Genomic DNA, 288,358 nt, shown 5'->3' on the forward strand with positions numbered 1-288,358 from the left:
ACCTCCACGCTGCCAGCATGATGGGGCGGGGTTTGCCAGTGGAAACGCTGCAGAGGAGCATCTAGTGGCCAGGACCAATGGCAACATTCTCAGCCTGAGGTCAGAAACTGCCCTTCAGTATATCGGGATCTCCAGGTCCTCCTGCTGTGACTTGGCTGGAGCGGAATAGGGCAGGGCCTGGACGGGCTCAATTGCGGGGTGGGATGGGGTATCTGCCACCATGTTACTCTTACCCACGATGTGTTAGATGTCCATGGTGAATTCAGACTTATATGAGATGTTTTGCTGTTGCCTGGGCGTCCACGGGTCAGACACTTCGAGGTCCGTGAAGACCATGAATTGCCCACTTTCCAGAAAATGCCTGACTGCCAGGTACAACACCAATAGCTCCCGGTCAAAGACACTGTATTTGAATTTGGGTGACCAAAGGTGCCTGCTAAAAAAGGCCAGAGGCCGCCATTATCCTTCGATGAATTGCTCCAGTACACCCCGTACTGTTGTGCTGGGAGTGTCTACTGTGAGAGCGGTTGGCGCCTCTGGCCTGGGGTGTACCAGAAGGGTAGTGTTGGCCAGAGCGTCTTTGGCCTTCTGGAACACCTCTGGCCTCATTGTTCTGGGTAATGTCTTTACCTTTCACCGCCATGAGTGGGAAAATGGGACACATGATGCGAGCCACTGCCAGATGGAGTCAGCCCCTTACGTCGTTTATTCAGGCCTGCTGATTGACAGCCGGCCAGGTGGAGTCAGCCCCTTAGGTGGTCTTCCTGCAGGTATAGATATCACCCCCTGCAGTTGGCTGGTGGTCGCAACACCTCATTCAGGCACAGATGGAGATCTACAGATGCTGCGGTTGCAGTAAAAACACACAGTAAATGCTGGAGGAACTCCACCAATCTCATAGAATCCTTCAAAAGTAAGGATCCTTCGAAAGTAAAGAAGGCCTGAGCCCTTCTTCAAGATATAAGAGAAAAGCAGGCAATAAAGACAGAGAGAAAGAGGTGGAAGAATGGGAGGGGGAGGACAAACAACATTAATTGGATATGATAAGAGGGAAGGTGAGACTTGATTGTAAGAGTGTAAGGAGCAAGAGGGGAGGGGGGGGAGAGAGACAGACAGACAGACAGAACTAGAGGGAAGGAGAAAGGGAGAACAAAGATGAGGGGAGGGGTGGTTTTAATGGAACCCAGAGAAGTCCATGTTAATGCCATCCGGTTGGAGGGTGCCCAGGTAGAAGATGAGGTGTTGTTCCCCTAATTTAACATTACTGATACTAGCTTTGAAATTGAGTATTATTTAATTGAACTTAAAATATAGAAAGATTTAAATTCAATTCCCAGGATTATTAATCTAAATCTTTGACTTGCCAATCCACTAACTGACTGAACCTCCATTCTTTGATAATAGGTTGATTAGGTTGATTTTCTATATTTTCATATTTTTTTAAAAAGTGATGTTAAAAACTTTTTATGGCATTTTCGGTTGTGTCATTATGTATGATCAGAGTACAGGAACTAGGAAAATGTGATCCCATGATCTTTCCTGCAATCTTTATTCCTTTAACCCACACTCCTGCAACTGATTCCACCAAAACTCCATTAATCAGCTAACTGATTCATTGGAAATTATGATGGTTTGGCCCTGTATGCTCCTCTCTAAACTGACTGTGGCCCTGTTCCAACATTGTTTTCTAAACTCACAAGAAATCCTTTTCCCAGTCCGTCTAAACTGACCAAGGCCCTGTTACCACACTCTTAAATATATGAGACCACACTCCCTTCAATAGATAAGGGGCCTTAATCTACGGTGTCTTTAAACTCACTTCGTTCACTCCAAAACATCTCAGTGCAACATCTGCAAAAAAAAATAAGAGAATTTAAAAATGTGTAATGCATTAATAGGAGCAACATTCAACAGTCCAGAAAAATTGCTTCAGTGTTTATCTTCAAGAGCAAATAAGTTTCAAGATTGCTAGGGCTACTCAGGATCCTTTAAACTAGAATGGTTGGGGGGAGGGAGCAAAATAGTACAGAGCAGTAAGGAGAAGGTTAGAATGCAAACAAAGAAAGTTTGTAGTAAGTATTTGAATATGGATGGGCAGGTGATAGAGAAGGGAAATGCTCTGGAAGAAGATGAAGGGCAATTGGCAGGAAAAGGAAATAATGTTGTTATTAAAGATGAGGGAAAACAGGGATTAAAAATTGGGAAATCTCTGAAATTCATATATTTTAATGCCAGGAGTATTGTAAAAAAGGTGGATGAGCTGAAGGTGTGGATTGATACTTGGAAGTATGATGTGGTAGCGATTAGTGAGACATGGTTGCAGGAGGGATGTGATTGGCAGCTGAATATCCCTGGGTTTCGTTGCTTTAGGTGTGATAGAGTCGGAGGGGCAAGAGGAGGTGGTGTTGCATTGCTTGTCAGGGAGAATATTACAGCAGTGCTGAGGCAGGATAGATTAGAGGGCTCGTCCACGGAGGCTATTTGGGTGGAACTGAGGAGTGGGAAAGGAGAGGTTACACTTGTAGGGGTGTATTATAGACCACCCGGAGGGGACCGAGACCTAGAGGAGCAAATCTGTAGGGAGATAGTGGATATTTGTGATAAGCACAGGGTTGTAATTATGGGAGATTTTAATTTTCCACATATAGATTGGGAAACACATTCTGTGAAAAGGCTGGATGGGTTAGAGTTTGTGAAATGTGTGCAAGATAGTTTTTTACAACAATATGTAGAGGTGCCGACCAGAGAAGGAGCAGTGTTAGATCTACTGTTGGCAAATGGGATGGGTCAAGTGACGGAGGTTAGTGTTGGCGAGCACTTCGGGTCCAGTGATCATAATGCCATCAGCTTCAATGTCATTATGGAAAGAGATAAGTCAGGGCCAAGGGTTGAGGTTTTTGATTGGGGAAAAGCTAGATTTGAGGAGATGCGAAAGGACTTACAGGGTGTGCATTGGGACAATTTGTTTTATAGGCAGGATGTAGTAGAGAGATGGAAGTCTTTTAAAGATCAGATTTTGAGAGTGCAAAAGCTTGATGTTCCTGTTAGGTTAAAAGGAGGGGCAAAAGGTTTGAGAGAGCCGTGGTTTTCAAGGAATATTGGAAACTTGGTTCGAAGAAAAAGGGAGGCGTACATGAGGTATAAGAAGCATGGAATTAAGGAGATGTTTGAAAAATACATTGAATGTAAGAGGAATCTTAAGAGAGGAATTAGGAAAGCTAAAAGAAGATATGAGGAGACTATAGCAAGCAGGGTGAAAATTAATCCAAAAGGGTTCTACAAATATGTTAATGGTAAAAGGAAAGCGAGAGACAAAATTTGTCCCTTAGAGAATCAGAGCGGAAAACTGTGTGTGGAGCCTAGAGAAATGGGGGAGATATTGAACAGTTTCTTTTCTTCGGTATTCACCAAGGAGAAGGATATTGGGATTTGTGAAATAAAAAAAAGCAAATTGGGTAAATATGGAGAATATAGTGATTACGAAAGATGTAGTGTTAGGGCTTTTGAGGAATATAAAGGTGGTTAAGTCTCCGGGACCAGACGGGATCTTCCCCAGGACATTGAGAGAAGTAACGGAGGAAATAGAAGAGGCTCTGACGGTAATTTTCCAAATGTCATTAGAGATGGGGATAGTGCCGGAGGATTGGCATATTGCGCATGTGGTTCCGTTATTTAAAAAGGGTTCAAGGAGGAAGCCTGGCAATTATCGGCCTGTAAGTTTGATGTCTGTGGTAGGTAAATTAATGGAGAAAGTTCTTAGAGATAGTACTTATAAATATCTGGATAGACAGGGCCTGATCAGGAGCACTCAACACGGATTTGTGGGCGGAAGGTCCTGTTTGACCAATCTGGTTGAATTTTTTGAAGAGGTGACTAGGAATGTGGATGAGGGTAGCGCGGTGGATGTTGTCTATATGGACTTCAGTAAGGCCTTCGATAAGGTATCACATGGAAGGTTAGTTAGGAAGGTGCAGTCTTTAGGTATAAATTTTGAGATAGTCAAATGGATTGAACATTGGCTGAAAGGGAGAGGCCAGAGAGTGGTAGTGGATAATTGTCTGTCAGGTTGGAGGCCGGTGACCAGTGGTGTGCCTCAGGGATCTGTATTGGGCTCATTGTTGTTCATTATATACATTAATGATGTAGATGATGGGGTGGTGAATTGGATTAGTAAATATGCAGATGATACTAAGATAGGTGGAATAGTGGATAATGAAGAAGGTTTTCAAGGATTGCAGAGGGATTTGGGCTGCTTAGAAAAGTGGGCTGAAAAATGGCAGATGGAATTTAATGCTGATAAGTGTGAGGTGCTTCATTTTGGTAAGAAGAATCAGAACAGGACATACGTAGTAAATGGGAGAGCATTGATGAATACGGAAGAGCAGAAGGATTTAGGAGTAACGGTACATCGTTCCCTGAAGGTAGAAACTCATGTGAATAGGGTGGTGAAGAAGGCTTTTAGTATGCTGGCCTTTATCAATCATTGCATGGAATATAGGAGTTGGGAGGTGATGTTGAGATTGTATAAGGCGTTGGTGCGGCCTAATTTAGAGTTCTGTGTGCAGTTCTGGTTGCCTAATTATAGGAAGGATATATACAGAGTGGAGAGAGTGCAGAGAAGATTTACCAGAATGTTACCTGGGTTTAAGCATCTAGAGTACAGGGAGAGATTGGGCAGATTAGGTCTTTATTCTTTGGAGCGTAGAAGGTTGAGAGGGGATTTGATAGAGGTATTTAAGATTATGAAAAGGATGTGGATAGACTATTTCCGTTAAGAGTAGGAAAGATTGAAACAAGAGGACATGAGTTAAGAGTTAAGGGGCAGAGGTTTAGAGGTAACATGAGGGGGAACTTCTTTACTCAGAGAGTGGTAGCGGTGTGGAATGAGCTTCCGGGAGAAATAGTGGCGGCGGAGTCAATTGTATTATTTAAGAAAAAGCTGGACAGGTATATGGATGAGAAGAAGGTGGAGGGTTATGGGCATTGTGCAGGGAGGTGGGACTAGAGAGGAGTGTTTGGTTCGGTGCGGACTAGAAGGGCCGAATGGCCTGTTTCCGTGCTGTAATTGTTATGTTTTATATATATGTTATTATGGTGAAGAACTGCGGCTGCCCAAGGTCACTGTCTCAGTGTAAATGCAACTGGTGCTTCATTTCTTTTTTGCTTCACACGATCAAAGCTGAAGTTCACCTCGAGGAAAGAAGTAATTAATTTAGAGAATAAGGATCTAATCTTGCCTAATTTGCAGTCTCTTTCACCTCCTGCTGTAACAGGTCACTGGCTGGTCATTGCTGCAGGTTGACAAGCAATTGAATAAGCAATTTTTAGCTTTGCAGTATTGCTTTGTGCTGAAATAAGACTGAATATTTTTTTTAAAAAAGCTAGGATACTTCTTGAGTATTGTATTAAATTAAATCTTTGGTCTTATCCTCATTTGTCTCATCCAAGTGCAATAGGACTAATCTGAGTTAGTCAAATGAGGCCTCAATCGAGTAAGGTTTGTTTTGAAGCGTTGCTGTTTATGCCTGCTGGTATGAGGCAGGTACTTTAATTTGTGTCCAGAGCAGAGGAATGTTTTCACCCAAGTTTCCTCCTAAATGAGTCATAAATTTATTGGTGTGCTCTCAACAGTGAACCCTCGTTATCAGCTGCATTGAATTTGTCTCCAGAACATGGGAAGGCCTGCAAAGAGGCGGAGGAGATTTTTTTGAAGACTTTTTGACTGACAGCTTTGGCAGCAAGTGTGGCAACTCGTTCCCCAGCACACTAATTTCATACTACACTCTACGCCCACTGAGGTAAACTCAACTCCACGTGGTTACTTAGGATAAGAGTGAATCACCATGATCAAAAGATGTTGAGAATTATTGATGTGTGTTGATTTTTTTTTTGTTTTGAACTCTTTCTTTGGCTTCTTTGGCTTGGCTTCGCGGACGAAGATTTATGGAGGGGGTAAAAAGTCCACGTCAGCTGCAGGCTCGTTTGTGGCTGACCAGTCCGATGCGGGACAGGCAGACACGATTGCAGCGGTTGCAATGGAAAATTGGTTGGTTGGGGTTGGGTGTTGGGTTTTTCCTCCTTTGCCTTTTGTCAGTGAGGTGGGCTCTGCGGTCTTCTTCAAAGGAGGCTGCTGCCCGCCAAACTGTGAGGCGCCAAGATGCACGGTTTGAGGCGTTATCAGCCCACTGGCGGTGGTCAATGTGGCAGGCACCAAGAGATTTCTTTAGGCAGTCCTTGTACCTTTTCTTTGGTGCACCTCTGTCACGGTGGCCAGTGGAGAGCTCGCCATATAATACGATCTTGGGAAGGCGATGGTCCTCCATTCTGGAGACGTGACCCATCCAGCGCAGCTGGATCTTCAGCAGCGTGGACTCGATGCTGTCGACCTCTGCCATCTCGAGTACCTCGACGTTAGGGGTGTGAGCGCTCCAATGGATGTTGAGGATGGAGCGGAGACAACGCTGGTGGAAGCGTTCTAGGAGCCGTAGGTGGTGCCGGTAGAGGACCCATGATTCGGAGCCGAACAGGAGTGTGGGTATGACAACGGCTCTGTATACGCTTATCTTTGTGAGGTTTTTCAGTTGGTTGTTTTTCCAGACTCTTTTGTGTAGTCTTCCAAAGGCGCTATTTGCCTTGGCGAGTCTGTTGTCTATCTCATTGTCGATCCTTGCATCTGATGAAATGGTGCAGCCGAGATAGGTAAACTGGTTGACCGTTTTGAGTTTTGTGTGCCCGATGGAGATGTGGGGGGGCTGGTAGTCATGGTGGGGAGCTGGCTGATGGAGGACCTCAGTTTTCTTCAGGCTGACTTCCAGGCCAAACATTTTGGCAGTTTCCGCAAAGCAGGACGTCAAGCGCTGAAGAGCTGGCTCTGAATGGGCAACTAAAGCGGCATCATCTGCAAAGAGTAGTTGAACTAAGCACTCAGTGATAGCACAAGGCATCAAAAGAGAAGGAAGGTTGTTCTTTTTAATGTTACTTATCAAATCTGATTTTTTGCTTATGGGTCGAAGGATACATTCTGTGCCTTTCAAATGGAGGTCAAGTGAACACGAGGTATCGTGTATTCTTCACCATGGTTGCACTGTCCACAGATTGTCTTACAAGCAAGAATGTGTTTTAGTCAGGAAGAAACTTGCTTTTTAAAATGATCCCTTTTCTTCAAAGGTGTTCAATTACCTCACAATATCTGCTTTGCATTCCTTTCTTCCAGACACATGATTCTTTGACTGTCAATGGCAACCATAAGACAATAGAAACCAAATACAAGAGTCATAACAGAACACTTTGTATCTCAGGAATATTTTTTTAAAATCATACTTTTTACATAACATCTCCTCACTTGTCAGGAAGGCTCAATAATGACTGCACTTCCTGAAAAGACTGAGGAGCTGGGCAAGACTATTGGCCTCCATCCTGTCAACTTTCTACAAGAGCATCCTGTCTGGCTGCATCACAGTTTGGTGTGGTTGCTGTAGAGGAGTGGTTTTCAAACTTCTTCTTTCCAGTCACATACCACTTTAAGTAATCCCTAGGCCATAGGTGCTCTGTGATTAGTCAGGTACATGAGTGGAAAGAAAAGGTTGGAGCAGTACGGTGAAGTGTCGGGATATAAAATTAATTGGGAAAAGCATGAAATCATGCAGTTTCATAACTCCAAAGGAAATGGGCCAAAGAAAATTTTTCTCAAGCAAAAAATGTTACTAATAATTGGATCTGAAGGAGTGGTTCTCAACCTTTTTTTCCCCCTCACTCACATACCACCTTAAGCAATCCCTGACTAATCACAGAGCACCTATGGTGTAGGGTGGTGCGTGAGTGGAAAGAAAACATTTGAAAACCACCACTGTAGAGCATCAGATTGGGGGGTAATCCTCAGGACCGTAAGAGTAGCACAGTGTGGTATGGTTGCTGCAGGGAATCAGATTGGAGGTCAAGCAAGAGCTTTGTAATTAGTTAAGAACAGACACACTGTGTACCCAAGAGTTACAGCAGTTCAAATATGAAATTTCCTGATTGCAGATCTCACACATCATTACTAAAACTGTGAGATGATTTAAATTTTGATCTTTCAGAACTGACATTAAAAAAAACCAAAATGAGCACTGAACGAATTTACCAAGAGAATACTTGCAGACTACCAATTCAAAGCATGAGGCCACTTAAGAGATTCACTTTGGAAACTGACAAGGCAATCTTTTGTTTTGATACTTGTTAAACCACACTTGAACAATGGAACACCCATTTCTAGTTAATTAAAACAGCACCTCTTTCTCTTCTGCTTACAATCTAATCAGAATTCTTATGCCCATAGACAATGCAACCATGAGGCAATATTGTCGAAATACTTTAGAAAAGAAATCCAGGAAAGAACCAGTCTCCGTCACCTGTTTCAATATATCCATCAGTAAAGGAATTAATGAATCTTGAAATTCTTTATAAAATTCAGAAGTAAAACCATCATCCCCTGGAGATTTCCCACCAGGCATAGATCGAAGCGCTTCATTCACTTCTGTAACAGTACAAAAAAAGCATCTAAGTCCTTAATATCTGTATCCTTCAAAGAAGGTAAAAGTAAATCAGACAAAAAAAAGTCAGTCTTAACTTCATCTTCCAATTCTTCAGAAGTATTCAATTTCTCATAAAATGTACAAAACACATCATTAATTTCCTGAGGTTTATATATAATCGTTGAATCATGTCTAATAGCATTTATTGTTCTAGAAGCTTGCTGTTTTTAACTGCTAAAACTCTCTCACCCAACTCATAATATCGCTTTTTAGTTCTCTGCAATAATTTCTCAAACTTATACGTTTGTAACGAGTTATACCTTAATTGCAAATTAACTAAATGAGCTTTCTTAACTTCCATAGAGTCTCACTGCAAATCCTTTTCCAAAATCTCTATCCAATTCACTAGTCTCAACCATATGTTGTTTTTTTTTTAATTTTACCAGTATAACTAATAATTTGTCCCCATAAATAAGCTTTCAAAGCATCCCATAAAACAAATTTACTATCAACTGAATCTTCATTTATTTTCAAAAACAACTGCAGATGATGTTTTGATATATTTAACACAACCTTTGTGGTCTTTGCGGACAGATTGGAGCAGTATGGTGAAGTGCCGGGATATGAAATTAATTGGGAAAAGAGTGAAATCATGCCTTTGGCCTGAAGTGGATTATTCACTTTGCAGGCAGATTGTTAAATTTAAGTAGTCTGACCGGATTAAATATTTAGGGATAATAGATAGAAATTAATATCATTTATATGAATTGAATTATTTACCTTTATTGTCTAAAATTAAACATGATTTAAATCGGTGAAAATATTTACCTATAACATTAATAGGGCATGTGAATTGTATTAAAATGAATATCTTTCCTCACATTCAATATCTTTTTGAGTCTATTCCTTGCAAGATTCTACAAAAACCTTTTAAAGATTTGAATGCTTTGGTGGGGACATTTTTGTGGAAAGGTAAAATGGTGAGGGTGCAATTACAGAAACTAACTTAGAAGTATGCTTTAGGAGGGTGGCAACTTCATCATTTTCAGAATTAATTATGAATCGGCACAGTTGAAATTTATTAATAGGATGTTTGAAGTGGATAAACCTTTGATAGGGGCTGACATTGAACTATCTCAGATTGGCGAGAAGTGGATGGATCAATTTATATATAGATGGAATTCTCAGTTATTATACAATTATAATTTGCCAGTGTCAAAACATTTAATGGATCTATGGGCTCAGATGAATGAAATTATAGGTACTGAAGGTAAAATTTCAGCAAAAACTCCTTTATTTTAAAATAAGCTTCTTTCCTTTTACACTTAATAATCAACTTTTGATGATGTGGGAACAAAAGGAATTAGATTGGTAGAAGATTGTTATGAGGCTGGATATTTTATTTTGTTTCAAAGAATGAAAGAGAAATATGAAATATCTTCGAATACTCTTATTATTATCGTTTTAGCATTATTGTTGAATAATTTTGGGCATACGTTATGGTTACCCAGGCGGTCTAAATGTGAAATTTTATTCACTGATGGCGGTAGGAAAGGGTTCATATCTGAGATGCATGCCTTATTGCAGAATAAAATGTTTAAGCCAGACGCTTAAAAGTTTAAATTAAAATGGGAGAAAGATTTGTCCATATCTATTTCTCAGGATGATTGAATGACTTTATGTGAGGATAATATGACTCAAATTGTAAATGTAAGGTATAGATTGGTTCATTATAATTTTCTTCATCAGTTATACTTAACTCTGGAGAAATTGAAGAAATATAAGTTTATTTCTTGAGAAGGAAGTTGGTTCTTTTTTACATTCTACTTGGTCATGCAAGACAGTGAAACGATTTTGAAGACTTTATTTAAAATTTTATAACATGAATACAATAGAGAATTACATTTAAAGAAAAATTTAAAAAAATTAAAATAGTATGATTACAATATTACATCAGGAAACTACACAAAATAACCCCCCCCCCGTTAATTGTAACACAATATTAATAGTCTAACTTAAAATTAGTCCAACCCTCCCCCCAAAAAATAAAGAGTGAAGAGTTAATAAAATTGACAATATTATATATGGAAAAAAATACCCACTTACAAAAAAAGAGATAAAACTTAACCTAAAAAAAAATTCTAACAACAAAAAAAATTGTCAATACTAAAATATCACGCTTAAACATATATTTAAATCAAACTTAAATGCATATAATTAGCAAACGGAGTCCACTTTAACTTATAAAAAGACATCTTATCCTGAATTGAAAAAGATATCCTTTCCATAGTCAAACAAAATTTCATTTCCAAATACCACTTATCTAAAGTTGGTATATTTCTATCTTTCCAAGTAAGTGCTATACATTTCTTAGCCACGACTAAAGCTAAATAGATAAATGAAATCTGATTATCCTCTAAACCTAAATCAATCAATGATTGCATGTTCCCTAATAAAAATATATCGGGATCTAATACAAGATGGATATTATATAAACTATTAAAAATAGATTGAATACCTTTCCAAAACTGTTGCAATCGATCACAAAGCCAAACAGTATGCAAAAAAGTATTGGCCGTCTGATCACATCGAAAACAAGAATCCAACTTACTAAGACCAAATTTTTTTAATTTCTCCAGCATTAAATATAGCTGATGAATAAAATTATAATTAATCATCGCTAGTCTAGCATTAATTAATTTCCGAATACTATTCTGACAAATTTCCATCCAAGCTTCTTCAGCTATTTTATGTCCTAAATCTTTTTCCCATTTCAACTTATCTTTATCCCAGTCTTTTTTACTATCAATTTCTTGTAAAATACAATACAAATCAGATATATATCCCTTTTTTGGTATTGAAAGTACATATTCTTCAAAACTAGATTCAGGCAATAAAATCATATGTCGACCACATAACTGTTTTACAAAAGATCTTAATTGATAATATACAAATATAGAATTTGCACTAATACCATATTTCCTTTGTAATTCGTCAAAGGAACAAAAACAACACTCAGAAAAACAATCAGATAAATTTTTTATTCCCTTCTTTTCCCATTGTTTCAAAGTGGCATTGGAGACCGTAAAAGGAACATTATTATATAATGGCCATCTTCCAGAATATATATTTTTAAGTCCCAATTTTTTAAGTTTACTTGTCCATAAATTCAATAAATGTTTCAATATTGGTACATCATAAGTTCGTAATAAATTTTTATTCCATCGAAACAAAAACTCATGAGGAAATTTTTCTAAAATAACCGCCATTTCTATCTTTACCCAACTAGGTGGGTCGTCCATATTCATTAATGCACTAAGAAATTTGAATTGAGCTGCTTCATAATAATGCTGAAAATTCGGTAATCTTAAACCTCCAAATTGAAAATCCCACATCAATTTTCTCATTGCTACTCTCGGAAATTTTCCCTTCCATAAGAATTCTCTAATCGCTTTATATAAGTCCTTAAAAAAACTTTTTTTTTTAAATAAGGAATTGATTGAAACAAATATTGTATTTTACGAAAAATATTCATTTTTATGGTATTAATCCTCCCTAGTAAACCCAAAGGTAGATCCATCCACCTAATCAAATCTAATTTAATCCTTTTTATTAAAGGAAAATAATTAATTGAATATAATTCTTGAAATTCCGTATTAACATTAATTCCTAAATATTTAATTTGTGTAGTCCACCTCAAATTTGTAATATTTTTATATACTGAATAATCATCTTTACAAATTGGCAAAATTTCACTTTTAGCCCAATTTACTTTGTAACCAGATAATTGGCCATAAATTTCTAAACATTCTTGAAATACAGGTAAAGAAATATCCGGATCCACCAAATATAATAAAACATCATCAGCAAATAAATTAATCTTGTATTCCTCATTCAGAACTCTCATACCTTTAACATTTTCATTTTGATGTATTAATTGTGCTAAAGGTTCAATAACTATAGCAAATAAAGCAGGTGACAACAGACATCCTTGTCTAGTAGATCTTGTCAAACTAAAAGATTCTGAAATTTGGCCATTAACAGCAATTCTAGCCTTTGGGCTATTATATAAAGCCTTTATCAACCCAATAAATGAAGAACCAAAACAACATTTCTCAAGTACTTTGAACAGAAACTTCCATTCCACTCTGTCAAAAGCCTTTTCTGCATCCAATGAAACCACTATTGAATAATTCATCTGAAATTTAGATTTATTTATCAAGGTTATTAACCGTAAAATATTATCTGACACATACCTATTTTTTATAAATCCCGTTTGATCACCATGTATAATTTTAGGCAGATATTGAGCTAATCTATTAGCCATAATTTTAGCTACAATTTTATCATCTACATTTAACGATATTGGTCTATAAGAAGAAACCTGTAAAGGGTCTTTATCTTTTTTTGGTATAACCGTAATTATTGCGTTAGAACAAGACTCAGGTAATTGAAAAGTATTGTAAGTTTGTTGTAATACATCCTTATAAATAGAAGATACATCAGCATAAAAAACTATAGAAAACCCATCTTCACCAGGAATAGAATTAAGGAACTTTTAGAAGCTATTTACAAATTTAAAATTTGACCTGACCCTTTGGTATTTTTTATTGGGTTGTATTAAGAAATTAGGCTTGGAGTTAAAATTAATTTAATTTCAATTTGATTTTTTGAGATTGGCTTTAGGTGTGGCTAGAAAATGTTTGGCAGTCGCTTGGAAAAATTAGACCAATTTGAGTATTCAGAGATGGCATTTGAAGGTCTTGTATTCCGTTGGAAAAGATAATATATAATTTTTGCAATAATTATTCTTTTTCTTTGTTAAAACCTGGAGCCCATATATGAATATATGCAGTTGAATTATTAATTTTTTCTTCTATGCATTGATGGTGGTGTCCCGAACCATGTGGTGCCTCGAACCATGGCAAATAATTGATAGTATTATTTGATCTCCTCTTCTTTTCTTTCTTCTTTGGGGTAATTTAGAGGGGGGTTGGGAGGGTGGGGTAGGGTGTTATAAAAGGTTAAAATGTTTGCATTTTTATTGTATGATTTATTATGATTATTAAATAAAATCTTCAAAAAAGATATTGTTGAAATACATCTGTAGGAACACATTTCCATTTGTAGCATGAAGGGGTGGCTCATGTTGGAATAGCCATTCTCAATGGGCTCCATACTGCCCCCCTGGGGGGGAGGTCGCAGCACATTTAAGAGGAGCCACGGACTGAAATCTTTAATAAGAGGGTTCCAAAGTGTTTGGGGGGAGCATGGAAACTGAATGGATTAAACATTTTTTTGGAGGGGAAGGAAAGGTCTCTGTTGCGAGGCTTTGCTGCATAGTTGCCAATCAATGCAAGATTATTTTTTCAAGATTGGGGGGATTTGGAGACAACCTAGCATAAATACAGACAATTAATCACATTTCCAGAGGGTTCCTTGCTTCAACATGATTGTGGAACCAGTTTTGGCTATGGTTTTCCTCTTTTGTTTTTATTGCCTTCAATTTCAGGAAATAAGCATGCAGGCCAAAAGGTTTTGGTCCATATTTCTCAAATCCGCAAGTGCCCTCATTTTGTTTCATGTTTTCATGATGGGTATTGAATGTGTGTGTCTCCTTCAACAGCTTTTATTGAAGAAGGTATGCATTGTTCGTTATTTTCCATAAGATTTAAGCCTTGAGCTAACCCTGAGAGAAGAGCTTTCATTTAGCTATAATTATTTTTTTGTTTACTTTCAGGAATAATTCTACCAATGAGTTCTTTGGCAAAAAAATATTGGCAGTATTAGGTGGAATACTTACCGTATGGATTCATTACATCTCTGCAAAACTCTTCCCTGCCCATGTATTTGAATTGTTTGAGTACTGTTACAGGCCCAGAGGACCCCAAAACCCAGCAGCAACATAAATTCACCAAGACAAATGGTTACTTAAACAAAAGTTGCTTTTAGTTATCTTTTAACATGAAAATAGGATCAAACTTTAACTTATTACTATTAACTTAACCTAACATATTTTCTAATTCTAAGTGCACGTGTATGTAATGTATGTATAAGTTCAGAAAAGTTCTTTAATTTACAGTCCAATCTCACTTCTCATTCCTCCAAGTTCACTGGTTGCAGGCAATTCTTATTCTGTGCACAGAATTTAACTTTTATGAATTTCACGAAGCTTTGGTGTTTGAAAGGTAATTGTCTGTATTTACTCAGGAAGTTTCCAGTCTCATTTTTTTCGTAAGTACAAGTTTGCATAATATTATATCGAACCTCCAATTTAGACAACTGTATCTTATTGTCCTCTGTTGAATTATCCTGAAATTTCTTATCTAGACACTTCACTATCTTGCTGAAGAAACTTACCCCTCAGGGTTTTCCAGATGATAACCTCTTTCTTTCAGGTCACCACAGTGTGCCTTTTGTTTCTTATATTTCAAGTGAAACATTAGACAGCCAGTCCTCTCCTTGAATGGACCACAAGGGCTTTGACCAGGCTGAACTAAGCATTCACAATCTATCTTCAAAATGGGGTTTCCACAAGCTTGCCAGCTTGTCCTGTTCTAGTCCTAGCTGCTGCTGCTGAACTGTAAAAACTGCAGAATTGAATTCTCTTTCTCTGAGAAAAGCCTGTTTTACTCTCTCTGCTTGCAAAACCACATGACCCTCTTAGAACAGCAACGTCCACTCGGACAGACTGCGGCTCCGAACTTAAACATCCGAGTGCTTTCATCTGTTGCTTTTCAAAACAATAATCCATTAGTGAAGTCCCTTGGGCATTCCCCAAAGCTTTTGTGAAGGTATTTGGAGCTGGACAGTATAGCTTGAGCAGAGCTCCAGAATTTTAAATGAGATCTGTTTTGAAGTGTTTGCATGTGACCTAGAATAAAAAACCCACCCCAATTTATCTCCCAAAAACATATCAATATACAGTACAAAACACAATGTAATCTGTCATAGTACATTTTCAAATGAAAGCATGAGGCCAAATGAGCTGAAACAACATCAAGGCCATACATAAAGGGCAGAAAGATAAACCATTGGATTATTTCAAAACCCTTCGCGATCGTTTTCAGAGAAGATCAATGCTCAAACAGATGATTACTGAATTGTCACAGGAATTAGAAAAGGTTCTTCTTGCATCATGCAAGATCAGTGAATTGATCGCTAAAAGTGGAAATAACGTCGCTGAGTCACTTATTTTGCCTTCAGTGTCCATAATAATATCTGACGTCATAGACTTAAATGCCAAATAAACTATTCAGGCAAATCCTTTGAATAATTCTACTGTTTCAAGTAGATTTTATGAGTTGGCAAAGGACATTGAAAAACAATTAGTCATTTCGATAGAATCCAAGAAATTCTCTTTACAACTAGATGAATTCACTCTGCAAGAGAGCCATGCTCTTCTCATGGCTTATGCCAGATTCTGGAATGGAAATGAGCTGATTGAAGAGATGCTGTTTGCCAGAAGGATTAAAACAGATGCTAAGGGACAGAGTATTTTCAAAAAGTTAAGAATTACTTAAATGAAAACAGTATTCCATTTGAAAACATAGTTGTCTGTATGGCTGATGGCATTGCTTCAAGGGTTGGACGACGAAGAGAGTTCATCACATGGCTGAAAAATGTTACCCCTTCAGTCTTTACTATTCATTGCCTCATTTATAGAGAGCACCTAGTGGCTAAGAACTTAGGATAATATTTAAATATTTCACTTAAAATTGTCATAACGACTGTAAGCTTTATATAATCATTTCCCCTTCAAGACGGACAGCAGTATGAAGAAAATGATGAACAGTTTTCAAGACAGTGTTGCTTTATACTGAGGTAAGGTGGGCGTCCAAAGAAAATTGGCATCATGTTGCTGCCCGCTGGGACACAATGGTTTCCTTTCTTTCTCATAAGGAGCATGGAGTAAACCCCCCATTGAAGCCAAGGCGGGCGTGTTTATCTATTGAACAGGACCTTACAGGAAAAACAATAACCTCATTTGACAGTAAGCCATTGTTCCTTTCCTTAAAAAGCTCACCGTCTTTTGCACAATATCAGACGTCAGGAATTTTTACTATTTCCAAATCTGAACAAGAATGCAGAGGGACTGAAGGACAGTGACATTATTGTTTAGGTGAAACACCCAAAGCAAATACAAGTTCCTCAGAATTTATGAAAGAAGTGATCTATCCTGGATACACAACTTGCCCTCACTTGTCAGGAAGGTGCAACATCAACTGTATTTCCTGAGAAGACCAAGGCAGGCACGTTTACCAGCCACCACACTACCAACTTTCTGTAGGAGCTCTATCCAGTTGCATCACAGTATTGTATGGTTGTTGAATGTTAGGCATCAGATTGGAGGTCAATCCACAGGTCCATTAGAGGGGCAAAGAGGAAAATGTGGTCTCTCCCCACCCTCCCCCTCACCAATTAATGGAATTTACCGGGATCGTTGTGTGAAGAGTGCTCACAAAATCAGCGAAGACCCCAACCACCCTGCACACAGCATCTTTCAGCTACTTTTGTTAGGAAAGAGATACATGAGCATCAGAGACAGAACCACCGGGCTGAGAAACAGTTTCTTCCCACGGGCAGCCAGACTGCTGAATGACTAATGAACTTGTAGCAGCACTGATTCACCACAGCTTACAAACAAAGAATACACTCACTTGTTTATTTATAGGCCCAGAGGACCCCAAAACCCAGCAGCAATAGCAATGGTTCCTTAAATAAAAACTGCTTTTTAATTATCTTTAAACATGAAAACAGGATCAAACTTTCTTATTACTATTAACTTAACTCTATTCTAATTCTAAAGACACCTGTATTTAATGTGTGTGTAAGTTCAGAAAAGTTCTTTGATTCACAGCCCAATCTCACTTCTCACTCCTCCAAGTTCACTAGTTGCAGGCAATTTTTATACTGTCCACAGAATTTAACATTTATGAAGCTCACCAGGCTTTGGTGCTTGAAAGGTGGGTGGTTACTGCTCAGGAAGGTTCTTGTCATTTTTCAGAGAGAGATTTGTTGCTCGTTGGACACAAACTGATTCCTTCCAATCAGCCACTTCAGTATCTTGCTGACAAAACTTGCCCCATCAGGTTTTTCCAGATGAAAACCTTTTTCTTTCGGGTCACCACTGAGTTCTTCTTATGTTTCCCTTATTTTAAGTGAAACATTAAGCAGGTCAGTCTTCTCTTCTTGCATGAACCATAAGGATTTTGACCAGGCTGAACTAAGAACTCACAACCCATCTTCAAAAGGTTTTTTTTGCCCACAAGCTTGCCAGCTTGTCCTGTTCCAGTCCCAGCTGCTGCGGCTGAACTGTAGAAATGAATTCTCTCTCTCTCTCTTTCAGAGAAAACCCATGAGCCTCTTAGAACAGGAAAGTGTACTCAGACTGCGGCCAATCTTCTGAGTTTGTTCATCTGTTGCTTTCCGAAACAATAATCCATTACTCCACAGCACGTCCAATTAACATCTACTTGTGAAGTCCTTATAGGCATTCTTCAAAAATTTTGCAAAGGCACCCGGAGCCTGAACTATTGGGCTTGAACAGAGCTCTGGCATTTTAAATAAGATCTGTTTTGAAGTCTTTGTATGTGACACTAAAAAAACCTGCCACAATTTATCTCCTTTAAAACATATCTATATACAATATAAAATATAACATAATCTGTCACACAACACACCATGAAGTCGACTTTATTATTCACTAGAAACAACATTGCATTCTTCAACTCCCCAAACACCACCCACCCAAACTCCTCTGAACTTCTCATTGGTCTACTGCCACGTGGGTGATTCTGAGACTCTTACTCTCCTCCTCCTGCATCTTAGATCCATCACCCATATACTGATGCTTAAAACATCAACACATGAGTGCTATTACTCACGCGTGTCACATTTCATACGTCATCATCAGCGGCTGGCACTGCTCCCGATGAAGGTAAATACATGAGCGCATTGGCTCAGCCTCAGCCTCCAAGCCATGCAAGGAGGAGACTGATTGGAACTGCCCCGCTCCACAATGGTCCAGAGGGCTGACAGTTCAGCCCAACCTCACACGATAGTGCACGTCAGGTGGTGCACGGTCTGACTGGCAAGGGTACGACTGGCCCTCTGACTCCGACTGTCAATGTATAGGGTGGTGTGGTAAGACCTGAAAAGGACCATCATAAATGGGCTGAAGTGTTTGGCGAACAGCATCGTGCTGGAGGAACACATGAGTATAGCGTTGTAAATCATTCGGCACATACACTGCAGGTGACGCCTGTCATTTAGGAGAAGGTTGAAGTAATCTCATGTTTTCCTGAATACGATCAACATAACTAGCCGGATCATCAAGTGTTGTACTTGGATTTTAATTCACAAACTCACCTGGCAAGGTTAACGTAGTGCTGTATACTAGCTGTGCCACTGAACATTCAAGTACTGCCTTAACAGCAGTGCACACTCTAAGGAGAACCACCTGCTGTTACTGCTGCCTCCAATTGTCAACGGAAACACTCAACAAGCACATTGGCCTACGTAGTGCCCAGAAGATCAGTGAGAGCTCGGAATAATGCCAACTCAAATTGAGTCCCTTGATCTGTTATAATAGTGACTAGAGCACCAAAAGATGATCTCCAAAAGCCCTCATGACCATCTCCACAGATATCAGTAGTTAGGAATGGCTTCCTGCCACCTGGTCTTCACAAGTGAGCAGATTAGTATGGCAGAGTGGGTCTACCAAGTCTAGGTGCATGTGCAGGAATTGGGAATCCAGAACAACAAAACTTGGATTTCGTGTATCTGGAGACTTTAGAGCATTGACATGTCAAGCAGGTCCTTGCCTATAATTCAACATCCTATTTCACACTAGGCCAGGTAAAACATTCCATAACTAGTACGATTGATGCTCTTCTTCCAGGATGCGATAGATTGTGAAGAGACTCAAAAATCTTCCACCTCATAGCCACCAGCACAAAAGACATATAGGCCTTCCTGTGGAAAAAAAAAATCACAGACCAAATTTTTACCCAATTCATCCAGGGTCATGTCTTGAAGATGGAGACCGGAGTTGATCTGGCGATACCAGATGAGATCGGCATTGGTGTGCTGTGAAATCGATAGCAGTAGCTGTATGTAAGGTGTCAATATTGCACCTAGACAGAGCGTCGGCCTCGGCATTCACTTTTCCTCAGATGTGCTGTATGTCCAATGAAAATTGTAAGATGAAGTCCAAGTACTGAATCTCTTTGGGTGAGTAGAGATGTGATCTTGTACTGATGGTGTACGCAAAAGGCTAGTGGTCTGTATAAATAGTGAAATGATGATCATCCCATAAAAAGCGGAAATGTTTCACTGCGAGATAGATGGCCAAGAGTTCTCAACCAAATGTACGAGCTGGAGACAGCTTGGCTGAAAAAAAATGCCAGAGGTTCCAAATGCCCATGGACCTGTTGTTCTAACATTGCTCCCACAGCACTAACAGATGCATCTGTGATAAGAGAGATCAAGGCGTTGGGCTTTTGATGTACCAGCATTGTGGCATTCGCAAGTGCAGTCTTCGCATCGTTGAAAGTACGCATAGCATCATCTCCCAAAATTAATGGTCTTTTGGACCTGGACTTATCAGATCCTTTTAGTAGTTCAGTAAGGGGTAATTTGACAGGAATTGGCGATAAAAATTCATCATGCCTATAAAGTATTGCAACTGGCCAAACATAACGGGTGTAGGAAATTCTCAAATCTCTCACACTTCCAGTTCATTGTGTAACTCTATGTCCCAAAACTATAAGATCAGCAGCATCAAAATGCATTGACTGGGATTGATCATCAAGCCTCTGAAACAATGAGATAAGCTGGTGTTTGTACTTCTTTTCATCCACAACTTGTCAATGTAAACAAACACAAAATCAAGGCCAGTGAGTACATGAACCATAAACCACTGGAATGTCTGAGCTGCATTCCGTAGACCGAATGGCATTCGCAGAAACTCAAACATGCCAAAAGCAGTCATTACTGCCGTCTTCATGACATCAGAAGGCTCAACTGGAATCTAATAGTCAGCATGTACTAGATCTGTTTTCACAAATACACGTTTGCCATGGAGGTTTGCTGAAAAGTCTTGTAAATTGGGCATGTTGTATCAGTCAGGCTCACCACAGGCTACCGATCCCCAGGAAATTGGGGATGTTGTATCGGTCAGGCACGGTAGAATTGTTCAGGACATGATAATCACCACAAGGCCACCGATCCCCAGGAAATTGGGGATGTTGTATCGGTCAGGCACGGTAGAATTGTTCAGGACATGATAATCACCACAAGGCCACCAATCCCCAGGAAATTGGGGATGTTGTATCGGTCAAGCTCAGAAGAATTGTTCAGGACATGATAATCACAACAAGGCCACCGATCCCCAGGAAATTGGGGATGTTGTATCGGTCAGGCACGGTAGAATTGTTCAGGACATGATAATCTTGGGGGCGTGACAAGATGGCGTAGAGTCTAGACGTGTGATCTCGACCTCTCTGGCCAGACTTTTAAGTACCCATTTTTAACCCTTTGTTTCAAGTTTAAACTTTTTAAATTTTAGTCTAAAGTATTAAGGAACTGTTATGGCCATTAATGGTAAAAAGATTAAACCGCAAGTGCAGAAGAAGTTACATTTTCGAAGTGTTGAAGATTTGGGGCCTAAACAGCTTGCTACAGCTCCAGGTTTAACTTCCTTAGTGCCTAAACCACAAAGATTCCCTGTGGGAGCTGAAAAATAAATGTCTACTACTCACCAAGAGAAGGACAGCACTGGAATTACCCGTTCTCAGGAGGAAGGTGCGTGTTCCCATGAAGTGGATCCAGATTCTGGCAGCCTGCCGACTTTAACAGAGGGAGCATGCAGGAAGATGACTCCATTGCTTGAAATGCTTCAAGAAGTACTCCAACCTGAAGATCTCGATCTTTTCCGTGAGTTTTTGAAACAACAGCGAGCTGTGGGGGGAGACCAGCGTCGACCCCCTGAGGAAGTCAAGGTGCCGTCGCTGGGAGTCCAGACCCGCAATAGAACCGTTAAACTGCCTGTTGTTGAGTTGCAGCAGGAACTGCAGTTACCTGGTTTTGCCACTACGTTAGAGAAAGCAGGGCTGAGCTTTGCTGAATTACAATGTAAACAGTTAAATGCTGTCATTAAGCCTATGATGAATGAGATGGCTCAAAGGATAAGTTCAGAATTGAATACAGTTAAAGCACGTGTGGAAGCATCTTGTGAAGATTTTAAAAAACTTCAGTCTGCTTTTTTGGAATGTCAACAAGTGGCTTCTAATACAGAAAAGGTGTTGAAGGTTGAAAAATCTGTTATAGAATTGTGAGAACGTGAGAAGGAGTTAGAGAGGAAAATAGACTACTTGGAGAATCAAAGCAGAAGGAATAATGTGAAAATTGTTGGTTTGCCAGAAAGTATGGAAGGACAAGATCCTCTGGTTTTTTTTTAAGACTGGATCCCACAAGTACTGGGGCAATATTTTTTTTTTCTGGAGGCTTGGTATTGGAAAGAGCTCATAGAGCTTTAAGAAGAACACCTTTACCTGGTCAACCACCGAGACCTGTGATAATTCGATGTTTGAATTATTTGGACAGAGAAGCAATACTTCGTCTAGCAGTGCAAAATGCGAGACAACGACAAACTCCGTTATTGATTCAGAATAGAAGAGTTTTTTAAAAATCCAGATTTGAGTCAAGAGGTCATTCAGCATCGACGTCGATTTAATCCAGTTAAAGAAGTTTTGTGGCGTAAAGGCTATAAGTCTACTTTTCGCTATCCGGCAGTGTTGAAGGTGTTTTATGGAGACTTTCAATTTCGGTTTTTTGAGAATGATTGTGAACCAATGATTTTTGCTGATTCATTGCCAGATGCAAGAGGACAAAGACGTAGTCCACCATTGTCTCCTAAAGAAAAATCTGGTTGTTCTGGAAATGGCAGAAATGGGAATGGAAAGAGTCCAACTTCTCTTGAAATGGGGTCTCTGAGTTTGGAATCTCTTGGATGAATAGAAGAACTTTCTTATTCTTATTTTATTTTTTATGTTATTATGATATTTTGATGTTATTCTTTGTTCGGCTGGGGAGGGAGAGATTTGCTCTAAGTTCTATTAGTCATCAGCCACTGGTGGGTGATCCACACCCAAATTTTGTTTAGGGATTATTACATTTTGGTAGTTTTTTTTTGGGAAGGGGTTCTCTTCCTTTTCTTTTTTTTTGATTATTTTTTTAATTATTTTTTTATTTTCATTTTATTTAGTCTTTAATTTGTGATTTTTTTTCTCCTATTGGAGGGCCTATTTACATTTTTATATAATGATATTATCAGTTCTTAGTAATATTAGTAGATATGTCAAAGTTGAGGTTTGCTACTTTTAATGTTTGAGGTTTAAACAGTCCGATCAAGTGTAAGCGTATTTTGGCGTATATTAAGAAAATGAAAATCAATGTTGCTTTTTTACAAGAAACACATCTGAATATCAAACAAAGTATGAAATTGAAGAGGGACTGGGTTGGGCATATATATTCTTCTTCATTTAATTCCAGGGCTAAAGGTGTAGCAATTTTGATACATAAGAATTTATCTTTTGAATTACAATCAATGGAGGAAAAGGCAGGATGTTTTCTTAAATTAGATTGTAAGATTTTTAGTGAATTTTGGACTTTACTTAATATTTATGCCCCAAATGTAGATGATGAAACATTTATTTCTGATGCATTTTCATATCTGGGTCAGGCTAAAGATAATGTTTTAGTTGGTGGTGATTTTAATTGTGTTTTGGAACCTTTATTAGATAAATCTCCAAAGAGAGTTAGAAATCTAAAATGGCAGTTCAGGTTCAAGCGTTGATGAAAGATCTTAATTTAGTGGATATTTGGAGACGTCTTAACCTGATAGAGGATTTCTCCTTTTATTCAACTAGACATGAATTGTTTTCAAGGATTGACTTTTTTTTAAAAGTATCGGCACATTTACAAAGGAAAATACAACAAGCGGAATACAAAAGTAGGGTGATTTCAGATCACTCTTTGTTATACTTTACATATGTAACCTCTGAGAAAATTCAAGTGGCCTATCGTTGGAGGTTTAATATAATGTTATTAAAAAATACGGAATTTATTGATTTTTTGAAAAAACAAATTAATCGCTTTTTGAAAGAAAATTCTAATTCTGTTCAAAGTAAGTTTGTATTATGGGATGCTATGAAAGCTTATTTGAGAGGACAAATAATTAGTTATACTTCTAAAATAAAAAAGAATCGATTAAATCAGAGTCTTGAATTAGAGAAACGGATGAGTTAGAAAAGGAATTTCAGAAAGATGCTACAGAAGATCAGAAAATAGAATTATCTAGGTTGCAACTGGAATATAATACTTTGCAATCTTATCAATTTGAATGTATGATTAATAGGACTAAACAATGATATTATGAATAGAGAGAGAAAGCACATAAGGTATTGGCATGGCAATTAAAGAAAGAACAGGTTTCAAGGACTATTAATCCTGTTAGACGGAATTCGCTTATCACATATAAACCTCATGAGATTAATGATGAATTTTGTTCATTTTATAAAAAGCTATGTACATCTGATGGAAAACAAGAAAATGGATCGATTGATTTTCTTCTATCACAGTTGAATTTACCAACATTAGAGGATGCAGATATACAGGAGTTGGAAGTACCATTTACTGACTCGGAAATTAAAATGGCTATGATGGAAATGCCGAAGGTAAATCGCCTGGTGATGATGGATTTTCGGTCGAATTTTATAAAAAATTTTTATGATGATTTTTCTAGTGTTTGGAGATGTATTACGTCAGGTTGGAGAACATTATGAATTACCTGAGTCTTGCTCTAGTGCTTTAATTACAGTAATCCCAAAAAAAGATAGAGATCCTTTGAAAGTATCCTCATATAGACTGATTTCATTGTTAAATGTAGATTATAAAATAATAGCTAAAATTTTAGCAAATAGATTGGCTAAATTTTTACCTAAGTTGATTCATATGGATCAGACAGGTTTCATAAATAGATATGTCTCAGATAATAATTGCCCTGCATTTGCTCTGCATCTTTCTGCTCTTTTTTAAATAATAAGCCAAAGTGAATTTTAAAGACAATTTTCTTTAACCGTTGAGCCTGTTAAAGAAGCCGAGTGTTTGATTTGAAATCATGCGATCAGCACCTGTGTTTAGCAGTAGACTCGAGGGGAGCAGCGGACTGTCACAAAGCACCAGTAATTGGGAGAACACCCCCCCCCCCCACTGAGAAGAGATGACCCCTGTTACGAGCCCAAAGGACCCCAAAACCCAGCAGCAATAGACATTCACCAAGACAAGTATTGGACAGTGACCACAAAGGCGGACCTGCAAGAAACTCTGCAGCTGAAGGACGCACTTAGGAGGCAAACTGTTCGTGGCTTGCAGGCAAGGAACCCACACAGGCTGCAGGTGACTTGAGATCAAAGGACACACACCAGGAGGCTGGCTGGTGAGAACCAGGTATCGGAAGCGGGACTCGAGAGGATGCTGAAGGCAAGGAGAGCTTGAAGGGCCCTGGGTACTGAAAGGCTCCTCAGTGTGTCACAGGTTTAGATCTGGGCTCAGGTTGCCGATGGCTTGAACTGAACGCGAGGCTTGTGCAGCTGCAAGAGCACCGGAGGCGAATCGATGGACGCTCGGTGACTTGGGGGATGGGGATACTTCCTTTTCCTTCTTTCTCTGACTGCAAGGGGTGCCAGACACCACTAATGGTGACTCTGGCTGCATTATAGCAAACTAAAGGCAATTTTGTGAAAGATTACATTTTTGTTTTATTACATGATAATAAAACCAGCTGATCTGATAGATCTTATTTAGGCTGCACAATGTACGCACGTGTTCTGGATCTATTTTTTCTCCTACTTTTGTAAGTGCTGCATTTAGCAATTGTTTAAAAACAAAACACCAGCTTCCACAGGAATATCTGATAACACCCAACTCTATATTGCCATCACCTTGATCAACACAAGAACTAGGATTAGTCGACCATCCAACCCACTCTGCCATTCAATCAAATTATAACTGATCTGACGATTGGCTCATCTCCACCTACCTACCTATTCCCCTCCACCCATTGAATCAAAAGAGTCCAACTACCTGCTGGTTTAGCTGGTACAGAAGTTTGCTCAAGCGACACATTATTACGACAGTCCTCAGTACACTACCAAATCCATTCCCTGGCAAGATTCAAAATTAGATTAGACACGGTCTCACATCAGACCCACTGAGACCATCTCCGCTGAAACCCAGGAGAATGACGACCTTCTCTGGACATCTCTCTTCCTTTACATTTCTGGCCTGGCTCCCTCATTTAACCTTCCAAATATAACATTTTGCTTCTTGGTCAAAACACCTCAAGCCCCCTTCATCCCTGTGTCACTTCTTGATCTCTAGCCTCCGTGTTAAAATTCCCATTCTTGCTTTCAACTTTTTAACCCATATTTCTGTAATCTCCCACATGTAATCCAATTTCTAGCTTTTGAACCATTTCAAATTTTAATCATTTGCCATTGACAGCCATGCCTTCAACTCCTCTTACTCAGGTACTCCACAAGAACTACCTTTAACCAAAGTTTTGGTACCCATCCCTTTTATCAATCTGTGTCATATTGCATATCACTGGCCAACAAAGATTTTTCTTCCTTAACACTTTTGGGTGTATTTTATGGAATTTGGACTGCTGATCGTGAAAATTGCCTTAAAATTTTCCTATCACGTGCCGTTCTTCCGATGCAACCTATTTTTGTGATTTCCTATCATACATTTAACAAGCTTCAAGCAGACAAACCATGATGTGCAACATGTCATTGAAAATTCCTTTTCTGCGTTCACACCTGGACTTCTTCCCTGCTGATCTTGGTGCAGTCAGTGACGAATATGGGGAAATGTTTCATCAGGACACTGCAACCATGGAAGAGCAGTATCAGGGCAACTGGAATCTATCAATGCCGGCCGACTATTGGACACTGACACAAGAGGCATCAGATGCTGGCTACAAATGAAAGTCAGTTCATCCAACACAGTGGTTCCCAACCTTTTACTTTCCACTCACATACCACTTTAACTATTCCCTATGCCATAAGTGTTCTGTGATTAGTAAGGGATTGCTTAAGGTAGGAAGGGAAGGTTGAGAATCACCCAATTATTACTGAAATATTTTACTTGAGAAAAATTGTTATTGGCCCATTTCCTTTGGAGTTTTGAAACTGTGCACATAACAAATCAATTTGGAATGATTAAAACAGTGGTTTTCAAACTTTTTCTTTCCACCCACATACCACCCTAAGCAATCCCTTATTAATCACAGAACACTTATGGCATAGCGAATACTTAAAGTGGTATGTGAGTGGAAAGTAAAAAGGTTGGGAACCACTGATCTAACCTAAAAATGTTTTACTGCTAACGCAATGTTTCAGCATCATTATGCAATTAAACACACTAAATTCAATAAAAGTTCATTTAATGTTTCTCAAACTTCCTACGTGATACAGCAAATCTGAAATTATCATTATGTTCATCTTGATCCATCATAATCCCCAGTATTTTTTTTCAGGAACAAAACCTTTTGAAAAAATGTGTTGTCCAGTGTAATTAATCCAGTGTCTTCACACAATATCAAGATATTATGGCACCATATAAAGATTTTCATTTTCTTTTTACAACATGATTCAAGTCCAAGATATGCAGAATGTCTAGCCTTATTCTCTGCTGAACATCCTGTACCTTAATTATACGGTTTACATTTCGGTACAAATTCTACCACACTTGATGTAATGTCAGAAAAACAAGTCAGATTTATCCACAGACGTTTACATCCCAAGTATATTAAAGAATATGTTTATAGTGTAAAAATATGTAGGCTGTAAATAGCAGAATTTGACACAATGCATTAAAACAAATACCTTCATTTTCTTTCACACAAAAGTGACAGATGATTTTACAAAGCACGATGCAAATGGCTTTTTTTTCTTCTCAAAATATATCTGCCTTTCACTGAGAGTGTTTACAATTCTAATAATCCTACCTAAATTATGTAATACACACAGAGCAAAACAAAAAAAATTGCAAAATAAACAGCAATTGACAACTAGTTTGGTAGAACAGATTCACTTCCACTGCTGCATTATTGTAAAATATGCTATATGGATGTACAAGTGCAGGAAGTTTGGTAGCACGAGGAGTAATTTCATCAATGATTCTGTCTGTGAAATTCGTTGCCACAGACAGCTGTGGAGGTCAAGTCATTGAGTACCTTTAAAGCAGAGATTGATAGGTTCTGGATGTGCAAGGGTCTCAAAGGTGATGGGGAGAAAGCAGAATGGGGTTGAGAGGAAAACCAACTTCAAATGGCAGAGTAGATTTGATGGGCTGAGCAACCTCATTCTGTACCAACTTGTTTTAGTCAATGCCTTGTAGTGGTATTTTAAACTGCAAAATAGTGCAGATGGGAAAGAAAATAAAGTGAAATTACACAGATAAAACATGTTCCATTAATCTGTGACGAACCTGTCTGGCAAATTGCGGTGAGATCCATTGTGCTTTTTGCAAAGAAAAGCATGACTCTGAGATGTAAAATTAATGGGTACTGTGGAGGCATCTCACATTGCCTGTAACAGAAATAATCACAATTCAGAAAAGATGAGATCCATTATGTTTCACCTTTAATTTTGCAGTTGTTTCAAATTTAAATACAGATTTGCAGAAACACTGTGTGGTGTATGAAATATGTACAATGTTTTCTTTTCTAAAGAGATGGACTGCATGCTTTTAACCAAAGACAATTTCTCCATCTGTTTCACAGTCCCATCCCTGTATTGCATGTTGACCAAATTTTGCAAAATTTGGCAGGTCAGTAATCCGAAAGGCTCAACACAACTCCGAAAGACTCAACACAATTCCGAAACTTCATTCACTGCCTGATTCAGCAATTCATGGCAACAAATTTGTTCTGCTGTAAAAGTATCTGTGGCAGCTTTCACGAGAGCTCATGAATAATGATATGGTCATCTTGGATACATTCCTCTTACTATTAGGCTGTTGTCACACTTCTGTGCTGTGTCGAAAGTAGTAGTCCAAGAGCACTAAAATACCATTTATAATATGCTTATTTACTTCTTTTTCATGAAAATAAGTTCTTTTTTTTTTTGCTGAGTTACTATGTCACACAATTAAAAAAAACACAGAAAATTAAAGACAATCACATAGAAACTTCTATCTAGAAGCCTAAACAGCCATAATGCTTATTTAGGTTACTCGACAGTTTATGCCAAAACAATCCGCTGCTTAAACAATTTAAAAAAACCCAGTGCTCTACTTGTAAAGTGCCTGTGTTGTAATTATGTCATAATCATACATGGCATTCGGTTACAGCATCTGCTCATTAGAAAGTTCCATGTATGGACAGTGATTTCAAATAACCATTTATTTTCAGTTATCAAATCCAATCCGCTCAAATAGTACAATCCAATTTCTGGAGAGAAAAAAAATCTCCTGTATTAGCATAAATGCACTGTTAACTTTGCCTGTGACAATAGAGCATTATTATATGCTCTAAAACCAACATTAGTTAAAACTTACATCATGAATATTGTGCAATGGCATATTTAGATAGAATGAGGCAATTATTGATTGGACTTGTGAATAATACTAATCTTTGGGTTTAATCTAGGAAAATTAGGTTACTAACCTTGATTTCTAGCCAGGCACTGTAATATTTGGTCTCTGAAATGGGTAAAGGTTAACAAAAGTTCTCATTTTCAATGATTTAAACTGTAATAAGAAATGCAAACATGTTCAACTAAGAATTTGTTTCCAATTGATTTAAACGTCAAATCCACACTTGTGCATTCAAAGGCTCTAGTCACTGCAAGTAACAGTAAAGGATAAGATCTACATATAATCAATGCTTTAATATTCTGTATAGTTTTCATAAACAGATTTATGATTTTTTTACACTTCATTGATCTTCATGAAGCATCCTGACATCACTCTATTGCTAACCAGATTTCTCCATTTTCCACAGAATTAGGCTGGAGGTAGGAAGCTGTCTGTGGTTTTAATATCAATTTGAAATTGCAAAGTTCAGAATAAATTGCTTGCAAAACAAAATCAACAGCAATTTTTCCAAATTAGTGTGCACTTTGACAAAATACATGAAGGGGGTCTAGCCATAAGGGTTATCACATGATTACCTATATCACATCAAGTTACACATCCACCAGTTGTACACTTTTATCAACTCATGACAGCTGATGTAATTTTTCTAATCCCAGACACTGTTGAAATTAGAGTGAACTTAATACATCTCACAAATGCAGGGTAATAAACTGATTGTCAGATACTGTATAGAAAGATTACTGAAGAACACATCTGATTGTGAAGTTGTGTCAAAATTGCTATATACCAACCATGCATTTTTCAGAAGGTAAATGTGTTGGATTTCCAGTAACAACAAACACTATAACTTGCACCTAATTCACATATACAAGAGCATCTTTTTTTAAAAATTACCTTGCTCACTCTGCTACAGAATCCAGCTATAACTTCGATGAAATTACTTAAATGTTTGCTGCAAGAAGGTCAACCAGTTCTAAAGACCAACACAGGAATTATAAATTACAACAAAAGAAATATTTATAATAAATGCACACAAGATTGGTTGGATTAACCAAGCATTGTTTTGGAGGCAATACATGCAGACTATGCATGTCCAGCCATGTCCAACCAATCACACAATGCTCACTTTGCTGGAAGACTCACAGCATTAACAAAAATAGAAACATAGCAAGCATATAAAGACTGGAGGTCTTCAAAGTCTTTTCTGAAACACTTGATGGTATTTTATTTTTCTTGCAAAAGTGCTGGGATATTGATATTCCAACCAATGGCTTGACGATCAAAACCGCACGAAAAGAGGTTGCATATGGGATTGTCTTCGCTCCAAGCTGTGCAGCACACCATTCGCCGATGACCCTGTTGTAAAAGAAGTCCACAATAAATTAGCTTTCTTTTCCTCTTCATTGAATGTATAGTAGTGAAACATCGGAACAGTCCCTTCAACCAAGATGTCCGCGGCAAACACGGATCCTAAATTAAACTAAAACTCTGTGACTTGCACATGAGACATTCCCCTCATATTCATGCGTCTGTCTAGAAACCTCTCGAGTGCTTACTGTTGCATCTGCTTCCACCATGACTCCTGTAATCTGTTCTAGGGACCTATCGCGTTCTGCCTTAACCTTAAATTTGTAATACTTGTTTAATGAATGCTGATGGGAACATTATAATTCGACAAAAATGATAATGTTTCATCCTGCAACCCACTTAACAATCAATTGCAATCAATTAATACTTAAAATTCTTTGGTTCCTATGAAGCAAGTCATTGATCAAGTCACACATTCTTCACATCCTACATCACTTCAAACTTGGATCAGTGTTTAAATGAACCACTATTTTATTCAATATTCTCACACTGTCTTTGTAATAAGGATTCATCTAGTATAGAACTAGACTTCTGGTTTTAATATTCCTTGAACATTTTACATGGAACATGTGTTCCACTGCGAATGCAAAATTAACAATCATGTCTTATAATTCAATCACTCCAAATCATGTGGTCTGCACTTTGGCTTGGCTTCGCGGACGAATATTTATGGAGGGGGTAAAAGTCCACGTCAGCTGCAGGCTCGTTTGTGGTTGACAAGTCCGATGCGGGACAGGCAGACACGGTTGCAGCGGCTGCAGGGGAAAATTGGTGGGTTGGGGTTGGGAGTTGGGTGTTGGGTTTTTCCTCCTTTGCCTTTTGTCAGTGAGGTGGGCTCTGCGGATATGCTGCCCGCCAAACTGTGAGGCGCCAAGATGCACTAACCTTCCAGCATCCATCTTGTAGTATTTGTTTCCAAATTGCATTTACCCCTTGTGCAAATGCAGTTGTAAAATTGAAGGGTCTAGGATCAATATTGAGCTTTAACACATCTCAACAATCAAGGTTCTTATTTAGGTGTCTACGCACATGCGTGCATGTGTAAAACTATTCCTAAAATCTTGTCTGCATGCGAAGCACTTTGGATTTCAATTACAAATATTTCATTGGGCATTTTACTGATTCCAAGGATATTCAAGTTACACACAAATGTGACATCGATAATGCTGCTGAGTATCTAATGTCAGCTTTCCCAACCCCCCCCCCAATTAAAAACTCAAACACAATAGAAGGATAACACCAATATACTTTGAGCAAAGAATACAGATGAACAAGTGGCAATATTTACAAGTTCGTTCATCATTTAATTTTAGATTGTGCACTACTACATTTCATAATTTCACATTTCTGCAACTCTTTCAAACTTTCTGATTTTACAAGAAATTAATTCACTACTCACTGTAATATAAAATAAATTTCAATAGATTTTCTTGATGATGGATTAACAAGTTTGCTTGGCAAAAAGGTGACACTCTTGTTTTCTAGAAATTGTTACACATCTGTATCTAAAGTGTGATCAGTAACTAGGTTCAAGCATCAAGGGTTAACAGCTATGCCATTAAAATTGCATCTAGGCAATCCCAATTCTAATAGTTATGACTGTGTTTAAAAAATATATTAGCCTACGAGAGAGAGATAGAAGAAATGAAATGCCTACACACAAAGTAGATTACCTGTCGGTTACTGCGGGGAAGACGGGCTAAACGTACTCCTGACATGTCGAACAGTCGAACTTGACGATTGTCATGAGGAAGTGCTATGATCCTCTGACTCACTGAAACACTTATCCTGCAATACGAACAAAGAAACACATTGTGAAAACATTTTATTATCAAACTTGATATGCAGAGCAAGGACGGAAAGAGCAGGACGAATTACTGTATGGGAAGACTGAAAGATATCACTTCTCCAGTGCCAAATTTCAAAAGTATCTTATCTAGATTTAGTTCTGGCTTCTTGCACATTTCTCATTATAAAAACATATTTCAAATTGTGATACTCAGAGATCCAGACAGTCAAAGTCGCTCTGTCCCAATGGCCCATTCAATAGTTGCATCCACACTTTGACAAAAATAATTCCTTATACTTTTCCTGTACATTGTCTTTTCTATTTATGAATCATGTTTTTTTTTAAATGATAAAAACTTATCCAAATGCACCTGTGCTTGAAATCAGTTTCTATCAAATGAACAATTCATTTTGTTTAAAAGGATGAATTAAGAGTAAAACACAAAAATCTGCACAGACACTGTGATTGAAGTAAAAACACAAAGCTGGAGAAACTCAGCAGGTCAAACAGTGGACATAACCAACGTTTCAGGCTTGAGCCCTTCATCAAGGTAATGTATCTTTATCTTTGCTAATATAAAGGTACGTTTGATCTGCTGAGTTTCCTCCAGCATTGCATTTTTAGTAGGATGAACTTGTTTGTTTAGAAAAATTTGGTTGTTGTCCAACAGCATAAAAATTTCAGGTCTTCGTCATAACCAATCCAATTTTCCCTACATTTGTATGCCAACTCATTTTCTCCCATGGTCCACCTCCAAGTTCAGTGGTTGGTGGATGTGGAGTGTCACAGTATATAGATATGTTTTGGGGAGATAAATTGGGGAAGGTTTGTTAGTGTAGGTCACATACAAACACTTTAAAACAGATCTTATTTAAAATACTGGAGCTCTGCTAATCACATATCGGCCCAAGAGCCTTTGCAAAAGCTTTGGAGAGTGCCCAAGAAACTTCACTAATGGATTGTTGTTTACAAAAAGGCAATAGATGAAAGAACTTGTTGGAGCCACAGACTGTCTGCAATGGAACTTGCTGTTCTAAGAGGGTCATGTAGTTTTGCAAGCAGAGAGAGTAAAACAGGCTTTCTCTCAGAGAGAGAGAGACAGAGATCAGTTCTAGTGTTACAGTCAGCAGCAGCAGCTGGGACTGGAACAGGACAAGCTGGCAAGCTTGTGGAAAACTCCATTTGGAAGATGGGTTGTGAGTGTTTAGTTCAGCCTGGTCAAAGCCCTTGTGGTTCATGCAAGATGAGAGGACTGGCTGTCTAATGTTTCACTTGGAATAAGTGAAAAGGAAGGAATTCTGTGGTGACCTGAAAGAAAGAGGCTATCATCTGGAGATCCCTGAGGGGGAAAGTTTCGTCAACAAGACATTGAAGTGGCTGATTAAAAAGGAATCAGTTGTGGGTGTACAGCATACAACAAATCTCTCTCTGAAAACCAACAGGAACCTTCCTGAGCGGTAACCATTTATCCTTCAAGCACCAAAGCCTGATGAACTTTATACATGTTAAATTCTGTGGACAGTATAAGAATTGCCTGCAACCAGTGAACTTGGAGGAATGAGAAGTGAGATTGGACTGTGAACCAAAGAACTTTCCTGAACTTACACACACATTGCATACACATGCGCTTAGAATTAGAAGGGGGTTAAGTTAGGTTAATTAAGTCAATAGTGATAAGTTAAAGTGTGATTCTGTTTTCATGTTTAAAGATAATTAAAAGCAACTTTTGTTTAAGTAACCATTTGTCTTGGTGAATATCTATTGCTGCTGGGTTTTGGGGTCCTCTGGGTTCATAACAGGAGGAATAATTTAGCCGCCTTTAACAATTTTACTACATTCACTGAGAACTGTCCTAAGCCCCAGGCAGTAGAGCACTTCTGAAGGGGGTGGGGGGGGGGGGGGAGGAAAGAAAAATGGGGTGCTCCACTGCATTTTTTATAACTGGAGGTGCTGGAGGGGAGAATTGAAACACAAGATTTGTGAGAAGGGATGTGCCAGGGGCCAAGGAAGAGGATTAAGGGACTGGCTACATCATGGAACCGGGAAAGAAATATCAGACTGCCGTGGAGTGAAGTACGCATGTTACCTGGAGGCCAACAATGGACTTGGGTTCCAGCTGCCCTGCAATGCTCAAAACGGATTACTGTACAGGAAGTGACCTCGTCCTGAACAGACTTGCAGAAGGATCATGAGGAAGTACTCCACTGGACTTCAGAACTGACAACAGTTGAAGCCCACCTCCCTAAAGATTGGAACGCACACTTTTTTTTTCCAGCACTAATTTAACCCAGAGAAAATCAGATTTTTTTTTGATCTGATCAAATGTAATTTTAAAATCACATTGCAGTTAAATAGAACATTTTTTTTCCGAAGGAGTAAGCTTCCACAAGAACTCGCAGGGACATGATCATCAAACAATTTCCTTCTGTGCTGTAATATCAAGGGATTCTATAAGGAAGCCATTCATTGCAGATTTTTTTTTTCTCTCTGTTAATATTTTGGCTGTACTCTTAAAAAAACTGGCAAAATACTGGAAGCAAAATTTGAAAACATTTAAGAAGAATGCTGCAATCTACTGTGCTAGATTAATGAAATAAGTGGTCTTCCTTATTTCTGTGATGGTATTTTCCTTTTGAATGTTGGTATTGAGTGTGCCAGGCTACTTTGCAACTCTTTATTCTCATTTGCATTTAGAAGTACATTGATTATCAGTTTATTGCCATATACATTGCACAATGATATACACCAACATCCTTACTTGATGCAACTGCAACTAGAATAATCAGAAATGCCAGAGAAACTTTAGCAGGTCAAGCAACATGCAGAATGATAGAATCTGGATGCCGCGTGACCTGCTGATTTCTCCGTTTTGTTTATTACATGAGAATCCAGGAGATTTTCTTGTTTAACTAAAAGCTACATAATATGCTAAACAGAATTAAAAACACAATAAGTACAAAAAAAAAATTCAGTTATCCTAGTTAAATGACTTTGCAATTGTGCAGAGAATCCTCTTGTAGTGGCAGAGCAGTCCGTGAATAGCATTGGAGTATTTTCTGGACATTAATAATAACTAAGAATGTCCAAAAACGCTTTGGTTGTTGAAAAGACAGCCACTGTAAGGTAAAACATCATGAGATGGGAATGTGTAAGGAGTTACCCTGCCCTGTACAGGGCTGTAACAAGATGTAAATGCATCCTTGTACTTACAAGATAAGAGAGACATTGATGGATTGAGAGGCAGGAAGCTAGCAGGGAAAGGATAGCAACAGTTTTAGTCATTGGACAAGTAATGATATGATGATGTTCTAAGCATGTATCCAAGGGTATAAAAAATCACCATTTTGCTGATAACGGCAGAATGCATTCTCCGACTAACTTTGTTAGTCGCAAGTGTTACAATCCGGTAATAAAGAACAAAGAACCCTGATTTCGACTCAGTCTGGTGTTTGTCTCACTCATTCATGAACAAAGCAGACCTAACACCACCCACATTCAATACCAAGACACTATCTTAACAGGCATAACAATTAGATTTTTTTTTAAAAAGAACCTCCAAGCAACAGTGAAACATGTTAATTTTCACGAATCTTAATTACATTTATATTCTGTCAAATAACTGCAGAGGGCGGCGGCTAATTTTTTTTAAATAACAATAAAGCAGTTAATTTTACCAGGACTAATCATAATTCATTGCCATGCTTTCAGAAACATTTTAAAACAGCAGCACTTCGTGTGACATTTCCCAAGGAGAATGATGCCAACCCATTGCCTCAATCTAGAGCAAGGGGAACATTTGAAGCAGTTTTTTTTTGTAAGAGACCATTTCTTTCATTCTTTTTTTTTTAAACTTTATTTATTCGTTCAAAAAACAATATATGACATATGCAGCAATTAATCATGAACATGATTTTTTTTCGAGATATATATCTTTTCTTTTTCTTCTTTCTTCTTTGGCTTGGCTTCGCGGACGAAGATTTATGGAGGGGTAATGTCCATGTCAGCTGCATGCTCGTTTGTGGCTGATAAGTCCGATGTGGGACAGGCAGGCACGGTTGCAGCGGTTGCAAGGGAAAATTGGTTGGTTGGGGTTGGGTGTTGGGTTTTTCCTCCTTTGCCTTTTGTCAGTGAGGTGGGCTCTGCGGTCTTCTTCAAAGGAGGTTGCTGCCCGCCAAACTGTGAGGCGCCAAGATGCACGGTTTGAGGCGATATCAGCCCACTGGCGGTGGTCAATGTGGCAGGCACCAAGAGATTTCTTTAGGCAGTCCTTGTACCTCTTCTTTGGTGCACCTCTATATATATTATATTTATATATATATATATATAGATAGATATAGATATATATAGATAGATATAGATATTGTTAGGTCTGCTTTGTTCATGAATGAGTGAGACAAACACCAGGCTGAGTCGAAATCAGGGTTCTTTGTTCTTTATTACCGGATTGTAACACTTGCGACTAAACATGTTAGTCGGAGAATGCATTCTGCCGTTATCAGCAAAATGGTGATTTTTTATACCCTTGGATATGTGCTTAGAACATCATCATATCATTACTTGTCCAATGACTAAAACTGTTGCTATCCTTTCCCTGCTAGCTTCCTGCCTCTCAATCCATCAATGTCTCTCTTATCTTGTAAGTACAAGGATGCATTTACATCTTGTTACAGCCCTGTACATTCCCATCTCATGATGTTTTACCTAACAGGAGTACAAGAACACCTCCCCTTCTTGTTACTGCCCTGTACAGGGTAACTCCCTACACATTCCCATCTCATGATGTTTTACCTTACAATATATATAGACATCTATATCTATCTATATATATATATATATATATATATATATATACACAAGAGGACATGAGTTAAGAATTAAGGGGCAGAGGTTTAGAGGTAACATGAGGGGGAACTTCTTTACTCAGAGAGTGGTAGCCGTGTGGAATGAGCTTCCGGGAGAAATAGTGGCGGCGGAGTCAATTGTATTATTTAAGAAAAGGTTGGACAGGTATATGGATGAGAAGAAGATGGAGGGTTATGGGCATTGTGCAGGGAGGTGGGACTAGAAAAGGGTGTTTGGTTCGGTGCGGACTAGAAGGGCCTAATGGCCTGTTTCCGTGCTGTAATTGTTATGTTATATGTTATGTTATATTAAAAAAAAAGAACACCCCCCCTTCAGCCAACTCTCCTAAGGAGAGCCATAAAAAAATAAAAAAGAATATTAAAAATATACATATTAAAATCTAATCAATATAAATTGAAATGTAAATATTCTATAACAGCCACTTATTAATAAAAAAATTATAATTATGCAAAACATACATAATTTTTTTCTATTATTAAACAATATTTCATCTCATTATGCCATCTATTAATATAAATCATATCTCCACGTACTAGCAATACATTTTTTCGCTACGGATAAAGCTAAATATACAAAAGCAAGCTGGAATTTATCTAATCCCAAACCTTTCAGAGGTTGCAAACTACCCAATAAAAATACTGTTGGATATAAAACTATTTTAATCTTATACAGGTATTCTAAAAACAATTGAATTTTCTTCCAAAAAGATTGTATATGTATACATAACCAAACAGCATGAAAAAAAAGTTCCAACCGTATCACCACATCTAAAACACAAATCTGATTCATGAAAACCATATTTTTTTAATTTTTCAGGTGTCAAATATAATTGATGTAAAAAATTATAATTAATCATTGCATAACATGCATTTATCAGTCTAGTTACACTATCATAACAGATATCTAACCAATCCTCTTCAGAAAAAATAAAACCAATATCCGCTTCCCATTTACTTTTAGATCTAACCCAACCCTTTTTATCCATACCATCCTGTAATATTTGATACATAAATGAAATATAACCCTTCTCTGGTACCTTCATAAGAAAAGTCTCAAATTAAGTCACTTTAGGTTTTGATAATAAAGAAATAAAGAATTCTTATCAATACCAAAACCTTCCCTCATCTGTTTAAAGATAAAAACTTACCCTCTTTAAAACAATCTCCCAAATTTTTCACACCTTTAAATCTCCAATGCAATAAACTTTGATTATGTCCATTTCTTTCATTCTGACCTTACTTTAAAATTGACAGCAAGGCGTAGTCGGTGAAGATTAGTCTTGTCAGTTATTTTTAATAAAAAGGCAACTCTGAATTCACCAGAACATTTGGGGTTTTATACAATTCTTAGTCATTATTAATGCCTAAAAAAATTACGTATGTTTCGCGTGATAATTATAATTTTTTTATTAATAAGTGGTTGTTATATTCAGAATATTTATATTTCAATTTACATTGATTAGATCTTAATATGTATATTTAATTTTTCTTTAATATTTTTTCTTTCTTTATGGATCTCCTTAGGAGAGTTGGCTGAAGGTGGGGGGGTTCTTTTCTTTTTTTCTATATATAAAAAATAACATTCATGTTTATGGTTAATTGTTGTATATGTCATATATTATTTGTTTTTTTTAATGAATAAATAAAGTTTTTAAAAAAAATTATTAATGCCTAACAAATATTACAATTAAATACTACAACAAAATCCAAACTGGATTGTAAAATCATCTGGCCCTCTCAGTACCAACATTGAGGTACTGTATAAATCACCATCAGCTGAGAAAGACACTACCTCACCACTCCAGCAAACTGGACTCTATTCAATATCTAGCATTTACATGGTCTCTGTAAAAGCACAATGCTGGAGCAACTCAGCAGGTCAAATTGGTTTGACCTCTTGGGTATCTACAGCATTGTGCTCTTACTTCAATTCCATTGTTTGCAGCCTTTCCTGTTTTACTCCCATTTACATGGTTTCCTGGTGACTGCATGGATTTTCCCTGCATGCTCTGCATTCCAAAAATGTGTAGGCTGGTAGGTTAAATGACCATATAACTGAAACCTAGTTTGAAAGGCAAAATCTGGGTGGAGATGATGGGAGCGTGGGGGGGAATGAGCACAAATCAGTACTTAATGATTGGTGTGGGTTTGGTGAGCTAGACGGTCTGGTTCTAAAATTATTATGATTTCCTAAAGCATTTTACGATCAATAAATGATCTGATTAATAGAGTTGCTGGTTCATAGTCCAACAAAATAGACAATGTGTGAATACCCAAATCTGGGCAGAGATAAATGATTTGTTTGAGATCATAACCAGAGAATTTCCCTGCTGTTCAACGAGGCAAGTTCGAAAGCTAAGAAGACACTAATGCTCGGCAGGAACACTTGGAAAATCTAATGCAAGGTCTCAATCAGAAATATCAACATTTCCTGTTCCCCACCTCCCAACAGATGCTGAGTTCCTCATGCAATTTGTTCCTCCTGGTCTGCACTTTGAAAATTTTTCAGCTTCCCTCAAGTGTCATGAGAGAACCTCAATTATTTTTCCTTTAGTATTTCATCTGAAGGACAGCAATGTACTGCCAAGAAATGCCATCTGCATTATGTGCTCAAGTGACAGAATACACGATCTTCCAATAAAGACCTGGCTGTTAATGAGTTAATTTTAAATAACAACAACATTTAAGGGAGAAAGTGAAATTCCCCACGATAATTTAGACAAATTTGGAAAAGTAAATATTTCTGCTTTTCAGATCAATTTTGAAAAGTTTTGTTACTCCAGCAATATTCTCAACATGTCGTACCTTATGTGACAAGTTGTGCTTATGGGAAATGAAGTTATTCCTTGATCCCCTCTCCAATTTATTGACTTTGCTCCTTCCTAGATCTTGAGTAGATTTTTTTGTTCCATTCTGGACGTATCAATTTGGACAGGATATCTTGGCATGAGAGAGCATGCTGAACCCATTTACCAGAATGGACCCAGGTCATTCATGTAGAGTAACTGCAGAAGCTGGGCAGAATTTAAGAGCTTTGAGAAATGTACTCACAGTGGAATTAGTAATAGAAAACAGGAATAAAAAAGTTTCCAGTAGTGTGCAATCAAAAATCAAAGGCCAAGGACAGGACCTCCAGGGATGTGATCTCAAGAGTGCTACCCATGCCACATGCTAGTGAGGTTAGGAAAAGGAGGATAATGCAGCTTAACACATGCAGCTAAAACCATAGTGCAGGAAGGAGGGCTTCAGGTTTCTGGATCAATGGGCTCTCTTCCAGGGAATGTGAGATGGTTTGGATCTGAACTGAAGGGGGACTACTATCCTTGCAGGAGTGTTTGCCAGTGCTGCTCCAGTGGGTTTAAATTAGATTTGCAAGGGCTGGGGTAGGGGTGGGGGGTGGGAACCAGGGTGCCAGAGCAGATAGAGGAGGGAAAAAATGTGAAAATTGCATGCACCATTAGAAGTCAACGGGTTGTACATGTTGGAAATGTTCTTAGGTGAACATGTAGGAAAGGCAGATGAGTTTAGAACATGGATTGGCATATGGAATTATGTCATTTGTGAAACTTGGTCGCAGAAGGGGCAGGACTGGCAGCTCAATGTTGTGGGCTTCCATTGCTTTAGACGAGATAGAACAGGGTGGGGGGGGGAATGAAAGGGGGACAAGTGGCATTGCTCGTCAGGGAAAATATCACAATTGTTTTCAGGCAAGACAGACCAGAGGGCTCATCTACTGAGCCTATATGGGTGGAGCTGAGGAATAGGAAAGGTATGACTACAGTCATGGGGTTATATTTTTATAGTCCGCCCAATAGTCAATGAGAATTTGAGGAGCAAATCTGTCAAGAGATAGCAGACAGCTGCAGGAAACAAGGTTATGATAGTAGGGGATTTTAATTTTCCACAGATTGACTGGGACTCCCATACTGTAAAAGGGTGGATGGCTTGGAGTTTGTCAAATGTCTTCAGGGTAGTTTTCTAAATCAACATACAGTGTAGATGTACCAAATAGAGACAGTGCAATACTGGATCTCCTATTAGGGAATGAGACAGGACAGGTGACATAAGTATATGTAGGTGAACATTTTGGGTCTAGTCATCATAATGCAATTAGTTTCAAGTTAATTATGGAGAAGGATAGGACTGGGCCTTGGGTTAAGATTCTAAATTGGATAAAGGCCAACTTTGAGGAAATGAGAAAGGACCTAGAATGCAAGAATCAGGATAACTTGTTTTCAGTTAAGGATGTGCGAGGTAAATGGAGGACCTTCAAAGGTGAAATTTTGAGAGTACAGAGTTTGTAGGTTCTTGTCAGGATTGAAAGCATGGTTAGTAGGCATAGGGAACCTTGGTTTTCAAGGGAATATTGGGGATCTAGTTCGGAAGAAAAGAGAGGTGAATTGCAGGTATAGGCAACGGAGCAAATGGGGTACTTGAGGAGTATACAAAGTGCAAGAAAAACATCAAGAAAAAAATAAGGAAGGCTAAAAGAAAACATGAGATTGCTTTGGCAGACAATGTAAAAGAAAATCCTAGGGGTTTCTCCAGGTATATTAAGAGCAAAAGGATAGTAAAGAACAAAATTGGTCCCCTTGAAGATCAGAGTGATTGACTTTGTATGGAGCCAAAAGAGATGGGGAGATCTTAAATGGATTTTTTCATCAGTATTCACTCAGAAAACGGGCACAGTCGTGGGAAATAAGAAAAACATGCAGTGAGGTCATGCAACATATACAGATTAAAGAGGAGTGCTTGCTATCTTAAAGCAATTAAGTATGGATAAATCCCCAGGGTCTGACAATTGGACAATGAATGAGGCTGGTGTAGAAATTGCAGGGGCTTGGGCATAAATATTTAAAATGTCCATTGTTTAAAACAAAGGCTCCAAAGGTAACCCTGGAAATTGCAGGCCAGTGAGCCTGACATCAGTAGTAGGTAAATTATTCAAAGATGTTCTAAAATCGGATATACCATTAATTGGATAGACAAAAACTGATTAGAGATAGTCAACATGTGTGTGATAGGTTGTGTTTAATCTATCTTATAGAGTTTTTCAAGGAGGTTACCAGGAAAGGCTGTGGATGTTGCCTACATTAGTAAGACCTTTGACAATGTCCCATATGGGAGGTTAGTCAGGAAGGTTCAGATACTAGGTATTCATGGTGAAGTAGTGAACTGGATTCAACTATTGCCGGACGGGAGAAGCCAGAGAGTAGTGGTGGATGACTGCTTATCAGACTGGAGGCTTGTGACTAGTGCTGTGCCTCAGGAATTGGTGCTGGGACTATTGTTGTGTGTCATCCATATCAATGATAGAACCATATAACCGTTTACAATGTGGAAACAGGTCATGTCAGCCCTTCGAGTCCGCACCAGTTCACTAGAACAACTCCACTAGCTCAACCCTCCCACTCTCCACCCATAAACCTCCAACCCCCTCACCTCCATGTACTCATCCAACCTTCTCTTAAATAACAGAAGGGATCCTCCCGCAACTATCTCATTTGGAAGATCATTCCATTCTGCCACCACTCGCTGAGTGAAAAAACATCCTCTAATATTTCTAAAATCTTGCCCCCTCATGCCCTCTTGTTCCAATCAAACATTGAAAATTATCTTTGTGGAGGCTGATTGGATCTTTGCTGCTATCACCCTACTGACACAGCCAATAGAGTGGGCTTGCGATTTTAATTTAGGGCACAATATTAAGAGAGGAAACTTAAGGCCACTGGTCATGGAAAGAATGTGGGAACTGTGAGGAAAAAAAAAGAAAATTTAGATGGAAACAGGATAGTGACTAGACATCTCATCTGTTGTTTGGAATATCATAAGAAAAAAAAATTAATTTCTTACAAAAGGGACCAAACATTTACAAATATTCCAATAAAAAGGGCATTAACATTGCAATATTGGATTTTAACTGTAATCCTGATCTAATAGACACGTGCAAGTATCATTGCAAACTGAGAACAATTATTGTATTTTACAAACCAGGCATACCCCCCCCCCCCACCAGCATGTTATATGCGCGTGTACACTATATGAGAATATTTTTACATGTTGGAAGAACGCGCACAATTTAAAGTGGGTATGGGAAAGCTGAACTGGCAATTTATAGCTGGTGTGAGAATATAATAGTGGCATTGAAAGAATGCACACAATATATAGTGGTCGTCAAAAAGATGCACCAGCAACTTATTGTGAAGTCACAGCAAGTGTGGGAATATAATAGCAGCATTGAAGGAACGTGCACAATTTATAGTGGCTGTGGGAAAGATGCACTGGCAATTTATAGCGAGCATGGGACTGTTCTAGTGAGCGTGAGAATGTAATAGCGGCAATGAAAGAACGTGCACAATTTATAGCGACCATGCAAAATTTTGATTTTAGGAATACCTCTTTGTACTGAATGCCATAGTATTCCTATAAGCAGGACATTCTGGCTGGGGCACTGCCGCTTATCAATATTAGTTGCCCAGACCAGTCCCTGAGGGAGATGATTAACACATCAAGTGCCTCTGATTTCAGACACCATTAGAATTAAAATGTAATTGATTCCTCTCCAAAGCTTGTTAATGTGTTGCAGCAGGATATCATCTATGTAATGGGTGATTGACATCTCTGGGAGAAGTTGATTGGGTGTTAATTGCAGGGGATTAACTGTGGCAAATACTGGTTGTGCTTTGTCTCATGTACCATTTAAATGCCAATTGCTTTTGTTGGTCATAAATTAGAATATTACACCCGTGTGATATATGCATGTGCACGATATACTTTTGACCCTATTTATGGTTTTCTGTGCATTATGTGCATGTGCACATTATGAGTGAAAATGCGGGAATTAAAAATTTACTCAAAGCTTTGCTTTTTCACTTGTATTTTCACCAGTTTTACTGTTACAGTGCCTTTTGCTTTGATTTTGCGATGCTGGATTTCTAATTCCATCCGCTACTACTCTAATTTCCATTAGTAACCTAGGGAATTATCTGTGAGGGAAGAGCAATCTATTATAAAACAAGGGCAGATCTGCTTATGGATTCTGTGGAGGGGGACAAAAAGGCAAGAGCCTGTGGAGTGAAGAACTCCAAATTAGATAAGATCGGTGGCCATCTCAACACATGATCCACTGAGAGCTAAGAGATCGAGTCATAGAATCACCCAGCACAGAAGCAGGCTTTTCAGCCCAACTCGTCCATGCTGTCCAGTGAACATTCTTTCACATCAATTCCATCTTTTCGCACTTGGCCCGTAGCCTTTTATGCCTCGGCAATTCAAGTGCTTGTCCAGGTATTTCTTAAGTGCAGTCAGCAATCTTGTTTCAATGACCCTCTCAGGCTGTTCATTCCAAGTACATACCACTTACTGGGTGAAAATTTCCCCCACCTCTTCTATCTCCTCTAAATCTCTTATCCCAAATCTGTGTCTGCTAATTTCACGTGTGTGTGTGTGCGTGTGTGTGAGCGTGTGTGTGTGTGAGACACACACACACACACACACACACTTCAAATGTGAGATTTCTAGTTACATTTTTCATAAAAACAAACTCAATACAAACCCAAATATTCCTGTGAATGTACCACGTGACCTCAAAATCCCGTAAAATGGTTTAGACACGAATAATTAGATTTTAATTCCATTTTTACAATAATTATCTTGCCTTGCTATCAGTAAAAGGATATACTTGTAGCTCTGTCTATCTGTCCATGGCAAAATGAAACAAGCAGAGTTGCTCAAGTGGCGCCACTGATCTTCACCCAATTTTATGGGTGTGCTTCATAGATAAGGTTTTTTTTTATTATTAAGCTGGGTTGGATATTAAATGAGAAAATTGGAAAGTAAAAAAAACATGGAATTTAAATAAATTAACTGCAGGAAGGAAGCTCACAAGCAATAGTTTCCTTTTCCACATCTTGCTTCATTAGAGCCTCGCAACATTTTTCCACAAACATGAAAAACACAGGTTCATTAAAATATCTTCCAGACCTGATAAAGATTAACATTCCTGACACATTAACTTCATCTCTCTATGAATACTGATCTAAATGCAAAGAAGTGTTCCACTATTTCTGTTTGCAAATCAAGGAATGAAACGGTTCAAAAATAAAAGAAACCCAATGTGCTGCAATCTTGAGCACACAATGAAAAGCTGGAGGGACCCGGCAGATGAGGGAGAGAAAAGGGGACAGCCAACGTTTCAAGTTAGGGCTTCTCTCCCACCCCCAAGACTCAATTCTTTGAAATCATGTGCTCAAATGCTATCTCCTCTTGTGCCCAGTTTGGAAATCATCCCTGATTGATCCACTTAGTCTTAAGTGCCCAGCAGATATCTGAGTCAATACCCAATTTTGGGAACTGAAGTGGATCGAGAAAATCCATTTGATCGCAGCACATCTCTGATATGAATGGAAATTGTCACAGTGGAGCAGCCAACATTAGAGGCTGAGGCAATCTGAGGAAGCTTTAAACAAGGATTGCTATTCTGACAAGTATCCTGGCACAGATTAAATCCTTCGATCCTTGATGGAGGGTCTTCAACCTGAAACATTGGTTCTGTTCCTCTTCCCGTATATTTGGCCTGACCTGATGGATATTTTCCAAATTTTCTGTTTCTATTTTAGAAATCCTTCCCAGTATATTTTGGCAATCAATTCATGATTAGGAGAAACTAAATGTATGTAGACAACCGTATAGCACTGCCCGTGTGAGTAAATAACATTTAATCGATAACATTCTTTTGAAAGATCATCAGGTGAAAGATTATCAGGTGAAAAATTTAAATTGTTTCTAATATAATTCACACGGTATCAATTTATAAACATTGACACTGTTCAAATGGATAATCATATGGGTTGCATGTGACTGTTAACTTCAGTATTTCTACTTTGAGATGTGAAACATAGATCCAGATTGGCTAAATGACTGATTTTATGAATACTGGAGGGATTTGAACTTAAAATTCTTGAAGTGAGAAAAAAAAATCTTAAAATATTAAAGTATCTCTCTCAGTAGTGTCACAGAAACAATTTAAGATCAAGTTCCTTTTGTTTAACTGAAGTATTTTGTTTTGTGCATCAGTGTTTCAGATCGTCATTGACATTAATCTGCAAAATACCTTTAGATGCTTCTCTGCAAAACATAAAGTTGCCGCAAGACTAAGGATATACTTTGTGAAATTTTAGTAAACATTAACTGTGGTTTCAAAGCAGAAAAGACCACATTTAACCTTTCTTTTGATCTAAGAATATTGCATGGTAAAGAGTCAAATGAAAAACTTTTTAATGCACTTCACAATAACGAAGATTCTAATGAAGAGGATTAAAGCTGAGAATGAATCACAAATTAACAAGTAATGAGAGGGAAAAATAGGAGAAATTAGTTCCTTAATAACTAATAGCAATTTATAACTTCAAGATATATTTAAAAATATTATACCTGTTGACTGCCGAGTCGGTACGAATTGTTGCTATAGGAGACCGCATGTTCTTCAGATCCCAGACTTTGACAGTTCTGTCATCACTACCAGATACAACATTATCCCCCACAGTAAAAACAGCAGATGTTACAGTCCTGAAAGACACAACAAATAACCATTAGGTAACAATGCCAAAATAGACTTTTGAGCTTAAAGTTATAAATTTCAATCATAATTTCCTATAATTTATCTTCATCAGTAAACCTTTGCATTTCAGAAACTAGTCAAGGATCATCTTATTGAATAGAATAATATTTCTAGAGACGAAAAGTATCAAGAAATTAGGATATACAAAAATAACTTCACCTTGAGGAAATGAGTAACAAGGAAAGGTCAAATTGGTGAGGACTTTGTACCCTGGAGCATAGAAGAAAAAAAAAGGGGAGATTTGATAGAGGTATACAAAAATAAGGATTTCGATAGCAAATGCAAACAGACTTCTTCCACTGAGGTTAGGTGAGACAAAAAATAGAGAACATGGGTTGTGGATGAAAGCTGAGGTGTTTAGGAAGAACATTAGGGGGAACTACAATGCAGTGTGTGTGGAATGAGCTGCCAGCTAAAGTTGTGAATGAGGTCTCAATTTGGATATTTTTTTTAAAATTGGGTAGATGGATAGCAGGGGTATGGATGGCAATGGTCTGGGTGCAGTGATCAATGGGACTGTGCAGAATAGTAGTTTGACATGGACTAGATGGGCTGAAGGGCTTGTTTCTGTTCTGCAGTGTTCTATGGTTCAGCTTTCAACTTGCCAGAGACCTAAACGGCATACACATTCACGAGCAATGGCACTTTTGTGTGGCATTTTCTGACATTTTTATTTTACAGTTTGGTTAATGTCCTCATATTCATGTCGGAGAATAAAAAATATATGGCCCAATTAAATTTTAATTTTACAAGGAGATTGAGTTACTTAACCCTACTTGATATTATATCAAAAATGGAAAATTAAACGAGCCATTTAATTTCCAAGACCGCCCAAAAATTAGATGTGATACCAACCATCAGCACACTTCAGCAACCAAATGGTTAAAATCCCCAAACTGGAGACTAGATTTCTGCAACCATGCCTTGAAAGGGACACTGCCTACAAAGTACTTTACAAAAGAATAAAAATGGACAAATTTGATTTTCTCCCTGCAATCAGGCATTCAGTCCAGCTAATACTCAAGCCCCTCTCAGATCTTGTTGAGATTTGAAGAGTCCGAGGGATTATGACAATGGGAGATGCTGAAGAAGATTCCAAAATGGGTATCTCTAACTTGAGGGAGCCATGCAAAAGGTTGGGAGAACTCAGCAGGTCAGGCAGCACCCATGGAAGGCAAGGGACAGTCAACATTTCAGCCCAAGTGGACATATGCCTAAATATAAATAGTGGAAGGAGGGGAAGGAGAGCATCCTGGCAGGTTATAGGTGAATAGTACAGGTGGGAGTGGGAAGAAATGGGGAAAATGTCTCTGTGGCAGAATTGTGTTATTATTAATTTTTAGTTATATAATATATATTTCTTAGCAAAGGAATTGTGGGCTGGACAGTGGCACACTCACAGACATCACACACAGAAACTATTTTGACAGTCAAAATGACTGTTATTCCATAATTGGTTGAAGCTGTGTAAACAGCCATAAAAACAGAAGCGATTAAGACAATAGTGTTTGCGAGCTGTGCAGACAGCCCAGAAACTTTATCTCTTAAACTTTTGGGAGAGAGGAACTTCAAACACTCAGAAAAGACACTTAATCAAACAAGCAGGCATTTGTTTCATAAACTGTTCAAACGAGCAAGTCGCTGCTTGAATGACCAGCACAAATTTGCTCATGATTCATACTTTCGAAGTGGTTTGAAGGAACTTCAAAGACAGCAGTGATGTCATGCGACTTTGACATGCCAAAAAGTTCCATTCTAATATTGCACTAAGATTCATCTGGAGTCAGAAATGCAGTAGCCTCCTGTCAGAGAGGTACTGTTGGTGTTGCATTCTCTTTGCCAATGGAGAAACACAGAATTGCAGTGGCTTTGGAAAGGATGGCCACTTTTCTGCTTCTCTTGGTCAAGAGGGACAGCAGTGCTGCGGTGGCATTTTCTATCATCACATGATTGATCAAATTCTGGGTCAAAGAAAGCAAGATCATTCTGGATCATAAACCATCGTGATGGTTACTTCATCAGGACTCGTACTCGAGTTTGTGAAATCATTATGAGAAACACAGATACTGTTACCCTCCATGCAAGAGGGGGGAAGAAAGAATTCTCTGAAAATAACTCTACTAGAATTATGTGAGTTTTGAAAACTCTGATGCCTCCATAATTACTTTTGAACAACAATTTAAGGAATTGACTGAACATTAAAAATTGATTTTTTTTTACAATCGTGCCTACACACACACACACTTAAGTTAATGTTAAGTTTAGAGTAAAGTAAGAAATGTTATATTATTAATAGTTATCAATAAAAATATGGTTTTGAAGATACGTAAAACCAGACCACATCATTCCAAATTCTGGGAAAACTTTAACCCCCTCCCCATCTTACCCTGATAATTTTGGCCCTTTCCCTTCCCTACCTTCTCCATCTGCCGTCAACCACACTTTCCTTCTTCCAGTTCCTCACCTCCTTCCATTAATTTACTCTCCTCCTATGGGAGCACATTTTCCTCAGCCACCTGCCTCTTCCACTTATCATTTCTGCCCCCCCCCTTCTTTTCTCCCCCTACCCCCCACACCTTGATTCACCTGTCACCTGCCTGCTTGTGCTCCCCCTCACCTACCCTTTCACTCAGGCTTCCGCCTGAAGGGTTTCAGACAGAAATGAGCTGTCCATTGGCTTCCACAGGTGCTGACTGACCCACTGAGTTCTTTCAGCATTTTGTGTATTGCTCCAGACTTACCACATCTATATTCTTTCTCCAACATAAGGGGATGAATTTTCAAAATAAGTCAGAGCTACAAATCTTTGAAATCCTCCACACACGAAAAAAACATGTGGATGCTAAATCATTGAGTATACTGACTGATTTTTGGTCCACGAGAGAAGAATTTTCCCTAATATTCCTGCCACCCTTGATTTGGCTTCCTTGTTTATTGCATTTCAGTGACCATCTACAAAAAGTATTTGCTGTTTTCAGTTTAGTTGTAGTCTGTTGTTTCTTGAAAATGTTTATATATCAACTGCAAAACACATGCTGTTGCTTTCAGTGAATGTTAGTATACTCAAACTCCATCTGGGTCTGATGATGGGACGATAGAAAAAAAGATTGGATCACGTATGAACATTTAATGAAGTTTAATATTTTGAAATTTACAACGTCAGTTGTTCCTGTCTGTGCACTATTCAAGGAAAGCAGACTTCACATACTGATCTGAACGTTGATTGCATTTAGCAGCATCCAAGCCACTAGAGGCCATTTTATGCTGGCACGCTTAATTCAAATCGACATTAAATTAAGGTTTAATAAGGATTAAACTGCAGTAATGGAGCAAGGTTCTTTAATTTAATACCACCCTTAAGCTAAAGCATGCTACTTCAATACAAAGGTGTCAACCTTGATGCAAAAGATGTTGGAAGTTTTTTTTAAATTTGGTGGACAAGATAGCATATTAATCACATCGTAGCATTTTCCATTTATAAATATACATTTGTTTCAGGAACTGTAAATGCCAAGGTCATAACAACTGAAAATATTGAGATCCTAACAATTCATTTAGTCTCCTAAAAAAATAAAGATGGGCCATAAAATTGTAAATTAGTCATAAAGACATTAAAATAAATATTTATGTCATCGGCTCTGGATTAACAATACTCTATTTTTTATTCTGTGATGCACAATTTAAATCAAATCTGAGTTAGGTTTGAAGCTATCATAGCAAAACCAAACCAAGTTATAGATACCATCCCAAAACAATTTTTGAGCCATGGCAGGCCTGTTCATAATGAGCACAGATCCCCAAACAAAAGATAGCTTGGTTGTGTAACGACCTCTGCAGTAAAACAAGATCTTCGCATCACAGCAATAAATTACGAGGCTCCCATTAAGCTATCTTGTATTTCATTCGCACGGCAAGGTCTTCTGTTTCACAGATCTGCGTGCGATTCGAACAATACAAATAGTGAATCTGAGATGATCCATCTGGCAGCTAGCAAAACCTAATTTCAGCTGTCTTACTATTCCTGGAAGCTACAATTAGAGTGGCAATTCTACTTTCCAACCCGGCAGCCAAGATCTTTAGTGAGACTCTTGTATCTATGTTTAAGAGCAAAATAGACCCATCAGAATGGACCCCTGCCAGCAGCAAAACTGAGCAAGGTCATGCAAATTGGTGAACTCCTGTTTCTGGTCTCTGCCATAGCCCATGTGTAACTTGCTCTCATTAATCTTTAATCCAATTAAATATACAAATCAATGATTTTGGTGGCCCTTCATCATTTTCAGGAAAAATATAACAGAAGCCGCTTTCTGTTGCAGAATAAACACTTGAACGAATTCAACACAATGCTAAATGTAATAGTATTTCAAGTCATGAAATCATACTGCACAGAAGCAGATCTTGCTGTCCACTGTATTCACACCATCAAGCACTCGCGTACACTCAATTCTACTTTTTGGATTACAGACCCCCATCAACAAACTCTCCCCCATACCCTACCCAGTTTCCTCTGCCAATCTATACGATGAGCAAGTTAACCCACCACCCAGCAGCTCATCGGAATGCTGGAGGAAACTTGAGCGCCCAAGGAGGCTGCCCAGTCCCAAAAAAAGAGTTGCAAACTCCACACAGATAGCACCACTAGGATTAACTGGAACTACGAGACTATACACAACAGTTCCACCTGTCCAGCCAGATTTTTATATTAACTTAATATGGATTCTCATTTTTATCATGCAATCTGTACATTATTCAAGCTGCTGGAAGATTTTTTTTTTAGAGTCTCTATGGAGTGTGACTGTTCTCCCCACGACTATCTGGGTGCTACGGATAACTCTCACATCCCAAAGACGCAGTTCTGTAGGCTAATTAGCTACCGTTAAATCCTTTCGTGTTTGGTGAATGGGCAGAGGCAGCTTGGATGTGAAAGAAAACAAGAAAGGACTCATGCAAATGGCCAGTGCTTGGAGTCTGTGCCAAGTTCTAAAACAAAGACTCTACTTCTAAAACTCCAGGGGAGATGGGACATCTCTTTTGCTCAAGATGTCCTCCACAACGAGAGGCAGGTAGCGTAGCTGTTAGCACAATGCTATTAGATTGCCAGCAACCAGAGCTCAAATCCAGCTCTGCCTGTAATGAGTTTGTACGTTCTCTCTGTGTTTTGCGTGGGTTTCCTTCAGATCCCCTGACTTCCTCCCACCTTTTAAAATGTGCGGGTGCTGTAGGTTCATTGGGATATTTAGGTGGCACAGGCTCATGGGCCGGAATGGCCCGTTATTGTGCTGCATGTCTAAATTTAATTTAAAATTTTAAACTATTTCAGTGTGGCCCTGCATTAAACCTACTCCGTAAAAAAGTAAAAAAACATAAACGTGTCCTGTTCACGGCATCTAGAACTAATCCAAAACAATTGGCTTTCATCCCATGAGCCCATTCCCAATCATTAGCCGAGATAGATATAGTCATCACAGCCGTCTAGTGGCACCTCCACTCTGATAAACACCAGTGCTAGATCATGGTCCATGTGATTCATTATTACTTGCACATTGGTACAGCAGCAGCAGAGAGCTTGACGCAAGTATTTTTCATAGGAATATGTGTTTCATGGGATTGATCAAGGGTCTAACTGCCTGGTGTTCGCTCTATACTTTTATTAAAATTTTAGATCGCTCGGACTAGATGTTTGTGGTCATTCCCCATCGAGCCACAGAAACACAAAGTGCAGGGAGGAGGCTATATAGCATATGCTTCTAGCTGAAGTGGTTAATGCGGGCTCCATTTTAACATTTAAGAGAAATTTGCACAGGTACACAGATGGGAAAGGTATGGAGGACTAGTGTAGGTCAGTGGGACGAGGCATAAAAATGGTTCGGCACAGACTAGAAGGGCCAGAGGGCTGTCACTGTGGTGTAATATTCTATTCATTGCGCAGCATTGAAATATCCATCTGAGCAGCGGACTCTTTTAGATACAATCTCAAGTTTTCCACTTTCAAGAATTTGAAAGTTACTATTGAATATCTTCTACCAAAGCACATTCGAGGTCATTATCGCTTTCATGTAAAAATATACAGCATCTTTTTGTTCCTTCCTGTAAAATTAAATCTGTGCCTTCTGTTTGCAGTCATTTTACCACCGAGTATCAAAAGTCTGCAATGCATTCTTCAAGGTCACAAACTTTTTATTAAAAATTAAGAACAAAATGGGTTGAATGTTCTTTTTAACCAAGACTATATTCGAGTAAGCAGAACAATGAGTTTTGAAAAAAAAAATTAACTGCATCAAAAATTGAAAGCAAATACAACACAAAAAGACCTCTCAGTCCAGGCTGACAATCAAGCTTGCACCTACACACCTCCTCCTCCTCCTTACACCCCCAAGTACTCCTCAACCCAACCCCTCCCATAGCTGTTAATAACTGAAAAGTTACATTATATTAAAAAAACACCTTACTAGGTTCATAGCTAAAATTGATATTCCAGGAAGTATCTTTCTCTTTGGCTTGGCTTCGCGGACGAAGATTTATGGAGGGGGTAAAAAAGTCCACGTCAGCTGCAGGCTCGTTTGTGGCTGACCAGTCCGATGCGGGACAGGCAGACACGATTGCAGCGGTTGCAAGGGAAAATTGGTTGGTTGGGGTTGGGTGTTGGGTTTTTCCTCCTTTGCCTTTTGTCAGAGAGGTGGGCTCTGCGGTCTTCTTCAAAGGAGGCTGCTGCCCGCCAAACTGTGAGGCGCCAAGATGCACGGTTTGAGGCGTTATCAGCCCACTGGCGGTGGTCAATGTGGCAGGCACCAAGAGATTTCTTTAGGCAGTCCTTGTACCTTTTCTTTGGTGCACCTCTGTCACGGTGGCCAGTGGAGAGCTCGCCATATAATACGATCTTGGGAAGGCGATGGTCCTCCATTCTGGAGACGTGACCCATCCAGCACAGCTGGATCTTCAGCAGCGTGGACTCGATGCTGTCGACCTCTGCCATCTCGAGTACCTCGACGTTAGGGGTGTGAGCGCTCCAATGGATGTTGAGGATGGAGCGGAGACAACGCTGGTGGAAGCGTTCTAGGAGCCGTAGGTGGTGCCGGTAGAGGACCCATGATTCGGAGCCGAACAGGAGTGTGGGTATGACAACGGCTCTGTATACGCTTATCTTTGTGAGGTTTTTCAGTTGGTTGTTTTTCCAGACTCTTTTGTGTAGTCTTCCAAAGGCGCTATTTGCCTTGGCGAGTCTGTTGTCTATCTCATTGTCGATCCTTGCATCTGATGAAATAGTGCAGCCGAGATAGGTAAACTGGTTGACCGTTTTGAGTTTTGTGTGCCCGATGGAGATGTGGGGGGGCTGGTAGTCATGGTGGGGAGCTGGCTGATGGAGGACCTCAGTTTTCTTCAGGCTGACTTCCAGGCCAAACATTTTGGCAGTTTCCGCAAAGCAGGACGTCAAGCGCTGAAGAGCTGGCTCTGAATGGGCAACTAAAGCGGCATCATCTGCAAAGAGTAGTTCACGGACAAGTTTCTCTTGTGTCTTGGTGTGAGCTTGCAGGCGCCTCAGATTGAAGAGACTGCCATCCGTGAGGTACCGGATGTAAAAAGCGTCTTCATTGTTGGGGTCTTTCATGGCTTGGTTCAGCATCATGCTGAAGAAGATTGAAAAGAGGGTTGGTGCGAGAACACAGCCATGCTTCACGCCATTGTTAATGGAGAAGGGTTCAGAGAGCTCATTGCTGTATCTGACCCGACCTTGTTGGTTTTCGTGCAGTTGGGTAATCATGTTGAGGAACTTTGGGGGACATCCGATGCGCTCTAGTATTTGCCAAAGCCCTTTCCTGCTCACGGTGTCGAAGGCTTTGGTGAGGTCAACAAAGGTGATGTAGAGTCCTTTGTTTTGTTCTCTGCACTTTTCTTGGAGCTGTCTGAGGGCAAAGACCATGTCAGTGGTTCCTCTGTTTGCGCGAAAGCCGCACTGTGATTCTGGGAGAATATTCTCAGCGACACTAGGTATTATTCTATTTAGTAGAATCCTAGCGAAGATTTTGCCTGCAATGGAGAGCAAGTATAGAATATACTTGTATAGAATATATAGAATATAGAATATCCAGGAAGTATAGAATATCAAAAAATACCCTCATATGATCCATCTCCAGGTTGTGTCAACTGAATGTGAATACACAGTACAGAGACTACTAAATACATGTGTCAATTCAATTTACCGTAGCTACATCACGCTAATCCATGCAGCCCAAAAGAAAATAGAACTTTCTTCACTAAGATGACCATCATGTTCACAGATAATTTTCAGCCACTTCCACTCTCTTCGTAATTCATCCAAGAGTCATGCAGAAACCAGAAGTGGAAATATTTGTAAACAAATGGATTTTGAATATGAAGCAGTGTGATGCTGAGAATAATGTTTAGAAAGCAGCAGCAGATAAACACTGCACACTGTTAGGCAAGGTGATAGGAATATTTTTTTGGTAATGCAGCTAAGAATTTAAAATGATGTCGTTTCTGTCCAATATAACATTGGAGCACAGTAAGGGCCCATCGGTCCATGATATTGTCTGAATCTCTATAAACCTACTTCACACCCATAACTTGTTATTTTTCTTGCCTAACTCTTTTAAATGTCCCGATTGTCGCAGCCTCCCACCAACACCCCTGGCAATACATCCGAGGCACTCACTACTATGTATTTTTTTTAAAATTACCCTGACGTCTCCCCTAAGAACTCTGGTCCTCTTACCTTGTAAAGATCTCCTCTGGTATTTGCCTCCGTAGCCCAGGGAAAAGGTGCTGACTGTCCACCCTATCTATGCCTCTCATAATCTTGTTATAAAATCCTTCTTCACTCCAAAGAGAAAAGCCCTGGCTTTGTTAACCTTGCCTCTTAAGGCTTGTTTTCCAACCCAGGCAACTTCCTGGTAAATTTCTTCTGCACCCTTTCCAAAGCTTCCACATCCTTGCTGCAATGAGATGATCAGACTTGAACACAATATTCCAAGAGAGGTCAAACCAGAGGTTAATAGAACTGCAACATTACCTCGTGACCTCAGTCTCCCGGCTATTGAAGACCATCTTACCACAAGTTATCCACGTACACAGCAACCTTGAGAGATCAATGCATTTGGATCCCAAGGTTCCTCTGATCTTCCACACACTGTTAAGAATCTGCCATTAACCATGTAGTCCATCTTAAGTTTGACCTTCTGAAACCACACTCATCCGCACGGAACGGCATCTGTCACTTTTCCACCCAACTCTGCGTTATGTCTACATTCTGTTGTAACCTATGACAACCTTTGACACTATTCACAACACCTCCAACCTTTGTGTCATTTGCAAACTTACTGACCAATCTCTACTTCTTCGCCCAGGTAGTTAATAAAAATCTAACAGCAGGGATCCAGAACAGACCCCTGCGGAACTCCACTGGTCACTGAGCTCCAGGCACAGCACACACCAGAAAATCAAAACAGAACTGTGAATGGGAGGACTGCTGTCATTATTGCAAAGGCAGCGAGCTGACACCCAGCCCAAGCTTATGCTGCTCAACATTCCGTTTCTACGCCAGTGGCTGGGCAATGCCAAAAGGTCACAAGACCCAGATGGAATGCAGTTTAATTAAATCAATGTGAAACTAAAGAAAATCAACAAAATAAGGAAAAATGTTCATGAATTCAACAATAATGAGAATGGTAATCTTTTAATTTTAGATGGGAAAATTATCCTAAATTTGTGTCACTTAAACATTGCATTCACAACAGAGAGGATTTTCCTTTCAAGCCCATAGAGGGCTGATATAAAAGCTAATGTATTGTGAGATCTAAGACAGTTGCCATCCTCACAATCTAACATAATCATGATCTGGGTGGTAAATTTCAAATTTATTGGCAATCATTTAATGAATTTCATTTAGTGAAAAGGACAAATGTGCAAAACCTCAAAAATAACCGTACAGATGAAAACAAGAACCCTTAACTATTGAAGTAAAGATCCATGAAACAATTGGTTTATTATTGAGTCAAGAGGTAAATCTGTAAAATTGTCGGGACCAGGCCTCGTCAAACCTGAGGAGTGATAAGACCCTTCATTTGCTTTATCAATCATAGGTTACAGATTTAAAAGCAGAATCCCATTGGGGTGGCAGTGAGATACTGCTATTCCCAGACAAAGCTGATGTCTGCCAAAGCACAACAAAACTCATTTATCTTGTCCTGGAGAGCAACAGAGCATACACTTCCAGCTGACAGTGCAGCAGTTTTTCCCCCTCACACACCACAGACTGTTCTGGAACATTCTGTTCCCTGAGCGGGTCTCAATCACTGAAGATACTGTAATGCTAGCACTCCTCATTAGAACTAACAGCTGTCTCAACGGTGAAAAAGAACAGAAACCATTGTGCTTCAGAATAAAAGTTTCACACAATAAAATGGTGATAATGCCATTCAAGATTTGCAAATCTAAAAATAACTCTCTCAGTTGCAACATCTTCTGAATTTTGGTCAATGATTTTTATTAATCATCCCATTTTTTTCCCCCCTTCCCCCCCCCCCCAACCCACCCTCCCCATTTGCTGGTATGCCCTCCCTCACTTTTTACCACCTGCCTGTGGGACTGGGCTCCCCTCTCCCCTCCCCCATTTTGTTCGGGCACCTACCTACATTTTGCTCAAGCCCAAAACATTGGTTACGTATCTTTATCTTTGATATATAAAAGTGTTAGGCACTACCAGTAACCACAAAGACTAGGCTGAGGGAACAGTAGGCTTTAATACACAGAAGAACCTTACTGGCCCGGATCCAGGTAGAGTAATGGAGGGAAGGGAGAGGTGGCTCGACCCCTATGGCCCAGGACCATGGAGGAGGAGTCATAGGGTATGAGTCATCAGTGGGCGGGTCAGCTCCATATATACAGGAGTCAACAATAACTACATACAATGGAGGAAACCTATCACCACTAAAAGGACACTGTTTGACCAGCTGAGTTTCTCTAACATTGTGTTTTTACTTCGTTAAATGTTGATCAGTTATTGAAAAAAAAAGGAAAATAATTTGTGGTTTTGCAGAATATTCTATTAAAATAAAACCAACAGAAACACTAGGAAAATTTTCAATCTGAATATTACAACAGAAGGCATCCAAAACATGTGGAATCCAACAATGGCATCTTGTGATACGGAAAATGATGATCAGATTAACGGACCAAAACCAAACTTGAAAGGTTGTTGTTTGTACAATGTCCTCTGATGGCTGGAGGAACTATCATTCCTGCACAGAAATAACTTGATAGCCATTGTGCCCAATGAAATAAAAATATCTGGGATCAAGTGGGCTGGAAATGCAGATTCTGCAGCAGATTATTTTCTGTTATAACTGTTGTCAAAGGTATTAAAAATGGCTTTCGATCAACTCAGAGGTGAGACTGTGGCAGGCAAGTAACACAAACTAAAAATCGACTTCAGGAAATTGAGGGGAGTGCTACATACATCCCTGTATACGTCAACAGTGCCAAGGCGGAGAGGTACAAGATTGGAGTAAATATTACCTACAACCTACCACTGGTCTAACAAGGTTGGTCCTATGACCAAGAAAATGCACCCAATCTACTTTTCCCAAAGCCTAGGATATTTGGAATGTTCCCAATGACACAGATTACTATAGGAAGTGTTCTGTCCAGATGCATTACAGCTTGTTATGGGAACTGCTCTGCCCAAGTCCACAAGAAACTGCAGAGCTGTGAATGCAGCTCAGGCCATCAACCAAATCAACGCCTTCCATTATCTTGGGAACATATTAAAGGACCCATCTCAGGTCGGTAACATGAGAAAACAAACCACCAGATTGAAAGTGTTTCTTCCTTACTGTTATCAGACTCTTAAATGGACCTCTCATTGGTAAAATATAATACCCTTTCACTGTTGTAACTGTACTTCCCTTTGTATTTGTAGCATATAAATACGTTGGTGGACTTGCCTGGAAAGACGGCAAAACAATGCTTTGCACTGCATCTCGGTACACGTCAATATACAATTCAATAATATCCATTTGCAGTGAGAATGTTAGTCAAAAGAAGATGGGCCATCCGAAGGTATCCTAAGAAGAGCATTGTGGAAAGATTAAATTGTCAGCTGTAGCATCAATAAGCAATGGCCCTTGGAGGTTTACATCATCAGGAGCACTAGGAATATCCAACACAATCAACAAATACCATCAGCAAAAACAATCATTACCATCAATACCGATGTGGGTGCATCAGTTAGCGTCATTCTAGAACCATGAGAAACTGTGTGATCACCCACTGGAGAAATCGCGGGCAGAATGACAGAAACAGAAGAGAGGGAAGATTTCTTAACTGGAGGTGTGTCTGCTCCAGTCGTGTACAATGGCCAATTTGTCAGCTTCTCAATCATATCAGTGAAAGGAGATAAACCAGCCCTGACAGCAAAAAAAAAATGGTTGGGCCCATTGAAGCTAGATAGGAATGAGGTGTTTCCTGCTGAACCAAAATTCGTCTGGCAACAATATTCTGTAATATAGCATTCAAAGGTTTTTAATGCCACAGACATTTCATGTGTGCTCAACAAAAAAAAAGTACAGCAGCAGACTTGGTAGCCATTGGGTGTATGTGATATCTATCTTCTCCAATACATCACATCTCTATCAGAACATCCTGAAATCAAGCTCCCAAATCGAGCAATGTGAAAATGACAAGATTTGCTAAAGAAACGTTGAGAGATAAATGATGAACATGATTTATGGACACACAGCCAACTGCACCTGCTAAAATCCGAAGCTGAATACACTCCGCTGATGGAGCACAATGGATCAAGCAGGATCAGAGGGAGTTAATGGTCAACATTTCCAGATGAAGCCCCTTTTGAGACTAGAGAAACATGGGAGAACCTAGTGCAAGGAGGACAGGGTGGGAGAGGCAAGACAAGAGCCCCTAGTGGGATTGGTAAACCAGATGCAAACGAAACATGATGGTCATGTAGCAAATTGGCAGATGCCAGACAAAGATCCAAGAAAAACAAAGGGATGAGATGGAGAAAGAAGAATCAATAAGGCTGCCAGTGCTGGAATTTTATGAGGAAGTGAGAATGGTGGAATAAAGAGACACCAGATGGAACCAAGGGGTGGGGTGAAAGAGAGCTCAATAATCCATGTGTAGGCAATCTCCTTAGCATGGCCTTTTTACTTCTACATTAATTCAGTTCAGAAAAATGCCATTTTTAAAAATTATTTGCTCATTGGAGATCTGAGGAAGATATTTTTCACCAACTGCACTGTTGTGATCAGGAATGCACTGCCTGATGGGGTGTGGAGTCGTAATAGTTCAGCACTTTAATCACCAAGATATTCAGGGCTATAGACCTACTGGAAAATGGGACACAGATAGTCAGCATGGATGCAGTGGGTTGTAGGGCCTACTTCTGTACTGTATGGCAATCGTTATGGTTTCTGAGGCCACAACAATAATAATTGATTCCTTTGAACGATTACAACGTCCATACAGCCCAGTAATTAGCTCCAGGCCTTCCAGAGCCACCATTTGGCATTAATGAATACAAATCCAATTTCTCCTCTTGTATCCCCATCAACTACCCAACGCTCAATCTTCTCAACCACACGAGGGCCAATTCACCTACTTCAGCAAGTGAGAGGGACCCCACATGGTCACAGAGTGAACCTGAAAACTCCACACAGACAGCAACCAACATCAGGACTGAAGCCAGGTCTCTGGAACTGAGAGACAGTAGCACCAACTGCTGCAGTACTTTGACCCCCATATTCTTGCAGATTAGATCATGCAAGATTCTTCAAATTAAATTTTAAATTTAGACAGACAGTGTGGTATCAGGCTCTTCCAGCCCATGAGCCCATGCCCATCCAATTGACCTACAAATCCAGTACATTTTGAGGGGTTGGAGGAAACCCTCACAGACATGGGGAGAATGTCTGTGATTGATACCAGGGATGGCGGGACTTGCATATGAAGAAAGGCTGGAACGACTGGGCTTGTACTCGCTGGAGTTTAGACGATTAAGAGGAGATTTAATAGAAACGTTCAAAATTCTTAAGGGATTTGACAGGCTAGATGCAGGAAGATTGTTCCCAATGTTAAGCAAGTCTAGAACCAGGGGGTCACAGTTTAAGGATAAAGGGGAAGTCCTTTAGGACTGAGATGAGGAAGAATTTTTTCACTCAGAGGGTGGTGAATTTATGGAATTCTCTGCCACAGGAAGTGATTGAGGCCGGTTCCATAGCTATATTTAAGAGAGAGTTAGATTTAGTACTTGTGACTAAGGGGATCAGGGGGTATGGAGAGAGAGCTGGACAGGGTACTGAGTGGATGATCAGCCATGATCAAAATGAATGGCAGTGTAGGCTTGAAGGGCCAAGTGGCCTAGTCCTACAGCTATTTTCTATGTTTCTATCATCAGCCAGCTCCCCACCATGACTACCAGCCCCCCCACATCTCCATCGGGCACACAAAACTCAAAACGGTCAACCAGTTTACCTATCTCGGCTGCACCATTTCATCAGATGCAAGGATCGACAATGAGATAGACAACAGACTCGCCAAGGCAAATAGCGCCTTTGGAAGACTACACAAAAGAGTCTGGAAAAACAACCAACTGAAAAACCTCTCAAAGATAAGCGTATACAGAGCCGTTGTCATACCCACATTCCTGTTCGGCTCCGAATCATGGGTCCTCTACCGGTATCACCTACGGCTCCTAGAACGCTTCCACCAGCGTTGTCTCCGCTCCATCCTCAACATCCATTGGAGCGCTTTCATCCCTAACGTCGAAGTACTCGAGATGGCAGAGGTCGACAGCATCGAGTCCACGCTGCTGAAGATCCAGCTGCGCTGGGTGGGTCACGTCTCCAGAATGGAGGAATATTGCCTTCCCAAGATCGTGTTATATGGCGAGCTCTCCACTGGCCACCGTGACAGAGGTGCACCAAAGAAAAGGTACAAGGACTGCCTAAAGAAATCTCTTGGTGCCTGCCACATTGACCACCGCCAGTGGGCTGATCTCGCCTCAAACCGTGCATCTTGGCGCCTCACAGTTTGGCGGGCAGCAACCTCCTTTGAAGAAGACCGCAGAGCCCACCTCACTGACAAAAGGCTAAGGAGGAAAAACCCAACACCCAACCCCAACCAACCAATTTTCCCCTGCAGCTGCTGCAACCGTGTCTGCCTGTCCCGCATCGGACTTGTCAGCCACAAACGAGCCTGCAGCTGACGTGGACTTTTACCCCCTCCATAAATCTTCGTCCGCGAAGTCAAGCCAAAGAAGAAGATGTTAATGTACAAACTCCTTACAGATAGCGCTGGATTCGAACACAAGTTGCTGGTGCTGTAATAGTATTCCGCTAACCACAGCGCTAACAGTGCCACCCTTTTATTGCCAAGTAATAAAACAGAAAATATATTACATGAAATTTCTTTTAGACAGCTGCATGGCAGACAAAGAGTTGCCATTAGTATTGTCCGCCACCCCTTACATTAAGAAAAAGAAAGACCCTTCAGAGTTGCTGAGTGTCTGTTGAATAAATATTTGATTTAAAAGTCATATCAAAAATAGAAAAATAAAAGCTGGTTAAAAAAATCCAAGAAAGGTAGGTGAATTTTAATTTAAAAAAAAGAAATTAGCTTGGAAATTGTATTCTAAAACAGATTTTTATACAGTTGATTCCAATGGAATGGCAAAGTCTGCATGAGTTTATGCTTACACAGTGAATAGACACATGCAGAATAACTTCCTGCTGAGAGTTTAAAGAACAATGTAATGAATACACCAGGATGCTCAAATTTAAACAGTTCACTCTCTCGCTACATCCATTTTTGCTTTAAAAGAAACTCCATCAGTGGTTCTTAAAGCATCTGTATGGAAACAGAGTTTGTATGTTCTCCCCATGACCGGTGAGGGTTTTCTTTGGGTACTCCAGTTTCCTCCCACCCTCCAAAAAATAAGGGCTTGGGAAGATGATTGGGTGTAATTGGGCAAGAGAGGCATTCTACCATGCTATCATTAAAGTAAATTTAAAATCTGGTCATTTGAGTCCATCCTGCCAATGACTGTGCAGACCAGGAAATCAAGGAAAACACAAGATCCAAACCAAATCTTAATTTCCAACTATAGCATTCATTGAGTGACCAATTAAATGAAGCACGCTAACAATGTGAAACAAGCATGACCTTTTTCAGATTTACTGTCAAAGTACTTGCATGACATCACATACAGCCCTGAGATTCTCTTCTGCAGACAAGGCAGAATCACCACTTATTGGTCGTACAAATTTGGTCGTACAAAAAAAAACTGTACACAACGTATACATGTAAACAAATAAAGAACTGTAAACAGGTAACTAATGCAAACAAAATGACTGCAATATAGAATTTAAAAGTCAATTAAGTGTAGAAATAAGAATCCTTAAATGAGTCCCTGATTGAGTATGTTGTTGGTGTCTGGTGGTGGAGGGGTAGCAGCTGTTCCTAAACCTGGTGGTGCAAGTCTTGTGGCAACCTTTCCTGATGGCAGCAGCGAGAATAGAGTGTGTGCTGGGTGATTTGGATCCTTGATGATTGCTGCTGCTCTCTGTCAGTAGTGTTCCCTATAGATGTTCTCACTGGTGGGAAGGGATGTCCTGGGCTGTGACCATTACCTTTTGGAGGGTTTTATGCTCAGGGGTATTGGTGTCCCAGACCAGACCATGATGGAGCTAGTCAATACACTTTCCTCCACATATATGTAGAAATTTTCCAGGGTTTATGGTGTCATGCCAAACCTCTGTAAACTCCTAAAGAAGTAGCCATTCTGACTGTTACGAACCGTGCGTACCGAGCAGCAATAGACAATGAACCAGACAGTGTTTAATTTTAAAACATTAATTTTATTTCTTACTCTAAAGCTATAGTTTTAACTCTTAAACTATCCTCATCACTAAATCTATCCCCAGCTATGCGCAAATATCTAGTGTATGTGTGTGATATACCCAAACCATTACAGTCCAGGCAAAAATCTAGAAAGTTACTTCAAAGTTCAGTCTTTCAAATTCAGTGTTGAAATTTGACACCCAGAATTACTGTTGAACTGAAGTTATAGCTACTACAGACTCCCGAATTCTTGCTTTGCCTTTGAAGAAATGTCCACCCTCATGAGCTGTGGACACAACACTCCTGGTCCTTTTGTAGTCAAGACTCGAACTGAGCGGCCTCCACGAAGCTTCCAGGACCCTGGCACTGGTCTCTCTAAGTAACTTTACCGCTAGTCACACTTAAAATGAAGCAGTTTCTCCGAATGACCTTCACTGTTAGTCACAATCAAAATGAAGCCCTTTGCTTCCCAAAATACCTTCTTGGCACACGCCAACCCACCAAAAAGGCCCAGACATTCACAGAACATGCTTTGCTCTGAATTCCACCAAAAATGGCTAGCCAAAAGAGCTGCTTCAAAAAGCTGCTTTCTCTTCAGCAGTCAGAATGGTTCTCCCCTTGCAAAATCACCGAGTCTTTGCAAATGTATTGAATTCTGGAACAGACTGTGATAAACCTTCCCTCCGTTCTTCCAATGTATTGAATTATCACTTGTCTTGTGTTGTGATGGTGGTGGTGTAAAATGTTAAATGTGACTATTCAGTTCCTCCTGTCTATACTATCCCTTACTGTGATAATCCCATTTTACTCAAGCAGTAGGCTCATAATAACGTGCATTCTTCCAATGCTATTAATGTGTTTGATCCAGGAAAGATCCTCCAAGATAGTGACTCCCAAGAACTTAAATTTGTTCACCCTCTCCAATGATCAGTGGATTGCATACCTCTGGCTTTCCCTTCCTGTAGTCAACAATCAGCTCCTTAGTTATGGTGGCATTGAGTGCAAGTTTGTTGTTGGTGCACCATTCAACAATGTTTTCAATCTCCGTCCCATATGCTGACTCATCACCTTTCTTTATCCAATGCACTACCATGGTATTGTCAGCAGATTTGTAGATGCCGCCAAGCCACACAGTCATCGATGTAAAATGAGTGGACCAGGGGTCTCAGAACACAGATCTGTGGTGCTCCAGTAATGATGGAGATTGTGGAAGAGATGTTCTTACCAATCTTCACTGATTGTGGCCTGGAGGTGAGAAAATCCACGATCCAATTACACAATCGGATGTTGAATACCAGGTCTTGGAGTTTGCTGATCTTTTAAAGAACTGATTGTATTCACTTCAGAACTACAGTCCAGACACCTGAAAATTATGTAACAACCCTTTTTAAAAAAAGGCACAATGCAAATATTTTATGTGTCCATTAACTGACTTCATTGTTATAAAAACTGTGCTCATATCAAGTCCATTAGGGTCTTCATTATGAAGTGTCTTGTTCAGAATCAGAATTTATTGTCACAAAATGTGTGGCTTTGCAGCAGCCTCACAGTGTACACATTTCCAAAATTCACAGTTCAAAATAAGTAAAATAGTGAAAGAAAAAGACAAAGCAAAGTAGTGTCTGTGGTTCATTGTTCATTCAGGAATCTGATGGCAGCGGGGAAGAAGCTGTCCTTGTCCCGCTGAGTGCTCGCCTTCAGGCTCCTCTACCTTTTTCCCAATAGTAGTAGAGTGAAGAGGGCATGGCCTAGGTGGTAGGGGTCCTTGAGGATAGAGGTTGCTTTCTTAAGACACCTCTTGTAGATGTCCTCAATGGAGTGAAGATTGCTGCCCGTAATGTTGCTGGCCAAGTTTTGTTTCCTGCCCTGAGTGTTGACATCTCCATACCACAGTGATGCAACCAGCCAGAAGGCTCTCCTGTAGACGTTTTTGAGTCTTTGGTGACGTACCAAATCTCCTCACCCACCTCACAATTTATTGCCACTGATGAGCCTTCTTCATGATTGTATCGATATGGAGACTCCAGGTCAGATCTTCAGAGATGTTGACACCCAGGAATTTAAAGTTCTTGACCCTCTCCACTGCTGACCCTTCGATGAGGACTGGTTCATATTCTCCCGATTTCCTCCTGAAGTGAGATTTTACTAAAAATAGTTGGCCTCCAGTAAGACATGCCATCAGTATCAAGCCATTCGACCCATCAATCTTCTCAGCCATGATTTCGGCCACCAAAGAACTGAGCACCTAATTTCAGGGATCTACATGTTCAAAGGGAACTTTTACTATTTGATATAAGGTGAAGAACAAAGTATCCCGTTACTTTGCCTTTCACTCAGCACTGTTCATTGACTATTTCTTAAATAACTTTACAGCACACATCTTAGCGCAATTCGATCTAGGGAGATGAGAGATATAGTTGAAACAAAATTAAATCCCTCAATTTAATTTGGATTTTCACCTAAAACTGGTGCATTTTATTCCTCATATTGTGGCAGTTCAGAGCAGTATTGAATATTGCTGAACTGGTTCCCAATTTACCACCGAAAAGATTCAAACACTAGCATACCAGTTACAACCTACGCTGCAACAACTTATCAAGACAATCTTCAAAACAACCCCCCTACCCCTATGATTTGCAATTCTGAGAAAGACAAGGATAGTTAAACGAACAGGAATATTACCACAAATCATTCTTATTTATGGAAAGATATCATTGTGTTCCTTCTACAGTAAAATCCTTATTGAAATCCAGAATTCAACCAACTGGGTGAAAAAAATTCGTGGAAAATAAATTGGTATAAAATACGGAAGTTTAAAACTGGCATCCCCCAGCGGTCACTTTGCCAATTACACAACATGCAATCTCAAGCAATCACCTGTCTGGCATCTAACAATCTCCATGGGTGCTGAATACGGGAGGGTTTTATTGCACATGGCAATTTCAAAATCCTGGAACTCCCTGCCAACAAAAGGCTGGGAGTACTGTAATTTACAGGTTGTTGCAGTTCAAGGTGACAGCTCACCAATACCTTCTCAAGGACAATTAGAAATGGTCAATGAATGCTGAATCCGTTAACAATGTCAACATCCCAAAAATGAATTCTAAAAAGTGCTGCATTGTTGGAGCAGCCATCTTTCAGATGATACATTAAATATTACCACAGGGCCTATGATACAAAGAGCACATTGCTGGCTGTAGATCATTTGAGACACTCCAAGGTTGTGGCATGTTCTATATAAAATGTAGGATAGAATATGCAGGGAAATATTTTGAAAAGACAAACCCACACACTGCTTGAAAATGATGTGAAGTTGATTCAAAAGAGCTGAATATGTATCTAAAAGTTGAGAGCCATTCAGCATTCTGGGAAAATATCAGAAACACATGATTAAGTGAATAACTTTGTCAAAGAGCCAGAACAGGCCTAATGGACCAAAAAGTGTTTTTTTGTGTGATATATCACTCTTACGGTAGTTATGGATGTAAATTTTGCATGCTGGAATTTCCCAAACTTTCTTTTATTCCCATTTCATTGTATCATGCCTATAGTTGTACATGTTAAGGGTAGAAAGGACTTTTTTTAAAATACAGTAGTAATCTTCCTGTGGCAGAAAAATATGGTGCTTTGGCACCATCTACTGGTCAGAATCCGTGTAACCAGACATTAATGAAACCCAGTGACAAAGAATGCATTTTGACGAAACTACTTAATTTATTATTTTACTTGCCTTAAGCAATGTAAAATTGACTCCTCCTGTTGGAAGCTTTAACCAATGGATGGTAACATTAGAAGATTACAAGCAGCAAACTTGTTAATTTTATAGTCAATTCCAATTTCCAACTGATTTTTTCATGCATTTGTTCATTATTAAGTACGAAAATTACAATTTTTTAAAAAAACATTCAATTTGCTTTACTCCTGGATGTACTTCGACCTCCTGTATCACTATTTAATCAGAGTTAATTATAACTTAAAACAAGGCAATTTTTTAACAGCGATTTACTGACCTAATAGCAATGAATGACCAAAGAATTGCTCAACACTTACCATCCAAGACTCTCACTTTCACAAAACTACATTTATTTACATGTATAGATGAAATACTTGTCCTGCTTATGCATGTTATGTGCGTTATGTCTGGTTATGTATCTGCTTTTATTTTTGCACCAAGGACTGAGAACACTGTTTTGTCAAGCCATACTATTCCGATTACAATAAACTTGACTTGATTAAATGGATTTTTACAAAAAACAGTCTGAACTTCCACAAGTCAACTGAATTTTTTTAAACTTTCATTCATAGCATGCGAGAAACCCATTTATTGTTTAATCTTGATAGTCCTGGTGAAGACTGTGCCAAGCCTCTTCTCAAACTGGTGCAGTATGCATGATAAATGTACCCTCACTGTGCTGCAGGATTGAGCATTCAGTCAAATCAACACCAGTTTTGCAATTCCAAGTGAGAAACTGCAGATGATAGAATCTTAAGTGAATGAAGAGAGGATGGAGAGACTCGGCAGGTCAGGCAAAATCAATAGAAATAGGGAAGGATGTAGGTGGGATAGAAGGTGGGAGGGGGGGCGGGGGCAAGAGAACGGCGAGGGTGCGGGGGCAAGAGAACGGCGAGAGTGCGTGGGCAAGAGAACGGCGAGAGTGCGTGGGCAAGAGAACGGCGAGGGTGCGGGGGCAAGAGAACGGCGAGGGTGCGGGGGCAAGAGAACTGTGAGAAAGAAAACTGAGCATGGGAGCAGATAAAGAAATAGAACAGTCAACCATGTAGAGATGTGGGTGGGGGGTTTACCTAAAACTGCAAAATTAAATGTTCATGCAAATGGATTTAAGGCTGTCCCGGAGGAATATGACTGGATCTTCATGCTTAAGTTTAGCCTCACCATGACAATAGATGAGGTTGAGGACAGACCTGTCTATCAGGGGGAATAAAATGGCTGGCAACTGGGGAGCTACAGGGTACAGGTGTTCGGAAAATCCCTGGTTCCTTTAAGATTTTATTCTGAACAACTTTATATTCACGTGTAAATGTCGACACACTCCCCCTCTCCCCCCCCCCCTCCAGTTTTGGACCAAAAGTCTGGTAATTTCCATTTATCACATCTAAAATTCTACCCCTCTACTTTTAGTGCCAGCTGCCTGTGCTCTGGATCTCTCGTTTCCTGAACCACGGACTCTTGCCCAAGCCACCATTCCGTTTGAGTTCACGCCTTGATTGAAGACTTACCACCCAGTCCCAGCCTCCTATCAGAACGCCTTCTTTCTTCTTCTTTGGCTTGGCTTCGCGGACGAAGATTTATGGAGGGGGTAAAAGTCAACGTCAGCTGCAGGCTCGATTGTGGCTGACAAGTCCGATGCGGGACAGGCAGACACGGTTGCAGTGGTTGCAGGGGAAAATTGGTTGGTTGGGGTTGGGTGTTGGGTTTTTCCTCCTTTGTCTTTTGTCAGTGAGGTGGGCTCTGCGGTCTTCTTCAAAGGAGGTTGCTGCCCGCCGAACTGTGAGGCGCCAAGATGCATGGTTTGAGGCGATATCAGCCCACTGGCGGTGAATGCAGGTACTTAATGCAGTCAAAAGTAGTATGCATGTAGTAGCTGAGCTCCCTAAATTTTACCCTAAAAATTGATCCCAAAATTCTACAATTGCATATATATAGTTAAAAAACTGGTGCAAAAAAAACACACACACACACACTCCTGGAAGGACTCAGAGTCAAGCACCAGAGATCCTTGTCCGAAAGACTTTAGGGATGATTGCCAGTATGAAGAGTTGAGAGGGAGGGGTGGGGCAAGGTCTCATAGTGGGTCAAGGCAAGGAGTTGATTAACAGACTGGTAGCTGAGAAAGATAAACTAAAATTCTGATATCTACGTAAGAAGATCACCTATTAACAAAATTCAGTAGTAAAACAGCAGATGTTGAAACACTTACTCAGTGTGACCCTGAAAAACATTCACTGAGTGGATTGCCGGGTCTCGAAAATCCCAGAGACGAAAAGTGGTGTCACGTGATGATGTTACCACAAGGCGCTGAGTGGGGTGCGTACAGCAATGAGTCAACTCTTGGTCATGGCCTGACAAGGAAGGAAAAGCAACATAAAATATGCTCTTAATTTATTTTATTTTTTAAACAAGTCGAACAAATTTATTTGTGTTAGTTTTCAAATTTTGAGCAAGACACGGCCTCTTGTCTGGAAGTGCCTTTGGAAGATGCTGATGGGAATTATCCACATAAAAACAGAATTTACTGCAAGCATTCAGCAGGGGAGGTTGGATCTGTGGATGGAGAAACAGTTAAAAATTGAGACTTTTCATCAGAAAGAGAAAAATATTTAGTTTTCATTAAGAGATACGAGTGAAAGGAAGGATGGAACAGAGAGAACATCTCAGATAGGGTGAGAGAAAAAAGCATAAATGGAAGTTACAGTAACAGATAAGAGCACAGTATCTCACTTCCTTGTCTGTGTAATGTGTTATTAATAGCAAGGCTGTGGGAGATGCCCAACAGTTTAGACCAGGGGTGTCAAACTCAAATTCACGGAGGGCCAAAATTAAAAACTTGGACGAAGTCGAGGGCCGAACTAAATATTTATTGAAAATTTTCAACAACATCTGTATGTTTTCTCTTCTTTCAACATATGTAATGTTAAACTTTAGGATATAACTTTAGGAGGATAATGTTACAGGTCAGGAGTAGGTAGCTCAAGTTCACCCTTTGCTTGACCTGAGGGAAACATATTTGGTCCCTGTGGAGACTCCTCAGGCTCTAGGCCTCTATTCACCCTCGACCCACCATCCCTCTACCTGACCAGTCCTTTACCCAACCTCTACTCACCCCTCACTCCACTCGCTCTGCCTCTACCCACCCCATCCTATACACGCCCTTCTACTGCCTCTCCCCTCAATCTGTTCCTCCCTTTACCCGTCTCTCACCCTCTAATCACCCCTCCCCTACTCGCCCTGCCCCTCCCATTTTACCTCTTCCCTATCCACCCCTCCTTCTATCATCCCTCCCTCTAACTGCCCCACGCACCACCATAACTTCCCCTGCCCATTACTCCTCACCTACACCCTCTGCCCACCCCTGCTTACCCACCCACTCAGGCCCAGCGCGCTGCCGATCAGCCTTTGCGGACAGCCACCATCTCTCTCTTCACGTACAGGGCCAAATCAGCCGTCCCTGGGGTTCGCGCGGGTGCAAGCGCTGAAGGCCGTGGCAACCGGGAGAAGTGCACTCGCGCTGTGAAAGGGCCGTCTGGTGCCAGTCGCTCGGGGCTCCTGCTGCCCGGGGGCCGTGCGCAGCCTGCCATGCCCGTCGCGCCAACAGGAAATCCGCCGCACCGCTCGACAGGTGGGAGAAGTGACTGGTTGTGCGGGGAGCCTTCCAACCGGCTTGCCGGCTGATGACATCGACAGACTTCTCATGTTACAATTTCTCATGTTACAATGGGGAAGGATGTGCAATGAAGGGGGAGGATGGTGGGGGTGACATTACCAAAAAACAGCATCGGCTCTCGCTGCAGGGCGGGCCACCTCTAATACATTTTTGAAATGATCTTGCGGGCCAAATATAATTATATCGCGGGCCAAATTTGGCCCGCGGGCCAGAGTTTGACATGTGTGGCTTAGACTATGCTAGTGGAGAAAGAAAACTGAGCCAAAATAACAGCAGGCAAGAATGGTCGGTTCTGAACCAGACAATGAGCAACCAGAAGGTGGATACTCAGTATCCACGACTAAGTCCTGAAGCTGAAGTGCGCCCACACAGATGAATTATTGCTCTTTGTTAGGCCTTGTTGCAACAGTGCAGGAGGTCACAGACGTCAGAGTGGGTTGGTGAACTGAAATGATAAGGAACTAGAAGCGCAGGATCACCACTGTGAAGTGAATGCAGGCACTCTGCAATGCAATCACTCAATCTAGGTTTGATTTCTGCAATGTGGAAGCAACCACTAAATGTGGAATGCAGTTCTAGATTGTAAAGGATTCAAATACTAACTTCCAAAATATGTGGGGTGTGGCGGTCCACCACTGTGGAGATCGAGCCGGCACATCGCACGATAGTAAACAGCAGTATAACACACTGTAACGTGTCCCTAACACAGCGATCTGGCGCGGTTGAAAACTAGAGCAGTACAAGGCCAGCGCTAACAGATCAAAAACAGGGTATTCACATGCAAGAATGTTCCTTCCTCCTATTGTCAGCCAATCAAACAAATGGCGGGAACTCGAAATGTATAAAAGGAGCCTTTCCAGCCTTAATAAATCTCAGATCTTATCCTCCCATACTGCGAGTATGTGTATTTCTTTGTAGCAGTCGACTACAAGGGCCCATTTACGATTAGCATAACCTAGTGGATGAGGGTGTTTAGATGTTTTGGTGTTGTGCTGTCTGGTTCCGGGTTGGTGTCAATTGATTCCCACGTCTTTTCTTTTAATCTTGCTCCGTGGTTAGGGTTTTGATTTTTAATGTAAACATTAATAAAATTATTACAGAAGGGAATTGTAAACCTTTGTTGTTAAATCTTATTTTCTTATTATTGTGGTCTGAATTTCTTATGACAATATTATATGATTTGTTTTTCCAAATCTTGTCGCGCATTGTATAATTGTACAGTTCAATTGTCTATATTGTAAAACACCAGAAAAATATTTTAAAAAGAAAGAAAAGGATGGGATTGCTTCTTGATATGAAGAGACTGCTTTGATCTCTGGATGGTGGGGCGAGAAGGAATTAAATAATAAACATTTCATCTCCAACCCTCGCAGAGGGTGCAAAGGGAACTGAAAGTGGAGCAAAGGGAAAGGTTAGTCTAGTGACGTACTCTTGTGGAGCTGGCAGAAATGGCAAAGAGTAATCCACTGAATGCAGGTTTTGCTGGGATGGAAGGTGAGGACTGGGCGAATCCTGTCGTGGAGGAGAGGGCAGTGACAGCAGAGTTGTGGGAAATAGATCGATGAGGTCAAGGATTCTGTCCACTAAACCTGACAAGTTCAGAAAGGAGGAACATTTCAGACAGGAAATATTGACAGCAGTCTTAGATGCAGATATAAAAAAATAGAAAATGATGAAAGAAAACAAGTCAAGCAGCATCTGCAGGGAAGGAGCAAATAACCTTTCATGCCCAGGTCCATTCAGAGCTGAGAAAGGTTACCTGACCTACTGAGTTATTTCAGTATTTTCTTTTGTTATTTCAGATTTCAAACTGATTTTCAACAGTTTCCAACTTGGCCCACATTACCCTTGCCAAGCAGCATGCAGGAATACTGCAGATTTTTAGAAAATAGAACATAAAACACCACAACACAGTGCAGGATCTTCGGCCCTCAATGTTGTGCTGACCTATATTTCTGCTATTAAAAAAAACTAAACCCTTCATATCTCATTACCCTCTATTTTTCTTATATCTATGTGCCTAAGAGTCTCTGAAATGCCCCTCATGTTTCAACCGACACCACCACCCCTGGTAAGGCATTCACAACTCTGTGTAAAAGTCATACCCCTGTTGTCTCCCCTAAACTTTCCTCCCTTCACTTTGAAGAGATTTCCCCTGGAGTTTGCTACTCATGCCCTGGAAAAATGGCACTAATATTCACCTTATCTATGCCTCTCAGAATCTTGGAGACCTCTATTTGCTCCAAAGAGAAAAGTCCTAGATGCTAACCTTGCCTCATAAGACTGACTTTTCAATCCAGGCAACATCCTGGGAAATCTCCTCCGCACCCTTTCCATAGATTTTTCTTTGCTATGTTTATCTTGCTAAGTTTCTCCAGCATTGTTTGCATTTCAACCACAGTGGCTACAAGCCTTCTAAACTATCCTATCAAACTGTGTGGCAATCTTGAGCGAATATCCCTGTTTCTCCACAGTGTAAAGTATTCGACCATTAACCCTGTACTCAGCCTTCTGGTTTGACCTTCCAAAATGCATTACCACACACTTCTCTGGATTGAACTCCATCTGCCACTTTTCCGGCCAACTCTTTTTTCAGCCTACAACAACCTTTAGAACTATCCAGAACTCCTCCAACTTACTGACCCATCCTTCTGCTTCTTCATCTAGGTAGTTTATAAAAATCACAAGAGTTGGGGGTCGCAGAACTCCACTTGTCACTACAGGCAAGATACTTTCCTTCCACTACAATTCTGCTTTCTACATGCACGCCAATTTTTAAATCCACACTGCTAAGATTCCATGACTTCCTGAACAAGTCTCTCATGGGGGGAATTTGTCATCTGCCTGACTAAAATCCATGTAGACCACATCCACTGCCCTACCTTCATCAGTTTCTATTGTTACCTCCTCAAAAAACTCAATTAGGCTTTTGTTAACTAAATTACATGCAAAAGATAAAAGACAAAGGAATTCTGCAAGAGAGCAACTATATGGCAAATAAGGTCTAATTAAAAAAAAATCCACATTAGAACCTGCCAGACACTGGGAAGGATGATTTTTAAAAGCAAAATCACACAAAAAAGGTATTAAATAGCTTCAGACTTCCAAATATTACATGATCTATATGCCTCCCAGACATCAGGTTGCAGATACTGAAAATGCAAACTGCACAGCATCCCCCTCAAGAGGCATTGTATAATTCTGTTTGAGGTAATGAATGGAAATAGCCGTAAGCACCCCCGTTTACTGGGGTTTCATGGTGCAGTGAATCCCACGCCACATGTCAAACCTCAGCCTACTTTTTTCCCACAGGGCCAACCCACAACAACACACCAAATGAGTTGCTGAGGAATGATTGTCAGATCATGAATAAACATGACTAATAATTCCATAATAATCAAATTGTTGAAAATCCAAATGTTGCTGTTTCTGATTGCTCCTGCATACATATGGATTTTGAGGTGAGGGCAAAAATAAAGAGGATACTCACAGCAGAAATATCTCAACATAGAGAGAGGAGCGAAACGGTAATTGCATTTCTATCCTTGTTACTGACCTACCTGTGAGTTGCACCAGTTACAGAAAGCAGATAAAGATTTTACGCGTCTTTTAGAACATCAGTAAATGCAAAAGGAAATTGTAAAATGAACTCTACATAAAATACTGAACTTAATGTATTTTAGTAATTTTGACAATTTGTGCAGCAAGATTTCTTAAGTTCTACATCCCGCCTTTGTGAAATTATTGACAGTGTCCCGCACCAAAAATATACACTCTATTTCTGTTTTTATTGTAATCCCATGAATAGTGTAGGTTTTTTTGTTTAAGTGAAGAAACATGTACTACTAGAAGTATAATACTTGAAGTTTACTATCTTACTCATACCTGTCAGAGAATGCACCAACTCTGATGTTTCCACGTCGTACAGGTTTGCAGTCCTGTCCCAGGATGCAGTGACCACCTGCTTGCCTCCTACTAACCAGTCAGCTGCTATGACCACACCCTGATGACTTTTAAGTGTTGTTGATGGAACTCTGATTGTTGGACTTTCATTTGAACCCTCAGCATCTCCATCTGTTTCATCTTTGTCCGAGAAATCAACTTCTTCTTCTCCAGACATCTGCTATGACGTGATAAGGATACAACTAGCAAATCAGAATTTATTGTCATGAACAGGTCACAAAATTCATTGTTTTGTGGCAGCATCTCAGAGCGAACTATTAGATAAACTACATTATAAAATAAATAAAAATTGTGCAAGAAAAAGAAAAAGGTTAAAGCAGTGTATTATCTATGGTTCATTGCTCATTCAGAAATATAATGTGGGATCCATGCATCAGCAGTCACACCCTTGTATCCGACAGATATTAAAACAATTAGCCAAATGAGACAACTATATAAAGAATTAAATTTCCTGGTACTGAGTGCTTCACTACTTGTACCGGGCATTGGAATCCAGATGTTATTTTGCTACAAACTGTATTATTGGGATATGGAGGATATTGTATCTCCCCATGAAATTCCACTTGATCTTTTGGACTCTATAATGATTATCAGAAGCAGGCTTTACACTCCCAATGAGATGGTGCAGATAATAAAGATTCATGCACAGATTGAAAGCATCACTGAGGATGCTTTGCTTCACTTGGAGGAAATTGGCACAAAGACAACCCTCAGGTATTCTGTGCATCTCCTAACCCCTGTTATCAAAGATCAATGGGAAAGAAGACCTTGAGAAAGAGTACATGGAAGAAATAAGTGAATTTTTCTTCAGTGCTAAGTCACTGGCTGAAGTCCTTGCTGAATGCCAAGCACATGAAAATGACAAGTGTGTAATCGAAGTCATGAATGGTGCTGATTTATGGAATTGCTGAGGGAATCCACAACGAGGTCATCAGAGTTTGCAAAAAGGAGACACCAAGGACAGAAGTTGTCAAAATTATTTGCTTGTTACATAAAATATTTTTTTAAAAAGGGAAAAAAAGATTCATTTTCCTGATATGCAGAATACAATTTCAATGAATTTCTATTGCCATTTCTATCAGGATCACCCAATTTGGTTAATGCAAAAGTGAGCAAAACATTTACAAATATACAAATGTAGTCTACTCCTTGATGAAGGGCTCAGGCCCACAATGTTGCTGATGTATCTTCACCTTTGCTACATAAAGGCACTGTGTGACCTGCTGAGTTTCTCCAGCACTTGTGTATTTTTTCACTTAACCACGGTGTCAACAAAATCTTATGTTTTACCCCGAGTCTACTCCTTAAACTTTAACATCTTTCTAGAACTCAAAATTGATCCAACAATTTTAAATGGGAATTCAGTTGTAATCAATTAAGCAACTTAGAATTTGGGAAGGTTGATAATATTAGCAATATCATACTCATCTCAAGATCAAAGAACCAGTTAAAAAAGTATTGGGCTAAGCTGGGGGAGATTACTTTAAAAAAAAACCATGAATAAGATTAAAGGGCCTCAGAGAAGCTAACAAAACAGAGAGGTCACAGATTTAAAGAATACAGTAGTTGGATTAGAAAATGTTAAAAACCTTTTTGCCCCTCAGAGTGGTGGGAGTGTAGCACTTACTAGATGATGGAAAAAAATGTTGCAGCTTTTATAAAGTAATTGCATGCGATTGGTTTGGACTATGCACTTGGACTTTGGTACAATTTAAACCGCTTCTTTATGCTTGGCATGGAGACGGGGACTGAGTGATCTTCCTACTCTTAAATTTCAGTGATATTTGTAATTCATTCATCCATTTAAAACATAATCTTCACATTTGTGAAGATGATAACCTTAGTAACAATATGTTAATGAGGCAGAGATGCCTCGTAGATCCAGTGACCAAGGTTCAATATGACCACCAGTTGTGCCACATCCTCCCGATGATCAAGTTTCCGGCTGATGCCCCAGTTTCCTCCATAATCCCAAAGCTCTCTGGTAGGTTTGCTCATTAGCCACTGTCCATTGCCCCTGCTGGGTAGGAAAATGACAGAATCTGGAAGGAGCAGACAAGAATTTGGGAAGAATTTTAAAAATTGGTCCTTGCAGGATTCGTATTAATGGTGACTGGTGGACAGCACGGTTTCCGTGCTACATTATGATTAACAAATGTTGAAATCTATACATCTTGTGGAACTTGAAGTCAGGATTCAAATGAGGGCATCCCTCTAACAATCTCTTTGGCTTGGCTTCGCGGACGAAGATTTATGGAGGGGGTAAATGTCCACATCAGCTGAAGGCTCGTTTGTGGCTGACAAGTCCGATGTGGGACAGGCAGACACGGTTGCAGCGGTTGCAGGGGAAAATTGGTTGGTTGGGGTTGGGTGTTGGGTTTTTCCTCCTTTGTCTTTTGTCAGTGAGGTGGGCTCTGCGGTCTTCTTCAAAGGAGGTTGCTGCCCGCTGAACTGTGAGGCGCCAAGATGCATGGTTTGAGGCGATATCAGCCCACTGGCGGTGGTCAATGTGGCAGGCACTAAGAGATTTCTTTAGGCAGTCCTTGTACCTCTTCTTTGGTGCACCTCTGTCACGGTGGCCAGTGGAGAGCTCGCCATATAACACGATCTTGGGAAGGCGATGGTCCTCCATTCTGGAGACGTGACCCACCCAGCGCAGCTGGATCTTCAGCAGCGTGGACTCGATGCTGTCGACCTCTGCCATCTCGAGTACTTCGATGTTAGGGATGAAGTCGTTCCAATGAATGTTGAGGATGGAGCGGAGACAACGCTGGTGGAAGCGTTCTAGGAGCCGTAGGTGATGCCGGTAGAGGACCCATGATTCGGAGCCGAACAGGAGTGTGGGTATGGCAACGGCTCTGTATACGCTTATCTTTGTGAGGTTTTTCAGTTGGTTGTTTTTCCAGACTCTTTTGTGTAGTCTTCCAAAGGTGCTATTTGCCTTGGCGAGTCTGTTGTCTATCTCGTTGTCGATCCTTGCATCTGATGAAATGGTGCAGCCGAGATAGGTAAACTGGTTGACCGTTTTGAGTTTTGTGTGCCCGATGGAGATGTGGGGGGGGTGGTAGTCATGGTGGGGAGCTGGCTGATGGAGGACCTCAGTTTTCTTCAGGCTGACTTCCAGGCCAAACATTTTGGCAGTTTCCGCAAAACAGGATGTCAAGCGCTGAAGAGCTGGCTCTGAATGGGCAACTAAAGCGGCATCGTCTGCAAAGAGTAGTTCACGGACATGTTTCTCTTGTGTTTTGGTGTGAGCTTGCAGGCGCCTCAGATTGAAGAAACTGCCATCCGTGCGGTACCGGATGTAAAAAGCATCTTCATTGTTGAGGTCTTTCATGGCTTGGTTCAGCATCATGCTGAAGATTGAAAAGAGGGTTAGTGCGAGAACGCAGCCTTGCTTCACGCCATTGTTAATGGAGAAGGGTTCAGAGAGCTCATTGCTGTATCTGACCCGACCTTGTTGGTTTTCGTGCAGTTGGATAACCATGTTGAGGAACTTTGGGGGGCATCCGATGCGCTCTAGTATTTGCCAAAGCCCTTTCCTGCTCACAGTGTCGAAGGCTTTGGTGAGGTCAACAAAGGTGATGTAGAGTCCTTTGTTTTGTTCTCTGCACTTTTCTTGGAGCTGTCTGAGGGCAAAGACCATGTCAGTAGTTCCTCTGTTTGCGCGAAAGCCGCACTGTGATTCTGGGAGAATATTCTCGGCGACACTAGGTATTATTCTATTTAGGAGAATCCTAGCGAAGATTTTGCCTGCAATGGAGAGCAGCGTGATTCCCCTGTAGTTTGAGCAGTCTGATTTCTCGCCTTTGTTGTTGTACAGGGTGATGATGATGGCATCACGAAGATCCTGAGGCAGTTTTCCTTGGTCCCAACAAAGCTTGAAAAACTCATGCAGTTTGACATGCAGAGTTTTGCCGCCAGCCTTCCAGACCTCTGGGGGGATTCCATCCATACCTGCTGCTTTGCCACTTTTCAGTTGTTCAATTGCCTTATATGTCTCTTCCCGGGTGAGGACCTCATCCAGCTCTAGCCTTAGGGGCTGTTGAGTGAGCTGGAGCAGGGTGGAATCTTGGACTGAGCGGTTGGCACTGAAAAGAGATTGGAAGTGTTCTGACCATCGGTTGAGGATGGAGATCTTGTCGCTGAGGAGGACTTTGCCGTCTGAGCTGCGCAGCGGGCTTTGGACTTGGGGTGAGGGGCCGTACACAGCCTTTAGAGCCTCGTAAAAACCCCTGAAGTCGCCAATGTCCACGCTGAGCTGGGTTCGCTTGGCGAGGCTAGTCCACCACTCATTTTGGATCTCCCGGAGTTTGCGCTGAAGATGGCTGCATGCGCGAAGGAAGGCTTGTTTCTTCTCTGGCCAGGATGGCTTTGTAACAATCTAGGGCGGTGCAATTAGCATAGTGGCTAGTGCAATGGTATTGCAGTGTCAGCGACCTGGGTTCGAATCCGGTGCTGTCTATAAGAACTTTGTTCATTCGCCCCGTGACGACGTGATTTTCCTCTGGACGCTCTGATTTCCGTACCAGGGTTGTAGGTTATTTGGGGTATTTGTGCATATTCATATTCATATTTCACAGACTGTTGATCAGCAAGGATTTGAAGGGTTTTAGCAGCAATGCAAATAGACTTTTTTTGACTAAAGGTTATTCATGAGATATGGGTAACACAGCCAAAAGCAGCATTTGTTGCCTAACCCTAATTGACATTACTTCCATGGTAGTGCATCAACAATTAATCTTCCACACTCCGTAAATGTGGTTTTAACAGTGTGGAAAGGTAAAAAGTTCCAGGATTTTTATCCAGTGTTGGAGGAATGAGTGTACAACTACATGGCATGGAGTGTGGAGGCACAATTAGCGGTGGTTTTGTTCCTATACCTCTTGTAGATTTGAGATATTGTCATAAGAAACCTTAGAAAGATGATGTTTCATTTTGCAGATGGCACACGCTGTACCAAACTAGTGGAGGGGTAAATGAATGCTTGGGACAACAGATGAAGTACTAATCACACAACTTATTTTGTCCTTGGGTTTAATTAATTATTATGGAGTCCTGTTTTAGGGAGTACTGATTATGGAACTTGAGCCAGTGAATGGGTAAATTTTAAGGTTTTATACCTGGGAACAACACTTTCTAGAATTTAGAAAAGTTTTGCAATTAACATCACCAAGAATATAATAATAAGTTCCCTACTAGACATCTAGATAAAAGGACATCTAGAAATGAAGAGTATAATTATGAATAGTCAACATGAATTTTGAAGGGTATTGCCTGAATTCTGATTTTAAAACAAACTCAAAAGCTAATCATTTTCCTCTCTCGCTATTTACCCTGTTCATTACCAGCACCAGCAACTCGGAGTTCAAATCTGGTGCTCTCTCTAAGGAGTTTGTATGTTCTCCCCATGTCTGCATTGGTTTACTCCAGGCACCTAGTTTCCTCCCACCCTTCCAAAACGTACCAGGGTTGTAAGTCAATTGGGCCGGAAGGGTCTGTGCCATGCTGCATGTCTTTAAATTTAAAAAAAAGATTTCTTCACGATATGAGGAGATGCATCAGATATCACTGAGAAGGGGGAACAACTAAATGTAGCAGGTTGCTCAGGATGGACAGGTGCCCAAAGAAATTCTGCAGCAAAATGCTGGAGATGAGTTGAGTCACCTCCTCCAGTCACATCAACCTGGTTTTCTGCAAAGCACGTCACCAAACAGTGAATGGCTTTTCTCTTGGTTTCAGATTTACCAGAAGTCCTTGATGTCACACTCAGTCAAACGTTGTTAATAGCCACTACCTTTGGAGTTTACATTTGGCCTGATGTTAAAATGCCCAAACCATTATCAATGAGCAAGTTACTGTGAAGTGTTTCTTCATGTCAGTCAATTACACCTGCAAATCACAGGTCAGTGATTGATGGGACAGTAATTTGCAAGGCTGATCATTCTGATACAGGTAACATCCCAGCAAGGTACCAGAACTAGGCTAGGTGTGTGGCTATATTTTTAACAGTACATCTGAATGGTTGAAGTAGTTTTGGAGTCTTTGCTGCTCACAACATGCTTAGCCACAAACTGATTTGCAGGGAAGTCAATATTTACTGGATGTAGGGTCACTTTGCTCCATCTATAGACATGTTGTATTATGTTAGAGATTCACCCTAACTTTAAGTATGATTGGACATGGCCTTTCTCATTTCTCATTGAACCAATAATGACACTATTCTCCTGGTCGACAATATCTCATGGATACTTCATTTCTCAGGTGAAGGTTGAGGTTTAGCTCAGCGATTGCTCCCTCAGATCCCTTCCCAACTCATTCCTTCAGAACTCGGCCAATGGGGTGCTGCCAAGCCACTTTTGGTGACTGACATTACAGTCTCCCACTCAAACTAAAGTGTTTCATCTCAGAAGAGTAGAAGAGTTCGGACTCCTCAATTGGAGGAAAATGGTAACCATCATTATTGGAGGAGTTTCCAGTGGAGCACACATTAAGAGTCATTATCACCCCAATGCATGCCGCGATTGATAATGGTCTGCCTCGCCATTGGGACAAGACACAATTCACCTGCTGCAGAAATGTTGACTACATTCAATACAAAATGGAAACTATACAATTATGAAAGAAAGTGCCGACTTCAAATCAATAACAACTAACATTTACTTGTTTCAGGTTTAAACATGCAAAATATTACTTACATTTGTGTCTATTACAGGTTGTGGGGTAGGCAGTTGTACTATGTAACGCCAGATATGAGCTGTCTGATCTCCTGATGCTTTAAGTACAAATAGAAAAGTCTAAGAAACTAGCCTATACTTGTTTCAGTAACAACTTTTATCATATTAAACTTCCAACTGTTTCTATTTTGCAGAAAGTAATCTGGAATGTGTGGCAAGTTCCTCTAAATCCATGTATTTTACTACTTTCAAAGAATACATGCTGAATGGTACTTCAAAAGCATCACACAAATTCGAATTCTTTTTTCAAATTTGTAAAACCAGATTTAGCAAGAGTGAAATATTATTGAAATATTGAAACTGGTAAGAAATATTTCTGCAAATATAGTTGACTTTCAGAAGAAGCCATACAGATCGACAATCATCAAGAGATCGCTGAAGTATTTCTTGGAAATTGAGTCATCAGTTCATTTGTTTCCATGGGCCATGGTCAACCAACTTTGCACTAATGCATCATCTGATGACACATGAATGGCTATCTTGAAGTAGATGAACATGTAGCTACATCATAACAAGTCCAAGTGTAAGAAATGATTAAATCTGTGAAAAATCTGCAATAACAGGCCCTCCTATTATTTACTTTATCGAGTGAAATTTTGCACTTCTCTACCTGGCAAAAAAAAAAAGAGGAAAAAAAAAAAATCAAAATAAAATCTTTCAGAATCTGGTTCTTTACCACTTGTTCGGACTATTTTTTCTGGCGTTGAGAACATGGGGAGAAACATTCAAACAACGCTTATGTTTGCATGACTGGCAATTTTGCACAAGTCAGTTCTGAATATAACCGTCAACTAAACATTACTTTGGTATCATGCTGCTCCCACCAACCATGAAGAACTTTTGGCCAAATACTTGCTTTTCAGGATTCTTAGTCAATTAGTCAATTGTATTATTTAAGAAAAGGTTGGACAGGTATATGGATGAGAAGAAGATGGAGGGTTATGGGCATTGTGCAGGGAGGTGGGACTAGAAAGGGGTGTTTGGTTCGGTGCGGACTAGAAGGGCCTAATGGCCTGTTTCCGTGCTGTAATTGTTATGTTATGTTAAGAATTAACAGAGGGGAATTCACATCCCAAAGTACCCAAAGTATTCCTCAGCTAAGGAAGGGAATAAAAGTTAAAGGTTTAACCTACTTTGCCTGCCTTGTTCTCAACAGTCCTTGGCTTTTGATTTCAGCTGTGCTATTATTTACAATGAGAACAGTGAAGGAGAATATTAAAAAGTTGCATGCCCTTATTCTGTATTTGGGTTTTGTTGGGAAAACATGATTTAACAAGGGATCTAGAATACAAATTTATACTGGTCTGGTCCTTCTACTGTATACAAGACAAAAGGAGGAGGCTTGTATACACTGTATACAAGTCAAATATTTGAAGTCAAATATTTGAAGCTAAGCATTTATCGTATTCAATACAGAAAACTTGTGTCTGTTATATTTTACCTATTCTTCAACATTGTGATGTTAAATAATCCACAGATTTACAGTGCAGTGCATCTAGAATTAACTACCTTTAGTGTCACCAGCTGAACAAATCTTTTCCATTTGATAGAACATTATCAACAATTCTGCATACTGTACCTGTGAGAGCTACCTGTTCTGAAGGATGGAACTTGATCGAGTTTACTGGAGAAAAGAAAAGGAAATGAAAGACAATTGTAACGGATTTACATTAATCTTTAACATTAAACTATATTTCTCATATGTTACAGATAATGTTATATTTTATAAAGTATATAGATATGTTTTGAAGGAGACATATTGTGACAGGTTTTTTTAAAGCTCACAAACACTTCAAAACAGATCTCATTTAAAATGCCAGAGCTCTGCTCAAGCCACACTGAGTGCCTTTGCACAAATTTTGAAGAATGCCTATCAAGACTTCACAAGAAGATGTTAATTGGACATGCTGTGGAATAATGGATTATTGTTTTGGAAAGCAACAGATGAATGAACTCAGAAGATTAGGTCCAGTGCTGCAGTCTGTCTGAATGCTAGGAAGTTCATGTAGTTTTGCCAGCAAAGAGATTCACACAGGTTTTTCTCAGTCAGCGAGAAAGTTTAAGGTCGACAGTTCAGCAGCAGCAGTTGGAACTGGAACATGACAAGCTGGCAAGCTTGTGGAAAAACCCCATTTTGAAGATGGGTTGTGAGTTCTTAGTTCAGCCTGTTCAAAGCCCTTGTGGTTCATACAAGAGGAGAGGACTGGCTGTATAATGTTTCACTTGAAATAAGGGAAACAGAAAAGGAACTCTATGGTAACCTGAAAGAAAGAGGTTATCATTTGGAAAACCCTGAGTGGGAAAGTTTCTTCAGCAAGACTCTGAAATGGCTGATTGGAAGAAATCAGTTTGTGTCCAACAAGCAACAAAATCCTTCCCTCTCTGAAAACTGACAAAAATCTTCCTGAGTGGTAACCATGCACCTTTCAAGCACCAAAGACTGGTGAAATACATAAATGTTAAATCCTTTGCACAGTATAAGAATTGCCTGCAACCAGTGAACTTGGAGGAGTGAGAAACAAAATTGGACTGTGAATTAAAGAACTTATATACACATTACAGTAGAAGGGGGTTAAGTAAGGTTAAGTTAAGTTAATAGTAATAAGTTAAAGTTTGATCCTGTTTTCATGTTTAAAGATAATTAAAATCAATTTTTGTTTAAGTAACCATTTGTTTTGGTGAATATCTATTACTGCTGCATCTTGGGGTCCTCTGGGCCCATAACATATAAAATTGTCTTAGTAAAGTAAATTGTAGAGTTAAAATATTGTTATTTGTATTCTAGTTAATTAATTAGCCCATAACATATAAAATTGTCTTAGTAAAGTAAATTGTAGAGTTAAAATATTGTTATTTGTATTTGAGTTAATTAGTTTGGGTGGTTACAGGGGCACAAAGACAACACATTAATATTTAAATCACACAAGGTTCTTTGAGATACAAGACAGAAGCCAGTTTGAGATGAAAATGGATGATGATTGAAGTTAGAGTAAAGAAGAACAAAAGTATTTATGATGGTTCTTGAGATATTGGAAACAATAGGTTTTAGTTCAGAAGCACCTGTATATATGCATGGCCATTTTAGTTCTGAGGAAAGCAGACTTCTCAGAGACATAGGTGGACTTAAATGCTTTTAGCACATGAATTTTAGCACATGTGAAAAGATCTTATGAGCTTCAAAGACAGAAATGATGTTGTCAATACCATGTGACATGAGAAATATATTATCCAAATGAAAGAGAAAGTTCAGTTCAGTTTGGAGTTTACAGAAGTCAAAACCCTGCGACACAGGGGTTGAAACTTGTGAAAGTCAGGGTTGAGTTACAGTAACCAGAATTGGTGCTGTTGTGTGTGTTACTCCTGGGAAAAGGGGAACACAGAATTAGTGGCTTTTAAAATAAGGAAGACCTCTTTGCTGTTTCTTTGGAAAAGAGGACAGATTTCTACTGGGTCTATTTTTGTTTGGCCATTTCGTTTAACCCTTGTCTGGTTTTGTGAATTCATTGTGGAAGAAAGTAGCCACATTATGAGTAAAGAGGCCTGAAGATATATTTAAAAGTGTTTTATAATTATTTCTGAACTGAAAATTTAAGACCTTCAAGCAAGACTAAAATAATGCTGAACATTTAAGGACTGACTTTTCAGTGTGGGACTTCAATTATACATGCACATATACATTTGCACATTTAGAGATAAGTAAGAAATGTTACGTTATTGATAGTTTAATAAAAACTAATATTTTGAATTTACCATTGTCTGGTGAATTTTCCATTGTTGTTCCTGTGTTAGTGCTAACAAAATCCCTTTAGTCCCATACAAAATTTAAGGGGGCTGTTGGTTCGTCACACAATCAGTGTGCAGGTAAATATATTACATAATGGGAGCAGTGCACTTTGTTGGAGGATTCTCATCCATTATTGATTTCTCCATGCTATGCACACCGAGAATAACTACCTTTCATGATTGTCTAAACACACGACTTGGAAATGGGCAAAGCAGTATCTTCTAAATTGTGGATAATCACTTTCCAAAACTTAAGATCAAGAGTTCAGTGTGATGAACCGGTGGCAATAAAAACCAGTCTGTAATATCACGTGCTAGGTTTCCAATGGTCCAAATATTAATTTTGCATCCAACTTTTAATTTGGATTATTTTCACTTTTTTTTCCCAATAAACCAAAGTCAAATAAACCTTTATTTCTTCTGATAAAATGCTAAGCAATTCTTGCACAAAAAAATGAAAAATGACTGGGTGAAAAAACTTACTTTCTCATTTAAGTATTAAAGAATTTTCACCGCTTTTATCTCAAAAGGTTTCAAGCTAAAGTAAGACAATTTATTTAGTCTATCACACTAAATTGTGATTTGCCTTGTTTTATACACGAGACGCAAATGATTTTTTTTAGGATAGCAAATCTAAAAATCCTCTCACCTGATCCTGCATGTCCCACATATTTCAAGAGGCATTTTCCTGTCTCAATACTCCACAACATGGCAGTATGATCTTTAAGGAAAAATATCAGATTTAAATCGAGAGAAACAAAAGAACACTTTTTTATGACCATAATTTTCAGGGCAAATAGACTATCAGTTACAGGTAAACAGGCAAAGACTTCAAATATTAGTAAACGTACAAAATACAAGTACAAAATGCAATTAACAAGTGGGAAAAAATATGCACAAAGGGCATTTAAAAAGGCAGCAAACCAGGTCAAAGGTAAGATCTATTTATTTATTTATTTTAAAAATTCATGCTATTCTAGACAGATTAGAATTAAAAAAATAACTATTCATCCCAAAAACTATAGAAAGTTTGAGTCTGTCTCCATAAAATGACACAGTGATCAGCAACAGTATTAAACATCAATTAATTGAGAACATAATTATTTCCTTTTACCTAACGAGTTAATGTGCCCAAAGAGACAGCCATCAAAATCCATACAGTTAGTTTTTCAATCATATGCTTCATCAACATGCTAGATTGTCCTGTATCTAAGTGGAATTCCTGGTGGAACACCACCCACCATAATCTGAGTCATCTCATGAAATTTGCTGCTAAATAAATAATAGTGGAACTGCCACTTTAATGAACTGAGAATGCAGCACTAATCTCATCTTGGATCGAACCCGAAGATTCTATTCACAGTTTATATCCTTTTGTTTCATCCAGAGGTTCTACCAAATAGGTCCAAAGATACCAAGATCTCTAGCTCCGGACGACTATAAACAATTCAGAAGCCCCATGCACTGGATGTTCAAAATCGAAGACATGGGTCTGGAAGATCTAAAGTAGAAGGTCCAGGAAACAATTCTTCAAAAACTTTCGGGGGAATATTTGAGGAATTGCATTAAACTAGGTCATTAATTTAGCACATTTAGTCCAGTTTGTTCATCAACACACTGTGTGCAATCTACAAATTTGATTCTACTTGCAACATAGGAGTTCATTGGGGATTAGAAAGAAGATTACAATAACAATACAGGAGTTGATGCAAGAAACAAACTTAACAAATATTATTGTGAAATTGAAAAGAATCACTGGAAAACAGTATTAAAGTCAGAGTTTACCAGCTGATGCTGTGCCCAGCACAACAGGCTGCAAGCGTGCAACACTGACATCCCAAATTCCATCCCTGTGTCCAATATACTCTTTCACCAGTTGGCAGACTGCTCTCGAAGTTGTTGTCTTAAAACTTGACACAATCTTTTTTTAAACAAAGAAATTGATCATTAAAATATTATGCACTGAGGTGGAAATTTTGTTTATTAAAAGAGCACAAAATTGAATTCCCTTCTCAGGTTAGGTTCAAAAAGCAACACTTGCCAGGTTAGTAACTCCACATTGATGCTCCCAGGAAGTTCCATAATGCTTGATAAATAATTTCAAACAGATTTGTGTGAAAAATAATTCTCAGAGTCTGGCAAAGGGTTTCTTCAAGGAAGTAATATTATTTAACAACTTCTGACATGTTCCAAACATACCTTCATTCAATAGCTGCAACTGAAATGATCAAGACAACAGCCACAGGTGTGAAAAGACCACCAGGGAGAATGTCAAAGAATAAATGTGGCCTTTCTGAGGTCCTTGCTGAGGTTATTAAAATTAAATGCACTATATGCAGATCTTGAAATTTCACATGAATATTTCTCCATTGCAAGTCTTGTAGTATGTGATGCCATTTGGACATATGCATTCAAAACAAATTTGGGAAGGAAATGGTCATGGTTTACAGCAAATTGGTCATTTGTGGCTGATGGATAAATTAAATGTGAAGGAAAGATGGCAGTAAAATATTTTGTTGCAATATCTAATTGACTGCATTGGTTTCGATAGTGAAAAACTGAATTTCCCTCAATTGCATACTGGTGAAATCCTGAAAAATCTGGATCCTTCACTTCCAACAGGTGCACACAAGCAATCCAATTTTCTTGCACCAACCCTCTTCCCCCATCAGCTTCAGTACTTGCTTCAGTAGTTTGCTAGTTATAATTGAATAGACCTCTGTCTTAGTTGAGAGACCCTCGTTTCTGATAATGTCTCTGGCCATGGGAGAGTAAAGGCTTGTCAATCACACATGACCAGTCAGGAAGAGATGTAAATAAAAGGATAACGAGAATAGAAGAAAGCAATGCTGGAACTAAAAGATGCAAAACAATGCAGTTACTAGAAATAGGAAATAAAAGATTATGCTGGAAATATAGAGATTAGGCAACATCTTTGGAGATAAATAAAAATTGGAGATAAGGTTACAGGTTGGCAACCTTGCATCAGGATTAGCCATTCCTCATGGAAGCAAGAAAAGCTGGTTATATGACATTGTTGCATTCAATATTAAGCCTCAAGGGTTAGACTATGTCCAGGAAGAAGATACTGTTCCTCAAGTTTATGAAATAAGGATTCAATGGATCAAGAGGCCAAAGGCAGAGGTTGGAGGGGATGGAGAATTAAAGGACAGAAAACTGGAATCTCATTTGCAGATGAAGAGGTGTTTCATAAAGACGTATTTGGTTCCAACCAATTTAGAGGAGATCACATTGCTCATATCAAATTTAAAGTCATGAAACTGAATGCTGAAAAACAAAAATGATAAAGGGGGTATTGTACTTCAGGCAACTTCACTGAAAAGTGCTGTGACAATTAGAGTGAGTACTACTGGGATGAAAGAATAGGTTAGGAAGTCATGGATGGAGCAGTCACTTCAGAGTGGGGCATGGTGAGAACAAGGGAAAATGTGGCATCATAGTGGAAGAGATAGGATGTGAACATTTGGATGCTCACATGAACGCCTATAGGCAGGATTCTAAGCGAGAGGGTAAAAGAGGAGGCAATCTATCTCCCTGTGGAATTCTCTCCAACAGAGCCAATGAGAGATGAAGTCATTAAATACATTCACGAAAAAGGTATTTGTATCCTTAATGTGAAAGGGGGGGGGGTCAATGGAAATGAAGAGAAGGCAGGAACCCTGCTCTACTAACTGTTCATCTATGAGTGTGTGTGTAGCTCAGTTGATGACAACCCCATCTGCAAATTCACTGACGATACCATGGTAGTGGGTGTACAAAAAAGGGTGATGAATCAGCATACGGGAGGGAGATTGAAAAAGAATGCAGCAATAACAACTCCATTTAATGTCACCAAAACCAAGGAGCTGATTGCTGTCTTCAGAAAGGGAAATCCAGAGGTGTATGATCCAGTGATCATTGGGGGAAATCAGATGTTGAGAAGGTGAACAAATTTAGGTTCTTGGGAGACACTAGCTTGGAGGATGTTTCCTGGCCACATCACACTAATGGCGTCATGAAGAAAGCTCGTCGGCACCTCTACTTCCTCAGGAGTTGGCGGAAATTGGTGTAACATCGGAAAGTCTGGCAAATTTCTACAGAAGTGTGGTGGAAAGTGTGCTGACTGGTTGTATCACGGTCTGGTATGGGGACACCAATAGCCCTAGCGTAAAGCCCGGCAAAAGGTAGGGGACAGAGCCCAGGACATCACAGGCAAAATCCTCCCCATCATCGAGAACATCTCCAAGGAATGCTGCCGTCAGAGAGCAGCAGCAATTATCAAGATCCACATCACCCAGCAAACTCTCTGTTCTTGCTGCTACAGGAAAGAGGTATAGGTATTACAAGGCTCGCTCCACCAGGTACAGGAACGGCTGCTGCTCCTCCACCATCAGACTCCTCAACAACAAACTCATTCAGGGACTCAGTAAAGGACTCTTGCACTTTATTGATTTTTTTTCTCTCTGCATTGTAGTTTGTTGTCATTTCTTTATTTGTTTACTTGTGAACATTGTGTACAGCTTTTTTTTTGCACTACCAATTAGTGGCAATTCTGCCTCGACTGCAGGGAAAAAAGAATCTCAAGGTTGTACGTGATGTACTCTGCGAGAAATCTGAAACAGTTACTGAAGTGGAAATGAGTTATGATGTGATGAATGGTGAAGTTTAGTCCTGCTCTTATTTTCTGCTGTTATTGCTGCAGCTGGATAATTGTACAGGTTACCGTTGAAGATAACCACAGGAAAAGCTCCCAGGCGCACTTCTTTTCCACTTTTATTAAGTAAGCTGCTGTGCAAAATACAACGTGGAAGCCTGAAGTATCATATAATAATTGCATTCTTTGAAAACTTTGTTTGGCCAGAACACTGAACATTCTTGTATGATCACAGTTCAATCAAGTTTCCTATTTTGCTCAGAAAGGGTTGGTCATTAAAAGCAGAGAAATGGAACTTCATTTATTGCACATGAAGAGATCAACAAACCATTCCACACAAGTTAGTGAAAATGCTATTGAGTGAAAAGCACACAATCTGAGCTCCACAGGCAAACATGAATTAATGTTGTTATTTTTTTATGGAACATAGAAAATAGGAGCAGAAAAGAGCATTCAAACCATCACGCCTCCTCCAGAATTCAATAGGATTATAGTTGATCATATGCCTGCAGTGCATTTTTCCTACTTTCTCTCCATATCCCTTGATGCCTATATCCATCGGGTCACATCCCTTTTGAATAGATCGAATGAACAACTTTTTGTAATAAGAGAGTTTCTCAAGATCACAAAATTATTCCTCATCTCAGCCCTAAATGACTTGCCTTTTATCCTTAGGTCAGGCTAGATTTTTTTTTTTAAATGCCGGCACTCCCGGAGCGACTGTAATGGCCGCGCTGCTGCTGGTACAGACCCAGGGAGCGTGGGGAGCAGAGATACAGCGCTCCCGCGGAGTCCAACTGCCCAGTCCGACTGCTGTCAGCTGCGTACAGATTTTAAATGGCCTGGTAAAGGAACCAACGGTAGTTTTATTTAAAATCTCTTGACCATGGGGTCTGCACCCAAGATGGCGGCGCCCATGATCAACAGCAGCTATGAGAGGTTGCTAACTCCAGGGAAGTGGAGGACTGGTGCAGGGCACCAGAAAACAGAGGACAAACTCCGTCTGAGAAGGAAAAGCAGCAGGGAAGATCCATGGGGGAACGGACCACAGAGGGGTTCTGTGTCTGGAGGACCCACACCGGCAGCGGGCTGTTGGTGACTCAAGGCAAGGAAGACACAGAGGCTGTGGGCTGCTGGAGACTGGCTTAAAATGGCTGAAGGCATACCAGGTATTGGAACCGGGATTCGAGAAGGTGCTCAGGGTACTGAAGGGTTCCTAATCATACTGGAGGTAGGGATCTGGGTTTGAATTGGACTCCTTGCAGCTGCAGAGGCTGGAGGTGAATCCATGGACACTTGGTGACTATGACTGGCCCTTTGCTTCTCTTTCTCTGACCGTAAGAGGCGCTTCAGGCAATTTCTGCCAACGATGAATCTGTCTGCCTTACAACAGACAAAAGCAATTTTGTGTAATATGACACTGTTTTTATTGCACGACAATAAATTGAATCTTGAATTGAATCTTGAGGTTCCCAACATCCAGAATATTCTTCCTGCATCTAACCTCTCTGGTCCTGTCAGTATCTCACATGTCTGAATGAGATCCATTCTCATTCTTCTAAATTCCAATGAGTACAACTCAAGTCTATCCATCTTTTCTTCATACATCTGACCAGCCATCCAAGAAATCATTCCGGTGAACTTTTGCTACAGTCCCTCATTAGCAAGAATGTCCTTCCTCGGATTAGAGAGTCAAAACTGAATACAATACCCAAGGTGTATCCTCACCAAAGTCCTGTACACTTGTAGTAAGAACTTCCTGCCTCCATATTCAAAATTACTTGCAATAAAGGCCAACATGCCATTTGCTTTCTTTGCCACCTGCTATACTCAAGTTCAAGTTTATTGTCACAAGTATGGAAAATGCAATGATATTCCAACCTTCGATGTCTGAGGCACTGCAACAGCCAGGACTCATTGCACCTGCCCTTTTCTTAATTTCTCACCACTCAGATCATATTCTGTCTTTTTAATAATTGCATCCAAAAGTGGATAACCTCACATTTATCAGCATTATATTGCATCTATAATACATCTGCCCATTCTCCCCATCTATCCTCATCACCCTGCAGCCTCTTAGAATTTAAGTTTGGTAGCAAATTTAATGGTTATTTTTGCAGTACACCAACTGGACCCTGATTTTCAATGTCTCAATTGTACATGCTATTAAATTAAACCCTTGAAAATGAAGATCAGAATAAGCTTTGAGTACTGCATCTACAGGTTGACCACAACTTACAATGAGGTTCGGTTCCGGGACTTGCATCCAAAGTCAAAATTATCATAAGCTGGGGTATACATGTACACAGAGTATTCTTCCTCATCTCTGCCAGCAGCCCAACGGGTGGCTGGGGCGTTCGGAGCTCAGATGCATGGGTGGCTGGGGGCATCAGGAGCTCGGATAAAAATTGCAACTCTCAATCGAAAGTACAGATTCTGATCATCGTAAGTTAGAAATATTGTAAGTCGGAACATTGTAAGTCGGGGTCTGTCTGTATATTGTCCTCTTTTTCATACAATTGCAGACTGATCAGTATTTCAGCACACTGCTGCACTAACATGACACTCCTATTCCACACAATTACTCCACAGGTCACACGAGCCAAGCTGTAGGTACGGTTGATTTTTGACACTTACAACTAGAGGAAATGGTAGGTGGACATGAGCCCTACTCAGGGAACATTAAACTGAAGACCTTGGGGTAAAATAAAAGGGTTTTTTTTAACCTTTATATAAAAAAAGTATACTCAAATTTCTGCTCTACTATTCAAAGTAATTAAAGTCAATACCTTAATTTGTAGCAGGAAGGCTCCAAGAACAAAATAAAGTCTGCCCCCCCCCCCCCCCCCAAATAAGGAATTAGGGTCAAAGAAAGAAAATGAAATCTTCCAAATTTCAAGAGAAATAAGAGATAAAGAACATCATCGATGTATAAAAAAAGCTACAAGTCGGTGAAATCATCTGGTATAATCTTGCACATGCCCAAGTGCATTGTCACTTTATATCTGAAACTGCTAGGATTTATTTCCACCAAGTCCACTCAAACATGCAAAGAGCAGTACAAAGTGGAAGAGAATAAAACAGTGTATGAGAGTTTAAATGTAAAATCAATTAGTACTTAGCAAGGGCAGCATGACATATCTCTATTGCAGGGTTCATTCAGGAGACTGATGGCTGCAAGGAAGAAACTGTCCATGAAACTGCTGGTGCGCAATTTCGCACTCTTGAAGCTTCTCCCTGGGAGGAGAGAGAACATGTCTGGGGTGTGTTAGGCCCTTCATTATATAGGCTGCCTTCTTGAGGCAGCAGGAAGAGTAAATGGAGTTGATAGAGGGGAGGGAGTTTTGTGTGATATTTTAACCTGTATTCACCACTTTTTGGAGCTTCTTCCAATCTAGGGTGAAGTAGATCCCATATCAGGCTGTGAAGAATGGGTGCCTGGTACAGGTTGCCAAGGATAATGGTAGAAGCAGATAATGAAAGTATAGTTTAAAAGGCTTCTCAACAGGCACGTGAATATGCAGCAAAGAGAAGGATATATATCAGGTGCAAGCTGCAGAGATTTAGTTTAATTTGCATTAGGTTCTGCACAGACATTGTAGACTGAAGGGTTCATTTCTGTGTCTAAGTGTTCTACGTTCTAAATGGGTTCAATTATAAAGTTCAAAAGGCATTTGGACTGATGTATGGACAAGGCCTTTGAAAAATATGGTCCAAATGCAGGGAAAATGGGACGAGCCCAGAATGCCAACTTGGTTGCCATGGGCAAGTTGTGCTGCACGGTTCTCTGCTGTATGACTCGACATATCTCAACAGATTCACTTGATCCTACCTGCGTATATTTCATATGCCTCTTCCATCACACCATACACCTTATGAACCACCCCATCAACTAGCTTAACAAGTTCAAGAGATCTGTGGATCTTTCTGCTGCTTCATTCCGCTAAGAAACCATGTACTCCACCTCCAATTTCAATTTTTCAAGTGCATAATTTCATGCTTTTACAGATTGAACTTCATCTGCCAGCTCTCTACCCAACTCTGCAACCTATTTACATCTTGTTGTAACCTTCGTAATCCACAATACCTTCAACCTTTGAGTGGCCTGCAAAGTCATTGACCTACCACTTCACTTCATCCAGGTCATTCCTCAAAAGAGCAAAAGTCCTACAACAAATCCATGTGGAACACCACTTGTCACCAACCTCCAGGCAGAATATGCTCGATTTATCACCTCCCTCTGCTTTCTGCAGAATCAGCCCAGCCAAGTCTACAAGGATCCCATGCCTTTCTGGATGAGCCTTCCAGGGGGAACCTTGTCAAATGTTTTTAGTATAAAGATCCTCAGTATCCCTCATCAGCCAGGGTTCATTCTCCATGTCAACCTTGCCCTTCATTTAAATAGAAACATGCTGGCCACGAGCATTCCCTACCTCACTTTTAAAGGCCTTCCATTTACCAGACATCCCTCGACGCTAACAGAATCTCCAATCAATCATTACAAGTTCTTCTATAATGGTATCAAAATTTTCTTTACTGCAATTTAAATCTTTTTTTTTAACCTCAACCACTCTAGCTGGCAACAATTATATATTTTAAATACTATCCAAAGATTATTAAATAAAGCCTTGCTTGTTTAGTGTATTATCTTCTTGGTTTTTATAGTTCAGCTGTGCCTCACTTTATTCAAGCTATTGAAGACATGGTAAAATAAATAAAAATGTATCATCCAAAACCATCTAAGCTGTATAGATTTTCCTTCGCACTGCAAAGATTGTGAACAGTTAGTCATATACGGGCACACATGTAAATGAAGAACCATGGTGCAGACAGGAGCAAAGTACATGGCAGATAGTCTTAGTGCAAAATCAGATGTTAAGAAAATACATGTTATGAATTAATCTTCACATGTTTCACTTGTGGATTAAGGAAATGTTTAATGTAGTTCCATCCTTTTTTGTGTTCTTGTATCTATGAGATGACTTGTGTTTTTTTCTTAAAATGTTGTATGCAAATTTATATGTTAAACTCAATAAAAATATTTTTAAAAGAAAAAAAATTCAAAAACAAATGAAATACTAGAAATACTCAACAGACCAAGCAGCATCTGTATAGAAAGAAGCAGTGTCAACCTATCTGAGTTACCAGAACTGTTCTGATGACATGAAATATTCAAAGCATTTTTCTCTCCAGAGATGTTACCCGAGCTACCAAACATTTCCAATACAGGTATAACATGTATTACAATTACAGGCATAACAATTAATACTGTGACAGAATATGTTGTATTTTATATTGTAGATAGATATAATTTTGGGAGATAGTGTGGCAGGTTTTTTTTAAAGAGTTGGTCACATACAAACAGTTGAAAACAGATCTCATTTAAAATACTGGAGCTCTGCTCAAGCTAGACAGGCCGATTCCAACTATCTTTGCAAAAGCTTTGGGGAGTGCCCAAGGGACTTCATTAATGGATTGTTGTTTTGAAAAGCAACTGATGAAAGAACTCGAAGGATTACGTTCAGAACCGCAGTCTGTCCAAGTGGAGGTTGCTGTTGTAAGAGGGGTCATGTGATTTTGCAAGCAGAGAGAGTAAAACAGGCTTTTCTCAGAGTGAGAGCGAGAATTCAGTTCTGCAGTGCTAGAATTCAGCAGCAGCAGCTGGGACTGGAACAGGACAAGCTGGCAAGCTTGTGGAAAACCCCATTTTGCAGACAGGTAGTGTGCTTAGTTCATCCTGGTCAAAGCCCTTGCAGTCCATACAAAAGGAGAGGACTGGCTGTCTAATGTTTCACTTGAAATGAGGGAAATAAAAAAAGGAGCTGTGTGGTGACCCAAAAGAAAGAGGTCATCATCTGGAAAGCCCTGATGGAGCAAGTTTCTTTGGCAAGACTCTGGTGTGGCTGATTAAAAGGGATCAGTTTGTGACCAGAAACAACAAATCTCTCTCTGAAAACCAACAAGAACCTTCCTGAGCGGTAACCATTTACCTTTCAAGCACCAAACCCTGGTGAAATTCATAAATGTTAAATTCTGTGCACAGTATAAGAATTGCCTGCAACCAGTAAACTTGGAGGATTGAGAAGTGAGATTCGACTGTGAATTAAATAACTTTTCTAAACTTATATACACATTACATATAAGTGCCCTTAGAATTAGAAGGGGGTTATGATAGGTTAAGTTAATAGTAATGATAAAGTTTGATCCTGATTTCATGTTTAAAGATAATTAAAAGCAACTTTTGCTTATCTAACCATTTGTCTTGATGAATATCTATTGCTGCTGGGTTTTGGGGTCCTCTGGGCCCATAGCAATATGCTCCAAGCAAGTTCAGTACTATGGAAAACTGCTCTGTTCAAAGCATTATTACAATACACTTTAATGTAATACATTTCAATCCTATAAAACTGATGTTTATTGGCAATAGATTTTTATTAGCAATAAAGTGAACATAGTTTAATTAAGAAGAAATTTGTCTCATATAGATTTATGTCAAATTGCCCACGAGACTTCCACCAAAGCTTGATCGGTACCAGTGCTGGGAGACCAATTGCAGAGGGCAAAGCAATAACTTTCAAAACAGCTCTTAATTCACTATTGCACCTCAGTGTCAGCTCTTAATTCACTATTGCACAGTTCAGTGTCTATATTTCAAAAATTTTAAACTAGAGTCTTGCAAAGTATCATGAGGTGGTTTAAATAGCAAAAACAATAAAACTTAAGACAGACCTAACAGTCTGAATATGGCTGAAATTGTCTGAAGTAAAGCAGGCTCAGGACTGGTCAGTATTTGGAGGGGAGACCACCTAGGAACACCAGGTGCTATAGGTTTCTGTGAGGGGTGATGGACAAAGTGGTGACTCTCTGTCTTCCTTACAGAAGACAAAGTTAAAGAATTTCATGTATGTTACATTCTAAATGTAGTATTATGTGACAATAACGGAACCCTTACGTTTACTTTAACGCTGCAAATTTAAAACTGTGGGTCAGAAATTTCAAATTGTGTTATATCAAAACCTACGTTTTTCAAAACCGTGTTATATAGGGTCTGTCTACATTACGTTTATTTCAGATTTCTGGAATTTTGCAAAAATTACTGAAAATAATAAATAACTGGTTTCCTCAAAGGTCACTTTTCATTTGCAATGCAATTCATCTTAATTTACAATTACTCAACTTGAAAAGTGGAAAACATCTTTTTTTCCCTTCTTCACAATTTCACTTCTCCACTGAAAAAAATAAAATTTCCATGGAAAAAAAAGCTCCATCTGTAACTAAATAGAAATGGTAAAAACACACTGAAATGATGGAGGAACTCAGCCAGTCTTTCAGATTCCAGAGGAGCCAATGTTTCGGGCTTGAGCCCCTCTTAAAAGAACAAGCAAAAAAAACAGAACATTTCAAAATAGAGACAGAGAAGCCTAGACTAAAAAAAGTGTTAATTGGATATGATCAGGGGAGAGGTGAAAATTGATTACGTCTGTGTGAAAGGAGACAGGGAAAAGGGAGAGAGACAGCTAGGGGAATGCAACAGGAGAAGAAGTGAGGGGCAGGGAGGATTGGGTGGGTTAAACAAAATCCAGTGAACTCAATATTAATGCATTCTGGTTGGAGAGTGTCGAGTCAGAAGATGAGATGTTGTTCCTCCAATTTGCAGGTGGTCTCAGTTTGGCAGTCCATGGACAGACATGGCAGCAAGGGAATGGGATGGGGAAGTGAAATGAGTGGCCACTGGGAGATCCATGCTATTGCAGTGGACAGAGACATGGTGCTCAACAAAGCAACCTCCCAGTCTGCGCCCAGACTCTCTGACGTAGAGGAGACCACAAAAGGAGCACCAAATGCAGTTGATGACTCCTGCAGATTCACAAAGGGAAATTTTGCTTCACTTGGAAAGACTGTTTGGCACTGCAAATAGTGATAAGGGAGGACGTGCAGGCGCAAGTGGAGCATTGTCTGCAGTCACAAGGTAGGTCCCAAGCGGACAGTTGGTGGGGAAGGAGTTGTGGATGAGAGAGTCACAGAGGGAGCAGTCCCCACGAAAGGAGAAGAAATATGTGTCTAGTGGTGGGATTACTGAAATGGCGGAGGAGGTGGTGTTCGATACAGAGGCTGGTGGGGTGGTAGGCGAAGACAAGAGGAATCCTGTCCTTGCTGTGCGTCAGGATGGAGGGGGCCTAGACAGATGTGTGGGTAATGGAGGATATGAATGTAGGGGCGAGTTGAAGGATGAACAGAATCTCTGATTATCTGCCATGTCAAATGATCAGAGAAGTCGTTCTTCAAACAATGTGGCTTTCATTCAACCACCATCAACTCAGCCCTCATGTGCATATTCTCCATTACCCCACATCTGCCCTGGACCTCTACATCCCCACTCGCAACAAGGTTAGGATTCCTCATCCTCATGTACTAGCCTTCCGCATTGCACCACTATTCCCCTCTCTACTTTCCACAGGGACTGCTCCCTCCATGACTCTCCAATCCTCCCTCCCCTCCATTCATCCCCTTGGGACCTACCCTTGTAACCGCAGGAGTTGCTCCACTTGCCCCCACACCTCCTCCCTCAGCACCATTCAGGGCCCCAAACAGTCCTTCCAAGTGAAGCAATATTTCACTTGTGAATCTACAGGGGTCGTCTACTGCATCCAGTGGTCCGTTGTGGTCTCCTCTACATCAGAGAGACTGGGCACAGACTGGGAGATCACTTTGTTGAGCACTTCAGCTCTGTCCACCACAATAGCTTGGATCTCCCAGTGGGCACCCATTTCAATTCTCCATTCCATTCTCTTACTGACATGCTTATCCATGCTCTCATGCACTGCCAGACTGTGACCACCTCCAAATTGGTGGAACAAAACATCTTCTGACTGGGCACCCTCCAACCTGATGGTATAAATTTCAACTTCTCTGGCTTTTGTTAAACTCCCACTCCCCTTCACTTCTTCCCCCATCATTGTCCCCCAGCTCCGTCTATCTCCCTTTTCCCTGCCTCCTTTCACGCAATCAATTCTCACCTATCCCCTTATCATATCCAATTGACACCTTTTGTTGATCTGGGCTCCTTCCCCAGCTAGTACTTATTCTATTCTGAGATTTCCTGGGTTTTTTTTTTGCTTATTCCTTGAAGAAGGGCTCAGGCCCAAAACGTCAGCAATATATCTTTGTCTCCTATGGACGCTGAAAAGACCAGCTGAGTTCCTCCAGCATTTCGGTGTGTTTTAACAAAAAATCGCACCTCCTGCAGACTTCCGTGTTTCACTCCGCTAAACAGAAATGTTTCAGAACTGGAAAAGTTTGACATTCCACAAAAATTTATAGAGTCAACCATTTTAGTTGACGAGAAAGAGCTTGCTGATCCCCATGCACCAAAGAAGGTACTTGAAGAAAAATGATGGTAATTTTTGTTAGTAAGTTTTATTACTTTTTTTAAAAAACACAAGTTAAAACATAAAACCTTAAACACACATTGGTACATTCTATGCTGTTAAATACATCAGAGATCAATGTTACCAATGTATGGACAATTAATTATAAATCACCAAAGATATTTGATATTATATTGTTTGAATACATTTCAAAGCTCATTAGGTTGCAGTAACTGCACGACTGTTACCAGGTGATGCAACATGCAAATGGATACACTGGAAAATAAATTACCCACGAGTCTCCACCCCACAACTCCCAACTTCCCATGTTGAAGTTCCGTGCACCAACTGCTTTGCCTGGGAAAGTGTTTGACCGCTACATAATGAGCAGAAGAAAAGACTTGAGGTATTATTACCAGCTGGAAACACCAGAGATTGAGACTACGCCATTTCTCGATCATCAACTTGGAACATATTCAGTTAAGACCCCCATCAAATAAGCAAATCTTGATTTAATCAAAAAAATTTTCAATTCAATCACTTTTTTTTTTAAAAAACACCAAAAGAGCTCTGTGCACTTTGACGATTACCTTGCTAGTAGAGGCCTTGTAAGTGGTTTTCAGTTTCTGAGACAATTGGCTGGTACTGTGACTGGCTGCATAAATACAAACAGACCTTTGGTCAACCCGTGATTAACACCTGCAAACCCAATAACATTTCTGAGCAAGACCCAAGTGACTCATGAAAAGAAACAAAACTAAGGCAATTCATTTTCTTCTAAATACATTTACAGAGATCAGAAGTGGTCATTGATTACAAAATCTTTTTTTTTTAAATTCACTCGCCAATCATTTGATGTCAGGCAAGTACTGAAAAACAAATTGTTACTAAGTTGGGGAAAAGAATCAAAAGACTATAATTAATCACAATATTTAAGATTTTTACATTTATTGGTTTTCAGTAACGAACGATATAAAATTAACCACACCAGTAACACAAAAGTTCATTCTGGCTGCATCCTGTACGAGGCTTCTCCGACCTTCTGTCGTTCAATTGTGCCAGTCTGTCAGTTGCCTCAGCAGTTCACCAAATCATTTACAACTTTTAGAAATACCAGCTGTACTTCATATTTAAGAGCTTGTGCAAACTTTAACTATGCAACTCATGCATTAAGTGCTTAATTTTGCTTTTGTAAAATGACATGCTGATTTCCTCCTTTGAGAAATAATTTGCAGATTATAGCAAGCATTAAAAATTCTCCACAAGACTGAATACAGGAAAGAGATTGAAAGTCTAGTGGTATAGTGCCAAGATAACAATCTTTCTCAACGCCAATAAGACAAGGGAGATGATCACTGTCTTCAAGAGAAGGTAGGCCACACCCCTATGCTCATCTATGACACTGAAGTGGAAAGAGTGGATAGCTTGGGCTCTTAGATCAGGTCATCTTCAAGCAGGTTGACACAAGAGTCAGGAACATGCACCAATGCCTCTTCTTTCTTAGAAAATTGAAGTTCACCATATCCCCCTTGTCCCTCAACAACTTCCAAAAGTGAAAAATCAAAAATATTTTTACTCGACACATCATAATGTGAAGTGGGAGCTACTTTTCTGAAGAATGGAAGCTACGAAGGTAGAGAATGCAGCTCAGAATATGTTGCAAACTTCCCTCTCCTCCATGGGCTCCCGCTTCCTAGGAGAGGCAGCCTAAATACTGAACGACTCATCACTCACCAGACGCACTCTCTCCTCCCTACTTTGATCAGGGAGAAGGCTCAATAGTGTGACAGGTTTAAAAAGTTTCTTTCCTGAAACCACTGGACTCTTGAATGAACACCACAGCAGTGCTCTCATGCGGTCTTTGCTTTGTGCTAATTGATGTTTTTTTTCATTCTGTAAATTATATACGAGAGTGAACAACCCTTTTCACTATTCTAGGTTCTATGACATAAATTTGAACATACCCATGTAATGCTGTTGCTATTAATGAGAGAAAACTTGTGATTAATTCGCTTCAATTTACCACCTGACTTTATTTAAAATGATACGGCATCCACATATCATACAAGTCAAATAAGATACAAATTTTTATTTAAAGTGAAACCAGTTAGGAATCTCAGGGTTTAATTCAACTTGGCAAAGATTCTTTTAAATGTAGTCATGGTTTTATTTACATATTCAAGCTAATGCCTTATTAAAATTAATCCATGTGATCATTTCATTTCATGGGAATCTCAGCACAAGATGGCACCATTTGACTGGTTGTGCAGTGGTCCAAATTTCACATCCATAATATTTTAACCCCTTTGCCCAGTTCACCATCTTAATATATTTGCCTCTCACCTTGATGCATCATGTTTGGCTTTAGTTTTATGTTTAAATATTGTACATGTTTCTTTCTCTTTGGCTTGGCTTCACGGACGAAGATTTATGGAGGGGGTAAAATGTACAATTTTACAAATGTACAAATGTACATGTACAATTTTGTTAAATAACATTCTTTAATCTCTACTTTTGCACCTAAATCTATTAATCCTGTTTTTGTCAATTCTTGAATTATCTTGACACACTCTGAATTTACAGCATTTATTTGAAAATTTGTAGAGTGTTGTAAGCGAGGGCAGCAAAGAGACTGAGACAACTGCTTTCATTTGAATCTCGTTCCGCCCCAACGATGGCGTCCCGATGACGCAAGTGCGTATGCGACCTTCCGGCCTGCACCGGAAGAGACGGGCCTGCAACACCATCCTTGCCGTGGCTGCCCTGCTGATTGTGCGCGACAAACTGGGCCGGTTCGCTGCCACAAGAATCTGTATCGCCAGAAACTCCTTTGAGAAACAATTTTTTTGTCTCGCACCTGCCTTTGATTTAGTGAGTAGTTTCTAAGTTCCCCAATATTCTTTCTCGAAAGGGTTGTTAAAACTAATTGCAACAATCCATCTGCGGAAACTCAATTTACTAAATATGTGTTAAAAAAAGTGCTTCATTAACCTTTTGCCTTCAATTGTCCTTTGCTCAAATCTCCCCCATCCACCGTCTGGCCTTCAGCTGTCAAGCGATCATTTAAAGTTTCGATTTCTCTTCGCACTGTAAGGTAAGAAAAGGTGGGGGGGGGGGGGGGAAGAAAGCACATAAGCACCCCATAATTACACTGCAAGTGAAGCATCTTTGATTAGAATAAGCAATTAAGGAAAATTTATGTCCCAATTACTTTATATACATCAATGCAGGTTTTAAAAGAAGAAATTATTGTTCAGTCATAAATTGAAGTGCATGCTGCATTCCCCCTATCATTACATCGCCTTTAATGACCAAGCCAATTCACCAGTTATCCCACATCAGCCTAAAGAGCATGCAGAAAACATCCACCTTTATCATATTCATCACTCCTCAAAAAACTTGACAAAGCATTACAATTGTAAATTGTTTATTGTGATCTCAGCCATTAGCATCAAGGTTCCATATCTGCCAAGTAGGTTCCAGAAGTGATTCTAATTGTGGACTGTTCGGAGCTGAAAAATGGTGAGGGAATGGGACAATGGGAGAGGAAAGTGACTGTTTGCATTCCTAAATGCAATTATGGGGCTCAACTTTAAAGTTCACACAAATGAAATTGATTAAGGAAGGCAATGCTTGACTTGGAGCTTGGTTAACAATAGCACACTGCCAGGTAACATAAACATCACAGGATTGATTGCAATTTGCAGGTCATCAAGATTGACCTTCAAGATAACCAGCTATTAGACAGACCAAAAACAGCCCACCAACTCAAGGATTCTCAGAAGATGAAAGACATGAACTCTTGGGGGATTCTGCTTGAGGAGTAGTGTTTGAAGGTCTTTATAATAGTGTTAGAGATAAATGGGAAAGAGATTTTAAAATATCAATTTCAATTGAATGTTGGGATACCACGCTTGACCTGATTAACACTATCTCATTTTGTGCACGACATCATTTATTACTATTTAAAATGTTACATAGAATACATATATCTAAAGCTAAACTATCTCATTTTTATTCTTATGTTGATCCACTTATGTGATAAATGCAAAAATGATGAGACATCTTTGATTCATATATTTTGGGATTGTCCAAAACTAAAAGATATTTGGGAGATTCTTAGGATTAAAGTGGAACCTTGTCCTTGTATTGGTTTGTTTTTATTTCTCTGTTTTTTTCTTTATAATTAGATTACTTTTATTAGATAATTTACCATAAATATATTTCAATAATAGAATATGAGCTGAAGTTTTCCTTAAGGAATTCCTATTATATTCAAACATTGTATACAAGATAATGTATAAATTATTTATGATTCAGATTCTGTATTTTATTGTATTAAGCTGTATGTTCAATAAGTAACATGTAATATTTCTCTCTTCCAAACTAATAAAAATATATTAAAAATAAAGAGAGATAATTGTTGGGTCATTTGATATAGGAGCTTCATGTTAGAATGAAAGAGAGTTCAGTTAATTGCTTCCAGTGGTTTTGCAGTCAGGATTTAATATAAAAATATTCTGAACAGAACAAGAGAAATGTGTGAATGCAAAGAAGGTGTGACACTGGATTGCACCAGAGTTACAAGTGGAGAGTAGATTGAGGATTGTGTCAAAGAACAGTTACACTGTCTGCGATGGCCATACTGAGCTCCCAGTTGCATGATGTTCATTGCTCTTCTCATACTGACCTGTCTGACATGGGCCTTCTCCATTGACAAAACGAAGCCCAACACTAACTCGAGGTACTGTATTCCGCCTGGGCAGTCCACAGCCAGGTATGAAGAATTTTGTAATTTCAGGTAATGATGTACCTTTCTTGTTTTCGAGAATATTTTTTTCTCATCTTGCACTCTTCCTTGGTTCTAACCCCTTCCATCCCCTTTTACTCCACTGGATTCTTCTGCTCTCATTCCCCACCCTTTAATTCCATCTGTTTTTTTATAAAACCACTATATTCATCTTTCCATCAGATTCCAGCACTGATAGTGCCTTCCTCTTCTTATCATCCCTCAAAGTCTCATCTTCCTCCACCTGCGTCCTTTGTTTTTCCTACCCTCCCTCTCTGTCTGGCATCTGCCAATCTACTCCCTACATTCACCATTCTTAACCTCTGCCTGATCACCAATCCCACATGTGCCCCTGTCCCATTCCTCTCACCACTTCATTTTTTTTAAAGACATGCAGCACAGCAACAGGGCCTTTCAGCCGATAAGCCCGTGCCACCCAATTGAACTACAACCCTGCAGGTTTTGAAGGGTGAAAGGAAACGAGATTGTCCAGAAGAAACCCACACAGACACAGGGAGAACATACAAACTCCTTACAGACAGCGCGGGATTCAAGCTCAGGTCTGTCGACGTAACAGCCTTGTGTTGCTGATGTCTTCTTTCCACTTGCTTCTCTGCTCATTACAGCACAGAAATGGGCCTTTCAGCTCTTCTGGTCTGACCTTGCTATATATTTTGCCTGGTCCCACTGAGCAGAACCCAGACTACATCCCACCATGCGCCTCCCATCCATGTTGCTTCTTCTATGTTAAAATTGATCCCGCATTCACCACTTCAGCTGGTAGCTCGTTCCACACTCCCTCCACTCTGGGTGAAGAAGTTCCCCTTAATGTCCCCCTTAATCATTTCCCCCTTCATCCTTAACTCATGTCCTCTGGTTGTATCTCACCTAGCCACAGTAGAAGAAGTCTACTTGCATTATCTATATTCATAATTTTGTAATCCTCCATCAAATCTATCCACCTTCTCAAAAGAAAATTAATACCCATTCAGTTACAAAAACAGAGACCATTTTGTGGAGGCAGATAACGTGACATTTAATTATAATCACAACGTTTTTATAAACTGTGGGAATCAATGTGAACCATTTTGGATTGCTGAATTATAATGTAGCTTTAAGTTTAGTGATCCAGTTTAAAGAATGAATTGTTACTTACTGCACAAGCACAGGAATTTGATGATTGATTTAAAAGTACCATTTCAACAAGAGGCTCCATAACCTGTTCTCATCAACTGGACACTTTAGATACTCACATTCTATATTTTCAATGTACAAATTTTCAAATTCTCGCTCAATCTGTCCAAATAGTTCCAGCAATGTTTGCCGAATTGTTGGTGGCAATTTTGAATCCTAGAAAGAAAATAAATTTAAGAGTCACCCAGCTGTTTTTAAAAAAAAACAATTACTCCCCAATGTATTCAGAACATCAATTATTTTTATTGCTTGAATATGTGAACAAAAGATGTATATCGGTTTTTTTTTCTAAAAATGGGATAAATTCTGAATTAAAATATTCCAAACTAAAAAGTAACACGTCTTAAGATACTACAAGGGTATGTTCCCAGGTGAAGATTAATCATTGTTTGAGGTTCTGTACTAATTTTATACTGATCAAGTAATGGTTTCTACAACAACATAATTGATTAAAATGCCTATGTACTATCAAGTACTTAAAGACTAATGTATTTGTATCAAATTTCAACATGATTGTGGCCTTCATTCCATCTCGCTTCTCGATTGAACACCCCCGCCTTTTCATAAAAATCAGATATAGCTTACAATTCAAAAAAAACTTGAAATGGAGGTGGACTGAAAATATGCTACTTCGATTGATTATGGTAAATCAAAAGCTCAGCTGGTGGGAACTGGTGTTAAAAGAGGGCTTTAACAAATGAAATATACGCATTTATTTCACTGCCCACATCAGGTATATTTTCCCAACTAAGTGCTGCACACCAGTGCCTTGTTTGCAAAAATGGTTGAAAGCACGAGTATTTATCACTAAGCCAAAATACAAAACCAACTCAAGACATAGATCAGCATTGAAGAAGGGCACACAAATGTAGCAACTTTCCTACCACGCTCTGCATTCACGCAGAAACAATAACAAGGAATTACCTATCAAGGTTTTGTAAGAGAAGAAAGATTTTCTGCATGCAAGGCAAGATTTCACAAACAGCCCTGGACAAAGCATCATCTACTCAATAAGTAATAAAACCCTGAATATTTATCCCACTGTAAACCCAACTCTGCTGCAGGTGTATGCTGATAGTACATCACCCACATCAATCAATCCTCTGTTGCCTGCTGCCCAATACCCAGATTTATATCAGTAGTAATTTCCTGGAGATAACTGTAAAAAATTGAAATGATCTTGTATAAATTTCTTGCTATTGATTCCATCTCATTCATCACCCCTGACCCGCACTGCACACAAAGATCACGTGTTGATGTCTATGAACAGTACTAATTTCTGACCTGCCTTTATCACCTCCAAACCAGATCTTCCGTAGCTCACGGCTAGCCTTTTCTTCCACTGCTCTCCACAGCTCACCCAATATTCTGATGCCTGCATTATCTCATATCATTCCAGTCATCCAACAAGTCTTTACAATGGCTGCCAGTCGCCCAGTCTCACAAATTTAAAATATTGTTCTACTTGTTATTGTGTCTCTTCAGTGTTATAATAGCCATTCCAAAATTATGTATAGATAGATAGATCCTCTGACTCTGGAATACACACTCCCTTTACCGCTGCAGCCATGGTCTGGTCTTCTAACTAAAATCCAGTCTGCACATTCCTTCTTTCCTAACCTTCATCTTGACAATAACAAAAGAGAAGGTTTGAAATGCAGGGTGCAGTTTGGGTTACAGCTTCTCATCCACTATAATTTTGCTCCGTGAAGCACTTTTAGGCATTGTTCAATTTTAATATGGCATACAATTCCAAATGCTTGTTGAAAGAATTTCACAAACAGGTTCTAAGCAAGATTTGGGCGGAACGGTTGGCGTAGCGGTTAGTGCAACGCCTTTACAGCGTCAACAATCAGGACCGGGGTTCGGATCCCACACTCTCAATAAAAAGTTTGCACGTTCTCCCTGTGTCAGCATGGTTTTCCCCCGGTTTCTTCCCACCATTCAAAACATATCGGGGGTGTAGGTTAATTGGGTGTAAATTGGGCAGCACGGACTTGTGTGTCGAAGTGGCCGGTTAACATGCTGTATGTATAAATTTTTATTTTTTTTTAATTTTAACTTTTTTAAAAATGTATGCCAGAATTCAATGAAGATAAGATAATTACCATAGTTGTTTCTTCTAATAGAAATATAAGGAAAATAAAGATGCAAGTAATGGAGATTCCAAAATCGACAAGACTGGATGGGGTTTTCAGGAAGCACATGAGATTCTGCCATTGGTTTATTCAAGGGCTATAAAAAATCTGCTGGAGGGATTCAGAGGTTGAACAACTTCAGTGGGAGACAAAGAATGATCAACGTCTCAGGTTGGAACCCTTCAAGACTGAATGCTTTTTATCCCCCCAACTAATGCTGCTTGGCCCGCCAAGTTCAAACAGATCGTTTTTTGATGGTGTTTTCATACTGCCAGTCATCTACAAGGGATAATGAAAATGCAAAGTATGGGTGCTACCCCTTCAGAAGAGACAAACAAATAAAACAAAGCATTGCACCTACAAAGCAGATTTGCTTTAACATTTATAGAATTTATTTTCATACATCATTTACTGTAATTTTGTAAGGAATATGTTTACTTGCTAAAACCAAGAGCTGCAATGATGAGTTTACTGTCATTACACAAGTACAATGGACAGATGCACCAAAATTTTACAAACAGCAAGTCACATTATTGACTTGTGAACAGCTCATGATCTGCTAAACCAACTTCAACCATGACAGTTTGTACCATTCTTAAAAGGGTAAGAATGTGAGATTTAGTTATTAGGTTACATTTCATGAACATCTCATTTGCTATGCAAATGCAGACTTCATATTGCAGTTGGTTTGAACAGTATCCAGCCTCAAGAACTGAGAAATCTTTTGCTGCTCAACTGGGGTCAGAGTTTTAAATTTCTGGTTGGGGCCATGTGGTTTTGAAGAGAGAAAATATCCATTGTTTGTGGGGGGGGGGGGGGGGGGGGGGGGGAGGAGAGAGAGGGAAAGCCAAAGAGAGAGCGAGGGAGAGCCAAAGAGAGAGCGAGGGAGAGCCAAAGAGAGAGCGAGGGAGAGCCAAAGAGAGAGCGAGGGAGAGCCAAAGAGAGAGCGAGGGAGAGCCAAAGAGAGAGCGAGGGAGAGCCAAAGAGAGAACGAGGGAGAGCCAAAGAGAGGGGGGGAGCGCAAGAGAGGGGGGGAGCGCAAGAGAGGGGGAGCGCAAGAGAGGGGGAGCGCAAGAGAGGGGGAGCGCAAGAGAGGGGGAGCGCAAGAGAGGGGGAGCGCAAGAGAGGGGGAGCGCAAGAGAGGGGGAGCGCAAGAGAGGGGGAGCGAAAGAGAGGGGGAGCGAAAGAGAGGGGGAGCGAAAGAGAGGGGGAGCGAAAGGGAGGGGGAGCGAAAGGGAGGGGGAGCGAAAGGGAGGGGGAGCGAAAGAGCGGGGGAGCGAAAGAGCGGGGAGCGAAAGAGCGGGGAGCGAAAGAGCGGGGGAGCGAAAGAGCGAAAGAGCGGGGGAGCGAAAGAGAGGGGGAGCGAAAGAGAGGGGGAGCGAAAGAGAGGGGGAGCGAAAGAGAGGGTGAGCGAAAGAGAGGGTGAGCGAAAGAGAGGGGGAGCGAAAGAGAGGGGGAGCGAAAGAGAGGGGGAGCAAAAGAGAGAGGGAGAAAAAGCGAGAGAGAGAAAGCGAGAGAGAGAAAGCGAGAGAGAGAAAGCGAGAGAGAGAAAGCGAGAGAGAGAAAGCGAGAGAGAGAAAGCGAGAGAGAGAAAGCGAGAGAGAGAAAGCGAGAGAGAGAAAGCGAGAGAGAGAAAGCGAGAGAGAGAAAGCGAGAGAGAGAAAGCGAGAGAGAGAAAGCGAGAGAGAGAAAGCGAGAGAGAGAAAGCGAGAGAGAGAAAGCGAGAGAGAGAAAGCGAGAGAGAGAAAGCGAGAGAGAGAAAGCGAGAGAGAGAAAGCGAGAGAGAGAAAGCGAGAGAGAGAAAGCGAGAGAGAGAAAGCGAGAGAGAGAAAGCGAGAGAGAAAGCGAGAGAAAGCGAAAGAGAGAGAAAGAGAGAGAAAGAGAGAAAGAGAGAGAGAAAGAGAGAGAGAAAGAGAGAGAGAAAGAGAGAGAGAAAGAGAGAGAAAGAGAGAGAAGGTGAAAGAGAGAAAGAGAAAGAGAAAGAGAGAAAAGAAAGAGAGAGAGAGACTGAGGAGTATTCTACAGTAGTTTGTGGTGAAGGCTGCAAGTTAGCAGACCTGCTGCACGACCCCATTTCAAGATGGGGTTTGAGTTCTGTCATCAATTGCAGAGGTTGTGGCTGGTTATTGTGTTTCTCCTGGAATAGGGGAAAAAGAACTCTTTGTATTTCTCCTGGAATAGGGGAAAAAGAACTCTTTGTGCTTCTCCTGGAATAGGGGAAAAAGAACTCTTTGTGATAACCTGAAATACCTTTTTGAAAAACCCAAGAGGGGCATGTTTCTTCATGAAGACACTTCAGTTGCTGATTGAAGATCAGTTTGTGTCCAATGAACAATGAATATTTCTCTGAAACCAACAAAAATATTCCTGAGTGGTAACAACTTCCGTTAAAGCATCAGATCCTGGTGAATATATTAATTATTTAACTCTGTGCACAGTATAGAAGATTACCTGATAGCACTGAACTTGGAGAAGTTAAAAGTGTATGATTGGACAGTTTTCATGAACACACAAACATTACATACACGTGCACTTAGAATCAGAAAGGGGGTTAAGTTAAGTTAATAGTAATAAGTATTAATAAAATAAGTAGCCATTGTCTTGGTGAATTTCTGTTGCTACTGGTTTTTTAGTCCTTTGGGCTCGTAACTGCAGGCTGTTGGGGGAGCGGGACAGTGTGGGGGCTGGTGGTGGGCTGTTGGGGTGGGGTCAGAGAGCGGACCAGTAGGACTGGTTGCAAGCCATCTGGAGACCCTCCCAGCAGCCTGCTGTTGGACCCTGAACTGGTCCCACCGCACCGCTCTCTCCTGGCGGCATGCACACTGATCCTGCTGCCCCCTCCTCTCTCCTGGCAGCCCGCTGTCAGTCCCCACAGTCGTCTTGCTGCCCCACTCACTCCCAGCAGCCAACTGTCAGTACACAAACTGATCCCACCAACCCCCACGTTTCCCACCCATCCCACAACAGCCCACCACCCTGCTCCCCTCACCCCAGGAGAGAGCGGGGCAGTGGATCAGCGTGGGGACCGACGGTATCTGCCTGGAGAGAGCAGGGCAGCGAGACCAGCGTGGGGACCAGCAGCTGCATTTTGTTTTTAATAAAATGTTTTCTGGTATAGCTAAGAAGCTTTTGTTTTCTTTTGTAAATTACAGCAGTATCATTAAAAAGATTTTCCTGTTGTACTCGTTACATGTTTTGTCCAAGTTTTATTTCTACTATACAGTAGCTACATATTTCAATAACATTAAATGCTTACCCGTAAATACACAAAAAAATGTCTTGTTTTCCCTACTGAAATGTGGGGGGGGGGGGGGGTCTTGTATGCCATCAAATACAGTTTGTTCCTAAAGGAGATATGGTTAACTATTTTATGACAAATTATAGTTCAGTGATGAGCAAATAAAGCTTATTTTCTTAATTGGTCTGAAATGCTCAGATTCAGTAAAAGTTTATTGAATCCCATTATATTGGGTCAAATCTAAGTGTGATTTTAAATATAATGTTTTAACTATAATATTCAAACAGCCACACGGAAATGTATATAATTTGTATCTGGGAATATCTTTCTGGTTCAATGTAAGTGCTGTAAAAAAAAAATCAGCTTGCATTTACAGATTCTTAAAATGAATCGGTCATCATGATTATGTTTTAATCGAAGAGACAAATTTGATTGTATAATGTCTGATTTAAGCAAGTTACTACAAAAAAAATCAGAAAATGGTGGAAACACTCAGGTCAAGTAGCATTTTCAACCTGAACCATTAACTCTCTCTTTCCAGATGGGACCTGCTGAATGTTTTCAATTCAGATTTTTAGCCATCAGTTTTTTTTTAATTTTCTGTTACAACTAGAAGTCATCTGGTACTATACTATTTATTAATATAATTCACCAGGTGCCTTATCCTTCTTGAACTTGACTCTGTGTGCAATACATTTCATCTATCTAGTACAGTACAAGATTTTTTTTTAAACTCAGTAGCAGCACTCCAACTGTGATCAATAATTCTCAAGGGTAGGACTCTAGAGGAGCAGAAAGTAAACTTCCAATGCACAAGATTCTCTCCAACCTATCCAGTCATTCAACAATTTATTAAACTACTTGAATATTAAAAAGGGTGGATGTGAAAAAAATCCTCCACACAACTGCTTACGGTCTGGAGTATATCCATCCTAGAAAATTAAATTAATCCCATCCAAAGCAACATTTGCTGCTTTCAGGAGATAATGTGCTTTTCTAGCCAATGTTCACATTTACTGTCAGAGAACACGCATGACATCACGAGATTCTTTTCCCTGCGGGCAAGGCAGAATTTCTACTTATTGGTGAATGTACTCATGAAGATACGTATACAAAAAAGCAAACAAAGAAAGAAATATAAAGAAACTGACGATGCAACGCAGAAAAAAATAAATATTGAGTAATATATAGTGTGCAAACCAAGAGTCCTTGAATAAGTCTCTATTGAGTTTGTTGTTGAGGAGTCCGATGGTGGAGGGGTAGAAACTGGTGGTGAGAGTCTTGTGGTACCTATACCTTTCCTAATGGCAGCGGCACGAATAGAGCATGTCCTAAGTGGTGTGGATATTTGATGATTGCAGTGTTCCATGTAGATTTTTGCCTGCAATGTACTGGGCTGTGTCCACTACTTTTTGCAGAGCTTTCCGCTCAGATATATTGGTGCCCCTATATCGGTCAGCACACTTTCCATTACACGTGCAGAGGTTTGTCAATGTTTCCAGTGTGATACCAAACCTTGGCAAACTTCTGAGGAAGTAGAGGCACCAACGTGCTGACTTAACTATGACATCAGTAAATTGTGTGCAGGAAAAATCCTCTGAGATAGTGACCCCCAGGAATTTAAATATGCTCATCCTCTATACCTCTGATTTCCCCCAACAATCACTGGATTGTCCATTTCTTGTTTTTCCTTCATAAAGTCCACAATCAGCTTCTTGGTTTTGATTTTGGTGAGAGGTTGCTATGAGTACACCATTTAGTCAAGTTTTCAATTTCCTTCCTATATTCTGACCCATCACCCTTTTTTATACAGTCCACTATCACGGTATCGTCAGCAAACTTTTAAATGTTGTACCGAGTCTCACAGTCTAAGGTGTAAAGTGTGTAGAATGGGGACCAAGTAAACAATGCTATGATGCTGGTAGAAATTGGAGGAGATGTTCCTGCCAATCCACACTGTTTGGGGTCTGGAGAAGTGAAGAAATCCAGGATCCAATTACACTGTGGGATACTGATGTCCGGTCATGGAATTTGCTGATTTTTTTTGAGGGGCTGATGGTGCTCAATGCCTAACTGTAATCAATAAAGGGCATCCTAATGTACGCACCTTTACTATCAAGGTGTTCCAGGGTTTTGTGCAGAACCAGTGAGATGGCATACCTGTTGCTATGGTAGGCAGATTGGAACCAATCCACGTCACTGCTCAGACAGGAGCTGTTATGCTTCAGCACCAACCTCTCAAAACACCATCACTGTGGCCAGTAGTTATTTAGATACAAGGCTAACTTGCTAGAATCAAACACCTGTGTTCTTCAGTGATCTAACTGAACAACCCTAAAGAGTGGCAACCGGAGAAGTATTTCATTTCGTCTCTTATTTGGTGCCCTAAAATGGTTTTGCACTTGAAAGGAATCCACCTCTTAGAAAGTATTATTTCCAAGGTGTCCAGTTGTTCTCAAAAATCCCAGTGAGTTCCTGCACTGTTTTGTATATAAATCGCAGCTTCAGATTTATTGTCAGAGTACAGGCATTACATCACATACAACCCTGAGATTCTTTCTCCTGCGGGCAAGGTAGAATGATCACTTATTGGCCGTGCAAAAAAAACTGACTTAATGTACACATGTAAACAATAAACAAATGTAAACCACTGATGGTGCAATATGGAGAGGGAAAAAAAATAAAGTGCAAACTTAAGAGTTCTTAAATGAGTCCCTGATTGAGTTTGTTGTTGAGGAGTCCGATGGTGGAGGGGTAGCAGCTGTTCCTGAACCTGGTGGTGAGAGTCTTATGGTACCTATACCTCTTTCCTGATGGCAGAGAACAGAGCATGTGCTGAGATCCAGAATGATTGGTACTGCTCTCTGTAGGTGTTCTCGACGGTGGGGAGGGTTTTACCTGTAATGTCCTGGCCTGTGTACACTATCTTTTGGAGGGCTTTATGCTCCAGGCCATTAGTGTCCCCATACCAGACCGTGATGTACCCGGTCAGCACACTTCCCACCACAACTCTGTAGAAATTTGCCAGGGTTTTCAACGTCATGCCAAACCTCCACAAACTTCTGAGAAAGTCAAGGCGCTGACGTGCTTTCGTCACAATGCCATTTGTGTGTTGAGTTCAGGAAAGATCTTCCAAGATGGTGGTCCCCAAGAACTTAAATTTGCTCATCATCTGTACATTAGACAATGAAGATTAGGGAATGAGAGCAAATAACATGTCCATAACCTCAGGACACTCCATAGCACTTTAGTGAAAAATTCTTCCAGGTCTTGTGCAAATCTTTCTCTCTCGAAACCAATTTAACTGATCAAATTTCATTACAAGTACCTGTTCGACAGTAAGAATTCTAGGCATGCATGATGTGGAAATAACAAACTCGTCATCTCATTATCATTCAGCTGACTGTGCTTTGCTGCTTGATGGGATCCAAACCAACTTTCTGTACAATTACCATCAACACTATGAATTTCACTATCTCCTTAAGTGGTACATTATGCAGATACACAAAATATCACTGCCTAGAAACTCTTTTAAACAATGCTGAAAAAAAAGTACTATACAATTGAAAATAAACCTCATGCCAAAACCAGCACAGTATTGCTTCTACTTCGAGGCATCTGTGCAGTTGGCAGGAAATTTAACTGCCAACTTTCCAGAAAACATTTCACGAACTTTTGAAATAGAGTTCTGATTAAAACTTCCTCAAATGATGCTAATAATAGGGCATCACCAAAAATCGACAAAGCACGACTTTCATCCTTACTGGTTTGCAATTTTAGAAACAAATAATACAATCTGCTGGAAGAACACAGCATGTCGAGCCGCAGCTGTGGTAATTAAGGTCTGAAATTGGGGGGGGGGGGGGGCAATTTCATTCGCGCTATAAAGGCCTAGCAAAGTTAGCTTGGTAGCATCTAATTGCGAGTTAGTTGATTTCTACACAATGCTAAGTGTTCAGGGTAAAAATATCAAGAGAACAAGGCCAACATATTCTTGGAGGAGTAAAAGCCAGATTTAACAGGTATAGAGTAAAAACACAGAAATGTGGCAGGAACTCAGCCAGTCCACAGGAGATAAAGATATATTACTGGCATTTCAGGCCTGAGGCCTTCCTCAAGGTATAAGCAAAAAAGCAGGCAGGCATCTGAATTAAACACTGGGGAGAGAAAGGTGGAAGAATGTTGAGGGGGGGTCCAGACCAACAGCCAAAAGGTTTTCATTGGATATGCTGAGGAAAGGGGAGAATTGATTTTGGCTTTTTGAAAGGAGACTGAGGGGAAAAGGGGAGGGAGACAGAACAAGAGGAAAGGAGACGGGGGGAGGTTTTATGGAAACCAGAGCAGTCAGCTGAGACCACGTTAGAGGAACAACACCTCATCTTCTGTCTTGGCACCCTCCAACAGATGGCATTAAAATCATACTCCAGCTTCCATTAAAGCACCCAACCCCCCCCCCCCATCTTCTTCCCCATTTCAACTACAATCACAGCATCTGCAGACTTTTATGTTTCACCTAACAGCTATAGGAAATCTGCATGTTGAGGGGTGGAGTCAGTGAAAATCAAAAGGAAAATGTGGGGAACTAATGAGAGGGATGTGAAAGTCTACAGGGCAGAGTAAAGAAAGAGGGAGTACTTGTTGCCTTGGACGGCTTAAGGGTGGATAGATACCCAAGAAGAGATGAAATTTATCTCAGGCAGCCACAGGAGAGAAGGAAAGATATTCATGGCTGAGATAGTTAAATCTTCACTGGTCATGCGAGGTACCAGATGACTGGAGGACAGGAAAGACAGCCCCTTATTTAGAAAAGCACCATTGCAGACAGAGCACCAATGTTCTGTGAAATAGTTCCTTCTCAGTGTTTGGTAATAGAAGATGCCACATCAGGAGCACTAAATGCAATAGACGAGGTTCAGGAAGGTGCATGTGAACCTTGGCCTCACATGGAAGGGCTGTTCATATCCCTGGGTGGTGGCGAAGGAGGAGGTGCAATAGCAAGTGATACACTTCCTGCAGTTGCAGGGGAAGCACTCAGGATATCAGAGAGATGAGTGGGAAGAGATGAGCAGACAAGACAATCAGAGGGAGCAGTCCCTGTGGATTGCAGAAAGGGGTGTGGAGTATAGTTGCATCTGGTAGAAATGACAGGATGGTGTGGTGAATTTGATGCTCAGAGGGTGAAAGGAGTGGACAAGAGGGCCCTATCTGTTCTATTTGGAGGGAGAGGGGCAAAATTGAAATTCTGAAAGATATAGAAAATGTCTCTATTGACAAGAGTAGAGGGGAAGCTGTTTTGATTGGGAAATAAAGGATTTTTTGATGCAGATGTGGTGAAAGTTTGTAGGACCTCATCCCACTTTCTACCTATAACCACTGCACCAAAACAACTGGCTAGTCACCCTCTCCTTTCTGAAAGCCTTATAACCATACCAAGGCATCCTGACTCTTGCAACACACCCAAGAGACCAGTTTATGGTCACAGAAGTTCTTGTCTATTCTTCTCATCATAGAATCTCCTCCCACTTTTGATCTGGCATGCTTTTTCCTGCTGTCCCATGCTACTGCTGCCTTCTTCTGATGAGCCAAAGCGATATACGGTAAAGCCACTGGTATCTGGCACCTATGGGGATTGATAGATGCCAGATAGGTGCAGTTTCCAATTGGTTGAGATTGCGTGGTTGTGCGGATTGGTCGTGCCAATTTTAAATTTCAGCGTTTTTTACTTATTACAGATATTTGAATTTTTATTAGTTTCCCTCAATTTTTCTTTGCCAGTTGTTTCAGGCCACCGGTTGCTTGAATTCTGGATACCAGGGGCTTTACTGTATCTGTTTCAGAAGGAGAAAACCGCAAAGGACTCCTACACTACCTTCTTGCTACGGCTCTGCTTGTTGGTCACCCATTCCTATCTTTCCTTAGGCCATTAAGCTCCAGTGTGACCAACTTACTAAATACATTATCCACCAATATTCTATTATAGATGCTCTGAAGTGAATCTAAGCACAACTCCGATGCTGTCATTGGTCTGTCAGGAGCTGCAGCTAGGCATACATCCTACACTGTTGTGTGAGGAAAAAACAAGCTCAACAGGTTCCAAGAGCAGTGAGTCCAAACACAATCTGGTTAAAAAGTGATGTTTATTCACACATGTAGGGAGATCATAACAGGAATAAAAAATGCACACGCTCACCGGATTGTGCGACACACTCACAAAAAGATACATTTATAATCAAGTAAAAATTACAATACCCTCCACCCCTTGATACAGTGCAGGCACGGCACTTAACTAAACTAGGGATAGTGACTTCTAGACACCCCTTTGCGCACACCTCACCAATGACTCTCCAGCATAGCCCACAGTTCACAACCTGAAGTGTAGCTGGGGTTTGTCCCAGAAGAGAGAGGCAGATGGTCCACACAAGGTGGGTTTTATATTGACTGGAGTATGGCCCATGTATCAATTAGGTAATTAAAGGGGCCAATGGTTAGGTGTGTGCTGACCTGTGGGTGGGGCAACATTGATTAGCAGGTGAGGTGACTTCTGACCAGGTGCCTGCTGGTAGGGTCGCATGATACATGATCCTCCATATTACACACAGTCACGAGGGACACCAGCAGCATTCGAGTTCCCATACTAAGCAGGAGAATCATGAAACCGGTCTGAGCTCACTTGCCATGATTAAAATCTTTGAGTAAAATGTACGACTAGCTTTGGAAATAGATGGGGGAAAAAAAGTAAGAGCTTAACCTTATCTTTGTGCTGTTCATCCTCCTGGTATTCAAAGTCCACACTTAGGCAAGCTGCAGCCCCTCTCAAAATGGCTGCTCAAAATTTCACACAGGACCTCACACTTTTGAATCTTCTTCCTGACTGGAGGAGCTTGAAGGGAATGGAGCCAAGGTGGGTCGAGTCTTCTTGGCTGCTTTTTCAAGGCAGAAGTTACAGATGAAATCGATGGAAGGAACTGACGGCCTGAGCTATGTCCACTGCTATCTGTAGTTTCTTGCTGTCTTGGATGAAGCCATACCCCTATCATGTACCCTGATAGGATGCTTTCAATGGGATACCCACAGACCTTAAAAGATCCAAGTCATGTACCAAATTTCCTCAAGCTTGTGAGAAAGTAGAGCCACCAATGGACTTCGGCATTGCCTCGATGAGGGTGAGCCAGGAGACATCCATACCTTGGAGTTCAAAGCCGACTACTCCACCTCGGCACCTTTGAGGGAGTCCATAATCAGCTGCATGGTCTTGGTGACATTGAGGTAGAGTTGTTGACCTGCCACAAGGCATGAGTTGCTCAATCTCCCTTGTTCTCCGACCTGACATTGTGAGTGACCCTGCCTATAATGGCAGTGTCCTCTGCAAATTTATAGAGTTGAAGCAATGTTTGACCACACAGTCATGGGTGTACAGGGAGTAAGGCAGTCTTGGGTTGCCCCAGTGTTGATATCGTGAAGGAGGTGCTGGTTATCAATGATCGTAGCCTATTAGAAAGAAAGTTACATAGAGAGGGGTGCTGAGACCAAGATCGCATCACTTGGGGATGAGTTTGCTTGGTATCCTTGTGCTGAAAGCAGAGTTATAGCGCCTTTGGAAGACTACACAAAAGAGTCTGGAAAAACAACCAACTGAAAAACCTCTCAAAGATAAGCGTATACAGAGCCGTTGTCATACCCACACTCCTGTTCGGCTCCGAATCATGGGTCCTCTACCGGCATCACCTACGGCTCCTAGAACGCTTCCACCAGCGTTGTCTCCGCCCCATCCTCAACATTCATTGGAGCGCTTTCATCCCTAACGTCGAAGTACTAGAGATGGCAGAGGTCGACAGCATCGAGTCCACGCTGCTGAAGATCCAGCTGCGCTGGGTGGGTCACGTCTCCAGAATGGAGGACCATCGCCTTCCCAAGATCGTGTTATATGGCGAGCTCTCCACTGGCCACCGTGACAGAGGTGCACCAAAGAAAAGGTACAAGGACTGCCTAAAGAAATCTCTTGGTGCCTGCCACATTGACCACCGCCAGTGGGCTGATATCGCCTCAAACCGTGCATCTTGGCGCCTCACAGTTTGGCGGGCAGCAACCTCCTTTGAAGAAGACCGCAGAGCCCACCTCACTGACAAAAGACAAAGGAGGAAAAACCCAACACCCAACCCCAACCAACCAATTTTCCCCTGCAACCGTGTCTGCCTGTCCCGCATCGGACTTGTCAGCCACAAACGAGCCTGCAGCTGACGTGGACATTTACCCCCTCCATAAATCTTCGTCCGCGAAGCCAAGCCAAAAGAGAAAGAAAAGTTGATAAATAGTTTGTGTTGTTCTTCTTGTTGATCAGGTGCTCCAGGATTAAGTGTAGGGCATTTGCTGTGGAACTGCTTTGGCAGCATGCAAGTTCAATTGGGTCATGGGTAGCTGGTAGGCTGGCATTAATGTGAGCTATTACTAAACTCAAAGCATTTCATTAGAGAAGGTCACCCACTTTTCAATGCTTTAAAGTTACCCAGGTTCACAAGTTACACAAGTACCTCACGCAAATAAACATCTCCTTCAGCAATCTGGGCATGTAGAAGTTCCGGTACTCACCTCCCATCAATATTATTCTTGATGTAGCAACACCGTCAAATAACTGGAAAGTGCTATTTGTATGTACCTATGAACTTTTGATGTCTCCAAGATCTGAACTAGGAGGCGCTGTGAAAGAAGATCTAATATTTTGCAAAAGAACCAATATATATTTAAAGGGACAGTGTACAGCTACACAGGAATACACATCAGTATTCTGGAAACCTCACATTATAAAACTGCTGGTCTAAAATGTTAGCTTATTAATACAAAATAACATCTAGACTCGTAACCCTAAAAATACAAATTTGATGAAATCTCCATCTAAGTTCCATCAAAATGTATCTAACCAAGATAATCTCCAACACAGAAAAACCAGACGACTACTCCAAGTAGTCCCTTCCGTTGGAAGGGAAAAAAATTTTAAAAATACTAAAACAGCACTCATAAAATCAATCATTCAAATATCACCCTTTGCACTAAAACAATTTAGACTTTAAGTTGCCCACTTTAATTAAGATTAGGTTATCCTTTTACAATTTGCATTGCCACCATCTTGTTTTCACCTTACTGAGGGTGTTAGCATTTTATTCAGGTATCATTTCGCTTTCACGCATAATAAATGCATGATATGTCAAGGTACGAGCTTTCAGTATTCTATTTTTACAAAACTGGAAATAATTTATTTAAGATTTATTGTCACATGAATTACCACCCAGGCAAGAATAATTAATGTTTTTGGCAAGGATAAAAATATCCACTGTTTTCTACTATTGAATTGAACAAAATCTATTCACATCCTTTCTTGAATATATGATACACAAATTAAGAAATTCCAACTAAGCCACTGTTGAATTAATAACAATTTAAGGTTTATTTCCAAGATTGGGCAAATCCATTTTTAAATGGCTTTCAGTAACAAACTACAAACAGGATTCAGCATTCATTATCAGCAGAGAGCAAGATTGCAGCATTAAGATTGATGATCAGCCATTCATGTTATTGAATGGTATTATGAGCTTCCGTTTTAGTAAAATGGGATTAACACTGTACGGGATAGTATAGACAGGATGAACTGAATGGTCACAGTTAACATTTCACACAAGCACCAACACAACAGTCACAGCCCAGTGACAATTCAATACATTGGAAGAACTGAGGGAAGGTTTGTCACAGTCTGTTCCAGATTCAATACATTTGCAAAGACACTGATTTTGCAAGGGGAGAACCAATCTAACTATTCAAGAGAAAACAGCTTTTTGAAGCAGCTCTTTTGTGGAATTCAGAGCAAAGCACACTGTGAATAACTGGGCCTTTTTGGTGGATTGACCAGTGTCAGGAGAGTCTTTAGGAAGCAAAGTGCTTCATTTTGAGTATGACTAACAGTGAAGGTCACTTGGAGAGACCAATGCCAGGGTCTTGGAAGCTTCATGGAGGCAGCCCAGTTCAAGTCTTGCCCAATTCAAGTTATGACCACAGCTCATGTGAATGGACATTTCTTCAAAGACAACACAAGGAGAATGAGTCTGTAGCAGCCACAACTCCAGTTTTCCCATCATTTCAACATTAATTCTGAGCATCAAATTTCAAAGGCCTATAATTCAACACTGAATTTAAAAGACTGAACTTTGAAGTAACCTTCTAAATTTTGACCTGGATTGTAATGGTTTGGCTATATCACACGCATACACTAGTAAACCTACACATCGTTGGGGATAGATTTTGTGTTAAGGATAGCTTGAGTTAAGACTGTAGCTTAAGTCTAAGAAACAAATTAGTGTTTTAAAATTAAACACTGTCTATTGCTGCTCGTTACATGTGGTTCATAACAATGGCAATAGACTTTAAAAAAAAAATCGGTGGGAGTTTGGAGCATTTGGCGTTCTTTTCAGTCAAGCTGTCACCTGCGCAAGTGAGATGCAGCATGTTTGGGCAAGAAATCCTCGCCATTTACTTCACAGTGTAGGAGTTTAGAAACAGTTACTTTTTGATTATTGTAGGAGTTTAGAAACAGTTATAGAAGGTAGAAAAAGCAAGGAAATAGCTAAAATGTTCTTTGTGTAAAATGGCGCATGAAAAAGTAGACAAGATAACAGAGGAATTTAAGGAGATATAGAAATATGAACGTACACACAAAGGGCTTGTTTAATAGGGGGTGGGGAAAGGAGGTGTGAGTACGGGATAGGAGAAAGTCGGAGTCAGTCAAGAGTCAGGCGAATAGGGAAAAGTGCCAAACCAATCCAAGAAGGATAAATGTAAGAAAAATGTAGGGGTGGTGAATTGAAAAATGTATAAAAACAAAGAAGCTTCCCGCCCTTGGTGTACTTTCCCGAGGTAGGGGGAGAGTACCCAACCTTGCAATGTTGTAAATGTAAATAAATGTTCTTTGTTCTCAACTTTTGTCTCGAGCATATTTTGTGAACGTGAAGGCACTTCTCACAACAGTAAAGCACTTGTTTTTGGTGGAAGGGTACCCTTTTACCATTTATAAAGACCACCAACCCCTATGTGTACATCACGAACAAGTACGCACCACAATCCACCTCGTGAAGTCCAGCACTTGGATTTCATCCTACAATTAAATGCGGTGGCCAAGGCCCTATCCAGGTGAGACATAGAGACCTTACATACAACAACAATCATAGATTTTACCGCCATGGTCACACACAGCACACTGAACCTGATCTCATTCAGTACCCCCAGATCAACAGGTCTCCACTTGAAAGACTTGCGCCTGGGTGACTCAAGTGAAATATCAGCTTGCGACTTTTCCCACAGGTAGACCCAGGCCATTTGTACCCGCAATAATGCGGCAGGTTTTCATTGCCCTCATAACTTCTCTCATCCAGGAAGGAGAGCATCAGTTAGGCTGATAATGGGGCAGTTTACCTGGCCTCACATCAAGCAGGAATTAGAAGATGGGCAAGGGTCTACTTGCTGTGTCAGCATTCTGAAGTCGACAGACTCACTTGGAAATTTTCCTGTTCAAGATTCTCATTTCGATCAAGTAAACCTAGACAACAGTCCACTCCCCCCATCAAGAGGGTACATCTACCACATAGCAGGAGGCCATTTCTGTCAACAGTACCTCTGCGGACACTGTTGCTCAAGCCTTCAGTGTTCCAAGCAGCATTACGACTGACCGAGAGTCTCAGTTCGAGACAGCACTGTTCCAAACTCTCATTGATCTTTTGGGCACCACCAGCATTTGGACAACGGTCCATCATCCACAGGCCAAAAGCCACATTGAGCGTTTCCACCACCAATTGAAAGCAACATTGATAGCAGGAGGCAATGCATCTGTGTGCAGCAAACATTTGTGTGCTGTCCTCCTTGGCATGCACGCTGCTGTAAAAGCGGACTAAGTTTGTTCTCCTGTATAAATGGGAAATGGTACCACACTGACTCTGCCAGGTGAATTTATTGAACCATGTACTGTGACTGCACTGTGTGAACCATCCAATTAAGTCATCAGACTACAGAAGAACATGTGATTGCTCAAATCAACATCTAGATAACATGCGTCAACTGCAGTGTTTGTGCTGGATGATTCACAACACTATACACATGTTCGTTCGACATGATGTAGTTCACCAGCCATTCCAGCCTGTTTATGACAGCCCTTATGGGTCATACAACACCACCCTAAAAGTTTTATGATCCACATGACTGTCTCCAGTGACCATGAGAAGCCAGCGTATAATCGATGATGAGCTTTCTTCATTACGACCAACACCAAAGAAACAGCTGGACCGCTGCCAGATCCACTGTCCGTCTTGCAGTACCGAACTAAATCGGGCTGGAATGTCAGCCTGCTGGACCATTAGATAGTGGGACAAATCAACTCAGTTGCCTTCTCACATGACTCAAAGGCTGGGGTGGGGGCGGCGCCTGTCACCATCACATATTTACGTGGTCCTCGAGTCGAGCCGGTCGTTGCTTGTAACATGCGCGTGAGGCAGTTGCCGCTGATGACTCATCTGGGGCAACGCACAAGAAATGTAATGTGCATGCGCAGACTGGAAAGGGGAGTTTGAACAGGGCGAAGTTCGCCCACATACATGGGGCTAGGTAGAAGGAGGGCTGATGAGAAGGAGGCTCAATGTCTTTTTTTTTAACCTGAAGAATGGGAGAGTGTGTTCATTTAATGGTTAGTAACGTCTATCTGGAAGTCACTGCAATTTGCACCAAAAAGCAATGATAGATTCATCCAAAGCCAACTACAAACTAAACAACTGGTAAGATTTTGACTTTGATGCATTAAAAATGGAGAGACATTGGAATCAGCAAAAATGATCCACAGATTAGGGAGCTGATTTTTTTGTTCAAATTGGTTTGGGATTGCCTTCAACCCGTCACGTAATTCTGCAGCCGAAGTGGAGCAACAAGCAAAAGGTCATTAGTTCCCGCCAGATCCAGCTACCACAAAGCAGAGGTTATTCAACAGGTGCATTCAAGCTTCTGGTCATCGAACAAGAGAAATGGAAATTGTAATTGAACAAGTGAATAAAATACCTTAAATTTTCTAAGGAATAGGAATTTATTGTCATGAACAAGTCAGGAAATTTGGTGTTTTGAGGCAGAATCATAGACCAAATATTCATATTATGAGAAATCTTTTTCAACATTACTATATTAAAAATGCATGAAAAGTAAGGTAGTGTCTTGGATTCATTGATTATTCAGGAATCTGATGGCAGCGGGGAAGAAGCTGTCCTTGTGCTGTTGAATGCTGATCTTTAGGCTCCTGTACTCCCCCCCCCCCCACCGCCATCCCCACAATGGTAGCAGAGTGAAAAGGGTATGGCCTGGGTGGTGGGGGTCCTTGAGGATAGAGACTGCTGTCTTAAGATACTGCCCCGTGTAGCTGTCCTTGATGGAGTGAAGTCTATTGCCTGTGATGTCGCAAGCCAAGTTAACAACCCTCTGGAGTTTATTCCTGTCCTGAATGTTGGTGCCTCCATAACAGGCAGTGATGCAACCGGCCAGAATGCTCTGTGGTACACCTATAGAAGGTTTCAAGAGTCTTCAGTGACATACTGAATCTCCTCAGTAATCTCACAAAGTATAACCACTGGTAAGCCTTGTTGGTGATTGCATCAACGTGGAGACTCCAGGACAGACCCTTGGAGATATTGACACCCAGGAATTTGAAGTTCTTCACCCTCTCCACTACTGAGCCATCGATGAGGACTGGGACATAATCCTTTGACTTTCTCCTGAAGTCTACAATCGTCTACTTGATCTTGCTGACATTGAAGGCAAGGTTCTTGTCGTTACACCATTCAACGAGCTAATCTCTCTCCCTCCTGTTCACTTCCTCATTTCCATTTGTGATTCTGCCGACAACTGTGGTGTCATTGACAAAATTGTGCCTGGCCACACAGCCATGAGTAGAGCAGTGGGCTAAGCACCCATCCTTGGGGTGCACCTGTGTTGATAATCAGTGAGGAGGAGACATTATTTCCAATTTGTACTGAATGCAGTCTTCTGATGGGAAAGTCAAGGATCTAGTGCGGGGGGGGGGGGGGGTGTGCAAATACAGAGGACTAGAGTTTGTAGCTTCTTGGTCAGCACTGAGGAAACAACAGTAATGAAGGCTGAGCTGTAGTTAATGAAGAGCTGCCCTATGTACGAATTGCTGTTTTCGAGGTGATGCAGAGCTGAGTGGAGGACCAGCAACATTGCATCTGCTGTGGAGCAATTGTGACGATTGGTAAATTGCAGCGGGTCCAGATCTTGGCTGAGGTACGTGTTAATTCTGGGCATGACCAGCCTCAAAGCATTTAATCACAGTAGAAGTTAGTGGTACTGGGCAGTAGTCATTGAGGCAGCTCACACTACTGTACTTGCAAATTGGACTGAAAATGGCAATGAAAAGCAACACACACAATTCTAAGAGATGAACTGCCCACTGAGAGAAACAGATCATTTTGACATTGTTATATCACCAATTCCCAGCAGTGAATTTGGAGAGGAAATTTAAGATTAATGCAACTCAGATGGAGTGTCTGGGATCTTCTTCATCACTTGGGACAAGAATTAATTAGATATATTGAATAGATAACAGCAAGCAAACATTCAGCATCATTATAGCTTCACAAAGAGCTGTAACAGAAGCAAAAAAAAACAGGCTTTTGAACCTCAACATCATTATGAGCTTCAGCAATATAACTACTACATGCCACACTTCAGTCACCAGTCTTAAACCACAATCATTGTGTTAAGGCTACAAAACTAAGCATTTGGAAAGTCTATTGGAAAGTAAGCAAGTATTCCAAAGGAAAAAAACACTAAAGATACTGACATACAGGTCAACATTCTCTCACCACTTTAAACTGTAGATTTTTGTCTTACCTCCATATTTATTCCAAGTCACCATGAGAAATCAACAAAAATAAGACAAACAGATGAGGCAAAACAGTCCTCACAAATAACCGGCTCTGCATTAAGAAAATGCTGCAAATTAAAGCGATTCCCACCCCCCCCCCCCCCCAACCCAGTGAACAATGGAAAGCATTTGTACAGAACAGGATAGCCATCAGAAAACAAATGTCTGCGTCAAAACTAGCTTAGCTATTCTCTACCCTGTCAACACCAGAAACAAGCAAACATTGAAAAGAATCAGCAAACAGGACACTATTTTACCTCAACCACAAAATCGTGGATGAAAGTAAAAGTCACCTTAGTAACAATCAATTACAGCATTCAGCAGGCAAGAAACAGCACACTGCTTTTGCAAATGTTTTTTTTTTAAAAACATGCACATAATAAAACAGCTTCTGCATACGTCAAAAGTAACCAAAGCCTCCAATTAAACAAGTCCTACTAGGACTGACTATTTACAATTTACAGGTGCAAGTACAAGAACAATTATTAAAAAGGTTCAATTAACTGGAGACAAGGTTGTAATTCAAGGGTGAAGGCTTGGAAAATACAGGTCATAAAATATTAAAAACAGAAGAGCACAGTACAATACAGGTCCATCGGCCCATGATGTTATGCCAACCTACACAAAACTAAGCCACATCGATCTAATCCTTCCCAATCTCACAGCCCAAAACCCTCTAATTTTCTTCCATCTCTGCGCCAATCAGAATGTTTTCAATGTCCCTCTAGTGCCAGTCTCCACCTCCACCCCCAGCAATGCATTCCAAAAACCCACCCTTCTCTGTATAAAAACCTCTGGCATTTTCCCCAAAACTTTCTTCCACTCACCTTAAACAGATGTCCTCTGGTATCCACATGTTCCACACCTCTCATAATCTTATATACATCTAATAAGTCACTTTTCATCCCTTGTTGCTCCAAAGAAAGTAGCCCTAGCTTGGTCAACCTAGCATGACATGTTCTCCAATACAGGCAACATCCTGATAAATCTCTTTTGCATCCTCTCGAAAGCTCCCATGTCCTTCCTGTAATGAGGTGATCAGAACTGAATACCATATTCTAACCAGAGTTAATAGAGCTCCAACTTTACCTCACGGCTCTTGAACTCAATGCCCCAACTCATGAAGGCCAAGACACCATATACCTTCATAACCACTTTATCAACTTTTGCATGCCAACCTTGAGGTACCAATGAACTTGGACCCCGAGTTTCCTTTGTTCCTCCACACTATGTACTCCACCTTCAAGTTCAATCTTCCAAAGTGCATTATTTCAAACTTCTCCAGATTGAACTCTATCTGCCACTTTTCCAACCAATTCTGCATTCAATCTATATTGCATTGCAACTTACAACCTTCTGCACTATCCTGAACACCCACAACTTTAGAGTTGTCACTGCAAACTTATGAATCCATCCATTCACTTATTCATTCAAATCATTTTCTTTTTAAAAAGAAAATCAGAGGAGTCCCACAACAGATCCTTATAGAACATGATGAGTCACTGACCTCCAGACAGAATACACTCCATCTACTTCCACCCTTTGCCTAACTGTGATCAAAGCAATCCTGGATCGACACAGAGGTGTTTCCATGGATCTCATGGAATACAACTTCCTAAAAGAGTTTACTATTGGAAATCTTGTCAAACATCTTACTAAAATCCATAAACATCCCATCTACTGCCTTAATTTCATCAATTTAATTTGTGACCTCTTCAAAAACTCCAATTAGGTTCATGAAGCATGACCTGCCTCTCACAAAGCCAGGGTAAGTATCTCCCCGAGAATACTAAATCTAGCCTCTAACAATCCTCTCCAATAGTTTTCCCACCACTGACACAAAACTCACTGGTTCATAACTCCCAGGATTATCCCTCTCACCTTTCTTAGGCAAGGGGACTACATTATGCCATTCTCCAAAACTCCAGTATCTCTCATGTGGCCAGGGAGCAGATAAAGATTATCACCAATGCTTCAGCAATGGTTTCCTTCACTTCCTGGGGGACTTATGGTCCTAATGTTTTTAGATAGCTCAGCACTTTTCCTTTAACCTCGACTCACTCCAGCACATTTACCTGTTCTACAATGACATAACATTTAGCAACATCCACACTGAAACAAAGAAAGATTTCATTAAGAACCTCCATACCTCCTCTGCCTTCAGGCTGATGTTCCCCCTTCAACACTGAGTACTCCTATTCTCACTCCAGTCATTCGCCTATTCTTTGCATACATGTAGAATGCTTTAGGGTTTTGCTTAATTCAACTTGCCAAGGCCTTCTTGTGCCCAATTCTGGCTCTCCCAAGTCCTTTCACTCGTTCCTTCCTGGCTAACCCTGACTTTTGCTTCCCAAACCTTGTGTATGATTCCTTCTTCCTCTTAACTGGCTCACCTCTTGTCAACTGAGTCTCCTTTACTCTTACCATCATTTTCTTGTCTAAATGGTATATTCAGAACCCCACGCAAGTTGTCCCTAAACATCCTCAACATTACTTATGTACATTTTCGTGAGAACATCTGTTCCCAATTTGCTCTCCCAAGTTCCTACCTAATACCATCATGATTAGCCCTTCCCTAATTAAACGCTTTCCCATTTTATCTGCTCATTTCCTTGTCCATAACTACACCAAAGGTTAGGAAGTTGTGATCACCAGCTCCGAAATGCTCACTCACCAAGAGGATTGTCACCTAACCATTATCCAGTATTAGATCCAGGATGGCCTCTGCACCAGTTAACTTGTCCACAGACTAGCAGGAATCTTTCTACTGCCCATCTGATCCTTTTGCACTAAGGAGGTGCCAGTCAATATTTGGGAAGTTAGTCTCCCATGACAACAACCCTGATAATTTTGATATTTCCAAAATCTGCTTCTTTATTTTCTCCTTGGTGTCCCGCTGCCTACTGGAGGGACCATAGAATACTTCCAATAGTGAGTGCTCCCTTCCTATTTCTGATTTCCATCCACATTAACAGTAGATTTCTCCACAATGATTCCTCTCTTTCTGCAGCTGTAATACTATCCCTGATTAGTAACAGCATTCTAATCTCTCTCCCTGCACCCCCACATACTATCCCTTTTAAAACATCCAAACTCCAGAACATGAAGTACCCAATTTTGTCCTTGCGATAGCCAAGTCTCTGTAATGGACACAACATTGTATTTCCATGTACTGATCATGCTCTAGATCTTGCATTAAAGTAAACACATTTCAACCTAACTGACTGTGTTTATTCTCAATCCATTGCCTGTCCTTCCTCACATCTTCATGACACATTGCATCTACCTTTCCATCAACTGCTCATCATCTGACCGAACACTCTGGTTCCCATCTTCCAATGATATTCTGCAAAACACAAAAGTGCTGAAGAAACTCTCTCAGCAAGTCACACAACATCCACACGAAGTCAAGGGCAACCAACCAACATGTCAGCCCTGGGCCCTTCATCAGGTATAAGAATAAACAGGCAGGCACTTGATGTCATCTCTTGTTTCACTTGCAATAATATTATGTATTTTCTACCAATAATACCTCCAAGTTACTTCATGGTTGCATTATCTGACCAAAAATGTACACATAGCCCAATGAAATGTACATGAAATAGAAGAATTAAATGAATATGTGGTCATTGTTGCCTAAAAAGGAGAAAGCGTCTGGGAAGAAAACAAGAGAGACAGCAGATGTTGGAAAACTGGAGCAATACACAAATTGCTGAAGGAACTTTGCATGAAAGGCAACAGACAGTCAACGTTTCAGGCCAAAATCAGAAATAGCAAAAAAATGGGCAGTAGCGCAAATAAAAAGGTGGGGAGGGAGCGAGCGCGAGAGAGCGCAGGCTGGTAGGTTACAGGGGAATATAGGTAAGGGGGAGAAGAAATGGAGAAAAGCTAGGAAGTTAGTGGCATTGGACTGAGGAAGATGATGGGTTGCATGCTGGTATGGGCTGATTCTTTTTCTGGAGTTTATGGAATTGGACATTGTTCATTCATCAGCAAACATCACCACTTCTGATCTTTTGACGGAAAATAATCGGGAAAAAATACAAGTTTAAGATTGTAAAAGTAAATTTTCTCGGACGTAACATGCAAACTTTTGGTAAAGATGGTAGCAAATATTCAGTCAGCGGAGTGCCTTGGTCCTGCTTTGCTTGAAGCAGTTATTTGAATAAAGTTGTATTTGAATAACATGGCATCGTTCAGGATGAAGAGCTCGTTGATGCCACTCGTTATTGGGGTGATGCACTTAAAAGTGTCGCCTTATCCCTGCTTATAAAGAGTTGCCCCGGTCAGAGACTCTATTGGCAAATTTGAGGGGGAGGGGTGCGGGGAAGGTGATAATTATCTATAATGTTATTGATCATCTTTCGGGCAGCTCTGTGGAGGGGATGAGCCTGCAGATGAAGCAAAAGTTAAATGTTTTCAAAGAATATGACTGAAAATAAAGTTAAAAGCTTTATATATTCACGCAAGTATAGTTTGTTCAAATGGAAGTCCAAAGTAGTATTTTTATCTTTTGTCTTTTAAACTGTTTATTCTTAATGCAGGTGTATTAGTTTGGAACTGTCAGAGCACGTCTCAAGCCACTGGAAAATACACTTATCCGGCATCTACCAATCCCCATAGGTGCCAGATATCAGGGGTTTTGCTGTGAAAGGGTCCTGTACCCAGTTGGGAGGGATCTGTTCTGCTCTTGTGATTTTAATAAATGATCTGGATGAAGAAGGAATGAATCAGTAACTCATCTGCATCTGTCCATCATGTTTCATCTCTGCCTGCTTCGCCAATCCCTGCCTCACCCCTTTCACCTTGTCTTCCTTATGCTGCTTCTGAGTGAATCTTCTTCAGCCCAGATGAAGAGTTTGGGCTCGAAATGTCAAACCTTCTTTTTCTACCCCTGCTGCTGCTCGAACAGATTGTGTTTGGCATTGTGGATGAGACCAGTGGATGAGGCCAGTGCTTAGTGACCATTCCATGGGAAGATGGCGGTGAGCCAGCTTGAAACTTCACAAAACTTGCTATACATTTTTAGTTATTCCTCAATTAAGGATTCCAAATTTTCACTCTAAATCTCAAGCTAACGAGCTTAATTACAGAGTCAGCGCTATCACATTTTTAAAATAAAAGTATTGTGCCATCTAGGCCTCTGGCACAGATCAACCATCTGAAAAATCCTTCCCTTCTTCACTACATTTATTGCTCACATTCATTTAACGAGTTGAAGAAAAAAAAACTGCAACCAGCTGGGGAAGTAATTTTAGTAAAATCAGTGTTTGCTCCCTCTCCCCTCAATTCCAATAATACTTAATAAATAGATCAGACTCAAAGCAGCTTTTCAAATAGCAATTCAAAAAACATCAAACATTTCTGTCATTAACCAACAATTCTGCTCAACCCTCTGGGTTTCTTGCTTTTCTCCAAATCAAAGTATTTATGCTCAAAAAATAAGAGTCCTAAGTATTATAAACAATGATTGGCAGAAGAAGTGGAGGGGTGGGTCAATCAATCCGCAGATGATACAAGGGTTGGAGATGTTGTGGACAATGAAGAAGATTACGGTACATTACGACAGGATATAGACAGGATGCAGAGTTGGGCATAGCGGTGTGACAAATAGAGATCAATCTGGATAAATGTGGAGTGATGAACTCTGAAAGGTCAAACTTGGAGGTGGAGTACGTGGTTATCGGCAAGATTCTTAACAATGTGAACGATCAAAGAGACCTTGGGAGTCCAGGTTGAGGGATCCCTCAATGTCGTCACTCAAATTGATAGGGTGGATAAGGTGGCATATGGTGCACTGGCCTTCATTAATTGGGGGAATGAGTTCAAGAGCACTGAGGTTATGTTGCAGATGTAGAAAACTCTAGGTAGACCACACTTGGAGTATTGTGTTCAACTCTAGTCATTTAATTACAGGAAGAATGTAAATCAGTGGTACTCAACCTTTTTCTTTCCACTTACATTCCACTTTATGTATTCCTTATGCCATAGGTGCTTTGAGATTAATAAAGGATTGCAAGGTGGTATGTGTGTGGAAAGAAAAAGTTTGAAAACCATTGTTTTATTCATACCTAATTGGCTCATTATGTGCAAGGTTTCATAACTCCAAAGGAAATGGGCCAATGACAATTTTACTCAAGCAAAATATTTCAGTAACAATTGCATCTAGAGCAGTGATTCTCAACCTTCCCTTCCCATTCACATACCACCTCAAGCAATCCTTTACTAATCACAGAGCTCCTATGGCACAGTATGTGAGTGGAAAGAAAAAGATTGAGAATCACTGATGAAGATGCTTTGGAGAGAGTCCAGAGATTTACCAGGATGTTGCCTGGATCAGAGAGCGTCATATGAAGCAAGTTTGTCAGAGCTGGGGGTTTACTCTTTAGATTGATGAAGATGAGAGGTGTCTTAATTTATGAGATTATGAGGGTCTTGATAGGGTGGGCAGCCAACAGCTTTTTCCTGGGGAATCTATAGCAAATACCAGAGGACATCTGATTAAGGAGGAAGGTTTAGGGGAGATGTCAGAGGAAAGTTTTTCTATTCAGAGTGGTGGGTGACAGGAATGCATTGCTGGGGTAGTGATGGAGGATAGTACAATCGGGACATTCAAAAGAATATTAGATAGGCTCATGGATGTAAGAAAAAAAATAGGTTAAGTATGTGAGGTAGGGAAACATTATCTTGTTGTGAAGTAGGTTTCCATAGAATGCACAACATCGTGGGCTGAAGGGCCAATACTGTGCTTTAATGTTCTATATTCTATGATTTGTATAGTGCCTTTTATTTCATGGAATTAAAATATGCACGCCACCATAGCTCTAGCCACATTCAATACATTTACACCAACCTCCACTGACTGCCCACAGACTTCCTCACAGACAGCCGACATCATCGCTCCCTACAAATAGCAAGAAAACGAATGGCAATATTTTTATAGTTTGAAAACAAACATGATAACAAAAATTTCATCGGAATAAAAGGTTAAAATTCAGTGGGTGATTCTAATAAAATGTTTAAAGATTCAAAATTTCTCAATTCCAAGTACTTAACATTTTCCAAATAATTTGCACATATGTAGCTTTAAAAATTATTAATGTTTTGGAATAGAAAAATATTTCATATTTGTTGCAATTCTCACTGATACAATTTACTCCTTTAAAATATTAACCTTCAATGCAAAATTATAGTTGGAAAACAAAAAAAATGTGGAATTCTCAAGTCTCTTCCTTGCTTTCATCATTAATAATAATTCTGCCACATGTGCAGCACATAACACTTCCTTTACCAGAGATTAACATTGAAAAATAAGTTTAATCTATGCCAAAAAAATCTCAGCAGTCACCACATAGCAGCAGAAAGCTCAATGTCCATGCACACCTCCCGTTCCACATGCTTACACCACCGTGCATAGATAAGAAGCAAAAGACAAGACAAGTGGAATTCGAGCAGAAAAGTCAAGAGAAGAAAATTAGGTATTGCAGAAGCCCAGAACTTATAGGAGGCCAGAACCAGGGCAGCAACAGATGGCATTGTCCCCATAAGGTACCAACTAGATCACCACAATAACTCGTGTACAAATTGCCAAACACACCATGTTCAGCCATGAAACAATAACCAAAGTTCTAATCTAACAGAGAGTGAACAAACAATATGAAATGGGCCCATATTATTTTCAATTATCAATAATAATTGTTATAATTGAGAAAGCACATTAAATATATCCTTAAACAAGACTACACACAAGCACTTCAAAGTCGTTCATTATTTGGATTATACCAGTTGTACATTAGGTTATGAAATACTATTGACTTGAAAGAAAAATAATTTCAAAATATTTGACTGTGATAAATAGTATTTTTTTATATAATGGTAACAAAATAAATGTCTACAAAATTTAAAATCTATTACGACTAAACATCTAATTCACAGGATTACTTTATATTTTGTCTTCATTTTTCACTCATTATCATAGGAGTGGCATTTATTTTGCATTCTCTTTGCTGTTTTCTTCACTCCTTTAGCAGTTTGGAACAGATGGACATACAGTAATCCACAATGCTGTAAGTTAACAATGTTAAATTTCTTAGCATTAAAATCCATTTGGAGACAGTACATTTCAGAAAAATAATTACAATGTAAACCTCTTTAATTACTCCACTCTTGTTCAACACAAATCAAATAAAAATGTCAGCAATGAAAATAGAATGCTAAAAATACATTGTTTTTCCAGATACTAAAAATGCAAAATTATTGTTTCAAGCTGGGAAGAAGCACTTCGACCATAATTTTTAACCCATTTCTTTAAGGGGGGGGGGGGGAAACTGTCCAGCACAAGTGCTAAACATGTGCCTGTGTTCACCTTCTCTAACCTCACCCAGTTCAATGAAACTGAACATGCGGAGCTCAGTGCAATAGGTTGCCAAACGTCTTGAATCGCTTCACCACTGGTGACCAGACAAATAGTCCTAGTTTTTGTTTGCTCAGATGATCAATAAGCTGTGCGTATTGAGGCAAGAGACCGACCACTAACTTCAGCTTGAGATTCTTTCCTTCTAATCAATGCAGTAGACTGCCAATCTATCGGCATCTCTAATAACAATCGCAATCGCCAAGCTACCAGTAACTGGTAGTTATTGACAATACCTGTCCTTCCAGCATTTCCCGCTGCGATGTGACACGTTCCTGCTCCGAGCTGTTTGTCCTTCTGATGGAGATTGGGTGAGCTTTACGCTTCTGTTTCACCTGCCGTGCAGTTGCACCGCTCCCACTTTCAACAGGCATCACTTCCTGGTGATTTCTTCACCTGGGACCCCTGCAGACATTTCAGAAATCATCACGGATCACATTTGCACCCCTTGAGAAAAACTGTCAACACAAAAATCAAAGGATCATATTGGGCAAAAGGTGATAAATGCACCTGTTGAAATCTATAATTGGTTAACAGCATCCTTCATTCAAAGGCTCTGTCCCAAAAGGACGCACTGCCCTGGAAATAGTTTTTTTTTGCAATGATACAGGCCACATCAACTTAGAAACAAAAGTTGATCAAAAACAGCAATAAAATCAACTTATTTTAGTGCTACAAACAGAAATGTTGGACACGATTCTAACCAATTTTTCACCTCAATTTCAAAACATTGAAATTGGACTTTATTTCTGACTTGCAGACAGACAGGGACTTTGTTTTATGTCACTCCAACGGAGAGCAACCCTTTGTGAGAACCGCTGCTGCAACATTGAAACTAAACAGAATCGGCAGAACGTGATTAGATACAATTTTAGCCATCTGAAATATCCTTAAAAGCTTTAATATTAATTGAATGCATTAATGAATTACCAGGCATTGGACTCTCATATCTAGAGGTCTGGACCCAAGGCACGCCCTGGAATCCCACCAAAGCATATACTGTGAATCATGTATGTATGTGCATGCACTGTGGTCTGGAGAAACGCTGTTTCATAGATGATAATAAATGTGAACTTGAAATCACGGAGTCCATTCTGTACTCCTCAGCTCGTTCACACTGACCAACCTGGCATTCTGGGCAGGTCACATTTGCTTGCATTTGAACCATAGCCTTCCAAACTCTGTCTATCCGTACATCTGTCCAATGATATGCATCGGGAATAAAAATCTAATTTCTGTCATGGTAGCCACAAAACTAATGGATTATTGCAAAAATTAAACTGATTCATGAATACCCTTCACACAAGGAAACAAAAATTCCTGGGGACGGTCGGGGGTCTTAACAGAGTGGACTTGGGGAGAATGGGTCAATCCAGAAATGAAAATCATGGTTTAACAATTGGGGACACCCATTTAAGATGGAGTTGAGATGTGTGTTATCTAAAAAAAAGTTAAGGGTGTTTGGAACTCTCTTACTCAAAGAGAAATGGAATCAGAATAGCAAAAGACAATCACAAATCGTGGAGTTGAGATTATAATCTAATTAAAATCTGGAGCAGGTCCTGATATATCAAGGAGCCAATCTCTGCTCCTAATTCACATGGCCCAGAAAATCTGCAAGTCTGGCCATCACACAACTCCAGATCCAAAATATGTACTTAATTTTCAATTGCCTTCAATGGTAGAGAGCATTAAAAATAAAAGGTGGCATGCCAAAAAATTAGCAAATTAATAAATGCCACCCTTCCTCCACCCTTAGTAAACTCATTGCCATCCAAAACTCTGCTTTGCGTATTTTAACACCATATGCTTCCTTCACCTTTGTGCTCACTGTCAGGTCTGTTATGGTTCCTGAAAAAAAATGTCAACTTTAAAATTAATATTTTCAAATCTCTAGGGGCATCACCCCTCCCTGGTTCTAATAAAAGAGTGACAGAATACAATAGAGCAAGAGAAGAAAATAAATCTGGAATAAAAGCTCGAGAGAATCAGATATTGGGACCGGAGATTAGTGAGAAGGCTGATGGAAAGCAGAACTCTCAAAAGGGCCTCAGGTGTTCACAACTTCTGATCAGAGAATCAAAACTTGGAGTTCAGGTTCATCGGTGGAATGAACAAGAGGCTGTGCCACTGCATTCGATGTCCCTGATGGCACTCCCTTTGGCTTCTCTTTCTGTTACTGGTGGGGACGTTGGGCTAGTGGCATCTCGGTGCGCTTTCATGGCAAAGGTTAACAAATTTTGTGCGTTGTGTTGTAATGGAGGATTAAAACCATGTACCCAGATGCTTTTTGCTTATGTGGAACTGACGACACTGGTCACCTTACTTTCAGAACTAGCAGATGTAATTAAACTCAGCCATGGGGACTTATCTGAAGATACACTTTGAAATGGAATTCCACTGTGAGGCCCAGGGAAAGCAGTTGTCAAATGCAACACTCTGAAATTGACGAATTGGTCACAACCTGTCTTGCTCGAGAAGTTTTAATAAGTCTTTGTATCTACGAGATAAACCAGGAAATCATAACATTCTGGTTCCATAATAATTAATCTTCTAAATTGTAGAATGTAATGTTCAGTTTTGATTTTGACTGACAAATATTAGAAGGAGTAGGCGCATGATTAATTGTTTTTGGGGTATATAAGCCTGTGGTCCTGCTGCTGAAGTTTAGACTCTCTGAGGGGTGGGAACACCCCTTGTCAAGAAGGAAGAATAGCCAGAGTCCGAGCAACGTCCCGGTCAGGGGAGGTGGAGAAGCTGCTACCGGCGCCCTGACAACCTACTACAAGTGTGCAGTCGTTGCCTCGCTTTGGCATTTAGGACCAGTCCAAGCATTGATAAGTATAGTTGGAAAGGGCTTGCATATTGTAGTGTGAAATCAGCTTTTAAATTAGTAATAAACATTTGTATAAACTGAACTGCTCTCGGTGTGTGTGTCTATTTTCTTTCGGTAGCTCAAACACTGTGACCAATCTAAAATGAACAAAATGAGAGGTATAAGTTTACCCAAGACATGTGTACACAACAATAAAGGAATCTTGAATCATAATGTCTACAACAGTAACCAAAAAACTGATGGTTGATTGTAAATGGATGTCCTTCACAGAAGGAAGGTATCAGTCCAAAATATCCTCAGTAACTGAACCTGCAGAGCTGACAAGGCAAAGCCTGGAGACAGCAGCAGGTCTGACACTTTTGGGAAGGCCATCTTGGGACTGGTCACATTCTAAAATTAGATTAAATTTAACTTTATTGCCAAGTACAGATACAAAGCCAATGAAATTCAATTGGCATCTAACCAGAAGTACAAAGAATAGTGCTATTTACAAGTAACTGTGAATAAAAGCAAGCACTCCAGCAAACAAACAAGGATAAAAGTACTGGCCCTACAAATACGGCCAGTGCTGAATGCAAGGTTCAGCAGGGTCACAGCCTAGGAAAGAACATCTTCCTGAGCCTGCTGGTTTAGGAGCGGAGGCTCCTGTAGCACCTACCGGAAGGAAAGAGAGTAAAAAGTCCATAGTCAGGGCGAGATGAATCCTTGATAATGCTTTTCACCCTGCTCAGGCAGCCTTTCTGATAGATGTTCTCAATGGTGGGTAATTGGGGGTCGATAATCTGCTGGACAATTATCATCACCCACTCGAGTGCTTTACAGTCCGATATGGGACAGTTGCCATTTCACTCTGAGATGTCGAGGTGAATATGCTCTCAAAGGTACAGTGGTAATAATCCATCATTTCCCTGGGACAGAGGTGAGCCTTCTTAATGCTCTGCAGGAAATAAAGGTGCTGTTGATCATGATGGAGGAGTTCAGGGACCAGGTGAGATCGGAAATGTGGATACCTAGGAATTTGTAGCTTGATACACGTTCCACTACAGTTCCATTGTGTAGATAGGGGCAAGAGTGTGGCTCCCTCCACAATGTCTTCTGGGTGTTAAGGGCCAGGTTATTGTCGGCACACCACACGGCCAGGTGCTGGCCATCTCATCATCACATCTGATCAGGCCAACCACCATGGTGTCGTCTGCAAACTTGATTATGGAGTTAGAACCATGTACAGGAACAAAATCACAGGTGAAAAGTGAAATGCTCAGCACACGGCCCTGAGGCATGCTGGTGCTCAGGGTGAGAATGGAAAAGGAGAGGTTGTCTAACTTAACAGAGTGAGGTCTGTTGGTCAGAAAGTCCAAGGTTCAATTGCAGAGGGATGAGCTGATGCCAAGCTTGCAAAATTTGGCGATCAACTTGGAGGGAATCACAGTATTGAATACTGAACTAAAGTCAATGAACAGCATTCTGACATAAGAGTTGAGAGGTTGAAATGCTGCTGTTGAGAACAATATGCGGGCTTGGTGAAGAGGGCGTCCAGTGACCAGGTAAAGGTTTGTTTTCCTTTTTGAAAAGCAGAATGGACAGGGGATAAATAGTAAAGTGTTATGCTCCCCCCGGAAAAGGTGATAGAACAAGGAGATTTTCAATGTTCCTGGTGACCAAACATGCAACAGGAGCTCTTGCCAAAGCACATCAAACAGTTGAATATGCTGCATCCAGGATGCAGAAAAAAATGTGGATAGTATATATAGAGAGATGGTCACACAACAGGTGGAAAAAAAAGATTGGTTATCAGAAGGACATCAAGTGCAGGCAGGTAATACAGGGGTCTCCTATGATTATCCCCACTCAAACAGGAAACTGTTGACAGGTGGGGGAGATGGCTTCTCAGAGGAAAGTGGCAACTGCAGCTATATTTGTTGCACTATAGATGGTGGTACTGATGCACAACAGTGGAAGGAAATGTCCATCTGATCAGTGGGAGTGGGTATTCATAAGCAGAACAGCCAGGGTGCTTCTTCGGTCAAAAGCGAGATTCCATAAAGCATCCCTAGTACCACCAATATTTTGGATCATGCAAAGAACACTCTGAAGGGGAATGGAGAGCAACCATTGGTACTTACCACATCGGTATGAAGTGGGAAGAGGTCCTGTAATTGAATTAATTGTCTGTCAGAGCTGTAAAACACAGGAACAGGCTCTTCACCCCAACTCATCTCACCACCCTCTTGAGTTGGCACTCAGTTCCCTTTTAAATCTCCCTACAAACATCCGCCCTCTCAAATCTACATGAAAGAACATCATCCAGGGTATATATCACCGATTATTTACCCAATCGACACCCTTCATGATTTTAGGTCACCTGTCTCCTATGTTCCAAGAAGGTGGTAAAGGTTCCATTATTATCACATACTACTACATTTAGAAAGTAACATACATAAACTTCTTTAAATTTTGCCCACTGCCAGGCAGAGCTTCGCCACTTTGTCCGGCGCCCCTCAATGAAACCCACAGCAACAGGTGTTCCCAGCTGATCTCCCCTCCAAGTACTGACCAGTCCTGAGCCTGCTGAATTTCTGAGATCGATCGTCGCCGCAGAGCCATACCTATCCAATCTTCTCATAACTCAAGCCCACCAGTCCTGGTAATATCCTCACAAATCTTTCCTGCATCATAGGGCATCTTCCCTATGACCAAAACAGAGGTGTGACTTCCTGTACAGGTGTAACGTGATGTACCTGGTCTTGTACTCAATGCCCTGATTGATGAAGGCACGCATACCAAATGCACCATCCTGTCTACTTGTGTTACCACTTTCATGGAACAATGTAGCAAGTACCCTTAGGCCTCCCTGTTTAAAATCGGTCTCCAGGGCCTATCATTTACTGTGCAAATCCTACCCTGGTTTGACTTAAAGTGCAACACCAAGTATGCCCAGTTTTAACATCACTTCATAATTCAAGAATATAAAAAATAGACCATCAAAATCTGGAACGTCACTTCTCAGTAGATACTGCAATCTATCAAAACCCCAATTTCGTGTAAAAATGTGCCATTTGCTGACAGCAAGTTTATTTTGTGGGGAGAGGGGGGAAATCAGCTGGCAATCTGATGCTCCAACACCATCCTGTCTACTTGTGTTACCACTTTCATGGAACAATGTAGCAAGTACCCTTAGGCCTCCCTGTTTAAAATCGGTCTCCAGGGCCTATCATTTACTGTGCAAATCCTACCCTGGTTTGACTTAAAGTGCAACACCAAGTATGCCCAGTTTTAACATCACTTCATAATTCAAGAATATAAAAACAATATGTGCAAATCAACAAAACATCTTGTCATGAATGGTGATAGACAATTGAACAGGCAAAAGGAAGACAAACACCAAGAACCTAGTAAAGCATTCGCAACATGTGCTTGGCTTCAAGCCAACTGCTCGAGTAAATTTACAACAGGCATCCATCGAACAATGTGGAAAGCTGTCTGACATTATCCTATGCACCTCAATCGCTGGTACCATGTAAAATTATGGAAACTTTCTTTGACATTAGCATCGACCTGCACTTACAATAAACAGCTTGCTGATACCAAATCTGAATTTGCCAAGATTATTTGGCTCCAGATTTCAGCACAACTTTGGTCCATACATCTGTACAATTCAGCTTTTATTCAAAGTGACTGCCCTGATTTCAAGGAAGCATTTGACACAATACTAAATCAAGAGTCAGTAGTTCAACAGGTTATATCATTTCTTGCGCAGATGAAGATCTTTGATTGTTGGAGGTCAATCATACCAGCCCTCGGAGTGCCACAGGACAATACTCCATTTCCTGGTCATCTTCAAAAGCTTTTCAAGGATCTTTCTTCCATGAGGTCAGAAATAGGATTATTCACCAATGTTCAGTGCCAATTACAACTTCTCAACCTATACTTGCATATAACAAGACTGAAACAAACATGGGCCAGAAAGTGGTAAGTAACAATCAGATCAAATAACAACCAGGTAATTATTTCCAATGAGAGAAACTGCCTATTAATATTCAATAACATCAGAATAATTGAGTTCCCCACCAATGTCTTGTTACCATAAAGCACAAATCCTGTCAAAATAGGTCAGAGATGAGCAATCAAGGGAAATATATTCAAATTTATTTCTAAAATATATTCCTTACTGCTGAACGAGGGCCCAAAGCCAGGTTTGCACAAATCTAGAGTGAGATGGGAATCAGATTTGAACATATCAATTGAATAGCTCTGGTCAGATTTATGTCAAGGCAGTTTGTCAACTGCCTTTAATGCCCGGTACAGATTGGTTCACTATAATTTCCTCCATCAGCTGTATCTCACCCCACAGAAACTACATCAATATAAGCCTGAGTTGTCAGAGATGTGCTTCAGATGTGGTATACAGGTTGGCTCCTTCTTGCGCTCTACCTGGCTTTGTACAAAGGTGAGGCCTTATAGGTACGACCTCTGTGACACCCTGACTAGGATCACAGGAGTCACCTTTCCATTAGATCCAGAGCTTTGCTTAGTGGGAAATTTCACAGGCGTCAGTAGATCTTTAATTACCAAATTAAGTTTATAGAAATTACTCTATGTGTGGCCAGGAAATGTATAGCAGTGACATGAAACCTGATACCCCTCTCCTCATTGATAGATGGTCTTCAGAAATGAACAGCTGTATTCCTCTTGAAAAGATCACATGTAATCTTAGAAAAGGATTCAACACCTTCCTGAAAATTTGGCAGCCTTGCCTAGAATATATAGGCACCATTGACACCACTATTGGGATATGATCATTTCTGGTTAGCCAGGAGGCCTCTTTAAAGGATACAACTCTGTGGTAACACCATGTCTCGGTGTTTCATTGACGATGGGGTTTTTCTTTTCCTCTCTTTCTTTGTTCTTTATTTTCTCTTTGTTTAATTGGGTTTGTATAGAAAAATTGGGGAAGTAGAGTTTCTTTGGTGTTTTGTGTTCTGCATAATTATTAATTACACTTAAAAATGAATAAAATATTTAAATAAAGAGATTAGCAATCCTTTTGGCAAATGACTCGCATTCTGAAATAATTCCTCACCACCATGTGCAAGGCTCTATCCACCTCTCTGAAGGACTGCTGTTCAATAACATGCATGCTCAACATCATCCAGCACAAGGCAACCCACTTGATTAGTTCACTAACAGCCTATTCCAACACATCTCTCAAACGTACAGCTTTGACCATCAAGGGCAAAGGCTTCAAGCACCTGGGACACCACACTGCAGATATTTCCTTCCAAGCCATACATCATCCTGGCACTGCCTTTTTTATAATCTCAGTCCTGGAATTTTCCCGTATGACAGCACATCACCAAAGAACAGCAGTGAAGATGCCGCCACTGCCATTCCCTATCTGGTTCTGTGTACCACTCTGAAAAGGATGCAGGGGCCAGTGGAGATGGGAAATGGACATCGTTCTTTTGAGTGATGAATACATTTCAGAAAATGACTATTTTTAAACCATGAATTCAGTCCTCCTGTGCTCAGCCATTTAATAAGATTGCAGTTGACCATTTACTGCAGGCATTTTCATGCACCAACATAACCCACAATTTTATTAATGTCCAAAATTCTATCGACCGTCCTTAAATATATTCCACATGTAAGCCTCTGTGACTCTTATAATACACAAGTAAAACTCTGCACCATGAAAGTCAGACAGTTTTACATCATGGAAATTGGTCTGTCTTGTATCGGTCTATCTTGTGAATGCATCCAATGTAACCAAAGAGTAGGAGACAGCTGAGACCCTTTGAAACACTTTTTAAAAATTACAAAATGGAGTTATGAGAAAAGCTGTCACCAAGGGTACATATTGAGATTCTAAAGGAAGAGCAAAAGTGACATTTTCTTGATAATAAATGCCGATTCAAATTGCAGGGCTGTGGTGACACACATAATGGTAGCGGCGAACCAGCCCCACTTGTCACCAGCTGTAGCTGTGGCAAAGATGGCGTCGCGGGTCCTTCTCTTCCGGTGCACATGCACGCTTATGCCAACGAGACGCAAGTTCCTGAACATGAGGGGCAGGCTGAAGATGGCCTTAAAGGGTGCAGCACCAACTTCAAGGTAAATCAGTTGTACTAAACAAGCTCCCAGCCTGTTGTCTCAGTCTTTTCACTACGCTCGTGCATCACACGCTACGCTGGTGCTCGGACAAGTCTCCACAGGGGCACCGAATGTAATCTTGCAATGCTCTTTGTATGCATGAATAATACTGGAGGATCAGAGAGCAGCAAGGCAATCCACTCGTTCAAAAGAGTAAATGCAAGCCCATCAAGGATAGGCCAGTCAATTTAATTTCAGGGGTGGGAAATATTAACCATATAACCATTCACGGAGCGGAAACAGGCCATGTTGTCCTTTCGAGTCCGCACCGGTTCACTGATTTTGTGCGTTCTAGAAACATTGATCAGGGACAGGATTAATTGTCACCAGATAGAAAATGGACTACTTGAAACATTATGGGTAAATCAGGTTTAATCAATGCAAAAGATTTTTTTAATGGTTTAACACTACACGAAGAGGATAATGCAGGAAATGTGATTTTCAGGAGGCTTTTGATAATGGGGGCACATAACAGGCTCAAAATTGAAGTACGTGGCATAAAACTCATTCTTCTGAACTGCAAAAAGAAATGGTGATAAGCAGCCACAGGATGCGAACAGGCTGATGAAATGGGCAGAGTATGGCAGAAAAGTGTGATGCATTTTGGTAGGACGGAAGAGGAAACAAAATAAAATAAAGAATAATGTTCCAAGAGTGCAGGACCAAAGGGATTCAAGGTTACCAAAGCACAAATCACTGACAGTGGAGAAGGCAGCTCTTGAGAGCAGGACAGCCACAGTATACTAATCCTTTATAAAGCACTATTCTAGCTTCCACTGGAGAATTTGTTCAATTATGGTTGCCACATCATTGGAAAGCTGTGAATGCATGAGAAAAGAGATTCTGGAAAAGATTGACTAGAATGAATCATGGAATAAGGGGCTACATTTTCAAAAGTTGCCTCAAAAGATTGGGACTTTTTTTCCTCACCTACAGCCCACAATCAGTGAGGATTAGTAAGAACATCTCTTCCCCAATCTCCATCAATACCGCCACACCAAAGGGCTGCATTCTTAGCCCCCTGCTCTACTCGCTTTACACCCGTGACTGTGGGGCTCGATATGACAACACCACCATCTACAAATTCGCTGACGATACCACAGTAGTGGGTTGTATAAAGAAATACGTTGAGTCAGCGTACAAGATTGAAAACTTGGCCAAATGGTGCATCAACAATAACTTCACACTCAATGTCACCAAAACCAAGGAGCTGATCGCTGACTTCAGGAACGGAAAACCTACTGTGTACGATCCAGTGATCATTGGGGGAAAATCAAGGGCAGAGAGGGTGAGCAATAAGCTCTTGAGAATTAATATTTTGAAGCATCTTTCCTGGAGCAAACACAATAACAGCATTGTGAAGAAAAAACATCAGTGACTCTACTTCCTCAAGAGCTGGTGATGGCTTGGTGTGGCATCGGAAACCCAGACATATTTCTACAGATACGTGGTGGAAAGGGTGCTGACCGGCTGCATCATGCTTTGGTATGGGGACACCAATACCCCCAAGCATAAAGCCCTACCAAAGGTAGTGGACACAGTCTAGGATATAACAGGAAAACCCCTCCCCACTATCAAAAACATCTACGGGGAACGCTGTTGTCGGAAAGCAGCAGCGATCATCAAGGATCCACACCACCAGCACATGCTCTGTTCTTGCTGCTATTATCAGGAAAGAGGCATAGCTACCACAGGACTCATGCCGTCAGGTTCAGAAACAGCTGCTAACCCCCATCTCCCCACCATCCCCTAACTATCAGACTCCTCAACAATAAACTCATTCAGGGACTCGTGCACTTTATTGTTTGTTTTCTTTTCTCCTCTGATTTGTACAATTGTAAACAAATAAACAAATATAAACATGTATACATTATTTAGTTTTATTTTGCACTACCAATAAGTGGTACTTCTGCTTGGCTCACAGAAAAAAGAATCTCAGGGTTGTATGTGATGCATTTATGTACTCTGACAATAAACCTAAAATCTATTTTCTTTAGAGACAGATGAGGGTATCTTATGAGTGATCTAGACCAAATGGGTAGTGGGAGGTTATTCTCTCACTTGGACGAGGTCACAAGCATAAAATAAAAGGGAAGAGAATTAAAACCAATAGGTGAATAAATTTCTTTATGCATTGTGTAACTGGAATCTAGAATGTCTGTGCACATGGTGGAGGTAGGTTCTTTCTCTACCTTCAAGAGGGAGTTGATAGATATATGTGGGGGGGCAGTGGAATCACATGGATAAAGAGAAGGAACTGAGTGAGTTGTTCTAATGAACGTCCTCTTTTATGATGGGGTAGCAAGCTGCAGTGATCCACAAGCAGGTCACAGAAGTGCATGCTCACACTAAGCTGACATCACAATGGGAGGGACCGAAAAGGATCATGGGACTGGTCTGATACGCTCTCGGAGAGTTCCAGTAAAGTCAGTTGGTTGGCTCAACTCACTCACAGCTTCGGTGTGGTTTTTTTGCTTTTGTTCACTTCACAGCATACCAATCAAAGTGTTGACCCCGACCATCCAAAACAGCATTTAGGACCCCACGATGAATGACATGAGTGCACAGAATGCAGTCTCGTTGAAGCTGCCGACCATTTGGATCTCACAGCCGCTAGTCTGGTTCACACAGGCCAAAACCCAGTTTCAGGCCAGGCAGATCACTGCAGACTCCACAAGATATTACTACGTGGTCAGTTCGCTTGACCAGGAGACCGCCGGACAAATCATTGATTTCTTACACCAGCCGCCAGATGCTGACAGGTATGAGGCAATTAAGGCACTCATTATCCACACCTTCGACCTTTCCCGCCGCGATCCATTAACAATATTTGACGTTCATGAAATCCTTTGAACATCACATTGAAAGTAATACTAAAAATGCTAAAGATCATCTGTATTACCTGGAACAGTATACTGGGGGACAGGTGAAGGAGTTGGTCAAAAGTTGCCAATATACAAATCCAGAACAAAGTATTAAAAGGGCAAAAGATTTATTGCCTCATCATTATGGCAACGAACATAAAATTGCAAGAGCCCACAGACAAGATTATTTCTTGGTCATCAATAACCAGAGGACATAAAGGCTTTACAAGCATATGCACTCAAAGGATGCTGTAACACAATGGGAAGCAGTGTATATTTGCAAGAGCTGAATTTGCTTGCTAATTTGTTGATTATTGTAAATAAATTGCCTTAGAAGCTGAAGGATTTATGGAGAACCAAAGTTGCAGAGATTAAGATTCATCCCAGAAGATACACCACTTTTGAGGATGTTGTACAATGTTCAGAATGACATGTGCATGTTAACACTGTACCAGTATTTGGAAATAGTTCCTAAAGATGTAAAATCTAAATCATTGTCTCAACAGACACCAAAGGGAAGTACCTTTGTTACTGCTGTGTCAGATACAAGCACAAGAAAGAACCAGGAAAGAAAGCAAAAAGAAATTCAGACTGTTCAGGAAAGCTGTTTGTATTGTAAAGATAAGCATGCTTTAGAAAAATGTTTACGATTAGAGAAAAAGTTGCATGACAAGAAATTAACCTTTTTAAAGAAGAATGGAATAGGTTTCGATTGCTTGTGTAAAGGACACATCACCAAAACTTGTAATAAGCAACTCAGTTATGATATATGCAGTTTAAAGTATCCCAAGTTATTGCATAGTCAAAAAAGTAAATTTAAGAAGGTTGTTAAACAATCTGAATCCAAGACTAAAGACAAAGTCAAATAGGATGCTTCAGCTTTGGTTCAGACAGTCTTACTGGCACCGGTGACAAACCTCTCTCAATAGTTCCTGGACTAAAAAAAGGAAGCTTCATACAGAAGACCTAAGCATTTCTTGATCCAGGAAGTACTGCCTCAATTTGTACTGTTGAAGATTAAGTTTAATCATTAATTCATGGTAAAAGATCACAGATCTTGTTGAAGACAATGAATGGTGAAAGGAACATTGAAACTAATATATTTTCAGGTTTACAGATTGCTGAATTGAATCGCAATGAATTTTGCAATTTTCAGAAGACTATGTCTGTGAATAAGGAGAATATTCCCTATCAGGATGATATCAAACAGTGGGATCATCTAAAAGACGTTTGCTTACCCAAGATTGATGCTAAAAATCAAGATGTTAATTGGATTAGTTACAGCAAAAACTCCCAAATCTCTAGAAGCAATAAGGAGTCAATAAGGAGTCAATAAGACAGACCTTAACCATGAAAACATTGCTTGGATGGACCATTAGGAGGAAAAATTAATCATCAAATGTAAATGTCAACTGAATTTCAGTTGTCAAACTTAATCATCTATGAGAACAACAGTTTAAAATTGATCTTCCTGAATGTCTCATAGATATTAAAGATCCTTCAAAGGAGGACAAGCAGTTTCTGGATATAGTTTCAAATTCTGTTAAACATGTTGATGGTCATTACTGTAGAGCATTACCTTTGAAGAAAAAGGGAATTGTAGGCCAGATAATAAAATAATTGTGGAAAAGCATACGCTGAATTTGAAGAGAAATTTCAAGAGAAATTTTTCCTTTCATTTGGAATATACCAATGTCATATTGGACATGATAACCAAGGGTTATGTAGAAGAGGTATGAGAAGATATTTGGAATGTAAAGATGGTAGAAAAAGGTATTTACCTCATCGCAGAGTTATATATCCACAAAAGAAACTACGCATAGTATTTGATTTGTGGAGCATCATTTCAAGGAGTTTCATTGAATTCTCAACTTTTATAAGGTCTAAACTTAACTAGTACTTTAACAGGTGTTTTGATAAGATTTTGTGAAGAGCCTATGGTAATTGCTGTAGATATTAAAGCGATGTTTCATCAAGTGAAAATACCATCAGAAGACAGTGATTTTCTACAATAGCTATGGTGGCCTAATGGTGATTACAGTAAAGATATGATTGAATGCAGAATGACAGTCCATTTATTTGGAGAAACTCCATTACAGTGTTGTGTAAATTTTGTGTTGAACATAATGAAGAGCAACTTAGTTCTCAAGCTATAAGCATCATCAGAAATAATTTCTATGTTGATGATCGTCTTACTTCAGTGGTTTCAGAAAAAGCAGCAATAGATCTTTATCATGAGCTAAAAGAGATCTGTAATAAAGGGGGTTTCTTCCTTCCAAAATGGATTAGCAACAGTCGAGATGTGTTGGCTGTTATTCCTGAGGCAGAAAGAGCAAAGGAGATAAAACATCTTGATTTGGATTGTGACATTCTACCTGTCGAAAGAATTCTAAGGATGCAATGGAGTATTCAATCTGACGTTTTCAAATTCAAAATTGTTTTAAAAGAATGGCCTTTAACAAGAAGAGGTATTCTTTCGATCGTAAGCTGAGCGCAATATACAATCCTCTGGGAATATTGGCACCAGTAGTATTAATAGCCAAGAAAATTCTGATGTTGAGACGGTTTAAGGCATTGGAGAGGCCAATTTGGAGTATTGCGTGCAGTTCTGGTCTCCAATTTATAGGAAGGGTATAAAATAAGGTTGAGAGGGTGCAAATAAGGTTTACAAAATGATGTCTGGATTGCAGTATTTTGAATACGGAGAAAGATTGAGTAGATGGGACTTTATTCATTGAAGCGTAGAAGGTAGAGAGAGGATTTGATAGAGGTATTTAAAATTATGAAGGGAATAAATGGAGTACATGTGAATAGGCTCTTTCCTCTGAGGGTAGGGGAGATTGGAACAAGGGGTCATAAGTTAAGGGTTAGGGGGCAAAACTTTAGGAGTAATATAAGAGGGTAGCTGAGTGGAATGATCTTCCGGAAGAGGTAGTTGTGGCAGGGTCAATTCAGTCATTTAAGAGGAGGTTAGATGAGTACATGGATGTGAGGGGATTGGACAATTATCATGGACAATTCTGCACCAAGAAATTCTTGGTTGCTGGGGACAAGAAAGGTTTCGTTCAGCAGGTACAGATTAAAACCAAGACTGGTTACTTAAATCGACCAATTACTAAAAATCAGTCTTTTACAAGAAGCGGAATGTTTTGATTTCTAATCTTATACTTACCTTATTTACTTTTGTATCTGTAATAGTAATTATTATATATTAGTCATTAATGTCTTTTATAATAATTAGGGGCTAGAATATAAAGGTTAAAACCTTGTGTTTTTGATTTTAGTTAATTTTAGGCCTATCTCTTTAAGAAAGAGTATTGTTTAGTGTTACCATGGTGTCCATGACATAATGTGTCGTAATATCTGTGCAGACTAAGAGTTTGCATCTCATTCTTCGATGAACCATGAAGAAGACACAAGCTCGAGATAATTTTCTTTGAATTTGTCTTATTCGTCTTGTATCTTTTGTATTCCTCTTTGATGTTGAATACCATTATGTTTTTAAATACAGCTGAATGCTTTGTTTATTCATCATTATGAAATCTTAATACAAAGTTATTCAAAATGTTTATCTGTTTTATCAACAAATTAAAGCGACTTAAAGCTGCATCTACAAAGTTTGGTTTATTGGATTAATAAGATAGTAATTCAGAATATCATTCTCATGTTTCTTTGAAGATGACATATCTTGAAATTGAGAAATACTAGAACATGGAAAGTGTCATCTATACCCAATGCCTCCTGGTGGACCTGAAAGACTACTTTCTGGTCAATTCCAGGACCTTCCAGACCTACACCCTTCGAGAAGCCAAGTTACTGGCCCTCCACCTCAACTTGCTAACCTTAATCAGGCAAGGAGTTTGCCATAATCCTGGTAAGATTCCCTGTCATTATAATACCACAGTTCTCCACCACATGGCATGTTCCCAAAACATGGCATCCAGCACCACAATTCCCATACAGGGACTGCTACTACATGCCCAGGCACACAGGCTTCCTCCTGACAAGCTGCAGCTTTCCAAGGAAGAATTCAGGAAGATAGAGGAGATGGGAATCGTTCTCTACACATGGTGCCAAAGTCTTCTGGGGTATGGAGACCTTGGCTCAACGATGCCACAACAGCCAACCAGTACCCAGTTCCCCACATCTGGAATTTTACAGCCAATCTACCTGGAGTGAGGATCTTTTCACGCAAAAATAAAACCCAACCTGGTCCAGGGTACCCCATCCTTCATCTCTGCATTCTGCCTTTTCAAGTGCCTCCACATGCCATTCGGCCTCAAAAACAGCGCCGACTTTCCAGAGACTCAAGGACTTGGTGGAGCACAGACTGGATTTTATTTTTATCTACCTAGACCACACATGTCAAACTCTGGACCGCGGGCCAAATTTGGCCCGCGATATAATTATATTTGGCCCGCAAGATCATTTCAAAAATGTATTAGCGGTGGCCCGCTGGCCGCGGCGGCAGTACAGCACATGCACAGTTAATACTATAAATCCCAGAATGCATTGGCGTCAGCCCGCTAATCGCCCCCACCTCCTCTGTTTACGTTGCAGGGTCTCACCGTGGACTCTGGTTTTGGGGCATGGCCGGTGTCAGGGGAAGCCAAAGCCGCTTCCCAGCGCCCGGAACCGGAGGCCTCGGGCCTGACCTCGCCAGGACCGTTGCCCACTCCCCCTCCCTGCCGCAGGCCGACCCGCGACTCACGGTGATGGGGCCGCTGATCCGCCGAGATGCCGCCCTACAGTGAGAGCCGATGCCCCCGCACTGTCGTTGTCCAACCCGATCGCCCGCAAACCCCGCCCTCCCGCACACAGGCCTGAGTAAGGATTATGAACTTTAATCTCAGGATAAAATGAACTTCCAATAGTTTCATGTCACAGTGATAAATATATTCCTGGTTAAAAATGGTCCTGCACCTGGATACAAGCTCATTAGGCATAAAACTTGAAAAGTGTGTAAATCAAAGGATATCTGTACCAGTGGAAAAAGGGCATGGCAAATAACCCTGCTAGAGTTCATGCCCACAATCAGTCACCCATTTGATTGTTTCGGGAATCATGTTATTCTCCCACATTCTCAATAGCCCTCAGATTTTACTATTCGACAGCACACTAGCAACATTTGACAAATCCTCTATAGAGAAATATTATTTATTGAATATTTTATTTCTCATTTGTTAATGCTTCTTCTGGAAAGAGTTTATCCAAAACTATTATTAAACATTTATTTTAATAAGAAAAAGTTTAACATTACATATGTTGAAAGAAGAGAAAACATACAGATGTTGTTGAAAATTTTCAATCAATATTTAGTTCGGCCCTTGACTTAGTCCAAGTTTTTGATTTTGGCCCTCGGTGAATTTGAGTTGGACACCCCTGATGTAGACAACAGCCTCATCGCCAGTCATTTGCATGTGCAGCTACTCTGCCAATAATTTAGCGACTACAGCCTAGCCATCAACCCAGCAAAATGTCAGTTTGGCCTGACGGCCATTGATTTCTTTGAGCACCACATCGATTGTCATGGGGTAGTCCCTCTTCCGTCAAAGGTTGAGGCCATTCGTAAGTTTGCTAAGCCAACTATGGTCAAAGGTTTGCAGGAGTTCGTTGGGATGGTCAATTTCTACCATCGGTTCCTGCCATCAGCTGCTAGGTTCATGTGACCTCTTTACAAACTGCTGTCTGGTCAGACCAAAAAACTCAGCTGGGACACAGTCTTCTGCAACTTTCAACTAGGCCAAAGACGCTCTGGCAAACACCACCATTCTAGTGCATCAACGCATTGATTTGTCCACAGCCTTCACAATCGACACATCTAGCACGACTGTCGGTAACATCCTGGAGCTGCTGATTGATGGACATAAAAGACCACTCGCTTTCTTCAGTGTACGCCTGCGGCCCCTGGAGCAGAAGTATAGTGTGTTTGACATGGAGTTGCTAGTCTGCTACCTCTCCATACGCCATTTCCGCTATTTCCTCAAAGAATGGGATTTCACTGTCTTCACTGATCACAAGCCTCTCACTTTTGCCTTCACCGAGTGTCGGACCCGTGGTCAGCAACGCAGCAGCATCACCTCTCCTATCTCCAAGTACACAGCGGCTATCAAGCACATTTCGGGCAAGAACAACTTGATAGCTGACGCTCTAACCCGTACGTCCATCCTGTCTGTGCACTCCCGGTCTCACAGAATTGTCTATGAAGTGCTCGCAGCTGCCCAGCAGCAGGATGGAAAGATACCAACCTAACGCACTGCAGTCTTAGTGCTACAGCTGAAGCCACACTGAAGTCCACCGGCTGGCTTAGGCCCATCATTCCTGCCACATGGAAGCTTTGTGTCTTCGATGTGCTACATAGGTTGGCCCACCCATTCATCAGGCCGACCACTCAGCTGGTTGCAGACAGATTCATGTGGCATGGCCTGTGTAAACAGGTCGGCCACTGAGTCAGAACTTGCCTGCATTGTCAGACACCCAAGGTGCAGAGGCACATGAAAGCCCCTCTTCAGTCCTTCCCACTGGCACACAGATGATTTGATCACCTCCACATAGAGGTGCCACGTACCTGTTCACAATGGTGGACAGGTTCATTTGATGGCTGGAAGCTGTCCTGCTCTCAGTCATTTTTACAACATCCTGCTCCATGGCCCACATCACCAACTGTTAGCCGATTTTGGTCTTCCTTCCAATATCACATTGGACACAGGAGGGCACAGTTCATGTACAGCCTATAGACATGGCTGACACAGCTCCTAGGGTCCCAATTACATCACAGCACAGCCTACCACCCGCAGACTAATGGCCTGGTGGAATGGTTCCATCAGCATTTGAAGACTGCTCTCATGGTATGGCTCCGAGGCCCAGATTGGGTGGACGAGCTGCCTTGGGTGCTCTTCGGCATCTGCACTGCACCAAAGGGGAATTTGGCCACCTCCTCCACTGAGCTAGTCTATGGAGCCCTGCTGACAGTCCCGGGAGAGTTTGTGCCAGTGGCTTGCAGCCAGGAAGAAACACCTTTGGCGCCACTAACGTGACTTCATGAGAAGGTGGGCACCTTGGCCCCCATACCAACCTCAAGCCATGGTACAGTTCCATCCTACATCCCGAAGAATCTCAAAGACTGTGAATACGTCTTAATAAAGAGGTGCGCACCGGACACCACTTCACACATACGAGGGTCTATACAAGGTGATATGACACAATGGGACGACGTGCCTTTTGGACATTGTTGAGTTGGCAGGAAATGTTCACGGTCGACCGCCTCAAAATGGCACACCTTGACCTCAACCGATCTGTAACTGTTCCAGCCCCGCAGTGGAAAGGTCAGCCTCCCAAACATAAAAACTGTTTATGAACTGTGGAATCGGCATCTCTGAACACCAGTTCTTGGGGTGGGGGTCATGTAGCGAACTGCACTGATCCACAAGCCAACCGGGTCACTGAGGTGTAGGCTCGCACTGGGCTGATGACACAATGGTCCCCGGGAGGGGGGGTGGGGGAGGGGAAATGCAAAGGATTGTGGGAATTGTGTTGATAAGCTCTCAGAGAATTCCAGTAAAGTCAGTTGGTGGGTTCAACTCACTCACAGCTTCTGTGTGGTTTTTTTCTTTCATTCGCTGCACACTAACCACAATGGAAGTGTTATACACAACCACAGATACATTGAAAAGGTAATAAATATACAAAACTGCAATTAATTCAAATAGCTCATTAATAACAACATTCTGGCAAGCATCATCATGGATGCTCATAACATTAATGCACGACCAGACAAAAATAAGAAAATTAGCACTACATACTGTATACCATTGTCATGCTCTCAGCTAAACAAAGATTCAGATCAAATTTTCCTTGAAATATCAGTGCATAAGAAAGTAAAATATTGGTTAAAAAAGAACTTGAAATGAGGACGAGTAACATCAGAGCTGGGTATTATTAGAAGGCAAATAGGATGTGCATGTTCCAACTGTGCCAACCGAATTATAAAATATAACAAGCATTAAAGCCGATAAAACACTGAACCATATGCAGCCATAAAATCCCCAAAGTGCTAATAATCCTTCAGATACAAAGGAGCCAGATTTCTAATACCTTGTAAATGCAAACTCAAGATTATTTTCGCTCTAACATACATCGTACATGACAAGAGAAAAGCCACAGCTTACTGAGCTCAATTTTTCAAAATTGAATATTTAAAACTCTCATGTCATGGACAATGTCATTATCATGAAGGTAAAATGTAACCATGTAGTAAAATTTACAAGGCTGTCAACCTTCATTGCCTCACAAGGTCACAAGCATTTCAAGTCTGCCCCGCCGTTTGAAATGATCAAGGTCTGGACTCTATTTCTCAGTCACATGTTTATCCCCTCCACCTTAAATATTTTTAATGATCCAGCTTCCACCACCTGCCAGGACAGAATTCCAGTGAGGAGAAATTTCTATACAACTCCATAGCCCTTTATGTTGAAGTTATAGCTCTTTGTTCAAGACACTCCCGTAAGTTTAAACATCCCATATCATGTAAAAAGAATGTACCACTCTGGAACTCTACTTTGAACTAAATAAACAAGTAGCGAGAAATTGGAATTCTTTCTCTGATGCATTAAACAATTACTGCATCTAGTCTTGAAATATCCAAGTGATAGAATTTTTTTAAATCACTGCAACAGCTTTCACCCCTACTGTATTGTTCAGACAAGACCCATGCGGTTCCTATAAACAGCTGCCTACAGTGATTGCAGCTCTCAAGACTTTGCTGGCTCAAATCAAGGAGAGAAATCTCAGCTTTAAAGATCTTTCTCCATGGCAGCCACCATGGCATACAGCAGCACAAAACACTGTCAGCGAAATTAAAAAAAACATTGGACAAGGAAAACAGGAGCCTTCGGTGTTCCAGGCCACACCATTAACCCCACAGAATTCAGAATCAGAATTTCTTGTCATGAACAATTCATGAAATTTGTTGTTTTTCCAGCAGGATCACAGTGCAAATATTTATATAAACCACATTACAAAATAAATATAGTTCAAGAAAAAGTCACAAAGTAAGGTAGTGTCTGTGGTTCACTGTTCATTCAGGAATTTGAAGGCAGCAGGGAAGAAGTAGTCCTTGTGCAGCTGAGGGCTCATCTTCAGGCTCCTGTACGTCCTGCTTTGCGGAAACTGCCAAAATGTTTGGCCTGGAAGTCAGCCTGAAGAAAACTGAGGTCCTCCATCAGCCAGCTCCCCACCATGATTACCAGCCCCCCCACATCTCCATCGGGCACACAAAACTCAAAACGGTCAACCAGTTTACCTATCTCGGCTGCACCATTTCATCAGATGCAAGGATCGACAATGAGATAGACAACAGACTCGCCAAGGCAAATAGCGCCTTTGGAAGACTACACAAAAGAGTCTGGAAAAACAACCAACTGAAAAACCTCACAAAGATAAGCGTATACAGAGCCGTTGTCATATCCACACTCCTGTTCGGCTCCGAATCATGGGTCCTCTACCGGCACCACCTACGGCTCCTAGAACGCTTCCACCAGCGTTGTCTCCGCTCCATCCTCAACATCCATTGGAGCGCTTACATCCCTAACGTCGAAGTACTCGAGATGGCAGAGGTCGACAGCATCGAGTCCACGCTGCTGAAGATCCAGCTGCGCTGGATGGGTCACGTCTCCAGAATGGAGGACCATCGCCTTCCCAAGATCGTGTTATATGGCGAGCTCTCCACTGGCCACCGTGACAGAGGTGCACCAAAGAAAAGGTACAAGGACTGCCTAAAGAAATCTCTTGGTGCCTGCCACATTGACCACCGCCAGTGGGCTGATAACGCCTCAAACCGTGCATCTTGGCGCCTCACAGTTTGGCGGGCAGCAACCTCCTTTGAAGAAGACCGCAGAGCCCACCTCACTGACAAAAGGCAAAGGAGGAAAAACCCAAGACCCAACCCCAACCCACCAACTTTCCCCTGCAACCGCTGCAATCGTGTCTGCCTGTCCCGCATCGGACTTGTCAGCCGCAAACAAGCCTGCAGCTGACGTGGACTTTTTACCCCCTCCATAAATCTTCGTCCGCGAAGCCAAGCCAAAGAAGAATAGCAGAGTGAAGAGGACATGGCCTGGGTGGTGGGGTTTCTTGAGGATAGGGGCTGCTTTCTTAAGACACCACCTCTTGTAGATATCCTAGATGGAGTCAAGTCTGGTGCCCATGATGTTGTAGGCCAAGTTAACCCTCTAGAGCAGGGGTGTCAAACTCAAATTCACGGAGGGCCAAAATTAAAACCTTGGACTAAGTCGAGGGCCGAACTAAATATTTATTGAAAATTTTCAACAACATCTGCATGTTTTCTCTTCTTTCAACATATGTAATGTTAAACTTTTTCTTATTAAAATAAATGTTTAATAATAGTTTTGGATAAACTCTTTCCAGAAGCATTAACAAATGAGAAATAAAATATTCAATAAATAATATTTCTCTATAGAGGATTTGTCAAATGTTGCTAATGTGCTGTCGAATAGTAAAATCTGAGGGCTATTGAGAATGTGGGAGAATAACATGATTCCTGAAACAATCAAATGGGTGACTGATTGTGGGCATGAACTCTAGCAGGGTTATTTGCTATGCCCTTTTTCCATTGGTACAGATATCCTTTGATTTACACACTTTTCAAGTTTTATGCCTAATGAGCTGGTATCCAGGTGCAGGACCATTTTTAACCAGGAATATATTTATCACTGTGACATGAAACTATTGGAAGATCGTTTTATCCTGAGATTAAAGTTCATAATCCTTACTCAGGCCTGTGTGCGGGAGGGCGGGGTTTGCGGGCGATCGGATTGGACAACGACAGTGCGGGGGCATCGGCTTTCGCTGCAGGGCGGCATCTCGGCGGATCAGCGGCCCCGTCACTGTGAGTCGCGGATCGGCCTGCGGCAGGGAGGGGGAGTGGGCAACGGTCCTGGTGAGGTCAGGCCCGAGGCCTCCGGTTCCAGGCGCTGGGAAGTGGCCTTGGCTTCCCCTGACACCAGCCAGGCCCCAAAACCAGAGTCCACGGTGAGACCCTGCAACGTAAACAGAGGAGGTGGGGGCGATTAGCAGGCTGACGCCAATGCATTCTGGGATTTGTTGTATTACTGTCCATGCGCTATACTGGCGCGGCGGCCAGCGGGCCACCTCCAATACATTTTTGAAATGATCTTGCGGACCAAATATAATTATATCGCGGGCCAAATTTGCCATCCTCATCCAAGGCCTTTCAGCTCTGGGGGAGCCATAGCACATTTAAGGTGGGACCACAAACTGAAATCAAAAAATGTTTATTATGTCGTCAGTAGGAGAGAAGTACGGAAGAAACCAAAACTTGACTGATTCACAGGGATGGGGTTCCATAAATTTTGAGCTAAGTCCTAAGGGGGCCATAGCCAAAAGGTCAAGAATGGCCAGCCTCGATCAAGACCCGTGGCCTGAGCAGTCACAGCCATAGTGACGTTGTGACTCATCGTTTTGCAGAGATTGTGGCATCCATCAGCACTGTACGTTACTGCAATGAGCACATTATACCCTAAGATATGCAAACCTTGCAAAGCATTAACAAGTCAATCAGAGGCTGAGAGGTACACGTTCATGGCCCACTGAGAAGCCATCAATTCACATCTCCCTGCCAAACTGCTGCAGTTTGCTCTTTATTGGACCAATAGTTAATAAAGGATAATCATGTTGAGGAACTTTGGGGGGCATCCGATGCGCTCTAGTATTTGCCAAAGCCCTTTCCTGCTCACGGTGTCGAAGGCTTTGGTGAGGTCAACAAAGGTGATGTAGAGTCCTTTGTTTTGTTCTCTGCACTTTTCTTGGAGCTGTCTGAGGGCAAAGACCATGTCAGTGGTTCCTCTGTTTGCGCGAAAGCCGCACTGTGATTCTGGGAGAATATTCTCGGCGACACTAGGTATTATTCTATTTACGAGAATCCTAGCGAAGATTTTGCCTGCAATGGAGAGCAGCGTGATTCCCCTGTAGTTTGAGCAGTCTGATTTCTCGCCTTTGTTTTTGTACAGGGTGATGATGGTGGCATCACGAAGGTCCTGAGGCAGTTTTCCTTGGTCCCAACAAAGCTTGAAAAACTCATGCAGTTTGACACGAAAACCAACAAGGTCGGATCAGATACAGCAATGAGCTCTCTGAACCCTTCTCCATTAACAATGGCATGAAGCAAGGCTGTGTTCTCGCACCAACACTCTTTTCAATCTTCTTCAGCATGATGTTGAACCAAGCCATGAAAGACCTCAACAATGAAGACGCTGTTTACATCCGGTACCGCATGGATGGCAGTCTCTTCAATCTGAGGCGCCTGCAAGCTCACACCAAGACACAAGAGAAACTTGTCCGTGTACTACTCTTTGCAGACGATGCCGCTTTAGTTGCCCATTCAGAGCCAGTTCTTCAGTGCTTGACGTCCTGTTTTGCGGAAACTGCCAAAATGTTTGGCCTGGAAGTCAGCCTGAAGAAAACTGAGGTCCTCCATCAGCCAGCTCCCCACCAAGACTACCAGCCCCACCACATCTCCATCAGGCACACAAAACTCAAAACGGTCAACCAGTTTACCTATCTCGGCTGCACCATTTCATCAGATGCAAGGATCGACAACGAGATAGACAACAGACTCGCCAAGGCAAATAGCGCCTTTGGAAGACTACACAAAAGAGTCTGGAAAAACAACCAACTGAAAAACCTCACAAAGATAAGTGTATACAGAGCCGTTGTCATACCCACACTCCTGTTCGGCTCCGAATCATGGGTCCTCTACCGGCATCACCTACGGCTCCTAGAACGCTTCCACCAGCGTTGTCTCCGCTCCATCCTCAACATTCATTGGAGCACTTTCATCCCTAACGTCGAAGTACTTGAGATGGCAGAGGTCGACAGCATCGAGTCCACGCTGCTGAAGATCCAGCTGCACTGGGTGGGTCACGTCTCCAGAATGGAGGACCATCGCCTTCCCAAGATCGTGTTATATGGCGAGCTCTCCACTGGCCACCGTGACAGAGGTGCACCAAAGAAAAGGTGCAAGGACTGCCTAAAGAAATCTCTTGGTGCCTGCCACATTGACCTCCATCAGTGGGCTGATATCGCCTCAAACCGTGCATCTTGGCGCCTCACAGTTTGGCGGACAGAACCTCCTTTGAAGAAGACCGCAGAGCCCACCTCACTGACAAAAGGCAAAGGAGGATAAACCCAACACCCAACCCCAACCAACCAATTTCCCCCTGCAACCGCTGCAACCATGTCTGCCTGTCCCGCATCGGACTTGTCAGCCACAAACGAGCCTGCAGCTGACGTGGACATTTACCCCCTCCATAAATCTTCGTCCGCGAAGCCAAGCCAAAGAGAAGAGTTAATAAAGGAATGCAGTTGCACACCCTACAGGTGAACCGTGGAAAGCATATTGACAAGTTACATTACAGTCTAGTTTGGAAATCTGAGTGCCCAGAAATGCAGAAAGCTGCAAAAAGTGACAAACCTAGCCAAGACATCGTGATCATTGACCTCCCATCGAATGAAGATATTCATACGAGATGATGTTTCATGAAAACAGCCAACATAATACAGTAAAAACCTCTGGTATCTAGAATTCAAGCAACCAACAGCCTCAAGCAACTGGCAAAAAAGGGAAAATATTTTTTTTTAATGAAAATAAGTAATAAAAAAATAGGTTTAAAAAAAACGGAAGTTTAAAATTGCAAAATTAAGTGTTCTCTGAGGTAACACAAACCTTTGGTGAAAATAGGAGCAAATATTCAACCGGCTAAGTACCTTAGTCAATCTTTGCTCGTAGCAGCTGTTTAAATAAAGTTGTGTTTGAATAAAAAGGCATCACCCAGGAAGAACAGCTGGTTGATGCAACTCGTCATTAGGGTGACTCTCAAAGTGTTTCTTTAACCCTGCTGAGTAACAGTCACCCTGGTCAGAGGCTTTATCTGTAAACTTGGGGGGGGGTTTAATTATCTACGATGTTATTGTTCGTCTTTCGGGCAGCTCCATGGAGGGGGAGGGACCTGGAGATGCAATGACAGTTAAATGTTTTCAAAGAATGTGACTGGAAATAAAGTAAAATGCTTTAACATTTATATATTCATGCAAGTTATGCTTGTTCAGTGCAAGTACAGTATATATTTTTGTCTTTTGTATTTTAAACTGTTTATTCTTAATGCAGGTGTACAGCATTAGTTAGGCATTATAGGAATGAGTCTCAAGCAACTGAAAAAATACACTTATCCGGCATTTAACCCATAGATGCTGGATGCTAGGAGTTTTATTGTATAAAGGATCACTCTGAATCTTTTCTCATGATTTCTTCAGGAAGAATGTATAGAAACCTCATGACCAGCTCTCTTAGTAATTCAGTGAAGATCCTCATCCACTTGTGAATCCCACCCCGAATACAGTTTAAATTTCCAAGTGGAAAGATTTACATTGAAGTGGTATATGCACAAATCATAAAAAGAGAAAACATAATCTTGATTCCAGAAACAATCCAAACTCATTGCATTTGTAAAGAGTATTGGTGCAAATATATTAAAGTTAATCGTCAATCTTTACCTATTCAATTAGAACAAGTGACAACACAAATAGCAAAGGTACAAGAACATACTATTCCAGGTCTGAGTCCAAATTGAAAATAGTTCATTCGTCTGTTTATTCAGAATAGATTTTCCTGTAACTTGGGCAAAACTCAAGCAAGATCAAATTTGGTAAGTTGTTTTGAGCAAGGATATGATATTTCAAGCAAGCTTTTGGGGGAAAAATATTCATTCTTTAACTCACAGTGGTAAATCAATTAGATTTGAGTGTGCGGGCCTGCAATTGCGGAGATCGGGCCGGCACATCGTGCTGCAGCAGACACGGACAGAGATCACTAAAGCGACTCCCAGGACAACAAACTGGTGAGGGTAGAAGCTGGGGCAGCATCAGACCAACAGCCCTAAATAGCATTGGTCAAGCTGCTCAGCAGAAACAAGCTGGGGAAGAAGGGCATTCATATGCATGGACGTTCCTGTCTGCAATTGCTATTCATATGACTGAGTCAGTCAATCAGCAAAAAACTACCAACTTGAACAGTATAAAAGCAGCCTGTCCAGCCCTAATAAAGAAGTGAGCTTAACCTGCCACACTGTGTGTGCGTGTTTCTTTGTAGCGGTCGCTACATGAGCTCATTTTTTTCTCTTGCAAGATTTCAATGATAGGCAAAACTCTCCGGTGGATACACTTGCATTAAAATAAAACCAAGATTTGGCACCTCTTCCATCTTTGTGAGATTTGTGATAAGAATCAGTCTTCCAAGATCTGGTTCTGCTTGCAATCTGTTGCAATTTTGGACATGGATTATGCTTGCACAGACTCAGAAGCCAACCACCAAACCATGGCCAATTCCTTTTGCCATGCATGCAAAAGAACAAGTCTTGCACTAAATATCTGATAGACATAGGTCATTCACTAACTCAGTTCCCACCACACACTTCCCTTCGACAAGACCACAATCAAAATCCAGCATCTTTCATGTTTCATCTCTGAGACATACATTGGTACTGAAAGCATCACTCTTCCATTGAAATGGGCCCAGCCTACAGCCACCAAGGAATGACCAAGTCCCTAAACCTGGATGGACAACTAAGCTGTAGCAATTTCCACCCTAATTTAGACTTCAAAAACACAATAAACATACAGTTGGCACTTCAAAGGAGGAACAAGATACCCACAAAGTTACCTCCTCAAAATTCCCCAATTCTAACAGTGGGATCTACGTTCAAAAAAATATCTTTATCCCATGGGCAAGTGAGCTTCGTATAGAAAAGCACAATGATTTCCATATATGCAGAAGGCCAAAGGACCTATTTCTATCCTGTGCAACTCGATATTCTTTAAATTGTCCATATCATGAAACTGAGGTCAGTTCAATTCAAAGTTCCTTCCATTGTCACACTCCACTCCAATCGACAGACCACATCATCTGATTCTCATGATTTTGACTGTGGTCTTATCGAAGGGAAGTGTGTGGTGGGAATTGGGTTAGTGAATGACCTTAGTTTGTCAGATATTAAGTGCAAGTCTCATTCTTTTGCAGAGGAAAAGCAAACTCCAAACTTGATCAATGCAAGAAATTTTCAAGAAAATTCTTCAAGGACATCATTGAGTTAGAGTTAATATAGCACAGAAACCAAACTTTCAGCCTCCACATCTGTGCCCATCTACACTAATCCCATTTGTCTGCCTTAGAACCATACCCCCCTATGCCTTGCCAATTCAAGTATCTAGATAAATGAAATACAGTAAAATCCCCATCATCCAAAATTCAAGCAAATGCCAAAAAAATTGTGGAAAAATAGGTTAAAAAAATAAGTTTAAAATTGGCATTCCCCAGAGATTAGTTCACCAAACATGCAACACACAATCTCAAGCAACTGGCAAATTCACTAATCCTGCATCTACCAATCCCTATAGGTGCAGAATACAGAGTTTTTATGTAATTGTATCTAATTTCACCACCTCATCCGGCAGATATCAACCACTGTGTAAAAAAAAATCCCCAACATACCCTCCCTCTCAGCTTAAAACTATGCCCTCTTGTTTTTAATCTCCTTACTGCAGGAAAAGGACTGAAGATGCAAGGCTGGGGGGGAAGAATACAGGGAAGTGGATGAAATAAAATTGGAACAATGTTCATACCATTGATTTGTAGGCTACCCACCCAGAAACGAGGTGCTGCTCTTCTAGTTTGTGTTTGGTCACAGCAAGAACAGAGCGTGTGCTAGGTGGTGTGGATTCCTTATGATGGCTGCCGCTCTCAAACAACAGCATTCCTTGAAGATGTTTTCATTGGTGAGGAAGGTTTTGCCTGTGATGTCCTGGGCTGTGTCCACTACCTTATTAAGGGCCTTACGTTCAGAGACACTGGTGTCCCCATACCAGATCACAATGCAGCCAGTCAGTGCACTTTCCATCACACATCTGTTGAAACTTGCCCGTTTCCAAACTTTCACAAACTCCTGAGGAAATAGAGTCACTGACATGCTTTCTTCATGTAAAGGTATTTCTTCAGGAAAAATCCTCTGAGATAGAGACTCCCATCTGAAACTGAGCATTGCAGGCAAGGCACAGGAGCTCTGCACTAACTGAATGGTGTCACAACAACATCCTTGCCCTCAACGATAGCAAAACAAAGGAGAAGATGTGGACTTCAGGAGGAAATCAGAAGTCCTTATCAAGGGGTCAGCAGTGGAGAGGGTCCAAGAGCATTTTTGCTGGTCGCATCACTGTCTGATAAGGAGATGCCAACACTCAGGACAAGAAAAAAAACACCAGAGTGTTGTTAACATGGCCTGCGACATCACAGGCACCAGTCTTCACTCCATCAAGGACATTAACAAGAGGGGTGTCTTAAGAAAGCAGCCTCTATCCCAAAGATCCCCTCCATTCAGACAATGCCCTTGTCACTCTGCTACCATCAGGAAAAAAAACATAGGAGCCTAAAGACCAGCACTCATTAGCACAAGAGCAGCTTCTTCCCGCTGCCATCAGATTCCTGAATAAACAGTGAACCACAGACACTGCCTTACTTGCTCTTTTTCTTTTGCTGTTTTTATTTATTTCGTAATGTAGTTTATATAAATGTTTGCACTGCGATGCTCCTGCAAAATAATGAATTTTGTGCCATGTTCATGATAATAAATTCTGATTTTGATGCTGTACAGGAGGCCACATCATGAGTGGACAATGTAACAGAGTATGTGAAAGAAGATACATTTGAAACTCTGCCTCGCTTGGATGGGCTGTTTAGCTTCCTGAATGCTAATGAGTAAAAAAGTGTAGCGACAAGTATTATACCTTCTGCTGTTGCAGAGCAGAGGAAAGAGCAGGGATAGGGGGAAGAGGTGGGAAGGAATGTGTGGCTAAAAAAAATCATAGAGAGTGGTCCCTGCAAAAAAAACAGAATGAAGAGAAGAAGAACGGCAGAGGTGGAGGCAAGTGGGATAAACGTTGAGAACTTTATAGCTGTTCTGGCTTTTAGGGGGTGGTGGGGGAAGAGAGTATGAAAAAGCATGAAGAATGAGAAATGCCTTTTCGCCTTCATTTTACACAATTGTTCCACAACTGCCATTGTTTGGAATCTTCTGATTTCAGAATCGTTTGGATTTCAGAATCGTTTGGATTTCAGAATCGTTTGGATTTCCGTCCTTTAAGCCTGCCTGAGTCGTGCTGCTGCCCACCTGAGTTGCACTGCTGTCTGTCTTCCTCCCTCGCCCATCCGAGTTGCACTGCCATCTCTCCCCCCTCACCAGAGTCACGTTAGAGTCTCTCTCTCTCTCTCCCCTCACTCCCGCTTCTCGGTTCCCCCACACTGGCACACCAGTTTCAGCTGCATGTGGGATTATGGGTAATGACGTTAGATATTGAGCTGCCGCCAAGCCAACTGGACGCTGGACGGCATCAGTATAGGGGATTTGGAGGCAGAAAAAATAGCGGAATGCGATGGATAAACAGGAGTTGAGTTGGGGTCGCGTCGGATCATGTTTGGTGCCACACTCCATCTTTGACGAGCAGATGTCATCTACCGAAAAAAGTGTTGTTTTTGGAGGTTGTCAGTTTTCAGAATTCTGGATAAAAGATTAGGCACCTGTACTCCATCTACACATGCACAATGGCTAAAAGATATTATGGCATGTTTAACTCTAGAAAAAAAATTTAGATATGCTATCAAGGATTCAAGCATTAAGTTCCAAAAGTCATGGGGCTTATTTATGGACCATTATCATCATCATAAGATTTAGTTTCATTCTGGAATTTTGGCACTGTGCTGTCCCTCTCTAAGTTGGTGTCCCCCATTCATACATGTCAACTTTCAACGTCGCTTCGAGGAAGGGGGTTTGAATTTTTTTTAAATCTTATATACTTGTTATGATTCTGCTCTGTGCCCTTGATTTCCTATTATAAGAATATTGTACAAGGTTTTAATTTTTTTTCTTTTTTCTGAATCTTGTAGCACATTGTATAATTGTACTGTTCAATCGTTTATATTGTGAAACATTAATAAAAATATTTTTTAATAAAAAGACATGGATAGCATGGCCAAATATCTTATAAACATCATCATAAACATTTAATAAAAGCACCTTCCATGGCAGAGACAATCTGTGTCAATTAACTTTATAAATAAATAGCATTAATGTTTTCATCAAATGCACCGAAAGCAGCTGTAGTGCAATGATGGCGACAAGGACATAGCGAAACTAATCAGACACAATTTATATGAACAACTTCAAAATGGCAGAATACATTCTCTTCAGCAAACCAGAACAGCGAGCTCAGGATAATCAGGCAAACATCCCAAAGCAGATTCCAGGAGCTGGCATACAACAATGATCTGAGTGAGCATCAGGACACTTAACTTAAGCGGCCAGAACCAAAGAATGAACCGCAGTTTTCAACTGTGCTAGGAAAGCTCCACTGGCCACCGTGACAGAGGTGCACCAAAGAAAAGGTACAAGGACTGCCTAAAGAAATCTCTTGGTGCCTGCCACATTGACCACCGCCAGTGGGCTGATATTGCCTCAAACCGTGCATCTTGGCACCTCACAGTTTGGCGGGCAGCAACCTCCTTTGAAGAAGACCGCAGAGCCCACCTCACTGACAAAAGGCTAAGGAGGAAAAACCCAACACCCAACCCCAACCAACCAATTTTCCCCTGCAGCCGCTGCAACCGTGTCTGCCTGTCCCGCATCGGACTTGTCAGCCACAAACGAGCCTGCAGCTGACGTGGACTTTTACCCCCTCCATAAATCTTCGTCCGCGAAGCCAAGCCAAAGAAAGAGGAAAGCTTGGCTTCCCCTGCAACCTGACCGCAAAACACAATCAAAAAGGAAAAACCAAAACTATACCACAAATATAGCCGTACACACATGGAACAGACAAATTATGCAAGACTGTTCATCACAATCAATGACACTGAACATTTGCTTTAAAAAAACTGTTTGTTAATACTTCTGTTCTTGACATACATGTGAGAACTCAGAAGATAAATGAAGAGGTAAAGGTATTTCTTTAGCTCTACTCCAGGGTGGTAAATTCATGGCGACATGTGAGCCTCCACATGTCTATTTGTTATTTATAATAAATATTTAGTTTCCATCTTTTATATTTATCTTTATTTCCATGCTGAGGTAATTTAATGCATACTATTGGATTTGTTTTGATTCAATAAAAAATACCAGTTGGGCTGCAGCAAGCAAGAATTTCAGTGCAAAGACATGCAGTATTGAACTTGTGTGTATGACAACTAACTCATTCTCATGTCAACCAAGCACATCACCGTTCAATTCTTTTTAAAATGTCCAGATCAAATTTCTCAAACACACACTACAGTCATTAAACAACCCGAAACCCTTTAATACCACAAACTCTCCATCACCCTCACCCATTTCAACACCCCTCTGACAATATCTATTAGACACAACCACCCACTTTAATGCCTAGACACCCCAAACATTTTAACATCTCACCGGTATCTATTAACTGGAGACCCCATTAACTGGACACCTTCATTAACCAAACACCCTCAACCCCATTGGAATCCTAGATGCTATCCATTCACTGGAGACCCTCACCCCTCTTATCATCCACACGCTCACCATTAACTGGACCACCCTACACACTTTAATCACACAGACACTCTCCATGCCCTTCAACACCCCAGTCATTTACTATTCACAGACATTCCCATTCTCTTTAACACCTTGGACAAACCCCACACCCCTCCTTTTAACACCTCAGTCACCATCCATTAAACAGGCAAATCGCCACCTCCTAAAACACCCCAGACACTCTCCACTAACCAGACACACCCCATGCCCTGTAACAAAACAGATAATCTCCATTACAGACATTTAAATAACACCCCAGGCACTCTCCATTAACTAGACACCACCATCCGCTTTAAGACCCTGGATATCCCAACGTCTATAACACCTGACACTCTGTATTAATCAGACAACTCCCCACCCCAGCTCCATAACACTCTCCAATAACCACACACCTCCTCGCCCCTATAACATTCCTCATTAACCACACACCCCCCCGCCCTCTCTAACACTCTCCATTAACCAAGCACCCCCCGCCCCCTCTAACACTCTCCATTAACCATGCACCCCCCGCCCCTATAACATTCTCCATTAACCAGACTCGCCCACCCCCTCCCTCTCCACTCCAGACCCCTGCCCCCTCCCTCTCCAGACAACCCCCGCACCCTCTCCACTCCAGACCCCCCGCCCTCTCTCCACTCCAGACCCCCACAACCCTCTCCACTCCAGACCCCCGCCCCCTCTCCACTCCAGACCCCCGCCCCCTCTCCACTCCAGACCCCCGCCCCCTCTCCACTCCAGACCCCCGCCCCCTCTCCACTCCAGACCCCCGCCCCCTCTCCACTCCAGACCCCCCGCCCCCACTCCACTCCAGACCCCCCGCCCCCACTCCACTCCACTCCAGAACCCCGCCCCCTCTCCACTCCAGACCTCCGCCCCCACTCCACTCCAGACCCCCCGCCCCCACTCCACTCCAGACCCCCCGCCCCCACTCCACTCCAGACCCCCCGCCCCCACTCCACTCCAGACCCCCCGCCCCCACTCCACACCAGAACCCCGCCCCCTCTCCACTCCAGACCCCCGCCCCCACTCCACTCCAGACCCCCCGCCCCCACTCCACTCCAGACCCCCCGCCCCCACTCCACTCCAGACCCCCTGCCCCTGTTGGACCCTCCCCGTTAACAAGAATGGAGCAGTTAAGAGGGAACCTGTGAACATCATGTCCTCCCCAGTCGCCGCCGTTCTGTCCCTTTCTCCATCCTCACCTCCTTTCAAAACGACATTCTGCAAACTCATCCGGGCACCGCCACCGCGAAAGGTGAGAGGTCAGCGGTAGACACCCTGGCCGCGCTGCGCATGTGCAGGGCGACGCCGCGACTCTGCGCATGCTCCAGCTGCTGGCTCCTCTTCCCTCGGCCCCGTCGCTCACTAACAACTGCCCATGAGCGATGCCAGCCCTTGGTGTCCGCCTCTCCTTGGCGGGGAGTTGAGAGGAGATTCCTGGTGAGTTGTCATTTGAACGGCGAATTGAGGGTAAAATGCGGAACGGCCACAAAATGAGAGACGCGGAAGTGAAGCCGAGATTCAGAAGCAGAACGGCAGAAACGAGAGGGAGATGTGAGACAACACCTGGGTGTCAACATCCCCGAGGGTCTGCCCTGGAGCCTCCATGTCGCAGCCATCACCAAGAAGGCTCACCACACCCCACCCCTCACTCCAAGACACTCTCCATTCACCACACCCCCCACTCCAAAACACTCTCCATTCACCACACCCCCCCACTCCAAAACACTCTCCATTCACCACACCCCCCCACTCCAAAACACTCTCCATTCACCACACCCAACCACTCCAAAACACTCTCCATTCACCACACTCCCCCACTCCAAAACACTCACCATTCACCACACACCCTCCCCCACTCCAAAACACTCTCCATTCACCACAACCCCCCACTCCAAAACACTCTCCATTCACCACACACCCCCCACTCAAAAACACTCCATTCACCACCCCCCACTCCAAAACACTCTCCATTCACCAAACCCCCCCACTCCAAAGCACTCTCCATTCACATCACCCCCCCCACTCCAAAACACTCTCCATTCACCACACCCCCCACTCCAAAACACTCTCCATTCACCACACCCCCCCCACTCCAAGACACTCTCCATTCACCAGACCCCCCACTCCAAAACACTCTCCATTCACCACACCCCCCCACTCCAAAACACTCTCCATTCACCACACCCCCCACTCCAACACACTCTCCATTCACCACACCCCCCCACTCCAAGACACTCTCCATTCACCACACCCCCCACTCCAAAACACTCTCCATTCACCACACCCCCCACTCCAAAACACTCTCCATTCACCACACCCACCCACTCCAAAACACTCTCCATTCACCACACCCCCCACTCCAAAACACTCTCCATTCACCACACCCCCCCACTCCAAGACACTCTCCATTCACCACACCCCCCACTCCAAAACACTCTCCATTCACCACACCCCCCCACTCCAAAACACTCTCCATTCACCACAACCCACCCACTCCAAAACACTCTCCATTCACCACACCCCCCACTCCAAAACACTCTCCATTCACCACACCTCCCCACTCCAAAACAATCTCCATTACCACAACACCCCCACTCCAAAACACTCTCCATTCACCACACCCCCCCACTCCAAAACACTCTCCATTCACCACACCCACCCACTCCAAAACACTCTCCATTCACCACACCCCCCACTCCAAAACACTCTCCATTCACCACCCCCCCCACTCCAAAACACTCTCCATTCACCACACCCCCCCCACTCCAAAACTCTCCATTCACCACAACCCCCCCACTCCAAAACACTCTCCATTCACCACCCCCCCCCACTCCAAAACACTCTCCATTCACCACACACCCCCCCACTACAAAACACTCTCCATTCACCACACACACCCCCACTCCAAAACACTCTCCATTCACCACACCCCCCCACTCCAAAACACTCTCCATTCACCACACCCCCCACTCCAAAACACTCTCCATTCAAAACACCCCCCCACTCCAAAACACTCTCCATTCACCACACTCCCCCACTCCAAAACACTCTCCATTCACCACCCCCCCCACTCCAAAACACTCTCCATTCACCACCCCCCCCACTCCAAAACACTCTCCATTCACCACACCCCCCCACTCCAAAACACTCTCCATTCACCACACCCCCCCACTCCAAAACACTCTCCATTCACCACACCCCCCCACTCCAAAACACTCTCCATTCACCACACACACCCCCACACTCCAAAACACTCTCCATTCACCACACCCCCCCACTCCAAAACACTCTCCATTCACCACACCCCCCCACTCCAAAACACTCTCCATTCACCACACCCCCCCACTCCAAAACACTCTCCATTCAAAACACCCCCGCACTCCAAAACAATCTCCATTCACCACACACCCCCCCACTCCAAAACACTCCATTCACCACACCCCTCCCACTCCAAAACACTCTGCATTCACCACAACCCCCACTCCAAAACACTCTCCATTCACCACACCCCCCCACTCCAAAACACTCTCCATTCACCACAACCCCCCCACTCCAAAACACTCTCCATTCACCACACCGCCCCCACTCCAAAACACTCTCCATTCACCACAACCCCCCACTCCAAACCACTCTCCATTCACCACACCCCCCCCACGCCAAAACACTCTCCATTCACCACACCCCCCCCACTCCAAAACACTCTCTATTCACCACTCCCCACTTCAAAACACTCTCCATTCACCACACACCCCCACTCCAAAACACTCTCCATTCACCACACTCCCTCCCCCACTCCAAAACACTCTCCATTCACCATACCCCCCCACTCCAAAACACTCTCCGTTCACCACACACCCTCCCCCACTCCAAAACACTCTCCATTCACCACACACCCTCCCCCACTCTAAAACACTCTCCATTCACCACACACACCCCCACACTCCAAAACACTCTCCATTCACCACACACCCTCCCCCACTCCAATACACTCTCCATTCACCACACACCCTCCCCCACTCCAAAACACTCTCCATTCACCACCCCCCCCCACTCCAAAACACTCTCCATTCACCACACCCCCCCACTCCAAAACTCTCCATTCACCACAACCCCCCCACTCCAAAACACTCTCCATTCACCACCCCCCCCACTCCAAAACACTCTCCATTCACCACACACCCCCCCACTCCAAAACACTCTCCATTCACCACCCCCCCCACTCCAAAACACTCTCCATTCACCACACCCCCCCACTCCAAAACTCTCCATTCACCACAACCCCCCCACTCCAAAACACTCTCCATTCACCACCCCCCCCACTCCAAAACACTCTCCATTCACCATACACCCCCCCACTACAAAACACTCTCCATTCACCACACACACCCCCACTCCAAAACACTCTCCATTCACCACACCCCCCCCACTCCAAAACACTCTCCATTCAACACACCCCCCACTCCAATACACTCTCCATTCAAAACACCCCCCCACTCCAAAACACTCTCCATTCACCACACTCCCCCACTCCAAAACACTCTCCATTCTCCACCCCCCCACTCCAAAACACTCTCCATTCACCACCCCCCCCACTCCAAAACACTCTCCATTCACCACACCCCCCCACTCCAAAACACTCTCCATTCACCACACCCCCCCACTCCAAAACACTCTCCATTCACCACACCCCCCCCACTCCAAAACACTCTCCATTCACCACACACACCCCCACACTCCAAAACACTCTCCATTCACCACACCCCCCCACTCCAAAACACTCTCCATTCACCACACCCCCCCACTCCAAAACACTCTCCATTCACCACACCCCCCCACTCCAAAACACTCTCCATTCAAAACACCCCCCCACTCCAAAACACTCTCCATTCACCACACTCCCCCACTCCAAAACACTCTCCATTCACCACACACACCCCCACACTCAAAAACACTCTCCATTCACCACACACCCTCCCCCACTCCAAAACACTCTCCATTCACCACACACCCTCCCCCACTCCAAAACACTCTCCATTCACCACAACCCCCCACTCCAAAACACTCTCCATTCACCACACCCCCCACTCCAAAACACTCTCCATTCACCACACCCCCCCACTCCAAAACACTCTCCATTCACCACAACCCCCCCACTCCAAAACACTCTCCATTCACCACACCCCCCCACTCCAAAACACTCTCCATTCACCACACCTCCCCACTCCAAAACAATCTCCATTACCACAACACCCCCACTCCAAACACTCTCCATTCACCACACCCCCCCACTCCAAAACACTCTCCATTCACCACACCCACCCACTCCAAAACACTCTCCATTCACCACACCCCCCCACTCCAAAACACTCTCCATTCACCACACACCCCCCCACTCCAAAACACTCTCCATACACCACCCCTCCCACTCCAAAACACTCTCCATTCACCACACCCCCCCCACTCCAAAACTCTCCATTCACCACAACCCCCCACTCCAAAACACTCTCCATTCACCACCCCCCCCCACTCCAAAACACTCTCCATTCACCACACACCCCCCCACTACAAAACACTCTCCATTCACCACACACACCCCCACTCCAAAACACTCTCCATTCACCACACCCCCCCCACTCCAAAACACTCTCCATTCACCACACCCCCCACTCCAAAACACTCTCCATTCAAAACACCCCCCCACTCCAAAACACTCTCCATTCACCACACTCCCCCACTCCAAAACACTCTCCATTCACCACCCCTCCCACTCCAAAACACTCTCCATTCACCACCCCCCCCACTCCAAAACACTCTCCATTCACCACACCCCCCCCACTCCAAAACACTCTCCATTCACCACAACCCCCCACTCCAAAACACTCTCCATTCACCACACCCCCCCACTCCAAAACACTCTCCATTCACCACACACACCCCCACTCTCCAAAACACTCTCCATTCACCACACCCCCCCACTCCAAAACACTCTCCATTCACCACACCCCCCCACTCCAAAACACTCTCCATTCACCACACCCCCCCACTCCAAAACACTCTCCATTCAAAACACCCCCCCACTCCAAAACACTCTCCATTCACCACACTCCCCCACTCCAAAACACTCTCCATTCACCACACACACCCCCACACTCAAAACACTCTCCATTCACCACACACCCTCCCCCACTCCAAAACACTCTCCATTCACCACACACCCTCCCCCACTCCAAAACACTCTCCATTCACCACAACCCCCCACTCCAAAACACTCTCCATTCACCACAACCCCCCCACTCCCAAAACACTCTCCATTCACCACACACCCTCCCCCACTCCAAAACACTCTCCATTCACCACACCCCCCACTCCATAACACTCTCCATTCACCACACTCCACCACTCCAAAACACTCTCCATTCACCACACCCCCCCACTCCAAAACACTCTCCATTCACCACACCCCCCCACTCCAAAACACTCTCCATTCACCACACACACCCCCACACTCCAAAACACTCTTCATTCACCACACACCCTCCCCCACTCCAAAACACTCTCCATTCACCACAACCCCCCACTCCAAAACACTCTCCATTCACCACAACCCCCCCACTCCAAAACACTCTCCATTCACCACAACCCCCCCACTCTAAAACACTCTCCATTCACCACACCCCCCCAGTCCAAAACACTCTCCATTCACCACACCCCCCCACTCCAAAACACTCTCCATTTACCACCCCCCACTCCAAAACACTCTCCATTCACCACACACCCCCACTCCAAATCACTCTCCATTCACCACACACCCTCCCCCACTCCAAAACACTCTCCATTCACCATACCCCCCCCACTCCAAAACACTCTCCATTCACCGCACACCCTCCCCCACTCCAAAACACTCTCCATTCACCACAACCCCCCCACTCCAAAACACTCTCCATTCACCACACACCCTCCCCCACTCCAAAACACTCTCCATTCACCACACCCCCCCACTCCAAAACACTCTCCATTCACCACACACAGCCCTCCCACTCCAATACACTCTCCATTCACCACAACCCCCCCACTCCAAAGCACTCTCCATTCACCACACCCCCCCCACTCCAAAACACTCTCCATTCACCACACACCCCCACTCTAAAACACTCTCTATTCACCACACTCCCCCACTCCAAAACACTCTCCATTCACCACAATCCCCCACTCCAAAACACTCTCCATTCACCACACCCCCCACTCCAAAACACTCTCCATTCACCACACCCCCCCACTCCAAAACACTCTCCATTCACCACACTCCCCCACTCCAAAACACTCACCATTCACCACACCCCCCCACTCCAAAACACTCTCCATTCACCACAACCCCCCCCACTCCAAAACACTCTCCATTCACCACACCCCCACCACTCCAAAACACTCTCCTTTCACCACACCCCCCACTCCAAAACACTCTCCATTCACCACACCTCCCCACTCCAAAACAATCTCCATTACCACAACACCCCCACTCCAAAACACTCTCCATTCACCACACCCCCCCACTCCAAACCACTCTCCATTCACCACAACCACCCCACTCCAAAACACTCTCCATTCACCACAACCCCCCCACTCCAAAACACTCTCCATTCACCACACCCCCGCACTCCAAAACAATCTCCATTCACCACACACCCCCCCACTCCAAAACACTCCATTCACCACACCCCCCCACTCCAAAACACTCTCCATTCACCACACCCCCCCACTCCAAAATACTCTCGATTCACCACACCCCCCCACTCCAAAACACTCTCCATTCACCACACCCCCCCACTCCAAAACACTCTCCATTCACCACAACCCCCCCACTCCAAAACACTCTCCATTCACCACACCGCTCCCACTCCAAAGGACTCTCCATTCACCACAACCCCCCACTCCAAAACACTCTCCATTCACCACACCCCCCCCACACCAAAACACTCTCCATTCACCACTCCCCACTTCAAAACACTCTCCATTCACCACACACCCCCACTCCAAAACACTCTCCATTCACCACACACCCTCCCCCACTCCAAAACGCTCTCCATTCACCATACCCCCCCCACTCCAAAACACTCTCCATTCACCACACAACCTCCCCCACTCCAAAACACTCTCCATTCACCACAACCCCCCCACTCCAAAACACTCTCCATTCACCACACACCCTCCCCACTCCAAAACACTCTCCATTCACCACACACACCCCCCACACTCCAAAACACTCTCCATTCACCACACACCCCGCCCACTCCAATACACTCTCCATTCACCACAACCCCCCCACTCCAAAACACTCTCCATTCACCACAACCCCCCACTCCAAAACACTCTCCATTCACCACAACCCCCCCACTCCAAAACACTCTCCATTCACCACAACCCCCCCACTCCAAACACCCCATTCACCACACCCCCCACTCCAAAACACTCCATTCACCACACACCCCCACTCCAAAACACTCTCCATTCACCACAACCCCCCCACTCCAAAACACTCTCCATTCCCCACACCCCCCACCAAACACTCCCATCACCACACCCCCCAACCCAAAACACTCTCCATTCACCACAACCCCCCCACTCCAAAACACTCTCCATTACCACACCCCCCCACTCCAAACACTCTCCATTCACCACACCCCCCCACTCCAAAACACTCTCCATTCACCACACCCCCCCACTCCAAAACACTCTCCATTCACCACACCACCCCACTCCAAAACACTCTCCATTCACCACAACCCCCCACTCCAAAACACTCTCCATTCACCACATCCCCCCACTCCAAAACACTCTCCATTCACCACACCCCCCCCACTCCAAAACACTCTCCATTCACCACACCCCACCACACCAAAACACTCTCCATTCACCACACACCCCCCACCCAAAACACTCCATCACCACCCCCCACTCCAAACACACTCCATTCACCACACCCCCCACTCCAAAACACTCTCCATTCACCACACCCCCCCCACTCCAAAACACTCTCAATCACCACCCCACTCAAAACACTCCCATCACCCACACACACCCCCACTCCAAAACACTCTCCATTCACACAACCCCCCCCACTCCAAAACACTCTCCATTCACACAACCCCCCCCACCCAAACACCCCCATTCACCACACCCCCCCACACCAAAACACTCTCCATTCACCACAACCCCCCCACTCCAAAACACTCTCCATTCACCACAACCCCCCCACTCCAAAACACTCTCCATTCACCACACCCCCCCACTCCTAAACACTCTCCATTCACCACACACCCCCCACTCCAAACACTCTCCATTCACCACACCCCCCCCACTCCAACACCAACACCACAACCCCCCCCCACACCCAAAACACTCTCCATTCACCACAACCCCCCCCCACCCAAACACCCCATCACCACACCCCCCCACTCCAAACACTCTCCAACCCCACCCCCCACTCCAAAACACTCTCCATCACCACACCCCCCACTCCAAAACAATCACCATTACCACAACACCCCCACTCCAAAACACCTCTCCACCCACACCCCCCACTCCAAAACACTCTCCATTCACCACAACCCCCCCACTCCAAAACACCCTCCATTCACCACAACCCCCCCACTCCAAAACACTCTCCATTCACCACACCCCCCACTCCAAAACAATCTCCATTCACCACACACCCCCCCACTCCAAAACACTCCATTCACCACACCCCCCCACTCCAAAACACTCTCCATTCACCACAACCCCCCACTCCAAAACACTCTCCATTCACCACACCCCCCCACTCCAAAACACTCTCCATTCACCACAACCCCCCACTCCAACACCCCAACACCACACCCCCCCCCCCCAACACCCCATCACCCCCACCCCCCCACCCAACACTCTCCACACCACACCGCCCCCACTCCAAAACACTCTCCATTCACCACAACCCCCCACTCCAAACCACTCTCCATTCACCACACCCCCCCACGCCAAAACACTCTCCATTCACCACACCCCCCCCACTCCAAAACACTCTCTATTCACCACTCCCCACTTCAAAACACTCTCCATTCACCACACACCCCCCACTCCAAAACACTCTCCATTCACCACACTCCCCCCCACTCCAAAACACTCTCCATTCACCATACCCCCCCACTCCAAAACACTCTCCGTTCACCACACACCCTCCCCCACTCCAATACACTCTCCATTCACCACACACCCTCCCCCACTCCAAAACACTCTCCATTCACCACAACCCCCCACTCCAAAACACTCTCCATTCACCACAACCCCCCCACTCCAAAACACTCTCCATTCACCACAACCCCCCCACTCCAAAACACTCTCCATTCACCACAACCCCCCCACTCCAAAACACTCCATTCACCACAACCCCCCACTCCAAAACACTCTCCATTCACCACATCCCCCCCACTCCAAAACACTCTCCATTCACCACACACCCCCCACTCAAAAACACTCCATTCACCACCCCCCCCACTCCAAAACACTCTCCATTCACCAAACCCCCCCACTCCAAAGCACTCTCCAGTCACATCACCCCCCCCACTCCAAAACACTCTCCATTCACCACACACCCCCCACTCCAAAACACTCTCCATTCACCACAACCACCCCACTCCAAAACACTCTCCATTCACCACACCTCCCCCACTCCAAAACACTCTCCATTCACCACAACCCCCCCACTCTAAAACACTCTCCATTCACCACACACCCCCCACTCCAAAACACTCTCCATTCACCACACCAACCCCACTCCAACACTCTCCATTCACCACAACCCCCCCACTCCAAAACACTCTCCATTCACCACAACCCCCCCACTCCACACTCTCCATTCACCACAACACCCCCACTCCAAAACACTCTCCATTCACCACACTCCCCCACTCCAAAACACTCTCCATTCACCCCCCACTCCAAAACACTCTCCATTCACCACACACCCCCACTCCAAAACACTCTCCATTCACCACACTCCCTCCCCCACTCCAAAACACTCTCCATTCACCATACCCCCTACTCCAAAACACTCTCCATTCACCACAACCCCCCCCACTCCAAAACACTCTCCATTCACCACACCCACCCACTCCAAACACTCCATTCACCACACCCCCCCCACTCCAAAACACTCCATTCACCACAACCCCCCACTCCAAAACACTCTCCATTCACCACACACCCTCCCCCACTCCAAAACACTCTCCAGTCACCACACACAACCCCCCCACTCCAAAACACTCTCCATTCACCACAACCCCCCCACTCCCAAACACTCTCCATTCACCACACCCCCCCACTCCAAAACACTCTCCATTCACCACACCCCCCCCCACTCCAAAACACTCTCTATTCACCACACCCCCCACTCCAAAACACTCTCCATTCATCACACCCCCCCACTCCAAAACACTCTCCATTCACCCACACCCCCCCCACTCTAAAACACTCTCCATTCACCCCCCCCACTCCAAAACACTCGCCATTCACCACACCCACCCCACTCCAAAACATTCTCCATTCACCACACCCCCCCCACTCCAAAACACTCTCCATTCACCACACCCCACCACTCCAAAACACTCTCCATTCACCACAACCCCCCCACACCAAAACACTCTCCATTCACCACACCCCCCCACTCCAAAACACTCTCCATTCACCACACCCCACCACTCCAAAACACTCTCCATTCACCACACACCCCCCACTCCAAAACACTCCATTCACCACCCCCCACTCCAAAACACTCTCCATTCACCACACCCCCCCACTCCAAAACACTCTCCATTCACCACACCCCCCCCACTCCAAAACACTCTCTATTCACCACTCCCCACTTCAAAACACTCTCCATTCACCACACACACCCCCACACTCCAAAACACTCTCCATTCACCACACACCCTCCCCACTCCAAAACACTCTCCATTCATCACAACCCCCCCACTCCAAAACACTCTCCATTCACAACAACCCCCCCCCACACCAAAACACTCTCCATTCACCACAACCCCCCACTCCAAAACACTCTCCATTCACCACAACCCCCCCACTCCAAAACACTCTCCATTCACCACACCCCCCCACTCCAAAACACTCTCCATTCACCACACCCCCCCACTCCAAACACTCTCCATTCACCACACCCCCCCCACTCCAAAACACTCTCCATTCACCACACCCCCCCACTCCAAAACACTCTCCATTCACCACAACCCCCCCCACTCCAAAACACTCTCCATTCACCACACCCCCACCACTCCAAAACACTCTCCTTTCACCACACCCCCCACTCCAAAACACTCTCCATTCACCACACCTCCCCACTCCAAAACAATCTCCATTACCACAACACCCCCACTCCAAAACACTCTCCATTCACCACACCCCCCCACTCTAAAACACTCTCCATTCACCACAACCCCCCCACTCCAAAACACCCTCCATTCACCACAACCCCCCTACTCCAAAACACTCTCCATTCACCACACCCCCGCACTCCAAAACAATCTCCATTCACCACACACCCCCCCACTCCAAAACACTCCATTCACCACACCCCTCCCACTCCAAAACACTCTGCATTCACCACAACCCCCACTCCAAAACACTCTCCATTCACCACACCCCCCCACTCCAAAACACTCTCCATTCACCACAACCCCCCCACTCCAAAACACTCTCCATTCACCACACCGCCCCCACTCCAAAACACTCTCCATTCACCACAACCCCCCACTCCAAACCACTCTCCATTCACCACACCCCCCCACGCCAAAACACTCTCCATTCACCACACCCCCCCCACTCCAAAACACTCTCTATTCACCACTCCCCACTTCAAAACACTCTCCATTCACCACACACCCCCACTCCAAAACACTCTCCATTCACCACACTCCCTCCCCCACTCCAAAACACTCTCCATTCACCATACCCCCCCACTCCAAAACACTCTCCGTTCACCACACACCCTCCCCCACTCCAAAACACTCTCCATTCACCACACACTCTCCCCCACTCTAAAACACTCTCCATTCACCACACACACCCCCACACTCCAAAACACTCTCCATTCACCACACACCCTCCCCCACTCCAGTACACTCTCCATTCACCACACACCCTCCCCCACTCCAAAACACTCTCCATTCACCACCCCCCCCCACTCCAAAACACTCTCCATTCACCACACCCCCCCACTCCAAAACTCTCCATTCACCACAACCCCCCCACTCCAAAACACTCTCCATTCACCACCCCCCCCACTCCAAAACACTCTCCATTCACCACACACCCCCCCACTCCAAAACACTCTCCATTCACCATCCCCCCCACTCCAAAACACTCTCCATTCACCACACACACCCCCACTCCAAAACACTCTCCATTCACCACACCCCCCCACTCCAAAACACTCTCCATTCACCACACCCCCCACTCCAAAACACTCTCCATTCAAAACACCCCCCCACTCCAAAACACTCTCCATTCACCACACTCCCCCACTCCAAAACACTCTCCATTCACCACCCCTCCCACTCCAAAACACTCTCCATTCACCACCCCCCCCACTCCAAAACACTCTCCATTCACCACACCCCCCCCACTCCAAAACACTCTCCATTCACCACAACCCCCCACTCCAAAACACTCTCCATTCACCACACCCCCCCACTCCAAAACACTCTCCATTCACCACACACACCCCCACACTCCAAAACACTCTCCATTCACCACACCCCCCCACTCCAAAACACTCTCCATTCACCACACCCCCCCACTCCAAAACACTCTCCATTCACCACACCCCCCCACTCCAAAACACTCTCCATTCAAAACACCCCCCCACTCCAAAACACTCTCCATTCACCACACTCCCCCACTCCAAAACACTCTCCATTCACCACACACACCCCCACACTCAAAAACACTCTCCATTCACCACACACCCTCCCCCACTCCAAAACACTCTCCATTCACCACACACCCTCCCCCACTCCAAAACACTCTCCATTCACCACAACCCCCCACTCCAAAACACTCTCCATTCACCACAACCCCCCCACTCCAAAACACTCTCCATTCACCACACACCCTCCCCCACTCCAAAACACTCTCCATTCACCACACCCCCCCACTCCATAACACTCTCCATTCACCACACTCCACCACTCCAAAACACTCTCCATTCACCACACCCCCCCACTCCAAAACACTCTCCATTCACCACACCCCCCACTCCAAAACACTCTCCATTCACCACACACACCCCCACACTCCAAAACACTCTTCATTCACCACACACCCTCCCCCACTCCAAAACACTCTCCATTCACCACAACCCCCCACTCCAAAACACTCTCCATTCACCACAACCCCCCCACTCCAAAACACTCTCCATTCACCACAACCCCCCCACTCTAAAACACTCTCCATTCACCACACCCCCCCAGTCCAAAACACTCTCCATTCACCACACCCCCCCACTCCAAAACACTCTCCATTTACCACCCCCCACTCCAAAACACTCTCCATTCACCACACACCCCCACTCCAAATCACTCTCCATTCACCACACACCCTCCCCCACTCCAAAACACTCTCCATTCACCACACACACCCCCACACTCCAAAACACTCTCCATTCACCGCACACCCTCCCCCACTCCAAAACACTCTCCATTCACCACAACCCCCCCACTCCAAAACACTCTCCATTCACCACACACCCTCCCCCACTCCAAAACACTCTCCATTCACCACACCCCCCCACTCCAAAACACTCTCCATTCACCACACACAGCCCTCCCACTCCAATACACTCTCCATTCACCACAACCCCCCCACTCCAAAGCACTCTCCATTCACCACACCCCCCCACTCCAAAACACTCTCCATTCACCACACACCCCCACTCTAAAACACTCTCTATTCACCACACTCCCCCACTCCAAAACACTCTCCATTCACCACACCCCCCCACTCCAAAACACTCTCCATTCACCACACCCCCCACTCCAAAACACTCTCCATTCACCACACCCCCCCACTCCAAAACACTCTCCATTCACCACACTCCCCCACTCCAAAACACTCACCATTCACCACACCCCCCCACTCCAAAACACTCTCCATTCACCACAACCCCCCCCACTCCAAAACACTCTCCATTCACCACACCCCCACCACTCCAAAACACTCTCCTTTCACCACACCCCCCACTCCAAAACACTCTCCATTCACCACACCTCCCCACTCCAAAACAATCTCCATTACCACAACACCCCCACTCCAAAACACTCTCCATTCACCACACCCCCCCACTCCAAACCACTCTCCATTCACCACAACCACCCCACTCCAAAACACTCTCCATTCACCACAACCCCCCCACTCCAAAACACTCTCCATTCACCACACCCCCGCACTCCAAAACAATCTCCATTCACCACACACCCCCCCACTCCAAAACACTCCATTCACCACACCCCCCCACTCCAAAACACTCTCCATTCACCACACCCCCCCACTCCAAAATACTCTCGATTCACCACACCCCCCACTCCAAAACACTCTCCATTCACCACACCCCCCCACTCCAAAACACTCTCCATTCACCACAACCCCCCCACTCCAAACACTCTCCATTCACCACACCGCTCCCACTCCAAAGCACTCTCCATTCACCACACCCCCCCACTCCAAAACACTCTCCATTCACCACACACACCCCCACACTCCAAAACACTCTCCATTCACCACACACCCCCACTCCAAAACACTCTCCATTCACCACACACCCTCCCCCACTCCAAAACGCTCTCCATTCACCATACCCCCCCACTCCAAAACACTCTCCATTCACCACACAACCTCCCCCACTCCAAAACACTCTCCATTCACCACAACCCCCCCACTCCAAACCACTCTCCATTCACCACACACCCTGCCCCACTCCAAAACACTCTCCATTCACCACACACACCCCCACACTCCAAAACACTCTCCATTCACCACACACCCTCGCCCACTCCAATACACTCTCCATTCACCACAACCCCCCCACTCCAAAACACTCTCCATTCACCACAAACCCCCACTCCAAAACACTCTCCATTCACCACAACCCCCCACTCCAAAACACTCTCCATTCACCACAACCCCCCCACTCCAAAACACTCTCCATTCACCACACCCCCCCACTCCAAAACACTCCATTCACCACACACCCCCACTCCAAAACACTCTCCATTCACCACAACCCCCCCACTCCAAAACACTCTCCATTCACCACAACCCCCCACTCCAAAACACTCTCCATTCACCACAACCCCCCAACTCCAAAACACTCTCCATTCACCACAACCCCCCCACTCCAAAACACTCTCCATTTACCACACCCCCCCACTCCAAAACACTCTCCATTCACCACACCCCCCCACTCCAAAACACTCTCCATTCACCACACCCCCCCACTCCAAAACACTCTCCATTCACCACAACCCCCCACTCCAAAAAACTCTCCATTCACCACACCACCCCACTCCAAAACACTCTCCATTCACCACAACCCCCCACTCCAAAACACTCTCCATTCACCACATCCCCCCACTCCAAAACACTCTCCATTCACCACACCCCCCCCACTCCAAAACACTCTCCATTCACCACACCCCACCACTCCAAAACACTCTCCATTCACCACACACCCCCCACTCCAAAACACTCCATTCACCACCCCCCACTCCAAAACACTCTCCATTCACCACACCCCCCCACTCCAAAACACTCTCCATTCACCACACCCCCCCCACTCCAAAACACTCTCTATTCACCACTCTCCACTTCAAAACACTCTCCATTCACCACACACACCCCCACACTCCAAAACACTCTCCATTCATCACAACCCCCCCCACTCCAAAACACTCTCCATTCACAACAAACCCCCCCACACCAAAACACTCTCCATTCACCACAACCCCCCACTCCAAAACACTCTCCATTCACCACAACCCCCCCACTCCAAAACACTCTCCATTCACCACACCCCCCCACTCCAAAACACTCTCCATTCACCACACCCCCCACTCCAAACACTCTCCATTCACCACACCCCCCCACTCCAAAACACTCTCCATTCACCACACCCCCCCACTCCAAAACACTCTCCATTCACCACAACCCCCCCCACTCCAAAACACTCTCCATTCACCACACCCCCACACTCCAAAACACTCTCCTTTCACCACACCCCCCACTCCAAAACACTCTCCATTCACCACACCTCCCCACTCCAAAACAATCTCCATTACCACAACACCCCCACTCCAAAACACTCTCCATTCACCACACCCCCCACTCCAAAACACTCTCCATTCACCACAACCCCCCCACTCCAAAACACCCTCCATTCACCACAACCCCCCCACTCAACTCCAAAACACTCTCCATTCACCACACCCCCGCACTCCAAAACAATCTCCATTCACCACACACCCCCCCACTCCAAAACACTCCATTCACCACACCCCTCCCACTCCAAAACACTCTCCATTCACCACAACCCCCACTCCAAAACACTCTCCATTCACCACACCCCCCACTCCAAAACACTCTCCATTCACCACAACCCCCCCACTCCAAAACACTCTCCATTCACCACACCGCCCCCACTCCAAAACACTCTCCATTCACCACAACCCCCCACTCCAAACCACTCTCCATTCACCACACCCCCCCACGCCAAAACACTCTCCATTCACCACACCCCCCCCACTCCAAAACACTCTCTATTCACCACTCCCCACTTCAAAACACTCTCCATTCACCACACACCCCCACTCCAAAACACTCTCCATTCACCACACTCCCTCCCCCACTCCAAAACACTCTCCATTCACCATACCCCCCCACTCCAAAACACTCTCCGTTCACCACACACCCTCCCCCACTCCAAAACACTCTCCATTCACCACACACCCTCTCCCACTCTAAAACACTCTCCATTCACCACACACACCCCCACACTCCAAAACACTCTCCATTCACCACACACCCTCCCCCACTCCAATACACTCTCCATTCACCACACACCCTCCCCCACTCCAAAACACTCTCCATTCACCACAACCCCCCACTCCAAAACACTCTCCATTCACCACAACCCCCCCACTCCAAAACACTCTCCATTCACCACAACCCCCCCACTCCAAAACACTCTCCATTCACCACAACCCCCCCACTCCAAAACACTCCATTCACCACAACCCCCCACTCCAAAACACTCTCCATTCACCACATCCCCCCCACTCCAAAACACTCTCCATTCACCACACACCCCCCACTCAAAAACACTCCATTCACCACCCCCCACTCCAAAACACTCTCCATTCACCAAACCCCCCCACTCCAAAGCACTCTCCAGTCACATCACCCCCCCCACTCCAAAACACTCTCCATTCACCACACACCCCCACTCCAAAACACTCTCCATTCACCACAACCACCCCACTCCAAAACACTCTCCATTCACCACACCTCCCCCACTCCAAAACACTCTCCATTCACCACAACCCCCCCACTCTAAAACACTCTCCATTCACCACACACCCCCCACTCCAAAACACTCTCCATTCACCACACCAACCCCACTCCAACACTCTCCATTCACCACAACCCCCCCACTCCAAAACACTCTCCATTCACCACAACCCCCCCACTCCACACTCTCCATTCACCACAACACCCCCACTCCAAAACACTCTCCATTCACCACACTCCCCCACTCCAAAACACTCTCCATTCACCCCCCACTCCAAAACACTCTCCATTCACCACACACCCCCACTCCAAAACACTCTCCATTCACCACACTCCCTCCCCCACTCCAAAACACTCTCGATTCACCATACCCCCTACTCCAAAACACTCTCCATTCACCACAACCCCCCCCACTCCAAAACACTCTCCATTCACCACACCCACCCACTCCAAAACACTCCATTCACCACACCCCCCCACTCCAAAACACTCCATTCACCACAACCCCCCCACTCCAAAACACTCTCCATTCACCACACACCCTCCCCCACTCCAAAACACTCTCCAGTCACCACACACAACCCCCCCACTCCAAAACACTCTCCATTCACCACAACCCCCCCACTCCAAAACACTCTCCATTCACCACACCCCCCCACTCCAAAACACTCTCCATTCACCACACCCCCCCACTCCAAAACACTCCCTATTCACCACACCCCCCCACTCCAAAACACTCTCCATTCATCACACCCCCCACTCCAAAACACTCTCCATTCACCACACCCCCCCACTCCAAAACACTCTCCATTCACCCCCCCACTCCAAAACACTCGCCATTCACCACACCCACCCCACTCCAAAACATTCTCCATTCACCACACCCCCCCACTCCAAAACACTCTCCATTCACCACACCCCACCACTCCAAAACACTCTCCATTCACCACAACCCCCCCACACCAAAACACTCTCCATTCACCACACCCCCCCACTCCAAAACACTCTCCATTCACCACACCCCACCACTCCAAAACACTCTCCATTCACCACACACCCCCCACTCCAAAACACTCCATTCACCACCCCCCACTCCAAAACACTCTCCATTCACCACACCCCCCCACTCCAAAACACTCTCCATTCACCACACCCCCCCACTCCAAAACACTCTCTATTCACCACTCCCCACTTCAAAACACTCTCCATTCACCACACACACCCCCACACTCCAAAACACTCTCCATTCACCACACACCCTCCCCACTCCAAAACACTCTCCATTCATCACAACCCCCCCACTCCAAAACACTCTCCATTCACAACAACCCCCCCCACACCAAAACACTCTCCATTCACCACAACCCCCCACTCCAAAACACTCTCCATTCACCACAACCCCCCCACTCCAAAACACTCTCCATTCACCACACCCCCCCACTCCAAAACACTCTCCATTCACCACACCCCCCCACTCCAAACACTCTCCATTCACCACACCCCCCCACTCCAAAACACTCTCCATTCACCACACCCCCCCACTCCAAAACACTCTCCATTCACCACAACCCCCCCCACTCCAAAACACTCTCCATTCACCACACCCCCACCACTCCAAAACACTCTCCTTTCACCACACCCCCCACTCCAAAACACTCTCCATTCACCACACCTCCCCACTCCAAAACAATCTCCATTACCACAACACCCCCACTCCAAAACACTCTCCATTCACCACACCCCCCCACTCTAAAACACTCTCCATTCACCACAACCCCCCCACTCCAAAACACCCTCCATTCACCACAACCCCCCTACTCCAAAACACTCTCCATTCACCACACCCCCGCACTCCAAAACAATCTCCATTCACCACACACACCCCCACTCCAAAACACTCCATTCACCACACCCCTCCCACTCCAAAACTCTCTGCATTCACCACAACCCCCACTCCAAAACACTCTCCATTCACCACACCCCCCCACTCCAAAACACTCTCCATTCACCACAACCCCCCCACTCCAAAACACTCTCCATTCACCACACCGCCCCCACTCCAAAACACTCTCCATTCACCACAACCCCCCACTCCAAACCACTCTCCATTCACCACACCCCCCCACGCCAAAACACTCTCCATTCACCACACCCCCCCCACTCCAAAACACTCTCTATTCACCACTCCCCACTTCAAAACACTCTCCATTCACCACACACCCCCACTCCAAAACACTCTCCATTCACCACACTCCCTCCCCCACTCCAAAACACTCTCCATTCACCATACCCCCCCACTCCAAAACACTCTCCGTTCACCACACACCCTCCCCCACTCCAAAACACTCTCCATTCACCACACACCCTCCCCCACTCTAAAACACTCTCCATTCACCACACACACCCCCACACTCCAAAACACTCTCCATTCACCACACACCCTCCCCCACTCCAGTACACTCTCCATTCACCACACACCCTCCCCCACTCCAAAACACTCTCCATTCACCACCACCCCCACTCCAAAACACTCTCCATTCACCACACCCCCCCACTCCAAAACTCTCCATTCACCACAACCCCCCCACTCCAAAACACTCTCCATTCACCACCCCCCCCACTCCAAAACACTCTCCATTCACCACACACCCCCCCACTCCAAAACACTCTCCATTCACTACCCCCCCCACTCCAAAACACTCTCCATTCACCACACCCCCCCACTCCAAAACTCTCCATTCACCACAACCCCCCCACTCCAAAACACTCTCCATTCACCACCCCCCCACTCCAAAACACTCTCCATTCACCACACACCCCCCCACTACAAAACACTCTCCATTCACCACACACACCCCCACTCCAAAACACTCTTCATTCACCACACCCCCCCCACTCCAAAACACTCTCCATTCACCACACCCCCCACTCCAATACACTCTCCATTCAAAACACCCCCCCACTCCAAAACACTCTCCATTCACCACACTCCCCCACTCCAAAACACTCTCCATTCACCACCCCCCCCACTCCAAAACACTCTCCATTCACCACCCCCCCCACTCCAAAACACTCTCCATTCACCACACCCCCCCACTCCAAAACACTCTCCATTCACCACACCCCCCCAATCCAAAACACTCTCCATTCACCACACCCCCCACTCCAAAACACTCTCCATTCACCACACACACCCCCACACTCCAAAACACTCTCCATTCACCACACCCCCCCACTCCAAAACACTCTCCATTCACCACACCCCCCCACTCCAAAACACTCTCCATTCACCACACCCCCCCACTCCAAAACACTCTCCATTCAAAACACCCCCCCACTCCAAAACACTCTCCATTCACCACACTCCCCCACTCCAAAACACTCTCCATTCACCACACACACTCCCACACTCAAAAACACTCTCCATTCACCACACACCCTCCCCCACACCAAAACACTCTCCATTCACCACACACCCTCCCCCACTCCAAAACACTCTCCATTCACCACAACCCCCCACTCCAAAACACTCTCCATTCACCACACCCCCCCACTCCAAAACACTCTCCATTCACCACAACCCCCCCACTCCAAAACACTCTCCATTCACCACACCCCCCACTCCAAAACACTCTCCATTCACCACACCTCCCCACTCCAAAACAATCTCCATTACCACAACACCCCCACTCCAAAACACTCTCCATTCACCACACCCCCCCACTCCAAAACACTCTCCATTCACCACACCCACCCACTCCAAAACACTCTCCATTCACCACACCCCCCACTCCAAAACACTCTCCATTCACCACACACCCCCCCACTCCAAAACACTCTCCATACACCACCCCCCCCACTCCAAAACACTCTCCATTCACCACACCCCCCCACTCCAAAACTCTCCATTCACCACAACCCCCCACTACAAAACACTCTCCATTCACCACCCCCCCCACTCCAAAACACTCTCCATTCACCACACACCCCCCCACTACAAAACACTCTCCATTCACCACACACACCCCCACTCCAAAACACTCTCCATTCACCACACCCCCCCACTCCAAAACACTCTCCATTCACCACACCCCCCACTCCAAAACACTCTCCATTCAAAACACCCCCCCACTCCAAAACACTCTCCATTCACCACACTCCCCCACTCCAAAACACTCTCCATTCACCACCCCTCCCACTCCAAAACACTCTCCATTCACCACCCCCCCCACTCCAAAACACTCTCCATTCACCACACCCCCCCCACTCCAAAACACTCTCCATTCACCACAACCCCCCACTCCAAAACACTCTCCATTCACCACACCCCCCCACTCCAAAACACTCTCCATTCACCACACACACCCCCACACTCCAAAACACTCTCCATTCACCACACCCCCCCACTCCAAAACACTCTCCATTCACCACACCCCCCCACTCCAAAACACTCTCCATTCACCACACCCCCCCACTCCAAAACACTCTCCATTCAAAACACCCCCCCCACTCCAAAACACTCTCCATTCACCACACTCCCCCACTCCAAAACACTCTCCATTCACCACACACACCCCCACACTCAAAAACACTCTCCATTCACCACACACCCTCCCCCACTCCAAAACACTCTCCATTCACCACACACCCTCCCCCACTCCAAAACACTCTCCATTCACCACAACCCCCCACTCCAAAACACTCTCCATTCACCACAACCCCCCCACTCCAAAACACTCTCCATTCACCACACACCCTCCCCCACTCCAAAACACTCTCCATTCACCACACCCCCCACTCCATAACACTCTCCATTCACCACACTCCACCACTCCAAAACACTCTCCATTCACCACACCCCCCCACTCCAAAACACTCTCCATTCACCACACCCCCCCACTCCAAAACACTCTCCATTCACCACACACACCCCCACACTCCAAAACACTCTTCATTCACCACACACCCTCCCCCACTCCAAAACACTCTCCATTCACCACAACCCCCCACTCCAAAACACTCTCCATTCACCACAACCCCCCCACTCCAAAACACTCTCCATTCACCACAACCCCCCCACTCTAAAACACTCTCCATTCACCACACCCCCCCAGTCCAAAACACTCTCCATTCACCACACCCCCCCACTCCAAAACACTCTCCATTTACCACCCCCCACTCCAAAACACTCTCCATTCACCACACACCCCCACTCCAAATCACTCTCCATTCACCACACACCCTCCCCCACTCCAAAACACTCTCCATTCACCATACCCCCCCCACTCCAAAACACTCTCCATTCACCGCACACCCTCCCCCACTCCAAAACACTCTCCATTCACCACAACCCCCCCACTCCAAAACACTCTCCATTCACCACACACCCTCCCCCACTCCAAAACACTCTCCATTCACCACACCCCCCCACTCCAAAACACTCTCCATTCACCACACACAGCCCTCCCACTCCAATACACTCTCCATTCACCACAACCCCCCCACTCCAAAGCACTCTCCATTCACCACACCCCCCCACTCCAAAACACTCTCCATTCACCACACACCCCCACTCCAAAACACTCTCTATTCACCACACTCCCCCACTCCAAAACACTCTCCATTCACCACACCCCCCCACTCCAAAACACTCTCCATTCACCACACACCCTCCCCCACTCCAAAACACTCTCCATTCACCACACCCCCCCACTCCAAAACACTCTCCATTCACCACACTCCCCCACTCCAAAACACTCACCATTCACCACACCCCCCCACTCCAAAACACTCTCCATTCACCACAACCCCCCCCACTCCAAAACACTCTCCATTCACCACACCCCCACCACTCCAAAACACTCTCCTTTCACCACACCCCCCACTCCAAAACACTCTCCATTCACCACACCTCCCCACTCCAAAACAATCTCCATTACCACAACACCCCCACTCCAAAACACTCTCCATTCACCACACCCCCCCACTCCAAACCACTCTCCATTCACCACAACCACCCCACTCCAAAACACTCTCCATTCACCACAACCCCCCCACTCCAAAACACTCTCCATTCACCACACCCCCGCACTCCAAAACAATCTCCATTCACCACACACCCCCCCACTCCAAAACACTCCATTCACCACACCCCCCCACTCCAAAACACTCTCCATTCACCACACCCCCCCACTCCAAAATACTCTCGATTCACCACACCCCCCACTCCAAAACACTCTCCATTCACCACACCCCCCCACTCCAAAACACTCTCCATTCACCACAACCCCCCCACTCCAAAACACTCTCCATTCACCACACCGCTCCCACTCCAAAACACTCTCCATTCACCACAACCCCCCACTCCAAAACACTCTCCATTCACCACACCCCCCCCACACCAAAACACTCTCCATTCACCACTCCCCACTTCAAAACACTCTCCATTCACCACACACCCCCACTCCAAAACACTCTCCATTCACCACACACCCTCCCCCACTCCAAAACGCTCTCCATTCACCATACCCCCCCACTCCAAAACACTCTCCATTCACCACACAACCTCCCCCACTCCAAAACACTCTCCATTCACCACAACCCCCCCACTCCAAAACACTCTCCATTCACCACACACCCTGCCCCACTCCAAAACACTCTCCATTCACCACACACACCCCCACACTCCAAAACACTCTCCATTCACCACACACCCTCGCCCACTCCAATACACTCTCCATTCACCACAACCCCCCCACTCCAAAACACTCTCCATTCACCACAAACCCCCACTCCAAAACACTCTCCATTCACCACAACCCCCCACTCCAAAACACTCTCCATTCACCACACCCCCCCACTCCAAAACACTCCATTCACCACACACCCCCACTCCAAAACACTCTCCATTCACCACAACCCCCCCACTCCAAAACACTCTCCATTCACCACAACCCCCCACTCCAAAACACTCTCCATTCACCACAACCCCCCCACTCCAAAACACTCTCCATTCACCACAACCCCCCCACTCCAAAACACTCTCCATTTACCACACCCCCCCACTCCAAAACACTCTCCATTCACCACACCCCCCCACTCCAAAACACTCTCCATTCACCACACCCCCCCACTCCAAAACACTCTCCATTCACCACACCCCCCCACTCCAAAACACTCTCCATTCACCACAACCCCCCCACTCCAAAACACTCTCCATTCACCCCCCCACTCCAAAACACTCGCCATTCACCACACCCACCCCACTCCAAAATATTCTCCATTCACCACACCCCCACTCCAAAACACTCTCCATTCACCACACGCCCCACTCCAAAACACTCTCTATTCACCACACCCCCCCACTCCAAAACACTCTCCATTCACCACACACACCCCCACACTCCAAAACACTCTCCATTCACCACACACCCTCCCCACTGAAAAACACTCTCCATTCATCACAACCCCCCCACTCCAAAACACTCTCCATTCACCACAACCCCCCCCACACCAAAACACTCTCCATTCACCACAACCCCCCCACTCCAAAACACTCTCCATTCACCACAACCCCCCCACTCCAAAACACTCTCCATTCACCACACCCCCCCACTCCAAAACACTCTCCATTCACCACACCCACCCACTCCAAAACACTCTCCATTCACCACACCCCCCATTCCAAAACACTCTCCATTCACCACACCTCCCCACTCCAAAACAATCTCCATTACCACAACACCCCCACTCCAAAACACTCTCCATTCACCACACCCCCCCACTCCAAAACACTCTCCATTCACCACAACCCCCCCACTCCAAAACACTCTCCATTCACCACAACCCCCCCACTCCAAAACACTCTCCATTCACCACACCCCCGAACTCCAAAACAATCTCCATTCACCACACACCCCCCCACTCCAAAACACTCCATTCACCACACCCCTCCCACTCCAAAACACTCTCCATTCACCACACCCCCCACTCCAAAATACTCTCCATTCACCACACCCCCCCACTCCAAAACACTCTCCATTCACCACACCCCCCACTCCAAAACACTCTCCATTCACCACAACCCCCCCACTCCAAAACACTCTCCATTCACCACACCGTCCCCACTCCAAAACACTCTCCATTCACCACAACCCCCCACTCCAAAACACTCTCCATTCACCACAACCCCCCCACTCGAAAACACTCTCCATTCACCACAACCCCCCCACTCCAAAACACTCTCCATTCACCACAACCCCCACTCCATAACACTCTCCATTCACCACACTCCAACACTCCAAAACACTCTCCATTCACCACACACCCCCACTCCAAAACACTCTCCATTCACCACACCCCCCCACTCCAAAACACTCTCCATTCACCACACCACCCCACTCCAAAACACTCTCCATTCACCACACTCCCCCACTCCAAAACACTCACCATTCACCACACACCCTCCCCCACTCCAAAACACTCTCCATTCACCACACCCCCCCACTCCAAAACACTCTCCATTCACCACAACCCCCCCACTCCAAAACACTCTCCATTCACCACACCGCTCCCACTCCAAAACACTCTCCATTCACCACAACCCCCCACTCCAAAACACTCTCCATTCACCACACCCCCCCCACACCAAAACACTCTCCATTCACCACTCCCCACTTCAAAACACTCTCCATTCACCACACACCCCCACTCCAAAACACTCTCCATTCACCACACACCCTCCCCCACTCCAAAACGCTCTCCATTCACCATACCCCCCCACTCCAAAACACTCTCCATTCACCACACAACCTCCCACACTCCAAAACACTCTCCATTCACCACAACCCCCCCACTCCAAAACACTCTCCATTCACCACACACCCTGCCCCACTCCAAAACACTCTCCATTCACCACACACACCCCCACACTCCAAAACACTCTCCATTCACCACACACCCTCGCCCACTCCAATACACTCTCCATTCACCACAACCCCCCCACTCCAAAACACTCTCCATTCACCACAAACCCCCACTCCAAAACACTCTCCATTCACCACAACCCCCCACTCCAAAACACTCTCCATTCACCACAACCCCCCCACTCCAAAACACTCTCCATTCACCACACCCCCCCACTCCAAAACACTCCATTCACCACACACCCCCACTCCAAAACACTCTCCATTCACCACAACCCCCCCACTCCAAAACACTCTCCATTCACCACAACCCCCCACTCCAAAACACTCTCCATTCACCACAACCCCCCCACTCCAAAACACTCTCCATTCACCACAACCCCCCCACTCCAAAACACTCTCCATTTACCACACCCCCCCACTCCAAAACACTCTCCATTCACCACACCCCCCCACTCCAAAACACTCTCCATTCACCACACCCCCCCACTCCAAAACACTCTCCATTCACCACACCCCCCCACTCCAAAACACTCTCCATTCACCACAACCCCCCCACTCCAAAACACTATCCATTCACCCCCCCACTCCAAAACACTCGCCATTCACCACACCCACCCCACTCCAAAATATTCTCCATTCACCACACCCCCACTCCAAAACACTCTCCATTCACCACACGCCCCACTCCAAAACACTCTCTATTCACCACACCCCCCCACTCCAAAACACTCTCCATTCACCACACACACCCCCACACTCCAAAACACTCTCCATTCACCACACACCCTCCCCACTGAAAAACACTCTCCATTCATCACAACCCCCCCACTCCAAAACACTCTCCATTCACCACAACCCCCCCCACACCAAAACACTCTCCATTCACCACAACCCCCCCACTCCAAAACACTCTCCATTCACCACAACCCCCCCACTCCAAAACACTCTCCATTCACCACACCCCCCCACTCCAAAACACTCTCCATTCACCACACCCACCCACTCCAAAACACTCTCCATTCACCACACCCCCCATTCCAAAACACTCTCCATTCACCACACCTCCCCACTCCAAAACAATCTCCATTACCACAACACCCCCACTCCAAAACACTCTCCATTCACCACACCCCCCCACTCCAAAACACTCTCCATTCACCACAACCCCCCCACTCCAAAACACTCTCCATTCACCACAACCCCCCCACTCCAAAACACTCTCCATTCACCACACCCCCGAACTCCAAAACAATCTCCATTCACCACACACCCCCCCACTCCAAAACACTCCATTCACCACACCCCTCCCACTCCAAAACACTCTCCATTCACCACACCCCCCACTCCAAAATACTCTCCATTCACCACACCCCCCCACTCCAAAACACTCTCCATTCACCACACCCCCCACTCCAAAACACTCTCCATTCACCACAACCCCCCCACTCCAAAACACTCTCCATTCACCACACCGTCCCCACTCCAAAACACTCTCCATTCACCACAACCCCCCACTCCAAAACACTCTCCATTCACCACAACCCCCCCACTCGAAAACACTCTCCATTCACCACAACCCCCCCACTCCAAAACACTCTCCATTCACCACAACCCCCACTCCATAACACTCTCCATTCACCACACTCCAACACTCCAAAACACTCTCCATTCACCACACACCCCCACTCCAAAACACTCTCCATTCACCACACCCCCCCACTCCAAAACACTCTCCATTCACCACACCACCCCACTCCAAAACACTCTCCATTCACCACACTCCCCCACTCCAAAACACTCACCATTCACCACACACCCTCCCCCACTCCAAAACACTCTCCATTCACCACAACCCCCCACTCCAAAACACTCTCCATTCACCACAACCCCCCCACTCCAAAACACTCTCCATTCACCACAACCCCCCCACTCCAAAACACTCTCCATTCACCACACCCCCCACTCCATAACACTCTCCATTCACCACACTCCACCACTCCAAAACACTCTCCATTCACCACACCCCCCCACTCCAAAACACTCTCCATTCACCACACACACCCCCACACTCCAAAACACTCTCCATTCACCACACACCCTCCCCCACTCCAAAACACTCTCCATTCACCACAACCCCCCACTCCAAAACACTCTCCATTCACCACAACCCCCCCACTCCAAAACACTCTCCATTCACCACAACCCCCCCACTCTAAAACACTCTCCATTCACCACACCCCCCCAGTCCAAAACACTCTCCATTCACCACACCCCCCCACTCCAAAACACTCTCCATTCACCACCCCCCACTCCAAAACACTCTCCATTCACCACACACCCCCACTCCAAATCACTCTCCATTCACCACACACCCTCCCCCACTCCAAAACACTCTCCATTCACCATACCCCCCCCACTCCAAAACACTCTCCATTCACCACACACCCTCCCCCACTCCAAAACACTCTCCATTCACCACAACCCCCCCACTCCAAAACACTCTCCATTCACCACACACCCTCCCCCACTCCAAAACACTCTCCATTCACCACACCCCCCCACTCCAAAACACTCTCCATTCACCACACACAGCCCTCCCACTCCAATACACTCTCCATTCACCACAACCCCCCCACTCCAAAGCACTCTCCATTCACCACACCCCCCACTCCAATACACTCTCCATTCACCACACACCCCCACTCCAAAACACTCTCTATTCACCACACTCCCCCACTCCAAAACACTCTCCATTCACCACACCCCCCCAGTCCAAAACACTCTCCATTCACCACACACCCTCCCCCAATCCAAAACACTCTCCATTCACCACACTCCCCCCACTCCAAAACAATCTCCATTCACCACACACTCACCACTCCAAAACACTCCATTCACCACACCCCCCCCACTCCAAAACACTCCATTCACCACACCCCCCCTCCAAAACACTCTCCATTCACCACACCCCCCCACTCCAAAACACTCTCCATTCACCACACCCCCCCACTCCAAAACACTCTCCATTCACCACAACCCCCACACTCCAAAACACTCTCCATTCACCACACCGCCCCCACTCCAAAACACTCTCCATTCACCACACCCCCCCCACTCCAAAACACTCTCCATTCACCACACCCCCCCCACTCCAAAACACTCTCCATTCACCACTCCCCACTCCAAAACACTCTCCATTCACCACACTCCCCCACTCCAAAACACTCTCCATTCACCACACACCCTCCCCCACTCCAAAACACTCTCCATTCACCATACCCCCCCACTCCAAAACACTCTCCATTCACCACACACCCTCCCCCACTCCAAAACACTCTCCATTCACCATACCCCCTACTCCAAAACACTCTCCATTCACCACAACCCCCCCCACTCCAAAACACTCTCCATTCACCACACCCCCCCACTCCAAAACACTCCATTCACCACACCCCCCCACTCCAAAACACTCCATTCACCACAACCCCCCCACTCCAAAACACTCTCCATTCACCACACACCCTCCCCCACTCCAAAACACTCTCCATTCACCACACACAACCCCCCCACTCCAAAACACTCTCCATTCACCACAACCCCCCCACTCCAAAACACTCTCCATTCACCACACCCCCCCACTCCAAAACACTCTCCATTCACCACACCCCCCCACTCCAAAACACTCTCTATTCACCACACCCCCCCACTCCAAAACACTCTCCATTCACCACACCCCCCACTCCAAAACACTCTCCATTCACCACACCCCCCACTCCAAAACACTCTCCATTCACCCCCCCACTCCAAAACACTCGCCATTCACCACACCCACCCCACTCCAAAACATTCTCCATTCACCACACCCCCACTCCAAAACACTCTCCATTCACCACACGCCCCACTCCAAAACACTCTCCATTCACCACACCCCCCCACTCCAAAACACTCTCCATTCACCACAACCCCCCCACTCCAAAACACTCTCCATTCACCACAACCCCCCCACTCCAAAACACTCTCCATTCACCACACCCCCCCACTCCAAAACACTCTCCATTCACCACACTCCCCACCTCCAAAACACTCTCCATTCACCCCCCCCACTCCAAAACACTCTCCATTCACCACACACCCCCACTCCAAAACACTCTCCATTCACCACACACCCTCCCCCACTCCAAAACACTCTCCATTCACCACACACCCACCACTCCAAAACACTCCATTCACCACACACCCCCCACTCCAAAACACTCCATTCACCACACACCCCCTCCAAAACACTCTCCATTCACCACACCCCCCCACTCCAAAACACTCTCCATTCACCACACCCCCCCACTCCAAAACACTCTCCATTCACCACAACCCCCACACTCCCAAACACTCTCCATTCACCACACTGCCCCCACTCCAAAACACTCTCCATTCACCACAACCCCCTCACTCCAAAACACTCTCCATTCACCACACCCCCCCACTCCAAAACACTCTCCATTCACCACACCCCCCCACTCCAAAACACTCTCCATTCACCACTCCCCACTCCAAAACACTCTCCATTCACCACACTCCCCCACTCCAAAACACTCTCCATTCACCACACACCCTCCCCCACTCCAAAACACTCTCCATTCACCATACCCCCCCACTCCAAAACACTCTCCATTCACCACACACCCTCCCCCACTCCAAAACACTCTCCATTCACCACAACCCCCCCACTCCAAAACACTCTCCATTCACCACACACCCTCCCCCACTCCAAAACACTCTCCATTCACCACACACACCCCCACACTCCAAAACACTCTCCATTCACCACACACCCTCCCCCACTCCAAAACACTCTCCACTCACCACACCCCCCCACTCCAAAACACTCTCCATTCACCACCCCCCACTCCAAAACACTCTCCATTCACCACACCCCCACTCCAAAACACTTTCCATTCACCACACTCCCCCACTCCAAAACACTCTCCATTCACCACAACCCCCCCCACTCCAAAACACTCTCCATTCAACACAACCGCCCCACTCCAAAACACTCTCCATTCACCACACCCCCCCCACTCCAAAACACTCTCCATTCACCACAACCCCCCCACTCCAAAACACTCCATTCACCACAACCCCCCCACTCCAAAACACTCTCCATTTACCACACCCCCCACTCCAAAACAATCTCCATTACCACAACCCCCCCACTCCAAAACATCCATTCACCACACCCCCCCACTCCAAAACACTCTCCATTCAACACAACCCCCCCACTCCAAAACACTCTCCATTCACCACAACCCCCCCACTCCAAAACACTCTCCATTCACCACACCCCCCCACTCCAAAACAATCTCCATTCACCACACACCCCCCACTCCAAAACACTCCATTCACCACACCCCCACTCCAAAACACTCCATTCACCACACCCCCCACTCCAAAACACTCTCCATTCACCACACCCCCCCACTCCAAAACACTCTCCATTCACCACACCCCCCCACTCCAAAACACTCTCCATTCACCACAACCCCCCCACGCCAAAACACTCTCCATTCACCACAACACCCCCACTCCAAAACACTCTCCATTCACGACTCCCCACTCCAAAACACTCTCCATTCACCACACACCCCCACTCCAAAACACTCTCCATTCACCACAACACCCCCACTCCAAAACACTCTCCATTCACCACACCCCCCCCACTCCCAAACACTCTCCAATCACCACACCCCCCCCACTCCAAAACACTCTCCATTCACGACTCCCCACTCCAAAACACTCTCCATTCACCACACACCCCCACTCCAAAACACTCTCCATTCACCACACACCCTACCCCACTCCAAAACACTCTCCATTCACCATACCCCCCCACTCCAAAACAATCTCCATTCACCACACTCCCTCCCCCACTCCAAAACACTCTCCATTCACCACACACCCTCCCCCACTCCAAAACACTCTCCATTCACCACACACACCCCCACGCTCCAAAACACTCTCCATTCACCACACACCCTTCCCCACTCCAAAACACTCTCCATTCACCACACCCCCCCACTCCAAAACACTCTCCATTCACCACCCCACACTCCAAAACACTCTCCATTCACCACAACCACACTCCAAAACACTTTCCATTCACCACACCCCCCCACTCCAAAACACTCTCCATTCAGCACAACCCCCCCACTCCAAAACACTCTCCATTCACCACAACCCCCCTATTCCAAAACACTCTCCATTCACCATACCCCCCTACTCCAAATCACTCTCCATTCACCACACCCCCCCCACTCCAAAACACTCTCCATTCACCACAACCCCCCCACTCCAAAACACTCTCCATTCACCACACCTCCCACTCCAAAATAATCTCCATTACCACAACCCCCCCACTCCAAAACACTCTCCATTCACCACACCCCCCCACTCCAAAACACTCTCCATTCACCACAACCCCCCCACTCCAAAACACTCTTCATTCACCACAACCCCCCACTCCAAAACACTCTCCATTCACCACACCCCCCCACTCCAAAACAATCTCCATTCACCACACACCCCCCACTCCAAAACACTCCATTCACCACACCCCCCCCACTCCAAAACACTCCATTCACCACACCCCCCCACTCCAAAACACTCTCCATTCACCACACCCCCCCACTCCAAAACACTCTCCATTCACCACAACCCCCCCACTCCAAAACACTCTCCATTCACCACACCGCCCCCACTCCAAAACACTCTCCATTCACCACAACACCCCCACTCCAAAACACTCTCCATTCACCACACCCCCCCACACCAAAACACTCTCCATTCACCACACCCCCCCAATCCAAAACACTCTCCATTCACGACTCCCCACTCCAAAACACTCTCCATTCACCACACACCCCCACTCCAAAACACTCTCCATTCACCACACAACCTCCCCCACTCCAAAACACTCTCCATTCACCATACCCCCCCACTCCAAAACACTCTCCATTCACCACACACCCTCCCCCACTCCAAAACACTCTCCATTCACCACAACCCCCCCACTCCAAAACACTCTCCATTCACCACACACACCCCCATGCTCCAAAACACTCTCCATTCACCACACCCCCCCCCACTCCAAAACACTCTCCATTCACCACACCCCCCCACTTCAAAACACTCCATTCACCACACACCCCCACTCCAAAACACTCTCCATTCACCACAACCCCCCCACTCCAAAACACTCTCCATTCACCACAACCCCCCCACTCCAAAACACTCTCCATTCACCACACCCACCCACTCCATAACACTCTCCATTCACCACACCCCCCCACTCCAAAACACTCTCCATTCACCACAACCCCCCCACTCCAAAACACTCTCCATTCACCACACCCCCCCACTCCCAAACACTCTCCATTCACCACAACCCCCCACTCCAAAACACTCTCCATTCACCACAACCCCCACACTCCAAAACACTCTCCATTCACCACAACCACACTCCAAAACACTTTCCATTCACCACACCCCCCCACTCCAAAACACTCTCCATTCACCACAACCCCCCCACTCCAAAACACTCTCCATTCACCACACCCCCCCACTCCAAAACACTCTCCATTCACCACCCCCCACTCCAAAACACTCTCCATTCACCACACCCCCCACTCCAAAACACTTTCCATTCACCACACCCCCCCACTCCAAAACACTCTCCATTCACCACAACCCCCCCCACTCCAAAACACTCTCCATTCAACAGAACCCCCCCACTCCAAAACACTCTCCATTCACCATACCCCCCCACTCCAAAACACTCTACATTCACCACACCCCCCCACTCCAAAACACTCTCCATTCACCACAACCCCCCCCACTCCAAAACACTCTCCATTCACCACACACCCACCACTCCAAAACACTCTCCTTTCACCACACCCCCGCACTCCAAAACACTCTCCATTCACCACACCCCCCACTCCAAAACAATCTCCATTACCACAACCCCCCCACTCCAAAACATCCATTCACCACACCCCCCCACTCCAAAACACTCTCCATTCACCACAACCCCCCACTCCAAAACACTCTCCATTCACCACAACCCCCCCACTCCAAAACACTCTCCATTCACCACACCCCCCCACTTCAAAACAATCTTCATTCACCACACACCCACCACTCCAAAACACTCCATTCACCACACCCCCCCACTCCAAAACACTCCATTCACCACACCCCCCCACTCCAAAACACTCTCCATTCACCACACCCCCCCACTCCAAAACACTCTCCATTCACCACAACCCCCCCACTCCAAAACACTCTCCATTCACCACACCGCCCCCACGCCAAAACACTCTCCATTCACCACAACACCCCCACTCCAAAACACTCTCCATTCACCACACCCCCCCCACTCCCAAACACTCTCCAATCACCACACCCCCCCCACTCCAAAACACTCTCCATTCACGACTCCCCACTCCAAAACACTCTCCATTCACCACACACCCCCACTCCAAAACACTCTCCATTCACCACACACCCTCCCCCACTCCAAAACACTCTCCATTCACCATACCCCCCCACTCCAAAACAATCTCCATTCACCACACTCCCTCCCCCACTCCAAAACACTCTCCATTCACCACAACCCCCCCACTCCAAAACACTCTCCATTCACCACACACCCTCCCCCACTCCAAAACACTCTCCATTCACCACTCACACCCCCACACTCCAAAACACTCTCCATTCACCACACACCCTCCCCCACTCCAAAACACTCTCCATTCACCACACCCCCCCCACTCCAAAACACTCTCCATTCACCACCCCTCACTCCAATACACTCTCCATTCACCACAACCACACTCCAAAACACTTTCCATTCACCACACCCCCCCACTCCAAAACACTCTCCATTCAGCACAACCCCCCCACTCCAAAACACTCTCCATTCACCACAACCCCCCTACTCCAAAACACTCTCCATTCACCATACCCCCCCACTCCAAATCACTCTCCATTCACCACACCCCCCCACTCCAAAACACTCTCCATTCACCACAACCCCCCCACTCCAAAACACTCTCCATTCACCACACGCCCACCACTCCAAAACACTCTCCTTTCACCACACCACCCCACTCCAAAACACTCTCCATTCAACACACCACCCACTCCAAAATAATCTCCATTACCACAACCCCCCCACTCCAAAACACTCTCCATTCACCACACCCCCCCACTCCAAAACACTCTCCATTCACCACAACCCCCCACTCCAAAACACTCTTCATTCACCACAACCCCCCCACTCCAAAACACTCTCCATTCACCACACCCCCCCACTCCAAAACAATCTCCATTCACCACACACCCCCCACTCCAAAACACTCCATTCACCACACCCCCCCCACTCCAAAACACTCCATTCACCACACCCCCCTACTCCAAAACACTCTCCATTCACCACACCCCCCCACTCCAAAACACTCTTCATTCACCACAACCCCCCCACTCCAAAACACTCTCCATTCACCACACCGCCCCCACTCCAAAACACTCTCCATTCACCACAACACCCCCACTCCAAAACACTCTCCATTCACCACACCCCCCCACTCCAAAACACTCTCCATTCACCACACCCCCCCACTCCAAAACACTCTCCATTCACGACTCCCCACTCCAAAACACTCTCCATTCACCACACACCCCCACTCCAAAACACTCTCCATTCACCACACAACCTCCCCCACTCCAAAACACTCTCCATTCACCATACCCCCCACTCCAAAACACTCTCCATTCACCACACACCCTCCCCCACTCCAAAACACTCTCCATTCACCACAACCCCCCCACTCCAAAACACTCTCCATTCACCACACCCCCCCACTCCAAAACACTCTCCATTCACCACAACCCCCCCACTCCAAAACACTCCATTCACCACAACCCCCCACTCCAAAACACTCTCCATTCACCACATCCCCCCCACTCCAAAACACTCTCCATTCACCACACCCCCCCACTCCAAAACACTTCATTCACCACACCCCCCACTCCAAAACACTCTCCATTCACCACACCCCCCCACTCCAAAACACTCTCCATTCACCACAACCCCCCCACTCCAAAACACTCTCCATTCACCACACCGCCCCCACGCCAAAACTCTCTCCATTCACCACAACACCCCCACTCCAAAACACTCTCCATTCACCACACCCCCCCACTCCCAAACACTCTCCAATCACCACACCCCCCCCCACTCCTAAACACTCTCCATTCACGACTCCCCACTCCAAAACACTCTCCATTCACCACACACCCCCACTCCAAAACACTCTCCATTCACCACACACCCTCCCCCACTCCAAAACACTCTCCATTCACCATACCCCCCCACTCCAAAACAATCTCCATTCACCACACTCCCTCCCCCACTCCAAAACACTCTCCATTCACCACAACCCCCCCACTCCAAAACACTCTCCATTCACCACACACCCTCCCCCACTCCAAAACACTCTCCATTCACCACACACACCCCCACACTCTAAAACACTCTCCATTCACCACACACCCTCCCCCACTCCAAAACACTCTCCATTCACCACACCCCCCCACTCCAAAACACTCTCCATTCACCACCCCTCACTCCAAAACACTCTCCATTCACCACAACCACACTCCAAAACACTTTCCATTCACCACACCCCCCCACTCCAAAACACTCTCCATTCAGCACAACCCCCCCACTCCAAAACACTCTCCATTCACCACAAACCCCCTACTCCAAAACACTCTCCATTCACCATACCCCCCCACTCCAAATCACTCTCCATTCACCACACCCCCCCACTCCAAAACACTCTCCATTCACCACAACCCCCCCACTCCAAAACACTCTCCATTCACCACACTCCCACCACTCCAAAACACTCTCCTTTCACCACACCACCCCACTCCAAAACACTCTCCATTCAACACACCACCCACTCCAAAATAATCTCCATTACCACAACCCCCCCACTCCAAAACACTCTCCATTCACCACAACCCCCCCACTCCAAAACACTCTCCATTCACCACACCCCCCCACTCCAAAACACTCTCCATTCACCACAACCCCCCCACTCCAAAACACTCTTCATTCACCACAACCCCCCCACTCCAAAACACTCTCCATTCACCACACCCCCCCACTCCAAAACAATCTCCATTCACCACACACCCCCCACTCCAAAACACTCCATTCACCACACCCCCCCCACTCCAAAACACTCCATTCACCACACCCCCCCCACTCCAAAACACTCCATTCACCACACCCCCCCCACTCCAAAACACTCTCCATTCACCACACCCCCCCACTCCAAAACACTCTCCATTCACCACAACCCCCCCACTCCAAAACACTCCATTCACCACACCCCCCACTCCAAAACACTCTCCATTCACCACACCCCCCCACTCCAAAACACTCTCCATTCACCACAACCCCCCCACTCCAAAACACTCTCCATTCACCACACCGCCCCCACGCCAAAACACTCTCCATTCACCACAACACCCCCACTCCAAAACACTCTCCATTCACCACACCCCCCCCACTCCCAAACACTCTCCAATCACCACACCCCCCCCACTCCAAAACACTCTCCATTCACGACTCCCCACTCCAAAACACTCTCCATTCACCACACACCCCCACTCCAAAACACTCTCCATTCACCACACACCCTCCCCCACTCCAAAACACTCTCCATTCACCATACCCCCCCACTCCAAAACAATCTCCATTCACCACACTCCCTCCCCCACTCCAAAACACTCTCCATTCACCACAACCCCCCCACTCCAAAACACTCTCCATTCACCACACACCCTCCCCCACTCCAAAACACTCTCCATTCACCACACACACCCCCACACTCCAAAACACTCTCCATTCACCACACACCCTCCCCCACTCCAAAACACTCTCCATTCACCACACCCCCCCACTCCAAAACACTCTCCATTCACCACCCCTCACTCCAAAACACTCTCCATTCACCACAACCACACTCCAAAACACTTTCCATTCACCACACCCCCCCACTCCAAAACACTCTCCATTCAGCACAACCCCCCCACTCCAAAACACTCTCCATTCACCACAAACCCCCTACTCCAAAACACTCTCCATTCACCATACCCCCCCACTCCAAATCACTCTCCATTCACCACACCCCCCCACTCCAAAACACTCTCCATTCACCACAACCCCCCCACTCCAAAACACTCTCCATTCACCACACGCCCACCACTCCAAAACACTCTCCTTTCACCACACCACCCCACTCCAAAACACTCTCCATTCAACACACCACCCACTCCAAAATAATCTCCATTACCACAACCCCCCCACTCCAAAACACTCTCCATTCACCACACCCCCCCACTCCAAAACACTCTCCATTCACCACAACCCCCCCACTCCAAAACACTCTTCATTCACCACAACCCCCCCACTCCAAAACACTCTCCATTCACCACACCCCCCCACTCCAAAACAATCTCCATTCACCACACACCCCCCACTCCAAAACACTCCATTCACCACACCCCCCCCACTCCAAAACACTCCATTCACCACACCCCCCCCACTCCAAAACACTCTCCATTCACCACACCCCCCCACTCCAAAACACTCTCCATTCACCACAACCCCCCCACTCCAAAACACTCTCCATTCACCACACCGCCCCCACTCCAAAACACTCTCCATTCACCACAACACCCCCACTCCAAAACACTCTCCATTCACCACACCCCCCCACTCCAAAACACTCTCCATTCACGACTCCCCACTCCAAAACACTCTCCATTCACCACACACCCCCACTCCAAAACACTCTCCATTCACCACACAACCTCCCCCACTCCAAAACACTCTCCATTCACCATACCCCCCACTCCAAAACACTCTCCATTCACCACACACCCTCCCCCACTCCAAAACACTCTCCATTCACCACACCCCCCCACTCCATAACACTCTCCATTCACCACACCCCCCCACTCCAAAACACTCTCCATTCACCACAACCCCCCCACTCCAAAACACTCTCCATTCACCACACCCCCCCACTCCAAAACACTCTCCATTCACCACACCCCCCCCACTCCAAAACACTCCATTCACCACACCCCCCCACTCCAAAACAATCTCCATTCACCACACACCCCCCACTCCAAAACACTCCATTCACCACACCCCCCCCACTCCAAAACACTCCATTCACCACACCCCCCCACTCCAAAACACTCTCCATTCACCACACCCCCCCACTCCAAAACACTCTCCATTCACCACAACCCCCCCACTCCAAAACACTCTCCATTCACCACACCGCCCCCACTCCAAAACACTCTCCATTCACCACAACCCCCCCACTCCAAAACACTCTCCATTCACCACACCCCCCCACTCCAAAACACTCTCCATTCACCACACCCCCCCACTCCAAAACACTCTCCATTCACGACTCCCCACTCCAAAACACTCTCCATTCACCACACACCCCCACTCCAAAACACTCTCCATTCACCACACAACCTCCCCCACTCCAAAACACTCTCCATTCACCATACCCCCCACTCCAAAACACTCTCCATTCACCACTCACCCTCCCCCACTCCAAAACACTCTCCATTCACCACAACCCCCCCACTCCAAAACACTCTCCATTCACCACACACCCTCCCCCACTCCAAAACACTCTCCATTCACCACACACACCCCCATGCTCCAAAACACTCTCCATTCACCACACCCCCCCCACTCCAAAACACTCTCCATTCACCACACCCCCCCACTCCAAAACACTCCATTCACCACACACCCCCACTCCAAAACACTCTCCATTCACCACAACCCCCCCACTCCAAAACACTCTCCATTCACCACAACCCCCCCACTCCAAAACACTCTCCATTCACCACACCCCCCCACTCCATAACACTCTCCATTCACCACACCCCCCCACTCCAAAACACTCTCCATTCACCACAACCCCCCCACTCCAAAACACTCTCCATTCACCACACCCCCCCACTCCAAAACACTCTCCATTCACCACAACCCCCCACTCCAAAACACTCTCCATTCACCACAACCCCCACACTCCAAAACACTCTCCATTCACCACACCCCCCCACTCCAAAACACTCTCCATTCACCACACCCCCCCACTTCAAAACACTCTCCATTCACCACACACCCCCCACTCCAAAACACTCCATTCACCACACCCCCCCACTCCAAAACACTCTCCATTCACCACACCCCCCCACTCCAAAACACTTTCCATTCACCACACCACCCCCACTCCAAAACACTCTCCATTCACCACACCCCCCCACTCCAAAACACTCTCCATTCACCACAACCCCCCCACTCCAAAACACTCTCCATTCACCACACCGCCCCCACTCCAAAACACTCTCCATTCACCACATCCCCCCCACTCCAAAACACTCTCCATTCACCACACCCCCCCCACTCCAAAACACTCTCCATTCAACAACCCCCCCACTCCAAAACACTCTCCATTCACCACAACCCCCCCACTCCAAAACACTCTCCATTCACCACACCCCCCCACTCCAAAACACTTTCCATTCACCACACCCCCTCCCCACTCCTATAACACTCTCCATTCACCACACACCCCCCACTCCTATAACACTCTCCATTCACCACACACCCCCCACTCCTATAACACTCTCCATTCACCACAACCCCCCACTCCAAAACACTCTCCATTCACCACACCCCCCCCATTCCAAAACACTTTCCATTCACCACACCCCCTCCCCACTCCTATAACACTCTCCATTCACCACACATCCCACACTCCTATAACACTCTCCATTCACCACACACCCTCCCCACTCCTATAACACTCTCCATTCACCGCACCCCCACTCCGATAACACTCTCCATTCACCACACACCCCCCACTCCTATAATACTCTCCATCAACCACACACCCACCACTCCTATAACACTCTCCATTCACCACACATCCCCCCACTCCTATAACACTTTCCATTCACCACACACCCCCACTCCTATAACACTCTCCTTTCACCACACACCCCCCACTCCTCTAACACTCTCCATTAACCACACACACCCCCCTCCTACAACATTCTCCATTAACCACACACCCCCCCCCCACTGCAATAACATTTTCCATTAACCACACACCCCCACCCCTAACAATCTCCATTAACCACACCTCCCCCCCCCCATCACACCCCAGACCCTTTCATTACAGACACCCTAGACCTTTGTGAGGTGTCTGTGGAGATTCGGTATGTCACCGAAAACTCTCAAATACTTCTTTCAGGTGCACCGTGGAGAGTATTCTGGCCAGTTGCATCCCTGTCTGATAGGGAGGCGCCAACTCTCAGGTCAAGAATAGACTCCAGAGGGTTGTGAACTCAGCCTGCACCATCCCGGGCATCAATCTTCACTCCTTCAAGGACACCTACATTGAGGCAGTGTCTTAAGCAAGCAGCCTCTATCCTCAAGGAACCTCACCACCCTCTTCACCATTGTGGAAAAGGAGCCTGAAGAGGAGCACTCATCAGCACAAGGATAGCTTTTTTTCCCTCCTGCTACCAGATTCCTGAATGATCAATGAACCAGAGACACTGCCTTACTTTGACTTTTCATACACTATTTTTATATAAATATTTGCATTGCGATGCTGCCGCAAAACAACAAATTTCAGATTTATTGTCAGAGTACATACATGGCATCACATACTACCCTGAGATTCCTTTTTCCTCCAGGCATTGCAGAATTACCACAAATCTGTAGTGCAAAAAATAAACTGTACACAGTGCAAAATATGTAAACAGAGAACTTTAAACAGATAACGAATGTAAACAAACTGACTGCAATAGAGAGAACCAAAAGAAAATCCAAAAAATGCATAAGTTGGAGTTCTTAATTGGGTCTCTGATTGAGTTTATCATTAAGGAGTCTGATGGTGGAGGGATAGCAGGTCTTCCTGAACCTAGTTGTGCAAGTCTTGTTGTCGCTATACCTTTCCTGATGGCAGCAGCAAGAACATAATTGCCCAGTGTGTGCTGGGCAACGAGGGTCTTTGATGATTGCTGCTGCTCTCCGACAGAAGCGTTCCCTGTGGATGCCTTGTTTATGACAATAAATTCTGATTCTGAAAAACCCAGCCATCAAAATCAGCCCATCTATCACAGTTGGAAGAGGTGAGGTACAAGACAATAAGGACATCGGTTGCAACAGATCAGGTGATAAGGAGAAATAAATATAACTGCAGATGGCTGGAATCTTCAAACAGACAAAGAATTGGTGGAGGAGGTCAGCGGGTCAGATAGCGTCCGTGAGCAGAAATGGTCAGTCAACGTTTTGGATCTGGAATCTCTATTGAGATAAGAGACTGGCACCATCAGGTTCAGGAACAGCTGCTACTCCTCAACCATCAGACTCTTCAACCACAAACTCAATCAGGAATTCATTTAAGGACGCTTACTTTTACACTTTGTTGTTTTTTCCTCTGTATTGCACAGTCTGTTTACATTTATCTGATTACATGTGTATGTTGTCTACAGTTTTTAGTGGTTATTCTGCCTCGCCCGCTGGAAAAAGAATCTCAGGGTTGGATGTGATGTTATGTATATTCTCTGACAATAAATCTAAAGAATGAGGACTGACCGTTAGCAAACTAGTTTGCTTTGAAAACTCTCACCCTCTCTGAGGAAAGATGCCAAATTTTAAAAATTTTCTGTTTGATTGGCAGAATTGAACATCACTTTTGGGTTTTTTTTGTTTCTGATTTATTTGCTTTTTATTAGTGGAGGGAAATAAGATGCAGTAAAAACACAGAAATGCTGGAGGAACTCGGCCAGACTCACAGTGTTCTCAGGAGATAAAGATGTAGAAACAGCATTTCGGGCCTGAGCCCTTCTGAAAAGCCAGTAATATATCTTTACTTCCGATGGACGCTGCAGGACCAGATGAGTCAGCGTCTGCAGACTTTCGTGTTGCACTCCACAGAAATGAGATGCAGAATAACCTGAATGAAGAAAAAAGAGAAGTAGGAATGGATGAAACAGAAATTAAGATTGGAGAATGATCAGATCGTGTTATATGGCGAGCTCTCCACTGGCCACCAGAGGTGCACCAAAGAAGAGGTACAAGGACTGCCTAAAGAACGCTCTTGGTGCCTGCCACATTGACCATCACCAGTGAGCTGATATCGCCTCAAACCGTGCATCTTGGCGCCTCACAGTTCGGCAGGCAGCAACCTCCTTTGAAGAAGACCACAGAGCCCACCTCACTGTCAAAAGACAAAGGAGGAAAAACCCAACACCCAACCCCAACCAACCAATTTTCCCTTGCTGTCCCGCATCGGACTTGTCAGCCACAAACGAGCCTGCAGCTGACGTGGACATTACCCCTCCGTAAATCTTCGTCCGCGAAGCCAAGTCAAAGAAAAGAAAGAATGATCACACACTTCACTTGCCAGCACTTTGAATTAGAGGATGAAGAACAGGCATCTGTGATTTAGCTTCTCAGGCCATGGTTCTCAGGAGAATGATTGACGAGCATATACATGGACATCAAAGACACTCTAAATTTTCTGCCATTTGGATGACATCGTTTAAAACTTGTTTCCTTTTCTGAGGTTTTTTTAAAATCTGATTTCATTCCAGTATTACTGAGTTCAGATTGAATTTTCCTCACTAGAGAACAAGGTTTCACCGTATCAATCTTGGCAATTCTTTCTTGACATTTTTAAGCAACCCTGAAAATTCCTATACAGCATTGAATGCATTTATAATGTTCCCATTATCATAAATTAACCCTCTAATAATTACACTGGACAATTTTCTAAAATGTTTGTTTCCTGAAAAAAAATTGAGAATTATGACAGACATCAAGCTGAGCGTAAAGATCATTTAAGATTTGTTGTATCATGTAGGAAGATGAACATTAACTTTTATTGAATTTAGCCTGATCAATCACATAATGATGCTGATTGCGTGAGTCAACTGACTAGTTTTGCTGCTAATTTTCATTTGTACTCAGCATCTGATGCCTCTCATGTCAGTGTCCAACAATGGTCAACTAGCATTAAGGGATTCCAGTTTCCCTGATATTGCTTATCCATGATCACAATGTCCTGGTGAAATCACTGACTGCATCAAGATCAGCAGAAAATAAATTTTCAATTCCATGATGCATTTCATGGTTTCGTATGCTTGAAGTAGACTTAAAATATTACAGGAAATCACAAAATTAGGTTACATCTGAAAAACGGTGCATGATAGGAAACTGCCCAAAATGTGTAAAATCCACCCAAAAGTGTTCAAGAAGCAAATTCAGAGTTATGGTTGATTTGCACCTCATTTTCTCTCTTTCATTGTTCCTTAAATGTGATTCCATCGAACCTTAGAACATGACAGCACTTTTAGTCGGTGCTGAACCATTTTTTTTGCCTGGTCCCGCTGACCTGCAACCAGTTTATCCATCCCTCTATCCATCCAACCTGTCCAAATTCTACTTAAGTATTAAAATTGAGCCCACATTCAGCACCTCAGCTTATTCCACACTCCCGCCACTCTCTGTGAAGAAGTTTTCCCCTTTCTCGCTCTCTTTTTTTTTGCATTGAAATTTTTTATTTTTCACACCATAAATCACAATAGCCATGGTATACACTTTTTCTTTTTCACACATTTACAGTGACTTTTTCTCCCCCCCTCCCTCCTCCCAAGCCAACCCCCACCCCCCCCCCCTCTCATCCATTTTAGGTATACAATCTAGGTTGCATTAATTCAGTCAGACAATGTTGTCATTCAACAAAAATACACCAGAAATTCTACAGTCCATTCTTTTCTTTCCTTCTCCTTCCATCAACTTAGGTAATGTTTGTCCCCGGTAGGTTTTCGCTATTGTATTTAATGTAAGGCTCCCAGACTTGTTCGAATATTTCAATATTATTTCTTAAACTATATGTTATTTTTTCTAATGGAATACATTTATTCATTTCTATATACCATTGCTGTATTTTCAAATTATCTTCCAATTTCCAGGTTGACATAATACATTTTTTTGCTACGGCTAGGGCTATCTTAACAAATCTTTTTTGTGCATCTTCCAAGTCAATTCCAAATTCTTTATTTTTTATGTTACTTAGGAGAAAGATCTCTGGATTCTTTGGTATATTGTTTTCTGTTATTTTATTTAATATCTGATTGAGATCATCCCAAAATTTTTCTACTCTCTCACATGTCCAGATTGCATGAATTGTTGTTCCCCTTTCTTTTTTACATCGAAAACATCTATCAGATACTGTTGGGTCCCATTTATTTAACTTTTGCGGTGTAATGTATAGTCTGTGTAACCAATTATATTGTATCATACGCAGCCTCGTATTTATTGTATTTCTCATCGTTCCAGAACATAATTTCTCCCATGTTTCCTTTTTTATCTTTATATTTAAATCTTGTTCCCATTTTTGTTTAGTTTTACCATTTGTTTCCTCATTCTCCTTTTCTTGCAGTTTAATATACATATTTGTTATAAATCTTTTGATTAACATTGTATCTGTAATCACATATTCAAGGTTACTTCCCTCTGGTAAACTCAAATTGCTTCCTAATTTATCTTTCAAGTAGGATCTCAGTTGGTAATATGCCAGCGCTGTATCTCCAGTTATATTGTACTTATCTCTCATTTGTTCAAAGGATAAGAATCTACTTCCTGAAAAACAATTTTCTATTCTTTTAATCCCTTTTTTTCCCATTTTCTAAAGGAAAGGTTGTCTATTGTAAAAGGGAGTAGCTTATTTTGCGTCAATATTAGTTTTGGTATTTGATAATTTGTTTTATTTCTTTCTACATGAATCTTCTTCCATATATTGAGGAGATGGTGTAATACTGGAGAAGTTCTATGTTGTACCAATTTTTCGTCCCATTTATATAATATGTGTTCAGGTATCTTTTCCCCTATTTTATCTAATTCTAGTCTCGTCCAGTCTGGTTTTTCCCTTGTTTGATAAAAATCTGATAGGTACCTTAATTGTGCGGCTCTATAATAATTTTTGAAGTTTGGCAATTGTAAGCCTCCTTGTTTATACCATTCTGTAAATTTATCTAGTGCTATCCTCGGTTTCCCCCCTCTCCATAAAAATTTCCTTATTATTTTCTTTAACTCTTTGAAGAATTTTTCTGTCAGTTGTATTGGCAATGCCTGAAATAAGTATAGTATCCTTGGAAAAATGTTCATTTTAATACAGTTTATCCTTCCTATCAGTGTTAGTGGTAGCTCTTTCCAATGCTCTAAATCGTCCTGTAATTTTTTCATTAGTGGATTGTAATTGAGTTTGTATAATTGGCCTAGATTTTTGTTTATTTGTACACCTAGGTATCTTATTGCCTGCATTTGCCATCTGAATGGGGATTCCTCCTTAAATTTTGAGAAATCCGCGTTATTCATAGGCATTGCTTCACTTTTATTTACGTTTATCTTGTATCCCGACACTTCTCCAAATTCCTTCAATTTCTTATATAGTTCTTTTATTGATAGTTCTGGTTCTGTTAAGTACACTATCACATCATCCGCAAATAGACTGATTTTATATTCCCTGTCTTTTATTTTTATTCCTTTTATATTATTATCTATTCTTATCGATTCTGCTAGTGGTTCTATAGCTAGCGCAAACAATAATGGTGATAGTGGGCATCCCTGCCGCGTTGACCTGCTTAAGTTAAATTGCTTTGATACATGTCCATTTACTGTCACTTTCGCTAACGGTCCCTTATATAATGCTTTAATCCAATTAATATACTTCTCCGGTAAACTGAATTTTTGCAATACTTTGAACAAGTAATTCCATTCTACTCTGTCGAAGGCCTTCTCTGCGTCTAAAGCAACTGCTACTGCAGGTGCTTTATTTCCTTCTACTGCATGAATTAAGTTAATAAATTTACAAATATTGTCTGTTGTGCGTCTTTTTTTGATAAATCCAGTTTGGTCTAAATTTACCATTTTCGGTACCTGTTCTGCTAATCTGTTTGCTAATAGTTTAGCTATTATCTTATAATCTGTGTTTAGCAGAGATATTGGTCTATATGACGCTGGTGAGAGTGGATCTTTCCCTTGTTTTAGTATCACTGTAATTATTGCTGTTTTACATGAATCTGGTAAGTTTTGTGTCTCATCAATCTGCCCCTCCAGGAGGGGCAGTATTATTAGATCTTTAAATGTTTTGTAGAATTCTATTGGGAGTCCATCCTCTCCTGGTGTCTTATTATTTGGTAATTTTTTTATTATCTCTTGTATTTCTACTGTTCCAAATGGTTCTGTTAATTTATTTTGTTCCTCTATTTGTAGTTTTGGTAGTTCAATTTTAGTCAAAAATTCATCTATTTTCCCTTCTTTCCCTTCGTTTTCAGTTCGGTATAATTGTTCATAGAATTCTCTAAAGTTTTCCTTAATTTCTTTTGGATTAAATGTAATTTGTTTGTCTTTTTTCCTTGTTGCCAATACCATTTTCTTAGTTTGCTCTGTCTTAAGCTGCCATGCTAAGATTTTGTGTGTTTTTTCACCTAGTTCATAATATTTCTGTTTTGTCTTCATTATATTCTTCTCCACCTTATATGTTTGTAATGTTTCATATTTTATTTTTTTATCCGCCAATTCTCTTCTTTTGGTTGTATCTTCCTTTATTGCTATTTTTTTTTCTATGTTTATTATTTCCCTTTCCAACTGCTCTGTTTCCTGATTATAGTCCTTCTTCATCTTGGTTGCATAACTTATTATTTGTCCTCTAATGAATGCTTTCATTGCGTCCCATAGTATAAACTTATCTTCCACTGATTCCGTATTTACTTCAAAGTACATTTTTAATTGTTTTTCAATAAATTCTCTAAAATCCTGTCTTTTAAGTAGCATGGGGTTTAATCTCCATCTATACATTCTTGGAGGGATGTCCTCTAGCTTTACTGTCAGTATTAAGGGTGAATGGTCCGATAGCATTCTCGCTTTATATTCTGTTTTTCTTACTCTATCCTGCATGCTAGCTGATAACAAAAATAGGTCTATTCTTGAGTATGTTTTATGTCTAGTCGAGTAGTATGAGTATTCCTTTTCTTTTGGGTTTTGTTTCCTCCATATGTCCACAAGTTTCATTTCTGCATTGATTTAATTATAAATTTGGTTACTTTGTTCTTCCTGTTAATTTTTTTCCCCGTTTTATCCATATTTGGATCCAAATTCAGATTGAAATCCCCTCCTATTAGTATGTTCCCTTGCGTATTAGCTACCTTCAAAAAGATATCTTGCATAAACTTTTGATCTTCTTCGTTAGGTGAATATATATTAAGTAGATTCCAAAGCTCCGAATATATCTGACATTTTATCTCCTGCTGGATCTATTATTTCCTCTTCTATTTTAAATGGCACATTTTTGCTAATTAATATAGCCACTTCTCTTGCTTTTGAATTATACGATGCTGCTGTTACATGTCCTACCCAATCTCTCTTTAATTTCTTGTGCTCCAATTCAGTTAAGTGTGTTTCTTGGACAAATGCTATATCTATTTTTTCCTTTTTCAGTAAATTTAGTAGTTTCTTCCTTTTAAATTGGTTATGTATTCCATTAATATTTAAAGTCATATAGTTCAGCGTAGCCATTTTATATTTTGTTTATCTTCTCTTTCCGTTTTTCCATCATTACCTTTCCTCCTTTTCCATTTCTGTTTTCTTATTTTCAACTCTTTACCAGACAACATTCCTACAACATCCAACATTTTCCATATTCTCCTATTTCTATCTTCTTTATCCCCAATCTCCCCTTCCCCTCCTGAGTTGTCCTTTATCCCTTGTCGGACAACCACATCTCCCCTCTCCATTTGGATTTGCGAATCCACTCGCAAGCGTCAACTGATTTTGCAGTGACCGCTCTTTTCCCCCACCCAGCCCCCCCAGAAAAGATTTCACTTTTCATATGTCACAAAGGTCACTCTTTTAATTCCCTCCTTATTCTCTCTATTCCATTACCTTCCCTTATTAATTCTTGTCTATACTATCTATGTTTTCCTCTAATTACAGATACTTTCACGTATGCCCATTGTCTCTATTCACTCTTATACCTCTTTACCCGCATACATATCAATCGTGGTCATTTTTACCCTCATTACCCGTCTTCATCCCTCAGTCTATTTTTGTCTTTACCCACATACATATCAATCGTGATCATTTTTACTCTCATTACCCGTCTTCATCCCTCAGTCTATTTTTGTAATTGTTCTGCAAATTTTCGTGCTTCTTCTGGATCCGAGAACAGTCTGTTTTGTTGTCCTGGAATAAATATTTTCAATACCGCAGGATGCTTCAGTGTAAATTTATATCCTTTCTTCCATAAAATCGCCTTTGCTGTATTGAACTCTTTTCTCTTCTTTAGGAGTTCAAAACTTATATCTGGATAAATGAAGATTTTTTGCCCTTTATACTCCAGTGGTTTGTTGCCCTCTCTTACTTTTTCCATTGTCTTCTCCAGTACCTTTTCTCTTGTAGTATATTTTAGGAATTTTACTACAATAGATCTTGGTTTTTGTTGTGGTTGTGGTTTAGGGGCCAATGCTCTATGTGCCCTTTCTATTTCCATTTCTTGCTGTAGTTCTGGACATCCTAGGGTCTTAGGGATCCATTCTTTTATAAACTCCCTCATATTCTTGCCTTCTTCATCTTCCTTAAGGCCCACTATCTTTATGTTATTTCTTCTGTTATAATTTTCCATTATATCTATTTTTTGAGCTAGTAATTCTTGTGTCTCTTTAGTTTTTTTATTAGATTCCTCCAATTTCTTTTTTAAGTCTTCTACCTCCATTTCTGCTGCTATTGCCCGTTCTTCCATCTTGTCCATTTTTTTCCCCATTTCTGTTAAGGTCATATCTATTTTATTCACTTTCTCTTCTGTGTTGTTTATTCTTCTTCTTAAATCATTGAATTCCTGTGTTTGCCATTCTTTAAATGACTCCATGTATCCTCTAACAAGAGCAAGTATATCCTTTACCTTGCCTTTCCCTTTATCTATTTCACTGTATTCTTCCTCTTCTTTTTCCTCTGGGTTGGCCATCTGTTGTTTCTTTGATGCCCTTTCCTCCTCTTCTTTCTTGTTTCCATTGTCTTCTGTGGTCTCTTCTTGCTGCAGGTGTTCTGCAGCTGTCGTTGCCGGCTGTGGAGATCGACTCCCCAGCTGGTCCCCCTCCCGTCTGTGTGTTTTTTTTTATGCGCGGTTGCGCACTTTTACTCGGCTCTGTGAGCCATTGTTGTAGTTCTTTTTCTACCGACCTGAGGTAGTGGGCTCCTCTCTCCACAGCGGGCCTCTTCGGACAGGTAAGGCCTTCACCTTTTTCCTCCGTTGTCTTCTCTTCCTCTCTTCTTTCCGTTGATTTTGATTTTTCTCCTTTTGTCTCCATCTTTCCACCTTTATACTCACTTTTCTTTAACTTGTATTTCTGTGCCTTTGTATTTTCTCTTGTTTTTCCCGACTTTTCTGGAGAGGGCTGGAGTTCACTGTCCGGCCACTACTCCATCACGTGACTCCTCCCCCTTTCTCTCTTAATTCACATTCAGCACCTCAGCTGCCAGCTTGGTCCATACTCCCACCACTCTCTGTGAAGAAGTTTTCCCCTTTCACTCTTAATTCATGTCCTCTGGTTTGTATCTCACCTGCCCTCAGTGGAAAAAGCCGACCTACATTTACTCTGTCTATCCCCCTCATAATTTTAAATTCTTCTTTTCTTTGGCTTGGCTTCGTGGACGAAGATTTATGGAGGGGTAAAGTCCACGTCAGCTGCAGCCTCGTTTGTGGCTGACAAGTCCGATGTGGGACAGGCAGACACGGTTGCAGCGGTTGCAAGGGAAAATTGGTTGGTTGGTTGGGGTTGGGTGTTGGGTTTTTCCTCCTTTGTGTTTTGACAGTGAGGTGGGCTCTGCGGTCTTCTACAAAGGAGGTTGCTGCCCGCCGAACTGTGAGGCGCCAAGATGCACGGTTTGAGGAAATACATCTATCAAATCTCCCCTCATTCTTCCATGCTCTAGGGAATAAAGTCCTAACCTGTTTAACCTTTCCTTGTAACTCAATTCCTGAAATCCAGGCATCATCCTAGCAAATCTTCTCTGCACTCTTTCTATCTTATTGATATCTTTCCTTTAGTTAGGTGACAAAACTGTATATAAATTTGGCCTCACCAATGTCTTATACACCTTTATCATAACATCCCAACTCCTGTACTCAGTACTTTGATTTATGAAGACCAAAAGAATTGCCAAAAGCTTTCTTTGCAACTTTAACCACCTGTGATGCCTCTTTCAGGGAATTACAGGTATTCCCAGATCCCTCTGCTCTACCACACTCCTCAGTGCCCTACCATTCAATATATGCATCCCTTCTTGGTTTGTCATTCCAAAATGCAACACCTCATATTTGTCCACATTAAATTCCATCTGCCACTTTTCATCCCATTTTCCCAGCTGGTCCTGATCCCTCTGCAAGCTTTTAAAACCTTTTTCGCTGTCTACAACTTAGTGTCATCTGAAAACTTGCTGTTCCAATTTACCACAGTATAATCCAGATCATTGATTTAGATGACAAACAACAATGGGCCTAGCATCGATCCCCCACTAGTCACCGGCCTCCAGTCTAATAAGCAATCATCCACTGCTACTCTCTGGCTTCTGGCATCCAGCTATTGTTGAATCCAGTTCACTACTTCACCATGAATACCTAGTGTCTGAACCTTCATGATTAATTTCCCATGTGGGATCTTGTTAAGGGCCTTACTAAAGTCCATGTATACAACATCCACAACTTTTCTTTCGTCAACTTTCCTGGTAACCTCAAAAAACTATAAGATTGGTTATATATGACCAACCATGCACAAAGCCATGTTGATTATCCCCAATCAGTTCCTGGCTATCCAAATAATTGTACATCCGAACTCTTAGAACACCTTCCAATAATTTACCTTCTACTGACATCAGGCTCATTGGCCTAAGATTCCAAGATTATTTTTGGAGCCTTTTTTAAACAACGGTGCATTGTGAGCTACCTTCCAATCCTCCACCACCTCACCCGTGGCTCAGGTCATTTTAAATATTTCTGCCAGAGCCCCTGAAATTTCCACACTAGCCTCCCTCAAGGTCCGAGGGAATATATTGTCAGGCCCTGGGTATTTATCCACCATTATTTCTTTAAGATAGCAAGCACTTCCTCCTCTAATCTGTATAGGTTCCATGACCTCTCTCCTTGTTTTCCTTACTTCTCACGACTCTGTGCCCACTTTCTGAGTGAATACTGATGAAAAACACCATTTAAGATCTTCCCATCTCTTGGCTCAAACAAAGCAGACCATTCTGATCTTCAAGGGGACCAATTTTGTCCCTTACCGTTCTTTTGCTCTTAATATACCTGTAGAACCCTTAGGATTTTCCTTCACATTGACTGCCAAAGCAACCTCATGTGTTTTTTTTTGCCTTCCTGCTTTATTTCTTGAGATTTTTCTTGGCTTTTTATACTCCTCAAATACCTCATTTGCTTCATGTTGCCTATACCTGCTATACTCCTCTCTCTTCTTCAAAACCAGATCCCCAGTGTCCCTTGAAAAACAAGGTTCCCTCAGCCAGCTAACTTTGCCTTTAATCCTGACAGCCACACACAAACTCTGCACTCTCAAAATTTCACCTTTGAACGTCCTCCACTTACCTCGCACATCCTTGACTGAAAACAACTTATCCCAATTCATGTATTCTAGAATCTTTCTCATTGCCTCAAAATTAGACTTTCTCCAATTTAGATTCTCAACCCGAGGCCCAGACCTATCCTCCATAATTAACGTGAAACTAATGGCCTTATGATCACTGGACCCAAAATATTCCCCTACACATACTTCTGTCACTTGTCCTGTTTCGTTCACTAAAAGGGGATCCAGTATTGCACTCTCTCTAGTTAGTATCTCTATATATTGATTTAGAAAACTTATGAACACATTTGACAAACTCCAAGTCATCTAGTCCCTATACAGTATGGGTGTCCCAGTCAATATATGGAAAACTAAAATCCCCTACTATCACATCCTTCTGTTTCCTGTCACTGTCTGCTATCTCTCTACAGATTTGCTCCTCCAATTCTCTTCAATATTTTTATTGATTTTTATAATAAATACAGTACAATGAAAAAAAAGGAATGAAACTGAAAATACAATATCACGTATGTGTGATGTATATATCTCTCAAGATAAAACTTCAAATGTTATAAACTAGGTTCCCCCTCCACTGCACTGGGTGAAGACAGAAAAGACATCAAAAATATTTTATATATATAGCTAGATAGATACATATATATATAATATTTTTGATGTCCTTAAAAAAAAACACCTAACCTATACTATTAAAAAAAACTAATCATAAAACACATCTGAGCAGTTTATCCTGAGGGTTACATATATTTGTAGTTTTTGATTCATACCAAAATACATTAAAAACATTTACATCATATGAAAATAAGACATAAAAGATCACTATGTATGCTGGAATACTGTATTGCAGTCGTGTGGTGGATGCAAACTGTCCTGTCGGAACAGGTCCCACTTTCCCTGGAAGGGAGCCCAATGATCCAGCAACCTGAAGCCCTCCCTCCTGCACCAGGTCTTTAGCCACGTGCTAAGCTGCATTACGCTTCTATTTCTAACCTCACTAGCACATGGCATGAGTACAAATCCTGAGATCATAATCCTGGAGGTCCTGTCCTTCAACCTAGCACTTAACTCCCTGAGTTCTCTTTGCAGGACCTCCTCACCCTTCCTAGCCACGTCATTGGTCCCTACGTGGACAACGACATCTGGCTGCTCACCCTCCCTCCTGAGAATGCTGTGAACCCGATCTGATATCTCAGACCCTGGCAATCTGGGATACTCGATCTCATCCATAGAACCACTTATCTGTCCCTCTAACTATGGAATCTCCTATCACTACAGCTTGCCTCTCCTCCTCCCTTCCCCTCTTAGCCACAGGACCAGACTCTGCCAGAGACCTGACATCTGTGGCTTGTCCCTGATAGGTCGTCACCTCCAACAGTATCCATGGTAATGGTATACTTGTTATTGAGAGGAATGGCCCTGCACTACCTATCTGTTGCCTTCCCCTCTCCTGACTGTCACCCATCTGTCATCCTCCTGCCTCCTAGGTGGTGATAGTGTCCCTGTCATTCCTGTCTATCACCCTCCCTGCCTCCTGAATGATCATCCAACTCCATCTCCAATTCCTTAACTCAACTTGTCAGGAGCACTTGCTGGATGGACTTCTCACAGATGAAGTCATCAGGGGCAATGCTGGCTTCCCTGACGACCCACATTCTGCAACAGGAGCATTCCCCTGCCTTGGCTGCCATTCCCAATGTCTATGGCCAGAGGAACAAAATATATGATATCTAAAAACTGCCCTTGCCTGTGCCTATCTGCTGAATCCTTTTTGTTCCTCTAATAGGATGGTCCTTTCTGACTTCAATTCCTACTATCCCTCACCTCTTACTTGTTTTTACCAGTGGTGGATTAATCATTAGGCTGAAACCTAGGGTCACTAGTACACCAATGTAACCACTTGTCAATATGGGCTCACATTACTCTCGTGAAACCTCCACGACAAACTTTATCAAACACCTACTAATATGTTTCAAAAGTGACTGTTCAATGAACAAAGGACAAAACTAGATAAAAGGTATCATCAATTGGTCTATTTCCTGTAGCACTGCAAATTAGACATGTGTTTGAACTTGATTTTGTGAACTCAACTCGCGTCGTACTCGAACAAAACAAGTGATGGGAACATGTCTGTAAAATTGATCTGAACCCAGCAAATTTATTACACTGGAAGTCATGTGAGCTACATTGAACCCACCGAACTCTCACAGCACTCTCATTAGCTTGCTGTAAACCAGAGAGTCGACAGACAGACCCTTGCCTTCCAGTCACCTTCTTGGCACTATGAGATTGTCTGTCTATCACGAGAGCATCAGCTGCCCAGAGACGGAAGATCTGTTGGCATTGATGGGAAAAGATGGCAGTTACCTGATGCGAGATAGCGAGGCCGTGTCCAGAGCCTATTACCTGTGGGTACTGAAAACACAGAGGGGTTTAACAAAGGTTGTCAGTTAAATCACTTTAAGCATCTGAGGACGAAAAGGTGCATGAGTGAAACAAATGGAAGCAATGTTAATTCAGTGCCTTTAGTTTTGACAGTGCATGGAAATGAAACTGGGACAGAGGGTATCTGTTAACCCTGCTGAGGGAGGGGTGATTTATTCCTTGGGCCCGCTCTTCCTTGAGGAGAGAATCTCATTCCCACCTGAATCACACTGGGAACAACATTGACTGATGGGGCAGGCGGTGACTCCGGGCCTGTGTACACCCAGGGGTATCCAGCTCATCAGCAGTCCTTGCCATATGGCCTGGGCCTTAGTATCCTCCAATTAACCTGCCTAAGTATGAAAGGTCTGTCTAACATATTTTCCTTTTATGTTGCAAAGGTTCTCAACATTGTGGGGTCTAATTTGATATATTTAATCTAAAATTGTTCATTAAAGTGCAAATGTCATTTCAAGTATAACTCATGATTAAAGAGGGAGACATGGGAGTCTCTGAAATACCAGGCTAATAAATACTGTACGCTGGTGGGGGCCATGGAGTGGGGGGAAAGGTCAGGAGGGCCTTACTAAAGCTCAGCCTAGTAGTTAATCTGCCACTGGTTCTCACCTAAACCTGCAGGTCCAAAGCCTTACCAATCTAATCTTGCAGTCAAAAAGATCATCCCTGAAATTGTTCCAGTAAATGCCATTTTTTGGCTATGTTGCCCCCTTCCCCCCCCCCCCCCCCCCCCCCCACAGACTCTGCTCAATGTTTATTGTCTCCCTTCCCTGTGAAACAGACAGGAGTTACGAGCCCAGAGGACCTCAAAATCCAGCAGCGATAGATATTCACCAAGACAAACCAGGGGAGGACTTTCACGATAAAAGGAAGTCCCTGTGTTAAGAGCCCAGAGGACCCCAAAACCCAGCAGCAATAAATATTCACCAAGACAAATGGTTACTTAAACAAAAGTTGCTTTTAATTATCTTTAAACGTGAAAACAGAATCACACTTTAACTTATTACTATTAACTAACATAACTTAACCCCCTTCTAATTCTAAGCGCACGTGTGTGTATGTTCAGAAAAGTTCTTTGATTCACAGTCTAATCTCACTTCTCATTCCTCCAAATTCATCGATTGCAGGCAATTTTTATACTGTGCACAGAATTTAACATTTATAAAGTTGACCAGGCTTTGGTGCTTGAAAGGTACTGCTCAGGAAGGTTCTTGATGGTTTTCAGAGAGAAATTTGTTTTGCGCTGGACACTCACAACTGATTCTTTTTTAATCAGCCACTTCAGTGTCTTCCCAAAGAAAGTTGCCCCCTCAGGCTTCTCCAGATGATAACCTCTTTCTTTCAGGTCACCACAGAGTTCCTTTTGTTTCTCTTATTTCAAGGGAAACATTAGGCAGCCAGTCCTCTTCTCTTGCATGAACCACAAGGGCTTTGACCAGGCTGAACTAAGCACTCACAATCCATCTTACAAATGGGATTTTCCTCAAGCTTGTCAGCTTGTCCTGTTCCAGTCCCAGCTGCTACTGCTGACTTTAAAACTGTAGAACTGAATTCCCTCTCTCTCTCTTTCAGAGAGAAAGCCTGTTTTACTCTCTCTGCTTGCCAAAACCACATGACCCTCTTAGAACAGCAAGTTCCACTCCAGACAGCCTCCGGTTCCAATGAGCTCTTTCATCTGTTGCCTTTTTGTATACAACAATCCATTAGTGAAGTCTCTTGGGCACTCTCCAAAGTTTTTGCAAAGACTCTTGGCGCCGACATGTCTAGCATGAGCAGAGCTCCAGTGTTTTAAATAAGATCAGTTTTAAAGTGTTTGTATGTGACCTACACTAAAAACTCTGCCCCAATTTATCTCCCAATACAATTACAACATAATCCGTCAGACAGGTTTTGGTTACTTCTATATTTATCTCCCTCTGACTACATAAAAAATATTTTTGTCATGTGAGGTGAAAAGAAAACAAACTTTTAACCTAAATGTGCTGGGGCTGTCTTAGACCTTTCACATCTGCAGAAATTTGCTTTGTTGTATCTGATGTGGATGGTTTTTTTGAATATTTTATTTATAATTTTCCAAACTTAAACAGTTATAATCATTATCAGATCGATGTTCTCAGTATCATCCATTGACTACTGTTTACATTATCGATTCTATACAAAGTTTTCTGCAGAGTTCAAGCTGTTTTCATCCCCTTCCTCCAATGCTTAACCAACCACAGTTACACACCACATCCAAGACACAACAAAGGTATGAGACATATATCAAGGTTTTATGGGTTTGTCATGACACAACGGCCAGTGCTCAGGCTATTTTCTTCTCTTGACTTTTCCTGGTTGGGATGGAATGGGCCCCCTCCCCCCCACTGATTGAGGGATAGATGAGGAAGGTAGGGCGGTGAGGCGTGATGGTCCACACTATAATCGTGCTCCTATGGAATTTAAATAGGGTTGCCAAATTTTTTAAAAAGTGTCATACTTTTTTTTCTTAAGTTGTAAGTAATTTTCTCCAGGGGAACGCAGCTTTGCGTTTCTGCGTTCCAGTGAGTAATGCTCAGGCAGGAGTCAGATTTCCAGGGAATCACTATGCACATCCTGCCCGCTGACAATGCAATCATTACAAATTGGATTTGAAATGTGTACAAATCGATATGGGTAGATTTGCCCACAATAAATCAATTTGCTGTGGTTTTAAATGAAATGTTATTATGGCTATCAACGTTTTTTAAAAAACAGCTACTCACTTATCAGCCGAATGAGAAATCATTTCAAAAATTCAAATAGATTAAGCAAACATTAAATCTTTAAATTCTTTTAATCAAAATACATTAGGTCAAATTTTAAGTCACTATGTTCATAGACCATAACAAAGCAGTGAAGAATTTATCAGTTTTCTTCCAGCCATTTGGCAATGCCAAATTTAGAAAAAAATCAAATTGTTGAACTCTCTCACCAATAAAATTTTGGGTGCAAGTATAAAGCTTTCGGTAAGCTGAAGTTTTGAGTGGTTATTATTGAGCAATCAGACCCCAACATCCTGACAAAAAAATAGATTAAATACTCCCAAAGTCTTGGCCTCCACAACCACTTGAGATAGCAAATTCCAGAGGTTCACCACTCTCTGGCGAAAGAAATTCCTCCACATCTCTGTTTTAAATGAGCACCCTTCAATCCTGAGATTGCGTTTTCTTGTCCTAGTCACCCCTACTATGGGAAACAACTTTGCTACATCTACTCTGTCTAGGCCTTTCAACATTTGAAATCCTTCTAGGAAGACTGTGGCTGTGGTCATATGTGGGTGGGGGATGGTGAACAGGAACCGAGACCATTCATCAACAATGTTCAGAAAATACATGTTCCAGTTCGTGGAGGGGAGGGGGCCCTTGATATCCATACTTAGTTGGTTGAAGGGGCAGTTTGCATTGATAAGGTGAGCTTTCTCCGGCCAGTAGAAGTGTGGCTTGTACTCTGCACAGACTGGGCAGCTGCAGGTTAGCTCCCTGATGTTCGAGAGGTTGTGGGATCTCATAAAGTGATAGAACAGTGATTCTCAATCTTTTTCTTTCCACTCACATACTGTGCCATAGGAGCTCTGTGATTAGTAAAGGATTGCTTGAGGTGGTATGTGAATGGGAAGGGAAGGTTGAGAATCACTGCTCTAGACCCAATTGTTACTGAAATATTTTGCTTGAGAAAATTGTCATTAGTCTACTTCCTTTGGAATTATGAAACTATGTTCATAATGAGTCAATTAGGTACAATTAAAACAGTGGTTTTTAAACTTTTTCTTTACACCACATAGTACCTTAAGCAATCCCTTACTAATCACAGAGCATCTATGGGATAGGCAAAGGGAATAATTAAAGTGGAATGTGAGTGGAAAGATGAAGGTTGAGAACTACTGTGATAGAGCCTGGTGACCCCAAGATGGGAGAGGCTGTTGTGAAGGGCTTGGAAGCGATCTGTGTGGCATGATCAATAACCACAAGCAGACATGAAGTGAGTGATTAAAGGCTTTAAATCCAGAAACATCGGGCATATCTGTACAAGCTGCTGGCTAAGGCTGGTATGGAGGGAGGAGACTCAGGCTATCAGCCTTTATTGGGAATCTATTGGGAGTTACAGGGTTGGAGGCGGGCCAGCCTGTACAGTCTTAGTGAGGTCACACCTGCACTACCACGTTCCACCACATTCACCCCTCCTTTTTAGATAAAGTCTGGCAGGGTGAAGTGGGTCAGTGTCCATCGTTTCTGATCATGCAGTCTTTCATAATTCACAGATTTAGCCAGTCCGGTGCTTTTATCTGCTGCTGCGATTGCCGCAGTACCAGTTTCATTGTCAACTCCTGTGGGACGGTGACTACACGGTGGCCTGAATGTCCAGGTGTTGATCTGTGTTAGTCTGAATGGATTCCGGGGGGTGTGGAGGTATTGGGAGTTCAGTTTGTGGTTGTAGGGATGATGGGGGTGGAGACCAGAAGGGTAGTGGGTGGTGGGTTCAAGTGGTTGTTGTGGTCTAAAAACTAGTCAGGCAACACGGAGAATTCTTCAGGAAGGTTTAAACTTTATTTGCAAGTAAAGGCTGAGGCAATCAGAGTACAGGTTTCTGATCTCCTGCTGAACACAGCATGCATCCTCTTTTTATGTTACAGTCTTGACCTTGATACTCAATCAGTCATGTCCCCATATCTTAGCAGCATATCAATCATTAATGCCACCATTATTTCCCATTCATTAATCAAATCATGTTTCCAACTGTGCTTTATCATATCTCGCCACCGTTATCTTTTACCGTCCTCCTTATCGACATATCTACCACATCTCATCACCTTTTGCCACCTTTTTCTTTCACTCATTCACCGTGGAATTCATAGTTAAAAAGTACATAGTAAATTGTTCAAAGTAAATAGTACATGGTTACATCGTAATTGATTAATGGATACATGGTCAATAATCCATTGATTAATGGATACATAGTCAGAGTAAAAAGTAAATAATACCATGGTTTCCATATGGTCATTTGTTTGGACTATACATGGGACTGGCTGGTTGCTGTCGAGGGCTTCTGGGTGCACCTCCTCTGCCAGAGCTCCTGCTCAAGCCAGGTCCCAGATGGACACCATGTCTTCCTGCCCATCTGGGTTCTGTACGTGGGCATATTGAGGGTTCATATGCAGGAGGTGCACTTATTCAACCAGCAGGACTGTCTTGTGGGTCCTAATGCGTCTGCAGAGAAGCACTGGCCCTGGGGTCATCAATTAGACCAGCAAAATGGTTCCCAACGCCGACCTCCTAGGGAAGAACAGTTTCTCATGTGGGGTGGCATTCGTAGCAGTGCAGAGTAGGGAGTTGGTGGTGTGTAGCACCTACGGAAGGATCTCTTACCACTGGGAGATGGGCATCCCTTTTGACCTGAAAGCCAAGAGGAATGCCCACCAGAACATGCCATTCACCTTTTCCACCTGCCCATTTCCACAGGGTTGTAGCTGGTGGTTCCACTTCTGGCTATACCTTTGGACAGGAAACATCAGCGTAACTGCTCACTCATGAATGGAGTATCTGAACAAGGTGAATAGGTTGCAGAGGGCTTTAATGACCGTGGGCATGGTTATATCCAGACAGGGAATGGTGAATGGGAAACATGAGTATCCATCCATGATATTCAGGAAGCATATGTTCCAATTTTTGGAGGGAAGGGGTCCCTTGAAGACCATACTGAGATGTTCAAAGGGGAAGGTGGCCTTGATCAGCTGAGTTTTTTCCGGCAAATAGAAGTGCAGCTTGCACTCCACACAGATCGAACAGTTACGGGTCATCTCCCTAATCTCCTTCATAGAAGGCCCTCACGAAGTGGTAAAGCTGGGTGACCACAGGGTGGCAGAGGCTATCATGGAGGGCTTGGAGGCAATCTACCCGAGTCCTGGCGCAAGATCGCCAGGTCAGGGCATCGGGTGGCTCATTAAGCTTCCCAGGCCGATACAAGATCTCATAATTATAGATGGACAGTTCAATTCTTCACCTCATGATCTTGGCATTTTTAATCTTCCCCCACTGTTTATAAATGCAACGGCTCTTTGGTGCATCAGCAGGGTGCCATGCAGATAGTGCCTCCAGTGGCGCACAGCTTGCACTATAGCTTGTGCCTCCTTCTTGATGGCTGAGTGCCTGAGTTCGGGGCCTAGAGGGTCTGGGAAAAGAATGCCATGGTTCAGTGTGGCGGCTCGGGCGAAGTCGGAGGCATCACTGTTCACTTGGAAAGGGATGGATTCATCAATGATGTCCATCGCTGCTTTGGAAATCTCATCCTTAATGCTCTCAAAGGCCTTGCAGTCATCCACTGACAGGGGAAACAGTAGTATTCACTAGGGGGTGGGCCTTGTCCGCATAATTGGGGATCTATTGGGCATAATAAGAGAACCCCAGGCACCTTTTCAGGGCCTTGAGGTTTTGAGGCAGTGGGAGTTCCAGAAGGGGGCGCATGCGCTCAGGATCAGGGGCAATAATGCCATGCTCCACCATGTACCCCAGTATTGTCAGACACGAGGTGTGGAACATGAATTTGTTCAGGTTATATGTTAAGTTCAGGGCTTTAATGGTGGCCAGGAACTTCTGCAGGTTCGTGTTGTTTTCCTCCTGATTATGGCCACAGATGATGACATCATGCAAATATGTAGCTTTTAACTTATTAATCCACCATGCAGTCCATCTTCTGTTGGAACACTGACACCCATTTGTGAGGCTGAATGGTACCCGTTGTTGGTCTTGAACACCGTGTATGGACGGTCCTCTGGACAGATCGCGATCTGGTGATACACCAGCTTGAGGTCGATAGTGGAGAAGACCCGGTACTGGGGTATCTCATTCATCATGTCGGCTCTGCAGGGAAGGGGGTAGGTGTCCAATAAGGTGAAGGTTTGGCTGTAATCGATGACCATCTGGTGCTTCTCCCCACTCTTAACCACCACCACTTGTGCCCTCCAGGAGCTGATATTGGGCTCTATAATCACTGCCTCCAGCGATCGAGCCATTTTCATGACTTCCTGTAGGGACCAATTACCCTTTTCCAGGAGTCGCTCATAGATGTGATTTGAACAGAAGCTGGCCACCAGCCCATCATGGATGAGTTCCTCTTGATAGACTGCTGCAGTCACATCCACGCATCTACAGGCTCATCCCAGCTCCCTCATGGCCCTCAACAAGTCATCGATGGACTCACCGTGGGCCATGGTGTCGGGTGACCAGCTGATAGCATCCATACATGGGAACACTGCATTACTGCCATAGCAGGGCCATTGCCTCACCAAACTTCTGCTTTTATAAACTCTGTCCCCAGGGCTATATCGTCTACTTTTAGTGGCCACTGGTATGGAGTCCAGGGTGAGGTTCTGAAATGGGGGGCAGAGGGTCCTGGAGGGTGGCCAGACTGCAGGTCGGGTGCCTTAGATGGTGTTCCTACGTCTGATTGGCCGAGTTTGGAGAGAATGGTGGGCCCTCCAGGCATTAGTTATTTCTGACTGTGAGGGGAGGATGGGGCCTGTTAAACTGCATCAGCATACTCTTTAGCTGGCATTGGAAGTCCAGCCCCAGTATGACTGGCACACAGAGGTGGGGCATTATGAGGAGTTTGAAGTTTTTATATTTCGTGCCCCTCATGGTTAGAGTCACTGTGCAGCTCCTGCAGATTTCCATGGAGTGGGATTTAGATCCTAGAACTACTTTACACTTTGCGGGGGACACTGCAAGGGTATATTGTTGGACCATTCCTGGATGTATAAAACTTCCAGTGCTTCCTGCATATGGTGCTGCTGGAGGGAGGTTTAGAATGGTATACCTTGCCATAGTGCTCTTTCCTCCTGCAGATTGAACAGGTCGCGCTACAGGCCGGACAGTACTTCCTCGGGTGCTTGGTCTGGCCTCAGTGGTGGCAGGGTTTCTGAGACCCAAGATGGCGGCACCTGTGTTCCCCACCTGGTGGCTGCATGGCTCGCAGTATAAGCCTCAACGTTCTTCTAGGCTGCCTCCAGCAATCGAGCCATCTTCATAACTTCCTGTAGGGACCGATTTCCCTTTTCCAGGAGTCGCTCATGGATGTGATTTGAACAGAAGCTGGACACCAGCCCATCACGGATGAGTTCCTCTTGATAGACTGCTGCAGTCACATCCATTCACCTACAGGCTCGTCCCAGCTCCCTCATGGCCCTCAACAAGTCATCGATGGACTCACCGGGGGCCATGGTGTCGGGTGACCAGCTGGTAACGTTCAAACATGGGAACACTGCATTACTGCCATAGCAGGGCCATTGCTTCATCGTATTTTTCACAGTCCCATATTATTTGGTAAGCTTGGTGGTCCACTGATGAAAATGCCATATCATACTTGTTTATGTCTGTAGAGATCTTGTGGCAATTCATGTAGGCCTTTAAGCCATGCAACCACATATCAAACTTGATGGAGGCCTCTGGATCCATGGGATCGGCCTCCAGCTTCTCCACTAAGATCACCTTGGCAAGTACTCTGGACATTAAATTGTTGCATGATCAATAACCACAAACAGAATAAAGCAACTGATTAAAGGTTTTAATATCCAAAAACATTGGCCATGTCTCTACTTACTGCTGGCCCAGATCCAAGGCTGATATGAAGGGAGGAGACTAGGGCTATCAGCCTTTATTGGGAATCTACGGGGAGGAGTTACAGGGTCAGAGGCAGGCCATCCTGTACAATGTAGTGAGGTCATACCTGCACTTCCGTGTTCCACCACAATCTGCTTGCGCATTGGCGCAGGTACCCCGGGATGAGCATCGGGAGGCTTGTTGAGCTTCCCAGGCTGGTACAAGATCTTGAAGTTGTAGGTGGACAGTTTAATTCTCCTCCTCAGGATCTTGTCGTTCTTAATTATTCCCAGCTGTTTGTTGATAAACATAAATGCAACTGCACGTTGGTCAGTCAGCAAGGTGAATGGTTTGCCGGCTGGATAATGCCTCCAGTAGTGCACAGCTTCCACTATAGCTTTGACCTCTTTCTCAATGGCTGAGTGCCAGAGTTCTGGGCCCTGGAGAGTATGCAAGAAAAATGCCACTGTCCTTCTCGCCTAGTTAAGCGTGGCAGCCAGCGCAAATTTGGATGCAATGCTCTCCACTTGAAATGGGATGGATTCATCTACAGCATGCATTGCTGCCTTGGCCATGTCACCTTTGATGTGAGTGAAGGCCGCCTGGGCTCTGCCGATGGGGAAAAGTAGTAGTTTTTATCAGAGGGTGGGCTTTGTCAGCATAATTAAGGACCCATTATGCATAGTCTGAAAGAACCCCAGGCACCTTTTCAGGGCCTTGAGATTATGGGAGAGTGGGAGCTCCATCAAGGGCTGCATGCACTCAGGGTTGGGTCCAATGACTCCATTCTCCACCACGCACCCTAGTATAGCCAGACACGAAGTGCAGAACATGCATTTCTTCTGGTTCATTTGTGAGATTAAGGGCTTTAGCTGTCTTGAGGAATTTTTGCAGGTTAGCATCGTGACGGGCACAGATGGTCATGTTGTCCAGGTAGGGAATGGTCATCCACTGTTCGGTCCATCTCCCTCTGGAAGAATGAAACCCCATTCGTGACTCCAATGGGAACCCTCAGGAAATGCTAGAGGCGGCTGCCCACCTCAAACACCATGTATGGACTCTCTTCTGGACAGATTAGGAGTTGGTGATAGGTCGACTTGAGGTCAGTGGTGGAGAAGACCCGGTATTGGGCAATCTTATTCACCATGTCGACAAGGCGGGGAAGTGGGTAGGAGTCCAAGAGAGTGAACCGGTTGATGGTCTGGCTGTAATCTTTGACTATCCTGTGCTTCTCTCTGCTCTTTACCACTACCACTGCCCTCTCCAAGGGCTGGTGCTAGCTCTATGAAGCCCTTTGCCAGGAGTCGCTTAACCTCAGCCTTGATAAAGGCTCTGACCCCGGGATTGTATAGCTTGCTCTTAGTTGCTACAGGCTTACAATTGGGGGTTAGGTTTTCGAACAGGGTGGGCGCGGTGGGGCCTGGAGGGTGGACAGACACAGGTCATGACCAGTGGGCAGTGTTCAGGTCACTGATTGGCTGTGTTCAGAGAGACAGGCGGGTGGTTTAAAATTTGGTTATTATGGACCATGAGGGAGGCATGGGGGATGTGATATTCCATCAGAACACTTAAGTTGGCACTGGAAGTCCAGCTCCAGTATAACTGGTGCACAGAGTTGGGGCATAATGAGTAATTTAAAATTCTTGTACCTGGTGCCACTCACAGTTAACATTACTGTGCAACCACTGATTGAATTTTACAGAGTTTTCTCAATCCTTAGGGTCAGTATCAAGCTTCTCCACTCGAAAAGCCTTGTCCATGGCACATTAATATAGCGATTAAACTGTAGTGCTATCAATTAGACCTGACAGGCCAGAAGTCAAGATTAATAGGCTTTAATTGCTATAAACCTACAGGGATAGCTTACATGCTGTTGGCCTGATTCCAAGGCAATACTGAGAGAGGGGTTACAGCATCGGGGTGGCCAACCAGTACATTGCATATATTACAGTGTTCCACCACAATCCCTTAACACCAGCTCCATAGCCAAAAAAGCCCAACAGTACCTCTTACTTCATGTAAAGGCTGAGGAAAGTTCATCTCCCACCCTCCATCCTCACTACATTTTACAGAGGATGTATTAAGAGCATCCTGTGCAACTGCATCACCACCGCCTGGTTTGGAAACTGTACCACCTCGGACTGCAATACCCTGCAGAGGATAGTGAAGGCAGAGGAAGTGACCATTGGGGGCTCTCTTCCGACCAGGAAGGGCATCTACAACACTCAATGCAAGTGAAAGGCAATAAGCATTGGGAAGGACTCCACACACCCCTCATGTAAATTGTTCTCCCTTCTGCCATCTGGTAGGAGTTACCATACCACTCGCACCCTTACGTTCAGATTGAGCAACAGTTTTCTCCCCCCGAAGCCATCAGACTCCTGAATTCCCAGAATATTTGTGGATTACGTACCGTGGACTTTTACTGTATACGTCTTAATATTTTAATATTTCAACGTGCTTAATTTCTATACTAACTTATATTTACATATATCTGCTCCGTGGTCCTGGAGAAATGCTATGCTATCTCGTCTTTACTGAGCGAACATGGTATGAATGATAAATAAAGGGGACTTGACTTGGGTTTGATGGAAATGTGAACCAATACGCTTTTGCAGTGTTTGAGAAGTATACAGCACTTGAAGAAGAGAGTAGTAGTGGAAGGAAAGTATTCTTCCTGCAGGTCCGTGACTAGTGGAATACTGCAAGAATCTGTTGTGGGTCCCCTGTACTTGGTGATTTTTTTTTAACTGACCTGGAGGAAGAGGTGGATGGATGGGCCAGTAGTTTGCTGATGACATGAAGGCTGGAGGCGTTGTGGATGGTTATAGACAGGATGCAGAGATGGGCGTAAAAGTGGCAAATGGAATTCAATCCAGACAAGTGTGAGGCGATGCATTGTGGAAGGATAAACCAGAAGGCTGAGTACAGGGTTAATGGTCAGATACTTAAGAGTGTGGATGAACAGAGGGACCTTTGGGTCCAAATCCATACATCCTTCAAGGTCACCGCACAGGTTGATAGGATCATTAAGAAAGCCTGTGGGATGCTGGGCTTCATTAATAGAGGGATTCAGTTCAGGAATAGAGAAGTCATGTTGCAACTCTACAAATCTCTGGTGAGATCTCACTTACAGAATTGTGTTCAGTTCTGGTCATTTCATTACAAGAAGGATGTGGGAGCTATAAACCAGGTGCAGAGGAGATTTACCAGCATGTTTCCTGGTTTGGAAAATGTCTTATGAGGCAAGTTAGCAGAGCTGGGACATTTTTGAGTGTAGAAGGATGAGAAGAGAATTAATTACGGCCCACGGGATTATGAAGCATAGAGTGGATAACAAGTGCCTGTTTCCCAGGGCAGGATGTGCAAACACCAGAAGACATGAGTACAAAGCAAAGGGAGGGAAGTTTAGGGAAGACATCAGGAGTAAGTTTGTATGCAGAGAGTTGTGGGTGGCTGGAAGGCCTTGCCAGGGATGGAAGTGGAGGCTGAAACATTAGGGGCGTTTAAGAGACTCTTAGACAGGTGCATGGATGAAACAAAAATGGAGCAGGATATAGAACTGACTAGATTTCTCTTCAAACTCTAATTGGAGACTCAATGGGACAAATACTGCAATGCAGAACTTTTAAAAGAGCATACTATGATTTTTTTCATTTATTATGACAGCATTTCCTTATTCACTTGCAATTATGCCCACGATGAACTCATGAAATAACCTTGAAACTAATTAAGTAGCTATTAAAGTTAGGGGGAGGTCACATGATGCAGAGGAGGGAGTAGATGTAGAAACCAGAGCTCCAGGAAAAGTAGCAGAAAAAGCAGATAAATCAGTCAGGAAAGCTAAGAGAGGGGGCATGCCACGCGATGACGTGGGTTTAGATTTATAATCCCAGCTCAGCTCAAAAAAGTTAAGAAAAAGTAATATAAAAGGTTGTAAAAGTTACATATATGAAAGAACTGTCTGAAGACACACAGAAGACATCAACAATGCCAGCAAAGAAGGATAAAGAACTTACTGTTGTACAAGAAACTGAACTAGTAAAAGAAGAGATGAAGTAAAAGAAAGGATTGTGGAGCTCTTCGTCAGGTAGTATCCAAAGGAGAGAGGCCAGAAGCCGGGGAGACCTTGGACACTGCTGCACAGGGTCTCCCTTGGCAATGGCCACCGACATCGGGTGAAGAAGTGACTCTGCAGATGCACGACTCCTCGCACACGCGCAGAGCACAAAAAAATGGAGGAAATTTTTAAGAAGGTTCCAGACACCCAAGAAGTAGCAAAGGGAAGAACAAGATTGATCTACAATCAAGAAAAAAGTAGAAAAAGGTCCAGAAGCTTCTTCATCCAAGTTAATTAAAGCAAATATTAGATTTTTTTGGATAATTCATGAAAGTGTTATCTGATGAAGTAAGGAAGAATGGTGATAAAATGGAAAGATTAATGCAACAGGTGGCCACTAGATTTGAAATGGTGGATGGCAAAATTAAAGGGAATGAATTTGAGATTCATAATCTGAAAGACCAAGTGAAGAAAGTACAAGCAGAAGCAGCTGCTGGGCATGATCAGTTAATGCCAAAAAATAGTCATTTTGGAAAATTTCAGTGGAAAGAATAATATCAAGATTGTGGACTTAAAGAAGGGAACGAGGGTCAGGACTTGAAAAAAATGTCTGCAGTGGTGGATACTGGAATGTTTGGGTGAGGTTGCATTTCAAGGTGATTTGGAGATTGAACGAGTCCATAGGGCATTGAGACCTAAGCCTCAGCCTGACCAAAGGTCCCGTCCAATACTTGTCAGATTCCTTCTATATGAAGTAAGAGAGATATTGGAGCTGGCAGCGAAACAAGCTAAAGAAAGACAATCACCTTTGATTTATAATGGAAATTAGATTTTTTTTTTAAATCCAGATGTAAGTTTTGATTTGTTGAAAAAGAGAAATGAGTTTAATCCAGTTAAAGATATATGGTGGAAAAAAGGCTATGCCTTGGTTTTGAGATATCCAGCTGTTTTGAAAGTATTCGTCCTGGGAGGGAGGAATAGATTTTTTACTGAGCCTAATGAAGCAAAGGTATATGCCAATTCATTGCCTGTTAAAGATCAGCAGATGGTTGTAGATACTTGAATCCATTATACAACTGAGAGGTTTTGCTGTAACTGAAAATACATTGAGTTTCGAGAGAGTTAAAAAAGGGGAGGAAGGTTTAACCTATATTGTGCATGATCTAATATACTGGATAAGATTAATGGATTAAAAGGCCTATTGATATGCTTATAGTAAGGGATGGTATGATGTTTCGAGTGAGTTAGTGGGGAATGTGATGCTGACCACTATGCTATCATGGGCACTAATGTGACTAGATTTGCATCCTGTATAGATCAGGGTGATAGAGAAGCTTTAACATCATGTGTCTCTGGGGTTTTCCTTATCTTTCTTACTTTTTCTTCCTTTTTTAGCTTTTCTCTTTTTGGTTCTTAGCCTGGACTGTTTATAGATGCAAGATAATATATGGAGAGGGTTGGGTTGGATGGGGAGATGGAGGGGGATGCTGGAGTGATATAGGTTTTAATTTTGATGTCTAACAATAAGGAAATTGTCATTTATTAGTATTAATATTAATGGAATTCAGAATCCGATAAAGAGAAAAATCTTATTGAATTATCTGAAAAAAAAACTAAAGTGGATGTGGCTTTTGTACAAGAAACTCATTTAACAGAAATAGAACATATGAAATTAAAGAGAGACTGGGTAGGAGGAGTATTCTCTTCTTCATTTAATTCTGAAGTTAGAGGAGTAGCAGTATTAATAAACAAAAGTCTACCAATTGAAATATTGGATGTAATAACTGATATATTTGATGATAAATTGCAAAATATATTCTGAATATTGGACCTCAATTCCAGGTTGGATAGATCAGGAAAAATCATGGTTAAAAATAAGGTGACAAAAGATGTGAAAAATTTTATGAATGAAATGAAACTTGTTGATAGTTGGAGGAAGGTGCATCCTGATATTAGAGATTATTCATTTAATTCTTATAGGCATAAGACATATTTCTGTATAGATATATTTTTAATCGCCTCTCAACTCCAGACAAGAGTTCATAGTATTAAATATCAGACAAGGATATTGACTGACCAGTCACCTTTAGTTATGTCAGTTTTACTGGAGGAGGAGCAAAATATGGGTTATAGATGGAGGTTTAATGCAACATTGTTGAAAAGGAAAGATTTTTGTGACTTTACAAGGCAACAAATAAAACTTTTTATGGACCTGAATGAACATTCTGTAACTAATAAGTCTGTGGTATCGGATTCTTTGAAGGCTTATTTAAGAGGACAAATAATAAGTTAAACGGCTAAGGTTAAAAAAGAATATATATCTGAAGTTAATTCTTTGGAAAAGGAAATAATAAAGATGGAAAAAGAATTGCAAAATTTAGGGAATGCTGAACAAAGGAAAATGTTGGATTGAAAGAAATTGAAATTTAATACAATACAAATATGCAGAGTACAGAGGGACACAAGATGAACCTGACAAAAATATTACAAAATGGGAGATAGAGCACATAAAGTTTTAGCATGGCAATTGAAGATTGAACAAGTATCAAGAACAATAGTAGCTGTAAAAGAAGATTTAGGTAATCTTACATATAAAACATGAGGTATTAATGATGTGTTTATGAAATTCTATAAGAAATTCTATAAATCAGAATCTTTAAAGGATGGGGATAAAATTGATGAATATTTGTCCAAAATTACTTCAACACAGTAAAGCATAGAAGACAGAAATAACAAATCCATTTACAGTTACACAATTATATGATATATTGATGTTTTTACCAAACAGTAAGGCTCCAGGGGATGATGTTTCTCTTCAGAGTTTTAGAAAGAATTTAAAGAGTTCTTAATTCTGATATTTATGGGGTTGTAATATCAAATGGAAGATCTTTGGGACTTACCTGAGTCGTTTAAAACTGCATTAATAACAGTTATTCCAAAAAAAGGGGAAGGACCCTTTGCTTCCATCTTCACATAGCTCAATTTCATTATTGAATATTGATTATAAAATTTTGTCCAAACTAATAGCTAATATATTAGCTAAATGTTTACCTAAATTGATTAATATGGACCAAATAAGTTTTATTAAAAATAGAAGATCAGTGGATAATATTGTTAAATTTTTAAGTTTAATAGATATGGCTCAGAAAAGAAATATTCCATCAGTGGCTTTAGCTTTAGAAGCAGAAAAGGTATTTGATAGATGAGAATGGGATTATTTATTTAAAGAAATGAAGGTTTTTGGAATTCTGACAAATTTTATAAATTGGGTAAGAGCAACGGCTAAAGTGATTACAAATAGGCAAATAGCAAAATCTTTTTTTGTTGGAAAGATGATCTGGACAAGGATGTCCATTATCTTTTTTATTTGCATTCACTATAGAACCTTTTGCTGAGGTGATTAGAAGTGATAATGAGATTGAGGGCTTTAAGATACATAATAAAGAACAAAATTAGTCATTTTGCAAATGATGACATATTATATCTTACAAACCCTGAAAGTTCATTACAAAAATTAAATTATCGATTGGCAGAGTATGAGCTGGTATCAGGTTACAAGGTAAATATTGATAAAAGTGGCAATGATTGAGACAGACTATGTTCAAGTTAAGAAAAGGACAAAATTTAAATGGCAGATTGGTGCAATTAAATGTTTAGGAATTAATGTTGATAAGAATTTAAATAATTTATTTAAATTAAACTATATACCTTTATTGAGGAAAATTAAAGAAGATTTATTAAGATGGAAAGATTTGCCAATTTTTTTAATGGGAGGGATTAATTGTGTGATGAAGAATCTTTCCTGGAATACCTTTTTCAATCTTTACCAATTTTTGCACCAATAATGTTTTTTTCAGGATTTAAATAAAAGTGTGAGATTTATTTGGAGGGATAAAGCACCTCGGATGGCATTGGAAAAATTAACATGGAAATTTGATCGAAGGACTTCAATTGCTTAATTTTAAAAATTATTATTAAGTGGCTCAACTCAGATTTATGTCTTCTTGTTATCAGACCGATGAAAACAGTGCATGGGTGCAAATTGAAATGAGTAAAATTGGAGAAAGTAATTCTAAACACATTTTATCTAAATGGTGTAAGGGATTATTAAAAGGAAAATCAGATCCACCAGTTTTGAAGCATAGACTCAAGGTATGAAATGGAGAACATGTAGAAAGAGGAATGAAGAATCATCAATTGGCTAAAATGATGTTAAATCAAAATCCTTTAATTCCTTTTAATTGTATAATGGTATAATTGTGGAATATTTTAAAAAAGGGATTGTTTTTTTGGGATCGGTTTTATTGACTTTTGATCAATTGAAAGATAAGTATAATATACCACATAATACTATTATTTCTTATGATCAACTTAAATCATATTTTGTTTAAATATGGAGGAATTTTAAATTGCCAGAACAAAGTCCACTTGAATATCTAATAACAGATACATTTATTTAAAGATTTATTACTAATATTAAAATCAAATTACAAGACACTATTCAGAAAAAAGGATTTATTCAAATCCAAATCTAGAGGGAAAAATATTTAAATATACAGATTCAAGAAAAAGTATGGCAAAATTATGCTATGAAAGTGTAACTAATACAATTAATGTTAGTGATCAAATTGGTACAATTTAATTTTTTACATCAATTATACTCCATACAAATTGCATGCACTTCATTCGAATTGTTCTGATCAATGCTTTAGATGTAATAAAGAAGTAGGATCTTTCCTGCATGCAGTCTGGCCATGTGAAAAGGTAGATAAGTTTTGAAAAGGATAGAAGTATTTTATTGGGACGAGTTTTGAAGATGCAAATTGTGAAGGATCCCACAGTATTTTTATTGGGAGATATTTCCCAATTGAAATTAGATATTTTTCAAAAGAAGTCTTTAAGTGTAGCAATGGCAATAGCAATAGCAATAGCAAAGAAATCTACAGGCGTAACATGGAAATCTGGTGATATTGTGGGGTTGAATAGATGGCGAATGGAATTATTAAATTGTATACCATTAGAGAGAATAACACATAATTTACGAAATCAACCAGAAAAATTTGATAAGATTTGGAAACCCTAATGAATTTTATTGCTACTACTTTACCTGCAGCGTCCACCACGCCCCTGTCCAACCCGCCCTAATTAGTTATGGTTTAAGATTGTTATGTTCACAAATTAATTAAAAGATATAGGCTTATTAGATAGGCTTTTTCTTTTTTTTCCTACTTTTTTGGGGAGAGAGGGGGTGGGTGGGGGGAGGGAGTGGGTGGATGGGGAGAGCAGGAAGGGGGTGGGTTCGGGGGAGAAAATATATAAAAATTATATTATTTTTGTGTTGTACTTTTATAATTTTTGTTATGGATAAATACTGTACATGTTTTGACGCAAATGGAAAATAACATATTTAAAAAAGGAAAGCTAAGAGAGTAAAAGAATCAAAAACAAACAGAAATGAAAAGGGTAATAGGCAAGAAAGAAATGGGGAGGAAAGAAAGAAAATCCACCTTGGTGGTCCAATGTCCTATAATGACCAGAAGAGGTGGCCTGGTGGTGATGAAGATAGCGGGTCCTGCATGAGGGAAGGCATCTCACCAAAATCGGTGAGGGATGGCTGGGATGGTGGCGGGGCCCACTTATTGATGGGTCCAGAGAAGTATACAGTGTCACGAGAGCGACACTGCCTGAAGCACGAGAAGAGCCCATGAGAGCAACGCTGCCCGCAGCAGGGACAGTGAGCCAGCGGGAAGAGTGAGCCCGGTCATGTGTCGGAGGCTTCGGGGAGTGGTGTAGAGAGCCACGGGAGCGACACCACCAGCAGAGCAGAATGAGCCCTGTGGGTGGTGGGAGTGGAGAGCAGGCAGCACAGGAGTTTTGGACCTCATGTCGGAGGCATTGGGGAGTGTCACAGTTTGTGAGGAGGAGGTCAACAGGTGTGGCACCCCAATGTTTCAGGCAGGGAGGAGAAGGAAGCTGCATTGTGGGGAGAGGGAGGGCTTGAATCCCCCCCCCCCCCACCAATATGTGATTGGATGGAGGCTGTGGTGGAGGCCTCACAAAACAGAACTTAAAAAAATCTTAAAAGAACTTTCGATGGAGATGGGAAAATTATGAAGGGAGCTGAGGTGGAGGAGAGGTCGAGGAGCTTGAAGATAGGGTAGGGAAAATAGAAAATGATAGAGATGCCTGGGTAAAAGAGAAAGAAAAGATGTGGAAGATTGAAAGGGTGAAGGAGGGAGTTGAGGGAAGGATCTGGTGGCTTTCTTCAGGAAATGGATCCCTATTATATTGGGGCAGGAAAGAGTGGAGGGGAAACCTCAAATAGAAAGGGCCCACCAATCCCTCTTCCCATGGCTGGGTCCGGGTCAGAGACCTCACTCTGTCCTGATTAGACTCCTGAGGTATGAGAATAGAGAGCAGATTCTTCAAGTGGCAGCTGTGGATGTGAGGGAAAGATGAGGTGCGGTGGAGTTTGAAGGGGGTAAAGTTCGTTTTTTTTTATCAGTGGAGTGCTACTAAAAAGGCGTAAGGAATTTGACCCAGTCAAGAAGCTCCTGAAGCAAAAGAGAGTTGATTTTACACTGATTCATCTGGCAACCCTGAAATTGTTGTTGCCCGCGGAGGGGAGGAGGGCTGGGAAGAAGATTTTTACAGAGGCAATGAGGTATATAAATCCCTTAATTGACAGTCCCTGAAGAAAGCCATCAGGAAGAAAATTAAAGATAAAGGATGATCTGCCTGTAAATACTATAGTTATAACAAAAAATGATTATTGTACTTTGCTTGTTATTAATGTAAAACCTGCCGAGGCTGGGGCCACTGCCTCCCCCTCGTTTCTGCCCGGACCAGGGCCTCTGCCTGCCTCACTCTCCCAAGGCCGGGCCCTTTAGTTGCCCATTCAGAGCCAGCTCTCCAGCGCATAACATAACGTCCTGTTTTGCGGAAACTGCCAAAATATTTGGCCTGGAAGTCAGCCTGAAGAAAACTGAGGTCCTCCATCAGCCAGCTCCCCACCATGACTACCAGCCCCCAGCCCCCCCCCCCCCCACCCACATCTCCATCAGGCACATAAAACTCAAAATGGTCAACCAGCTTACCTGTCTCGGCTGCACCATTTCATTGGATGCAAGGATCGACAACGAGATAGACAACAGACTCGCCAAGGCAAATAGCGCCTTTGGAAGACTACACAAAAGAGTCTGGAAAAACAACCAACTGAAAAACCTCACAAAGATTAGCGTATACAGAGCCGTTGTCATACCCATACTCCTGTTCGGCTCCGAATCATGGGTCCTTTACCGGCATCACCTACGGCTCCTAGAACGCTTCCACCAGCGTCGTCTCCGCTCCACCCTCAACATTCATTGGAGCGACTTCATCACCAACATCGAAGTACTCGAGATGGCAGAGGCCGACAGCATCGAATCCACGCTGCTGAAGATCAAACTGCGCTGGGTAGATCATGTCTCTAGAATGGAGGACCATTGCCTTCCCAAGATCGTGTTATATGGCGAGCTCTCCACTGGCCACCGAGACAGAGGTGCACCAAAGAAGAGGTACAAGGGCTGCCTAAAGAAATCTCTTGGTGCCTGCCACATTGACCACCGCCAGTGGGCTGATATCGCCTCAAACCGTTCGGCGGGCAGCAACCTCCTTTGAAAACCGCAGACCCCACCTCACTGACAAAAGACAAAGGAGGAAAAACCCAACACCCAACCCCAACCAACCAATTTTTCCTTGCAACCGCTGCAACCATGTCTGCCTGTCCCACATTGGACTTGTCAGCCACAAACGAGCCTGCAGCTAACGTGGACATTACCCCTCCATTAATCTTCATCCGTGAAGCCAAGCCAAAGAAAGAAGAAGAAAAATGTAAAACCTAAATAAAAAATTGTTGGGAGCTCTGTGGCAGTTAGGGCAGCTGTGAAGTGGGTAGATGGGTACAATGATCACACTCCAGGATATGGAGGGAGATAGTGCCAAGGTTTTGTGCATTGGTGCTGGGGGGGGGGGGGTGGGTTGGTATTTGCAGATATTTTTTGTCTTTCTATATATTGTTGGTTTTAGTTTTTTTAGTTTAGATTTTGTTTGGAGCAAAGTCGTCTGCACCAGAGATCTACAGCAGATAAGCAGGACAGAAGATAAGCATCGGGGTAAAAAAAAGGAAGGGGAGGAAAATTATGGAAGGGCTCTGGTATGATAGATAAGCCAATTTGTAAGTTTAAATGTGAATGGGATGAACGGAATGACAAAGATAGTTTTGGCACACCTTAAAAAATGCAGGCAAATATAGTATTTTTACAGGAAATTTACCTTACAAATCAAGAATATATAAAGTTACGGGTGGCGTTGTCTTCCTTTAGATCCAGAGCCAGGGGAGCGGCTATTCTGATAGGGAAGAATGTTCCATGGTGGTCCAGGGTGTGGTTGCTGATCCAGCCGGGTGATTTGTGATGGTGCATATACCCAAACCATGGACACTTATGAATATATACACCTAGAAGTTTGATGATGAATAATTTATACAAGATATATTCTTGATGGTAACAGAGGGGTGCAGGCTTGATTGGAGGGGATTTCACGTTTTGTCTAGTTCCTGTCATGGACAAGCCACCAAAGAAATTAATGAGGGCCAAAGCGTCTAAGTCTTCCTTTCCCTTTATGAAAGAACTGAATTTAATAGATGTCTGGAGAAGGCAGAATCTGAGAGAAAGAGATTATTCCTTTTACTCAAGGCTACACGATTCCTACACCAGAATATTTTTTGGCATAGTAGGATAGTGGGGACTGAGTACACAGCTCAATTGCTGTGGAACCATTCACCCATTCCTCTATCCATTGTAATGCCAGATAATCAGGCCATGGTATATAGATGGCACCTGAACTCATTGATGTTGGGAAAACTGGAATTTTGTAGCTTTGTCAGAGCTGATAGAATTGTTCAGTGAGACAAATTGCCCCTCTACTGATGATAATTTCTTAATATGCGACACAATGAAGGCTCATTTAAGGGGCCAGATAATTGGATATACAAAAGGTATCAAAAAAGGACACATGAAGGAAATCAATAATTTGGAAAAGGAAATATCCCAATTGGAAAAAGACTATCAAAGAGCGGGTTCAGAAAGAAAAATATAGGAACTTAATGAATAAGAAGCTCAAATATAGTACAATGCAAACATATAAGAATGAAATGTTGATCTTAAGATCTGGACAACATAATACATTACAAACATATAGAACAGAGATAGCACCAATGAAAACTAAGCAGAGATATTATGAGTAGGTGAAAGGGCTCATAAGGTTCTTGCTTGTGTTACAGAGTCCAGAAGACCCCAAATACCAGTAGCAACAGATATGCACAACACAGGGTTACTTAAACAAAAGTAGTTTTTAATTATATTTGAACAAGAAAACAGAATTAAACTTTAACTTATTACTTAACCTACCTAACTACTTAATTTCCCCCTTTAATACTAAGTGCAGGTGTGTGTGATGTATATTTTAAGATTAGAAAAGTTCTTTGGTTCACAGCCCAATCTCACTGGTTGCAGGCAATCCTTGTACTGTGCGCAGAAGTTAGCATTAACAAAATTCACCAGTCTTGGTGCTTAACAGGCAAATGGTTACCACTCAGGAGGGTTCTTGCTGGTTTTCAAAGAGAGATTCCTTTTCCAGGACATCAGTCTTGCTGATGAAACTTGCCCCCTTCAGGGTTCTCCAGATGATCCTCTTTCTTTCAGAACACCTTTCACACAGCCAATCTCCTCCTTTGACCAGGCATACTTCCAAAGTTTGCCAGCTTGTCCCTCTGGAACTGATTTATGCCTCTCTACTCTCTGTTTCACACCCTCCGTCTCTGAGAGCAAAACTGTTCTGCCTGCAAAAATCACATCCTCTCCCAAGCAAGCTGTATTCTGCAACTTTGGTGCTTTCTGCAAAAAGAATTCTGCAAAAGTCCTGCAAAGATTCTGTGTTTTAAAATGAGCAACCTGTTCTAACAATTCCGCCCAAGCCATCTCTAAATACTCTGTCACACTTGGCAATTCAAAGCAGAACAATTTCAAGAATTATTAATGCAATTAAAACAGAGTCAAATGTGATTATTGACAAACCTCATAAAATTAATGAAGCTTTTATACAATTTTCTCAGTTATATAAATCCGTGTTTCAGAGAGATGATAATAAAAAAAATTTAAATTGTCACAAATAATAATAAGTTAACTGATGTTAACTTTACAAGAGCAAATGGAGTTGGATGGCCCTTTCACAACAATGGAGGTGTGGGAAAAATTAAACATTACAAATCTCTAGGAGAGGATGGGTTCCACTAAATTTTATAAAGAATTTAAAAACTTATTGATTCCCTCTTTTATGGATAATGGTAACACCAAAAATAGATAGAGACCCTTTAAAGCCATTGTCCTACAGACCAATTTCCTTGTTAAATGTAGATGATAGGATAGCTGCAAAAATTATAGCTAATAGATTGACAAAATTTTCTTTTTCTTTTCCAATCTTTTTATTATTATTATAATTTATAAACACATACAGTTCAAAGAGATATGAAAAATACATAGTAAATAACGAATTAATACAGAGATATTAAACAATAATATTGCAGAATAAAAATATACTTTTTAAAAAAATTTTTGATCAGTTTAGAGTATGAACTATCTCTAAAAAAAATGAAATAATTAATAAAAATATATAAAAAAAAGAGAGAAAAAAACCCCAAAAAGGAAGAAAAAACAAATCTGAATTAAAAACTTTAAAAAAAATACCTACCGATATAGCTAAACCACGCCGATCACTCCGATCTCATCTAACAGCCCAATTATCATACATAATCATAAAAAGAAAACAGAGCCAGATCAACTCACCACAAATGAAAATATTGAATAAATGGTCGCCAGGTTAACTCAAACTTAGAAGGGGATTCATAGACAGAGTTTCTAATTTTCTCTAAATTTAAACATAGTATAGTTTGGGTAAACCATTGGAAAACAGTGGGAGGATTATCCTCTTTCCAATTCAATAGTATAGATCTTCTAGCCATTAGTGTAAGAAAAGCAATCATACGATCCACAGGAAGAGATAAATAAGTCAAATCTATCATAGGTAATCCAAAAATTGCAGTAATGGGATGTGGTTGTAAATCAATATTCAAAACGGTAGATATAATGGAAAAAATTTCCTTCCAATAATTCTGTAAAGAGGGACAGGACCAAAACATATGTGTAAGGGAAGCTATTTCCAATTGACATTTACCACATATAGGATCGATATGAAAATAAAAGTGATGGAGTTTATCTTTAGACATATGAGCTCTATGAACAACTTTAAACTGTATCAGTGAATGTTTTGCACAAAGAGGAGTTTACCAGTCGCAGAATTTTATTCCAATTTTCATTGGAAATATGAAGGTTGAGTTCTCTTTCCCAATCATTTTTAAACTTTCCAAAAGTCCCAGAATTTATTTTTGTAATTATATTATATAATTTAGATATCACACCTTTTGGAGGGAATTTTGAATATAGTATATCCTCTAAAACAGTCGTAGTCTCCCGATTGGGAAAAGAGGGTAAAGTCGAAACTAAGAAACTCCTAATCTGCAAATATCGAAAGAAATGAGATCTAGGTAAATCATATTTCATGGATAATTGTTCAAATGACATGAAAGAGTTATCCAAGAATAAATCCGAAAAGCATGTTATACCTTTAACTTTCCAGAGTAAATAAGCTTGATCAATTAGAGAGGGATGAAAAAAAAAATTTAGTACAATAGGGGTTTCCAAGATAAAATGACTTAGGCCAAAAAATCTCCGGAATTGAAACCATATACGTAGTGTATGTTTAGCCATTGGATTATCAATTAGTTTATATAGTTTAGTAAGAGTAAAAGGGAGAGCAGCTCCCAAAATAGAACTAATTGAGAAATTTTGTACCAGTTTAATTTCTAAATTTACCCAATGGGGATTTAGAGATAATTCTGAATAATTCAACCAATACCTTAAGTAACTAATATTAATTGCCCAATAATAAACTCTAAAGTTGGGTAATGCCAATCCTCCCTCCAGTTTAGATTTCTGTAAATATTTTTTTCCCAATCTAGGATTCTTGTTTTGCCAGATATATGAAGACAATTTAGAATCGACCTTATCAAAAAAAGATTTAGGAACAAAAATAGGTATAGCTTGGAATATATATAAAAATTTAGGTAAGATCATCATCTTAATAGCATTAATTCGGCCTATCATGGATAGGGATAATGGTGACCAATTGGTAAGTAAACTACCGATCAGGTCCAATAGAGGGAAAAAATTAGTCCTAAACAAATCTTTATGTTTTTTAGTAATCTTAATCCCTAAATATATAAAATAGTCTCTAGCTATTTTAAAAGGCAAACTATCATAAATAGGAACCCATCCATTAAAAGGGAATAATTCACTTTTATTTAAATTCAGTTTATATCCCGAAAAATTACTAAATTGGGCTAATAAAGATAAAACTGCAGGAATAGAATTTTCAGGTTTGGAAATATATAGCAATAAATCATCTGCATATAGTGATACTTTATGAATATCCCTGCAACGAATAATACCAGTAATATTGGGTGCTTCTCTGATAGCAATTGCCAAAGTTTATAAAGCTAAGTTAAATAATAAAGGGCTAAGGGGGCACCCTTGCCTGGTGCCCCGAAATAATCGAAAATATGGCGATCTTTGGGTATTAGTAAAAACCGAGGCAACTGGGGAATTATAAAGAAGTTTAATCCAAGATATAAATATTGGACTAAAATTAAATTTTTCAAGAACTGTAAATAAATAAGCCATTCTACTCTATCGAAGGCCTTCTCAGCATCTAATGAAATAACACATTCTGAGGACTTATGTGAAGGGGTGTAAATAATATTCATCAATCTTCTAATATTAAAGGAGGAATAACGATTTTTAATGAATCCAGTCTGGTCTTCAGAGATAATATATGGTAATATCTTCTCTAGCCTTGTCACTAGAATTTTAGAGAAGATCTTAGAATCAACATTCAACAAAGAAATAGGTCTATAAGAAGAACATTCGGTCGGGTCTTCATTTTTTTTCAAGATTAGAGAAATCGTAGCTCTGTAAAATGATTGTGGTAATTTACCCAATGTGATAGATTCATCAAACATCTTAATCAGCCAGGGAGAGAGAGTAGAAGAAAAAGCTTTATAAAATTCCACAGAATATCCATCGGGACCTGGTGCTTTCCCCGAGTTCAGTGAGGAAATAGTATTATTGATCTCCGAATCTGTAATGGGTTTACTTAATTCTAAGTTATCTTGAGGTAATACTTTTGGGAGTTTCAAATGTTCTAAAAAATTAAACATATTACTAAGGTCTTGGGGGGATTCTGAACTATATAAGGATGTATAAAAATTTTGGAAAGATTGATTTATCTCTTCCTGATTAACAGTCAGTTCTCCATTCTGTTTGCGAATCTCCACAATTTGGCGTCTAACTGAAATATTCTTCAGATGATTAGCCAACAGTTTACCCGATTTCTCACTATGCACATAAAAATCAGATTTAGATCTAATTAACTGGTTTTCAATCGAAGATGTAAGTAACAAATTATATTCCATCTGCAGTTCAATTTTTTGTTTGTAAAGTTCTTCAGTAGGAGCAGTCACATATTTCTTGTCAATGTCTTTAATCTTCTCAACCAATAGATGAATCTTGTTTTTGATGCATTTCTTCAAAGCTACTGAGTAAGAAATAATTTGACCACGAATATAAGCCTTGAATGTATCCCACAATATTCCATAAGAAATTTCCGTAGTGTAATTTGTTGAAAAAAAAGTTAATTTGTTCTTTCATAAATTTAACAAAGTCTAAATCTTGCAATAATGTAACATCAAAACGCCAGTGCTTAATAGTAGAAACAGAGTCTTTGAATTTAAGAGAGAGTTGTAATGGAGAGTGATCCGAAATGGCTATAATGTCATACTTACAAGCAGTTACAAGTGGAATAAAACGTGAATCAATAAAAAAGTGATCAATTCTCGAGTATGAATGGAATACATGAGAAAAAAAGGAAAACTCTTTATCTGTCGGGTGAAGAAATCTCCAAATATCAACAGAGTTAATATATGTAGCCGATTTATTCGGTAGGAACTGTGAAGGTTTCGACCTATCTAGCAGGGGATTCGAACAACAGTTAAAATCCCCACCCATTATTAAATGATATTCATTTAGATTGGGTAAAATAGTAAACAAAGATCTAAAAACTCAGGGTGATCTACATTCGGGGCATAAACATTAACCATGACAACCTTAATATTGAATAATAACCCAGTAACCAATAAAAATCTGCCGTTAGGGTCTACAGTGATGTCATGTTGAACAAATGTAATAGAGGGATCAATAAAAATAGATACACCTCGAGTCTTAGAGCATGAGTTGGCATGAAATTGTGGGCCTTTCCAAGATTTAAAAAAACGCAGATTATCCTCCTTCCTCACATGAGTCTCCTGTAAAAAAATAATCTGTGCTTTCAGTCTCTGGAATACTTTAAAGACCTTCCTCCTTTTAAACAGGTGGTTTAAAGCATTAGCATTCCAAGAGACAAAATTAATGTTTTGATCCATTACTTAGGTCAACCCTCCAGTATATAAAGGGTTAACCAAAGCAGGGACCTGGAAGAAGAATTAAGATATAAGGAAGGACCGGAAATGACGACGTGTCAGCCATATCTGTAGTTCTAAAAAAAAAATCAAGAAAAAATGAAAGAAAATGAAACATAAAAACCCCTGAAAGAAAAACAAAACCCACCCCCCACCCTCAAAGCCCCCCATCTGACCAGAGAGCGATCAGAGAAAAAAGAAGAAATAACACTAAACCTACCCCCATGTCTTCAGACGGCAGCTCCTAATATTAAGGTAAGATCCACCACCTAATCTTATAAGAAGGATAACTTAAGCTAAAATCAAATGCTAAATATTGAAAAAAAATATTTAAAAAGAAATAAAAGAAAAATCGTAATTGTGTAGTACCTGCTGATAAAACAAAGTCATAAAGAGTTAAATCATTTTAAAATTACTTTATGGAGAAAGACAAAGAGAAAATGGCGAAAAAAAAACCGCGAAAAGTTTTAATAAACAAAAAATAAAAAATCGCCATTTTCAGTAACTCAGAAATAAAATAGTAAAGAATATAATCATATTATTAGTATAGATTAATGTAAAATTAAACATACACTTATATATTTTAAAAAAAATTCTCACAGAGGAGAAAAAAATATATATAAAAATGTGTTAGAGATGAACAGGATAATTAGAGCTACAATGATCTATTACTTTTCGAATGGTCAGAAATCAGAGTCTGACTATTAACCTGAAAAAGACCGATATCTACCGCATTTTTTAATCGGTCACTCGGGCTGAGAGGTCGCGCTAGACGGGAAATTAGCCGACAGGTAGTTCCGTGCTGTAGACACGGAGTCGAATATTTGACGAGCTTGGTTCTCCGGAGAAATTCTGAGCCTCGCAGGATACAGGAGCGCAGGTTTCAGTTTCTTCTCAAAACATTCGGACATCAGATCTTTAAACAGTCTTCGAGCCCGTACTACCTCCGGACTAAAATCTTCATAGGCTCTTAGACTAAAGCCACGAACAGTCACATTTCCAAGTCTTCTGGCTGTACGAATCAATCTATCCTTTGTACTCACGTAGTGCATACGGACCATCACCACTCTGGGTTTGGAAGTTTCAGCATTTCGGTTCCAGATACGATGTACTCTATCGAGTAGTGGTGGATCAGCAGGGAATTCGGATGGGTATGCTTTTAATAGCTCAGCAAAAAACGTCAGATCTCCTTTCTCAATGCCTTCAGGAATTCCAACCATACGAATATTTTGTCTTCTGGAACGGTTCTCTGAATCAATGCTTTTCAGCTGGAGCGCTTCTAGCTGTTTAATTGCTTTGGAAAGTTTCTGTTCGACCTCAGCCAGTCTAATCTCTTTTTGTTGTACTTCAGTCTGAAGAGCTGCAATTAAGATATGTTGTTTTTTTGGTTTCAGCTTCTGAGGCAATTAAAGCTGTACGAAGTTCAGCTAGGTCTTTTTTGCGACAAACGTCTTTGAATTCATCATGAAAAAATTTTTAAAAGTCAATGAAGGTCATCTCACTTAGTTTAATGTCTGGTTGTTTCTTCTCTCGGCCGTCACCTTCTTCTGCCCGGGTTTTAGCTCGTGTAGCTTTTCCTTCAGTAATTTCTTCAAAATTTTCAGACTCAAGTATAAATAGAGAAATAATAAAGATCTTTCTGACTTCTGTGAAGTTAGTTCAAAGGTGGATAAAGGTTAAAAATAGTATATTTTATGGAGCAAAAACCAAAATGTGTTCACTCCATGAGCGCCACCTGGAGACCCCCGACAAAGTTTTTACCAAAGTTGATAAATATGGACCAGAGTTTGTGAAAAAGAGAAAATCTGAAGATAATGTAATTAGATTGCTTAGTATAATACATCTAGCACAAAAGAGGGGAAATTTAAGTGTGGCAGTGCCTTTGGATGCAGTAAAAGCATTTGATAGATTAGAATGGAATTTTTTTTTAAGGTGTCTGAAAGATTTGGGATGGGAGAGGTATATATAAATTGGATTAAAGCTTTATATATTAATCTTAAGGCTAAAATTGTTACAAATGGGCAGGTTTTGACATTTTTTCAATTAACTAGATCTAGTAGGAAGGATGCCCTTTATCACCTGCTTTATTTATTTTAGCGATTAAATCTCTTGCAGAATTGATTTGGTCTGATCTGGACATTAAAGGGCTTAAGGTAAATTAAGAAGAATATAAAATTAATTTATTTGCTGATGATATTTTGATCTACTTGATGGAACCATTAGGTTCGTTGCATAAATTATATTTAAGATTGGAGGAGTATGGCAAGGTATTGGGTGATAAAGTAAATTGAGATAAAAGTGAAATTATGCAACTTACTATAGGGGATTACAGTGCCAACAAGATACCCAACTAAATGGATGGTGAAAGCAATAAAATATTTAAGCATACAGGTAGATAATAAGTTAGAGAATGTATATAAATTGAATAATGTACCTTTACTTAAGAAAATTCGTGAGGATTTGAATAAGTGGAAAATATTGCCAATAACATTATTGTGTCAGGTTAATTATATTAAAATTAATATATTTCAAACATTACTAGTAACTGCTGGCCAGAGGCATCACCACGACCCCCGAGGGAACAGGCAGGTGGAAAGGGAGAATGCCACTGGAAGGCCATCCTCCTAGCCCGGTGGTCTAAAGGCCTTCCTGTTTCCCACTGGCAAGAGGTCCTCCTTGAGGCGCTCCACTCAATAAGCCACTCCTATGTACTGGCACCAATGCCACACCACATGAACAAATGTTTTCATTTCCTCAGAAGCTGCTGTCGGCATGGCTGACGTGCCTAGGGCCAGTCCTGCTCCAGAAATGTGAGGAGTCATGTCCAACCCATTGGTCAAAAGGGTTCATCTCTTCCATGACAACCTCCAATATGCCTATGTGGCGTACCCTAATGGGCACGAAGACACCATCTCTATGAAGGACCAAACACCCTCAGGGGCTCAGTAAACCATTACAGATCACCCCGCATCCCTTTCACCTATCGCCATCCATGATGCTTCAGGTTAACTCAGCCCCAGCAGATGGAATGCCAGACTCGATGCCACGCACTCACCAAGCCAATGCCGATGACAGCATACAGGTGCCCAGACTGTCCAGGACCCTATCACTGAGCCACAATCACAGCCAGTACTATGACAGTCACAGCAAAAAATTCAGACCGCCTGAGAGACTTCATTTGTGATTGTATCTAATGAACTTCACCCCACCAGACTCTTTTTAAAAACAAGGAGTGAATGTAGGATACCACTGTCTGTATATTTATGTCAGGGCACACCCATTGGCTGGCTGGACTTGTGGGTCCACCCACAGGCTCCTGAATAAAGATGACAGTTCCACATCCCCTCCCCAGCTCAGGACAGCGGAGCAACATGAACCATTCTGTTGTGAATAAAGGCCTGTCAGTTTTTGAATTATTCATGGTGCATCAGACTGGGTAGCTGGAGGGAGATGAAGGATGAGGGAAAGAGACCAAAGAAAGGGGTTAACAAAAATTGGAGGTCGATATTGATGGCATCTCATTGGAAATTGCCTCAACAAAATGTAAGATGGTGTTTCTCCAATTTACCAGTGGCCTCAACGTGGCAGTACATTACCTATAATTTTAATGTATTTATCTCTGCAGTTCTTTATGATAATTTGATCATAAAAATGAAACAAAGAATTCAACTGAGTTGAAAACTTCAATGTGGAAGGCTATTTTATTTTTAGCATGTATGATACAAAATTTGTTCGGAGAGATTTGTATTAAAGCAATTGCACAGCTAGTGAAAACAGACTGTATTTGCTGCTGTTAACATTTATTAATCTTTTAAAATTACAACCATAATTTGCCATGATGTGTGCAATGTATGAATAATTAGCAAATGAATAAATGTGAACAATATTTTCCAAGTATTTCGAATGAAGTGAAGCTACATGAAAAATTCTGAACATGATGCTTAAAGGAAACAAAAGTAAATCTCTGAACTGTGTAATGGGAAGAAATTATGGATCAATCAATCCTTCCATTATTTCCTTTTACAAACTCTGAGATCAGCATTACAACTTTCAAACTGATAACTAACTTGATAGGCAGGAGACAGCTAACTATTGGGGAGTTAGCTTAATGTCTGTAGTCAGGAAAATGCATGAAGCTGTCATTAAGGATGAAATAGCGATGCATGTAGAACGAAGGGGGTTCCATCAGGCAGACAGAGCATGGATTCAGAAAGGGCATGTTTTGTTTGACAAACTTGCTGAAGTTCTTTGAGATATAATGGGTGCGGTTGATAGAGGGGAACAGGTTGATGTTGTATATTTGGATTTCCAGAAGGTTTTTGATAAGGTGCTGCGCAAGAGACTTACCAATAAGGTACAGATGAATGGAGTCAGGGGAAATATATTGGCATGGATTGAGGATTGGTTAACAGACAGAAGTCGGGATAAATGGGTGTTTTCCTGATTGGCAGACAGTGGTAAGTGGGGGGCCGCAGGGGTCGGTGCTGAGCCTGCAGCTGTTCATTATTTACATTGCTGATTTGGAAGAGGGGACAGAGTGTAATGTAGCCAAGTTTGAGGATGATACTAAATTGAGTGGAAAAGCAAATTGTACAGAGGATGTGGAAAGGCTGCAGAAGGATATAGTTAAGTTAGGTGAGTGGGAAAAGGTCTGGAAGATGGAGTACAATGTTAATAAATGCGAGGTCATCCACTTTGGTAGGAAAAATAGAAGTGTGAATTATTATTTAAATGCTGAACAACTGCAGCATGCTGATGAACAAAAGGACTTGGGAGTACTTGTGCACAAATTGCAAAAAGTTGGGTTGCAGGTACAACAGGTTATTAAAAAGGCAAATGGAATGTTGGCCTTCATCGCTAGAGGAATTGAATTCAAAAATAGGGAGGTCATGCTGCAACTGTACAAGGTACTGGTGAGGCCGCACCTAGAGAACTGTGTGCAGTTCTGGTCTCCATACTTGAGGAAGGATATACTGACCTTGGAGGTTCACCAGGTTGATCCCATAGATGAGGGAGTTGACCTATGTGGAGAGACTAAATAGCCTGGGTTTATACTCACTCGAATTCTAAAGAATGAGAGGAGAGGAGTCACGTGATGGAGTAGTGGCCGGACGGTGAACTCCAGCCCTCTCCAGAAAAGTCGGGAAAAACAAAGAAAAACACAAAGGCACAGAAATAAAAGTTACAGAAAAGTGAGTATAAAGGTGGAAAGAAGATGGCGACAAAAAAAGAAAAATCGAAAGCAACGGTAAGAAGAGAGGAAGAGAAGACAAAGGAGGAAAAAGGTGAAGGCCTTACCTGTCCGAAGAGGCCCGCTGCGGAGAGAGAAACCCGCTCCCTCAGGTCGGTAAATAATGGACTACAAAAATGGCTCGCAGAGCCGAGTAAAAGTGCGCAACCGCGCATGAAAAAGAACACACCGACGGGAGGGGGGACCAGCTGGGGAGTCGATCTCCACAGCCGGCAACGACAGCTGCAGAACACCTGCAGCAAGAAGAGACCACAGAAGACAATAGAAACAAGAAAGAAGAGGAGGAAAGGGCACCAAAGAAACAACAGATGGCCAACCCAGAGGAAGAAGAAGAGGAAGAGGAAGAGTACAGAGAAATAGAAGAAGAAAAGAAAGGCAAGGTAAAGGATATACTTGCTCTTATTAAAGGATACATGGAGTCATTTAAAGAATGGCAAACACAGGAATTTAAGGATTTAAGAAAAAGAATAAACAACACAGAAGAGAAAATAAATAAAATGGAGATGACCTTAACAGAAATGGGAAAAAAAATGGACAAGATGGAAGAGCGGGCAGTAGCAGCAGAAATGGAGGTAGAAGACTTAAAAAAGAAATTGGAGAAATCTAATAAAAAAAACTAAAGAGACACAAGAACTACTAGCTCAAAAAATAGATACAATGGAAAACCATAACAGAAGAAATAACATAAAGATAGTGGGCCTTAAGGAAGATGAAGAAGGCAAGAATATGAGGGAGTTTATAAAAGAGTGGATCCCTAAGACCCTAGGATGTCCAGAACTACAGCATGAAATGGAAATAGAAAGGGCACATAGAGTATTGGCCTCTAAACCACAACCACAACAAAAACCAAGATCTATTGTAGTAAAATTCCTAAGATATACTACAAGAGAAAAGGTACTGGAGAAGACAATGGAAAAAGTAAGAGAGGGCAACAAACCACTGGAGTATAAAGGGCAAAAAATCTTCATTTATCCAGATATAAGTTTTGAACTCCTAAAGAAGAGAAAAGAGTTCAATACAGCAAAGGCGATTTTATGGAAGAAAGGGTATAAATTTATACTAAAGCATCCAGCGGTATTGAAAATATTTATTCCAGGACAACAAAACAGACTGTTCTCGGATCCAGAAGAAGCACGAAAATTTGCAGAACAATTACAAAAATAGACTGAGGGATGAAGACGGGTAATGAGAGTTAAAATGATCATGATTGATATGTATGTGGGTAAAGACAAAAATAGACTGAGGGATGAAGACGGGTAATGAGAGTAAAAATGATCACGATTGATATGTATGCGGGTAAAGAGGTATAAGAGTGAATAGAGACAATGAGCATACATAAATGTATCTGTACTTAGAGGAAAATATAGATAGTATAGACAAGAATTAATAAGGGAAGGTAATGGAATAGAGAGAATAAGGAGGGAATTAAAAGAGTGACCTTTGTGACATATGAAAAGTGAAATCTTTTCTGGGGGAGGCGGGGTGGGGGGAAATAGCAGTCACTGCAAAATCAGTTGACGCTTGCGAGTGGATTCGCAAATCCAAATGGAGAGGGGAGATGTGGTTGTCCGACAAGGGATAAAGGACAACTCAGGAGGTGAAGGGGAGATTGGGGATAAATAAGATAGAAATAGGAGAATAAGGAAAATGTTGGATGTTGTAGGAATGTTGTCTTATAAAGAGTTAAAAATAAGAAAACAGAAATGGAAAAGGAGGAAAGGTAATGATGGAAAAACGGAAAGAGAAGATAAACAAAATATAAAAGGGCTACGCTGAACTATATGTCTTTAAATATTAATGGAATACATAACCAAATTAAAAGGAAGAAACTACTAAATTTAAATGAATAAATGTATTCCATTAGAAAAAATAACAGATAGGTTAAGAAATAATATTGAAATATTCGAGCAAGTATAGGAGCCTTACATTAAATACAATAGCGAAAACCTACCGGGGACAAACAGTACCTAAGTTGATGGAAGGAGAAGGAAAGAAAAGAATGGACTCAGTAGAATTTCTGGTGTAATTTTGTTGAATGACAACATTGTCTTAATGCAACCTAGATTGTATACCTAAAATGGATGGGGGGGGGGGTGGGGGGGTGGTTTGGGAGGAAAGGGGGGGGGGAGAAAAAGTCACTGTATATGTGTGAAAAAGAAATAGTGTATATCATGGCTAATGTGATTTATGGTGTGAAAAATAAAAAAATTAAAAAAAAATAAAAAAAAAATAAAAAAAATAAAGAATGAGAGGAGATCTTATAGAAACATATAAAATTATGAAAGGGATAGATAAGTTAGAGACAGGAAATTTGTTTTCACTGGTAGGTGAGACCAGAACTAGGGGACACAGCCTCAAGTTTAAGGGGAGTAGATTTAAGACGGAAATTAGGAAAAACTGTTTTTCCCAGAAAGTAGTGAATCTGTAGAATTCTCTGCCCAAGGAAGCAGTTGAGGCTACTTCATTAAACATATTTCAGTTAGATAGATTTTTATATAAGCAAGAAATTTGAGGATATGGGGAAAAGGCAGGTAGGTGGAGTTGAGTCAATGATCAGATCAGCCATGACCTTAGTGAATGGCGGAACAGGCTCGATGGGCCGGATGGCCAACTCCTGCTCCTATTTCTTATGTTCTTATTATCAGTTGAACAGACTAATGGTCTTCCAGAGATATATAACTTAAATTTTTTAATGTATTCTGGTAAATCTATTTGAAATCTACTCCTCCCTTTTATTAAATCACATGCCTCAACCTTTTATTCACTTTTTTAAAGCTTTTTCTTATGTTTTCAATAAAATAATGTGCAAAAATGTAAAGAAGCACACTTGATTGATGCAGAAATATATTTCTCCTTTGTCATAAGCAATATAAATAGAATTCTAAAGGTATTTTTCCATCTGTCATTGTTTCATACTTTCTCTGTTTCTTCGCTTACCATCCTCTTTCTTATTTACAACTGTTACAATGGGAAGATTTCATGTTTCTCATGTCTCTTAATTTTGATAAATTGAGGACACATTTGGTTTTCCTCATTGAACTTTATTTCCTCAATGGAATTGGAATCCTTGACAAATTTTCTGTGACAAGTATGAGATTTTTCAAGCATTTTCTTTTATTGGACTTATGAATTAATTACTGAACAGGAAGATGATTATAAGCTTCTAAATGTGTTAAAATGAAATACTCCAATTCTTTGGCTTGGCTTCGCGGACGAAGATTTATGGAGGGGGTAAAAAGTCCACGTCAGCTGCAGGCTCGTTTGTGGCTGACAAGTCCGATGCGGGACAGGCAGACACGATTGCAGCGGTTGCAAGGGAAAATTGGTTGGTTGGGGTTGGGTGTTGGGTTTTTCCTATAAAACAGCAATATTTTTGTTCGAGAGAAAAACCTTGAATCATGTGGTAGTATAATATCAGCTGACAATCAAAGTATAAAAGACTTTGCCTTTTGAAACGTTAACCACAATTTATTTTTGGATTATTGCATATTCGAAAAAAGTGATTTGTTCTGTATTATGTAAACTATCATATCACAATTTAATATCTGATTTTTCTGCTCTGTAACCTTTAAACAATGTTTTAGGACTCGTGCTTAACTTTATATTGCTCATCTCCATTGTTTGAAATTTGATCAGAAGCTAACGATAAAGTGACTTCAAGGCTTCTTTCAATTTATGCAATCTGCCTTAAGTGTTTTCCTCATTTCCTTCATCAGGCAGAGCTGGTCGTTCTGATTTTGAAGATAATTTAGCCATGTTGATTTGCTTCAGTTTCTCTCTATCTGTATCCCTGGCTAATTCCTCGTTCTTTATTTTGTCCTTTAACTTTGTATTCTTGTTAATCAGTTCTTCTTTCAGTTTCCCCTGTTTGTCACCCGATTTTAAATCCTTACTGAGAAAGGAATTCAGACCAACATCACCAGTACTCCGAGAGCGTTCCAACTTAGTTATCTTATTTGGTGCTTCTTCACTATGTTTTCTTCCAGGTAAAGTTAAAACGGTGCCAGCTTTAACTCCCTCCATTTCCTCAATAATCCTCTCCTTATCTTTCAACACATTTATATGTTTTACTTCCTTTGTATCTGTAATTAACATTAATAATGTTCATTATTCTCTGCAATCTAGATGTAAAAGATTCTGCAAATATTTTAACAGCAAAAATAAGTAAATGTTACATACATGGATTTATTTATGAAATAAAGCATTCTATTCATAGTGTATTGGTATTTAAAATAATGACTGAAACACACACACTGGTAATTAACAGCACATACAATAAGCTAGATGTTCTAACATTGGCGATAATTACAAAAGACTTAAAGTAAAACTGTATTGTGCAAATTAGGGAAGGCAATTTTAAGGTCTCCCTTGGATGTTCGGATTGTTTATTAGCCTTAAGATAACATCAAATCAGTTAGCAGTGATGTGAGTTGATGCTTTGGATATTGGCATCTTGAGCAAGGCAAGTTGAGTATTTAGCCCCTTTTTCAATTGTAACGCCACTAGATTCTGTATAAGAATTGGTATTTTACAATGTACACAGGACCCAGTTGCAATTTTTGAGGAACTAAATGACAGAATGTGCACCTCCAGCATTCTGTCCTTCGTACATAATCAGCTGTTCTTTGCAGCAATTGCTAAATAACTAGAATGAGTTGTAATACACCAGCTGGACTTAAGCCCACTACCACCCTGCATAATGCTAACCTTCCCTTCTCCAAATTTCTAATGATGACCACTCAATTTGGCAGCAAGTTGATTTCCTGCCAACTCCAGCTGATGAGCTACCTTGGACCACCACAGGTCAGAATGTTGGTGAATGGCTCAACCGTCATTACAGTATTAGTAGATGATTCAAAGTTAAAATTAGGTTCCAATAATAATTTGCCTGAAGATGGCCATGATGATCACACTGTATGAACTTTCTATCACCGTTATAGCCTTGATTTTAACTTGAGGTAGAAAACAATCAAGCAAGGGCTGAGGTAAGAACTAACCAGCTTGACCTCAATGGCATTCATCCTGTACAATTCCAACATCCAGACCCAACGTACATTCACTTATTACATTTGCCAGCCAAAATTGCTGTCAAAGGGCATCTCGCAGTTGGCAGCAGCAAGCTGCTTCTAAACTAATGCCACAGTAACTAGAACTGTGAGAAGCCAAGAATTGGGAGTTTACGGAAAGCCGTGATCAGCAGCAGAGAAGATCTAAACCTCTCTGTGACTTAAATGATTTCACATTTAATTATAATGGAAATTCCCTATGTAACTTTTTCATGCTTATTCCTTGAAATTCTAGTTTTAAATTTCCCAGCTCCTCAGTCTGAATAACAGTCTCCCGTAATCCAACCAATTCTACTTTTCCATTTCACAAACCGACATGATGACACACATAAAATTAAAGGAGCAGAAAAATATGCCTGTGCCTGGCACAACTGCATTAGACATTCCGTCACCATTTTCGGTCCACATCTTCGTAGGATGCTAACTAATAATAACTGATAGTTTAAAGAAAGAATACAGTGTGATCATAACAGAATAAATATTTGTATATATCTTTCTTCTTTGGCTTGGCTTCGCGGACAAAGATTTATGGAGGGGGTAAAAGTCCACGTCAGCTGCAGGCTCGTTTGTGGCTGACAAGTCCGATGCGGGACAGGCAGACACGGTTGCAGGGGAAAATTGGTGGGTTGGGGTTGGGTGTTGGGTTTTTCCTCCTTGTATACTTCCAAACTAATAACACATAAAACAAATTCATGTGTTTAAAATATTGTTTAAAAAAGCAGTTATAGTAACTTACAACATTGAATCTGTGACACAGTACAAAATATATTCTTGCAGTTAATCTCCACATTTCTTGTCAGAATAAGCTTATTCAGATTTGGAAACTTGCATAAGCAGCATCTCAGAGTATGGGATATATAACTGCAAAATGTAAAAACAATCAAGGTTATGGTTAAAATAAAGAAATTTTCCATCAACAGCTAAATGTTCATAACATAACATAACAATTACAGCACGGAAACAGGCCATTAGGCCCTTCTAGTCCGCACCGAACCAAACACCCCTCTCTAGTCCCACCTCCCTGCACAATGCCCATAACCCTCCATCTTCTTCTCATCCATATACCTGTCCAACCTTTTCTTAAATAATACAATTGACTCCGCCGCCACTATTTCTCCCGGAAGCTCATTCCACACGGCTACCACTCTCTGAGTAAAGAAATTCCCCCTCATGTTACCTCTAAACCTCTGCCCCTTAATTCTTAACTCATGTCCTCTTGTTTTAATCTTTCCTCCTCTTAACGGAAATAGTCTATCCACATCCACTCTGTCTATCCCTTTCATAATCTTAAATACTTCTATCAAATCCCCTCTCAACCTTCTACGCTCCAAAGAATAAAGACCTAATCTGTCCAATCTCTCCCTATACTCTAGATGCTTAAACCCAGGTAACATTCTGGTAAACCTTCTCTGCACTCTCTCCACTCTGTTTATATCCTTCCTATAATTAGGCGACCAGAACTGCACCTCATGCTTTCATGAATAGAAATAAATTTTTGTCTAATATTTTACTGAAAAACTACACCAGTAAGGAACATGAAAAACAAGACCAAGAATAAATCATAAAGTACTTTGAGCCTGTATATTGACCTCAACTTTCCCATCCTATTGTCATATCCTTTGTTTTCCTGGTTCTTCAAGAAATATAGTTCCCTCTCAAACTTGAGTACATTAACTAATCTAGCATCCAGTGCCAAGAAGAAATGTCAGTGGAGAATGGGGAGAAAATCACAGATTACCATTTGCTATAATTGAATATTAGGAGACAAAAGGAGTTGATTGTTGCTTTCTTAGAGCATCAGGGAGGCGCATGTTGGATCTGCCATATCGTGATATCATGGTTGATTTTCATCTTCTCCCCTTAACTCACTTTATGTCCAAACCATATAAAAAAAAAGGATGGGTACATCTTCAAGCTTTTCACAGGAGATTTGAGCCCTCCTTTGTTGGGGATTGATAACAATCCCGTCACATAATGCCTTCTCTTTCAGATAGCAGGTGGTAAATAGGCCACTCAAAACCTTTCTACTTCCCTTTGGTCTCACCCTGGTCAACTAGAAGTCAACTGTGCCACATGAGAAGAACCTGAAGCTCCAAAGAAATATGTCATCAGTCAGCAGCTTGATGATCTCAATTAGCCTGATGCCACTGATAAGTAGATGACTGAGCAGCGAGATCGGAGAGGGACATCATTCTCCAGGAGCAAATTTCACTATCTATTGTCACCTTCCTATTCTGTACAAACTGAAAGATGCTGCAGGCCAGCAGACAATTCCAAACTGAGAAGAGATGTCACAGATAAAGCAGATCAGGGATGCAAGTATCCATTTCACTGTCCCTCACCCACACCAATTTACACTCCTCTTTATTGTGAGCAGAGTCCTGCTCAGACTATGCAGAAGGGGCCAGACACATGTTGGTTTAGCTGCAGGTCTGCAAGATAAACAATGGTGGAACTATTGAATTCCAGTAGATAATCACACCATTGTATACCCAGTCCACAGATAGGTTATTTTCTGTACAGAACATTGATGCTTCAAGAGGGCTCAAAGACATCTGCCATTCCAGATTATTCCTTTAAAAGGCGGTGTATAACATTCTCTGGTTTTACTTGTTTAGTCCATTAAACTTTTTGTGCTCGATCCTTCTTGCCCTAATCAAACTATCATCTCTTTCTTGAATTTATTTAATTATTTGGTTTTAACTGTTTTCTGTGGAAGAGAATTTTATACTTTCACTACTCAAGGTCAATTCTGTCAGTCTTAATCTTCCCCTATATCATTTGACTGTAACCCACAGTTCTGGACTTCCCCACCATTCTTCCTACATCTAATCTGTTCGAATTTGTGAATTAGAATTGTGTAAATTTCTTTGAGATCAAGTTTGAGTATTATAAACTGACTGTACTTATACAATCAAATGAAACAATGCTTCTCTCATCCCCTCTAAAATCCAATGAAAATGTCTGATCACTGTAAGAAGCCTCTAATAACCTGAATATGCATCAAATTGTCTGATCTCAGAAACTAAACAGGCACAGGCCTGGTCAGTGCTGGAGGGGAGAGCACCTAGGAACACCAGGTGTACGCTGACCTTACAGTAGACAAGGGTCAAAGAATTTCATGTATTTATATTCTAAATGTATTATGCAAAATGGTCAGAATTGGGCCCATTTCAGATAAATGAGTTTTTTTGGAGAACCAGTCATTTTTTAAAAATAACAACAGCAAATCACTTGTAAGTGTTTAAACAACAGCAAACAAAAAGGTAAGGCTTCTGAAGCATTAAAATAAAGTTTAATTCTCAACAAAAAAAAACTGGCCACTGCAGATCACAAGCAGTTCCTCACCAAGGCCTCACTCGTGCTGGGAGCCCGAGGGTCCACTCCCGCCCGGGAACTTGAGGTCACCATTGCTGCTGAGAGCCTGAAGTCTGCTGCTGCCCGTGCTGGGGGCTTGAGGTCCACTGCACTGCTGACAGCGCTGGTGGCCCAAGGTCTCTGTTGCCGGCACTGGGAACCCGAGATAACTGAGGATTTTGAAGAACCTGATTTTGGATCATCGGAGTTGTACTGTATTACGTGACAATAATGGAACCTTTAACCTTTATATGTTAATCTTGATATATCAGGGATCAGTCTGTTGGCAGGAAAGGAATGGCTACAGCTGTTCAGCAGCCAGACTGAAACCATGAGTGACATGCTTTGCCAGAGCTCTAGGACAACCAAAGGACCACCACAGAGCTGTGAAACAACTCGGAAGTCAAACCCAAATGTTACATTTTTCCATTTTTGTATAATTTGATTATATTTTGTTACAAACAATTCTGAACAAATTAGTATTGTTCAAATGTATCCTCTTTTAGGGCAAACAACATCCTTCCATGCAGAAATCAATTATTTTGGTGCAGAAACTGTAGCATTGTTGTTAAGCCGCATCATGCTTCACAAAACAAGGCTACTAATAATGTCACCAGTGACACATCCATTAAATGAAAGTCAAGATGCACAGAAACTGTAGACGCTGAAATCTGGAGCAAATAAACAACTCAACAGATTGATCAGTATCAACGGAAGAAAAAGAATGGTTAACAAGTTAAAACTCTTTGTTGACAATTAAATACTGAATAAAGAACTTCCAGTTAGATTTTGCATACTTCATTGAATTTTGAATTTGTTTCTGCAATCTGCACTGAAAGTCTCCAAATTGCAATTATGTGTCTCTTTTGTTACGAGCCCAGAGGACTCCAAAACCCAGCAGCAATCGATATTCACCAAGACAAATGGTTACTTAAACAAAAGTTGCTTTTAATTATCTTTAAACATGAAAACAATCACTCTTTAACTTATCACTATTGGCTTAACTAACCTAACTTAACCCCCCTTCTAATTCTAAGCACATGTGTATATAATGTGTAAGTTCAGAAAAGTTCTTTGATTCACAGTCCAATCTCATTTCTCATTCCTCCAAGTTCATGGGTTGCAGGCAATTCTTAAACTGAGCACAGAATTTAACATTTATAAAGTTCACTCAGCTTTGGAGCTTGAAAAGTAAATGGTTACCGCTTGTCAGTTTTCAGAGAGAGAAAGATTTGTTGGTCCAGGACACCCATAAATGATTCCTTTTTAATCACCCACTTTAGTGTCTTGCTGATGAAACTTGCCCCTTCAGGGTTCTCCAGACGATAACCTCTTTCTTTCAGGTCACCAGAGTTCCTTTCAGTTTCACTTATTTCAAGTGAAGCATTAGATAGCCAGTCCTCTCCTCTTGTATGAACCACAAGGCTTTGAACAGGCTGAACTAAGCACTCACAATCTGTCTTCCAAATGGGGTTTTCCACAAGCTTCCCTGTTTGTCCTGTTCCAGTCCCAGTTGCTGCTGCTGGCTGTAAAACTGTAGAACTGATCTCTCTCTCTCTTTCAGAGAGAAAGCCTGTTTTACTCTCTCTGCTTGTAAAACTACATGGCCCTCCAAGAACAGCAAGGTCCACTCCAGACAGAATGTGGCTCTGACAAGTTCTTTCATCTGTTGCCTTTTGTAAACAGCAATCCATTAGTGAAGTCTCTTGGGCACTCTCCAAAGCTTCTGCAAAGGTTCTGGGGCTGATATGTCTAGCATTAGCAGAGTTCCAGTATTTTAAATAAGATCTGTTTCAAAGTGTTTGTATGTGACCTACACTAAAATACCTGTCCCAATTTATCTCACAAAAACATATCTATATTCTGTCACACCTTAAATAACAAGTCATTCAATGAAAGTAGTGCAGTCATATGATGTCATTAAAGTGTGCTGACTGGCTACATCATGTCTGGTATGGGAACACCAATACTCCTGAGCATAAAGTCCTCCAAAAGGTAATGGACATAGCCCAGGACATCACAGGAAAAACCCTCCCCACTATTGAGAATATCTACAGGGAACAATGCTGTCAGAGAGCAGCAGCAATCGTCAAGGAACCACACCACCAAACACACGATCTGTTCTTGCTGCTTCTATCAGGAAAAAGGTATAAGTACCATTAGACTCACACCACCAGGATGAGGAACAGCTGCTATCCCTCCACCATCTGACTCCAACAAAAAACTCTATCAGGGACTTATTTAAGAACTCTTTTGCACTTTATTGATTTTTTTCTCTCTCTGTATTACAGTCAGTTTACATTTCTAGATTTGTTAATGTGTATGTTGTGGATAGTTTTTTTACAACAGGTAAAAGAATTTCAGAGTTGTTTGTGATGTCATGTATGTACTCTAACAATAAATCTGAAATCTAAATCTAAATCCTAGTGGTACTGAGACTGTACCACAACATGAAACAGTCTGATTGATCCTAAAGAAATGTCAGTAATACTGTAATGCTAGTGTGGGTGACACTGAAAGCAGCTGAACAGTGCAAGCCAGGAAGCTTGTTGGAACTGAAGTAAGGCTTCAGAGCGGCAGATGGCTTGAAGTGCTATCTGTCTAATGTTTCTCTTGGAATAAATGGAACAGAAAGGAAATCTGTGGTAGCCTGAAGAGGTTATCATCTGGAGCACCCTGATGGGGCAAGTTTCATCAGCGAGACATTGAGGTGTCTAATGGTGGTACCTCAGTTGTGGAAATCCTGGAACAACAAATCTCTCTCTGCAAACCCTATGAGAACCTTCCTGAGCGGTAAACATTTAGCTTTTGAGCACCAAACCCTGGTGAACTTTATACAGGTTAAATTCTGTGCACAGTATAAGAATTGCCTGCAACCAGAGAACTTGGAAGAATGAGAAGTGAGATTGAACTGTGAACCAAAGAACTTTTCTTACATTTATACACACATCACATACACGTGCACTTAGAATTAGAAGGGGGTTAAGTTGGCTTTAGTTAAGTTAATAGAGATATGTTAAAGTTTGATTCTGTTTGATTCCCATGTACATAGGGTGGTGAAGAAGGCTTTTGGTGTACCTGCCTTTATAAATCATAACATAGAATATAGGAGCTGAGAGGTGATGCTGAGACTGTGAGGCCAATTTTGGAGTATTGTGTACAGCTCTGGTCTCCATATTATAGGAAAGATACAGATAAGGTAGAGAGGGAGCAAAGAAAGTTTACAAAAATGTTGCCTAGATTGCAGTATCTTGAATACGGAGAAAGATTGAGTAGACTGTGACTTCATTCACTGGAGCATAGAAGGTTGAGAAGGAATTTGATAGAGGTATTTAAAATTATGAAGGGAATAAATAGAGTAGATGTGAATAGGCTCTTTCCCCTGAAGATAGGGGAGATTGGAAGAAGGGGTCACAAGTTAAAGGTTAGGGGGAAAAACTTTAGGAGTAATATAAGAGGATGCTCAGAGAGTGGTGGTGATCTACCGGAAAAAGTAGTTGTGGCAGGGTCAATTCTGTCCGTTAAGAGGAGGCTAGATGAGTACATGGATGTGAGGGGGTTGGAGGGTTATGGGCATGGGAGTAGGTAGGTGGAACTAGTGGAGTTTCACGTAAATCAGTGCGGACAAGAAGGGACGATATGGCCTGTTTCCATACTGTAAATTGTTTTATGGTTATATGGTTTATAATAATGTCAGATGTATGGATGATTGCACAATGTTCCATTCATGACTCCTCAGACACTGAAGCAGTCCACATTATCCAAACCTGGGCTGATGGATATTTTTATTATGTAATTGTCAAGTAATTACACCGTCAAGAGAAAATCCCCTGACATTCAGCGGCTTTATCATCACTGAATCCCTCCACTATCAATATCCTGGTGGTTACCAATGAGTAGAAACTAAGACAGGGTTACCAATGACTAGAAACTAAAAACAAAGTGGCTAATCTTGTGGTGAGAAACTCACCTCCAAATTCCTTAAAACCAATCCAGCATCTACAAGACTCAATTCGGGATGATTTGCCTGGAAGAGTGCATCTTCAACAACACTCAAGAAGCTCAACACAGAACTTAGTAGCTTGTTTGACAAGCATACTTCATAGAATTTGGAAAATAATTTTGCAGTCTCAACTATTCACTGAGCAGTTTGTCAAATTACAGGATGCACTGCAGTAACTCACCCATGCTCCTTAGAAATAACCTTCCAGATCCACATTCTCTACTAAGTAAAAGGATGAAGGCAGCAAAAGCTTGGGAAGTCCACTTCCTCAAAGTTGTTCTCCAAACTACACACCATCCTAACTTAGCAATTTATCACCCCCATTCCTTCAATTTCACTGGATCAAAAGGCTGCAACTCCCTTCTTGACCTACACGTGCAGGTTCAAGAAAGCAACTTCTTAAGGGTAATTTAGGATGGGTAATTAAATGCTAGTTCTGCCTGTATGAATGAACAACAGTAATTTTTAAAAATTTGGATTATATTTCTGTTAATTCAATCAGGCAAGTGGAGATTATTTCATTAAAAGTCTTGCCTTGTAGATGACATTAGTTATTCACCTCAAATCAGTTTCTGATTTGCCATAGTAGTTATGTGGCTGGTCCAATTAGGTTTCTGATCATTAATCACTCCTCGATGTTGATGGTGGAGGAACTGGCAATAGTAATGGAACTAAATGTCAGGGTTACACAATTAAATCCTCTCTTGTTGGATACCAAGCATTTGTGGCACAGGTGTTACTTGGCACTTCTTAGCCTATGCCTAAATGTTATCTTCATCTTGCATCATGCAAGCAAAGGGTGGGTTATTGGTGATGATCAGCAAACATTCCCCTTCTTGCCAAAGGTATGTTATTAATGATGTATCCAACGATGTTTGAGCTTGGGGCATTTCCATAAAGAGAACTTGCAGTAACATTGGCACTTGGTTAATTCATCTGCAAGAGTCATCTCCCATTTTGCAAGCTACTGGAATAGTTTTACCTTTGATGCTACCAACGGACGTTGTTTGATACCACAGAAACTGCAGATGCTGGATCGAGAGCAAATAAACAATTGCCAGAGGAACTCAGCAGGCCAGATAGCATTCATGGGGAGAAAGGTCAGTCCATTTCAATCTGTGGATGATGTCTAACCTGTTGACTTTTATTTTAACAATTCTTTCTCTGCTTGATATCATACTTGGTTTTATACCTCCAAATAGCGAGTTACTGGAGGAGACAAAGAAATGGTTGATTTTTGAGTTGAAACTTTGCAAACGGATATATATGATACTGTAGTGGCCCTTCGCAGCTCCCCCCATGGGGCCTCACAAAATGAAGGACGAACGCGACGATCCAGCAAGCTGCACGAGGCCCACAGTGCTGCCCTCCAATTGGCCACAGCCAAAAGAGCATAACTGGCCTATCAGGGAAAGTGGATCACAAACACACCAATCAGTGCTGAGAGAGTTTTGACCATGATCCTCAGCTTGAGAATAAAAACAGGGCTGAGAGCCCAATAAAGCTGTGTCAGTGTTAACTGCACTCAACTGGGTTGATGTCGTTCTTTATGGGAAGAATGTGTTATTTCTGAGGTAACCTGCATGCAGCTATAACTTCTCCTGTACTACAGGCTCTGCAGAGGTATAGCTGGTAGCAGCTAGCTACAATATGTCATTGACAATAGTATAAATAAAATTACCATTATATTGCCAAAACAGAAAAAAAAATGTAAAATGCTAGATAAATATTCACAGTTGCAGTTAATGCAAGAAGATAAAGCAATGTTTCAGGAGTGCAGACAGATTGTTTTGATGGAAATGGAGTTGTTTGTAATAGGTTAGGGTAAGACAGGGAGATTCAAGAGCCTGACAGCTGTTAAATAAACACTGTTCTTGAACCTAGAGATGCTGGACTTCAAGATTCTGTACCTTCTGCCACATGAAGAGATTGTGGCCAGGGTTCTTGGCCTTTTCTCTAGCTTATCAACAAACTTTGGCTGAGCCTTCAACCGATTCAACTGCAAAGATCAGGCTTTCCAATCCAACAGATAAAGTCATGAACTGCCTGTGATACAGAGAAGGATTGATGGCTTTGATTTTGATGGCTGAGGGTCTTACTCCACTACATTCACCTGTATGATGCAATGCCACTGTCATTTTAAAATAGTCTCTCTTTAGTTCAGGTCTTCAGACCAGCAAACAGATAAAATCATTTAAAAAAACAAACCAGCAATTGCATTTCACCCTTCTTTGGTGCTTTAAGTGAACAGTGTTTTTTGCTCTTTATCTAAAACATATCACCAAAACTAAATTACTAAATTGTGGCATCATTGTTTTAAGAAATCACAATTGTGGTTTTTCTCCTATTTGTAAAGTCAGAAGCCAACTTATACAGTCACAGACAGCAGCTGCTGCTGTTAAGTTATTCAACATTATGAAAGCTAACCACAGAACCAGGCATGGAAAAGAGAGTTTGGTGAAAGCAATAACAATGAAAGGAGGTGAAAAATCAGGGAAGAATAATCCAGGGTAGGAAAAATTGAGGCAAGGAACGACAAAAATAATAAGGTATTAAGTACACAGTCTAATCGAACCTCATGCCTCAAGTTCAAAGGTTCCTTTTATTGTCACGTAATAATACATTAAAAATATAATGTGAATGATATAAAGTAAAACCTCTGATATCCGACACCCATGGGGATTGGTAGATACTGGATAAGTGCATTTTCTGGTTGCTTGAGACCTATTCTTACAAAGCCTAACTAATACACCTGTGTGAGAGATGGGAAAACTGATCTAAAATTATGAACATGAAGGAAACTAAAATTCATACATCAATTAATGGCTGTAACCAGTACAAACAGGATGAGCTTGGGGATTAGGATGCAGGAAAGCAGAGTCAGCACGATTAACATAAGAATCTTCTACTCTTTGTGACAAGACCCACCATAAGACTAAGATAAGGAGTGGTAAGGAACAATAGAATGTAGGAAGTTGAGGTAGTCTGGATCAGATAAGGGTCTCCTAGCCCTGGACAGAAGTACCAAGTCCTACATATCTAATTAGCTAACCTTACACAGATTTATACATATTAAATTAGCCAACCCTAGACAGGATGAGCCAACTCTGCATACCAAGAGACTGTAGCCCCGAGAATCAGGAAGGTGTGAATAAGGACAATAACATGAAGGGACACTGACAGGATACCCCCTGGTCCTCCAAGTATACTGAAACTGCACGTAGGCAGGAAGGATTGCCTAATGCCAAACCTCTCCAGCAGGAGGCAGAAGAATGTAAGGGGGAGGGTATTCCTATACTGAAATCAACTGTATAAAAGTCGGGTGAGCCCCAGTGTATGTGTGTATTCCCAGGGTAAGGGGAAGCACCCAACTTTACATTGTTGTAAAATAAATGTTCTTTGTTCTCAATTTTTGTCTCGAGCTATTTCTTTAAAGGTAAATTCTGTTTCTAACACCTGCATTAAGAATAAACGGTTTAGAACTGTAAATTATATTGCGCGGAAGAAAAATGTACTAGATTGTTTGCTTGCACTTGCATGAGTCTTGAAAATAAAATATATTTTTTTTAAAGTTTAAAAGACAGAACTACTGCACTGTACTTACACTTGCATGAATATATAAATCTTAAAGCATTTTACCTTATTTTCAGTCACATTCTTTGAAAACATTTACTGGTTTTACTGTTGCAGCTTCTAAAGGTTCCTCCCCCTCCACAGAGCCACCCAAAAAATAATCAATAAAGTGATAAATAATTCCCTCCTCCCCCAAATTTACAGATAAATCCTCTGCTTACTAAGAGTGTCACCCCAACATCGAGTGGCATCATCCAGCTCTTCATCCTGGGCAACGCCATTGCTGTTTCACACAATTTTATTCAAATAGCTGCTATTAGCAAAGCATGACCAAGGCATTCTGCTGGCTGAATATTTGCTTCCCTCTCTTCTTCTCTTTGGCTTGGCTTCGCGGACGAAGATTTATGGAGGGGGTAAAAGTCCACGTCAGCTGCAGGCTCGTTTGTGGCTCTTAACCTCTTCACCAAAGGTTTATGTGTTACTTCAGAGAATATTTACTTTTACAATTTTAAACTGAGGTTTTTTTTTACCTATTATTTTATTCTTATTTATTTTAATTTTTAAAATTTATTTTCCCTGATATTTTTGCTGGTTGCTTGAGGCTGGCAGTTACTTGAATCCCAGATACTAGGAGTTTTACTGCACTTCAGCTTTTGTCTGCTTTACAGCAGACAAATAGTTGCCATGAGCATTGCCCAGGGCCCTTAACGACAGGAGAAAGAGATGAAAAAGAGCTCCCAGGATGTGATTGGACAGACCACATCAGATTGGACGTCATGATGGGCATAGCATTTAGTGCCACACCATTACAGCGCCAACAATCGGCAACAGGGCTTGAATCCCGCTCTGTCTGTTAGTAGTCTGTACATTCTCCCCCACACTACCCAGGGGTTCTAGTTTCCTCCCACTGTTCAAAACATACCGGGTTTGTTGGTTTATTAAGTGTAATTGGCTGCATGGGCTCATGGACCAAAATGGCTTCTGACTATGTTGTACGTCTAAATTTAAAACTTAAATTAGATGCCACAGCAACCATCATGGCCTTAGGTTTCAACAATAATGCGTAGGTGCTGTGATCAACATCAGGTCTGCCTAAACAGCAAGATTTGTTAATCCACATGCTAATTTGAAATCCTATTCAGAATCTTCTGAGACACAGATTTTGTGCAGTTTTCTGTACGATATTGAATTTGCACCCTTAACTCTCATGCAAGCGCCAACCGAACTCCAAATCACGAACTCACCTTGCATAGGCCAACTGAAATCCAATATGCGAACCCAATGCGCATGCACCAACTGAGCTCCAATATGTGAACCCACTGTGCATGTGCCAACTGAACTCCAATATGCAAACCTACTGTGCATGCGCCATCTGAACTCTAATACGTGACCCTCTGCGCATGCACCAACCGTCGACTTGTGCATGTGCACAGGAATGAATCAAAATTGCCGTGCCCAACCTATGGACCCCAGGATGCCGAGTAACAAGATAAGTACACACATGGCTCTTATATGCCCTTTATCCCTGTTATAGATAAACCACGTAAATTTTATATTTTTTCTTTTGTTACGAGCTCAGAGTACTCCAAAAGCCAGCAGAAATAGAAATTCACTAAGACGATGGTTACTTAAATAAAAGTTGCTTTTATTTTTCTTTAAACATAGTAACAAGATGAAACTTTAACTTTTACTATTTACTTAACTTAACCTAACTTATCCCCTTTCTAATTCTAAGTGCACATGCATGTAATGTGTATATGTTCAGGAAAGTTTTTTGTTTCACAGTCCAATCATTCACTTCTCACTTCACCAAGTTCATCAGTATCAAGCAATTCTTATACTGAGCACAGAATTTAACATTTATGAATCTTCACCAGGCTCTGGTGCTTAAATTTAAATAGCTACCACTCAGGAAGGTTCTTGTTGGTTTCAGAGAGATATTTGTTGCTTGCTGGACACAAACTAATTTCCACCAACCAGTCACTTCAGTGTCTTGCCGAAGAAATTCTCTCCATCATGGGTTTTCCAAATGATAACCTCTTCTTCCAGGTCACCACGGAGTTCTTGTTGTTTCCCTCATTTCAGGAGAAACATTCTTGCCAGCCATTACCTCTTGTAAAAACTACAAGGGTTTTGAACAGGCTGAACTCAGAACTCACAACCTCTCTTCAAAATGGGGTCTTTCAACAAGCCTCAACTGCTACAGTAGAACTGACCACTCCCTCTCAGGTAGTTCTAATTGAAGAACAGTCAAATGAATCTCTTCCACTATTCATTCCAACCATCACCTGTGCTTATTTACTCACATGAAATTCCAGTTAAGGATTGGGAGAAGGAAAGGAAGGCAATGAGGAACTAGAAGAATGGGGAAAGTGAGAGACTCAGGTGAGGCTCTTAGAAGGCCTACGGGATGTTTGGCTTCATTAATAGGGTGATTAGGTTCAGGAGTCAAGAGGTCATGCTCCAGTTCTATAAATCTCTGGTGAGACCACACTTAGAGTATTGTGTTCAGTTCCAAGCTGACAGCATTAATATCAACTTTTCCTGTTTCCATTCGGCCCCTTCCCCAGTCTCTCTCTTTCACTATCCCTCTGCCGCCAGCTTCCCATCCCCATCACTTCTCAGCTTTTTTCTCTTCTCCATCCCAGTCATATCCACCTGTTAGCATGTGCTTCACCCCATACCCCTTCCTCCTTCCACCCATCTTTTTATTCAGCCATCTGCCTGATGGAAGGGCTCAAGCCTGAAATGTTGGTTACTCGTTACTTCCCATAGATGCTGCATAACACAAGATCACAAGATAGAAGAGCAGAAGTAGGCCAATCAGCCAGTTGGGTCTGACCTGTTGAGTCTCTCCAGCACTTCTGTGTATTATACTGGGTTATTAAGAGGGGGGCATATGCTAAATTCAAGAAACAAAAAATGGATAAGTTATATGATTATTAGATAGATTGCAGAAAAAAACCTTAAGAAGGAAATTAGAAAAGCAAAAAGAAGGTATGAGGTGTCAATAGCTGATAAGGTTAAAGTTAATCTTAAGGGTTTTTATAGATATGTGAATAGTAAAAGGAGGGTTAAGGATAGAATAGGACCGCTGGAAAATGGGAGCGATGAATTGTGCGAGGAACCGTTTCAGATGGGAGAGATATTAAACGATTTTTTTCTCATCTGTGTTCGCGAAGGAAAAGGATATTGGACTATGTGAGATAAATGAGACAAATGGCTTAGTTATGGAAAAGATAGGGATTAGTAAAGAGAGGGTTTTGGAGCTTCTAGGGTCAGTAAAAGTGGATAAGTCTCCTGGTCCTGATGGGATTTTCCCTAGGATGTTAAGGGGGGTCAGGGAGCAAATAGCGGAGGCCCTGTCAGTAATTTTTCAACGATCACTGGAAGAGGATGTGGTGCCGCTGGATTGGAGGGTTGCTAATGTAGTTCCATTGTTTAAAAAAGACACGAGGTGTCAGCCAAGTAATTATAGGCCTGTAAGTTTGACTTCGGTGGTAGGGAAAGTTATGGAGGGTATTCTTAGAGATGGTGTGTATAAATATCTGGATAGGCAGAGATTGACCAGGAGCACCCAGCATGGGTTTGTGAAGGGGAAGTCAGGTTTGACGAATCTTGTTGAGTTTTTCGAAGAAGTGACAAGAAAGGTGGATGAAGGTAGTACAGTTGATGTAGTCTATCTGGATTTTATCAAAGCTTTTGATAAGGTTCCACATGAAAGATTAGTAAGGAAGGTTCAGTCACTAGGGATTAATAGAGAAATAGTAAGATGGGTTCAGAGGTGGCTGGAGGGGAGACAGCAGAGGGTCATGGTGGACAACTGTCTGTCAGGATGGAAGCCTGTGACGAGCGGCATGCCTCAAGGATCAGTGCTAGGTCCCCTGTTGTTCATAATTTATATTAATGATTTGGATGATGGGGTGGTTAACTAGGTAAGTAAATATGCAGATGATATGAAAATAGGGGGAGTGGTGGATAGTGAGAAAGGTTTTCAGGAATTACAGAGGGATTTGGATTGTCTGGAAAATTGGGCTGAAAGATGGCAGATGGAATTTAATGTTGAAAAGGGTGACGTGCTTCATTTCAGAAAAAAATAATCAAAATAGGACATATGTAGTAAATGAGAGGACATTGGGGAATGCGCAAGAACAAAGAGGTCTTGGAGTTATGATGCAGCGTTCCTTGAAGGTGGATTCCCATGTTGACAGGGTGGTTAAGAAGGCATTTGGTACGTTAGCCTTCATAAATCATAGCATAGAGTATAGGAGCTGGGAAGTGATGCTGCGACTGTTTAAGGCATTGGTGAGGTCAGGTTTGGAGTATTGTGTTCAGTTCTGGTCTCCAAATTATAGGAAGGATATAGATAAGATGGAGAGGGTGCAGAGAAGATTTACAAGGATGTTGCCTGGCTTAAAATACCTAGAGTACAGAGAAAGATTGAAGAGGTTAGGACTTTATTCATTGGAACGTAGACGGTTGAGAGGGGATTTGATAGAGGTGTTTAAAATTATGAAGGGAATGGATAGACTAGATGCAAGTAGACTCTTCCCCCTGAAAGCAGGGGAGGTTGAAAGAAGAGGACACAATATGTGGGTAAGGGGGCAAAAGTTTAGGAGAAATATTAGAGGATGCCTCTTCACTCAGAGAGTGGTGGCTGAATGGAATAATTTTCCAGAGGAAATAGTTGAGGCAGAGTCAATTCTTTCATTTAAAAGGAGGCTGGATATATACATGGATAAGAGGGAGTTGGAGGGTTATGGGCGGTGAATAGGCGGGGGGATCTAGCGGAGTTGTTTTAGTAAACCAGTGTGAACTTGAAGGGCCGAGATGGCCTGTTTCCATACCATAAACTGTTATATAGTTATATATTCACTGCATTCATGCAGTTAGCCAGGCTGTCCAAAAGCCACTGATCCAATATGACAAATACACTTACTAGGTAAATGATCAAAGGAAATCAAGACCCAAAATTTGTGGGCCTAATGACGACAGGAAAACATGATTTTTTTTTAAAGTCAACATGCTGTCAAGGATCAGAAATGAAGTACTTTGGGCCTAAATCCAAGCTCATTATTGGATGCTAAAGGAGCTATTTTTCCAGTCATTTTTCATAAAGTTTATGGTGTTCCTCTGATCCTTCAAAAAGCACAGATTTGTGGATAAAAAATAGCCTTGCAGGTAGAAAGCAGAGAGTAGTAGTGGAAGGAAAGTATTCTGTCTGGAGATCAGTGACTAGTGGAGTGCCACAAGGATCTATTCTGGGACCCCAGTTCTTTGTGATTTTTATAAATAACCTGGATGAAGAGGCAGAAGGATGAGTCAGTAAGTTTGTGGATGATACAAAGGTTGGAGGAGTTGTGAATGGAGCTGAAGGTTGTTGAAGGTTATAAGAGGATATAGACAGGATGCAGAGTTAGGTGGAAAAGTGGCAGATGGTGTTCAATTCAGATAAGTGTGAGGTGATGCATTGTGGAAGGACAAACCAGAAGGCTGAGTACGGGGTAAATGGTCAGTTACTTAAGTGTGTGGATGAACAGAGGAACCTTGGGGTCCAAATCCACACATTCCTCAAGGTTGATAGGATAGTTAAGAAGGCCTATGGGATGTTTGGCTTCATTAATAGAGTGATTAAGTTCAGGAGTCAAGAGGTCATGTTCCAGCTCTATAAATCTCTGGCGAGACCACACTTAGAGTATTGTGTTCAGTTCTGGTCACGTCACTAAAAGAAGGATGTGGAAGCTATGGAGAGGTTGCAGAGAAGATCTAACAAGATGTTACCTGGATTAGAAAATAAGTCTTATGAGGTAAGGTTAGCAAAGCTGGGACTTTTTTTCTTTGGAGAGTAGAAGGATAAGAGGAGACTTGATAGAAGTCTACAATATTATGAGAGGCATAGATAGGGTGAACAACCAGCACCTGTTTCCCAGGGCAGGAATAGCAAACACCAGAGGACATATGTACAAAGTGAAGGGAAGGAAATTTAGGGGAGACATCAGGGGTATGTTTTTTAACCCAGAGAGTTGTGGGTGTCTGGAATTCCTTGCCCGGGATGGTGACTCTTCAAGTGACTCTTAGACAGGTTCATGAATGGAAGAAAAATATAGGGTTACAGGGTAGCGAGGGTTTAGTTTTTTTTAAGGAATATATAGGTTGACATAACATTGAGGGCTGAAGGGCCTGTACTGTACTGTAGTGTTCTATGTTCTACTGTTATACAACACCATACATTCGTATACAGCTTAATTTGAATCACAGATTACAAACATTATTAATCATTTGCCATAAACCAAACATTATTAGAGAATTAGTCTTTAAATCTCATTAAAGACTCAGATGGTAAATTGCGTATTTTGTGAAAATCTCGTTCATGAATCTAGAAAAATCCACTTAAATTGGGATCAAACTCAAGCTAATATCACTCAGTTATGGAACATGTCCAGTTGAACTAGGCCAAGAGAATAATTTTTCCTTTTGAACTTTTTTAAAAATTCATTGTTTGGGTTGAAGACATTGTTAGGACAAACAATATACAGTGCCCTCCATAATGTTTGGGACAAAGGCCCTTTTTTCACCTTTATTTTCCCATGATTCACAGTTTTAAATTTGTAATCAAAAAATTCACATGGAATTAAAGTGCACATTCCAGATTTTATTCAAGTAAAAACACAAAATGCTGTAGAAACTCAGCAGGTCAAACAGTGTCCTTTATGTAGCAAAGGTAAAGATACATAACTGATGTTTTAGCCTTGAGCCCTTCATTAAAGTATGAGGAGATGCCAGCAGGCATCTGAACAAAAGAGTTGGGGGGGGGGGGGAAGGGGGTGGTAAAGGCAGGAGATGATAGATGGAGAAAGGAGGGAGAGGATAGCAGCAATGAAGGGAAGGAGGGTGGAAGAACTGGAAAGAAAAGAAAGGTAGAGCAGTTTTAGTGGAAAGCATTAAAGTCAATGTTAATGCCATCTGGATGGAGAGTGCCCAGATGGAAAATAAGGTGTGTTCCTCCAATTTGCAGGTGGTCTGGGTGGGATAGTACACAAGGCCATAGACAGACGTGAGTGCAGGAGTGTGAATCGGAATTGAAATGGTTGGCCACAGGGAGCTTGCTGTTGTTGCAAATGGAGAGGAGGTGCTGAGTGAAATGATTTCCCATTCTGCAACTGGTCTCTCCAATTTTATTCAAGGTTATTTGTAGTGTTAGGAGCCCAGAGGACCCCAAATCCCAGCAGCAATAGATATTCACCACGACAAATGGTTACTGAAACAAAATTTGCTTTTAATTATTTTTAAACATGAAAACAGGATCAAACTCTAGCTTATTACTACTAACTTACTTAACCTAACTTAACCTCCTTCTAATTCTAAGTGCACGTGTATGTAATGTGTGTGTAAATTTAGAAAAGTTATTTGATTCACAGTCCAATCTCACTTCTCACTCCTCCAAGTTCACTGGTTGCAGGCAATTCTTATACTGTGCACAGAATTTAACATTTATGAATTTCACCAGGCTTTGGTGCTTGAAAGGTAAATGTTTACCACTCAGGAAGGTTCTTGTCAGCTTTCAGAGAGAGATTTGTTGTTCGCTGGACACAAACTGATTCCTTCTAATCAGCCAAGTCAGTGTCTTGCTGAAGAAATTTGTCCCATCAGGGTTCTCCAGATGATAAACTCTTTCCTTCAGGTTACCACAGATTTCCTTCTTGTTTCTCTTATTCCAAGTGAAACATTAGGCAGCCAGTCCTCTCCTCTTGTATGGATCACAAGGGCTTTGACCAGGCTGAACTAAGAACTCACAACCTGTCTTCAAAATGGGGTTTTTCCACAAGCTTGCCAGCTTGTCCTGTTCCAGTCCCAGCTGTTGCTGCTCAACTCTAGCACTGACAAACTGAATTCTCCCTCTCTTTCTCTCACTCAGAGAAAAGCTTGTTCGACTCCCCCTGCTTGCAAAACCACATGACCATCTTAGAACAGCAAACTGCACTCTGACAGCCTGCGGCTCCGAACCTAATCCTCCAAGTTCTTTAATCTGTTGCTTTTCAAAACAACAATTCATTAGTGAAGTCCCTGAGGCACTCTTCAAAGTTTTTGCAAAGGCACTCAGAACTGGGCCTATCTGGCTTGAGCAGAGCTACAGCATTTTAAATGAGATCTGTTTTGAAATGTTTATATGTGACCTACACTAAAAAAAACCTGCCATAATTTACCTCTTTTAATACATATCTATATACAAAATAAAATACAACATAATCTGTCACAGTAGACATTTTGGTTCGACCATCTAGAAATGACAGCACTTTTTATACATAATCCCATTTCAGGGCACCATAATGTTTGGGACATTTGGCTTCACAGGTGTTTGTGAGTACTCAGGTAAATTTAATTGTTTCATTTGTGCAGGTTTAATTGCAAAGATTGTGCAAGTTGCAAACCACTTGGCCAGATTAAAATTTGCCAATAAATATTTTTAAAAGCCTGCAGAATTTTAGAAAAAGATGAGACCAAGATTAACCTGTATCAAAGTGATCGCAAGAACAAAGTGTGGAGGTGTAAAGGAACTGTCCAAGATCAAAAGCATTCCATCTTTGCCATGGTTTACATCCTACAGAGAAGACTCTGTATTGCTGTTCATGTAGTCTTCTGCAGATAGTAGTCATTGATATATCCACACCTGCCTCCTGAAGAATGTTTCTGATCAGTCAGACATAAGTTTGGGGATTTTTTTCGAAATGATGAGAATTCTTCTGTCATCAGCACTGCAGATCTTCTTTGGAATTCCAATCCCTTTGTGATTATTAACCTCATCGATTCTCTCTTTCTTCTTAACGACGTTCCAAACTATTGATTTTGGTAATCCAAAGATTTTGGCGATGTTTCTTAGTACTTTATTCTTGTTTTTCAGGCTCCTACGGACTACTTTGACTTTCATTGGCACAACTCTGTTCCTCGTGTTGAAAAATGGTAACCTCAGTTTCCAAAGGTGATCAAAATCTTAGAAGCAAGCCTAGCTCTTTTATACCTTCACCAATTAAACAATTAAACATACCTGAGTACTCACATTCACCTGTGAAACCCAATGTCCCAAACATTCTTTTTCTTTTCTTTGGCTTGGCTTCACAGACGAAGATTTATGGAGGGGTATGTCCACGTCTGCTGCAGGCTCGTTGGTGACTGACAAGTCCGATGTGGGACAGGCAGGCACGGTTGCAGCGGTTGCAAGGGAAAATTGGTTGGTTGGGGTTGGGTGTTGGGTTTTTCCTCCTTTGTCTTTTGTCAGTGACGTGGGCTCTGCGGTCTTCTTCAAAGGAGGTTGCTGCCCGCCAAACTGTGAGGCGCCAAGATGCACGGTTGGAGGCGATATCAGCCCACTGGCAGTGGTCAATGTTGCAGGCACCAAGAGATTTCTTTAAGCAGTCCTTGTACCTCTTCTTTGGTGCACCTCTGTCTCGGTGGCCAGTTGAGAGCTCGCCATATAACACGATCTTGGGAAGGCGACGATCCTCCATTCTGGAGATGTGGCCCACCCAGCGCAGTTGGGTCTTCAGCAGCATGGATTCGATGCTTGCGGACTCTTCCAGTTTGAGTACCTCGATGTTGGTGATGAAGTCATTCCAATGAATGTTGAGGATGGAGCGGAGACAACGCTGATGGAAGCGTTCTAGGAGCCGTAGGTGATGCCGGTAGAGGACCCATGATTCGGAGCCGAACAGGAGCATGGGTATGAAAACGGCTCTGTACACGCTGATCTTTGTGTGTTTCTTCCGGTGGTTATTTTTCCAGACTCTGTGTAGTCTTCCAAAGGCGCTATTTGCCTTGACAAGTCTGTTGTCTACCTCTTTGTCGATCCTTGTATCAGATGAAATGGTACAGCCGAGGTAGGTAAACTGGTTGACTGTTTTGAGTTCAGTGTGCCCGATGGAGATGTGGGGGGGCTGGCTGTCATGGTTTGGAGCTGGCTGATGGAGGACCTCAGTTTTCTTCAGGCTGACTTCCAGGCCAAACATTTTGGCAGTTTCCGCAAAACAGGACGTCATGCGCTGGAGAGCTGGCTCTGAATGGGCAACTAAAGCGGCATCGTCTGCAAAGAGTAGTTCACGGACAAGTTGCTCTTGTGTCTTGGTGTGAGCTTGCAGGCGCCTCAGATTGAAGAGACTGCCATCCGTGTGGTACTGGATGTAAACACTGTCTTCATTGTTGAGGTCTTTATTGGCTTGTTTCAGCATCATGCTGCTGTACTGTACCTCCTGCTTTTGGTAGCAATGGGTTTGCAGCCTGGGGACAGATTCAGGAAGAGAGGATGGGGGTCGATATTCAGTGTGGAGAGGCTGCATGTAGGTTCTGATTTTAGGGGCCCTCCGTTCCGAACCGTTACAGGGGGGAGGGGACCAGAATAGTCTAAGGTCATGCTTTTATGATGAATTTACAGAAATCCCCTCCTTCAAATGACAAGTGTATTAGAAATGTTGTTGAGCACAGATGGAATGCAAATGAGATGCGAAAAATATGCAGTATTAGAAGGATACATCTTCAGGTTGTATTTTTGCACACTCCATGAGCCTATGAAGCTTTCAGTAGAGCCCGCATCAATTAGGCATTTAGTGTAATGTCCGTTTACCTTCACAGTCATTGTGGAGTTGCTGAGCTGGAGAGGTCTATCCTGATCTAGGACCATCGAGACTAGGTCCCCAGAGACTCCATGCTCCTCACTCGAGTGGCCCCCACCATCCTGAGTTACCCTGCGAGGGTAAGATGGCGTTGACCTCATGGCGTGGCAAGATGGCTGCCCTCCTTCTTCCTCCGATGAATATGATGCCGAGTTTGAATTTGTGTCACATCAAGATGGCTGCCAAGCCTTTTCACGTTGTTTCCTCACAGCCACCCTTTGTCGGCGTGTCACGCAGCATGCGGGTTCAGGTGAATTCGGGGCAGATGGCTTGGGACTGGAATCGGATCTGGGAGTGGTGCGGGCCACAGACTTCCTTGGGCTTCCCTTCGCGTGACAAACCCTCGCCCAATGCCCTTTCTTGTCACAGCTGGAACACACTGAGTCTTTTGCTGGCAACAAGATTGGGGATGCTGGCTCTTGCCCAAGAAAAAGCACTCCCTAGCATGGGAAGTGGCAGCCATTAGGGCAAGGGCAGTGGGAGCAGCTGGTCCTTGGAAGGTGACACCTGCGTGAGCGAGCTCACTGCCTTCGAAGTAGTCATTCTCAAGCTTAGCTTGTTCCAGCAATTTGGCTAGCTCGATGTGGCTAGCCAGGTCTTTCTTTCCCAACTTGAGCAGTGGCTGCCACAAGTACCTCGAGCGGACCCCCACAACTAGAGTGTCTAAAATCTGTTCTTCCTCATGAACACGGCCCGTAGCCGCTTCATACCTGCACTTCTTGGCAAGCGTCCAGAGATCCAGCAGGTAGTCATCAATGGTCTCTCCTGACTGCTGGCAACATAGAGCGAGTCGGTGCCTCGCAAGGACCTCGTCTGTGACTTCAGGTACCGAGCTTTCAACGCCTCGATAGCAGCAACATATGTTGACCAGTCCCTGATGACTGCATACCATTTTGTTCCCACCCTTGAAATGAGAGTGGACTTCCTGAGTTTATTGGTCTCTGGTTGTGTCCAGGTAGGCCTGGAAGCAGTCTAGCCAGTATGTGAACTCCTCAACCGCGTCGGGGGACAGAGGGTCTATCAGTAGCATACCTGGCTTGAGTAGCGCTTCCATTGTTTAGGGAATAAGCTAATAAAATTGTAGCGTGAATAAAAGCTCTCATGACTGGAGGGAGAACAAACGCTTTTATTACCTTATAATGAAAGGTAGGATCTCAGAGTTGTCTTCAGAAGGGTTCTGGGTTTAGGTGGGGAACCAGGGTCATAAGTGACCAGATGGGGTGGGGCCAACACTCCCAGTGAATCCCAGTTCAGTGCTACCAAAATATTTGTCTGTGCTATTGAAATGTTACCTTTTTCTTGCACTAATGGAAATCATGAATATTTATATATCTATCCTTTTATATTTAGTATCTGTTTTTCTATCTTGGAATATCTTGGTAATTTAACATTTTGTTACACTCCTTTTTATCCTTTCTGTGTATTGAGAAGATTCGTGGAGTTGGATCTCAAAAGCTATTGGGAGTCCAGAGATCACAGCTTCCCACTATACTCTAAGGCACACATGTCAAACTCTGGCCTGCGGGCCAAATTTGGCCCGCGATATAATTATATTTGGCCCGCAAGATCATTTCAAAAATGTATTAGAGGTGGCCCGCTGGCCGCCACGCCAGTATAGCGCATGCACAGCTAATACTATAAATCCCAGAATGCATTGGCGTCAGCCTGCTAATCGCCCCCACCTCCTCTGTTTACGTTGCAGGGTCTCACCGTGGACTCTGGTTTTGGGGCCTGGCCGGTGTCAGGGGAAGCCAAGGCCGCTTCCCAGCACCCGGAACCCGTGCCCGCTCCCCCTCCCTGCCGCAGGCCGACCCGCGACTCACGGTGACGGGGCCGCTGATCCGCCGAGATGCCGCTCTGCAGCGAGAACCGATGCCCCCGCAATGTCGTTGTCCAACCCGATCACCCGCAAACCCCGCCCTCCCGCACACAGGCCTGAGTAAGGATTATGAACTTTAATCTCAGGATAAAACGATCTTCCAATAGTTTCATGTCACAGTGATAAATATATTCCTGGTTAAAAATGGTCCTGCACCTGGATACCAGCTCATTAGGCATAAAACTTGAAAAGAGTGTAAATCAAAGGATATCTGTACCAATGGAAAAAGGGCATGGCAAATAACCCTGCTAGAGTTCATGCCCACAATCAGTCACCCATTTGATTGTTTCAGGAATCATGTTATTCTCCCACATTCTCAATAGCCCTCAGATTTTACTATTCGACAGCACACTAGCAACATTTGACAAAACCTCTATAGAGAAATATTATTTATTGAATATTTTATTTCTCATTTGTTAATGCTTCTGGAAAGAGTTTATCCAAAACTATTATTAAACATTTATTTTAATAAAAAAAAGTTTAACATTACATATGTTGAAAGAAGAGAAAACATGCAGATGTTGTTGAAAATATTTAGTTCAGCCCTCGACTTATCCAAGTTTTTAATTTTGGCCCTCCGTGAATTTGAGTTGGACACCCCTGCTCTAAGGTTTGTACTTGGTCTGATGTCTTGTTCTTCAAATATTATTTTCCTAATTTCCCCAGAGTCTATGCTGACCCATCAAATTCAGTGGTGAATCTCATCAGAGATATTCACCTTCATCAAGAGGTGAATCCCAATATATGGAAAGAGGTCCATATTCCAGGGTATCTGTGCTAATCTTTATTGTGCAACACCTCATATTTCTTCTGGGCACCCTCCAACCAGATAGCATTAACATCAACTTCTCTGCTTTCACAGCACCACCCACCCCTCCCCCTACCTCGGGCTCTCCTCTTCCCCTATCCCTATTTCTCCTTCTCTCTACCTCTGTCACTCTCCCTCTCTTTCTCTTCCCCATCTCCTTTCCTTCAGCTATTCATTAACAGAGCCAAACCCTCCCCCGAGCAATTATCACCCTTCCTCTCCTGTCCTCCTATCTGTCCAATTATAATCTTTTGTCTGTTGGCTTGTGCTTCTCCCCAGCCTTTTTAATCAGATATCAGCCTGCTTTTTGTTCATACCTGAGGAAGGACTCAGGCCCAAAGCATTGATAACCTCCTATAAACTCTGCAAGACTTGCTGAGTTCTTTCAGCATTTTTGTGTTTTTACTACAATCATAGAGTCTGCAGACTTTTGTGTTTCACACTATATTAGATGCCCTCTCTTTTGCTTTTTTTCTGTCTTTGACCTCTCTTATAAGCCATGTTTGCCTCATTCTTCTTTGAGAACACTTTTTCATCCTTGGGCTGAATTTGTCCTGTACCTTCTGAGTTAATCTCAAAATCTCCAGCCACTGCTGCTCTACTCTCATGCCTGCTAGTGGCTGCATCCAATCAACTTTGGCCAGCTCCTCTCTCATACTTCTGTAGTCCCCTTTATTCCACGGGTTCCAACATTTCTGATGTTAATTTCTCCCTGGCTAGTGTTTGCAGGTATGTGTACAACTGCCATTAAGGTCTTTTCACCCTTCCAGTTTCTTAATTCTACCCATGGGGATTTTATATCTTCCAATGCAATGGCTCCTCTTTCCAAAGATTTGATTTCTTTTTTTTAAATCCACAGAACCATCCCATCCTCCTTGCCTATCTGATTGTCCTGATATACTGTATCCTTGGATGTTTAGTTAAAGGGATTGGATTTGTTGAAGGGGTTTGCAATGCAGGGGGCAAGTTGGGAAATTACATTTGTGTTGCAGATATTACATACATGGTCCATTCTTTTATGTTTCAAAGAATGAGTTGACAATGGCTTGGATTCAGAACAATTTTTGACTTTTTAAATTCCCTTTTAATTCCAAACTTTCAAAAATTGATTATCTACAGTGAATGAAAAAAGTTTATTCTGATACAAAGGTGTTATCATTGAAATCTTAACCTTTCCTCCTACCGGTGCGGACTCGAAAGGCCAACATGGCCTGTTTCCGCTCCGTAAATGGTTATATGGTTATATATGATAATCAATTTTATTCCATACTTCAATTAAATCTTTTAGAATTGTTGAGTCTATTCCAGTTAATAATTTTAAATTCCATCATAGACTTTTCACCAATCTTATCCAATTCTATTTTAGACCAAGCATTAGATTTTGTCATATCAAAGAATGAATTAATAAATTTCAATTGTGCTGCTTTATAATTCTGAAAATGAGGATGTTGTAGTACATGCATTCTTACATGCAGAGCTCCTCAGTTCATTATAGTGACATGAAGAAACTTCAGTAATTTTGCTGACAATTCTCTGCAAAGTAAGAATCCATAGCAATATATTTTCTGTATGATGTGCCAATGGATTGTTATCTTGAGTGCAATGTGTCACAATTTTGAAATGATTCTATCATTCTGATTACAATGTTAAAGCATACTTCCTCAAATATCATCTTTGAGATACATGGTTACTACACTTTTATGAAATTGATGGCCTGTACATTACCATTTAATAGGTATGTTTCAGAAACTCATAACTCATGAATAGTAAATTATAACAACTTGATGTGCATTCATCAATTATACAATTAAAAGAGCAGCATTCGGTAAAAAAATCTTTATATATATGTTAATCTACAGATATACTCACAGATTGACGATGTTTGTTGTACTTTCTAAAATACTTTTGAGTACATCAAGAGAAATGGAAGTTGCTCGAAGATCCCTAAAAATATAATTAAGGCTATTAAATGCCCAAATGTCCAAAGTTTTGAACATAAGTGACTTGAGAAATTGACTCTGTGTGTGTGTGTGTGTGTGTGTGTGTGTGTGTGTGTGTGTGTGTGTGTGTGTGTGTGTGTGTGTGTGTGTGTGTGTGTGTGTGTGTGTGTGTGTGTGTGAGTGAGAGAAAATTTATATATCCAAAATTAATACAATAATGATGATAATTTATTGCAATATGTGTAGTACAATGCTCCAAATTCTTACTTAGAGCAGCCAAACAACTACTTGTAAAGTATAATCGTTAACTAATTCAATTAAATTATGAGACAATAAATACATGTATATATCTCAAGATATGCATGTTACCTACTCCCATTTTTAAAAACTTTTTATTATAATTTTCCACTATTGCAAGTTTCCAAGAAATTCAGCATCTACAGACAAGAGTTAAAGTTGGTAACCTGTTCCATGAACAGAACTCTGAACAGAAGGAGATGCACAACTGCAATGTGAGATACATTTCCACCATCTACCTAACTAACATTCTTTCTCTCTTGTAAGAAAGTCTTTTATATGTTTTTCAATTTGTCATTACACAAATTTACTTTTTAATTTTCCAATACAGTTTCAATTTTAAAGTGAAATAGCATGCACATATATTAATGCAGAGATCCATTTTTTCCCTGAAAAAAGTTTATGCAGTTCAGTCAACACTATGACAGGGCCATTAACCAGAGTTTGAATCCAGTAAGGAGTTTGTACGTTCTCCTTCTGTCTGTATGAATTTCCTCCTTTTTAAGAATAAATTAGATA

The 288,358-nt window shown here is 42.5% G+C and overlaps 3 protein-coding genes and 2 long non-coding RNA genes across 18 annotated transcripts in view; 2 read left to right on the plus strand and 3 right to left on the minus strand.

Annotated features, from left to right (window-relative positions):
* Window positions 1-8,497, minus strand: part of LOC138753791 (uncharacterized) — an 11,037-nt gene extending 2,540 nt beyond the window's left edge. Inside the window, exons 1-2 of the long non-coding RNA XR_011351436.1 lie at window positions 8,388-8,497; window positions 1,820-1,851 (exon numbers count right to left, since the gene is read on the minus strand). This is a non-coding gene — a long non-coding RNA (uncharacterized lncRNA). The remainder of the gene's footprint in view (window positions 1-1,819; window positions 1,852-8,387) is intronic.
* An 18,507-nt stretch (window positions 8,498-27,004) lies between these two features.
* On the minus strand, window positions 27,005-168,123 carry wdr37 (WD repeat domain 37). Of its 11 annotated transcripts, none has more exons than XM_069914683.1 (16): window positions 168,063-168,123; window positions 134,563-134,731; window positions 132,767-132,817; window positions 105,641-105,737; window positions 102,590-102,685; window positions 100,189-100,253; window positions 99,891-99,974; window positions 87,362-87,497; window positions 86,226-86,297; window positions 83,373-83,417; window positions 81,755-81,831; window positions 74,979-75,216; window positions 69,630-69,771; window positions 46,629-46,763; window positions 32,219-32,333; window positions 27,005-30,533 (listed from the first exon to the last, which is right to left on the minus strand). In XM_069914683.1, exons 2-16 carry the CDS (start codon window positions 134,698-134,700, stop codon window positions 30,402-30,404), a joined length of 1,623 nt encoding a protein of 540 aa, XP_069770784.1. In that variant the 5' UTR covers window positions 134,701-134,731; window positions 168,063-168,123; the 3' UTR covers window positions 27,005-30,401. The 11 variants fall into 11 exon arrangements, with proteins under 11 accessions (XP_069770784.1, XP_069770786.1, XP_069770787.1 ...); XM_069914685.1 differs by having other exon boundaries at window positions 134,563-134,784; window positions 168,063-168,122; XM_069914686.1 differs by having other exon boundaries at window positions 74,979-75,213; window positions 168,006-168,115.
* Window positions 165,485-168,133, plus strand: LOC138761104 (uncharacterized). The gene is made up of 2 exons (XM_069932754.1): window positions 165,485-165,538; window positions 167,450-168,133. The coding sequence occupies exons 1-2, from the start codon at window positions 165,485-165,487 to the stop codon at window positions 168,131-168,133; spliced, it is 738 nt and encodes a 245-aa protein (XP_069788855.1).
* Window positions 168,134-168,172: 39 nt separating this feature from the next.
* Window positions 168,173-211,172, plus strand: LOC138751852 (uncharacterized). The gene is made up of 2 exons (XR_011350232.1): window positions 168,173-168,300; window positions 209,822-211,172. It is a non-coding gene; the product is annotated as an uncharacterized lncRNA (long non-coding RNA).
* Window positions 211,173-223,612: 12,440 nt separating this feature from the next.
* The window catches only part of LOC138751849 (leucine-rich repeat-containing protein 37B-like), a 155,192-nt gene continuing 90,446 nt past the window's right edge, over window positions 223,613-288,358 (minus strand). For 3 of the 4 annotated variants that reach the window (XM_069914694.1, XM_069914693.1, XM_069914695.1), the window contains 3 exons: window positions 287,472-287,546; window positions 262,058-262,182; window positions 259,697-260,337 (listed from right to left, as the gene is read on the minus strand). In XM_069914694.1, the coding sequence (XP_069770795.1) occupies window positions 259,943-260,337; window positions 262,058-262,182; window positions 287,472-287,546 (595 nt within the window). In that variant the 3' untranslated portion in view covers window positions 259,697-259,942. Of the gene's footprint in view, window positions 223,641-259,696; window positions 260,338-262,057; window positions 262,183-287,471; window positions 287,547-288,358 lie in introns of those variants that run through there. The other variant, XM_069914696.1, reaches the window with a different exon arrangement.

Source organism: Narcine bancroftii, chromosome 1 (assembly GCF_036971445.1).
Source record: "Narcine bancroftii isolate sNarBan1 chromosome 1, sNarBan1.hap1, whole genome shotgun sequence".
Classification (NCBI taxonomy): domain Eukaryota; kingdom Metazoa; phylum Chordata; class Chondrichthyes; order Torpediniformes; family Narcinidae; genus Narcine; species Narcine bancroftii.

Bases quoted from the DNA above. Each gene is read 5' to 3' on its own strand.
- wdr37 (XM_069914683.1), bottom strand. From the start codon at position 134,700: ATGCCTGTTGAAAGTGGGAGCGGTGCAACTGCACGGCAGGTGAAACAG. The intron at 102,686-105,640 runs GTGAGTATCTAA...CTTACCTTACAG, and splicing joins GTACATTGAAAATATAGAAT to TGCGAAGAGAAATCGAAACT. The intron at 75,217-81,754 runs GTAAGTAATATT...ATCACGTCATAG, and splicing joins AACCTGTAATAGACACAAAT to CAGATGTCTGGAGAAGAAGA.
- LOC138761104 (XM_069932754.1), top strand. From the start codon at position 165,485: ATGGCAGAATACATTCTCTTCAGCAAACCAGAACAGCGAGCTCAGGAT. The intron at 165,539-167,449 runs GCAAACATCCCA...CTCCCTCTCCAG, and splicing joins AGCGAGCTCAGGATAATCAG to ACAACCCCCGCACCCTCTCC.